The sequence below is a fragment of the Haliotis cracherodii genome, unplaced genomic scaffold (genome assembly GCF_022045235.1).
Source record: "Haliotis cracherodii isolate W230 unplaced genomic scaffold, xgHalCrac1.p SCAF_11, whole genome shotgun sequence".
In the NCBI taxonomy this organism is placed as follows: domain Eukaryota; kingdom Metazoa; phylum Mollusca; class Gastropoda; order Lepetellida; family Haliotidae; genus Haliotis; species Haliotis cracherodii.
Genome location: NW_027266266.1, coordinates 39,678,201 through 39,917,605, shown reverse-complemented (window position 1 = coordinate 39,917,605; position 239,405 = coordinate 39,678,201). Strand labels below are relative to the sequence as shown.

The 239,405-nt window shown below is 42.0% G+C and overlaps 11 protein-coding genes and 2 pseudogenes across 11 annotated transcripts; 1 reads left to right on the top strand and 12 right to left on the bottom strand.

Annotated features, from left to right (window-relative positions):
• Positions 1-11,712: 11,712 nt before the first annotated feature.
• LOC139455096 (uncharacterized) lies at positions 11,713-18,184 on the bottom strand (annotated as a pseudogene).
• Positions 18,185-24,394: 6,210 nt separating this feature from the next.
• Positions 24,395-31,311, bottom strand: LOC139455095 (uncharacterized). Its single transcript, XM_071236666.1, has 9 exons — positions 31,210-31,311; positions 26,406-26,480; positions 26,181-26,255; positions 25,956-26,030; positions 25,656-25,730; positions 25,281-25,430; positions 24,981-25,055; positions 24,680-24,829; positions 24,395-24,454 (listed from the first exon to the last, which is right to left on the bottom strand). The coding sequence occupies exons 1-9, from the start codon at positions 31,309-31,311 to the stop codon at positions 24,395-24,397; spliced, it is 837 nt and encodes a 278-aa protein (XP_071092767.1).
• Positions 31,312-40,548: 9,237 nt separating this feature from the next.
• On the top strand, positions 40,549-40,884 carry LOC139455094 (keratin-associated protein 10-12-like). The gene has a single exon (XM_071236664.1). The coding sequence runs from the start codon at positions 40,549-40,551 to the stop codon at positions 40,882-40,884; it is 336 nt and encodes a 111-aa protein (XP_071092765.1).
• A 2,618-nt stretch (positions 40,885-43,502) lies between these two features.
• On the bottom strand, positions 43,503-47,386 carry LOC139455093 (GATA zinc finger domain-containing protein 14-like). Its single transcript, XM_071236663.1, has 5 exons — positions 47,324-47,386; positions 46,074-46,322; positions 44,524-45,688; positions 43,860-44,462; positions 43,503-43,738 (listed from the first exon to the last, which is right to left on the bottom strand). The coding sequence occupies exons 1-5, from the start codon at positions 47,384-47,386 to the stop codon at positions 43,503-43,505; spliced, it is 2,316 nt and encodes a 771-aa protein (XP_071092764.1).
• A 1,360-nt stretch (positions 47,387-48,746) lies between these two features.
• LOC139455092 (protein kinase 4-like) lies at positions 48,747-53,191 on the bottom strand. The gene is given in 5 exon segments (XM_071236662.1): positions 48,747-49,226; positions 49,644-49,958; positions 50,082-50,498; positions 50,643-51,158; positions 53,099-53,191. Coding segments are annotated over 5 exon segments (1,821 nt in total).
• An 18,489-nt stretch (positions 53,192-71,680) lies between these two features.
• Positions 71,681-78,821, bottom strand: LOC139455090 (uncharacterized). The gene is made up of 4 exons (XM_071236660.1): positions 78,781-78,821; positions 75,409-75,512; positions 74,000-74,117; positions 71,681-72,785 (listed from the first exon to the last, which is right to left on the bottom strand). The coding sequence occupies exons 1-4, from the start codon at positions 78,819-78,821 to the stop codon at positions 71,681-71,683; spliced, it is 1,368 nt and encodes a 455-aa protein (XP_071092761.1).
• A 10,867-nt stretch (positions 78,822-89,688) lies between these two features.
• On the bottom strand, positions 89,689-104,531 carry LOC139455777 (peroxisomal sarcosine oxidase-like). The gene is made up of 9 exons (XM_071237320.1): positions 104,447-104,531; positions 102,779-102,925; positions 99,982-100,130; positions 99,023-99,236; positions 95,692-95,874; positions 93,877-94,023; positions 93,370-93,519; positions 92,636-92,711; positions 89,689-90,663 (listed from the first exon to the last, which is right to left on the bottom strand). Exons 2-9 carry the CDS (start codon positions 102,884-102,886, stop codon positions 90,539-90,541), a joined length of 1,152 nt encoding a protein of 383 aa, XP_071093421.1. The 5' UTR covers positions 102,887-102,925; positions 104,447-104,531; the 3' UTR covers positions 89,689-90,538.
• A 4,716-nt stretch (positions 104,532-109,247) lies between these two features.
• On the bottom strand, positions 109,248-152,197 carry LOC139455089 (octapeptide-repeat protein T2-like). The gene is made up of 2 exons (XM_071236659.1): positions 151,441-152,197; positions 109,248-109,489 (listed from the first exon to the last, which is right to left on the bottom strand). The coding sequence occupies exons 1-2, from the start codon at positions 152,195-152,197 to the stop codon at positions 109,248-109,250; spliced, it is 999 nt and encodes a 332-aa protein (XP_071092760.1).
• Positions 152,198-152,404: 207 nt separating this feature from the next.
• Positions 152,405-153,735, bottom strand: LOC139455088 (octapeptide-repeat protein T2-like). The gene is made up of 2 exons (XM_071236658.1): positions 153,270-153,735; positions 152,405-152,724 (listed from the first exon to the last, which is right to left on the bottom strand). Exons 1-2 carry the CDS (start codon positions 153,733-153,735, stop codon positions 152,405-152,407), a joined length of 786 nt encoding a protein of 261 aa, XP_071092759.1.
• A 30,355-nt stretch (positions 153,736-184,090) lies between these two features.
• Positions 184,091-185,803, bottom strand: LOC139455087 (uncharacterized; annotated as a pseudogene).
• Positions 185,804-192,842: 7,039 nt separating this feature from the next.
• Positions 192,843-194,912, bottom strand: LOC139455776 (uncharacterized). The gene has a single exon (XM_071237319.1). The coding sequence runs from the start codon at positions 194,885-194,887 to the stop codon at positions 193,949-193,951; it is 939 nt and encodes a 312-aa protein (XP_071093420.1). The 5' UTR covers positions 194,888-194,912; the 3' UTR covers positions 192,843-193,948.
• Positions 194,913-210,503: 15,591 nt separating this feature from the next.
• On the bottom strand, positions 210,504-212,003 carry LOC139455775 (uncharacterized). The gene has a single exon (XM_071237318.1). It carries the CDS (start codon positions 212,001-212,003, stop codon positions 210,504-210,506), a length of 1,500 nt encoding a protein of 499 aa, XP_071093419.1.
• Positions 212,004-215,663: 3,660 nt separating this feature from the next.
• On the bottom strand, positions 215,664-217,164 carry LOC139455773 (uncharacterized). Its single transcript, XM_071237317.1, has one exon. The coding sequence runs from the start codon at positions 217,161-217,163 to the stop codon at positions 215,664-215,666; it is 1,500 nt and encodes a 499-aa protein (XP_071093418.1). The 5' UTR covers position 217,164.
• Between the last annotated feature and the right edge of the window lie 22,241 nt (positions 217,165-239,405).

Sequence of the window (239,405 nt, the reverse complement as noted above, 5' to 3'; positions counted from 1 at the left end):
CCCTCTTGATGAATGTCATATGGCATACGAAATCGTAGATATATTGTTCCCTCTTGATGAATGTCATTATGCATACGGAATCGTAGATATATTGTCCACATTTGACGTATATTCTATCCAATCTTAAACATATTGTAGTCAGCATGACGTACAACATATATAATCTCAAGCTTACGGCCACAGTAATATCACTTTTATAATACATTGTATTACGTGTGTAGTCTTTGTGTACAGGACCGCCTCCGTGGTCTAGTGGTACAGCGTCCGCCCGGAGAGCGGAAGGTCCGGTGTTCGATCCCCGATCGCGTCATACCAAAAGACATTAAAAGATGGTACTTGTTGTTACCCTGTCTGGCGCTCGGCATTAAGGGGCTAAAACAAGGACTGGTCGGCTCGGAGTCAGTATACTTACTGTGACTGAGTGGGGTATTCATGTTAAACTGCAGCATGGTATCTCAGTGAGCTAGCACTATAAATCGGCATCAGTCCGGACTAGTACAAGCATACTCACTCACTCAAAGATGTTTAATTGTAAAATATTGGAATTATAGAAATTCTCAACCACAATGCTGAAGATACACTGCGGTCAATATATCCCAATGATACGTTTATTGGTCTGTTTCTCAAAGAAATTCTGTATTGTGCCTCTACCAAATAAAGTTGGACCTTGTTTGGTTTAACACGAAGTTATTACTGTACACCGACAGACAAAAAGAAATTTCTCGTCTTTGTTACCATGTGTCAACAACATACCTAGCAGTAGATACAAGCTATTTTGTTTACAACATCGGATAAGTTTTAATTTTTCATTCAAAACTATTTTTTTAAACGAAGAGCCATGTTTTACGTCTTGCAAATGAATACTGGAACATATATATAGGCGTGTTTACAGGCATTCGGGCGACGAACATTCTGCTGTAGGCGACACAATACGACATGTGTCTGGTCCTGCAATATTACACTTACAACAATGTGCAATGTGTCATCATGGACACAGAGACTGTTTTTTTGCAAACACAGCTTTAATTCTGAAATCCCAGCTTTTTTAAGAGTTAGTAAATAAAACAAACAAGTCAATTGTTCAACTGAAAAAATAGGAAACATATGGTACAAGTCAGAATGGGGAATTGCATCTGTTTGCGTCAAGTTTGGAAATGTCCTCCACAAGTCTACCCAAAAACATATTGAAAGCTTCAGTGAGGCCTTGAATGCTGCAAGCTTGATCAAACAACCCTTTGAAATCTTGGTAGAAAGAGCAAACTCGATTCTATCTCAAAAGTTGTGAAATGTAGACACCAAGAGCTGGAGCTGCAGGAATATTGCTCGGCATGCATGTTGAAGTTATCCCGGTTGTCATCCAGTCTTGTTTTGTCACTCTTAATCGTAACGCGAAGATGTAACTATGAAACAGATGAGGCGTTCCCACTGGTCTCCTTTCTAGTTAACCCGTGAAGACCGGGGTAGAATAGGTCTTCAGCAACCCATGCTTGTCGTAAAAGGCGACTATGCTTGTCGTTAGATACGACTAACGGGATCGAGTGGTCAGGCTCGCTGACCTGGTTGATGCATGTCATCGATCCCAACTGCGTGGATCGATGCTCATGATATCAATCACTGGATTGTCTGGTCCAGACTCGATTATTTACAGACCGCCGTCATATAGCTGGAATATTGCTGAGTGCGAGGTTAAAAAATAAACCAACCAACCAACCTTTATAGTTAGGTTTAATGCTACATTGAAGTCCATTCCACGTATTACAGAATGTAACAGCTTGATGTGACCTCCCACGGCCCGAGATGACGCACGTTTCAGCTGATTTTTAAAACAATTAAACAAAATCTACAGTTGACGTGTCGCAATGTCGCCAAGGTGATTCCAAAGCGACGCATTCCAAAATGACGTCAACGCACTTTGTGACATCGCATGTTTACTGGTCATAATAACATGAATATTAACACGGGTCGTGGCTGCTACCATGGCGTGTATAGGCACCGTGTTGCAAACATCTTTCTGAAGTAACCAAGACAGCAATCACATGTCTCCTTCTGTTTTACAATGTCTGGTATAAGGTTGTATTCCCTGTGTCGTCCATGTCCCTACATTTAGGGATACAGTGTCATCAGCTAAAAGTGTATTATTGTGAATGGACCTTACAAAAAAATTCGTTGTGTGACGTCGCTGAACAGCAGAACGTGTACCTTAACCTGACCAATGTATTAATTTGCTTTTAGGCTTGTTATGCTAATGATTACTGTTGTGTTAATATTTTGTATGGAGGCTAGATAATATATTTGCTACAAATGCAAAACCGGACTTTTTAAAAAAAAATCATGAACCTGAATATATTTTCTATTAAAAATACCTTACCGCAATGGTATGTTAATTTCATTTATGGCAGACAATTTCATATTTTTCAACTTTCTGAAGTTTAATGTTTCAGGAATTTTCTGGGACAATTTATTTAAGAGGTAAGATCCCAGCAACCCAAGCCCTAAGCATATCAAATGGTAGTCCCCAACGTGTTCCTGTATAATCACTTCCCTTAAAATAGAATCTTTCTTTGTATTTTCGCATCGTTTTATTTTTCATGAGTCATAACCGCATTTCCACAGCCACTCGCATCGTGCTTCCTGGTTCGTGTTCTTTGGTGGTGAACAGAATCCGAGAACCAACTCGTGTGGAAGGCTACGTCCGCTAGGCCACAATGACCCAAGTGTCCTTGCAACTCAACCGCAATCTGCGTAATTTGTCTACAGTCACTCTCTTGACCTTTTGCTGATGGACTTCATAAATGGCAGTGTGTGAAATATGTTAATTCGTTATGGAGGACCCTGTCCGAGAAGATGAATGTTTATATGTCCGCATGAGGAGATAACATACCACCACGATACATTTGTGTACATGTGATACAATGAAAGCATATTAATTTTAGGATGCAATACTGGAATGTCGACATAATGGGCTTTACGAAGGAAGTGTGTCGGGTTATGAAATTCAAAAGAAATTATTTATATTAATGTTGTTTACAACATATGGTTTACAGAAGATGAGGAAGCGGAGCGGCCTTGTTGTCCTTTACCTAAGCTGCAGCCATCACTTGAACAGGGAAGCAGTATTTCTTTTGTGTTCATTTCAAATGTTGTCTTGTTTTATAACATTTTAGCACTAACTTTCGTTTGGTCCAAAATAGAGCAGAAATATGTGCGCTGTTTTTTCTTGGGGACATATTTTGTAAAGCCCCATCCCCTCGAAGGGTTTATGATATTTCCTGGTTATTTTAGAAAATAAATGGTATGATGTTGTAAACTGACGGGCAAAAGAAAGTATACACTCCATGTTAGATGATGTCTAAAACTAAAAACAAACAAGAAATGGTTATTCAAAGGTTGATGTGTTTGGTACGGGTATCATAGTTGTGTTTTGGACCTTGCAGTGTTTCGGCGACTGGTTTCAGACAAGTACCTTTTTTATGGCGTCTTAAATTGTTTGTTCAAATCCAATTTTCAATGGATACTTTCTTTTACCTGACAGTTATTAAGTATGAAGAGTACTATCTAGCTTTTGGACTCGGTCTGTTTATAAAGAAAGATGAATTATTCGATGTTGATTGCATGTTGTTTCCTTCCTTTTTATATATTATGACACAATTTTGTTTGTTTGTTGTTTAAAGCCGCACTTAGCAATATTCCAGCTATGTGGCGGCGCTCTGTAAATAATCGTTTCGGACCAGACAATCCAGTGGTTGATATCATGAGCACCGGATTTCGCAATTGGGATATGACGACATGCATCAACCAAATCGGCGAACCTGACCCCCTGATCCTGTTAGTCGCCTCTTACTGCAAGCAGGGGTCGTCGAGGACCTATCCTACCCCGGATCTTCACGGGTCCAGCCCTATATAAAAAATGATAGGACATGCACAACGATGCACGTCGCTTTATAAGTGCAATAATCTTGGACGCGACGTTACACCCCATTTCACCTCACCTCACCTCAAATGCACCACGTTACTGCAAACTTTCACAAACAAACTCTCATTATGTATCTATGATGTGTGTTTAAAGATTGTGCTGACATTTACTCCATCAAGGCATTTCTTAAACCTCAGATACATGTGGCTGGCGGCCATATACGTGTAGGTGGTTACCTCAGCCCAGCAGAGTTCACACTAGGCTCTTAAGATGTGTATAATGCTGGAGGCAGATCCTGCTCAGCGTAAATTTAAAAAAAATGTCTTTGTCAATGATATATTCCAAAACAAGTTATTGTTTCTTCTTTTCTTCCAACATGTAGGTTAATGCAATAAATAAGAACGCCAGAGAAAAAAACAGTCTCGGTTCGGCTGATCCTGTTTTAGCCGAAACGGATTCTACGGTTCGTAAAAGGCAAAAGAGCGGTGAAAATATATTGGATCACTGAAAAAACACTGATGGCACCAGGTGCTCCCGAAAAAGAATCAAGGTTAATCAGAAAAGTGGCTATTTTCAAAAACAATGATAAGTGGGTGCTAATATAACTTTTTCCGCATTGTCTGGGTTATTCGATTAATTAATATATTGGTTCAACCGCACACATGAGTATGTTTATAAGTCTTAGTATATCTCTCTGTATTGATTCATCATGTTAAACATTAACTCAATAAATGTAATTAACACAAATTCAGAGTATGGCGTTCCTACCCTGAGACGGGTGTGCTTGTAGCAGCAGAGTTTAGAACCATTCAATGTTATAAGTAGCAGAGATATGTACAGTAAACTACGGTTATAACGAACACGCTTATAACGAACTGACGGATATAACAAACTTACTTTTTTGGTCCCGACTATTTGCTGTAGATATGATGTATATATGCTTATAACGAACTACGGTTATAACGAACTAAAATTAGTGGTGCCTTTGAGTTCGTTTTAACCGTAGTTTACTGTATACAGTTTGTCATTTTGGTCAATACATTTTTCATCACTGCTAAGATATTTTTTTCTGAAGAACTAAAAGATGTGAGTTAGATATATCCAATGCAATGTTGTTGTTTTTTCTCTTTCTTTAAATATTTTTTTTAACAATACACTGTTAATTTATGACGCCGAAGTCCACAATACTCGACAATGAATGAACCAGGTCAAAAACAGAAATCGCCTGATCGACTTTTGTCGGCTCTTACAACAAGCTTGGGGGTATTTTGAACTTATTCTGACACAAATGTCATGAAATGTAACCACAGTTTTGTTAGTTTTGTGTTTTGATGTTTAACACCGAACCCCATCATATTCCATCTCTATGACGGCGGTCTGTAAATAATCGAGTCAGGACCACACAATCCAGTGATTGATATCATGAGCATCGATCCACCCAATTGGGATACGATGACATGCATCAACCAAGTCAGCGAGCCTGACCACCCGATCCTGTTAGTCGCCTTTTACAAGCAAAGTCGTTTTTAATGCAAGCATGGGTTGCTGACGACCTATGTGACTTTCAGATGAAACTCGTGTACTTATATGCAAACTAAAATCTATGAAATAGCCGCAAAGCAAAAAACAACAGTTTGGGGATGGAATGAACACCACAAGGGTATGGAATATGGTAAAAACATAGCGTTTTCGCATTGTCGCGCTTTGGTTATTTTGGACACTTTTTGTCCCTGCTAGGGTTTCATACAAGAACGTGTTTGTTTCGGTAAATGAATATATTTATGCCATAACTGACATTTTATGTCCCGAAGAGACTATCTTTACATAATAAAGTACACCGTATAAACATAGCCATAACTCACTCTCAAGGTCACATCGTTACGTGCGCATCAAAGGAAGGCATCATTTGGACCAACAAGCTCAGCACAAATATACCTCTCCATGTCCTTCATGTCCATATATATGTCCATCCAATGTATGTCCCTCTTGTAGTATAGATTAACGAAGGGTGGTTTTACGTGGCTTAAAACTCTGCGTGTTCAAGATGCAGAAAAGGACAGAATGAGACATGTCGCTCTAAAATAAGTTTCTTTTCTTTCGACAAGGAAACTATTTTGACTTTGGTCTGCCAGAAACTCTTCACTTTGGATCAATATAGGGAAATCGAATGTGATTCAGTGAGTTGGGTTGGGTCTCGTTGAACAGTATTCCAGTTATATCGCGGCGTGTCAGCTTGAATGTGAGGTGAGGTGAGGTGAGGTGAGATAAGGTGAGTTGAGTTGAGGTGAGGTGAGGTGAGGTGAGGTGAGGTGAGGTGAGGTGAGGTGAGGTGAGGTGAAATTGGGTTTAACGTCGCGTCCAAGATTATTGCACTTATATGGCGACGTGCATGCACGTGTGTATGTGTGTGTGTGTGTGTGTGTGTGTGTGTGTGTGTGTGTGTGTGTGTGTGTGTGTGTGTGTGCGTGTGTGTGGCTGCTTGTACTAGTCCGGACTGATGCCGATTTATAGTGCCAGCACACTGAGATACCATGCCGCAGTTTAACATGAATACCACACTCAGACACAGTATACTGACTCCAAGCCGACCAGTCCTTGTTTTAGCCCCTTAATGTCGAGCGCCTGCCAGGGTAACAACAAGTACTGTCTTTTAACGTCTTTTTTGGTATGACGCAGACGGGGATCGAACCCCGGACCTTCCCCTCTCCAGGCGGACGCTCTACCTCTAGACTACGGAGAAGGTCTTGAATGGGAGGGAAGCCCGAAGTGAAGCAGGTCTCTGACAGTTTACCACTTTGGTGAAACCCACGAGCAAGGGTATGGTGCTGACAGTCAGTTACACATTGACGAATCCGTCATGTGTCAAAGTATATAAGATAGCTACGCGATAAATCGCAAAGAACAACGAAGAACGAAGTGTGTTTTATTTCACGATAAAACATTTTTCTATCATGACGTCATTTCTGGAGATTCCAACATGCGCTCGCAATCTGATGACGTCGTATGTTGGGCGACGTTATTTTTCATTGGGGAGTGTCTAGTGAGTTGTTCGCCATAGATGTAGTGAGTGAGTGAGTGGGTATGGTTTAACGCCGCTTTTAGCAATATTCCAGCAATATCGCGGCGGGGGACACCAGCAATGGGCTTCACACATTGCACCCAGAGAGGGTACAGGTAATCGAAGTGAGGATTGTTAACGTATGCGGGAAATACCCTCCTGTGCTTAGGATGGACTTGTCCGACATTGCCGAGGTCGGATTGTATTGAGGGAATCATTATCAAATTACGGGTAAATATTATTAAATCTGTACATTTTATCATCATCCTTATGCACCCCTCATGGTTTATTCTCCCTGCAGTGTTTTGTTGTACGATAAACAACGACCACGAGTCTTAAATAGTGAACAAGCAGCTTGTTCATCAACTGATACTACACACAGAGGTATGGATATCGGTCAAAATATTTTCAGTGATTCTCACCGCGTATTATAACGTTGTGCCCGTTGGTTTGTTCACAACAATCTTTATAGTTTATATAAAGGCATATTTGGTCCCGAGAATGGCTGCTTATTTTTGGATCCAAAGTAGTTGGCTCATTTTGACTTGACTCTATGCACTTCCGGTTGAAAAGGGGTAAATGTTCCTTGCAGTCTGATTGGTTAAATTAAATCAACGTCATCAAACTTTCATCAAAGTTTGACGAGAAATAGCATCGGTTTCTATTCAATCAAAGTCCGTCGAAAACTTTGTCAAAGTTTTTGACAGCATGTTATACTATCAAAAACTTGGTCAAAATGGATTTTGACTAAGTTTTTTATCAAAGATTTTGATAGTGTAACGGGGGCTTTACGTCCCTTTGCAACGTTTTCGTCATGTCAACGCATTGTCGCAAATAAATCAAGGTGAAGTCATCCATTGTTCAAGACGTTAGGCAATCCATTGGCTTCAAGGATGTTTTTATATGACGTTGTCTCTACTTCCTTTAAGGGACATTAGGTTAGGAGGTTGGGTGAAATGGGGTTTCACGTCGCGTCCAAGATTATTGCATTTATATAGCGACGTGTGTGTGTGTGTGTGTGTGTGTGTGTGTGTGTGTGTGTGTGTGTGTGTGTGTGTGTGTGTGTGTGTGTGTTTCTACTGGTCCGGACCGATTTTATAGTGCTAGCCCACTGAGAAACCATGCCGCAGTACAACATGAGCACCCCACCCAGACTCAGACACAGTATACTGACTCCGAGACGACCGTTCCTTCTTTTAGCCCCTCAATGCCGAGAAACGTCCGGGCGGACGCTCTACCAGTAGATCACGGAGGCGGTCCGTTGCAAGTTGGAAACACAAATAATGAGCATGGAACTATAAAAGAAAACATTTATTGATAACATATTACAGCACCTATCACGTACTTTGTATTTAATTTTATATCGCGTGTAGAGCCCACGGCCTTCCACACTCCGGGCAGACGTTCTACCACTTGACCACGGAGGCGGTCATTTCGTTCGGAAACAATATTGGTTATATGTGTAATATCCCGCTCGCAAGCTGGGATTATTGATATCTGTCCCTCAGAAAGACTCGGAAAGGGCGATATAAATTGACTCGGGACAGATAATTCCCGCTAATACCCCGTAGCCCCCTCAGGTTCTCTGTCACAATAGGGACGTCATTGTAGACATCACCAGATGCATAGTTGAATGTCAGGTTCATTTAACATGGGCTACAAGTTTTACAGAAACTATTGTCAGATGGTACATATTACTCCGTTACAGCTGTGGTTATGTAATCTGACCGATGTGACGACAATCCAACTGTCGCAGATTTAAAGCTGCATGCTAGTCCTTGTTAGCGGTCCAGTCAGCTGTTCAGATCGGATCGTTTTATTTAACGTCCTTTTGAAAGGTATTTCAGATATTTTGTATCGCATGCCGTGCGGGGGAGGGGAAGGAGCGGGCATGGATTTAAGCAATGCGCACACCGGCACATAAATCCACAGAATTTATGATGTGACCCCTTGACCCCTTTTGAACACATACAGGTTAGGAAGGAATTCTTAAAGTAGACTTATAGTTATCTGGCTAAATATCAAACACGGAGATTTATTCTACACTTAAAGCTGTTCAACATGAGGATAGATGAGGAAGAAAGGACAGTCAAATTACAATGACTGATGGTATGACGCTCCTCAGCGCATTCGTTACAACAGCGTCTTTCAGTAACTTGTAAGGGGAGGTCGGGTAGCCTAGTTGTTAAAGCGTTTGCTCGTCACGCCGAAGACCCGGGTTCGATTCCCGACATGGGTACAATGTGTGAAGCCCATTTCTGGTGTCCCCCGCCGTGATATTGCTGGAATATTGGTAAAAGCGGCGTAAAACTATACTCACTCACTCTGTAACATGTAGGAAGACTCGTCTCCCTATCGATCAGTGTTCGGTGTTAAAACACAACAAACCATTGTTTATGGGAATCATTCGTCTTAACTCGCCCCTTTCAGTAACCCACCAGAACAAGACGATTCGTCCCCCTATCGAACCAATCAGAATGCGCGTAAGGATTGTATGAACACATAGCACTTTTTTATGGATAGCAACTTCTTTTATTCTTCATCGAGAATAAACGAACTTTCTATTCATAAAAAGTGTCATGTATTCATGTTCTCCCAACTTCTAAATGCCTATAAAAAACTTCAGAATTGTAGTACTTTCATAAACATATTAAGGAGTACTTAAATCAATTATGGCAAAATGTGACCGTTTAAAAAATGTGTTGTATGTATTGTACTTGTTGTACGAATTGTAGCTGTTGTATGAAGTGTAGGTGTATGAATTGTAGTTGTTAATACAGATAGGGCCATGCACGGTGAGAGATTCAAATCTACAAACGTACGTTTGTTTACATTCTATTAAACCTTTAATAGCTACATGTTTTTCCATTGAGGTTCATCTATGACGATCTGTTTGACTTTCCAAATCTAATTCAGCTTAATATCCAGTTTGGTAATTACTAAGAGGTGATAATTATTTTTAAGTAGATGAAATAGTCACCAGTTTCAAAAGACTATATATTCATATTTAACTCACCAACTTCAGTGTTACATACTGTGCTGGCGTTTCAGTTCATTGGCAAAGTGTTAAGTGTTGTTCAGATCATAAAAGCTTAATAAAAGACAAATTGAATGGAGAAACACAGCCTGCTGTTTCTCAGGCCATTCATACTTTATTCACCCTATTGATATTAAAATGTCACAAGAGGTTATGCCAGCTAGGTATCGTTTAGACAACTGGATTAACATCTCGTACACTGAATAAGTTTGTTTGTTTATTTGTTGTGTAACGCCGCACTCAGCAATATTCCAGCTATATGTCGACAGTCTGTAAATAATCCAGTCTTGACCAGACAATCGAGTGATTGACATCATAAGCATCGATCCACGCAATTGGGAATCGATGATATGCATCAAGCAAGACAGCGAGCCTGACCACCCGATCCCGTTAGTCGGTCGCCTCTTACGACAAGCATTGTCTCCTTTTACGGCAAGCATGGGTTGCTGAAGACCTACTCTAACCATGAATTCTTCAGTTTAAGATTTCTTTAAACGTCGTTCTGTGAAAGTCTGCTCCACAATGTTGATTTCATGTCGGGAATACAACCTAGCGACACTTATCTTCAATCTATATTAACATCTGGAGTTTACAGATGTTCAAAATACAAAATGCAGATATTCCACAGTCAGCTATTGTTTAGGACTTCTGTGTACCAATAGTTGCTTTAATTTATCAAAATATCTATATACATATATAAAATGAAGATATATTTACATTTAACTCTTGAGTTAAATCTTGTAATGACTAACGTAATATTGGAATCTGTTTTACAAATTGTTAGATCGTATAGTAAAGTCAAATTTTATTATCTTCTAAAACTATATATGGATATTTTGAGACAATTAAAAAAGTCAGTCTATAAAGTGATTGCTTAATTGATGCTTTATTAACATTAATCATAACCATTAAAGATTTCGCGACACCGAAAATCTTAGACGTCCTTCGACCACAATCAGTTTCTTTTTCAGTTATCTAAAGAGACTTGACGGCCCATATAGAATAGGCTGTTCTCCTGTTGCATGCCGACCAACCTGCCACTTGTCACTTTCAGAGGAAAATATCAGCCACCATCACTATCAACAATGGTCACCGGAAGTATCAAGCCAAAACACACATACATCGGCCTCTCGCCTTGTTGGTCAAATAATGAGAAGCTGTCAATATCATATACAGAATGCAGATAAAAAAGATACTATTTTTACACACCGTCATAACGCCATTATCGCAGTGGCGACCAAGGGACGTAACTCTGCGCAGCGAATTCCGCCGCCTTACAGGTAACACACGACCAAATGTTTTCCCATAGACTTCTATAGTAACGTTATATTAAATAAAAATTAACCGAGCATTCAACAGCTATTACCTTTTCGTGTGTGCGCAGTTTGACTTTAGAGAAGCAATAAAAAAGACCCTCCTTTTCCGAGTACAGGAAGCTAAACACACCACCCCCAGTTCCGCACCAAATGTCACCTACTTGAAAATATCTTTGGTCACATTCAGCATAAGTCATCGTGTAGAAAAAGACAACCTTAAATATAGAAAAAAAACATGGTGAGTTTGAATTACTGGATGGAGTTACATTTCCAAAACGTAAAGTTTTACACAAAATCACCCAATCACAGCTGCCAGAGGCTGAAGGCTGATTGTTGAACGACTGATTCTGGTTTGGTGTAGTAGCCCCTAGACGGCCTCAGATCACAATTATTTGATATGGAAGCCCATAACAATGGTACATGTCATCTGCTGCTCTTCTGTTGCTTTCTGACCAACCTGTCATTCAAACAGCAAAATGTGAACCAGACTTTGCGGTAACACGACACGGCATGGCGATATGACAATAAAGCGGAAAGGTGATATTGCGATATAGCAACGAGATATGGCGATATTGCTCAGCCGTCATTTGTGAAATAAAGGGAAGCGGGTACGTATGTTCATACTGAACATCTCCTAATAAGAGTACAGGAAGTAAGTGAGATAAACGCACTCATAAGTCATTATACTGAATTAGCCAGCACGAAAGCATCCCGAATCTTATCGTAGCTTAATTGCTGAAATCCATAACAAGTCACTCCATTTTAGCCGTGTGTGTGTGTGTAACATTTATTGAACACCCAAACGGTCGATGAGTGATGACTAACTGCAACGGTCATACAGGACAACAGTGGACGTGTGTTCAATATGGAGACATGAAAATGACAATATCAAGAACATTGGAACTCTGTAGGCCGTTGGATTTCAACAGAATAGGTTTTGGTGCCAAGTTCTCTCTACCGGTTTGGAAGAGAACCTCCCACATTATTACGCTGCCACCATCCTCCCTGACGCCTCTCCCATCAGCTCAATACAGCATAAACGACTGCACTCACATTTGTACTCACACTGTAAATATACATTAAAACGAAGTTGTAGTTTTTGAAAACAGTATCAATAAAAGAAAAGTTGACCTAGGTCATTTGATGTACCTGGTTGATGCATGACATCGACATCGACATCGATTCTGCATTTTATAACCTATAAATGAACGTAAAACTAGTTCAAAATGTCTACAAACTAGTCTAGGAAATGAGAAAGAAAGACTATTCTGTCAACATAAGCTTCTGCAGTGATACCGCCGTCTCATAAGCTGTTTCAAACCCAGGTAGTTGTTTTTTTAATCTTATGTCTTCTGAAATAATGAAAGTTGTTATTTTAAGTATATACAAGTCGTCTTCAGATTTCTCTCTTAACCACACTTAAGAATATCCCATGGCCTAAGCAGGCCATTTAACCTGTGATTATTCTTTCAACTTCACCAAGCGAGGACCCCGTAAATATGGGCCCCCGGTAGCACATGCCTGCCGTAGTACTAGTCCGGAATGATGCTGATTTATAGTACCAGCCCACTTAGTGAGTTTACATGAATACCCAACTCAGACGCAGTTTACTGTCCCCGAGCCTACCAGTCCTTGTTTTAACGCTCTTGGTGCCACGGGACCATATATGGTCCCTCACTTTTCACACCCGCATAGTGCCAGGGGACCATATGTGGTCCCGAGAAAATGCCCTTTTTAAACTGTGAATTTTAATATTTAACACTGAGTGCGCAATGTCAAAACTATAACCATCATCACCCCAATCATCTTAGCTTTAACATCGTGTAACTCATACTTTATACAATGCTACGGATTGCGAAATATGGCGATATTAGTAAAGTGGCTACCGCTCTTCTCGGCCTTTTTCTGCCATGTCTGAACACCAAGCGAATGACGGCGAATTTTGATTATGCACCCATGTCACATACACGTAAATATTTTCAGACAAAATCCTTGTTCATAAGAAAAAATATGACATGAGTGGTCAGAAAGACATATTTTTTCCCAACTGTATACTTATTCACGTAAATACAATTCTGTTCACTACTTTATGAACAAGTTTATTTACACGTTTTGTATATTTTTATCGACTATCGGTTATTGCGGAATGGTCGGTACACATGAGAAAACGACAGTTTATATTTCCATTACATTTATGACGTTCATTGAATGAATTTATAACCACCATCACCCTAATCATCTCAACGTTAATATCGTGTAACTCATATTTTATGCAGTGCTACAGATTGCGAAATATGGCGAGATTAGTAATGTGGTTACCGCGCTTCTCGATCTTTATCTGCCATGTTCAATCAATGAAGCCAATTTTGTATTATGCACCCATGTCACAAACACGTAACTATTATTATATCAGAAAGACAATTTGAAAAAGAAATCTGATCGGACTGGTCAGAAGGATTTACTAGTCCCCACTGTACAGTTATTGGCTTAAGAGTACTAACGTTTAGTCGTCCACGGAAGTTTTTTGTTCAAGTATTGCATTAATTTTGTTTATACATTGAATGGCCAAGCCCGAAGTGATCAACAGGGCACGTTCGCATCATATCTGTGCCGCGATTTCTGGTTTACCGGTTGTCCTACATACTCGCCCGTTCAGACAAATAACTGCTACTTTTTTCAGATGAAATGACTAAGAGTCATGTGTGATTGCTCAAACTACCTGACCGTGAGAGTGACTTGCCCTAACTGTTTAACATTTTGTCGTAAATGGAGATTTCAAAAGTGTGGCCACGACTTCTAACGTGAGTGGACGCCATATTGTAAACAAATTGTGTCAAGGTCGGTTCCACATGTGGTAGCTCGGCCCCCGTTTCTGTCGATGGTACACGCGATACAAACATAATGCAACTACTGAAAACATCAACATAACTTCTACAATGATGACATCAATACCTTTTCGTATTTGGATAAACCGCTTATGGATACGCTGTGCTGTTAAGTTCGATTTCGATTTGTTTTTCCTTTCATTAAAACTGTGATAATGTCGCTGTGATTGGTTTGCTGAAATAGTATTTTCCATGAGTCTAATGTACATGGTACATGCTGTGATTGTAGAAGATAATTGATAACCAATTGTGCATATATATCTTCAGAAAATGGAATATATTTTTAACATTAGAATATTTGGCGCAGTTTTCTAATTTTGGTATGTTGACAAGTGCTTTTCATATCTTTCAGACGATAAAGAACATCAGCCTGCCCTACTTTTGAATAGTTAGTCACAAAATCCAGAGACTCTTAAAGAAACAGGCCAACATTGATGTAGTCTTCAAAAGAAGTCATACTATTCAGAACACAATTAAAGCCACAGGGAAACCACCATCCAGCCACAAGCTAGAACCATCAGGAGCAGTGTACCACATGCTGTGCAATTGTGAACAAGCTTCCAAAGGAGAAACATCTAGGCCCCTCAAAATCCGAATTAAAGAACATCAAAGCTCAGTCTAGAAAGATGACTCTAAATAAGCTCTATCAGACCACATCCGTGACAACCAAAGCCACAACATCCAGTGGGAGAGAGTCACAACCCTCGCCACCAATCTCAAAGACTTCAAGATCAGGAAGCTACAAGAAGCCATCAACATCAAAAGACTTCAGCCCACAATCAACCGTAACCAAGGCTATTACATACCCCTGGCGTACCATCAACTCACCAAAGACCCCAATCAGCCATAAACCCGTTGTTTACATTACTGGCTTCATCCTTTGTTCATGGCACTGACTTCACCGATGATTATCATCACTGCCACTAACAATATCTACTCTACTGTATAAACATTGCCTCCTACTTGTACATATACTTTCTTGCTGCACTCTGTAAATCACTTGCTTGATAACGGTGTTAGAACCTACACTGAAACGTCGCTCTTAATTGTAATAAAGAAGTTGTTCATCCATAAATTCTTATCCTTACTTAGTACTCCAACTTCTAAACGCCTATCAAAGAAACTTTTCATATCTGTTTGAAGGCTTGATATTCCAAAAATATAATGTGCATTTAGTTGAGTACTGTGAGAAAGATGTCAAAATGGATCCAGTATTAAGCAACCTAGATTTTTAATATTTTAGCTTCATCTATTGGAATCTCGAATGGTTCAACAGTAAAAGTAATTAGATCTACCCACAATATATAGATAATCAATTTCTGAAAGACAAAAAGTTTTCAGTGTACATGTGATTTCGTTTTTATGTTTTATATAGTTATATTTATGTCTTTTGTCACTTTGCATTATATAAATTACCAAATACTTCCGGTGACATTGTAGTAATTAGATTCTACTTTGTTTTGTATCCTAAGTATGAAATAGATTTTTTTAAAATAAATATTTGTCTAAGAGCAAAATCAATGCATTCTTGTGGGTTTTTTTTCACCATTTTAATTTGTATATCTTCCTTCCAAACTGTAGTTTAGCTGGACCAAAATTAAGAAAAAAAAGGAAAGACATAATAAACCATTTTTATTAAAGATTTTCGAAGTTCAATACCAAGAATATATTTTTCCTTTTATGACAAATAATTCCATTACTTTCATTGACCTACGATCATTATCTATTTCAAACTTTTCCTTTAGTAGAATGGGATGGAATGGGAAACTAGTGGAAATAAACTATCACGTATGTCCTTAAATGCACATGTATATACCTAGCTAGGTGTAAATACACTTCTAAAGTCTGAAATGAGAGAAAAAGTGGTATTTCATGGACTGGCCACACAAGTATATTTTGAGCAAAGGTCTAAGTTAGACAGCCAAGCGCGAAATACGAGCTGAAACGAGGATGTATGTTTTCTGGTGGTCATAGTGAAGCAATGACATATGGCGCCCGAGTTGACAGTGATCGAAAATAGGTTTGTTGAACGTTTCAACAACTTTGATTGAATCTACATGTACTTACTCTTGGGTGGTGTAACGTTAGTATAATCTTTTTAATTATTAAGAAATAATACTGATGCCCGATATTGAGCGATGTCAATTTGAGTATTTTAAGGGCTGTTTAGCGATCATTCACATTTTGTCCTTTGAAAATGTGCGATGTCAATTACCCGGAAGTTGTTTTTATCACTAATAAAAGAGCACGGTCATTGAAACTTACATGGACGTAACCGGGATTTCTTCAAGATATACATTCCAAACTGTCATTCGTTTTGTGACATAATCTCTGAAACAGTCTGCGTATGAATTAATCACGACCACTTCCGTCAATTTTGTTTTGACGTCAAAAACGCCCACAATTTCATTGGGATTTATTATCGGTAAATATAACTCACGGAAAATTCTCATTGAATGAGTACTTCAACATAAATATCATATGTCTATCACTGTTAGGATAGGATAAGTTTTATTCCATACTGAAAGGCCTCAGGCCCATAGTACAATTCTGTTTTCGGGAGTGGTTACAGATCCGTTTAACAGGTCATATTCTAATTAACATAGCATGATAAATGAACATTGATAGATTTTTTAGAGTATCTTTATCAGTTGTTGACATGATCGTTGTAAATCTTTGTATAGTGGGATGTACATAACCAGGCAGATCAATATATTTTCTTCTAAGGTGGTCGTACTTTGGACAAACTAACAGAAGATGAGTTTCAATCACATTTAAATCACATTGCTCACATATTCTCAATTCTCTGTCTATGTTTCTATGCCTGCCTACTTCGATCCTAAGTCTATGAGAGCTGCATCTAAATTGTGCTAAACTTATTCTAAACCTTTTAAAGTTGATGTCAAACAAATAGTATTCTGGGGAAATTGTTGTCTTGAAAAGCTTGTAATAATTGCATTTTTCTGAACTTAAAACATGCGATGCCCATTTTTGCAAGTATATATCCTTAAGTCTTTGGCGTAAAGAAACTAAAAATGAATCTGCATTGTTTGGTACACATTGATTACGCCAAACATACCCATAGCCGCAATCATTTAATAACGACTTTACATCATATACCCAATTGCGGCTTCCATGTTTTTCATACAATAACATCATATTGTAACATTTTCTAGGTAATCAGTCAATAGGTATTTTAAGAATCTTGAACCAATACTTGAGAATTCTAATATGCTGGAATATGTAAAGTGGTACACGTCCACATTCACCATATACCATAACACTCGATGTAGAGTTTTTTACGCCAAGGAATCGTTTACAAGCATATAGATGGACCAATTCAATAGTTCTGTATTCAGTATGCCCCAGACCTCTGCTCCATATAAAAGAATTGGAGTAATTTTTGTATCAAATATTTTAAAAAAGGTTTGATATGAGAGATCAGTGAACGTTTTCAAACTATGTAAGATTCCCATTAGTATCTTTTTTGCCTGCATTGCTGCTTTACTGGTGTGGTAATTCCACGTTAATCTGCCTGTGAAGGTTACTCCCAGATATTTATAAGAAGTGACAATTTTTAACGGTTGTGAGTTGAAGAACCATTTTTCCCTACTTGATAGTTTATTTCCCTTTTTGAAAACTAACACTTTCGTTTTCTCAGTGTTCACTTGGAGTTTACAATTAGAACAGTACAGCTCCAGTTGATCTATCAAATTCTGTAAACCTTTTATCGTACTAGAGAACAGGACTATATCATCAGCAAAAAGCAACAGAAATATCTTAGCAATATCTGGATGCAGCTGTATACCATCCGTACAATTTTCCTTAATTTGTGCAGCTAGTTCATTAATGAAAAAACAGAACAGAAATGGGCTAAGAATACAGCCTTGGCGTACACCAATGTTACATGTGAAGACATCAGAGTATATTCCCCGATTTTTAACACATGACTTTACATTTTGATAAATATTGCATAATAGTTTACCCATTTTATTACTCACCCCATTTGAAAGAAACAATGACCACATTATATATCTGTTTACAGAATCAAACGCTTTTTTGAAATCAACAAAAATTGCATAAAATTTTCCACCTTTTCTCTGCATGTATTTGTGAATAATCGCATTAAGTACGAAAATATTATCCGTGGTTGAATACCCTTGTCTAAAACCTGCTTGTTCTTCCGAAATTTTATCTAATGAATCTGACCAAAAAGTGAGCCTTTTATTAATAATAGAAATAACTATTTTGCTAAAAACACTCAGAAGGGTAATTCCTCGATAATTTTTGGTATCGGTATGTGATCCTGATTTATGTAGTGGAACAATCACACCGATAGTCCACTCTTTTGGGAAATAAGACGTTTCTAAAATCATATTAAACAGTAATTCAAGGTATGGGAGTAGAATATTAACAGAATGTTTAAAAAATTCTGGAATTAAACCATCTATGCCGGAACTCTTGCTGTTTTTCAAATCGTAGATAGCTTTTTGAATTTCCTCTCTTGTGATTGGCGAGTCAAGGATTGTAGCAGTTATGTCATTATCACATGTTTCCTGATCTGATAATTCAAAGTAGGTATCATCCCCAACACCATTACCACAAAACATATTTTTGAAATAATCATACCATTTATCAATTTCAATATTATTTTTAAACTCATAATGTGGATTTAGCTTGTGGAGGGTTGTCCAAAATTCTTTCGACGACTTAATGTTATCTTCCAAATATTGTTTTTTCTTTTCAAGAAATATAATCTTCTTTTCCCTGCACGTGGTTTTGTAAAGATTTCTAATTCTTGTATATTCCCTTAATGACTGTAAATCTTTATCTCTTCTGAATTTGTTGAGGCATGTACATCTCTCTTTTTTTAGTAACTGACATTCCCAATCAAACCATTTTTGTGTTTTCTTGTCCACGTGAACCACTTTCTTCATTTTGTTCCCAGCATAGGAGAGTGCTTCTCTAATAAACTCAATACTTTCATCAATATTTGTGAATACGGTATCTACTGCTTTTTCAACCAGTGATACAAACTTGTCCGAAGCTAAGTTACAAAGAAATATTTCTTCTTTATCAATTCTCCACGTAAATCTAAATGTACTTGCATAATTAATATCATCATGACCCTCGATGACTGAGTGTAGCCTACACGTACGTAAAGCCATTGTTAATGGAAAATGTTGCGACTCGTACCGTGTGTCTATGTCGAATGTTTTACCTAGTTCAAACATATGTACGGTGGAGATAATATAGTCATTTACGCTTGCCCCTGTACTACTGATGAATGTATAGTCCCCAATACCAGCGTCACTGCCACAACGACCATTCATAATATGAATATTTAAAACAGAACATAGGTTCAACAAACATTTACCAAACTTATTCAAAATAGTGTCAGCGGAGTATCTCTGCAGATCAAAATGGTCTATCTAGAAGTCCCAAGACGAGTTATCACGCCCTTCAAGATAATCTAAAATGTCGTCTTCCACAAAGTCGGGTTCTGTCCCTGTTCTGGAGTTAAAATCTCCCCCCAAAATACATGAAACGTCATCGATCTGATTTAAAATATCCAGGAGCTCGTCTTGAAACATCAGTACACCATTTCTAGAAGTAGCACTTTTATCATAATAGGTTGAGCCTTCTGGATGTATATATACACAACAGTATAACACATCTGTTACAGTACCAAACAGTAATTTATCTAATAGAATGTAAATACCACTTTCTTTCACCCAATTCCGCTTAATATATTTTTTCAGCTGTTTTCTAACCATAACTATGATACCACCAGAGAGTCTCCCTGCTTTTGCTAACTTATCACCTGGTCTATTATAATATAAATAATCAGCAAAATTGTTCTGGAAGTCTAACTTCTGAATCCACGTCTCTGTGAGGCCTACAATGTCAAATGAATGTAAATATGAAACAAAGTCACAGTCATCTAATTTAGATTTCAATCCAGATATATTCCAATATAAGAGTTTTATTGTAGGAGAGTCATCACTTTTTAAATCCTCTGAGTCTTGGTATGGGCCCCGGCCACACCCCTAGGTAGTGCGGTCCTGCTGGCTGCCCCTAGAGCTGGTAGCCTGACTGCGGGTAGTGGGGCGCGAACTCCCCTCGTTCCTGGGTGAATTGTTGATTGTGTCAGAGACCCCACCTCTTCTCCTATCCGTGACATTGACTGAAGCATCCGTAACCTGTTTGGGTGCTGACACAATTTTACCACCTTTATAAAAATAATGTTTAGACTGGTCTTCATCTTTACATTTCTTTAATTCTTGTCTCTGTTTTAAAGTTAAGTCATTGGAAATTCCATATCCCTTTGACCGAAGGGAATCTCTCAAACTTAGAGACTTCATCTTATCCTCCCAGTGCACAAGTTTAGCGATCACAGGGCGTGGTCTATCAGTGATACGTTGTCCTATTCTATGTGCCCTCTCAATGTCTCTTGGAACAAGCAGATCTATGTTATTGGTTTCCCTGGCATTGTTCAACACTTCCAAAGTTTTGTTTTTGCAGATTGTATAGGATTCGCTCGGTCCCTCTGGAACACCATACAAAATGATATTATTTCTTCGACCCCTTCTCTCAAGATTCTCTAGACGTGTATCAACATTGTCAAAGTCATAATATACATCGTCTAGTTTTTGACAGACCGCATCAGCATCAAGCCGAATGATATCTTGTTCTCCCTTAGTTTGTCTTCGGATGCCTTGATTTGTTGAATAATTGCCGATTTCATATCATCCAAATCCTTACTAAATGGGCCAGGGTTCGATTCAACATCACCTGACAGGTGTATTAGCAATGATACACAAGGACAAAACAGTCGCGCCACACCTCGGTCCGGAATTCGATATGTAAACAAAGACGATGTGTTACAATCAGTGGGACAAAAGTTCGCATCCACGATACTGAGTGGTGGATTTGTCAATATATCACATGTATACTTCATCTTATCTTCGATGATCGTACCTGAGGTATATATTGAGAGAAGAAGTACTGTGCACAAGAGTAGTCGATAGGCCATGTCAGTCCCGGCTGTCCAATCCGATGTCGTCGAATAGGGTTTGCTTTTCTCTATCTGCCTGTGTCCTCGGGGCGGTACAAAACATCCGATCCTGGCTCTCCAGACATCTATAGAGACTCCCATTTTGTCCCAAAGTGCTTAATTAGATTGTCCTAGGCTCCGATGTCAATATTTTTCAATTTTTTTACGAGAGACAAAGCGGAATGCAACCACTCCCCAAGGGAGCTAACTAGTTGTTGTGTATGACATGTACTTGCCAATGATATGAATTATTGGTCATTTAGATTTCAAACAAGGGCGCTTACTTGACTTTGCTTGCCATATTCGGGTGCGTCCATATTACGATCAATGTGGAAAAGTAGGAAACTTATAATACCAGCACTTTTATCGATGGCTGGGCAGTGCATAGATCTTTTGGATTTGGTGACTTTAGATGCTGTTGGAAAGACAATCAACTCGAGTTGCATGTTATACAATTTGGTAACACTGTGTGAAGAAATAAAGACGTTGCAACACTTTTGATACAATGTATACGTTTTTGTAACCGCGACGTCAGCACAGTGCGGTACTGAGCGGTTTGCAGGCTGACTGACGTCCAGGCACCATGAGGGTGTAAGCCCTAGGTATGACGTGGCCGGGGATCGAACCCTAGACCTTCCGCTCTCCGGGCGGACGCTCTACCACTAGACCACGGTGGCGATCCGTTGTAAGCTGGAAACACCAATAATGAGCATGGAATTATAAAAGAAAACATATATTGATAACATATTACAGCACCTATCACGGAGTTTGGAACCTGAATTTAATTTTATATCAATTCTTTAATATCAAAATCAGTTTGCCTGGAGTGACAATATCGTTTTCCGTGAGCACATACCGACCTCAACACGTTGAAAAATTTCCTTTTTTACTATAAAAACAACCCTCGACCACCGCAGGCTGATATATAGTTATTATTATTATTATGTTACATGTTGATATAGTCACACATATAATAAAAACCACACAAAGCCTCGACTCCCACAAACCATGAAGCACCACATTTGGAGCTTCCTGTCGTGTGTGTACTTCCTTATAAGGTCATACACAGCTTGCTTAGAAATCATATCATGCAAGAATGCTATTAGCTATGCATACTAGGTTTAAAATAGTAAATGTCGTTGTGCCGTGTGTATGGCTTTGTGTTAAGGCTATAATTCTTCGCCGACTTGTGTCGTACGTAATATATCGTAAGTTGACACATAACTGTCAAGCGGGCAGGAAACCGCTGAACAGTGTCGGATGGATATATTTCATGCTGTTTTTTTCCCTTTCGTTTTCAAAACAGTTTAATAAAGGTTATATCCATTTATTTCTACTTTAATTGAATATTTGCTAAATTAAAATTACCCCTAACAGTGAGTGAGTGAGTGAGTATGGTTTAACGCCGCTTTTAGTAATATTTCAGCAATATCACGTCGGTAGACACCAGAAATGGGCTTCACACATTGTACCCATGTCGGGAATCGAACCCGGGTCTTCGGCGTGACGAGGGAACGCTTTGACCACAGGGCTACCCGACCGCCCACCCCTAAAAGAATGCCTTATTTGAATGTGAAAACAACATGGAAATATATGTTGATTATTGTAAAATGGCTTGCAATTTGCTGAATTGAAAAATCATCCCAAAAGGAATGCGTTCTTTGAATGTGAAACCAACATGGAGACTTTTTACCACCACAAAAAGTTGATTATTGTACATGACGTGTTTTGAAATATAACTTGCTCTGAAAAAGCATCCCCAAAGGAACGCGTCATTTCAACATACATACAAATGGGAATTTTCAAGTTGGTTATTGTAAATGGTTGGCCTCGGTTTGACTGTTTGTTGAACTCTGTGGAATCTCGTTACACAGCAGTAGAGCAGTGAGGTGACCATCAGCTGACGGACGCCCGGGTCGTGTCATTGCACTGAAATCATTTAGGCCAAGATGGTGAGATTTGTAAATGGATGTTACAAATGGCATGGGCATATGTTAGTTATATGTCTTCATTCTATTTAATTGCCTCCTTCAAAGGAATGACCGTTCCAGGGTGCTAGTGACATGCTCTGACAGCAGGCTAGACTGACATTTAGTCTATGAAATCTTATATTACACACTACACTTCTTAACTCTAAAAAAAGAAATTGTTCCGATGCTATAGAGATTTTTCCAACACGTCTTATTTATTTATTGTAGTCTGAAATCGAAAAGATTGTTTTGGCTTCTGTCACACAAATTTATATTTTATTATCCTTCTCCTCCCCCTCCTCCTCCTGCTGCTCATCATCATCATCATCATCATCATCATCATCATAGGTTTAATTATTGCACTGTATTTTTACAGCGATATAAGATGTTCGGGGAAGGGGAAGGTACTAGATGTATTTTCGCTTCTCAGAACTGTTAATGTGGCAAATGCCAACATCTTCGTACAAAATTTTATAGTAAAGTCGAAGGTTAGATATTTGCATCTCGAACTCGAGAGAAGCCGGAAAAATATATATGTATTTTTATACTGAGGCGGTTCAACTATACAACATTTATGCAGCATTAGACATAACGTCATAGACATGCGCAGTGCACAATACATCTTCGGTTCAACAGAACAGCGGGCATCAAAATTGCATTCAGATCCGTTTTGTTATGCTACCACACTAACACAGCACAACAGGAATGTGTCTTGAGGCCGTGTCTTGAGAAGGGCCAGGCTACATGCATACAGGAAGCTTGCGGTTACTCTTCCACGAAATTGAGGCCCTGTGGCATAACTGAAAAAACAGTTACACAATGTTAGGTTGCCAAAAAAATGCTTTCTCTGAAATGCTGGAAGAGATTAATTTGACTTGTTCCCACGTCTTATAAAGAAAACCCCGTTCACTCAAGTTGGGTGTTCTGAGCAAGACGTTGTGTGTATGTGTTGGGGGTGGGGGGTGGGGGTGGGTGGGGTGGGTGGGTGAGGGCTGCGGGGATGAGCTCTATAAAGAACACCTTATTATTACTGATGGATCGTTGTTGGGTGCAAGTTCAAAATTACATTCTAAGGTTATTGTTGATAGCCATTTGTTCAGCGTTCAATCATGTTGACACATTTTATTAGCGCGAGAGGTCCCCGCGTCCTCATTTATCTCATTCCGTCTCAAACAGGGGCAACCAAGGTCCAAACATGTCCTTGTTGTCATAACGTACCTGTAAATGAAATAGGGTCACCACAGCTGAGGTGCTAGTGTGATGTCCGAACATGTCCTTGTTGTCATAACGTACCTGTAAATGAAATGGCGTCACCACAGCTGAGGTGCTTGTGTGATGTCCGAACATGTCCTTGTTGTCATAACGTACCTGCCAATGAAATGGCGTCATCACAGCTGAGGTGCTAGTGTGATGTCCGAACATGTCCTTGTTGTCATAACGTACCTGCCAATGAAATGGCATCACCACAGCTGAGGTGCTAGAGTGATGTCCGAACATGTCCTTGTTGTCATAACGTACCTGCCAATGAAATGGCGTCACCACAGCTGAGGTGCTTGTGTGATGTCCGAACATGTCCTTGTTTTCATAACGTACCTGTAAATGAAATAGGGTCACCACAGCTGAGGTGCTAGAGTGATGTCCGAACATGTCCTTGTTTTCATAACGTACCTGTAAATGAAATGGCGTCACAACCAGCTGAGGTGCTAGTGTGATGTCCGAACATGTCCTTGTTGTCATAACGTACCTGCCAATGAAATGGCATCACCACAGCTGAGGTGCTAGTGTGATGTCCGAACATGTCCTTGTTGTCATAACGTACCTGCCAATGAAATGGCATCACCACAGCTGAGGTGCTAGTGTGATGTCCGAACATGTCCTTGTTGTCATAACGTACCTGCCAATGAAATGGCATCACCACAGCTGAGGTGCTTGTGTGATGTCCGAACATGTCCTTGTTGTCATAACGTACCTGCCAATGAAATGGCATCACCACAGCTGAGGTGCTAGTGTGATGTCCGAACATGTCCTTGTTGTCATAACGTACCTGCCAATGAAATGGCATCACCACAGCTGAGGTGCTTGTGTGATGTCCGAACATGTCCTTGTTGTCATAACGTACCTGCCAATGAAATGGCATCACCACAGCTGAGGTGCTTGTGTGATGTCCGAACATGTCCTTGTTGTCATAACGTACCTGCCAATGAAATGGCATCACCACAGCTGAGGTGCTAGTGTGATGTCCGAACATGTCCTTGTTGTCATAACGTACCTGTAAATGAAATGGCGTCACCACAGCTGAGGTGCTTGTGTGATGTCCGAACATGTCCTTGTTGTCATAACGTACCTGTAAATGAAATGGCATCACCACAGCTGAGGTGCTAGTGTGATGTCCGAACATGTCCTTGTTGTCATAACGTACCTGCAAATGAAATGGCGTCACCACAGCTGAAGTGCTAGAGTGATGTCCGAACATGTCCTTGATGTCATAACGTACCTGTAAATGAAATAGGGTCACCACAGCTGAGGTGCTAGTGTGATGTCCGAACATGTCCTTGTTGTCATAACGTACCTGCCAATGAAATGACATCACCACAGCTGAAGTGCTAGTGTGATGTCCGAACATGTCCTTGATGTCATAACGTACCTGTAAATGAAATAGGGTCACCACAGCTGAGGTGCTAGTGTGATGTCCGAACATGTCCTTGTTGTCATAACGTACCTGCCAATGAAATGGCATCACCACAGCTGAGGTGCTTGTGTGATGTCCGAACATGTCCTTGTTGTCATAACGTACCTGCCAATGAAATGACATCACCACAGCTGAAGTGCTAGTGTGATGTCCGAACATGTCCTTGATGTCATAACGTACCTGCCAATGAAATGGCATCACCACAGCTGAGGTGCTTGTGTGATGTCCGAACATGTCCTTGTTGTCATAACGTACCTGTAAATGAAATGGCGTCACCACAGCTGAGGTGCTTGTGTGATGTCCGAACATGTCCTTGATGTCACAACGTACCTGCCAATGAAATAGCGTCGTCACAGCTGAGGTGCTTGTGTGATGTCCGAACATGTCCTTGTTGTCATAACGTACCTGCCAATGAAATGGCGTCACTACAGCTGAGGTGCTTGTGTGATGTCCGAACATGTCCTTGTTTTCATAACGTACCTGTAAATGAAATGGCGTCACCACAGCTGAGGTGCTAGTGTGATGTCCGAACATGTCCTTGATGTCATAACGTACCTGTAAATGAAATGGCGTCATCACAGCTGAGGTGCTAGTGTGATGTCCGAACATGTCCTTGATGTCATAACGTACCTGTAAATGAAATGGCGTCACCACAGCTGAGGTGCTTGTGTGATGTCCGAGCATGTCCTTGATGTCATAACGTACCTGTAAATGAAATGGCGCCATCACAGCTGAAGTGTCAAGGAGGCGACTATTTCTGAATCTGATGGGTGCATGCGTGTTTCCTTGCTGGACTGTTCTACGTCGTGACCCTCGCCAACACACCCATCCAATCCTCCATCGTGGTCTTTGTGATTCCGGGTTACACTGGTGGTCAAAACAGCGTGTCTTTGTACACAGGGTCATCCATGCTATCAACCATGGCTGGTAAAGATGCAAATATAGGCAGTCGTGACTTAGTTGTAATATTACATGTATTCGTTACATCCATTAGTCTTCCTTATACCACTGTGGATATACAGATCAATAATATTGTTATATGGTGGTATATGGTGTAAGCGTATATCTGATGGTTTTTTGTGGAAGCAGACTGAGGCACTCGTAAAATTTCAAGCTTAAATAGTGGTCTGCGACAACTAGAGTACCGAGTTATCCGCCTTTGTAAGTCCATGACGTGTTGTTGACACTGAGACAGACTGCATTGCCGGAGACGTTTCCCGAGGCTTCAGTTTCTAGATGTAGAAGTAGTGTGTTATACAGACCCTGAAACAAATTTATCCAATAAAGCCCATGCAAGTCTATAATATTTGGCAATGAAGAGTGTCTCTGGGCTCCTTTTCATTATGTTTTTGTAACTATAATTTAACAGTATGTATCTGTAAAATATGTTCATTTCAGAGAATAGATGTTAGTTACAGGCGAGGCAGCGGAGATAGCAGATGATTGGAAAGTATATGGGGGATGTTGTTCCAAATGTTAACCACAGATTGGCAAAAGTATGCTAGTGTTACCGGCCTAGACGTCGCGCAGTCTTATCCTAGGTGTGTGCCTATGGGGGGTGGGGGGGTGGGGGGGGGGGGTGGTCTGGAGAAACAGTACAGCAGTGTTATGCTACGAAACAGTACGGCAGTGTAATGCTACGAAACAGTACAGCAGTTTTATGCTACGAAACAGTACAGCAGTGTTATGCTACGAAACAGTACAGCAGTGTTATGCTGCGAAACAGTACAGCAGTGTTATTCTACGAAACAAGACAGCAGTGTTATGCTACGAAACAAGACAGCAGGTACGGCAGTGTTATGCTACGAAACAGTACAGCAGTGTTATGCTACGAAACAGCACAGCAGTGTTATGCTACGAAACAGTACAGCAGTGTTATGCTACGAAACAGTACGGCAGTGTTATGCTACGAAACAGTACAGCAGTGTTATGCTACGAAACAGGACAGCAGTGTTATGCTACGAAACAGTACAGCAGTGTTATGCTACGAAAAAGTACGGCAGTGTTATGCTACGAAACAGGACAGCAGGTACAGCAGTGTTATGCTACGAAACAGTACAGCAGTGTTATGCTACGAAACAGTACGAAACAGGTTTAATGTATTATAGTTAATTTCCTGGATTAAAATGATCACGGCAACAGCAACGGTGTATTCAAGCAGGACAACGCTCGACCGCATACAGCACGGATCACAAGAGCCCGTCTACACAACAACAACGTCGATGTTCTCTCCTGGCCCTCCAGATCCCCGGATTTGACCCGATAGAGCACCTGTCGGATGAATTGGTTAGACGGCTACACCGACGTCAACCACAATCCCAGTCGTTGCAGCAGTTGGAGTTTGTGTTGCCGTCCGAGTGGGCTACCATTCCCCAGGATGTGATTCGCATACTCGTCTCTTCCATGGGCAGGAGATGTCAGGGGGACATACGCGTTATTGATAGCTGACCTTCACCTTGGACTTCTCCTATGTGGGATCACCACCTATTGTTCCCAGTATGAAAATCAGTCAGGCATGCTAATTGGTTAAACAATAGAAGGCACCAGGGGTCATCTCAAAATTTTGATATATGATATGCACAAAAATTTCGTTATTTTATTCTATATAGCACTTCATATCATAGCATTAAATAATATTACATTTAGCATTTTGATACATTCATACACATATTTACAGTGTTGTTGACTGTGGTGATGTAGTCGTTCGATGTGTTGATGGTAGCTGGGCATGTTGATAAGCAACACTTCCAATGGATGCTGGTACCTCTGGTCCTCTTCACACGATACTTATAACCTTGATATACAAGGCTTCTGCCACCACGACTGTTGGGAATGAACTGAATATCCACCTGTGAATTTGCCATTTTGCAGTGAATGAACTGAAAATTAACCTTCTTATATAGCAGGATCTACAAACTGGACATTGATCGTTAATAAGTAATTAATCAACAAATAAGAAAACTCGCTCACCAATATTGCCAGTGAACACTTTTGACATTAATTGAGGGGGTGAACTCAGTTCAGTATTTGGTGACTTTGATATGGCCCCCATGCTTGTATAAACATTGCTAGTGTTAATCCCTGGTGGCCTGGTGGCAAAGTGAGGATAAACCTCCTATGTACCGATAACTGTGATGACTACAATCACGAAGTGTTCTCGCTTCAACATTTTGGCTCAACACTTGTACGGTTCCTCGTATAAATGTATTTTCCTACCTCACACAAATCTGGCTTTGCGTTTATTTTTGTAGATTATATAAAGAAAGGACATTTTTGTGTAAACCATAGTTTTTTTTAAATGTTGTATCTTCGTACCAAATACGATTAAATTTGTGTGGGGCGATGTGTTTGGTGGCAGCGATAGTACAGAGCGCTATCGCTGTGGGTAGCTTGAGATCGTTCGCGCCACTTGTGGCCATTTTATCAACTTTGCTTCGTTATGATTTAATATGACATTGTAAAAGAATGAAAACAATTTCAAAATTGATAGGAAACAGCTGTTCGATTGAGCTGAGGTTAACTTGTGCTTTGTCACGTGATTTTAATTGACTTGGAAAAAGCGTGCGTGTTTTTTCTTCGAAGCGGGGTAAATAAAGATATTTATTCTTCCTCTCAGAAATCCACGTGCAGCCTGTCTTGTTCGTGGCGAGGTATAAGCATTTATTCTGCCGCTGAGAAATGTATTTCCCTCCAAGGCGGGATACATAGAATTTTATCAAGATCGTGTGGATCATGTGATCAGTTCTGATCATTCTGACATGGTTAGTTGAGCAGGGTTTGCTATTCTAGATTGGGTTCATCAAATTAGGTGATGTGGGTATGGAAGAGCCCACGCCTGAATTGTTAAAGGGTTAACTTGGGTCCAAAAACAAATGAAAAATAGATTATAATAATTCTATTTTTGGTTATTCTCTTCATTATTAATCATGTTCAACTTGTTTGTATTATCATATGCACAAACCCCATATCCTAACCTCCATGTTTATGCTTGTTGATACATATGTTCTGGACATATGTCCTTTCCCAATCACCAAGCAGATTGAACCCGTGGTCAACTTAGAATCCGAATAATAAGACTGCATCATTGTAAATTTGGTAATTTGTATCCCTGGTTAAACTATATTAAACACACCTTATGTGGTTGGTACCTACACAGTGTTGTTGACAACTCTCGTAAGTACAATAAAACTGGCCTATAACACTAGTGAAAGAGTTCTTAAAGACTATCTTTTTCACCCATGGAGAAGTGACGTCCAAACCTCACATAAATCACGATATTATAGACTCTTTAAAGATTACCCGTACTTTGAGAAATGTACGCTTCTTCCAGATCATACCACTAAACATTTACTGTATTATAGAACTGGTATTCGCGAAATATCAATAGAAACAAGCGAATGGGAAAAAATGCCACGAGAACAATAGATATTAATCTCGTCTATAACACCTTTATGATTCTTCCTTCTCAATAGCCAATCATTGTACTATGCCTTTACTTGGGGTATAACGGTGTTGTTCTAAGAATTAATCGTCAGTCAGATGACATAAACATGTCCAATTAATTGGCATGTTCTAATAAGGAGCTGTGGTCCTGTGATTTGGGCTCTTTGGTGAAGTGGCATCCTCATCGGTCGAATATATATTTAAGAATAAGAAAATAGCGTTCGACCGATCAGCACTATAATTCAAGGACATTCGGCGGATCAGCACCTGGGCCCCGTTCCACAAAGCGATGTTAGCGCTACGATTGTCGTAAGTCAGTGTTAAAGAATGGGCGTTACGATCAACTTAGCGCTAAGATCACTTTGTGGAACGGGGCCCTGGAGAGTAACACTCTCCAAACAGAGCATCCAACCATTTATCAAGTTGGATGTAAAGAAAAAAGTGAGTGAGTATGATTTTACGCCGCTTTTAGCAATATTCCAGCAATATCACGGCGGGGAACACCAGAATGGGCTTCACACATTGTACCCATGTCGGGAATCGCATTAGGGTCTCCGGCGTGACGAGCGAACGCTTTTAACCACTTGGCTACCCGACGGCCCGACGGCCCCTTAAGAAAAAAGTGACAGTGTTAGATATAAGCGCTGTTATATTAATGACAACTGAATAGTTTGATAGGAGAGATTTCATGACAGCAACATACAGTGATAAACTCACACATGGGGGCTAAAAGTGTTTGGATGTTTATACACACCATGCTTAGAGTTTAGCAAAGCTCATCAAGTTCACATAGGAATCCGTGCATTCTGTGACAGAAATATAAAATTCTGTCTTCTCAGACCTTGATACACAGCGGTGTATTACCTTCTCCCAGCTGGTTTACTTCTGTGTCCGATAGCTTCAGCCATCTCCTGTCACTGCTTGACTGTCTTATCGTTACCATGGTTCTAAAGTCATTGATGCTGGGATGGCATGCCGTCAGGGAGTTCATTTGAAGGTGCCACGCTATAACTGATTCTGAAACTAAATTAAAACAATAATTGCCCTATACTCCTTAAACATACTTAAACAGATCCTTACTTAATCCGGCTGAGGCAGGGTCGCAAATCACCACTCATTCGTAATAAATCTATTTATGATCGCGCGCACAACTAAGATGTAAAAGAAAAATGTTGGTCATTTGTATTAAAATAATGTTAAAATGGTTAATGTATGAAATGTATCCGCTATGCAATAGAAACTTAATGAATACCATTTTTTGTTAATTTGTCCTTTTTTTTTTTTTATAAAAGTAGTAGAGAAAATTAAATTCCAAAATGTTACCATCTGCAACCATCTACAAATGTAAAAAAAAATGAACGTTTGTTGTAAAACAATTTGTGCATGTGCATAGTATTTATTATTTCTGTAAATGAACTCTGGGCCATGTGCCCTTCATTCGTGAATAAACTTCTTCTTCTCCTTCTCCTTCTTTTCTTCTTCTTCTTCTTCTCCTCCTCATTCTTTTTTTCACTTTTCACTTCTTCTTCACCTCCTCCTCTCCTTCTTTTCCTTCTTCTTCCAAAATGTAATCATCAGGGGTATTTCGATAACGGCATCCATTGAGCTTCAACATTTCTTTTTGTTTGTTTGGGTCGACGAAATTAATTAACATGTACCCGTTGTTTTATCGAACTATCCGTTGATCACGGAAAAACGACCAGTGTTCGGAAATACGTATACACTACACTAAGTTCATAACGAACACTCTTACAATGAACCGACCGATATAGCGAACTTATGTTTTAGTCCCGGCCATTTGTTGTATATATTCTGTAAATTTGCTTAGAACGAAATACGGTTATTACGAACAACAATTAGATGTCCCTTTGAGTTCATTATAACCGAAGTTTACTGTGTAAGAATACTAAAAAATATATAAAGCAAATAATCTGATTAGAGGGGGACAATGATTCAACAGTAAAAACAACAAGAGGTAACGTACAGGTAAAGCAAAGAAATGTTATGTGACACAAGTCACAACAGATTGGCCTGTGGACTTTGTTTTGTACAATTCCGAAGAAAAAAAACCAGCCACCATTCTGGTATTAAACAATCACCATACAGGGCCATATTTGGTACTGAAGCCAAAGTTGGACTTCGTTCCAAGTCTCTACAACAGAACCTCTCGACAGAATGGTGTCTGACGATACTATTGTATCATACTCTGTCACAAACAAGACAAGTGAAATCGCCGCATCGTTGAAACAGACAGGTGAAAACGCCACAAAACCAGAATCTGAAGAGACCGAAGATGTTCTCGAGTCTTAGTTTTGAACTGACCTGAACGGGACCAACTGAACATACAATTCCAGCAAAAAAGGCAGCAGATGGTCAACTTGTACAGGCTGAACTCATGGTCAACCGTAGTCGTGTTGAACATGCTCTTGGCAACACCGGTGACAATGTAACAGTTCACGTCTCGCTTGCCGTTCGTGGACAGAAGGGACCCTCTTAATATCATGGGTGTCATTGTAGACAGAGGCGACTCTCGTAATATCATGGGCGTCATTGTGGACAGAGGCGACTCTCGTAATATCATGGGCGTCATTGTGGACAAAGGCGACTCTCGTAATATCACGGGTGTCATTGTAGACAGAGGCGACTCTCGTAATATCATGGGCGTCATTGTAGACAGAGGCGACTCTCGTAATATCATGGGCGTCATTGTGGACAAAGGCGACTCTCGTAATATCACGGGTGTCATTGTAGACAGAGGCGACTCTCGTAATATCATGGGCGTCATTGTGGACAGAGGCGACTCTCGTAATATCATGGCCGTCATTGTAGTCAGAGGCGACTCTCGTAATATCATGGGCGTCATTGTGAACAAAGTGGACTCTCGTAATATCATGGTGTCATTGTGGACAGAGTGGACTCTTGTAATATCATTGGCGTCATTGTGGACAGAGAGGACTCTCGTAATATCATGGGCGTCATTGAGGACAGAGTGGACCCTTGTAATATCATGGGCGGCCTTGTGGACAGAAGGGATTCTCGTAATATCAATGGCGTCATTGTGGTCAGAGGGTCTGGTACAGTGTTAGTCTGTTGATGTGTGTTGTTTACGGCATGTACTCTGCTACATGATATCTATACTAGACGGGTGTAATACATTCCCTTGTTTTGCTAACAGGATCTGCATTATTCTGAACATCAAGCAAAACCTTAGAAGAGCTTTTGAAGTCCAACCTTCGTTGATTTATACCAACCCTAAAGGTATTGAGAATGTGTCGAAGACCTTGTTTAAAGTGTTTTGTTGAGATATTTGGATATCAGCAATACATAAGCTTAATTTATTCGGAAACATTTCAGGCAATGTTAAGCTTGTTTAGGCATTTGTTCTTAAGAGATTCCAAAAATGAAAGAAAAGTGAAAGAAAGAAAAAGGACAGGAACCCGTTCCCCAAAGCGATCGTAGTGCTACGTTGGTCGTAACTCCCATACTTTATCATTTATCAACTTAATAGCATATACAAGTTCTGTCAACAAAGGACAGTAAAACAACCATGATCATATCACAGACGTTGGACAACAGTAACACTGCTTATCCATCCAAAACAACAATACAATATAACATTAACATATGGCTCTCTAGCAACGACAGTTAGGTAATTCTACAAGGGACATACGGTGTATCTGCAACCTGCATGGTACCTCAATCTACATGGTACCTCAGCCTGCATGGTAGCTCAGCCTGCATGGTACCTCAACCTGCATGGTACCTCAGCCTCTATGGTTGCTCAACCTGTATGGTACCTCAGCCTGTATGGTACCTCGGCCTGCATGGTACCTCAATCTGCATGGTACCTCAGCCTGTATGGTTGCTCAACCTGTATGGTACCTCAGCCTGTATGGTACCTCAACCTGCATGGTACCTCAGCCTCTATGGTTGCTCAACATGTATGGTACCTCAGCCTGTATGGTACCTCAGCCTGCATGGTACCTCAATCTGCATGGTACCTCAGCCTGTATGGTACCTCAGCCTGCATGGTACCTCAGCCTGCAGTGTACCTCAGCCTCTATGGTTGCTCAACCTGTATGGTACCTCAGCCTGCATGGTACCTCAGCATGTATGGTACCTCAACCTGCATGGTACCTCAGCCTGTATGGTACCTCAGCCTGTATGGTTGCTCAACCTGCATGGTACCTCAGCCTGTATGGTACCTAGGCCTGTATGGTACCTCAGCCTGTATGGTACCTCAGCCTGTATGGTACCTCAGCCTCTATGGTTGCTAAACCTGCATGGTACCTCAGCCTGTATGGTACCTCAGCCTGCAGTGTACCTCAGCCTGCATGGTACCTCAGCATGTATGGTACCTCAGCCTGTATGGTACCTCAGCCTCTATGGTTGCTCAGCCTGCATGGTACCTCAGCCTGCATGGTACCTCAGCCTGCATGGTACCTCAGCCTGTATGGTACCTCAGCCTGCATGGTAGATCAACCTGCAGGTACCTCAGCCTGTATGGTACCTCAGCCTGCATGGTACCTCAGCCTGTATGGTAGATCAACCTGCAGTGTACCTCAGCCTGCATGGTACCTCAGCCTGCATGGTACCTCAGCCTGCAGTGTACCTCAGCCTGCAGTGTACCTCAGCCCGCAGTGTACCTCAGCCTGCATGGTACCTCAGCCTGCATGGTACCTCAGCCTACATGGTACCTCAGCCTGCAGTGTACCTCAGCCTGCATGGTACCTCAGCCTGCAGTGTACCTCAGCCTGCATGGTACCTCAGCCTGTATGGTACCTCAGCCTGTATGGTACCTCAGCCTGCATGGCACCTCAGCCTGCATGGTACCTCAGCCTGTATGGTACCTCAGCCTGCAGTGTACCTCAGACTGCATGGTACCTCAACCTGCAGTGTACCTCAGCCTGCATGGTACCTCAGCCTGTATGGTACCTCAACCTGCATGGTAGATCAACCTGCAGGTACCTCAGCCTGCACGGTAGATCAACCTGCATGGTACCGCAGCCTGTATGGTACCTCAGCCTCTATGGTTGCTCAACCTGCATGGTACCTCAGCCTGCATTGTACCTCAGCCTGCAGTGTACCTCAGCCTGCATTGTACCTCAGCCTGCAGTGTACCTCAGCCTGCAGTGTACCTCAGCCTGTATGGTACCTCAGCCTGCAGTGTACCTCAGCCTGCAGTGTACCTCAGCCTGTATGGTACCTCAGCCTGTATGGTACCTCAGCCTGTTTGGTACCTCAGCCTACATGGTACCTCAGCCTGCAGTGTACCTCAGCCTGCAGTGTACCTCAGCCTGTATGGTACCTCAGCCTGCAGTGTACCTCAGCCTGCATGGTACCTCAGCCTGTATGGTATCTCAGCCTGCATGGTACCTCAGCCTGCAGTGTACCTCAGCCTGCATGGTACCTCAGCCTGTATGGTACCTCAGCCTGCATGGTACCTCAGCCTGTATGGTACCTCAGCCTGTATGGTACCTCAGCATGTATGGAACCTCAGCCTGTATGGTACCTCAGCCTGCAGTGTACCTCAGCCTGCAGTGTACCTCAGCCTGCATGGTACCTCAGCCTGTATGGTACCTCAGCCTGTATGATACCTCAGCCTGCATGGTACCTCAGCCTGCATGGTACCTCAGCCTGTATGGTACCTCAGCCTGCAGTGTACCTCAGCCTGCATGGTACCTCAGCCTGCATGGTACCTCAGCCTGTATGGTACCCCAGCCTGTATGGTACCTCAGCATGTATGGAACCTCAGCCTGTATGGTACCTCAGCCTACATGGTACCTCAGCCTGCAGTGTACCTCAGCCTGCATGGTACCTCAGCCTTTATGGTACCTCAGCCTGTATGATACCTCAGCCTGCATGGTACCTCAGCCTGCATGGTAGCTCAACCTGCATGGTACCTCAATCTACATGGTACCTTCAATGCTTAATCTACAGGTCTAAAGGTAAGACGACATTAACAGTTTAAACGGGACAAAGTTTCTAGATGTTGGCTGGATTGTCAGTCGGTTGTGCGACACCAATCTGTCTCAAATGAACATGTCACCATTATTAACTCCACTCACGCCTTCAAGCACTTAATACACGAACCGCATCCACAGTAACACGCAATGGGCTCGTTGCAAGCCACGAATCTCTTTGAGAAAGCAAATTAATCGCTCATACAGGGGTCGGAAGCGCTTGCCCAATCTTCCAAAATGGCGGCGCAACTACCGCTTGGTTGCCTTGACGTAATGAAGAACGTATTTGAAGAGGCTCGATGACGAGCTGATGAAATTTATTACTACTTTGAAGATGTGGACGGACTGAGAAAGATGGGGTGTTAGCTGCCTTTGCTAATTTCCACACTAATCCAGTCAAGAATTTTTTGTTCCGCTGTCAAAGTCAGCCGCCATTTTGATTTGAGAACGAAGCGACCTAAGCCAGCGACTGTTTCTCTTCCAAGCGGCTGAAAATTAGCGCACTGTTGTTAGGCGGGTCGCTGTACAACGCCTGCACGCCATTCGCGCTTTGCAACGCACTCAATGTCTTTATGGAATCAAACTTCAATCTTTAATTGTTTAGATGACTAGACATATTCGGTCACTGGAGGATCCCTCAGACTAATGTGCATATAAACCCGGTCCACCCTACGCGTTAATCAACATGACGTTGGCACACACAACTTTGTCTGTATTATTATGCTTCTTAACACAATTAACGCGGGTCCCCCATTCTGGAGCATCTGTGAGATGCTGATGTACAGCCATCAGTGTCAGAATGATGCATGACAGGCGCTGAAACCGACACAACCACAGCCCCAAGTCATATATTCTGTGTGGCGGTTGTATACTCTCCCCTTAATTCAAGACAAATTACACATGAAAAAATATCCAGCTTCTTGTACTGTTGTTTTGTAAGGAAAATAATGTTTTGTCATGAGATGTATTTAAGTATGCGTCATGACGTGAACTACGGCTCCGCATTTCGCTGTGTAGAGTAGCGTCCCTTAGCCATGCCAGGACCAGCAGATCGTGGGTTCGATTCCAACACTCGCCCGATGGGGATCCTTGGTCTGCTCGCACCATAGTCTTGAGATGCTGCGACTGACATAGTGTCCAAAGCGGCGTGCAATTCACTGTGCAGAGTTGCGTCCCTTGGGCACGCTAGAATGATTGTAGGTCGAATCCCTGTTCGTCCGTATTATGTTTGTATAGGTTTGTCAGCACCATACCCGTGCTCGTGGGTTTAACCAAAGTGGCAAACGCCTGAGTCCTTATATAACTGGAATACTGTTAAAAGCGGCGTTAAACGCTTCAGGAATCCGTGATTGCCGTAAAAGGCGACTATGCTTGTCATTTTAGGCGATTAACGGGATCGGGTGGTCCATGCATGTCATTGTATCCAAATTGCGTGGATCGATGCTCATGATGTTAAGCACTTTGTTGGCTGGTCCAAACTCGATTATTTACAGACAATGTAGTTGGAATATTGCAGAATGCGGCGTAAAACAAGAAACATATCAAAGCGGCGTTAACACACACTCACTCACTCACTCGCAAATTCGCTGTTCCTGGAGGTCTGTACAATGGGTACCCTAACCAAGCTCCTCTCGAATCCTAAAACAAATTTCATATTGTTATTGAAACAAACTATGTTTTCTACCAAACGAAATCGGTATTGCTGTTCTGATTTGTTTTGTAAAACGCATTATCCTTATATGGGACTGTTATATGGCAGTGTATTTTGTTGTTGAGCAGTGATTGTAACTGTGTTATTGTATTTCTGTTTAGATTCACTTTAGGCAGTGATCAGTTGTCAGGAAGTTACTTTATTTAGATGCTTGTATGGTGTGTAAACTTCCGGTTCGGACCATATAATGAGACAAGAGCGTGTTTACGTATCTCTCTCGCATTTCATCGCTTTGGAACCAGCTTTCAAGTGAGGATCGCTCATCATTTCTGATCCCTGTCTAGCCCATCTCGAAAGCTTGACCACGGTCTCCACTGGGTAAATATATCACCACTGTATTTTTATATTTGATACTGACCACCGCCATCATATCATGTATTGCCATTGAATATTGTACTACTACTCTTTTGCGTACTGTCATTGTAATTGATGTGCAGTAACTTGTATTGATTTGTAAACCTAGTTCATTTTGTAATACATTTGTTGATTGTATACTACTTGTTGGTTGTTTGTTGGTTTCACACTTGGTTCTTTTACGTATAGATTTATGGGTTAACATATTGTTTCAATTTAGGAATCGACACGTAACAGTACAGTTTCAGATATAGTATAATGTGTCAAATTAGTCGTATGAGCAGATTCGCCTTCAACCATGACTAAGGGTGTCAAACGTTTGTAGGATAAGTTCTGTCATATATCATGGATTATCTGCAGTAACAGATTGATGCGCTGTGTCAAGCATTGCGGAAATCGGTTGCTTTTGATATGATGTGTGTCAATTTCAGCTACAAACTGTGACCTAAACCCTAAAGTCAAATAAGTTTATTCATGTTTTTTGTAGTTCTATAAATAGTTCAATAAAATGTCCGTAGAGGGTACTTCATCTTTACTGGGGTACAGTAAATAATTTTCAAAAGATATCTCTATCATAATTTGAGTAGTCTTAATGTACAAGAAGATTTCTTTATCAGGGTATATTATCCTTATTGAAATACAAATCCATCAAATATTCGAACCTTTCGGAGAACATCATAAAGTAATTAATTATGTGTCTTATGAACAATCAATTGTTCCTACAAAACCTGTCACAACGTTCTTTTTTACATCAATCACGCACGGGATTTGTCGAGCGAGGTGCCCTTAATGAAATAAAACTTTCAAAATGGGATAAATGTTTTTAATTTACTGCTTTTGTTGAAGAAAACGTGGATTACACAGATAGTGTTAATACACATCATTTGTCTGGTTTGGTGACTGGTGATTGGCAGGGCTGAACATAACGATCTCGTCGCGTTGGCCGCGAGTTGCTGTGAAATGCAGTATATCACTTGTAGACTCACTGTCATTGGGGGCGATTTAAAGAAGGTGTGGGGAGGGGGCCTGGAATTTCGTATGGAAACTAGATATTTTTTCAGCTATACCCGCAGAACCAGATATTTTTTTCACTTTTAACCTAATCTTGCAACAATATGGCTGACAATTTCTTTTTGTTCAACAACCTGATCTTCACATAATCATTTGTTTATATGTTTCAAACATTTTCTGTGACAATTTATATTTTTGGATAAAATGCCAGAGTTGATATATTTTCCGCTATACAAGCAAAACCAGATGGTTTTTTTCATAACTGAAACTTGTAACAGTGTATTATTGTCCCTAAGTTTCATTTGAGCAAGTATTTTGTTGATCCAAATTAATCGTCAATTTTCTTGTGTTGCACACCCAGTAGGACCACGGGGAACTGGGGGCAGGGTTTGTTCTCACTCTGTCGGCAGGTATTGTTCGGAACTATATTTCACCAGACTGACTGACTGAGTATGGTTTTACGCCGCTTTTAGCAATATTCCTGCAATATCACGGCGGGGGACACCAGAAATGGGCTTCACAGATTGTACCCATGTCGGGAATCGAACCCGGGTCTTCAGCGTGACGCTTTAACCACTAGGCTACCCGACCGCCCCTATATCACCAGACCGAGAACAATGGTATCAAACTCCAGGCAATGGGTATTAAGACTATAGTGGATCAGGACTAGACATACACCAGTCCGCCGGAAGAGTGAACACGTTTGCCTTGACATAAATCAAATGCAGATATATAAATGAATAAGGTATAAAATGAAAACATAAAGAGCACAATTTTATTATTTTTTAACAAAATGAAAAATGCACAATACATTCAGTGTTCGGACTTCACATTACAACCCGACAAGGTGGGAAACAGCATAATCATTTTGAATCATTTGTGGGAGGCGAGACAATCCAGCGATTGACATCATGAGCATCGATCCACGCAATTGGGATCGATGACATGCATCAAGCAAGAGAGCGAGCCTGACCACCCGATCCCGGTAGTCGCCTCTTTCGATAAGCATAGTCGCCTTTTACGACAAGCATGCGTTGCTGAAGACCTATTCTACCCCGGAATCTTCACGGGTCGCTTGGGTAAGTAATGGTGTGTAGCAATACAGTCTTTACTGCAACCTCAGAACCTCACTGGATGAAGGATGGCATTACAGGGCTCCTCTGTGCCACCAGTCCTCTGTGTCACCAGCCCTCTATGTCACCAGTCCTCTGTGTCACCAGTCCTCTATGTCACCAGTCCTCTATGTCACCAGTTCTCTGTGTCACCAATCCTCTATGTCACCAGTCCTCTATGTCACCAGTCCTCTATGTCACCAGTCCTCTGTGTCACCAGTCCTCTGTGTCATCAGTCCTCTATGTCACCAGTCCTCTATGTCACCAGTCCTCTGTGTCACCAGTCCTCTGTGTCACCAGTCCTCTATGTCACCAGTCCTCTGTGTCACCAGTCCTCCACGTCTGCCCACGGGGCGGTCGGGTAGCCTAGTGGTTAACATGTTCGCTCGTCACGCCGAAGACCCGGGTTCGATTCCCGACATGGGTACTATGTGTGAAGCCCATTTCTGGTGTCCCCCGCCGTGATATTGCTGGAATATTGCTAAAAGCGGCGTAAAACTATACTCACTCACTCAGTCACTATGTCTGCCCATACGATCCTGTTACTGGGCCGATATACTTAGGCTTATTCACCTATCATTTGGGAATTCGTGGGCGAAGAGGAAACCCTCAGATGACCCCTTCATTCGGCGATCAAGTCTTAAACAATCACTTATATGATTTAGTATCGGAAATAAAAACATACTACTCAAAAGAAGTAAGAGATAACCCTATTCTTTCATATTACAACGGTTGACATGTCATGGCGTGCCATGTCATGTCCGATTCTTTTATATTAGTATAATTAGTCTGTCGTGGCGTGACAGACTAACTGTAGTGATATGAAAGAATCGGGTGTTCTTGAACTGTTTTGAGTAGTATGTTATGTTGTCTTAGACAAAAAGAAGGAACCGAGAAGATAGTTTCATTTTCATAAATTGGAGGAATCTAGACTTACCTTTGAAATCCCACTGACCCTCAAGCTAAAATAATATTGTGAATGTTGAATGATTATGTTGCGAATGGGACTTCTCCCAGGAAGCGCTGCCTAATCAACCATCAACAAAATCAACATTGACATTGAGATTGTGTCCCACATCTTTGGCTCGTTAAAGGACACAGTGGAATGCCTTGTTTTCAACTTGAGTCTTGCCATGCTTCTCAAGAGGACAAAATCAGATAAATCACGAAGAGCTTCCACGTTAATCACACCACGCCCTCCCATTATGATTGATAAATATAAGCGAATATGTGTTAAGTGAAAATTATCTGCTTAGAATTAGGAGATAAACATACTGTGTGTACAATGTAGATTTAACCCCGCTAAATTGAATTTGGAAACGAACGCGCAGCGTGCGTTTCAAATATTAAATTTAGTGCGGTTAAATCTACAGGTAACCTAGCTCTACATTGAAAACAGTATGTCCATTCTACCATGACTAAATAAAACCCAAACTCTTTGTTGCCAGAAAATATACTGAGTGAAGCGGCATGGGTTTAGTCCAGTGTTTTGAATGGGTTGTCGGTCTGAATCACGGAATCACCGACAACAGCCTGTTAACAAAATAGGGCGGTGTATATGCTCAAGCAGTTTGTTTACAGCACGCGACCATATGACAGGCATTGAAAGCATATAAGCAGGGCAACTTTGTAAGCTAACATGAGGTGGGCAGCCCTAAAGAAAACTAAGCAAGCTTTGCAAGACTTTCGTTCTACACATCACGTCATATCGCTCACTGTGAAATCATAGGACGATTATGATTTCCTAATTACATGCCGGTATTTAGTGGACTTCTGTCTGCATGATTCGCTGGGGTCATGAAAACACTGACTTGGATATTTCGTGGATCGATGCTCATGATGTCAATCACTGGACAGTCCGGTCTAGACCGCCGACATATAGCTGGAATATTGCTGAGTGCGGCGTAAAACAACAAAGAAACCAGCAAATAAAATGAATGTGCATACTTTCTTACATGATCAAACTGTCACAAGCAGGTAAGACAGACAGACAGACAGACACACACACACACACACACACACACACACACACACACACACACACACACACACACACATAAAGGACGTACTCGTTGTTCTTACAGACCCTGATACAAATATATTAATATCAGATACAACCCATGCAAGTCTTTAATGTTTGGCAAGTGTAGATTACTGCAGTGTTGTCATGTACATATTCATAACAATATTACTGTACCGAAATGAACATATGACTACAGCAATTAAATGTTTGTGAATGCCAGTGATGGGTGATAGGGTCCTTTACACGTGTCGTAAAATTCCAAGAAATTATAGCTCTGTCACTGGGCTCCCTTTTATTGTATTTTTATAAAGATAACTGAACAACTGTTTTTTTCTGTACGATATGCTCATTTCAGAGACTAGATGTTAGTCTATCGTTGTTCTTATCACCGCATTTATTTTCGTCGGAAACCTTGTACCAGACTGTAGAGACCCTTTCACACCGCTGAAACCAGAGGACCAAATGCGTCAACTCTAGACAGTAGCTGTCTCTCAAATCGTACATTTCTCCATCATGAAGAGGAAGTCCGCTGACAAATGATATATTAGCACATTGTGGGTTTCTGGGCTGCTAGTTCACATAATTTCACTGTAATCTTACACTGCCTTGTTTATGTCGGCCTGGCCTGGCCTGTATGGTGCTGTCAGGTGAAGTTCCGTACGCCATGTCGTGCGTCCTTTGTCCGGAAGTGTTCTGTCTGCTTTTCGTTTGCATGGCAGTGATCATTCCGTCGTTCGGTCTTTCTGGGAGTGTTTTGTCCTTTATATATTGTCTGGAAGTGTTCTGTCTGCTTTTCGTTTCCATGGCAGTGATCCGTCCGTCGTTCTTTCATTCTGGGAGTGTTTTATCCGATAGACTTCCGTTCCGTCTCTCTGACAGTGTCCTATCGGAAAGAGTTCTGTACCTTTTGTTTATCAGCTTTCTATCGGACGGTATTATGTTTGTCAGTGTTCTCCCGGGTTATGTTCTGTTTGTCAGTGTTCTTCCGGGTGGTGTTCTGTTTGTCAGCGTTCTGGCTGGTGGTGTTCTGTTTGTCAGTGTTCTCCCGGGTGATGTTCTGTTTGTCAGCGTTCTGGCTGGTGGTGTTCTGTTTGTCAGTGTTCTGGCTGGTGTTGTTCTGTTTGTCAGTGTCCTCCCGGGTGATGTTCTGTTTGTCAGTGTCCTCCCGGGTGATGTTCTGTTTGTCAGTGTTCTGGCTGGTGTTGTTCTGTTTGTCAGTGTCCTCCCGGGTGGTGTTCTGTTTGTCAGTGTCCTCCCGGGTGGTGTTCTGTTTGTCAGTGTCCTCCCGGGTGGTGTTCTGTTTGTCAGTGTTCTGGCTGGTGTTGTTCTGTTTGTCAGTGTCCTCCCGGGTGGTGTTCTGTTTGTCAGTGTTCTGGCTGGTGTTGTTCTGTTTGTCAGTGTCCTCCCGGGTGATGTTCTGTTTGTCAGTGTCCTCCCGGGTGATGTTCTGTTTGTCAGTGTTCTGGCTGGTGTTGTTCTGTTTGTCAGTGTCCTCCCGGGTGGTGTTCTGTTTGTCAGTGTCCTCCCTGGTGGTGTTCTGTTTGTCAGTGTTCTGGCTGGTGTTGTTCTGTTTGTCAGTGTCCTCCCGGGTGGTGTTCTGTTTGTCAGTGTTCTGGCTGGTGGTGTTCTGTTTGTCAGCGTTCTGGCTGGTGATGTTCTGTTTGTCAGTGTTCTCCCGGGTGGTGTTTTGTTTGTCAGCGTTCTGGCTGGTGCACGGTGTTCTGTTTGTCAACGTTCTGGCTGGTGTTGTTCTGTTTGTAAGCGTTCTGGCTGGGGTTGATCTGTTTGTCAGTGTTCTGGCTGGTGGTGTTCTGTTTGTCAGCGTTCTGGCTGATGGTGTTCTGTTTGTCAGTGTTCTCCCGGGTGTTGTTCTGTTTGTCAGTGTTCTCCTGGGTGATGTTCTGTTTGTCAGCGTTCTGGCTGGTGGTGTTCTGTTTGTCAGTGTTCTCCCGGGCGGTGTTCTGTTTGTCAGTGTTCTGGCTTCTGATGTTCTGTTTGTCAGCGTTCTGGCTGGTGATGTTCTGTTTGTCAGCGTTCTGGCTGGTGGTGTTATGTTTGTCAGTGTTCTCCCGGGCGGTGTTGTGTTTGTCAGTGTTCTCCCGGGTGGTGTTCTGTTTGTCAGTGTTCTGGCTGGTGATGTTCTGTTTGTCAACGTTCTGGCTGGTGTTGTTCTGTTTGTCAGTGTTCTCCCGGGCTGTGTTCTGTTTGTCAGCGTTCTGGCTTGTGATATTCTGTTTGTCAGCGTTCTGGCTGGTGATGTTCTGTTTGTCAGTGTTCTCCCGGGGGGTGTTCTGTTCGTCAGCGTTCTGGCTGGTGATGTTCTGTTTGTCAACGTTCTGGCTGGTGTTGTTCTGTTTGTAAGCGTTCTGGCTGGTGGTGTTCTGTTTGTCAGTGTTCTCCCGGGCGGTGTTCTGTTTGTCAGTGTTCTCCCGGGTGATGTTCTGTTTGTCAGTGTTCTCCCGGGTGATGTTCTGTTTGTCAACGTTCTGGCTGGTGATGTTCTGTTTGTCAACGTTCTGGCTCGTGATGTTCTGTTTGTCAGTGTTCTTCCGGGTGGTTTTCTGTTTGTCAGTGTTCTGGCTGGTGATGTTCTGTTTGTCAGCGTTCTGACTGGGTTTGTTCTGTTTGTCAGTGTTCTCCCGGGTGGTTTTCTGTTTGTCAGTGTCCTCCCGGGTGATGTTCTGTTTGTCAACGTTCTGGCTGGTGATGTTCTGTTTGTCAGCGTTCTGGCTGGAGTTGTTCTGTTTGTCAGTGTTCTCCCGGGTGGTGGTCTGTTTGTCAGTGTTCTCCCGGGTGATGTTCTGTTTGTCAACGTTCTGGCTGGTGATGTTCTGTTTGTCAACGTTCTGGCTCGAGATGTTTTTTTTGTCAGTGTTCTTCCGGGTGGTGTTCTGTTTGTGAGCGTTCTGGCTGGGTTTGTTCTGTTTGTCAGAGTTCTCCCGGGTGATGTTCTGTTTGTCAGTGTTCTGGCTGGTGATGTTCTGTTTGTCAGCGTTCTGGCTGGTGATGTTCTTTTTGTCAGTGTTCTCCCGGGTGGTGTTCTGTTTGTGAGCGTTCTGGCTGGGGGTGTTTTGTTTGTCAGCGTTCTGGCTGGTGATGTTCTGTTTGTCCGTGTTCTCCCGGGTGATGTTCTGTTCGTCAGCGTTCTGGCTGGTGCACGGTGTTCTGTTTGTCAGCGTTCTGGCTGGTGATGTTCTGTTTGTCAGTGTTCTCCCGGGTGTTGTTCTGTTTGTCAGTGTTCTCCCGGGTGTTGTTGTGTTTGTCAGTGTCCTCCCGGGTGGTGTTCTGTTTGTCAACGTTCTGGCTGGTGGTGTTCTGTTTGTCAGTGTTCTGGCTGGTGTTCTTCTGTTTGTCAACGTTCTGCCTGGCGGTGTTCTATTTGTCAACGTTCTGGATGGTGGTGTTCTGTTTGTCAGCGTTCTGGCTGGGGTTCTGTTTGTCAACGTTCTGCCTGGCGGTGTTCTGTTTGTCAGCGTTCTGGCTGGAGTTCTGTTTGTCAACGTTCTGCCTGGCGATGTTCTATTTGTCAACGTTCTGGATGGTGGTGTTCTGTTTGTCAGCGTTCTGGCTGGGGTTCTGTTTGTCAACGTTCTGCCTGGCGGTGTTCTGTTTGTCAGCGTTCTGGCTGGGGTTCTGTTTGTCAACGTTCTGGCTGGTGGTGTTCTGTTTGTCAGTGTTCTGGCTGGTGTTGTTCTGTTTGTCAACGTTCTGCCTGGCGGTGTTCTGTTTGTCAGCGTTCTGGCTGGGGTTCTGTTTGTCAACGTTCTGCCTGGCGATGTTCTATTTGTCAACGTTCTGGATGGTGGTGTTCTGTTTGTCAGCGTTCTGGCTGGGGTTCTGTTTGTCAACGTTCTGCCTGGCGGTGTTCTGTTTGTCAGCGTTCTGGCTGGGGTTCTGTTTGTCAACGTTCTGCCTGGCGATGTTCTATTTGTCAACGTTCTGGATGGTAGTGTTCGGTTTGTCAACGATCTGCCTGGCGATGTTCTATTTGTCAACGTTCTGGCTGGGGTTGATCTGTTTGTCAGTGTCCCCCTATGTGGTGTTGTGTTTGTCAGTGTTCTCCCGGGTGGTGTTCCTTTTGTCAGGGTTGTGGCTGGTGGTGTTCTATTTGTCAACGTTCTGGATGGTGGTGTTCTGTTTGTCAACCTTCTGGCTGGTGATGTTCTGTTTGTAAACGTTCTCGGGCAATGTTGTGTTTCTCCGTAATCTGTCGGGCGGTGTTTTTTGTTTTTAAGCAGTAGGACTCTTGAAAATCCGGATAGAGAATATGTCTTCAGCAACCCATGCTTACCGTAAAAGGAGACCATGCTTGTCGTAAGAGGCGACTAACGGGATGGGGTGGTCAGGCTCGCCGACTTGGTTGGTGCATGTCATCTTATCCCAATTGCGTAGATCGATGCTCATGATTTCAATCACTGGATTGTCTGGTCCAGATTCGATTACTTACAGACCGCCGTCATATAGCTTAAATACTGAATGCTGCGCTAAACAACAAACAAACAAGCAAACAATCGTCTATACGTTCCACCGACGAGAATAATAATGTATCCCTTTGATGTGCGACCAAATATTGTACTCGGACTAACACGGAGTGATTGAATGATGAATATATGTTGATTTCACACTGGTGGCTATTTCATTTACTTAAAACTATGTATCCCCTCTTAGTAATGATTAAAATGGATCATATTATTAAACTAATTAAATTTGGAAAACCAAACACATCGTCAATTAAACAACGTGTTGCTGTTGTGAGCCGTTTACTAACATTCATGATTCACGACTCGACATTGCAGGTTACGGAAAGGTGTGACGAACAGTGTACCGTCATGCCCCTCCGTCATCTCCGCCCGCACAGCGTCACTGATGAACCTTACAACTTCAGACAGACAGACAGACACAGACAGACAGACAGACACAGACAGACAGACAGACAGACTGTCGCCTTCGGCAAGTGACTTTGTTCAAAATGTGTCTGTTCATCCAGCAGTGCATGGGTACCTGGTAGGATGGCAATTAATATTATATTTATTTATTTATTTATTTATTTATTTATTTATTTATTTATTAATTTATTTATTTATTTATTTATTTATTTAGACAGACAGACGGACGGACGGACGGACGGACGGACGGACAGACAGACAGTGCAAATGAGGTGACACAGTAATTTGCCACGTGGAATAGTTGCAGGAAATATTAAACTAGGTTCTGTATAAAAGAAACACATGATTTAGAAAAAAAATGCTTATGTCAACTTCTTTATTGTGAGGAACACAACGTTTCAGAGTATATCCTTACTCGTTCATCAGGTGAATGTCCTAAGTCTTCACCTGATGAAGGAGTAAGTATATACATGTACTCGGAAACGTTGTGTTTCTCATAATAAAGTAGTTGACACCAATAAATTCTCTTCCTTTGAGTGAATATAGTTAACATCCTTCGAATGTAGTACATTGATCAACTTATGCCCTTGAGCAGCACGAACCAGGACATTTGTCCATTGTACTGTACAAAGCAACACATTTCATGATGTTCACGACACATGGGGTAATAACTCCATATGTGAGACTAACGCCTGTTTCTGCTCTCTGTCGCTGTCAGACACAAGCCTGACACATGTCGGTCTGACACATTCTGTCATGACTACACGCAACTTGCAGGTAGATGGCATGACTGCATCCAATCTTCATTACTTCTATGTGTCTAAAACAGGCATTTTAAATAGAATAACCTGTTCATGTATTTGAAAATAGCATCAGAAATGGCACTTGAGTGATTTATGAAATCTATGAAGTTGAGTGAATGAAATCCCCTTATAATTATTCCAAGAAGTGACAAGAAAGTGTGGTTTTTGTCCCCTGCTTGATGTATGATGTTACCCGAACGGCTGGTGGTGTTCTTTTTCACAACATTCTGGCTGGGGTTCTGTTTCTCAACATTCTGGCTGGTGGTGTTCTGTTTCTCAACATTCTAGCTGGTGTTCTGTTTCTCAACATTTTGGCTGGTGGTTTTCTGTTTCTCAACATTCTGGCTGGTGTTCTGTTTCTCAACATTCTGGCTGGTGGTTTTCTGTTTCACAACATTCTGGCTGGTGGTGTTCTGTTTCACAACATTCTGGCTGGTGGTGTTCTGTTTCTCAACATTCTAGCTGGTGTTCTGTTTCACAACATTCTGGCTGGTGGTGTTCTGTTTCACAACATTCTAGCTGGTGTTCTGTTTCACAACATTTTGGCTGGTGTTCTGTTTCTCAACATTCTGGCTGGTGGTGTTCTGTTTCACAACATTCTGGCTGGTGGTGTTCTGTTTCACAACATTCTGGCTGGTGGTGTTCTGTTTCACAACATTCTGGCTGGTGTTCTGTTTCACAACATTTTGGCTGGTGTTCTGTTTCTCAACATTCTGGCTGGTGGTGTTCTGTTTCACAACATTCTGGTTGGTGTTGTTCTGTTTCACAACATTCTGGCTGGTGGTGTTCTGTTTCTCAACATTCTGGCTGGTGTTCTGTTTCACAACATTCTGGCTGGTGGTGTTCTGTTTCACAACATTCTGGCTGGTGGTGTTCTGTTTCACAACATTCTGGCTGGTGGTGTTCTGTTTCACAACATTCTGGCTGGTGGTGTTCTGTTTCACAACATTCTGGCTGGTGGTGTTCTGTTTCACAACATTCTGGCTGGTGGTGTTCTGTTTCACAACATTCTGACTGGTGGTGTTCTGTTTCTCAACATTCTAGCTGGTGTTCTGTTTCTCAACATTCTGGCTGGTGGTGTTCTGTTTCACAACATTCTAGCTGGTGGTGTTCTGTTTCTCAACATTCTGGCTGGTGTTGTTCTGTTTCACAACATTCTGGCTGGTGGTGTTCTGTTTCTCAACATTCTGGCTGGTGCTGTTCTGTTTCTCAACATTCTAGCTGGTGTTCTGTTTCTCAACATTCTGGCTGGTGGTGTTCTGTTTCACAACATTCTGGCTGGTGGTGTTCTGTTTCACAACATTCTGGCTCGTGGTGTTCTGTTTCTCAACATTCTAGCTGGTGTTCTGTTTCACAACATTCTGGCTGGTGGTGTTCTGTTTCACAACATTCTAGCTGGTGTTCTGTTTCACAACATTTTGGCTGGTGTTCTGTTTCTCAACATTCTGGCTGGTGGTGTTCTGTTTCTCAACATTCTGGCTGGTGGTGTTCTGTTTCACAACATTCTGGCTGGTGCTGTTCTGTTTCAAAACATTCTGGCTGGTGGTGTTCTGTTTCACAACATTCTGGCTGGTGTTCTGTTTCTCAACATTCTGGCTGGTGGTGTTCTGTTTCACAACATTCTGGCTGGTGGTGTTCTGTTTCACAACATTCTGGCTGGTGTTGTTCTGTTTCACAACATTCTGGCTGGTGGTGTTCTGTTTCACAACATTCTGGCTGGTGGTGTTCTGTTTCACAACATTCTGGCTCGTGGTGTTCTGTTTCTCAACATTCTAGCTGGTGTTCTGTTTCACAACATTCTGGCTGGTGGTGTTCTGTTTCACAACATTCTAGCTGGTGTTCTGTTTCACAACATTTTGGCTGGTGTTCTGTTTCTCAACATTCTGGCTGGTGGTGTTCTGTTTCTCAACATTCTGGCTGGTGGTGTTCTGTTTCACAACATTCTGGCTGGTGCTGTTCTGTTTCAAAACATTCTGGCTGGTGGTGTTCTGTTTCACAACATTCTGGCTGGTGTTCTGTTTCTCAACATTCTGGCTGGTGGTGTTCTGTTTCACAACATTCTGGCTGGTGGTGTTCTGTTTCACAACATTCTGGCTGGTGGTGTTCTGTTTCTCAACATTCTGGCTGGTGTTCTGTTTCACAACATTCTGGCTGGTGGTGTTCTGTTTCACAACATTCTGGCTGGTGGTGTTCTGTTTCACAACATTCTGGCTGGTGTTGTTCTGTTTCACAACATTCTGGCTGGTGTTGTTCTGTTTCACAACATTCTGGCTGGTGGTGTTCTGTTTCACAACATTCTGGCTGGTGGTGTTCTGTTTTTCAACATTCTGGCTGGTGGTGTTCTGTTTCACAACATTCTGGCTGGTGGTGTTCTGTTTCTCAACATTCTAGCTGGTGTTCTGGTTCTCAACATTCTGGCTGGTGTTCTGTTTCACAACATTTTGGCTGGTGGTGTTCTGTTTCTCAACATTCTGGCTGGTGGTGTTCTGTTTCTCAACATTCTGGCTGGTGTTGTTCTGTTTCACAACATTCTGGCTGGTGGTGTTCTGTTTCACAACATTCTGGCTGGCGTTCTATTTCACAACATTCTGGCTGGTGTTCTGTTTCTCCACATTCTGGCTGGTGGTGTTCTGTTTCACAACATTCTGGCTGGTGTTCTGTTTCTCAACATTCTGGCTGGTGTTGTTCTGTTTCACAACATTCTGGCTGGTGTTGTTCTGTTTCACAACATTCTGGCTGGTGGTGTTCTGTTTCACAACATTCTGGCTGGTGTTGTTCTGTTTCACAACATTCTGGCTGGTGGTGTTCTGTTTCACAACATTCTGGCTGGTGTTGTTCTGTTTCACAACATTCTGGCTGGTGTTGTTCTGTTTCACAACATTCTGGCTGGTGTTGTTCTGTTTCACAACATTCTGGCTGGTGGTGTTCTGTTTGTATGATGTTACCCGAACGACTTGGGCTCGTACATCGCTTTTATTGTTTTACGCCGCTTTTGTCAATATTCAGACAACATCTCGGCGGGGGACACCGAAAATGGGCCTCGTACAATGTTTCCATGTTGGAATCCAAGTCGGGTTTCGGCGTGACGAGCGGACGCTTTAACCATTAGGCTACCCCACCGCCAGAGACTTGGTAAGTTCACATTTAACATAAACATATCACGCTGGTCAACTGCATTCGTGAAGATGTCAAGCCCTAATATTTTAGTCAACATCATATGTTGTATACAACCTCATAAAGACGCGGGAAACACATTTCACTGTCTATAGTCAACCAACCACTCCAGTCATACCTCACTCTGTCCATAGTCAACCAACCACTCCGGGTTATACCTTACACTGTCCATATTCAACCAACCACCTGAGTCATACCTCACACTGTCCATAGTCAACCAACCACCCTAGTCATACCTCACACTGTCCATAGTCAACCAACCACCCCAGTCATACCTCACACTGTCCATAGTCAACCAACAACCCAAGTCATTCCTCACACTGTCCATAGTCAACCAACCACCCAAGTCATTCCTCACACTGTCCATAGTCAACCAACCACCCCAGTCATGCCTCACACTGTCCATAGTCAACCAACCACCCAAGTCATTCCTCACACTGTCCATAGTTAACGAACCACCCCAGTCATGCCTCACACTGTCCATAGTCAACCAACCACTCCGGGTTATACCTCACACTGTCCATAGTCAACCAACCACCCCAGTCATACCTCACTCTGTCCATAGTCAACCAACCACTCCGGGTTTTACCTCACGCTGTCCATATTCAACCAACCACCCGAGTCATACCTCACACTGTCCATAGTCAACCAACCACCCCAGTCATACCTCACTCTGTCCATAGTCAACCAACCACTCCGGGTTATACCTTACACTGTCCATATTTAACCAACCACCCCAGTCATACCTCACACTGTCCATAGTCAACCAACCACCCAAGTCATTCCTCACACTGTCCATAGTCAACCAACCACCCCAGTCATGCCTCACACTGTCCATAGTCAACCAACCACCCCAATCATTCCTCACACTGTCCATAGTTAACGAACCACCCCAGTCATGCCTCACACTGTCCATAGTCAACCAACCACTCGGGGTTATACCTCACACTGTCCATAGTCAACCAACCACCCCAGTCATACCTCACTCTGTCCATAGTCAACCAACCACTCCGGGTTGTACCTCACACTGTCCATATTCAACCAACCACCCGAGTCATACCTCACACTGTCCATAGTCAACCAACAACCCCAGTCATACCTCACACTGTCCATAGTCAACCAACCACTCCGGGTTATACCTTACACTGTCCATATTTAACCAACCACCCCAGTCATACCACACACTGTCCATAGTCAACCAACCACCCCAGTCATACCTCACTCTGTCCATAGTCAACCAATCACCCCAGTCATACCTCACACTGTCCATAGTCCACCAACCACCCCAGTCATACCTCACTCTGTCCATAGTCAACCAATCGCCCCAGTCATACCTCACACTGTCCATAGTCAACCAACCACCACAGTCATACCTCACTCTGTCCATAGTCAACCAACCACCACAGTTATACCTCACACTGTCCATAGTCAACCAACCGCCCCAGTCATACCTCACTCTGTCCATAGTCAACCAACCACCTCAGTCACACCTCACTCTGTCCATATCCATAGTCAACCAACCACTTCAGTCATACCTCACTCTGTCCATAGTCAACCAACCACCCCAGTCAGACCTCACTCTGTCCATAGTCAACCAACCACTCCGGGTTATACCTCACACTGTCCATAGTCAACCAACCACCCCAGTCGTATCTCACACTATTCATAGTCAACCAGCCACTCCGGGTCATACCTCACACTGTCCATAGTGAACCAATTGCCCCAGTCGAATCTCACACTGTCCATAGTGAACCAACCACTCAGGGTCATACCGCACACTGTCCATATTCAACCAACCACCCCAGTCATACCTCACACTGTCCATAGTCAACCAACCACCCAAGTCATTCCTCACACTGTCCATAGTCAACCAACCACCCCAGTCATGCCTCACACTGTCCATAGTCAACCAACCACCCAAGTCATTCCTCACACTGTCCATAGTTAACGAACCACCCCAGTCATGCCTCACACTGTCCATAGTCAACCAACCACTCGGGGTTATACCTCACACTGTCCATAGTCAACCAACCACCCCAGTCATACCTCACTCTGTCCATAGTCAACCAACCACTCCGGGTTGTACCTCACACTGTCCATATTCAACCAACCACCCGAGTCATACCTCACACTGTCCATAGTCAACCAACAACCCCAGTCATACCTCACACTGTCCATAGTCAACCAACCACTCCGGGTTATACCTTACACTGTCCATATTTAACCAACCACCCCAGTCATACCACACACTGTCCATAGTCAACCAACCACCCCAGTCATACCTCACTCTGTCCATAGTCAACCAATCGCCCCAGTCATACCTCACACTGTCCATAGTCCACCAACCACCCCAGTCATACCTCACTCTGTCCATAGTCAACCAATCGCCCCAGTCATACCTCACACTGTCCATAGTCAACCAACCACCACAGTCATACCTCACTCTGTCCATAGTCAACCAACCACCACAGTTATACCTCACACTGTCCATAGTCAACCAACCGCCCCAGTCATACCTCACTCTGTCCATAGTCAACCAACCACCTCAGTCACACCTCACTCTGTCCATATCCATAGTCAACCAACCACTTCAGTCATACCTCACTCTGTCCATAGTCAACCAACCACCCCAGTCAGACCTCACTCTGTCCATAGTCAACCAACCACTCCGGGTTATACCTCACGCTGTCCATAGTCAACCAACCACCCCAGTCGTATCTCACACTATTCATAGTCAACCAGCCACTCCGGGTCATACCTCACACTGTCCATAGTCAACCAATTGCCCCAGTCGAATCTCACACTGTCCATAGTGAACCAACCACCCCAGTCGTATCTCACACTGTTCATAGTCAACCAACCACTCAGGGTCATACCGCACACTGTCCATATTCAACCAATCGCACCAGTCATACCTCACACTGTCCATAGTCAACCAATCGCCCAGGTCGCATCTCACACTGTCCATAGTCAACCAACCACCCAGGTCGCATCTCACACTGTCCATAGTCAACCAACCACTCCGGGTCATACATACCCCCCCCCCCCCCCCCCCCCCCCCCCATTTTTCACATAAATCAAGGCAACGACTGCACTGGTGTGTCGTGTAATGCAACATACATGTTATGGCTGTTTATCTCTTCTGTCATATGTCCATACATGTTATGGCTGTTTATCTCTTCTGTCATATGTCCATACATGTTATGGCTGTTTATCTCTTCTGTCATATGTCCATACATGTTATGGCTGTTTATCTCTTCTGTCATATGTCCATACATGTTATGGCTGTTTATCTCTTCTGTCATATGTCCGCACAAAGAGTGTGATGGATATTAAAATGCAAAGACACAGTGGTCCGTCAGATTCAATGATGCATACTAATAGGTGATGGTGTGTTCCTACCAAGTGAGCGAATGTTACACTCTGTTGCCTGGCGACGGTACCGACAGGGTGCACATGCTGTGGTAAGTATGTACGCCTGCTGTATATGTATACCTTGTTTGCATACACACCCATCTGTCACCTCCAGCCGTAACACTATCACCAATCCATGTTTTGTCAGAGCATAAATCTTGCTGGAGCCTCCACACGTCAGGGAGTTAAAGTGGGAACAGATTTCAAGATGAAGAATATATATATATATATATATATATATATATATATGTAATCTCCTTAATGTCACATTCAAGCCGTAAATTCCATGCGGAAATGTTGGCTAGCCGTGGACATTCTTGTCTGTGAATAAGTGCTTGAGCACTCCACACATTCTGGAGGAAACCTGGTAAGATGCATTGAAAATCGATACGACGATCAGAAGCGGTACTCTGAAAACACAGCATAACTCACAGTATAACTCGATAAGATTATCGTCGTCATTGTACACTGCGATCACACGGAATATGAGTGAGTGAGTGAGTGAGTGTGTGAGTGAGTGTGTGTATGTTTGAGTGAGTGAGTGAGTGGACGGTTGTGTAAGTGAGTGAGTGGGAGAGTGAGTGAGTGGGTGAGTGAGTGATTAAGTCAGTGAGTGAGTATGTGGATGGTTGAGTGAGTGGGAGGGTGAGTGGGTGAGTAAGTGAGTGAATGAGTTGGAGGCGTTGAGTGAGTGAGTGAGTTGGAGGCGTTGAGTGAGTGTGTGGACGGTTGAGTGGGTGAGTGGGTGAGTGAGTGAATGAGTGGGAGGCGTTGAGTGAGTGAGTGTGTGGATGGTTGAGTGAGTGAGTAAGTGAGTGAGTGGTGACCCATGCCGTCGAGCCATAAACCAAGTCACGCGATCCAGGAAGTCATAATCTGAGAGGGTATTAAGAATGAAAAACCAATTATCACAATGAGGACGAATCCTAGATTCGAACCCATTATCATAAGATCCTGACACGCTTAAGGGACGCAACTCGAATTCCGGCGCCTTCGACGACTCGGTCACCGCTGTCCCCTGTCCCTTGTCGTAAAGAGCGACTGACTGGATCGGGGGTCAGACTCGCTGATGTAAATGATGCACGTCATCGCAAGACAAATGCGTAGATCGATGGTCACGATGGATTGTCTGGTCCAGACTCGATTATTTACAGACCGTCGTCATATAGCTTGATAATTCCTGTTTGCGGCGTTGAACAACAAAAAAAACAAAAGAGAAAAAAGAAAAGAAAAAAGCTGATGACTAACAGCATAACATCATGGTCAACAATGACACCACCTTCTTATAAAGGCTGTTGAAAAATACGACGGTATGCGATACATATGTATTGTACCGCCCCCTGTCCGCCATATTTGATTCATACAACTGATACAGCCGCACTCGGCAGGCGTTACTGTTACAAAAGTATGTCGACGAAACTAAAAATTAGCAGAAAAATGGCTCTGCTTGTATTTGTGTAGGTTAATATAATTAAACCACAAAATGAATATAAAGGCAGGTCATAAGCATCGAAAATTAGACATGAACATCTAAAAGGTATTCAAAAATAAAATTTACATAATGGCGTGCGACTACCTCATCAACGACATTCATCGGAGCCACATTTCAAATACACACGTAGTATTATGTATTAACTTTAGTAATTCAAAATTACATTTACTTACGAAAACATTTAATTCAAACAGTTCTTTGGGGGCAAGGATCTGATATTTAAGAGAGGCGGCAGAAAATAACGCCTGAAAAACTTAGAAACTGTTAGTAGGGAAGGAGCCCTTACCAAAATGGCCGAAGGTGTCAGGTATAGTGCTCTGCTATACTTTGCACTCAACTGTTCAGATTTATAAACCCAGAGTGAGTGGTGACATTTATGAAACATAATATCAGCATTCCTGCCTTCAGTGTCATAGGTAGAGCTGGACGACATAAGTAACTAGGAGTAGGAATGTGTTTAACACAATGACACAATGCGGGGCATCGGGTACAGAACACGTCACACAGAAGCCTGGGGCATGTGTGGACGCAGGATGCCAAGACCCCCACAGTTTACTACCCTACACGTGAGTTGAACTTTCCATGTTCAGAATCAAATGATCAAAGCTGGATCTTATTCAGGATATGGCGTCTCTATGGCCGTATGTAGGTGACGTTAGGTGACGTTAAGTGACACAAGAAATGTGTTAGTTTCGGAATAAATCCATAAATCAGGGTCCTTCTGCAGACATGCATTCAGCTAATGATCTCGGGCAACGAAGGCAACCACGTCAAGAAAGAATAGTGATTTAGGTGAAATGACTTGGTTTGTGTGTGTTTGTGAGTTGTTTTTGTGTGTGTCTGTATGTGCGTACGAGTCTGTGTCTGTTTGTGTGTGTGTTTATGCTTTTGTTTGGATGTGTGTGTTAGTTGTGTGTGTGTTTTGTGTGTGTGTATATGTGTGTACGAGTCTGTCTCATTCTGTGTGTGTGTTGTGTGTTGTGTGTGTGTTTGCTCTCACTCCCTTTGTGTCTGTGTGTGTGTGTCTGTGTGTGTATGTTTGCACTCTCTCTCTCTCTTTGTGTGTGTGTGTGTGTGTTTGCTCTCTCTCACTTTTTGCGTGTGTGTATGTGTCTATGTGTGTGTCTGTGTGTGTCTGTGTGTGTGTCTGTGTGTGTGTTTGCTCTCTCTCTCTTTGTGTGTGTGTGTTTGCTCTCTCTCTCTTTGTGTGTGTGTGTGTGTGTGTGTGTGTTTGCTCTCTCTCTCTTTTTGTGTGTGTGTGTCTATGTGTGTTGTGTGTGTTGTGTGTGTGTGTTGTGTGAGTGTTTGCTCTCTCTCTCTCTCTCTCTTTGTGTGTGTGTGAGTTGTGTGTGTGTGTTTGCTCTCTCTCTCTCTTTGTGTGTGTGTGTTTGCTCTCTCTCCCTCTCTCTTTTTGTGTGTGTGTGTGTTTGCTCTGTGTGTGTGTCTGTGTCTGTGTGTGTTTGCTCTCCTCTCTCTTTGTGTGTGTGTGTCTGTGTGTGTGTGTGTTTGCTCTCTCTCTCTTTGTGTGTGTGTGTGTTTGCTCTCTCTCTCTTTGTGTGTGTGTGTGTGTGTGTTGTATGTGTGTGTGTGTTGTGTGTGTATGTCTGTGTGTGTGTGTTGTGTGTGTGTTTGCTCTCTCTCTCTCTCTCCCTTTGGGTGTGTGTGTGTGTGTGTTTGCTCTCTCTCTCTCTCTCTCTTTGTGTGTGTGTTTTTTTTCTCTCTCTCTCTCTCGCTTTGTGTGTGTGTGTGTTTGCTCTCTCTCTCTTTGTGTGTGTGTCTGTGTGTGTGTGTTTGCTCTCTCTCTCTCTTTGTGTGTGTGTATGTGTGTGTCTGTGTTTGCTCTCTCTCTCTCTCTCTCTTTGTGTGTGTGTGTGTATCTGTGTGTGTGTTTGCTCTCCCTCTCTCTTTGTGTGTGTGTGTGTGTCTGTGTGTGTCGTGTGTGTGTGTTGTGTGAGTGTTTGCTCTCTCTCTTTGTGTGTGTCTGTGTGTGTTGTGTGTGTGTGTCTGTGTGTGTGTGTTTGCTCTCTCTCTCTCTTTGGGTGTGTGTGTGTCTGTGTGTGTGTGTTTGCGCGCTCTCTCTCTCTTTGTGTGTGTGTGTTTTCTCTCTCTCTCTCATTGTGTGTGTGTGTCTGTGTGTGTGTGTGTTTGCTCTCTCTCTCTCTCTTTGTGTGTGTGTATGTGTGTGTCTGTGTTTGCTCTCTCTCTCTCTTTGTGTGTGTGTGTGTTTGCTCTTTCTCTCTCTTTGTGTGTGTGTGTGTGTCGTGTGTGTGTGTGTTGTGTGAGTGTTTGCTCTCTCTCTTTGTGTGTGTCTGTGTGTGTGTGTGTTGTGTGTGTGTTTGCTCTCTCTCTCTCTCTTTGGGTGTGTGTGTGTCTGTGTGTGTGTGTTTGCGCTCTCTCTCTCTCTTTGTGTGTGTGTGTTTTCTCTCTCTCATTGTGTGTGTGTCTGTGTGTGTGTGTTTGCTCTCTCTATCTTTGTGTGTATGTGTGTGTCTCTGTGTGTGTCTGTTTGCTCTCTCTCTTTGTGTGTGTGTATGTGTGTGTCTGTGTTTGCTCTCTCTCTCTTTGTGTGTGTGTGTCTGTGTGTGTTTGCTCTCTCTCTCTCTTTGTGTGTGTGTCTGTGTGTGTGTGTGTTTGCTCTCTCTCTCTCTCTCTCTTTTTGTGTGTGTGTGTCTCTCTCTGTGTGTGTCTCTCTGTGTGTGTGTGTTTGTGTGTGTGTGTGTGTGTGTGTGTGTGTATGTGTGTGTTGTGTGTATATTCTGTCTGTACGATCTGGGCCAGACGTTCCATATATGTTTGCCTATTCGAGCATTTGTATGTGTGTGTTTGTGTGTGTTTGTTTTTGTGTGTGTGTGTTTGTGTGTGTTTGTTTTTGTGTGTGTGTGTTTGTGTGTGTGTGTTTGTGTGTTTGTGTGTGTGTGTGTGTGTGTGTGTGTGTGTGTGTGTGTGTGTGTGTGTGTGTGTGTGTGTGTGTGTGTGTGTGTGTGTGTGTGTGTGTGTGTGTGTGTGTGTGTGTGTGTGTGTGTGTCCAAAGTGTGCAAGATGGTTTGATATTGAAATCCACGTGTTTAATATTGCCTTGCACTGAACACCATGTTTTAAAACAGCTTAACATTTTGGGGTATTTTTAACGATTACTTACGCTATCAAACATCATTATTCAATTTGGCTTTCACCACCTTCCGTGTTCTAATCACTCAGGTAGTGTATACAAACCCTCTCTGTCATTACGATCGATTTAAGTTACATTTACGAAACTCACACAAACCAATCATGGCATTGTATGTCCCATTCAAACAACTCATCTTGAACATAATTCCACACCTATATATTTTTTTTTTATAAGATGCAAAATATGTCTACCTTCGGAATATGTTCCTGAAAATAAAATTTCCGATAGTCTGGTTCGCTCTTCATTTATTCATAGAGATACATCGCTATATATGTGAACTAATCTTGAACGTGACGTTAAGATCAATTTCCTCTGATCACCTTCGTATAGTTAACTTCATTGTGAGACCGAACATCTGATATTGTGTGGGGAGAAGTACCTGGGATTTTATTGTTTCAGCTGCATCTACAAAAAACAAGATATTTTATATTTAGAGTGAGTATGGTTTTACGCCGCTTTTAGCAATATTCCAGCAATATCACGACGGGGGATACCAGAAATGGGCTTCACACATTGTGCCCATGTCGGGAATCGAACCCGGGTCTTCGGCGTGACGAGCGAATGCTTTAACCACTAGGCTACCCGACCGCCCCTTATATTTCGAACTATGAGACTAATTTGTTTAAAATAAAAACACAATGCGACAGTGTAATTTTGTGGTAGAGAGTTTCCTTTTTTGTTTAATATTCTGAAGCATAGTCATGTTTTTTTAAAGATTTTCGGTGAAATTTGTTTTTTACGATACAATCCCAGGACTCCAAGAACGATGGGGTCAATTTTGACGTGATAAGGAAACATTAGATTTGATACACGTAGCAGCAAGCTTGGTTATCCTTGACATGATCATGGCGGTTTCGTGTACTTTGATGTTTATGTACTTGTCCGACTCATGTGCGTTCAAAGAACGGGCACTCTGGTCACCAGATGTCCGGTGTTTCCGAGAGCCAGTGCCGTTACCTACTAACACCAGAATGTTGATGTAGAGCCGTCATCTTAAGGTTGTCGCCGTGTATGACGGGGACGGGGTCGAGACGTTAGAGTCCAAGCGATGGACACCGCTAATATTTCACACTTCATTCATTACCATAATTTATAGAGTTTCGCCACACAATAAAACCCATGTTGAATCTCTGCAAAGCATCCACGTGACCCGTAAGCCATAATGCCTTATAAGGTAATCATGAGCGTTGACTGGAAATTTCAAGGTCACGGACGTCTTGCGGACAAATACAACTGTGAGTGATTATGAAGGATTTGCTAAAAGGATAACAAGTCATTTTTTTCTCATGAAAATCTCCAGCCCTTTAGGGTGAAAAGGGGTCATGATACTCTGAATGTTTTCTTAACAAAAACGACGTTTCTTAAACGCTGCTCAAGGGAGTGATGGACGAGAGAGTGCGGACGTATCTCAACCAAGGTCATGGTTAACGAGGTATCAGGTGCCTGGAGCAAACTACTGCCCTGTATTTTGTTTTTTATCTAAAAGGTTAATGAAGAGACGTGCACTTTTAAATCCGCCATTTAGAGTCATATTTCCTTACAAACAGATAGTCTGTTACATACTCTTCGAACTGAGGAACACAAGACATAGCAACTCTCAGATGTGTTTGATGTTCAATTGAAAATATCTCAGTTATCTAAGTCGGCAATATCGTATCGAAATATTAAACAGTACTGGCGCTTAGTCAGCACTTAAAAAATATTTCAACATGGTTTTAGTTTCAAGAATATCATTTAATTTAAAACTTTTAAAAATTAAAAACAGACATCAAAAGACATGTTAGACATCTTGTGTTTGAATATCAATATATTTGCTCTATTCGGCACAAATTTACATTTCAAACATGGAAAGGTCATGTGGTTGCAAATTTATTTCTTACCCCAGTCTTCTTTGAGCCAATATATTTTTACACAAAATTGCCCAGCCACAGATTACTTTTTCAAACAGTTGCAGGAATGAGTGAAAGTTATATAGACAATCAAATATAACAACAGTTCTTTCAATTTTCAATTGCATAACAAACACATTCGGCATACTTTCTTTTGCTCCTCAGTTTATAAACATGAAAATGTTTTTCATTTTCGTATTACAACAAACAACCAGGCACCTCATCCTCCCCGGAAAAGAGACAAAAGCATTTCCATAATCACAAGACATCGCTGACAAAAGTAAAGTTCATTGTGGGATTTCGACTCGTATAAGCACGTATTTTATGAATCATAATCAAATATTGGTGACATCAGGTGTCCTGCAAAACCGATGACACCCGTACCAAACACATGCAAAGGCAAATCAATTGTTCACCTAACATCACAGGACAACTAATTATGTCATGGCTTGATATACAGAGCAATATTCAGACAAACGTACATTTTATTCTGTATACGATGATTTACAAGGCACAGTTTACATTAATTAACAATTTGTTTACTTCATATAAATATCCTATCCAAATAAATTTAAGGAACACCCGATTCTTTCGTATTAAATAATCTGTCATGGCTATCAAGAGAATACAAGACAGCGCTACACATAACACCAATGTTATTGTTCTGTAGAAGATCTATATGAGAGTGTACAGATCTTTAAGAAACTTCGAGATATACGTCAATATAACACCAATGTTATTGTTCTGTAGAAGATCTAAAGAGTGTGTACTGATGTTTAAGAAACTCCGAGATATACGTCAATATAACACCAATGTTATTGTTCTGTAGAAGATCTATATGAGAGTGTACAGATCTTTAAGAAACTTCGAGATATACGTCAATATAACACCAATGTTATTGTTCTGTAGAAGATCTATATGAGAGTGTACAGATCTTTAAGAAACTTCGAGATATACGTCAATATAACACCAATGTTATTGTTCTGTAGAAGATCTATATGAGAGTGTACAGATCTTTAAGAAACTTAGAGATATACGTTGTCCTATTGTCAGAGTCATGATCACAGATAAGTAAAACATGCATTCCATGTTCAATATATTAAGCTTTTAGATTTAGATTTACAATACATAAAAAGGCGGTAATACTCTACCTTGTCATAACGACCAGTTTCATATGTTAAAACTGTTATTAAATGTAAATTATATTAGCATTGTGATGAATCAGTCATAGAGGAATGCCATGACCCCACCAGAATCTCTTTACCATCAGTCCCGTGAAGATCCGGGTTAGAATTGGTCTTCAGCAACCCATGCTTGCCGAAAGAGGCGACTAACGGGATCGGATGGTCAGGTTCTCTCTTGTTTCATGCATGGCATCGTATCCCAATTGCGTGGTACAATGCTCATGATGTCAATCACTGGATTGGTCCGGACTCGGTTATTTACAGACAACTGTCATTTAGCTGGAATATTGCAACAAAACAAACAAACAAACAAACAAACAAGCAAACAAACCTGATTGGACTCTTAAACGGGTTTCAAGTGGAATCTGTCACATACATTCAAGACCTTGTCATTAAATCATGTTCTTCCAATTCTTAAGAAATATTTCGAAACTATTATCGGTATAGATCCATTAATGTTGCAATGGGAAGTTTCCAATGTTTGAAGCATATTAAGAAGTGAAAGTTATTATTGAATCAAAGCTCCTTGAAAACAATGTGCAGACAAAACTGCCATTCTGGTCGCCCTGTTTGAGAAAAATACAAGCTTGGTTGGAATGGAATTAGATAAGTTCACCTGTAAAATACCATTTCTTATAAGAGCGAAACGGGCCACTATTTCTAAAAAGTTTATTTTTGTCCAGATTGGCCTTCACACCTGATTCATTACACAATAGTTCAAGGTCATTTATCTATTTCTGTATTTCAATATAAGTGTCGGAGAGAGCAGAAACATCAACATCAAGCATAGTGAGTGAGTGAGTGAGTGATTGACTTAGTGAGTGAGTGAGTGAGTGAGCGAGCGAGCGAGTGAGTGAGTGAGTGAGGTTTTACCCCGCTTTTAGCAATATTCCAGCATATATTACGGCGGGGGACACCAGAAATGGGCTCCACACATTATACCCATGTTGGAAATTGAACCCGGGCCTTCAGCGAGACGAGCTAACGCTTTAACCCCTATGCTACCTGAGCAGACATAATAACAGGCATCTGTGGTAAATGTTAAACATATGTTATGTTTTGGATTACACTTTCTTTTAAAGTACAAATCTTAGTACTTTTTTGGGTGGCGTCCGGAATTCGAACCAACACTCTTAGAGTCAGGCACCTAATCGTCAGCACACAAAGTCAGCAATCTAACCAACTCATCCAACGAGGCTTCCGAGAAATGGAAGTCCGACAACTGGCAGTCAGTACATGTGTAACATCTGACCACTTTCTAAAAGGCATTGTGTGTTCAGTGATAAACATTCCTTCTCCCTCACTTTACATGAGACCCGTGAAGATTCCGGGGTAGAATAGGTCTTCAGCAACCCATGCTTGTCGTAAAAGGTGACTATGCTTGTCGTAAAAGACGACTGACGGGATCAGGGTGGTCAGGCTCGCTGGCTTGGTTGATGCATGTCATCGATCCCAATTGCGTGAATCGATGCTCATGATATAAATCACTGGATTGTCTGGTCCAGACTCGATTATTTACAGACTGTCGTCATATAGCTGGAATATTGCTGAGTGCGGCGTTAAACAACCAACCAACCAACCAGCCAACCAACTTTACATGAGAACCAATAAGTTATGACCAACGATGAGATAAGGGACCTTATGGGTGAAAACTCATTTTTTGACTTTTCATTTTATTTTAAAACTACAGCATCTTCTGAAAAAAAAAAACAATTCACAAGCTTCAATTCATATGTATTACAGAGATACATTATATTAAACACTTGGACTCATTTTCCGACTTATAACTGTTTATGTAATAATTGCAGTTATTAGACATAATGTCCGATGAATTGAAAATGAACATGTATGCTGAAAGGTTTAGAAATACTGTTTTATTACATTACAAACTAACGATAGAAAAATAAGATATATTTGTATAGTCCGCACACATGGCGATCTTCACTGAAGTAAGTTGACGTCAAACGTCTTTATGACGTCAAAGCACAATTGTATCCTTGTACCCATATGGTTCTCTTCTGGTGGATCACACTTATTGATAACAGCGAAGAACATTTGGGGACTTAAAATGCAACCCTGGTGGGTACCGATATAAAAACAATCTGTTGACAGGCCTTTTCAAGTTCTGACACAGGCTGAAAGAATATCATACAGAGATGCTGTTAAAACTTTACACATCTTCCAGTTTTGCAGAGAATCTATGAAGACACATGACTCTGAGAGGCAAAAGCTTTAGCATCATCGATAAAAAGGCAATATGATCTACCTCTTTACCTACAACTTTGTTCAATTAATATAGAAGCTGACCCGTTTGACGAACACCTGGTGTCCACACGTAATGGTGTCGTGATCCGATAGTGTAGATTTTCCAAATGTGTTCCAATTTCTTAGTTCTCCTGGTCGAACACCTCGTATGAAAAACCCAAGGACAGAACCATCTTGACAGTGTAGTTGTTTGAAACTTAACAGCATTATTCGTTTGGACAAGACGGGTATTTGTCAATCAGTAATAGCAGACGTGCCTAATAATAAACGAGGGTAGGAATGTCGTAGAACGCCTCAACTTGGAACACTACTGTTATATTCCGGCTAAACCAAATTTGATCTGTCTTGTTTTGTGTGTTTGTTGTCTAACGCCACACTCGGCAATATTCCAGTTATATGGCGGCGGTCTGTAAATAATCGAGTCTGGACCAGACAATGCAGTGATTCATGTCATGAGCATCATCAAAGCAACTGGGATACTATGATATGCATCAACCTAGTCAGCGAGCCTGACCAACCGAATTGGCATAAGCTATACACAGAAGTAGTACATGGGGATATCTAAGATATACACTCAAGTATGACATTTTCTTGCATAATTAAACTTGCAGGTATTGCCAAGGGTAATACCATATAGTTTTTGTTTTTAGGCTTTACTTTTTCCAAGTATTTTAATACCGTGTGGTGAGGTTTTACTTTTTCCAAGTATTTTAATACCGGGTGTGAAGTTTTATTTTTTCCAAGTATTTTAATACCGGATGTGAGGTTTTACTTTTTCCAAGTATTTTAATACCGGGTGTGAAGTTTTATTTTTTTCCAAGTATTTGAATACCGGGTGTGAGGTTTTTACTTTTTCCAAGTATTTTAATACCGGGTGTGAGGTTTTACTTTTCCCAAGTATTTTAATACCGGGTGTGAAGTTTTATTTTTTCCAAGTATTTTAATACCGAGTGTGAAGTTTTACTTTTTCCAAGTATTTGAATACCGTGTGTGAAGTTTTATTTTTTCCAAGTATTTTAATACCGGGTTTGAGGTTTTACTTTTTCCAAGTATTTTAATACCGGGTGTGAAGTTTTATTTTTTCCAAATATTTTAATACCGAGTGTGAAGTTTTACTTTTTCCAAGTATTTTAATACCGTGTGTGAAGTTTTATTTTTTCCAAGTATTTTAATACCGGGTGTGAGGTTTTACTTTTTCCAAGTATTTTAATACCGGGTGTGAAGTTTTATTTTTTCCAAGTATTTGAATACCGTGTGTGAGGTTTTACTTTTCCCCAAGTATTTTAATACCGGGTGTGAAGTTTTATTTTTTCCAAGTATTTTAATACCGAGTTTGAAGTTTTACTTTTTCCAAGTATTTTAATACCGTGTGTGAAATTTCATTTTTTCCAAGTATTTTAATACCGGGTGTGAGGTTTTACTTTTTCCAAGTATTTTAATACCGGGTGTTAAGTTTTACTTTTTCCAAGTATTTTAATACCGAGTTTGAAGTTTTACTTTTTCCAAGTATTTTAATACCGTGTGTGAAATTTCATTTTTTCCAAGTATTTGAATACCGGGTGTGAGGTTTTACTTTTTCCAAGTATTTTAATACCGGGTGTTAAGTTTTACTTTTTCCAAGTATTTTAATACCGGATGTGAGGTTTTACTTTTGCCAAGTATTTTAATACCTGGTGTGAGGTTTTACTTTTTCCAAATAATTTAAATACCGTGTGTGAGGTTTTACTTTTACCAAGTATTTTAATACCGGGTGTGAGGTTTTATATTTACCTTGCAAGATCTGATGTGTTGAGTAGCAGACAAAGTTTGGACGTAGTATTTCAAACGTCTACTGTTCTTAAATCGAAGACAAGAATTAAACCATTTTCATTATGGATGACGGGAATCGAACCCACAACCTTCTGATCAGTAGTCAGGCACTCTAACCATTGGACGACATCACTGGTGTACCGTGTTTAAGCGTATATTTCCTGGCCAGATATATTTTACGAGCGTTTGAGTAGACTGACGTAAGACACGCTTATACATAATATTAAACAAATATTAATAAATGTTATTTCTACGGTATATAAGTCGGAGACAACACCCGGTGTTGGTTAAAAATGTAAGCCCTCGGTTCATTTTCCCCTATACATAACTAGCATAAAATATAATGGACCAAATCGGTATTGATGGTTTAGCAAATATATTTTATGGCATCTTCTTTTCTTTCCAGAGAAAGGCGACGTCTCTTCTCCATCCTCTGTGCAAATAGAGTGAGTGAGTGAGTGAGTATGGTTTATCGCCACTTTTAGCAATATTCCAACAATATCACGGCGGGGGGCACCAGAAATGGGCTTCACACATAGTACCCAAGTCGGGAATCGAACCCGGGTCTTCGGCGTGACGAGCGAACGCTTTAACCACTAGGCTACCCGACCGCCCCTTGTGAAAACAGAAAATACAACACACCTTCTACAACTGGTGCCGTATGTTGAGTTGTGGATTTCTAGGTGACTCGCTTCTGTGAAACCCGGTTACTCCGGTCGGTACCATTCTCAGAGAAATCTACCGGAGTAACAAATCTGGATTCACGAATCAAAGATAAACTCTTTTGTTCCTGTCATCCTTCAACTCCGTCCCCACAGTGATCGGTCGGAAACCGGGGGTTCCGGACCAGCAGGGTCTTGACTATAGGAGTTCCACTGTATTCCTACCCAGTTGCGTGGCTTCTGGGTAATATATTGACATGGAAGATGTCTACAACGTATCTTGAGCTAAATTCGGCCAATCGAATACAATCGAATAATGCTTCTTTGGAATACCCAAACCTGATATTTTCTAAATAAATGTATACAACCTTCTCAGATTTGTTTTTGAATATTTTTTCAAATTCTCACTCCGCAATATTCCAACTAAATGACGGCGGTCTGTAAATAATCGAATCCGGACCAGACAATCCAGTGATTGAAATCTTGAGCATCGATCTACACAATGGGGATACGATGGCATCCATCAACCAAGAGGAGAGCCTTTAGTCGCCTCTTACAACAAACACGGGCTACTCATGACCATTTCTGGAGGGGATCTTCATTTGCACATAATTAATTAATTAGTGTTGCATCTCCACGTGACTACATACTGAATAGAACTACTTACATATCAATGCTATTTTCACGGAGTGGAATAGGTCTTCAGCAACCCATGCTTGCCGTAAAAGGCGACTATGCTTGTAGTAAGAAGCGAATAACGGGATCGGGTGGTCTGGCTCGCTGACATGGTTGATGCATGTCATCGTATCCCAATTGCGTAGATTGATGCTCATGATTTCAATCACTGGATTGTCTGGTCCAGACTCGATTATTTACAGACCGCCGTCATATAGCTGGAATATTGCTGAGTGCGGCGTTAAACAACAAACCAACCAACAAATTTCACGGAAAAGGGATGAGGTGAGGTGAAATGGGGTTTAACGTCGCGGCCAAGATTATTGCACTTATATAGCGACGTGCATGCACGTGTGTGTGTTTGTGTGGCTGCTTGTACTAGTCCGGACTGATGCCGATTTATAGTGCTAGCTCACTGAGATACCATGCCGCAGTTTAACATGAATACCCCACTCAGACACAGCATACTGACTCCGAGCCGACCAGTCCTTGTTTTAGCCCCTTAATGCCGAGCGCCAGACAGGGTAACAACAAGTACCATCTTTTAACGTCTTTTGGTATGACGCGGACGGGGATCGAACCCCGGACCTTCCGCTCTCCGGGCGAACGCTCTACCACTAGACCACGGAGGCGGTCGGAAAAGGGATGAAAGAGCATTGACATTGCATCATCAATGAAAGAAAACGAAACGAGCGAAGGCACTGTACACATCTGAGAGATATGTAATATCGTTTAACACTATTAATACACAAAAGTAACAGGAACTACAGGTTTAAAAAACATTCCATCTGAATTGTATGTTAATTGTATTGACGTATCATATCCGTCTGGGTCGTGAGAAACATACTGGACTTGTGGTAACGGATTGACCAAGACAGTTTCGTGCCAAATATGCTAAAATACATTCAGTAACATACGTTTTCAAAATTTTATTTTCATTTTCAAAACAAATTAAATCATAAAATCAAAACAATATAATGTGAACGTTTGTCATCATCATCATCATTTATTGTATTCCGGCCATAGGCCCATATACATACAATAATATTATATTTATACAATTTTGTACAATTTTGTACAAGTATAAACATGCAGACTTATATATACAATTTTGTGAAAAATAAATCGCATCACAACACAACAAGAGGAGATTAAAGCATTTGATTAATAAAGGCAAATAAGCTCAAGAATAATTAAACATCATTTGTACAAAGACGGTTGCGAAGTCGTAAACCATAATTAATGTATAGGATAGTATTCTTTTGTTGCTTGTTAGATATTTCATCAAAACGGAGGAGCTTGATTAGTGTATTGATGTTTTGGGGTAAACCTTGGAAATATTTTGTTCTGAGCGATTCATAACATGGACAGATAAGCATAAAATGGTATTCTATTTCAATAAATGTTGGACAAAAAGGACAAAAACGCATATTTTTTTAAATTGAGGAAAAAAAGCCCGTATTACATACTAAATTGTTCAAACCTAATCTAAAACGTGTAAAACACACTCTTAGTTTTCTGTCTGTTATTTCTGTTAAGTACTGTTCTGGAAATAAGCAGGATTTAAATGTTTTATAAAGGTCGTATCTTGAACTATTTTCCAATGTAGCTCTCCATTCTTGGATAAACATATCAGATGCAACTTGTTTAAATACACTAAGAAATGCTGTCTTATCTCCAACACCTTGGTAAATCCAAACATATCCAAATCCATGAAGAAATAAAAGTTGTCTGATTTTAGTGACCCATGTTATATAAACAACATTGTCGCGGTTTTTCAGCATTTCATAACATTTACGTGGAATACGATCAGGTGACATTTCTGTAATCTTTAACCAATATTTTAGACCGCGAACAGATATATAAGGGATGTCTTCCACATTCACCATACACCATACAATTTGGGGTAGATTTGCCAACATTTAAGAATCGTTTACATGCAGTTAAGTGAATTTTTTCCAAGATGAGATATTTTCGAGACCCCAAATCTCTGAACCATATAACAGAATTGAGAATCAAAAACAGACGGGGAAGACACACCGAGTTTATCAAGAACAACAGATAAAGTAATGAGGGCTCTCTTAGCTCGTAGCGCAAGATTGTTGACGAGGTGATTTAGTTTCAGATTAAAAGGAAAAATGACACCAAGGTGTTTATAAGTTTTTTCAACATTAATTTGTTTTTTCCGTTTTGTTGGATTTCAAGGGACAATTCGTTGATAAAGAAAGAGAAAAGGAGAGGGCTTAAAATGCAGCCTTGTTTCACACCGATAGGGCAATCAAAGTAATCAGTGACACCATTTTTGTGACGAACACATGATTTGACACTTGTATATATAGATTTTAACATTTTATACATTTTACCTCCAACGCCCGTTTTTCTCAAACAATCCCAAAGTTTACAACGATTAACACTATCAAAAGCTTTTTTGAAGTCCACAAATGCAACATACAGTTTTCGTTTCCGGCATCCAAGATATTTTTGTACAATAGAATAAAGTGTAAAAATATGGTCGATAGGTGAATATGATCGTCTGAAGCCTGCCTGATTTTCTGGAATTTTATCATAAACATTAGACCAGAGCGTTAAACGCTTGTTTAAAACTATAGCAAAAACTTTACCTAAAATACTTGTCAATGAAACTGCTCTATAATTATCAGGATCGCTTGTATCACCCTTCTTAAATAGAGGAACAATGATAGATTTTGACCAAGTTGACGGAAATATACTTTTGGTGAATATGTCGTTAAAGAGAGAATGCAAAAATGGAACAGTTATGTGTTTGGAACTCTTCAGCGTATCCGCTAAGATATTGTCAGGGCCTGGAGATTTTCCAGGTTTAAGTGAGTCAATAGCATCCAGAATTTCCTTTCTTGTTATTTCGGACTCAAGAATGTCAAACTCAACATCTGATGGGTTATAAACAGCAATATCGTCATGCTCATTTTCAATAAAATCATGGAATATAAAATCATTGCCAAACACATGCTTAAAATGAGTCAGCCATTCTGTGCCTGTGATATTATTCTGAACAGAGGATGGACTGCGTAGAGAGTTAATTTCTCTCCAGAACCGTTTTGGGTTTGATAATGAGGTATTTAGACGATTTAATTTGGTAAGTTTAAGGGATTTTAAATAGCTTTTACATTCTGTTTTATATTTGTTGCGTAACTGACAATACGTTTTCCTATTAGATTCATATCTATTTTTACGGAACTTTCATAGCGCTCGTCTTGCTGATCTCCTATGTTCTCTACACTCGCTGTTTAAATTGAAAATATATTTACGTGATTTATTTCCAAGAACTGAGCCACTGATATTATAGTTTCATCCCCACTAACACCATTACTTACATAGGGTATTGTTTCGGTATTACTTATGGGACCGTGTATTTCAAGATTTAAAGGTTCAGTTTTCAAGGACTGTGACATTTGAAAATTTCCGATACATCTTCTATGTAGTATTCAGTGACATAACAAGCTGTATCCTATGGGTTTTCGATTTGTTTATTGTTGTGTTCTGTCCGATGGACGAAAACGCACCTTTACACAATTGCGTGTTGTAAATAAAGTCATAAATGTATGTAGATGTATTACATTTAGGCATAAATGCTTCTGTTGGATTTGTTTTCCTGATAATGACCTGGTGTATGTCATCTTGGTCAGCCTGCTTGTAGATCTCCTGAAAACTATCTATTGATCAGTTCAATTCCTACTTTACTCGCCTGTTAGAGATCGTTTCTTTCTCATAGTAGGCATTTGAAGGTCCGATGTTTCCGGAGATTCTGTGGGCAATGGAGGAACACTGACTTCTTCTGTTGTCAATACTTCCTCAGTAGCGTCGCCTGTTGGAGATCGTTTCTTTCTCATTGGAGGCATTTTAAAGTTGGATGAATCTGGAGCTTCTGTGGGCAATGGAGGAACCATGACGTCTTCTGTTGTCAAGATCTCCTCAGTAGCTATGTATTCCGCCGATCGTTTTTTTCTGAAAGCAAGTGTTTCCACTTGGGTAATGTCTGATGCTTCAGTTTCTGCCTCGGTGACTCTTTCTTCACCTTGTGTTATTTCTTCAGTAAACATACCATTGTCTGTGTTACCATCTGATCTCTTTCTTCGCACAAAATCTGTGTTGTCCGTTGAAGCTTCTGGTGACTCCGTGGGTATGGAAAGAATCACCACTTCTTCTGTTGTCATCTGCTCTGCTGTAACATCAACGTCCGCGTCTCTCCGAGTTCTCTTCGTCCTTGGAGATGTTGTATCTCCCCTAGCCTCCACATATCCTCGTGGAACCTCTTGATGTTCTTTGTCATATTCTTCGGTGAACATTTTATCATTTTTCAGAACACCAAGAAGGTTTAAGCGTCCCTTCTTTACCGTCTGGTCACTACGGGATACAGATGCTGAGTCTATTGGATTCATGTCACTGACTGAGCTGGTATCTGGTTCGTTGCTCACACTGACATGTTTGTCATGATGTGATATTGTAACGTCAGTATGGACAGGTGATTGTCCAACACCAGGCTGTGGCGGAGCATGGGCAACCAGCGCAGGGACATCGGGATCACTCATGGTCTGGTCGCTATCAGACTCCGGGACATGGTCGACTCCTTGCATTGGATCCAGATTCTGCATTGGCACTGGATTAGCTTGAAGACTCTGGATGACTCTCGGGTCCAATGCGACCTTCTGTGACTGGTCCATTATCTCCACTGATGTGAACCGAGGGGCAGGGAAGCCCTGTCCCCACTTAGTTGGTGGTACTGGTGGAAAGTTAAGATGATGTGCAGGGCAGTTGTTGTCCACTGCGATACAGTCAGCATCACTGCAACACATAGTAGCACTTAAAGTTTCTGTCAGTGTTAAAGTAAAACTGGACTAAGCTCCCAGATCTGATACGCGTTTCACAAAGCGATCTTAGTTCTGTGATTGTCTTAATTCCTGTTCTACCATAGATTTAACGAAGCGCTAAGAGCACTTTGTGGACACCCCCCCCCCCCCCCCCCCCTCTTATTTGAGGTGAAATTGGGTTTAACGTCGCGTCCAAGATTATTGCACTTGTATAGCGACGTGCATGCACTGGTATGTCATGTCAAAATGGAAACTTGACTCTTACAACCAGTGAAAATGGCAGGACCACTACATATGTTTCCGATACAATGCTTTAATGTAAACACAAACGTTAACAATGGATATATATATAATGCACTAAATGTGAACGTTTAAACAAGTATTGTAGCTAAAATGGATAGAATTATCATAAACATGTCCGCATGCTGAATCAGAATACTGCGGGCCACTGTAACTTGATAACAGTTCGCTTTACCCTATTTGCTATGTGACGTCATTGCCGTCACGTTTCTTTTTGTGTGACGTCATCCTATATTATGTTCTATGACGTTGCTTTTTGTAAATCAGTGACCTGATGGGTTTTAACACATAACAGCCACTACAAGTATGTTGCTGTATGTTGCTTTGTTCTTTTGGGATAAGCTACAAATTCTATCCATTTTAGCTGTAGTTACGTTAACGCAATTTTTCAGGGCATTATCATTTGCTGAAGTCTTCTGTCTGTTCAACTGCCTCCCTTCGCCGACTACTCTATATGTTTAATTAATAAAGCCACGCACGTGATTTCTTTAAACATTGATGTCCTTGCACATTAATGGTATAAAAACACAAAACAGTGTCGAATCAACGAATTTTGAACCAGAATGTTCATGTGAAATATGTTAGATGGCTGTTACTGACGGTATACGGTCTCATAATAGGTCAGTAACAACCATCTTGGATTTTATGACGGTATACGGGCTCATGTGGGGTCAGTAGTTCTGCTCTCTGATTGGTCAATCTCAGTTTGAGGCATAATAATAATAATAAATTATATGGCTGATTCAAGACCGGTAGAATAACAATTTAATCTGATAATCACCCTGCTCTACCCCACAGAAAATATATCCACATTAAAGTTAAATAATTCATTTTGAATCTACATTGAATTAAAAGATGTCACACATGTACAATGCTGGTGTATCCTACCTGCAACAGAGGAACATCTTGTTATAACAGGCACACCTCAGTCCACATTTGGTTAGAATAGCCCCATCTACAGCCACCATGTCAAGATTCGATAAACGAACCCGGATGAAACCATCTCCTACAATATGCAGGGAACGATTGATCAGGAAAGCAACACACTATGTTCACCCATGATGCTACCCATCATTGTCACCTTTGTTGTTTATTTGTTGTTTAACGTCGCACTCAGCAATATTCCAGCTATATGACTGCGGTCTATAAATAATCGAGCTTGGATCAGACAATCCACTGATTGACATCAAAAGCATTCACGCAATTGAGATACGATGACATGTTTCAACCAAGTCAGCGAACCTGACCACCCGATCCCGTTAGTCGCCTCTGACGACAAGCATAGTCACCCTTCAGGAAAGCATGGGTTGCTGAAGACCTGTTCTACCCCGGATCTTCACGGGTCGCATTGTCATCTGCCTGCTTTATTTGTTTCGCCAAATTGGATGCAAGCAACCCTCACAGCTCATTGATTGGTGTCATGAGCATCTATCTACGCAACTGGGATACGATGACATGCATCAACCAAGTCAAATTTATGTGCACAAAGGTTGTAAATGGCCTTTTCCAAAATTTGAAAAGAAAACAGCGGATCTTTTTTTTAATTCCCTGCCAAAATGCAGCCTCATGGGGCCAGTTGTTCCTTCTGGAATATGGTAACAGAAAACTTTCGGCCATGCTAATTCGAAACATCATCGCCTAAGAATACTGAGTCTCGATCACCTGCAAATACAGACTCCATTGGGCGTAAAAGGCAAATTAGTCAAAACTGCATGACTGCATCATTGCAATCTGCGATGACACCTGGTGTTCATGAAAAGGGTTGACATGTCTTGCTCTAGTGGAAGCACCCTCCACTCTTACAACTTGCATCAAAGCGTAAGCACTCAAATACAGCTCTTATAAAAAAAAATCATTCTGTCAGACATAGAGGAAGTGTTAGAATCCACACCGAAATGTTGCCTCAATTGTATTAAAGAGTGAGTGAGTTGGGTTTAACGCCGCTTTTAACATTATTCCAGTCATATCACGGCGTGTCAGTCTAATGTGGGAGGAAAGCCCGAAGTGATGCAGGGCTCAGGCGTTTACCACTGGTATGGTGCTGACAAACCTAGAAACATAATCGGGGCGAACCGGGATTCAAACCCATAATCATAGGTTTCTGGCGTGCCCAAGGGACGGAACTCTGCACAGCGAATCGCGGCGCCTTAGACGACTGGGCCACCCGTGCCCCCTGTATTAAAGAAGTTGTTTATCCATAAGAACATTTCCTTGTTCATGACGCCAACTTCTAAATACCGTTTAAAGAAGATAGTAAACAGCAACTGAGGTGCACTATTTCCTCTTCAATTACCTACCTGTGACGTATACTGAGAGTGACTCATCATGACAGTCTCCGTATGTGCTTGACGTCATAAAGCCGATGCACGCCAGCAGGACGTTCCCCAGCCGCATCTTGTTACTGAAACACGGGGGACACCCATGGTATAATATAACACACACATAGGTGTGGTATGGGATATGGGCCGGATGATTCATACGTGGACATAAAGTACTGAAACACAGTCAACAACCATGATATAATATAACACACACATAGGTGTGGTATGGGATATGGACCGGATGATTGATACGTGGACATAAAGTACTGAAACACGGTGGACAACCATGATATAATATAACACACACATAGATGTGGTATGGGATATGGACCGGATGATTGATACGTGGACATAAAGTACTGAAACACAGTGGACAACCATGATATAATATAACACACACATAGATGTGGTATGGGATATGGACCGGATAATTGGCACGTGGACATAAAGTACTGAAACACAGTGGACAACCATGATATATAGAGAATCTCACCCGAGTGTCTTTTGATATCAAATATATCAACACGAGTTGATAAAAGTGGAAAAATTCCGAGGCTTGCCGAGGATTTTGCCAGTTTTATCAACGAGTGTTGATATATTTGATATCAAAAGACACGAGGGTGAGATTTTATTTATCATCCAACATCATTCTTTTAACTTCTTCAATTTGTAGACAGTAATTAGCAGTGACTTCAGTGTAAAAAGTACTGCTAACATCTTCAGTAGCAGAACCATTATTGATGTCATTTGATTGTGACGTCATGGTAACCAGTGACGTCACAATGGTCTGCAGAGCATTGTGATGTAATTTCATTGCAGCGATATCTACAGTTTAGATATCGCTTGATCTAATCCAAGCGATATCTCCTGTGGGAGCCAGTTTTGGATGATAACATACAACACACACTTAGATGTGGTATGGGATATGGGGCGGATGATTGATACGTGGACATAAAGTACTGAAAAATACCGTGGGCAACCATGATATAATATAACACACACATACATGTGGTATAGGATATGGGCCGGATGATTGGCACGTGGACATAAAGTACTGAAACACAGTCAACAACCATGATATAATATAACACACACTTAGATGTGGTATGGGATATGGGCCGGATGATTGATACGTGGACATAAAGTACTGACTCACAGTGGACAACCATGATATAATATAACACACACATAGATGTGGTATGGGATATGGGCCGAATGATTGATACGTGGGCATAAAGTAATGAAACACAGTCAACAACCATGATATAATATAACACACACATAGACGTGGTATGGGATATGGACCGAATGAGTGGCACGTGGACATAAAGTACTGAATCACATTGGACAACCATGATATAATAAAACACACACATAGACGTGGTATGGGATATGGACCGGATGATTGATACGTGGACATAAAGTACTGAAACACAGTGGACAACCATGATATAATATAACACACACACATAGATGTGGTATGGGATATGGACCGGATGATTGATACATGGACATAAAGTACTGAAGCAGAGTGGACAACCATGATATAATATAACACACACATAGACGTGGTATGGGATATGGCTGGATGATTGATACGTGGACATAAAGTACTGAAACACAGTGGACAACCATGATATAATATAACACACACATAGATGTGGTATGTCATATGGACCGGATGATTGATACGTGGACATAAAGTACTGAAACACAGTGGACAACCATGATATAATATAACACACACATAGACGTGGTATGGGATATGGACCAGATTATTGATACGTGGACATAAAGTACTGAAACAAAGTGGACAACCATGATATGATATGACACACACATAGATGTGGTATGGGATATGGCTGGATGATTGATACGTGGACATAAAGTACTGAAACACAGTGGACAACCATGATATAATATAACACACACATAGATGTGGTATGGGATATGGTGCGGATGATTGATACGTGGACATAAAGTACTGAAGCAGAGTGGACAACCATGATATAATATACCACACACATAGACGTGGTATGGGATATGGACCGAATGAGTTGCACGTGGACATAAAGTACTGAATCACATTGGACAACCATGATATAATAAAACACACACATAGACGTGGTATGGGATATGGACCGGATGATTGATACGTGGACATAAAGTACTGAAACACAGTGGACAACCATGATATGATATGACACACACTTAGATGTGGTATGGGATATGGCTGGATGATTGATACGTGGACATAAAGTACTGAAACACAGTGGACAACCATGCTATAACACACATATGCACTTAGCGTCTGTTGTGGACTGGATGATTGACATGGTAACATACAGTACTGAAAAACAGTGGACAACCATGATATAACACATATGTGTAGCGTGTGATAGGGACCGGATGATGGACACACAGAGATACAGTACTACAAGACAGTGGCCAACCATGCAATACCACACATATACACTTAGCGTCTGGTATGGACAGGATGATTGACATGGGAACATACAGTACTGAAAAACAGTGGACAACCATGATATGACACACATATACGTGTAGCGTGGGATATTGACCGGATGATGGACACACAGAGATACAGTACTACAAGACAGTGGCCAACCATGCAATAACACACATATACGTGTAGCGTGGGATATTGACCGGATTATGGACACACAGAGATAGAGTACTTCAAGACAGTGGACAACCATGCTATAACAAACATATACATGTAGAATACAGTGTAGTAAAGTTCTATGAAAAATAAACCCTAGTTGTAAGACACGTCCAAGTTGTGAGCAAAATGTGTCCTTCCGTGAAATTGGAATAAAATGTACATGCTCCAAAGTACCACAGCAACTGAGAAGTATAGACACCAGAAGCTAATGGCATATTGGTCAATATGAAGGGGAGGTTCAGGACTTTAATATCGCGATCATCCTTGTGGTACAATTCGGTACAGAGGCTGACATCATCTTAAACTCCAATGTGCAGATCCAGATAAGATACTTCATATTGTTTCTCAGCTTTGATTTCCAAATCTGGTGGATAGATTGGGAAATCTGGTGAATCTGGTGAAAGTTATCATTTATTTTGGCACTGTTCTAAGAAATGAAGTTGAAACTTTTGTCAATGTGTCAATTCTTCGTATGCAAAGAGAAGCATATCAACTAAGAGAGTCACTCCCCTAGCGTCCACGGGGATATCTAGTACCTATCTAAATGTTCCGTATATTCTAATTTATACAATGCCAACTACCTGATTATTACGTAAGTTCAAGTAAGGCTTTAGGAGATGGGAGGCAAGGGAAATCACGGATGAAATTGATGCCATACGTACCTGTACCTTGTAAACGAGCCCAGCGTGTCTGTTGTCTTCATTGCAGCGTATGGTTATGTTTTATATTTCAAAGCAACAGCTTGTCAACTATTGTCATATGGTTACTAAACGTCCCCGTCTATTTTATTGCGGTAGTGACATCTGGTTTAGTATTGATCTCCCTCACGACATCCCCCAAAACAACACATTCCATAGCCGATTCTGCTTACGACAAAATAGTTAGCAGTTATTAAAGGTTTGTCCCCTGCCTGTTACCTCTTTAATTACACGGATTAACCCATTCAAAGAATCAAGCTGTATGGAGATAATAATAATAATGACAACGAAAATGATTGTGATATGATTAAAAATAGTTCCCGTGTATTTTATTGCGGTACTGACATGTGGCTTAATAACTGATTTCCCACACCTATGGGTTCAAATTCAAAACGTTCTAGGGTTGACATGTTGATCACATTTCCAAATTTGACACATTAGTGAAAAAGAAAGATGTATGCCGCAATTCCCTTTTTGTCTTTTATGGGCCCTTTTTTAGGTTACCAATTGGGGAACAGGATACGCCCACCTTCTTGGTAACACCTGGTATCATCACAACATTGACGACCGCCTCCGTGGCCTAATGGTAGAGCGTCCGCCCGGAGAGCGGAAGGTCCGGGGTTCGATCCCCAGCAGCGTCATACCAAAAGACGTTAAAAGATGGTCCTTGTTTTTACCCTGTCTGGCGCTCGGCATTAAGGGGCTAAAACAAGGACTGGTCGGCTTGGGGTTAGTATACTGTGTCTGAGTTGGGTATTCATGTTAAACTGCGGCATGGTATCTCAGTGTGCTAGCACTATAAATCGGCATCAGTCCGGACTAGTACAAGCAGCCACACACACACACATACACGTGCATGCACGTCGCTATATAAGTGTAATAATCTTGGACGCGACGTTAAACCCCATTTCACCTCACCTCACCTCACAACATTGACACTCAAACTTGACACCTCACACACGACCTTGAGGTATTCAAACTGCTTAAATGTACAAGGACCGTTTTCTTTTGCGAAGAGTGTTGGCGGAGGCGTGCGCTCTCCACTGTGCACCACAAACATAGGTTGCTAAAGATCCGGGGTACTATAGGTCTTCAGCAACCCATGCTTGCCGTAAAAGGCGACTCTTGTCGTAAGAGGCGGCTAACGGGATCGGGTGGTCAGGCTCGCTGACTTGGTTGATGCATGTCAACGCATCCCATTTGCGTGGATCGATGCTCATCACATCAATCACTGGATTTTCTTGTCCAGACTCGATTATTTACAGACCGCCGTCATATAGCTGGAATATTGCTGAGTGCGACGTTAAACAACAAACAAACAAACAAACAATCAAACAAACAAACATCACCTACGTCAAACTAAATTATAGTGTCAGTAAAGTAATAACAATTTTGTCGACATTTTAATCAGAAAATGAGATTGCCTGTTGTAGCTAGAACTGGTATAAGTACGGACGACAGTCAGTCACACATCCCTCTGTGGCTGACAAAGACACTCTCTGTATATTCACTGAGGTCTTGTGTTGTAGTGTGGGCTGGTCGTGTACAGTGGCGCCTCTACTAAACGAGATGTCCCCGTCTCGCGCTTTAATAATACAAACCCTTACACAAAGCTTGAAACTAGGAATTCACTTTCATTGCGTTATCAAAACGTTATTATATTGACTGTAGAGTTGACAGTGCTTGTTGTTTTGTGATTTTACCCCACCCGAAGCTCCCTAACCCCTACAGTCGGAATCCTACTGTGGGCTCTATGTTTAGGCAGAGATATCTTTTAATTTTGGATATGCTTTTTGTCATTTATATTTTTTTCATAAAGATGGCCACACAGTCCTTTATCGTTTAGTGCGATGATGACAAAGCATATTTATCAAATGCGTATTTGGTACCCGGTTTTAAAAGAGGTATTGTGATTCAACCTGATACAACTGTATCAAGTTGGAGTCGTCGCTTAGTATTGACCAACCATTTCAGTGTTTTAATTTTCGATAATATTATGATGATGATGCTGTTGTTGGAGATGTAACGAGCCGTTCCGGAGAACCCGATTACGTACTAGCCACGAAACAGTATTCAAGTTTTATCACAACGTGAAAACCACAAGCACGGGTATAGTGCTGACAAACCTACAAACATCTTCAAAGCGAATCTGCGAATCGAAACCACAATCATAGGTTTCTGGTAGGCCCAAGGGAGGTATCACGGCATAGTTCATTGCAGCGCCTTAGACAGCAGTGGTCGTCTGCTTACATTAATTATTACATTTCCGAAATTATATCTGTGTTTTCATTGGTTGCCAAAGGGTCACATGACCTTCTTTTAATCACGGTTGCCCTAAAATCCATCTTGCCGTGCAGCGATAAAAAGTGGTATTGTGTGGAGACAATGGTCTGAAAGGAAAGATATTTTTCCATCCGATCAGCGAGAGCGTAACGCAAAACTTGTACTAGCAACTCAGATTGAATATTGTTGTATTATATATTATGTAATAAAACAATTATTGACCACCATTTGGGCAACATTATGTTTTATGGATCCAAGAAACTGTCATTCCCCTCATGAATGGTCAATATTTGGTAAGTATCGACCTCCCACGTGAGGGATGAGGAGACAGGTGGTGATGTACTGAATCCGTACGCTCTCACTGTTTGCTATCTTGTCGAGAGCCTATTGGATGCTGTGTTTATATAGCTTCGGTGTTGTGTTTGATTTTCTGTTAAAAGTTACTGAATTTGGAAACATTGGGGACACAAGGTCGTAAACTAAAGATGAAAGGCTGGGGATCGATCCATGGTGACACCAGTCACCGACTGGCCATGAATCATGCGATCATGACAAAAAACATCTTTGTCTGATATGTTTTCAACAAATCAAAATGGAATCTTGTGGTAAGTGATGGAGAAGCCAGCCTCGAACACCTTACAAAACATTCTCTTAGTTAAGCATGTAGTGCAGGCTTTGCGATCTTAAGATCTAGTCGAAGCTCGTGACGATCCTGTCTTGTTAGGAGACTCAACTCAATCCTCGGCTCAAATCACCCTGAAGTGATTTGGGTCTTGGATGAGGACACTCTAGAGTGACTTGGGTCTTGGCTGAGATCATTCTGGAGTGACTTGGGTCTTGGCTGAGATCACTCTAGAGAGACTTGGGTCTTGGCTGAGATCATTCTAGAGTGATTTGGGTCTTGGCTGAGAACACTCCAGAGTGACTTGGGTCTTGGATGAGATCACTCGAGAGTGACTTGGGTCTTGGCTGAGATTACTCTAGAGTAACTTATTTCTTGGCTGAGATCACACTAGAGTAATTTGGGTCTTGGCTGAGAACACTCTAGAGTGACTTGGGTCTTGGCTGAGATCATTCTGGAGTGACTTGGGTCTTGGCTGAGATCACTCTAGAGTGACTTGGGTCTTGGCTGAGATCACTCTAGAGTGATTTGGGTCTTGGCTGAGAACACTCTAGAGTGACTTGGGTCTTGGCTGAGATCACTCTAGAGTGACTTGGGTCTTGGCTGAGATTACTCTAGAGTAACTTATTTCTTGGCTGAGATCACTCTAGAGTGATTTGAGTCTTGGCTGAGAACACTCTAGAGTGACTTGGGTCTTGGCTGAGATCACTCTAGAGTGACTTGGGTCTTGGCTGAGATCACTCTAGAGTGACTTGGGTCTTGGCTGAGATCACTCGAGAGTGATTTGGGTCTTGGCTGAGATCACTCGAGAGTGACTTGGGTCTTGGCTGAGATTACTCTAGAGTAACTTATTTCTTGGCTGAGATCACTCTAGAGTGATTTGGGTCTTGGCTGAGAACACTCTAGAGTGACTTGGGTCTTGGCTGAGATCACTCTAGAGTGACTTGGGTCTTGGCTGAGATCACTCTAGAGTGACTTGGGTCTTGGCTGAGATCACTCGAGAGTGACTTGGGTCTTGGCTGAGATCACTCTAGATTGACTTGGGTCTTGGCTGAGATCACCCTGGAGTGACTTCAGTTGGGTCTTGGCTGAGATCATTCTTGAGTGTTTCTAGCCAAGGCTCTGATCACTATTTTAAATGTCCATGGTCGATTGCATTTTTTGGTATGTTTGTGTAGTTACTATGGTTACACTTAAATAGCAAAATAAAGCACTGTCAACTTTACAATTGATATCATAATGTTTTGATAATGCATTTAAGGTTTGAAAGGGTTTGTTTTAATACGTATTTACATGTACCAATCATCTCCTGCTTATGGACAGTGAAGAAGCTATACTCTGATAATTACAGTTCAACACATTTATGTACGAGAGACGTTTCTAGGTTACACAGAATTGCACGTTGATTTGACGTGTCTTTACCACGCAGCAAGAAGTGTGGTAGAAGTAGTAGAGATTACTGAAGTACCGAATGATTACAAGACATTAATGCTCACTTCACCAACTTGACAACGCATAGTATTAGAGACGGACGAATATTTAGCTCAAAGGAGACCGCACGCCTCTTTACGGCAGCCTTAAAAGGAATAGTTCCCAGTACATTTAAGCAGTGTGAATCCCTCGAGGTCGTGTGTGTCGTACCAAGTTGAAGTGAGACTGAAGTGATGATACCAGGTACCATCACAAATACATGCAAGGGCAAGTCAAATGTTCATAATTTACCTTTTGTAATAGTAGATTAGTCCTTTGGACCTAACCCATGAGAGTAACGATAAGCTGAGAGAAATCAACGAGGTTGACAATCTTCTAATCTGTTGGATGATTAAAGATATTTATGTTAATATATGATAATAACTATTCATTGTGCTTTGGAAACATTCCTTTCTATTTTTTAAACGTATATTTCCAAATCAGAACAAAGAGTAAAAGAACAGAGTTGTTTCAACAGATGAGTGACAAAAATCAGACCAGTCATCAGTTTTTCGTTTTAGCATTTTCATACTTATTTGTTGCTTTAAACTTTGTTGAATTCTAAACTGAAACCATCGTAAAACGGTAATACATTTAATACATTACACATTTTCATCTACTTTACATATACGTTTTCATATACAGTCAAACATCAAACATAATCGTTGCAGCGGACCCATTACCTTCCTGGGGGTACTGCTTTTACAGCTTTGTTTTACACGTCTCATCATGCCACTGCATCATAAAACGTTAAGCTTCATTCTATATTTTATCTTTATGGCCATAAACGATTAATATTCACCTTGTTCTTTCAGTATATCATTGCCATTTCTTATTCTTTTATAATACTCATTTTTTATCACAGAGTTTACCTCTAATTTGTATTTGATCATTGTATCATAAACTTTGTGATACTATGTAAAGTTGGTCATTATTATTAATACAATACAATTTTTCAAACTTTTCCCTTGCTAACAGGACATTGGCTTATTTTTCACATTAATTATTTTTCATATTCGTATTTACTTATAATAAGGGGCTACTAACACTCTGTAGGCCATCTAATCAAACTTGGATAATGACTTGAAAGATCATACTATTGATATGTATGTTCTTACTCAGGCATAAGTCTAAGCTATGTGCTTGATGATCAAAATGTGCTATTTAATTTGTCATACTGTGCATGTTTATCTGATTACACAGAAACAATAAGTTGAATCTATGTGCTTGATGAAAAAAATTGCAATTTACGTTGTCATTATTATTTTTATCTCCATACAGCTTGATTCTTTGAATGGGTTAATCCGTGTAAGTAAAGAGGTAACAGGCAGGGGACAAACCTTTAATAACTGCGAACTATTTTGTCGTAAGCAGAATCGGCTATGAAATGTGGGTGTTTGGGGGGATGTCGTGAGGGAGATCAATACTAAACCAGATGTCACTACCGCAATAAAATACACGGGACGATTTTGTAATCATATCACAATCATTGACAAGCTGTTGCTTTTAAATATAAAACATAACCATACGCTGCAATGAAGACAGCAGACACGCTAGGCTCGTTTACAAGGTTTACAGGCAGTGATTGTTTGTTTGTTATTTAACGCCGCACTCAGCAATATTTTAACCGGCATTAGAACAATTTCTTTTGATTTGGCATAACGGGCTAATACAAAAACTAAAAAAAATAGGACTAAAAGGACAAATCGTAAACTACATCCAGGACTTTCTAAAAGATCGCAAAATAACAGTGGGTATAGACCAGGCTCTATCGGACCAGTGTCCCCTAGAAAAATGGCACTCCCCAGGGCAGTATTCTTAGCCCCACACTCTTTAACATAATGATAAATGATCTCTTTGAGGGCCTATCCCCTAAAATAAACACATTCAAATTCGCAGATGACGGAGCCCTCTGGATCCGCACTAAAAGTATTCAAACATCCCAAAATCTACTCCAAAAATCCCTAATTAAAATACAGCAATGGGCTGACAAATGGGGCTTCTCCCTAAACTCTGAAAAAACTACAGGAATAGTATTCAAACACAAAAATATGAAACAGGAAAATATTTTCGAAGAACATCTCTGATGGGATGCCCACGTCCAAAACCTAACCACTAAATGCAGCAGAGACTTAAACACAATAAGATGTTTCACTGGCTCCAACTGGGGGGCCTCTAAAGATACCCTCATCTCACTGTATACTTCACTAATTAGATCTAAACTAGACTACGGCTGTGCCATTTACGATACTCTTAACCAAAACTTAACCAAAAAACTAGACTCAATACAATATCAGGCTCTTAAATTAGTCACACGTACCCAACATGGCACCTCTCTCACTTCACTTCAGGCCCTCACAGGAGAAATGCCACTAAACCTACGCAGACAACACTTAACCCTAAATTTCTGGGCCGCGTCCCAATCAAATCCCCTCATCCAAAACCTACTAAACCAACACATACGTCCTCAAAACCAAGCTCTAACTAGGAAACACCCTCTACTTACTCCAATATCCCAACGAATAATAAACTACCTAAACGAACACCAAATAGATAACCAAAAACAAAACTACAAACAATCAAATATATTTACTCCAAAACTCAAAATCCCCCCAATAGACACATCCCTAGCCAATTCAATAAATAAACAAACCAATCCAAACATAGCCAAATCCACCACACTAGCCTACATACACGAAAACTGGCCAAATTGGTGTCACATCTACACAGACGGATCTTCTGATCCGATCTCAAACCGCACAGGTTTCGGAGTCCACATCGCACAACCAACCAGAAATACGCAATCTTTTCGACTCCCAAACAACCAATCTATATTTACAGCAGAGCTAATGGGCATGGCCTCAGCCCTCCATAACCAGCAATCTAAAAAACATAAAAAAATCCTCATACTCACGGACTCACTAAGTGGACTACAGGCCCTCCAAAATAAAAACACCAAAAACCGCCCTAAACTCTAAAAACCCCAAATACTAAAAAGCGCAAGCAACTTAACAGAGGCAGGCAAACAAATAGTATTCATCTGGATCCCGGTCCACGTAGGAATATACGGCAACGAAAACGCCGATCAAGCCGCTAAACAATCCCTAAAAATCCCCGAAATAAGCTTAAAGCTACCCATATCAAAATCAGAGATCAAAAGTATCAACAAACGAAAAATCACCCAAAGATGGCATAACCTCTATCAAAAATCAAATACCCAAATCCAAAAAGTCCTCAAAAAAAACCTAACCAAACAAAAAATCCTTCACCCATCCCCAAAAATCGATAGAATATTCACTAAACTCCAAACAGGACACACCAAACTAAATAGCCACCTCCTAGAAATAAAAAAAACACGCAACCGGGAAGTGCCCACACTGCAAACACCTAGAAACCCTAGAACACGCACTCATACACTGCATCCACTACCAAACCCACCGAGCAATGGTCCCTAGAAGCAATCCTAAACCCACAAAATAACATAGAACAATTTAAAGCCCTAGACGTATACTTAACCAAAACAGACCTAATTAATCGCATCTAAAAACAATCCAACCACCCAACACACCACATAAACCAACAAATACCCCTTAAACAAACTCCCTTTGTCCACCCACCACACCCCCCTAGCATTTATTCCAAATCTCAAAATTTCCAAATTCTATATAAGCAACCACTAAACTCCCCCTCTGGGTTGCAAATCCTTCCGTTTCCCCTTTCGAAGCTACACTAAATGGCCCGGCAGGGCCCATGTGCGAAATACGCTTCAGTCGGAAAGCGCACGTAAAATCTCCAAGTGTAAATAAGTAAGTAAGTAAGTAATATTTTAACTACATGACGGCGGTCTGTAAATAGTGGGTCTTGACCTGACAAGCCAGTGATTAACATTATGAGCATCAATCCACGCAATTGGAATATGATGACATGCATCAACCAAGTCAGCGTGCCCAATCACCCGATCCCGTTAGTCGCCTCTTACGACAAGCATGGCTTGCTGAAGACCAGTTCTAACTCGGATCGTCATGTGTAGGAGGGATTGATATCATGAGCACCGTCCAACGCTTTCTTGACAAGATGATAACTAAATAGCTTATCAACCGAGTCACTGAGCCTGACCATTCGATCCAATTAAGATGCTTCTTACGGCAGCATGGGGCGTTTTTCACCATGGGTCCCCACGGGGGCACGGTAAGGTATATGGTCTCTGGTTCTTCTGACCGCCTCCGTGGTCTAATGGTAGAGCGTCCGCCCAGAGAGCGGAAGATCCGGGGTTCGACCCCCGGTCGCGTCATACCAAAAGACGTTAAAAGATGGTCCTTGTTGTTACCCTGTCTGGCGCTCGGCATTAAGGGGCTAAAACAAGGACTGGTCGGCTCGGAGTCAGTATACTGTGTCTGAGTGGGGTATTCATGTTAAACTGCGGCATGGTATCTCAGTGTGCTAGCACTATAAATCGGCATCAGTCCGGACTAGTACAAGCAGCCACACAAACACATACACGTGCATGCACGTCGCTATATAAGCGCAATAATCTTGGCCGCGACGTTAAACCCAATTTCACCTCACCTCACCTCTGGTTCTTCTATCGCCTTATTTGCACTTACGCAATGTCTACCAATTATAAGGCCGAGGAACGTGACGGTTAGTTTGGTGCACTTTAATTCAGTTTGTTCGTCAGCTGCATCGGCGACATCTGCCGAACGATGCAGATTTTTATATTGAGTCACTCTCTATGACTATAAAGCAATGTGGATATCGACTTACAAGTCGCATGTGAAACGTGGATGTCGCAAATCACAACACGAGTTTTCTCTTTCCACCAATATAGAGCTCGCGATACTTGAATGTTTAATCATATGGCATAGAAGCTACGCTAATAGTAAGTGAGTGAGTTGGGTTTAACGCCGCTTGTAACAGTATTTCAGTTATATCGCGGCGTGTCAGTTTAATGTAGGAGGAAAGCCCGAAGTGATGCAGGTCTAAGACGTTTACCGCTTCGGTGAAACCCACGAGCACGGACGGGTATGGTGCTGGCAAACCTAGAAACATAATCGGAGCGAACCGGGATTCGAACCCACAATCATAGGTTTTCTGCACAGCGACACTGACACTTACGCGTAATTGGATTTAGACTGATATAATCATACATTATATACATCATATATATAAAATTATATATATATATATATATATATATATATATATATATATATATATATATATATATATACACACACACACATACATACATACGTATGTATATACATATACAAATTGCAAATTCTGTGGTTGGTTCTGGAGAGTGTGCAGACTGCAGACTTCTGCCAAGAGCATCCCAGACGTGTTCAATGGGATTGAGATCGGAAGACCTTGAAGGCCAGTCCATGACGTTGACTCCCACATTATGAAGGAAATTCCCTGTCAAAATTGCTGTGTGGGGTCTGGCATTGTCGTGTTGGAAGATCAAACCGGGTCCATGTGCTGCCATAAAAGGCAGAAGTTCTGGTGTCATTACCTGGTCGCGGTAAGCAGCAGCGTTGAGGTTGCCACGGATGACAAGAAGACTGGAACGTGCATTGCCACAGAAAGCACCCCACAGCATGACACTTCCGCCTCGAAATCTGTCAACTTCCTGTACACAACACTGGGCGTAACGTTCATGACGGCGCCTCCACACCCTCGCCCTACCATCAGCAAATCGAAGATTAAATCGGGATTCATTACTGAAGACGACTTGGTTCCAATTCCTCTGGGTCCATCGTAAGTGTCGCTGTGCCCACAACTGACGTTGACGTCTGTGTAATTGAGTCAGAATCGGCACGCAGTATGGCCGTCGTGCTTGAAGGTGAGCAGTTCTCAGACGGTTTCGAACAGTTTGCGCACTGAGTCTATCCCTAAACAGTTCATTTCTGGATGATGTAGCCGTCAAAAATCGGTTACGGAGGTGACGTAAGACAATCTGACGATCCTCTGCATGTGACGTCACACGTGGTCGACCTTGCCGAGGGCGATCAGCGGTGGTACCCGTTTGCTGTAGACGCGTCTGTAAATCATAAACAGTCCGTCGACTACAACCCATCGTCCTAGCGACTTCAGCTACGGACGTTCCCGTCTGCAACATGCCGATGGCACGTTCACGTTGCACATTTGAAAGGCGTGGCATGACAAATGGCCGTAAAGACTTTTGTTTTCTTGTGTTTTTCTTTTTTTGTTAATGACTGCTAACAAGTATGGCTGAAAACACGTGCGGTATTATGGCCACGTGACCAGTTGCACGTGAAAAAACACTTTTGACACTATAGTGCTGTGCACATGATTTTGATCGATTCACCTGCACAAAAACGGGTGTTATCTGAAGACAGTACGTGGCCATTACTGTTTAAATACACAATAAGGGCCCACAATGATAACTGGTCAAAATGTTAAAATTTTAGGATTGTGAAGTTTTTAATTTGGTTCAGTATATATATATATATCGTTGTCATATATTGCAGTTTGCTGATGAAGGATAGAATTTGATATCTACGTAAATTCGATTGATTTTTAATATGAGATATAATGTATAATCCTGAAACATTATCTTCTGGATTGTCAATTCATAGAGAACTCCCCAATGGAGAAGTTATTTATTGTTCCTGAATATTCTAAACAGTGACGTATTAGCATAGCTTTCATGCAGTATGTTTTTATCAATCTAAATCCAATTACGCGTTAGAGACAAATGACAAAAACATACTGTGATGTATAGTTATGTATTAGCCTCGTTGAGTCGAACTCGGATATGTCGAGCTCCTGGTTGTCTCGAACTCCACATTAAAGAAACATTTCTCCTGATGTCTCGAAGCCCGGATAACTTTTGTCAGGTGCCCACGAGTTCGACACAACGAGGTTCGACTGTATATATAAATAATAATTAAACAAAGGGTCTAGTAGTAAATTCTAGTATGTATACATATTCTTAAAATTTGGTCATATAATATAGGCAACTCAAATTAGTATTATCAAGCAGGAAATACGTTCTGCATCTTAAACTGTCAGCCATCTATGATTTTAAAAAGGTTCTCATAAAGACCTGAAACAAAATAACAAATTAAGAAGGGATAAGCTGTACACATGGGTGACCCAGACATCAATAATGTGGAAGAAGTAAGAATCAGTCGTAAAATACACAGGTACCATTTGTAATCAGATCAAATAATTCCCCAATGTGGTATGATTGTAGCTACATATGTACTGAACAGCGTAATGCAGCCGTATCACATATCACGAGTCGACGAAGCACGCAAAAGCAGGCCTACAGTTGTCTTCTTATGACTTTGTAGGTCGACACCTCTATGGACCACACGACTATAGTTTTGCCGTTGTCTTGAACCTGGCCATCATGAAGGGCTTCATGTCATATTTCGGAACCCGGCCTGTCGCCATGTCGCTGACTGCCTCTCCCACGACTGGTGCCAGTTTGAATCCGTGGCCTGTAAAGAAACACATCATATTTACATCATTATACAACAGTCTCAATCTCTGCTTTAAAACACAGCGCGGGTACAAGTGGTCAAGTTATCTAAGGCAGAGTTGCGTCCCTTCGGCGAGCCAGGAGCCTATGATATCGGGTTCGTACCCCGGTTCGCGCTGATTTGTTTCTAGGTTTGTGAGCACCATACCAGTACTCGTGGTGCTGCCTCACTTCAAACTCTCCTTCCACATTAATCTGACCCAGCGTGTTTAACTGGAATACTGTTTACAGCGGCGTAAAATCAAACTTAACCAACCCACCAACCAACCAAGAAACCAACCAACCAATCAATCATATCAACAATAAATATGAAATTTTTAAAGTAGCCAATCCTGTTTAATGCCGGACATTTTAAACATATGTTGACTAATACAAAGAATATGATAATCTTTTACAATTATTGTTTCACAAAAAAAGAGGTAAACCAGTTTCGGTTTCAAAGTTTGCTTTGCTTCAGTATAACATAGGAGAAATAACTTGATGACTAAATGGAGGGAAAGTAATGTCGTCAATGTCAGTCAGTGTTCACCTGCTAAAGAAGTTATGGTGAATGTTTGAAAGTGATGCGTTTTAACAGTGAGTGAGTGAGTATGGTTTTACGCCGCTTTTAGCAATATTCCAGCAATATCACGGCGGGGGACACCAGAAATGAGCTTCACACATTGTACCCATGTCGGGAATCGAACCCGGGTCTTCGGCGTGACGAGCGAACGCTTTAACCACTAGGCTACCCGACCGCCCCGCGTTTTAACAGGACTGATGCACTCACACTAAGAGTTGTCAGTTCCACGTGCACAATACAGTCGCACAAGTTATGTGGTTGGATTCTGATTAATTGTTTGAATTAATTTTATATTTAAGCGGTCTTCATTTAAGTTGTAAAGGGAAGTAACTTTTATGTTGTTGTTGGTATCGCTATGTGCAAGAGACTATGCTGTGAGCGGGGGACCGTAGAGGTTATAAAACGGTAAATATGCAATTAAATACAAAACTTCAGTAACCGAGAAGTTAGACAATATAAAAGTGACCGTTTATTTTCATATTTGTGTCTAAATATTAGTATATTCATAGACGTTTCTGCATTATTTTGCAGTCAATCAAGCCGACAGCGCTACCTTAGTATTTCGTGGCAACGGCACCCTTCATCTAGAACAAGAATCTGTTAGAACATGACACTAAGAATTAGAATAAATGATGAAGTTGAAGAATGAGTTTACGTCCTCAATTCTCGAAACCGACAGGGTATTTGAAATCTCGAAGTTGGTCAGGGTGCCCTCAATGGAGCCATTGATGACTCTTTTCTTCATATAAAGCAGCGTTAGAAATTGGTACTTGTAGAATAGTCCTTGCTAAACTGCCCAACAGGTAAGGTATCATAAGTATTGGTATAAATTTGCCTTTGTAAGGGTTTTGTTATATGTTATTATCATAAGAACCAGTGGACTAAACTGTTAGTTTCTACCGATGCAATGGATAGTGTTATCGACGCGATAAACCAATCCGATAAATATGCAAATGAGGTCACCGACCAGGAACTACTTTTAAGCCCCATACACCCACACAATGTCTGCTTAATCGATACATTATTGACCAACGTTCCAAATACGTCCAGGTTGGGGTTTCTAGTTAAACTGTGTTTCTGCGGACAACCACGGCTGCAGATCATGTGGCACTATATGGACAATGGGAAAAATCAAACATTGTATTCATACGCGCTTTCTAAAGTTACTTCTCTGATTGTAAATACATCTTAAACAGGGATTATTTTCAGAATGACATAATATGAGATGATTGACCTAATGTGTTTCCGTATGGGAAGTTTCTTATCACCAATGGCCCGCATTAAACAGTGTTTATTCCACACACATATATAATACGGAAACACACTCGGTTAATAATATCTTTATAATGAGAACCATTCCCATAACTACCTGAGAACCCAGCTGCGACGACGATGTTGTGGTGCTGCGGGTGGTAGTCGATGATGAAGTCTTCATCAGGTGTCATCTGACAGAGAAATGGTAGACATGACGCTCAAGAAGAACTCCGAATCAATCTAGACTTTCATTAGACATGTTACAGTAAGATTGATCGACTGGATTTAATCCTATGAATCAGTATGTTCAGTACCCCGTTCCACAAAGCGAGGTCAGGACTGAGGTCAATAAGTTTAAAGTATGTCTGTCCCCAGCAACCCATGCTGGTCGTAAAGAGGCGGCCAAATGGATCAGGCGGTCACGTGGTGACTTGGTTAATTGTGTATCATCGTACGCCGACGGCGTAGGTAGTTGTTAACACTATCGATCACCGGTGCCCTGTGTCCAATGGGATGTTCCCAAGCAAATGGAGGCTCGCTTTGGTGAGTGAGCGGTATCACACGGGGAACACAAGAATGGGACCCCCTGGGGTTTTCGGGTAAGAATAGGTCCCCGTGATATTATACTGGTTGTGAGAGGTGACCAAATGGATAGGGGCTGTTAGGCTCGATGACTTGATTGCGTGTCATCGTACCCCGGCGTGGATCTTAGGACTAAGGTTAAAAATTCGATCACTGGATTGTCTGGTCCAGGCTCTGTTCAAACAAAGTCTTTCAGACAAAGAAACATTAGAAATGATCGTCCGGACAGGACATATTGTAACCAGGATATTACTGTGGTTTTCTTACCGTGTAAATACACTGTTCTGTGATAGATGGTGTCGACTCCAAGCCAGGGAAATGTTCCTTCACATACGCCGTCAGTCGATCTGTCACCCACTTCCCGTCTGGCTGGTCTCGTGCATCAGGCGAGATCTCGGGGCCCGTGTGCAGAGCAATCTGGACCGTGCAGTGAAGGTATTATTTGGATACCTAGTTATTGTTGCATAAATATTATCTTAATATTGCATATGCGTGCGATTTACTAAGGAGCCGACCAATATTGTGAGTTGGGTCGAGGGGTCGAGGAAAAATAAATTAGTGAGTGAGTGAGTGAGTGAGTGGTTTGGAGGGTGACTGAGTGAGTGAGTGAGTCGCTCACAAGGCAATTTAATATTAAAAGGTCGTTGTCTATCAGTTATGTATCATACTACCTGTCTGAATCCGAAGGAAACATGTCAGAAATGGGTTCTTAGCATTTAAATATACATTTGTATGTGATAAATGAACTTGTAAAATTGAAGAAGGGTAGTCTACCTTGGCGTAACCAGGATACTCGTAGCTAGGCAGCCCCCAAATGTCATAAGGCGGACTGCCCCTGTGTTCAATGAAGCAGGGAAGCTGTTGGGCGGAGTGGCTACCCGGATGTAGTTCCTTGCAGTAACACACGGTCACTCTCTGTATCTGAAACATCACAGGTCAGGTCCATGTGTACCTCCATGATGTTCTGATTATTACCCTAGGCCTAATCCACATCACAGCTTTGATTTGAGACGAGTTCGAATGACAAGCCGCTACAAGTAGCCGCGCAATTAAATAACAATGATCGACAGTGCTCGGCTCGCTTTGCTGTCTTTGTTTGAGTAATTATACTAACGGCAAAAGTAACAAGGCTTCATATAAAGTGATGTAAATGTCGCTAAAACATTCTCCTGGACGCCTGTCGACCCTTGACGACAATCAGAGCTGTTACTTGTTGAGGCTTTCTTTCGCTATCACCCAACCTACACATGACCCACACCCAAACTGCACCTGACCCACATCCGACCTACACCAGACCCACATCCGACCTACACCGGACCCACATCCGACCTACACCTGACCCACACCCGACCTACACCGGACCCACATCCGACCTACACCGGACCCACATCCAAACTGCACCTGACCCACATCCGACCTACACTGGACCCACATCCAAACTGCACCTGACCCACATCCGACCTACACCAGACCCACATCCGACCTACACCGGACCCATATCCAAACTGCACCTGACCCACACCCGACCTACACTTGACCCACATCCGAGCTACACCAGACCCACATTCGAGCTACACCTGACCCACATCCGACCTACACCAGACCCACATCCGACATACACCTGAACCACATCCAACCTACACCTGAACCACATCTGACCTACACCTGACCCACATCCGACCTACACCTGAACCATATCAGGCCTACACCGGACCCACATCCGACCTACACCAGACCCACATCCGACCTACACCTGAACCACATCCGACCTACACCGGACCCACATCCGACCTACACCTGAACCATATCCGACATACACCGGACCCACATCCGACCTACACCGGACCCACATCCGACCTACACCGGACCCACATCCGACCTACACCCGACCTACACCAGACCCACATCCGACCTACACCTGAACCACATCCGACCTACACCGGACCCACATCCGACCTACACCGGACCTACATCCGACCTACACCGGACCCACATCCGACCTACACCTGAACCACATCCGACCTACACCTGAACCACATCCGACCTACACCTGAACCACATTCGACCTACACCGGACCCACATCCGACCTACACCTGACCCACATCCGACCTACACCGGACCCACATCCGACCTACACCAGACCCACATCCGACCTACACCTGAACCACATCCGACCTACACCGGACCCACATCCGACCTACACCGGACCTACATCCGACCTACACCGGACCAACATCCGACCTACACCTGAACCACATCCGACCTACACCTGAACCACATCCGACCTACACCTGAACCACATTCGACCTACACCGGACCCACATCCGACCTACACCTGACCCACATCCGACCTACACCAGACCCACATCCGACCTACACCTGAATCACATCCGACCTACACCTGAACCACACCCGACCTACACCTGACCTACACCTGACCTACAACCGACCTTCAACTGACAAACACCAACTCATATTAAACCCAAACCACGCCTGACCTGCATCCGATTCACGCCTACTGCACACCCGACCGACACCCAACCCGCACGCACCCACACATTAACCATATTACGTCCCACAGATTGTACCTTGACGGGCAGACTGAGCCCAAGTGGGCGGAGCATCTTGTCTGCCCAGGAACCGACAGCAACTACGACACTAGCAGCCCGGTACGTCCCCTTGGACGTCGTCACCGTCACTGTTGATCCCGGGTGGATGGCCGTCACAGTCTCACAGTCACGTATTTCACCGCCTCGCTGTCTGAACACCGTCTGAATGCAAACAAAATGGAAGGTGTTCATAATCCTTGGATCTTTTCTGACCGGGTATCCCTACAGGGAGACAAGCCTGAGGAATCCCCACAAGACGACAAGCATGAGGTACTGGGAATCTATTCTGCCGGAGGGATATCTACATGGAGACAAGCATGAGGTTCTGGGCACCTATTCTGTACGGGGATCACAACAGGGAGACAAGCATGATGTACTGGGCACCTATTCTGTACGGGGATCACAACAGGGAGACAAGCATGAGGTGCTGGGCACCTATTCTGTCCGGGGATCACAACAGGGAGACAAGCATGATGTACTGGGCACCTATTCTGTAAGGGGATCACAAAAGGGAGAGGGGGCACGGGTGGCCCAGTCGTCTAAGGCTCCGCGATTCGCTGTGCAGAGTTGCGTCCCTTGGGCACGCCAGAAACCTATGATTGTGGGTTCGAATCCCGGTTCACCCCGATTATGTTTCTAGGTTTGTCAGCACCATACCCGTGCTCGTGGGTTTCACCGAAGTGGTAAACGTCTGAGACCTGCATCACTTCGGGCTTTCCTCCCACATTAAGCTGACACGCCGCGATATAACTGGAATAATGTTAAAAGCGGCGTTAAACCAAACTCACTCACTCACTCACAACAGGGAGACAAGCATGATGTACTGGAGATCTATCCTGTCCGGGGATCACAACAGGGAGACAAGCATGATGTACTGGAGATCTATTCTGTCCGGGGATCACAACAGGGAGACAAGCATGATGTACTGGAGATCTATTCTGTCCGGGGATATCTGCAGGGAGACAAGCATGAGGTGCTGGGGATCTATTCTGTCCGGGGATATTTGCAGGGAGACAAGCATGAGGTACTGGGGTGAGGTTAACACTATATATTCTTTGTTCAGCAGATATTGATCAAGATCGTTTAAGAATAAGGAAAAATTAAGAGGGTTTTTTCACCCCGCCGTCACCATCATGACTAATGAAATCAGTATCTGGTTAATAATGGTATCCTTAGATCACCAGCAACGCAGACAAAGTGACTCACCAGCAACGCAGACAAAGCGTCTCACTAGCAATGCAGACAAAGCGACTCAACGGCAACGCACACAAAGCGTCTCACTAGCAATGCAGACAAAGCGACTCACCGGCAATGCAGACAGAGTGACTCACCAGCAACGCAGACAAATCATCTCACTAGCACTGTCCTGACAAAGCGATTCACCAGCAGCACAGACAAAGCGTCTCACACTAGCAATGCAGACAAAGCGACTCACCAGCAACGCAGACAAAGTGACTCACCAGCAACGCAGACAAAGCGTCTCACACTAGCAATGCAGACAAAGCGACTCACCAGCAATACAGACAAAGCGACTCACCAGCAACGCAGACAAAGCGTCTCACACTAGCAATACAGACAAAGCGACTCACCAGCAACGCAAACAAAGTGACTCACCAGCAACGAAGACAAAGCGTCTCACACTAGCAATGCAGACAAAGCGACTCACCAGCAATACAGACAAAGCGTCTCACCAGCAACGAAGACAAAGCGTCTCACACTAGCAATACAGACAAAGCGTCTCACCAGCAATACATACAAAGCGACTCACCAGCAATGCAGAGAAAGTGACTCACCAGCAACGCAGACAAAGCGCTTCACTAGCATTGTCCTGACAAAGCGACTCACCAGCAACGCAGACAAAGCGTCTCACACTAGCAATGCAGACAAAGTGACTCACCTGCAACGCAGGCAAAGTGACTCACCAGCAATACAGACAAAGCGACTCACCAGCAGCACAGACAAAGCGTCTCACACAAGCAATGCAGACAAAGCGACTCACCAGCAACGCAGGCAAAGTGACACACCAGCAACGCAGACAAAGCGTCTCACACTAGCAATGCAGACAAAGCGACTCACCAACAATACAGACAAAGCGTCTCACCAGAACGCAGACAAAGCGTCTCACACTAGCAATACAGACAAAGCGTCTCACCAGCAATACATACAAAGCGACTCACCAGCAACGCAGAGAAAGTGACTCACCAGCAACGCATACAACGCGTCTCACTAGCATTGTCCTGACAAAGCGACTCACCAGCAACGCAGACAAAGCGTCTCACACTAGCATTGTCCTGACAAAGCGACTCACCAGCAACGCAGACAAAGCGTCTCACACTAGCAATACAGACAAAGCGACTCACCAGCAATACAGACAAAGCGACTCACCAGCAACGCAGACAAAGCGTCTCACACTAGCAATACAGACAAAGCGACTCACCAGCAACGCAAACAAAGTGACTCACCAGCAACGAAGACAAAGCGTCTCACACTAGCAATGCAGACAAAGCGACTCACCAGCAATACAGACAAAGCGTCTCACCAGCAACGAAGACAAAGCGTCTCACACTAGCAATACAGACAAAGCGTCTCACCAGCAATACATACAAAGCGACTCACCAGCAATGCAGAGAAAGTGACTCACCAGCAACGCAGACAAAGCGCTTCACTAGCATTGTTCTGACAAAGCGACTCACCAGCAACGCAGACAAAGCGTCTCACACTAGCAATGCAGACAAAGAGACTCACCAGCAATACAGACAAAGCGACTCACCAGCAACGCAGACAAATCATCTCACTAGCACTGTCCTGACAAAGCGACTCACCAGCAGCACAGACAAAGCGTCTCACACAAGCAATGCAGACAAAGCGACTCACCAGCAACGCAAACAAAGTGACTCACCAGCAACGAAGACAAAGCGTCTCACACTAGCAATGCAGACAAAGCGACTCACCAGCAATACAGACAAAGCGTCTCACCAGAACGCAGACAAAGCGTCTCACACTAGCAATACAGACAAAGCGTCTCACCAGCAATACATACAAAGCAACTTACCAGCAATGCAGAGAAAGTGACTCACCAGCAACGCATACAAAGCGTCTCACTAGCATTGTCCTGACAAAGCGACTCACCAGCAACGCAGACAAAGCGTCTCACTAGCATTGTCCTGACAAAGCGACTCACCAGCAACGCAGACAAAGCGTCTCACACTAGCAATACAGACAAAGTGACACACCAGCAACGCAGGCAAAGTGACTCACCAGCAATACAGACAAAGCGTCTCACTAGCAATGTCCTGACAAAGCGACTCACCTGCAAAGCCCTCAGAATGCAGTCAGCCTTCAGGAGTCCCCCCTTGTAGTCTAGCAGCCCGACATAGTTGAGTGGGTAGGACAACATGGGGTACCTTCTACTCAGCTGCTTGTGGGTGAGGACATCGACGGCAGCACCCACATTGGTCATAGCCTTCTCAACGTCACGTAAGAATTCATCGTTTTCAGGACCAATACTTAGAGTACCACAGTTTCTGAAGAACCGTCAGTGCCAAGGTATACTATGGCCATTCTTATATAGTCATATTAGTTGACGTTGAATCACAAATATGTAATATTGTTAAAATATAATCACAAGAGTTCGCTGTACAGAGCAGACCATAGCATAATCATATGTTAATAGATCAGTAATAATTTATGATGATACTAGGTATACTGCTCTCTCTCTCTCTCTCCCTTTCTCTCTCTCTTTGCTCTTTCTCCCTCACTCTCTGCCTCTCTCTCACTCACTCACTCTCTCTGCCTCTCTCTCTCACTGTCGCTCTCACTCACTCACTCACCCTATCTCACTCTATGTTGCTCACTACTTCTCACTGCCTGTCCGTCTGTCTGTCTGTCTGTCTCTCCGTGTGTGCCCCTTCTCTCTCTCACCCCATCTCTCACTTACATCAACAGTTCTGTCCCCGTCTCTCTCTCTCACTCTGACCCGTCTCTCACTTACATCAACAGTTCTGTCCCCATCTCTCTCTCTCTGTCTCTCTCTCTCTCTCACTCCGACCCCATCTCTCACTTACATCAACACTTCTGTCCCCGTCTCACTCTCCCTCACTCTGACCCCATCTCTCACTTACATCAACACTTCTGTCCCCGTCTCTTACTTACATCAACAGTTCTGTCCCCGTCTCTCACTTACATCAACAGTTCTGTCCCCGTCTCTCACTTACATCAACAGTTCTGTCCCCGTCTCTCTCTCTCACTCTCACCCCATCTCTCACTTACATCAACAGTTCTGTCCCCGTCTCCCTCTCCAGTTCGGCTAACATCTTGAAGGCGTCCACCATCATGTCGGTGTAGTGCTGCACCCCGTAGGCGAGTCTGGTGATGCGACTGAGGCCATGGGAGCTACCCCGAGAGTGTAGGACGGGAAACTGCTCAACAGAGACACAACACACTGCAGGCTCTCCATTGACATGTGTGCAGAGCACATGTTTAACGAATATCTATTCTAATAGCTAATAGGCGCGATGAGAGCTTAGAAAGTGTAGAAGGTGTACGGGTGTTATGCAGGTGTTCCGGCCTGATGAAAGTGAACGAATGTGATGGGAGAGTACACACGTGATGAGAATAATTGCTCACGATGAGAGTAGAGGCGCGATGGGTGTACGGATGTGATGAGAGTGTACGGATGTGATGAGAGTGTACGGATGTGATGAGAGTGTATGGATGTGATGAGAGTGTACGGATGTGATGAGACTGTACGGATGTGATGAGAGTGTATGGATGTGATGAGAGTGTATGGATGTGATGAGAGTACGGATGTAACGAGAGTGTACAGATGTGATGATAGTGTATGGATGTGATGAGAGTACGGATGTGATGAGAGTGTACGGATGTAACGAGAGTGTATGGATGTGATGAGAGTGTACGGATGTGACGAGAGTGTACGGATGTGATGATAGTGTATGGATGTGATGAGAGTACGGATGTGATGAGAGTGTACGGATGTGATGAGAGTGTACGGATGTGATGAGAGTGTACGGATGTAACGAGAGTGTATGGATGTGATGAGAGTGTACGGATGTGACGAGAGTGTACGGATGTGATGATAGTGTATGGATGTGATGAGAGTGTATGGATGTGCTGAGAGTGTACAGATGTGATGATAGTGTATGGATGTGATGATAGTGTACGGATGTGATGAGAGTGTACGGATGTGATGAGAGTACGGATGTGATGAGAGTACGGATGTGATGAGAGTGTACGGATGTGACGAGAGTTTACGGATGTGATGAGAGTGTACGGATGTGATGAGAGTGTACAGATGTGATGAGAGTGTACGGATGTGATGAGAGTACGGATGTGATGAGAGTGTACGGATGTGACGAGAGTTTACGGATGTGATGGGAGTGTACAGATGTGATGAGAGTACGGATGTGATGAGAGTGTACGGATGTAACGAGAGTGTATGGATGTGACGAGAGTGTACGGATGTAACGAGAGTGTATGGATGTGATGAGAGTGTACGGATGTGATGAGAGTGTATGGATGTGATGAGAGTACGGATGTGATGAGAGTGTACGGATGTGACGAGAGTTTACGGATGTGATGAGAGTGTACAGATGTGATGAGAGTGTACGGATGTGATGAATGTGTACGGATGCGATGAGAGTGTACGGATGTGATGAGAATGTACGGATGTGACGAGAGTTTACGGATGTGATGAGAGTGTACAGATGTGATGAGAGTGTACGCATGTGATGAATGTGTACGGATGCTATGAGAGTGTACAGATGTGATGAGAGTGTACGGATGTGACGAGAGTGTACGGATGTGATGATAGTGTATGGATGTGATGAGAGTGTATGGATGTGATGAGAGTGTACGGATGTGATGAGAGTACGGATGTGATGAGAGTGTACGGATGTGACGAGAGTTTACGGATGTGATGAGAGTGTACGGATGTGATGAGAATGTACGGATGTGACGAGAGTTTACGGATGTGATGAGAGTGTACAGATGTGATGAGAGTGTACGCATGTGATGAATGTGTACGGATGCGATGAGAGTGTACGGATGTGATGAGAATGTACGGATGTGACGAGAGTTTACGGATGTGATGAGAGTGTACAGATGTGATGAGAGTGTACGCATGTGATGAATGTGTACGGATGCTATGAGAGTGTACAGATGTGATGAGAGTGTACGGATGTGACGAGAGTGTACGGATGTGATGATAGTGTATGGATGTGATGAGAGTGTATGGATGTGATGAGAGTGTACGGATGTGACGAGAGTTTACGGATGTGATGAGAGTGTACAGATGTGATGAGAGTGTACAGATGTGATGAATGTGTACGGATGCGATGAGAGTGTACGGATGTGATGAGAATGTACGGATGTGACGAGAGTTTACGGATAAGATGAGAGTGTACGGATGTGATGAATGTGTACGGATGCGATGAGAGTGTACGGATGGGATGAGAGTGTACGGATGTGACGAGAGTTTACGGATGTGATGAGAGTGTACAGATGTGATGAGAGTGTACGGATGTGATGAATGTGTACGGATGCTATGAGAGTGTACGATGTGATGAGAGTGTACGGATGTAACGAGAGTGTACGGATGTGATGAGAGTGTACGGATGTGACAAGAGTTTACGGATGTGATGAGAGTGTACAGATGTGATGAGAGTGTACGGATGTGATGAATGTGTACGGATGCGATGAGAGTGTACGGATGCGATGAGAGTGTACGATGTGATGAGAGTGTACGGATGTAACGAGAGTGTACGGATGTGATGAAAGTGTACAGATGTGATGGGAGTGTACGGATGTGATGAGAGTGTACGATGTGATGAGAGTGTACGGATGTAACGAGAGTGTATGGATGTGACGAGAGTTTACAGGCGTGAGGAGAGTGTACAGTTGGTATTAGGCCGTATAGGGGTCAAGGGTAGTACAGGGGTCAAGGGTAGTGCAGGGGTCAAGGGTCGTACAGGGGTCAAGAGCCGTACAGGGGTCAAGAGCCGTACAGGGGTCAAGGGTAGTACAGGGGTCAAGGGCTGTACAGACGTACCTGCTCGAGGATGAGAGTCTTCTTGCCCTTCTTAGCGAGACTGTAAGCTGTGGAAGACCCCATCACTCCCGATCCTATCACTATGACGTCATAAACTCCCTCAGCCATTTTGGATTTGGTGGGTTAACAGCCTTTTTTTCTGTTTCTCTTGAAGACAGTTATTCGAGATTTTAGAAATCATGTATTTGAACATAAAACATTTGAAACAGTATGCTAAATGATCCAGGTAATATAAAGTTAAAAACCCAGGTTAATCGATAAATGAATGATTGATACCAAAATATTTAAATGTGATAACATACGTAATGATTAATAAATGTGTCCTAAAATATACTATCCTATGGCTAAATCGATTTTTACATCGGATCTGATTCCCCAAATAGTTATTGATCACTGATATTAATTTATATTGCAGATTAGTCTTTTAGATGATAATGCTAATCACAAATTCATTTCTTGATATCATAAACAAATATGATTAATTTAAGATATAAAAAAGATACAGTGCCGCTATTACTGATATTTCACTGTTCAATAATCGATTACACATCAAAATAAGACGCCACTGTATTCAAATTCGGCGTGCTTTTAGACGGGATATTGCTGATGATTTCTTCAAATCCTTACTGTACACTGAACTAGAAAATATCATGAATATTGTTGGGGATAGTTTCTTGTAGTGAAAAATGTTTTTTTTTAATGTGTACGGTGTATAAATATATTTCATGATCCCTAAAGTTTGGTTCAGTGAAAATTATGAAGTGAGAAGCAGTTGGAAGGAGCCGTCCTTTCATTGACAGCGACATCAAATGATGATTATACAAAATTCCTGATGTCTTGAAACATCATATCTAAAGCTCGCACGCGTTTTATATCATTTGAAATATCACGAATTCGAATTCCCAATATCAAATACAGTAAACAACGTTTATAACGAACACGCTTATAACGAACAGACGGTTATAACGACCTGTTTTTGTCCCGGCCATTTGCTATATGTATGCTGAATATAACGAACTACGGTTTTTACGAACTAAAAAAAGTGGTCCTTTTGAGTTCGTTGTAACCATACTTTACTATGATAATATTTGATTTCACAAGGTATTAAATCTTAAATTAAATCCATAAATCTTATCCTTACTTAGATATTTTCAAGTTCGTGCAGAAATGAGGTCAGTGTGTTTAGATGCCTGTACTCGGAAATTGAGCTGATACAGCTAGCCAAATTGTGATTTTATAGCAGCTTTTACCAGGCTGTGCATACCTGGATCGGCTGTTGAATGCGGTTGAAAAATATAAAACGTTGCTGTAGAAGTATATGTGGGAATATATGGCGGAACTCAAGGAGTTTCTGTGTCACAATGGCTTTTGGTGGCGATGCACCCTACAAGAGGCCTGCGTCCCACGATCTACCCTACTAACCGCATACATACATAGATCGGCTGTTGAATGCTGTTGAAAAACAAATAAAACGTTGCTGTAGATGTGTATGTGGGAATATATGGCGACACTCAAGCTACACTGGTTTTTCTGTGTCACAATGGCTTTTGGTGTCGATGCACCGTGCAAGAGGCCTGCGTCCCACAATCGTCCCTACTAACCGTATACCAGGTACAACACATCCACACAATACTTTGAAATACATCTTTAATCAAAGCCCCCTCCTACCTGCCCCAGCAGTGTTCACACAAGACAAGTGGTGGTCGCGGACCGCCTTATCCACAAGAACCGGGCACGAGAGGGGCTGCGCACTGTATCATCTGTTTACTGGCCTGATAGGTCAAGGCTTTTTTCTGGATGTCATTGACATACTTATGACATTAAGAACGGACTTTGATATCTAGGTCAGCTGTTGAGGTGTCTGTAAGGTGTTGTCAAAAGGAGCGATTTCTCATTATTGGTGACAGGTCAATATTGTTTGGCCGTGGTCGCTCTTCACAGTGACGCGCTGCAGAGCGCTGTGCAGAGTTTCGCCCCGTAGTTGTCAGGGTTGGTCTGACATCCCAATCCAAGGTGTGTAAGCCACATACGAGTGCCCGTGGCTTCACGAGTGAGTGAGTGAGTTGGGTTTAACGCCGCTCTTAACAGTAGTCCAGTTATATCACGGCGTGTCAGTTAATGTGGGAAGAAAGCCCGAAGAGATACAGCTAGGTCTCAGACGTTTACCACTTCGGTGATACCCACGAGCACGGGTATGGTGCTGACAAACCTAGAAACATAATCGGGGCGAACCGGGATTCGAACCCGCAATCATAGGTTTCAGGCGTGCCCAAGGGACGCAACTCTGCACAGCGAATCGCGGCGCCTTAGACGACTGCCCCCCCCCCCCCCCCCCGTGCCCCCCGTGGCTTCACGAAAACAGGAAACGACTACGACCTGAATCCCTAACTGGGACAATCTAGAATTAGGCAATTTGCTGACAATCTAACGCAATCATTATTAACATTATTAGATCATAATTTATAATTGCATATTTATGACGGTGCCAACCCCTTTTGATACACCGGCCACGATTAAATAGGATTCCGGATGCTGTAGAGTAGTACTGGATGTCGTGATATGTTTATCTGCTATACGAATGCCAGTATTTAAATTTAAAATCTATTTTCGTCGGGATTTGTACTGCAAAGAGTGAGTGAGTGAGCTGGGTTTAACGCTGCTTTTAACAGTATTCCAGTTTATATCGCGGCGTGTCAGCTTAATGTGGGAGGAAAGCCCGAAGTGATGCAGGTCTCAGACGTTCACCACTTCGGTGAAACCCACGAGCACGGGTATGGTGCTGACAAGCCTAGAAACATAATCGGAGCGAACCGGGATTCGAACCCACAATCATAGGTTTCTGGCATGCCCAAGGGACGCAACTCTGCACAGCGAATCGCGTTGCCTTAGACGACTGGGCCACCCGTGCCCCCTCCTGCAAAGAAATCATGCAGCTTTTGAGAACGCATGGTGATGCATTCTATGTTGAATTTCCAATCTGATTTATTATATATTTGTGTGCTGGCGATAAGGTGCCTCACTCTGGCAGTGTGGGTTCGACTTCCGGACGGGACTCAACCAAATAAAAGTACGAGAATCTGTACTATACTCAGAAAGCGTTATCCCAAACATAAGATTTGTTACATTTGACCACACTGTGTGTTCGTGATTTTTTTATATCAAAATAATAACATGGCGATTGATAATAATTTATCGACCTATTTTATCTTGAATGCAAACACATGGTGAATCAAATCAACTTTCACCAGTAACATTAATTATCTGTGTACATGTGGGAGTAATTACCTGGTCGGTGATGCGGATGACAGATGTGAGGCATCACAGTGCGTCACTGACACCATCTGTTTATGTGCACGTTTGGCACAGCTGCACCCCGTACGCGCGTGCCACAAACCTACACTGACGACCAAAAGTAACTTAACCACACTTATAAATCACTCTAGTTTAAAAACAAAAAACGTTAGATGTGAGCTAAAATATATTGAAAAGATCAAAATCTCAACGAAATCAACATTTACAATGACACTTGTACAGCATCCGATATTGGCAAGACAGTTGCCCGAGTTGAGGTGGGGTAGCAAAAAGAAGCTTTAAAAGTAATGGACAATGGGCCCACACATCTAAAATCGCTCAAGTTCAATGACACGTCACATTAATAGCATGTATAACCAATCCCTGTTACAAACACGCAAAAACATTCCGGCGCACAGGAAAAGTCAGACGTCTGATGACGTCACATGATACGTCGCCATTCATCTTGGATGGTCTTCATTGGGCGTGGTTACCCTCTGTCTGCCTGTTCTTGGTCTACTCTACCCGGTCTGTCTTTAACGTCAGGTTTTGCAACATGGGAGCAACCAAAAGCTCCAGCAATGTGGGCAGGGGTGGCTCCCATCGGTACCCTACCCAGGAGTGTCAGTCGTGGCATTTCTGTAGTGTTTTTTATCAGTGAGAGTGTCTGACCTGCCGTCCGTATACCTTGTATGCCCTTATTTCACTCGTCGTTTCGACTGCCCAAGCAGCTCGCGTTTTTAACTTCATCGCATTTTTTGAAACAAAAAACCCAAAACCGCGTGCCGTGGATGTACACTCTTCAAAAAAGGAAACGCACAGGAAGTATGTAGTTCATTGAACCTGCCTTCACAAAAAAAAATCCGGTATATGAATTGGATATATGTGTTGGGAAATGTTGGTGGCCTGATATTCGACAAACGGTGTGTAAAAACAGACATTGTCGATTTGCAATGTCTTAAACGGAATTGTTTTCACACTTGTTAAAAAATGTCAGGGAGGAAAACAGTAAAGCAAAATGCACGTGCAAGTTATGGCATTCGTAATTGGTCGTCGTGGCTATAAAAAGGCAAGCATGAGCCAATTATTTGTCATTCAATTGTCAACATTTTTCAAGTTCGAAAATACCGAGGCTCAGCCGATCGGAACATCGCCAAAGAGGGGAATCGCAGTCGTCTGTTGCACGCCACTTCAACGTCCACGGCAGCACCATTTGGCGCTTTTGGGACCGATAAACACAGTTCAATTCCAAAGTAGACCGTCCGATAACCGTCCGATCAAGAGTTACCACCCCTGCACAGGATCGCTACATTCGACTGTTCCAACTTCGTCATCGCAATACCACAGCTACGGAGATTGGTTTCGCATCCCTGGTTTGAGGAGGATCTCGGACCACACTGTCAAGAACCAGAAGACCAGTTATCGTCCATGTTTTGCAACAGATCCATCGACAGCGACGTTGCGTTGGTGCCATACCTTACAGCCTTTGAATTTGAGAAACTGGACACGATTGTGGTTTAACGATGAATCACGATTTCCTCTTCACCGGCGAGATGGAAGATTGAAGCCCCACATTGTGCACGTGAATTCGACAATTTCGATGGCGGTAGTGTCATTGTGTGGGGGCCATATCCTACACCACGAGATCTGACTTGGTTGTGGTTCAACGACAACACGTGAATATCGAGCTCCAAAATTTCATATTTGTATCTATGATATTAAATAAAATATATCGACTTTATCAGGTACAACCCATTTACTAAAAATCCTGTACGTTTCTTTTTTTGAAGAGTGCACATAACTTTCTGCATAGAGCATTGTTGTGTTTGGACGACGTGTTTTCTCATCAATGTATTATAAAATGTGTTTTTAAATTTTTGCAATTTCATGTTTAAACTGGTAACGTTTCTTTTGGCCGTAAGTTTAAAATCTTGGGCTCGAATCCGGTTCGCCCTGATTTGGCTTTGTCTATGCCGATACTCGTGGGTTTCACGAAATCCTGCATCACTCCGGGCTTTCCTTCCAAATCCAGCTGACACGCCGGGGTATGACTACTCACAGCGGGGTTAACCCCAACTCACTCACTCACTTTTATAAAAGAATTTCGAGAAAGGTTAAGAGTTCTGAAACAACGTTGTAAGTTTTCCTTTATATGTTACTGGATATGTATCCAAATCTATTATTTGTGCCAAATTCCTTTTGTGTCCGATGCTACTTTTATCTGTAATTATACACTCCAAAAAAGAAAAGAAACGCAAAGCCAGATTTGTGTGAGGTAGGAAAATACAGTAATACAAGGAACCTTAGAAGGTAATGAGCCAAAATGTTGTGGAGAGAACACTTGTTGATTGTAATTGTCTCAGTTATCGGTACATAGGAAAAGACAAAGGTGAAGATCAGCTTCCATCAATCACGTGGATGTCCCCCGTTGGGATCGATAGCGGCCTGACATCTCCTCCTGCCCATGGAAGAGACGAGTATGCGAATCACATCCTTGGGAATGGTAGCCAACTCGGCCTGCAACGCGAAAGCCAAAGCTGCAACGTCTGGGGTTGTGGTTGACGTCGGCGTAGCCGTTTACCCAATTCATCCCACAGGTGCTCTATCGGGTTCAAATCCGGGGATCTAGAGGGCCAGGGCAGAACATCAACGTTGTTGTTGTGTAGAAAGGCTCTTGTGATCCGTGTTGTATCCGGCCGAGCTGCAATTGGGTGAGGTGAGGTGAGGTGAGGTGAAATGGGGTTTAACGTCGCGTCCAAGGTTATTGCACTTATATGTGTGTGTTTGTGTGGCTGCTTGTACTAGTCCGGACTGATGCCGATTTATAGTGCTAGCTCACTGAGATACCATGCCGCAGTTTAACATGAATATCCCACTCAGACACAGTATACTGACTTCGAGCCGACCAGTCCTTGTTTTAGCCCCTTAATGACGAGCGCCAGACAGGGTAACAACAAGTACCATCTTTTAACGTCTTTTGGTATGTCGGGGATCGAACCCGGGCAGACGCTCTACCACCAGACCACAGAGGCGGTCACAGCAATTGGGAGGACGTGTGGTGGGAGAATTTCGTTGATGTATCGTTGATCCGTAAGATTGCCCTATATATGGACCAAACCGGTCCTGTCATGATGAGAGATATCCGCCCACATCATAACGCTACCCTCACCAAATCTGTCTACTTCCTGTACGCAGTTTCCGGCGTAACGTTCTCCCCGACGTCTGTAGACTCGTGCTCTTCCATCCCCTCGACGGAGGAGAAATCTTGATTGTTCGCTGAACCAGCCATCACTCCATCGCAGTTGAGGTCATACCCTGTGTTGACGACACCGATGCAGTCGTTGTTGACGATGTTGTCGCCTCGGAGATTCTGGTCGGAGATTCTGCGCAGTCCGGGTATTTGGGATGCGACTGAGGTGGCTGTGGTCGGATGTAGAGATCTTGGGTGGGGGGGTTACTCTTGGTCACCCCATGCTGTTGAAACCGACCCCATAGCCTTGTGATGGTGCTGGGCGCTACATTGAAAACCCTGGCTTCAGCTGATCGGGTTTCCCTACCTGCAAGCGGACTATGACGTTGTTTCTTTGCACTTCTGTTAATCTTGGCATGTTGTTTAACTGTCACTGTTCGATTGACGCAGATGCCAGGTAAAACCCTGCATTTTAATACCGTTCATATTGCTGCTGCACGTGCAGTGCGTGCAGCTCCATGGCCCTTTTGTTAATGCACTGGGTGCGTTTTTCCGACCCGTACGTGTGTCTAGACTAATGGTTTGCATTTCCTTGTGATCGTTTTGATGCGGAAAATTTGTCACTGACACTATAACACATTAAACCTCTTTAGTTTGCACCTCTTGGACCGCTAATTTTGCTTTTATGTAAAAAAATATCCATATTGCGTTTCTTTTTTTAAGAGTAATGCTATCATTATCATCAATAGTATCACTATGATCATTATCATCAGGATTGATATTATCGTTATTATCATAATGGCCGGTTAGTGGTGCTGTTCTAGCTCTTTTATTAGTGAATAGTGTCACAGTGGTACGATGGCACCCAATGTTCCTTAAAAGTTAGTATAGCTTACAGATAGCGTATCAGATATACTATCAGTCTGTTGATATGTTTGGACAACAGACTTTAGTTTTGCTTCAGAAATGGGAAACAGCTGCATGCGTGAGCTCTACCGTCATGCGTACTGTGTTATCTCCCCTACATTGCAACGATGAAGACTTCACGTCCTCCCATCAGTCAGACAGCTTTGATCGACAAGTTATGTGTCTGATTGCACAGCTTTTCCACAAACCTTTACCTATAGTAAAATGGTTTGGTTCAGCAGGTGGCGACAGGAAAACAGAAAGAGGTTGATTACTCCACATTTATATCTACATTAAACAATATACAAATAATTACTCTTCACGAGGCCAATATGCGAAAACATGGACCCGGTGACCCGTCCCGTGAGGTGATCCAGGCAGACCATATCAGGGGTCGGGTCCGATGGACCTTGTTTTCATATATTGACCTCGTCAAGTGTATTCACGCGTTTTGTTATACCGAAATTCACTTTAAGGTTTATGAAGTCTTTAAACTGCCCTCTGTTTCATTACCAAAACTCAGCTGGGAACCGTGAAGTGTTCGTACAAGACGCCATCTTGTTTTCTAGAGACGAGTCAATATTCATCACGTGACAGGTCAATACTGATCATGTGACGAGTCAATATTTGAGGTCAGTGTCAGCCTCATGATTTCGGGCTCCACATTGAACATTCGTCACCACTCACCCCTTTCCGTAACCTGCAAGAACATTCGTCACCAAACGCACCATTCGTCACAACTCGCCCCTTTCCGTAACCTGCAAGAGCATTCGTCACCAAACGCACCATTCGTCACCACTCGCCCCTTTCCGTAACCTCCAAGAACATTCGTCACCAATCGCACCATTTGTCACAACTCGCCCCTTTCCGTAACCTGCAAGAACATTCGTCACCAAACGCCCCATTTGTCACAACTCGCCCCTTTCCGTAATCTGCAAGAACATTCGTCACCAAACGCCCGATTCGTCACAACTCGCCCCTTTCCGTAACCTGCAAGAACATTCGTCACCAAACGCACCATTCGTCACCACTCGCCCCTTTCCGTAACCTGCAAGAACATTCGTCACCAATCGCACCATTTGTCACAACTCGCCCCTTTCCGTAACCTGCAAGAACATTCGTCACCACTCGCCCCTTTCCGTACCCTGAAAGAAGACTCGTCCCCCTATCGATGAATGTTATGTGCGAAAATACGACAAACCAATCAGAATGCGCATATGATTTCAAGTTCTTCGTCAAAGAACCCTCGGAAATAATTTTTGATTTTACATATGTCTTGCATCTAAAAATATACCCAAGACACAGTTAAATGTGTCCAATCATACTCTAGAATTCTGCATGTCCCGATGTGCTTTAAATTGCATCTGAAATATATTATATAATATATGGGGAAATATATGTGAACTATTACGCAAGGAGTTGACAATTGTTTTAGGTATACCCGTTTGCGCTTCGACGGAACCCGGTCTCAGAAATGGCCACGAAAGGGACACGAGTCGCCATTCGGCTTGTCCCGGAATAACACGAGTTGGTCACGAATGCACATTGAAATGTATTGTTTCGTCACGTGCTACTGATTAACCAATGGAATTGCAAGGGGTATAACACTTGTAATATACACATACTTGATAATATTTCATTAATATACATTAATGTACATTTCATTGGTCATTTCACAAGTTTCATGTCCTCCTTGTCACAACTCAACTTCAGCAAACTACAGCATCATGGTACAGCAGAGGTGATTTCTTGCCTCCTTGCTCTGGGGTTTGAGTCCCACTAGTCCCTTCCCGGTTTCCCTGTAGAGCCTCTTCGAGCCAGGTGTTGTAGAAGTTTTGCACGTTCAGCACCTTCGGTCTTTCTAATTACTTCCTCAGCGGTAAATGTTTGGAGCGTGTGAGTAAGTGAATTGGGTTTAACGCCACTTTTAACAGTATTCCAGTTATATCACAGCGTGTCAGCTTAATGTGGGAGGAAAGCCCGAAGTGATGCTGGTCTCAGACGTTTACCACTTCGGTGAAACCCAGGAACACGGGTATGGTTTTGACAAACCTAGAAATATAATCGGTGTGAACCCGGATTCGAACCAACAATCATAGGTTTCTGGCGTGCCCCAGGGACGCAATTCCGCAAAGCGAATCGCGGCGCCTTAGACGACTGGGCCCCCGTGCCCCCCCCCCCCTTAACCCCCGTGCCCCCCGTGCTCCCCGTGCCCCCCGTGACCCCGTTGCCCCAGTATATGTTTGGATGCTGATGGGGAAGCCTTCCAAGTTTTTGTCTTAATGCAGTTCTTTTAGCATCATGGTTAATCCAGTTGTTTGTTTGTGGTCCTACAGTTTCATGGTGGTTCCATAGTGGGAGTGGACATCTAGCATGAAGACGTATAGCCACTCTGAATATAAATCACCTTGGATATTGTCTGATTAGGCGTATGTCGAATATTCAAAGTGAATATCACAAAGCCACAACACGACTTGAAATTGTTCCATTAAAAACGAGATCGCAATCATTCATCGAAATTGAATTTATGTTGTGATATCAATCATAACGTACGAACGCGTAGCAAGTGTATCAATATACCATTGTAGTTGTTATGTCTTATACTCGTATTAACATATCTGACTTCGGCAAATAAACATGTTTCATTTATCTCCAAAAACATTGAGTCAGTGTATTTCGGTGAACGCAAACAGAGACGATGTACTGGCATATGGTCGGTGACGCAATATGACAACTAAATCATCACAGCGATATTTCGCCCTGGTATTCCCAAGGGGCTGCAACATGAGGCAATGGGTAGTTATTCTGCCCCTGAATCCCCATAGGTCTTCCTCCACTGGAGACTACACAATACAATATTATACCTCGGCTGTATAATACCATGTTTAGATAACAAAAGTATACTTTTGCAATTATTACCTCTCACTCTGGTTATCAGGTTACACGGAGAATAATTTCGCAGGTCGCACATGGCCACACCCCCCATAGGACGCTCACGAACGAGGTGTAATGTCGCCAAGAACACTTGATGGTTACTATGGAAATTCCATTCCAACACATAAAAAACCAACCGATCAGTGATGGCATACTAATAATGTATCAACCTTTTGAAATACACTGATGTGGGTAGATGAATGCAATGGTGAAATGTGGCTCGTGTTTATGACCGGCAGTGTCAGTATCAATGTTAAAAGCTTGCAACGCTCTAGTTCATTCCTTCATTATTGTATTAAGTTCAATCCCCAACCCTATGGTCGTCACCGAATGTTTTCCCGAGATTGGTTAAATAAATGTTCAATTACATGGCCAGGAAAGATTGCCCGTTGTTGTGGGGCAGGTTTTATACAATAACGGAATTATGCTACTGCATTAGAGGCCTTCTGTCAATTGATTACCACTGATTTTCTCGCAGGAACAGACGCATGACGCTCTCTTTGAAACAGGCGAGAAACGACTGTTGCCAACTGATAAAAGCAAGTGAAATGCCGATCTCCCAGCTACAGCGAATTACTTACAGCTGATGAGAACAGGAGCAATGAGGGTCTCCTAGGGAGTTACCAACAGCTGATAGGAACAGACGGAACGTCAATGTTCCAGCCATCGAGAGTTACCAACAGCTTTTAGGAACAGACGGAACGACAATGTTCCAGCCATCGAGAGTTACCAACAGCTGATAGGAACAGACGGAACGACAATGTTCCAGCCATTGAGAGTTACCAACAGCTGATAGGAACAGACGGAACGACAATGTTCCAGCCATTGAGAGTTACCAACAGCTAGAAGGAACAGACGGAACGACAATGTTCCAGCCATCGAGAGTTACCAACAGCTGATAGGAACAGACGGAACGACAATGTTCCAGCCATTGAGAGTTACCAACAGCTAGAAGGAACAGACGGAACGACAATGTTCCAGCCATCGAGAGTTACCAACCGCTGATAGGAACAGACGGAACGACAATGTTCCAGCCATAGAAAGTTAACAACAGCTAGAAGGAACAAACGGGATGAACCAACGATTCATAGAAACAAACGGAATGAACCAACGGCTGACAGAAACAAACGGAATGAACCAACGGCTGACAGAAACAGACGGAATGAACCAACGGCTGACAGAAACAAACAAAATGAACCAACGGCTGACAGAAACAGACGGAATGAACCAACGGCTGACAGAAACAAACACAATGAACCAACGGCTGACAGAAACAGACGGAATGAACCAACGGCTGACAGAAACAGACGGAATGAACCAACGGCTGACAGAAACAAACACAATGAACCAACGGCTGACAGAAACAGACGGAATGAACCAACGGCTGACAGAAACAGACGAAATGAACCAACGGCTGACAGAAACAAACACAATGAACCAACGGCTGACAGAAACAGACGAAATGAACCAACGGCTGACAGAAACAGACGAAATGAACCAACGGCTGACAGAAACAGACGGAATGAACCATTGGCTGACAGAAACGGACAGAACGAGCTTTAGTCTCCTAGCTATAGCGACCAACGAGTGTCCCCAACAGGTGTAAGGTATAGATGCTCCCGCGCATGTGTTAGTTTATGTTTGTTGTTTAACGACACTCTCAGCAATACTACAGCTTTATGGCGGCGGCTTGTAAATAATCAAGTCTGAAACAAACAATCCACTGATTGATAATATGATCAACTGTTCACCTCGGTGGTAATTTGTCCTAGTACAAGCACACACACACACACACACACACACACACACACACACACACACACACACACACACACACACACACACACACACACACACACACACACACACACACACACACACCTCACCTTTGGCATTCCATACATTCCATGTTCATTTCAATGCTTGGAACTAAGAGAAAACAGGTACTTCCTTCACCGCGTCATAATATTATCATTGCTTTAAAACTTATTCATTGTAATTTTGTTATAACCTTTAAAAAAACAAATTATGTACATGAATATGTCATAAAGCCAAATATTCATAAAAAGTGTGAGAACGAAAATTATTTTGCTACACTCAAATACCCATGGACGTCAATTGGAAATCTAATATGTGGACAAATGTTAGCATACGGAAGCAGAGCCTGGTCGGAGCCTGGCCTTTGGCGACTTTTAGACACAGGGAAATAGTAGGAAGGGCAGCAGCATCGTGTAACACGCATATATGCGTTTGACATCATATTTCACAACAAGATGTAGTCCTAATGATCCCTAATGGAGTAACAGCGAACTGATTAACACTGCGACTTCGGCTATCATTACTGCTGACAGTTTAGTGTTAACAAGTTTATAATAACTACCAAAATACATCTCACCATAACCTACATCGAATATCATTAGGAATAACATCTCCGTGTCCCCTGAAGCTATTGCTGATTATTTTATCAGTTGTGACAGTGTGGCGTGACCAGTCTAGAACTAACCAGTCTCAGTAGGCTAGGGGCGAACGACGACGATGCCGGTGTAAAATCGCATGTCTACCCCATGGTTATATTATCCTTTTTTCCCTATGCATGTCCTTCAATGTAGAACACCTCTCACTTGTAGTTGCTGGACTCTACAGTACAAATAACCAGGTTATATTTCCTATATATGCATGGAATACTGTAATTGTACTTAGGGAGCCGTGATAGTATCTGGGAGCTGTTATAGTCGCATACATGTACATTGTAGGAGCCGTTGTAGTACCCTAGGAGCCGTGACAGTACCTAGGAGCTTTTATAAAAGCACGGGAGCCATGATAGTACCCTAGGAACCGTGATAGAACCCTAGGAACCGTGATAGTACCCTATGAACCGTGATAATACCCTATGAGCCGTGATAGTACCCTATGAGTCGTGATAGTACCCTGGGAGCCGTGACAACATCCTGTGAGCCGTGATAGTAACCTGGGAGCCGTGATAGTACCCTAGGAGCCGTGAAAGTACCCTAGGAGCCGTGATAATATCCTGGGAGCCGTGGTAGTAACCTAGGAACCGAGATAATACCCTAGGAACCGTGATAGTACCCTAGGAGCCGTGAGAGTACCCTAGGAGCCGTGACAATATCATGGGAGCCGTGGTAGTAACCTAGCAACCGTGATAGTACCCTAGGAGTCGTGATAGTACCCTAGGAACCGTTATAGTTCATTGGGAGCCGTGATAGTACCATAGGAACCGTGATAGTACCCTAAGGGACGTGATAGTACCTTGGGAGCCGTGGTAGTACCCTAGGAACCGTGATAGTACCCTAAGGGACGTGATAGTACCTTGGGAGCCGTAGTAGTACCCTAGGATCCGTGATAGTACCCTAAGAGCCGTGAAATTAATCTAGGAACCGTGATAGTAACCTGATAGAGCCGTGACAACACCCGGAGAGCCGTGATGGTATCCCAGGAACCACAGTTGTACCCAGGAAGTCATGTTGTACCCTAAGAGCCGTGACTGTACGCTATGAGAGTCTTGTACTTCTAGTGTAGCAGATTTTGTGTCTTTCCTTCATGCACATAGGAAGGTATAAGCTGTTAAAGTACCAGTGCCAGTACCAGTGACCCTTTCCCTGACAGTCGTGGGGCACCATAATGGCGCATTAAACGGGAAGCCAACGGACCAAGCAGCTGGCCTCTGTCATCTTGATGGAAAATTAACGGTGCAGAAATGATTGCCTTGTGATGTATTTTCACTTCTTTATACAACTGTCATTGTCCCTTTGATATACATTGTGCCTGTCATGCTTTGATAGGAAAGACAGTATCGGAATTGAAATAGAACAGGCTCAACATATCTATAGTTGGTGTCGTTTGTGAAAGCAACGTTCTTGAGCGACAACAGTATACGCTAACCATGTCTGTAATCAGGTCAAACGTTCGCTCGTCGCGCCGACGGCTCAGGTTCGATTCCCATTTCTGATGTCCCATGTCGTTATATTGCAGGAGCTAAATGCGGCGTAACATTCAACTCACGTTCGTGTTCATTTACAGCCTTATTAGTAGGTGAGGCTGGAGACGCTGGGCGGGAGTGAAAATGCACCTAGCTTATCAACAAGGTAATTTGTAAACGACGTCTCTCTCTAGGATATGGATGTATGCCAACATGATGGATTGGACGATGTGTCTACACGCAAATATTTAATACACATCACGGAACTGTCTGAACCCAAATAGGAACCGAAACTCGAACCATTCTGAACGCGATATTTGAAGGCTCGAGACCACATATTTATTTCGAGCTCGTATTGTTACGTATTACCAACCTACGCAACATTTAATATCCTGCCCAAGGATATAGTGTTTCAAACAAACGGGTAATCCGATGTTTGCTTTCAATTATTCAATAAGAAACCTGTTGTTTGTTTTCAATGATTCAATGATTCAACGATTTTAGTGTTTATAGGGCCAATAGAGTAAGAATGTCTCATACTGTGATGTTTAAATGTCACTTCATCTCAGATTTTAGATTCAACAGAACAGATCCTATATGTGTCTAAACATCATAAAAGTGACGCAGCGCATGTCATTACCAAACCAGTGCATGTGTACAGGCGACATACTGGTTCGATTATCGATAGCTTTCTCACACACATACCGTGCCAGAATTGAAGGTGGTCGTCAATTATTGTGTTTATTGTCGATTTACACATGAGTGACCGTCAGTGATCGCGTTTACAGTCAAATTATGCATAAATGTGGAAATCATTTATTTCTGCTCCGGAATAAACAAAACAGCACATAGGCCATTTGTTTTTGTTTTTCTTTATTTCTTGTTGTTTAACGCCGAACTCAGCCGTATTTCAACTACATGACGGCGGTTTGTAAATAATCGAATCTGGACCAAACATCATGTGCATGGATTTACGCAAATGGGATACGATGACATGCATCAACCAAGTCAGCGAACCTGACCACCTGATCCCGTTAGTCGCCTCTGACAAAAATGGGTTGCTGAAGGTCAATACTAAACTGGGTCTTCACGGGAATAGGCCATAAGTAAAATGCAAACCGGATCGTGAACCTTTAATTGTGTCCATGTGTGTATCGTCATCATCGGCGACATTTTATTTCTTGGTTTAAGGATTTCAAACTCATTTCAAAAGTGAGGTAGGCAAATATTTTTTTTAGAAAACTCTGATTTGTTTTACCTGACTTTTGTCCTAAAAAGTTAGGTTGCTATATAAAAAAATACTCTGGTGTAACAAAAGTAAAACAACTCAATTTTCAAGAACATTTTATCATATCCCTGGCACTCAGCTTGTGCACAAATGGCAATATAACAATATTCATGTCATGGTGAAATGCATGAAAGACACCGCCATGGGCGTCGATTAACTTGGTCACCACTGCGTTTGCGTTGAGAAGCTTTGATGGTGTTAGAGAAGGATCCCAGCGAAAAATATCAGAGTGACTTCCCTTTGCTTTACATCAACGAGGAAACAAATTTTGTTTGTTTGAATTCTTTATGCAATTTTAAAAGTAAAGATCGGCGGTAATAAAAAAGGACTTATTAGACTTTTTAATTTTTTTCAACATTTGAACTTTGAAAGAGCGGCGCATCCGTAAATTAAGAAATAAAAAAATGTCGCCTTGGCGGGGTAATGATGTGCTCTGAACTTGTTGCACCTACTTTTGATTAGTCACATGTCGAGGTGTAGATACTGACAACTACGACGACAGGAACGCATCTTGTCTTGCTAATGATGTTAATAACATACTACACCACTGAAAACGTCTCGGGTGACAGCTTTATCACCCACGTGTTTCTTCATCATGTGAATATAACCTTCAGCAACTTGCTGTAACATCATCAGCAGAGGGACAGACGACGCCATCGCTTCTTTGATGGTCCAAGTTAACGATGTTATGAGAACAGCGATATTTACCTGTATTCGAAAGATAAAAGAAGCTCTGCGCTTAGGCCTTTTGTCAGACGGAATAAAATGTCAAACTCACACTTTTATAAGTTAATGTTACGCCATACGATAAGGCTCTCGTCTGATCAAAGAAAACTATTTCGCCCTTTTGATGTGTGAACGTAAAGGCCAGACTTCTGTAGTCATTACAGAAGGCCGAGTTTTTAATAGCTAACACAGTTTGACTGACCTGTTTGTCAAATAATTCACTAACAGTATGACACACCGGTTTGTTAAAACATTCACTGTTTGATTTTATTGTAGTATACTGTGTCCATAAGTTATCTCTACTTTGTTTTACTGTACGTTAGGTTCGGTAATCTGTTAAAAAGCCATGGTTCCTTGTCAGTCATCCCATTGTTACCCAACCCTTGCTTTATAATACACGGAGCTTAAGTATATAGGGCCTTCCTCGTTGTCTTGAGTCTAATCCCCATCCAATATATTCTTAATCAGCACCATTCAAATGTGCATGTGGAATATTTATGTGTACGCGTTTGTCTTACTGCATAAAATATCCAACTAGTTTTAGGTTCTCTGGTGTTGCAAGTCAGAGAGGAAGGACGTGTAGTTTTAGGTTCTCTGGTATTGCAACTCAGAGAGGAAGGACGTGTAGTTTTAGGTTCTCTGGTACTGCAACTCAGAGAGGAAGGACGTGTAGTTTTAGGTTCTCTAGTATTGCAACTCAGAGAGGAAGAAGCCGGGGACAGGGAGGGCAAGTGCGACCCCCTCACCCCGCCATCTTTTGGGGGAAGTGGGGAAACATTGCTCCTTCATCCTCATCTTTTGAAGTATGATAAGATCATTTCCTCTGTTTGGAAATATAACCAATAAGGATAAAAGCGTATATATATTTATGAGAATTGTCAATGATTTTATACCTCACCTTTTCGTGCAGTTTTAACGCCAGGATTTTGACCGTATACAGTAAAATGTGCAGCGTCGTTGGGACAAATTTACTAAATACATCCTTCATGATGTCAACAATTTGTTAATTTCATAGCATAGTGTTTATAAGAGCTCATTAGTTACCGTATTAAACCAGTTGGTAGTGGCAAATAATATAATCTAGTCATATAAGTCATTGCTCGTTAGTTTGATTACACAATGAACAAGGAATTGAAGTATTTTCACTCTATGTCATGTTCACAGATAAGTCATTTATCTCGAAATACTCTAGAGACTAGTTACAAATCATTCATCGTAAACCTTTTGTTTATAATAGTAATATAAGGGATAACTGTACCATAGATCAGTCTCACTGAGTCAAATATTAGTAAAACTTCACCTGGAAGCTTCATACTAATTTGCGAGGTTACAGGAGGCACTAGTCTTGAAAATATACTTGATGAAACAAAGTTTAAATCTCTCGGGGAAAAGGCAAAATAATTTTAAAATTATGCTCTTCAATAAAATGGTAAATAAATTAACTCCCAATTAACTTTCTGATCTCGTTCCCCCGCGCGTTTCCACTTTAAGTAATTACTCGCTGAGTAATAGTTTCAACTTACAAGTTAATGTATGCAGAACTGAAAACTATTTTGACTCGTTTTATTTTGAGCTACCATTAAACATGAGTGTATACTTTCTTTTGTCCGGCAGAGTGTGTGTCAGATACAGCAGTGAGAAATGCATTTAAAAATATCTTCTTGGAATCTAAATATATAAATTCAAAAGAAAAGTAATGTTAGTAAAATAGTAACTTAAATAACAGCTTTCTGGCGTGCCCAAGGGACGTAACTCTGCAAACCGAATTTAGGCTCACAGGCGACTGGCCCCCATTTGCTTAGAGTGAGTGAGTGAGTGAGTTGGGTTTAACGCCGCATTTAACATGTTCCAGTTATATCACAGCGTGTCAGCTTAATGTGGGAGGAAAGCCCGAAGAGATGCAGGTCTCAGACGTTTTTCACTTCGGTGAAACCCACGACCACGGGTATGGTGCTGACTAACCTAGAAACATAATCGGGGCGAACCGGGATTGGAACCCACAATCATAGGTTTCTGGCGTGCCCAAGGGACGCAACTCTGCACAGCGAATCGCGGCGCTTGAGACGACTGGGCCACGCGTGCCCCTCCGTTTGCTTAGAACTTACACTTACATCGCCATTGTTTGTTTAATCGTCACACAAGGCAATCTGAGGCCGGCAACTCATTATTCGCACATTTTTAGCTCGACATTACTCCAGGAATGCGACCGTGCCTCGTCCGGCGTCTGGTGTAAACGTTGACATTTCCTCTGTTACAGCAAGAGTGATGATACCGACACTTTACATTGCGGTTCCACTCGCTAGGCTCTGTGAATCCCCTCACTTAAGGCTTTAAATAGGGATGCCACAATGAAATCATTTTGGCCGACAGTATTACCTTTGAATGCAGATGGTCAGAGGTCATCACTATTTTGTATGATGTATGATGTATATGACATGTTTGACGTTTGACCTGACGTAACCTGTTTGACTAAATGTTCGACCCCGTTGAGATCCTGGTTAGAATTGGTCGCCGGCAACCCTTCCTGTCGTGAGGGGCGACTAACGGGATCGGTGGTCAGGCTCGCTGACTTGGTTGAAACATGTCATCGCATCCCAATTGCGTGGATAGATGTCAATCAATGGATTGTCTGGTCACGAATATTTACAGACCTCCGTCATATTAGTTTGTCTGCGTGCGGCGTTAAACAAACAAACAAACAAACAAACGTGTTCGGGTCCCAAGGAAAAGTGAAACTAGCATCAGTCCTGTTGCTGAACCCAGAAATATATGCATTAAAATTCCAATTTCTTATAAAACATAATTTCTGAAAAAGGCCACTCTCATCTTTCATACAACTGAATCCGAAATGCAGCTGAGATACCTTCCAGCAGATTAACCACAGAACTACATGTACATAATACGTTAGAATCTATTGAGCGGCATCACTCATCACCAGCATCACCAGTCTCTGTAGCGTTCTTGTGTATGATGCATAGTGTCAATATGAGTAAATAGAGAGCGCTATTAGTAGGACATCAGCATTGACCTTTAACCGTCATCTACCAATCGCCCTCTCCAGGTCATTCGTCTTTCCGTTTTTAGATTCTGGAGGATAACCAGGTTCCGTAGCGTCCGTGTGTTTACTGCATACTGTCTACATAAGTCAATATTGAGAGCGTTATTGGTAGAATACAAGCAATGACTTTTAACCGTCACATTCCATTCTCCCTTTCGAGGTCATTCGTCTTTCCGTTTGTTTAATTTTGGGGAGATAACCAGGTTCCGTAGCCCGTTTGTATACTGCATACTGTCTACATAAGTCAATATTGAGAGCGTTATTGGTAGAATACAAGCGTTGACTTTTAACCGTCACATACCCTTTCGAAGTCATTCTTCTTTCCATTTATTTAGATTCTGAGCTATAATTGTGACAGTTATGGGGCTCTGACCTAAGTTTATAATATGTTTTGTGCTCAAATATAGCCTAAATATATATAGCCTGTCTGCCGAAGCGTTCCCGGATAGTAATCAAGTGATAAAATAATCAATGATGATGTTTATCTGTAGCAAAATGGATATTTCTTGAAAAGCGCATTTTTGTTATTACTGTAATAGTTCTTATCAGCGGAATGGCTTATTTCACTCTCTAAATATTAGCACACTATCATCTGCACACGATGTATCTATCTTCGTTAGTTCATCATTGGGATATTTCGTTATCTTATTTCACGTGGCGAAGACTACAGTGCCTCAGTCGTGTTACAAGAGACGGCGTGAGGTGATGTGGCTACTTAGTGTCACCTGCCTGTCAGTGACTGGTGTGTTTGGTTTTACATGAAAGCTGAACCTGGAACGTGTTCTTGTAAAACTTAATGCACAAATAATAGTTTACATGGCGCCATGCAGGGGAACACGAACAGAAATAGAACAGAAAACACATGTAAACGTAATATATTTAAATCTGATCTAGACATCTAAAAGATAAAGATATCTAGATGATCATGCCAAAGTGGAGATGTTCGACAATCCAGACCTGCCCATTGTCAACATCTCGGCTTGTAAGGAGAACTAGATGATAAAGTGGAGATGTTCCACAATCCTGACCTGCCCATTGTCAGCATCTAGACTTGCAAAAAGAACTAGCTAGATGATTAAGTGGAGATGTTCCGCATTCATGATGAAGGACGATGGGACACACACACACAATTCGATTTTCAAATTCGTTGGCGCTGCTGGAAAGAAATAATTTGCTTTAAATTTCGCTCAAAATGTCACTGGATATTCCGTACCTTCTGCAAAGTACAGTCTTCTTGTTCACAAAATACTGTTTGACTTCTCCTTTCAGCGTAAAAAAGTTATGATTCTGTCTAAAAGGATACGCGCGATTGATGTTTTGTTTTCTGTTACCATGATGGATACAACAGAGGTACTATGGGTAAGTAAACTCACCCCAGTGCCAGCAGCCATGAACCATCACCTTCTTCAACCCATCTGACGGGCGGTGGGGTGAGTAGCCTGGTGGGTAAAATGTTCGCTCGTCACGCTGAAGTCCCGGGTTCAATTCCCCACAAGGGTATAATGTGTGAAGCCCATTTCTAGTAACCCCTGCCATGATGATGCTGAATTAATGCTAAAAGAGGTGTAAAACTTTACTTACTCATACCGACAAACGAACTGGAAAGCCATCAACATATTACATGAAAAAAACCCTCATTAATAGTTTTGTATACGGGCAGGATGCATGCGTTTCAAGACGATTATGTGTTGTGTAAGGTTTGATGACAGGGATCATATGCACTCCTCATCATGGTTGTAAGTAAGATGAAAAGAACTGTGACTACCAAATGCGCAGGCATCTGATTTACACCGCCGACACTATCTCCCTCTTTCTTTGAGGTGAGGATGCATAAGATTGCACTTAGGACACCACACACTGGATTGACAGCTGAGATGAATAGGTTCCAGTATGACTCGTGTCGACAATGATTTCACAGAGTAGATGCTGGAAATACATTTCATGACATCGAGCGTACGAGTGTCAAGTAAAACATCACGTCATTGAAGAAGATGTATATGTTGTAGATGTAAGGCAGTTATCTGTCTGTCATCTTGAGGTGAACACGGTTAAAGTATCGTTTGTTCAGTGAAGAATGTTATATCTATTTCAGTCATTTGTGCTGTGCTGTTGATAATATATCCAAGTACTGTCTAGGTAGATTTGCCATTTTCTAACAGGTTTACGAGTCGTTAATTTCTGTTTGTATGTCAATAACAACATCACCAATAACTATAATCACCGCCTCTACATGGATGACCTTGAACTTATTGCCAATGGAGGATCCACTCTAAGAAAACAGATTCTCCTTGTAGAGTCCTTTTCTAATGATATCGGCATGTCCTTTTGACCTGACAAATGCAACATTCTTCATATAAAATGTGGCAAGGTAGAAGAGGAAGGATCAGTTTATTGGGGGAGGAGTTGAAGGCCAGGCCTACAGGGATGCGGGTTAGGGACAAACTCCAGAATTCCCAAATCAAGGCAAAACTTCAGACAGAATACAAATATAGACTTAGTTCAGAGCTGAACGCTCGCAATGAGGTTAAAGCCACAAATACTTTTGGTGTACCCGTCCTTTGATATTCGATTGTTGTTGATGATTGGACGAAACAAGAATTTCAGGGTATTGACACCCTCACACGAAGAATCATGTCAGACAATAGACCCCACCACCCTCGCTCTTCCCTCAATCGCTTATATTTACCAATTATAATGGGAGGGCGTGGTTTGATTAACGTGGGGACTCTTCCTGGGAGAATTGTTTTGTACACTTTTGCACACATGTATTTGTCTGATGCTCCTCTTGTGACATAATCTCAATGTCAGTGTTGATTTTGTTGATGGTTCTGTACTGCTGGACGGTACAGAAATGAGTGTCAACCAAGCGAAGTGCCATTATATCAATTCGGCCCCGACTCAAGGAGAGGCTATCTATCAACAATCCTGCAGAGTCCTTCGGTTGGGTGAAGTCGGCTGGTCTGAAGAGTGAACCAGAAGGCTTTCCGTTTCGCTGCTCAGGACCAGTCACTTCCCACTCGAAACCGTCAATGTGTGTTTTTGCATCAAAATGAAAATATGAAATGTAGAATATGTAATGAATTGAATGAGACTGTCCAACACATTGTCAGTGGATGCCCAGCTTTGTCACAAACACAGTACCTTGAGCGAGATGATCTTGTCAATCACATTCGTGTCAAAGGGAGCAGAAACTTCAATGATATAAAGGATTTCATTGGATTCATCAAAAAGGACAAGATCAGGTTTGTTGGCCTGGTTACGTCTGAGGCTCTATACGGGCCTTGTCCAGAGAATTTTGTATTTAACATTTTTCTATTTATTCCGGGTCGTGCCATAGATGGACCTCTGTGTCAAAGACAGTAATACACGGATCAAGCCACTCCATTATGTCGCTTAAGATACTGTGTTTGTGCCAAAGCTATGCATCCACTGCGTGTAGATGGGGCAAGGGCCCTGAGATGATGATGAACATTACCAGACTGGCTGTGCCTGGATCATCAAAACCCTCTTTGCTGCATTTATTTATTTTGTTCTATTTATTAGAATGATAATAATAATAATAATGATGATGATGATGATGATATTGACAAATAATGATGATGATGATGATGATGATATTGACAAATGATGATGATGGTGATGATGATAATGATATTGACAAATGATGATGATGATGATGGTTGTGTTTTTGTGATGATGATGAGGATATTGACTAACGATGATGATAATATTGACAAATGATGATGATATTGACAAATGATGATGATGATGATGATGAGGTTTGCGACAGTATATGTTATGTAACAAAAGAAAGGATTGACGTAAACATCAAATCACTGGAAATCAAATAATTGGACATTGCAAGACATTGTTTCTTGAAAGTGACAAAGTGACGTAGCTAGGAAACATGAACAAACGAACAAACCTGACAGGATATCAAACCAAACTCATTTATGAAATCCTGGAAAGGACATTGTCGCATTGTCGCCCTTACAAAAACAAACAGACAACCAAAACGCAACAATGGGACAAAGGGCCAAAATGTCGCGTTGTCGCACGATCGCACTTTGGTTAATTTTGACAATTTTTACTTATTTTTGTAAGGGCGACAATGCGATCGGTTATCGGGATGTGCTGGGACTTTCTTGCAGTAAATACTTTGACCTGTTCGGACAGAACAGAAACTAGGACATCGGTACATCGCTGTTTCACTGTTTAATTGAAGACAAAGTATGCCATACGTCAATAACAAGAACCCAGTACCAAGTGTGAAACTTAAGCATATTTAAACTAAGTATTTTACTCCACATTCCCGAGGTGACAGACGAAACAACGTCGGTAACGGCAGACAGATGGAGGACGCCGCCGGAATGTTAACTACGGCGATGCGTTCCTCAGTGTGATAAGTGCTGTCTGATAGTTGAACACATCATGCTCATATCAGTTAAAGTGGCACTACAATCAGGAGCTGTTGGTGTCAGTGACAAGTTGGAAGTCTTCTCGTCAAATTCTCGTAGATCGGAAATACCATACTTATTACATTTCCGATGTGTCAGTGATAGATCGCTGTCCATGGACTATAGTATTCAGTGCTTTTCTTCATACGATCTAAACAAACCTACATCACCTACTTGGGTATCGGACCTGTGAAGATCCGGGCTAGAACAGGTCTTCAGCATTCCTCCTTGCCGTAAAAGGTGACTATGCTTGTCGTAAGAGGCGACTAACGATATTCGGAGGTCAGGCTCGCTGACTTGGTTGATGAATGTCATCGTATCCCTATTGCGTGGATCGATGTTCATGATGTCAATCACTGGATTGTCTGGTCCATTTACAGCTCTCCGTCATATAGCTGGAATATTGCTGAGTGTGGCGTCAAACAAATAACCAAACAAACAAACACACTTGCGTATCGTTCGATCATCGCATGTTGTGAGTAGGAAGAGTGTACACACTGACATTTATGACTAAAATCTTACTACTTGCCGACCGCCTACGTGGTCAAATGGATAGAACGTCTGCCAGGAAAGTGGAAGGTCGGTGGTTCGATTCCCGTCCGCCTCATACCAAAATACGTTGACAGGTGGTACTTGTTGTCTCCCGGCGCTCGGCATTTAAGGGGACTGACTTGTACAAGCAGCCACACACACACACATGCACGCACGTCGCTATAAAAGCGTAGTAATATTGAACGCAACGTTCAACCACTTCTCATGTCACCTCACCTATTTTCTTGCCATCGTGTATATACCACAACTGTAAAACAACAGCGAACAAAGAGTTCGCCTTTATAGCACGTTATAAAAACACAATCTGACAAAATATGGATTATTATAACTGGCCACGTTTTATGACTATGATGTCATGCGACCTTAGTCCTCCGCAACAGCTGGTTCCGACGACCTACAATCAGAGCCGAATTGTTCGTCTGGGTATTTCAACTTCACCTTAATTCAATATGCGACACGTATCGCTAATGTAGAAGACTTGTGTGCAATGTTAAATAAATGTCTTTGTAACCGTTTAGCCTATATAGTACTTGAGTATATGTACATACGAAGTTTATAAAGTTCAACTCTAAGTACTATGCAGATAAAAAAAATGAAAATTCAAAAGAATTCTTTAAGAAAATTTTAAAAAGTTAATTTAAGCCAGGTTTTAAACCTGTTAGAGCCGCATTTTAGGTATTTGTGGTTCATTGAAAATCCTTTTAATTGGAACTTTGTTAGGGTTTGTATGTGTACATGGGTGCATGTGTTTAGTATAGTCATAATATTAACATGAGAAACAGCGAGCCCTTGCTGCCAGTGGCCGTTTCAGGCTATTTTCCCAGGGGTTGGTGACAGCAATAGTATAATGTTGCAGCTTAGACTTAAAAGTTAATTGTCTTGTGTGGAGTCTAAGAGGTCGGTCGTGACCTGATCACGCGCAATAAGCATCCCACAAGAATTTCAGATACAGTATATAGTTGGACGAATGAGTGAGAGAAACATCAGAGAGTTTTAAGATATGAAAGAAGTAAGACATGTTTCTAAGAGAGTGTAAGAAGATTGACTAGAGGAAATACGGTTTTTCAACCTGTCAAAGCCACTGTCTGAGCCACTGTCCGAGCCACGGTACAAGTTACTATCCTGCATTTATCCTGCAACTGTGATGTTCAGTATATTACGACTTATTCTTGGAGTGTGTGATATATTATTCAATCATTGTGTGGATATTCACTGAATTTATGGAATTATGTTACACAGAATTTGTGAAGTTTGAAATTAAAGACAATATTAAAGTGCTGGATCGAGTTGAAACTTTGATATCCTCTATCCCCAATAATTAGATATTTTAAATGTTCACAAAACCAGTGGCCTTATATATATATCACCGGTGCGTGAGTGATGAGGCTTCAGAAACATAACATTGACTTTGTGGCAAATACGTTGTGAAGGAGCTTAGTTTACGGCCTCATTTAGTGTCGGGCAAACGAGATAATGAGAGTCAGGGCAGCTGGACGGCAGATGTGGTCCCAAGTTGATAGCTCGGTTTATGTGCGTATCTCAATTCTTTTCATCGTTGTCGTAAATGGCCCTGTGTTCAGAATAGAATAGACATTGATTGCGCATATTCGTCACAATGCCTACAGAAACGGGCACACATATACAGACATTCCCTGTCACAGAACCATTCACATCGATCCTATCTCGGGAACCACATACTCACATGATACAGGTTTATATTTGCCCCTACATCGATAGGGACTTGTTCTTAAAAAAGAGGAACGTTTTCACGGATAGACTGACATATGTATAACTTCAAAAGGTTGAACAAAGCATATCTGTCGATGTAATCAGAAAAAAGACCAACTGCTAATTTTGAATTGTTTGATAGGCATTACTTAGAAGTTGACGGATGACAAAGTAGACACAGTTTATGGATAACAACTTCTTTAATACTGTAAAGGCGACGTTTCGGTATGGATACTGATACCGTTGTCAAGTTGTTATCCATACATTGTGTCTACTTTGATAATTTTGAACTATGCTGGCTTTCTAAATGCCTTTCAAGCATCTACAACTTTAAAATGATCTTATCTAGTGTATTGGTAAATTGCTTATACTAGAAAGTAGAGATTTATTTCGTTATTGTATGTTCTATTTTGTAGCTGAAGCTATGATTAGTGTGCGGTTTCTCGAGAAAAGGTAATCTTGACAAGACATCTGCATGAAGTGTACGACTGGAAACACATGGATTCTGTGAATGAAGTTGCTGTTCAGCTGCTTTCGTTCTTCAGACAGTTTACAATTATTTCGTATCTTCATATCATCAACCAGGGAACTGATAACACTGCACCGTTATCATGTGTGTCACCAGACACTTCAGTTATTTAGAATGTCAGTGTCAGGGGTATTCACATTCTCATGATAATTTAAAGAACCTATACTCATTATCACAAGTGTCTCGTCCTCAGGCTAGTGGTCAGTGGTCGTGAGTGATGGTCAGTGTCAGGACACACATGTCCTACAAACAAACGTACGAGTGTCTCGTCCTAAGACTAGTGGTCAGGACACAGAGGTCTTATTCATCCTTAATCCCGTTCTACAAAGCGATCGCAGTACTAAGACGATCTTAACTTCCATACTTTAATATAGGCCTACGATAGTCGTAGCGCTAAGATCGCTTTGTGGAACGGGCATCTGGTAATATGTCTGGCATCTGGAACCGTTCAATTATTTATCTATCCCACACAATGACTCAACACTGTGTAATACCTTACATAGTCTAATCATAAATATTATATTCTGCTTCTCTGTCCCTTTGCGCGTATCGTTAATGGATGTTGTAAATGATATGCAGAGTTCTAATTCGGACAAGATGTATTTCACCAAAAGCTTTTAAAAGTTATCAAAACGTTACTAGCCTGAAAACAGTCCCCGAAATACTGCACACCTTAGGTCCAAAACGGAACTATGACACCCGTATCTGATATATCCCAATCGAATAACCATTTCTTGTCTGTTTGATATGTAACCACCATCAAACATGGGTGTGTACTTTCTTGTGTCCTTAGTTTTGTCCGATGCACCTTCAATGTGTTTACTCCGCCAGGAGAGGTGTCAGGTGGTGCAAGGAATAATGAGTTCGAATCCGAAGATTCACCCCTCGGTTCATCCTATCTGTAAACGTTATTGACCTGGTCCAATTAAGCTTTCCTCCTACACTTTACTGTCATTATATACCTGTACAAATGTTAACTTCTATAGTCACTCACTATGTATCAAGTGGATGAGATATTTCAACGCTAAATCTTAGGTTTGGGGTGGAACTGATTTATATTGTCTTTTGCAACACATATTTTTCTACCAAACATTTATATCGTCTTTTGCAACACTCATTTATCACCCAAATATTTACATCGTCTTTTGCAACACTCATTTATCACCCAAATAGTTATATCGTCTTTTGCAACACTCATTTATCACCAAAATATTTATATCGTCTTTTGCAACACTCATTTATCAACCAAATATTTATATCGTCTTTTGCAACACTCATTTATCAACCAAATATTTATATTGTCTTTTGCAACACTCATTTATCAACCAAATAAATATATCGTCTTTTGAAACACTCATTTATCAATTAGATATTTAGATTGTCTTTTTCAACACTCATTTATCAACCAAATATTTGGATCGTCTTTTGCAACACTCATTTATCAACCAAATATTCATATCGTCTTTTGCAACACTCATTTATCAACCAAATATTCATATCGTCTTTTGCAAAACTCATTTATCAACCAAATATTTATATCGTCTTTTTGCTACACTCATTTATCAACTAAATATTTATCTTTTTATCGAAGAAAATATACTGTCTAAGATAATGCTTGAAAAATATTATTCAGACTGTCAAAAAAAAGAGATAAATTGTCTGTCACCAAAACACATTGTTGCAATATATCTGTTCATTTTTTTATGAGGCTCAAAGTTCTAATGAAAACATCTATTTGGTTTTGGAGCTGTAGCAGAAAACATATCCAGTCTCCAAAGAACACTTCTCCACCCCATCCCACCCCACCCCATCCCCGCCCCCAGAATATCAATCGGTATCTTATTACCCCTCAAAATATTAGGCTTTTTTATAATCCTTTAATCTGTAATTCGACAAACGAAGCAAAATAAAATGGTTATCACAAATACATAAATCATAAGTAAAAATAATGTTCCAAATATTTGATGTCGGAGTCTCTTTTGTACTACAGTTCACTTTTGTCAAACTTGAAAGTGAATATGAGAAAGCCTTTTTTGTATTAAAGAAATAACAGGAAATATGTTCTATTTTGGGGAGGTGGTCATGTCAATTGTGTCTATCAAAGTCTGGAATACAATACAATCATTCTCTCGTTAATCAATACCAGCAGAGATAAAGTTCAGATACTAGGTATCAGTTACACCCCACAGTGGGATTCCCAAAGAAGCCGTAGAGTTGATGTACGTGTACCAACGTCAATATCGACGTCAATATCAGTTTATAGGTCATCTGTTTCAGATGAGTCTTGTCAATCATGATCGTTAATTTGCCCTATTTAAAAGAAATAATTTCCGTTTTCAACAGCATCTGACTATGATTTAATGTTTCGTGCCCGTGTCACTTGGTCAGTAGGCCCCGGTTATTTCAATACTATGATCATCGAGGTAGAATATTTAATTAATTATTGTGCTCTGTAGTGCATCCCTTGTTATTCTTACAACACGAACACCAATTTGTCAGATCTGGGAAGTATCCTGATTGGATTGATGAGTTGTTTAATATTTATTCATCATACAACTTCAGCTAAGGAAATGTATCTGGGAGGGGGGGGGGGGGGGGAGGGGGGGGGGCAGTGAGTGAGCTGTCATATTAGTGAGTGAGTTTGGGTTAACGCCGCTTTCGACAGTATTCCAGCTATGTCACGGCATGTCAGCTTTATGTGGGAGGAAAGCCCGAGGTGATGCAGGTCTCAGACGTTGACCACTTTGGTGAAATCCGCGAGCACGGGTATGGCTGTAACAAACCAAGAAATATAATCGGGACGAACCGGGAATCGAACCCATGATCATAGGTTTCTGGCGTAACCAAGGAAAGCAACTGTCTTCAGCGAATTGTGACGCCTTAGACGACATGGCCACCCATGCCGACCTCTTTAGGTTTGTAGTCAAATTGCCGCATTTATGTATCATGCAATACGACGTTTTAGATCCAGTATATATGTTAGCTTTTCGCCACTGGCACTATTGACATGCCAGTCGATTACACTCTGTAATGGTGCAACATCGGCCGCTGTGGGCAGTAGATTGGTGCAGACCTAAAACAGAATTATCACAAACACATATCCAAAAATAAATTTAAATTACAATTTCTGTTAGCGGGATTACGTCTTTGTGTGGTCTGAGACTTTTTCACATTTACATTGTCTGGGTTGGTTAGACTAATATTTAGCTCATGAAGTGTTTTATTACACCTTCGTATTCTCAGTGTTTAAACCCAATTATTGGTTTTCAAATGAATTCAGATAGCCTTTTCACCCATTTTGACTTGATTGACTGGTTTGAAGACCTACAATTGCATCATATGTAGATTTCCCACAGTCGGTACTGGTTCAAAACAAGACTTGTCAGTTTTGCCTGTGACTGTTTAATACTTATATTATATTGAGTCACCTGCGTGGCTTGTGTTAGATGGATAAAGGGCAGGAAAACCGAATAAGAAGAATAGTTATTTTCATAATTATGCTACGCAATGTTACATTTGTAAATTCTTGTATTTGAGATATTGCCTGTTTTATACCAATTGAATGTAATATCGTGTGATCGCAAGACGTCACTGCAGCTCTATTCTTAGTCTGTAATGATAATTGATTATGATGATGATGATGATGATGATGATGATGTATTTGTAGAGTGCCTAACTTTCAGATTTGTTAGCTACGCAGCGGCGCGAAGAAATCGTAGATGCACGAGGCATGTAGACAGTCGTCTGCTATAGACAGGCTTCTTGGAATAACAATGCTTTTAGGGTATAACAACTTATTGATATGGAGTTGAAAACAGATTCTCGTTATCGAGTCCTTTTGATATTGGAAAAACTACGGGCAGAATACAATTGCAGACTTAAGAAAATCTGGAGTTCAGAGCTAAACGCTGGCAATGAAGCCAAAGCCACAAATACTTATGCTGTACCCGTCCTTTCGTATTCCTTTGGTGTTGTTGATTGGACAAAACAGGAATTTCAGGGTATTGACAAACTAAGAATAGGCGCGCATACAGCCTCAGACCTATCCAGGCCAACAAACCTGCATCTTCCCGAGCCAAGAGAGTTAACTGTCTATAAAAGTCCAGTTTCCACCCTTGCCGAACTAGGCAGGTATTATGGAGTTACATTTTAGCTGGACTAACGAGTCTATGCATAGTCCAATCAAAATCGCGCACCGAAATCGAAATCCGGTTCGTAAACTGTCGTGCAGATTTCGGTCGATTGCAGGATTTGCAAAACATGTGCACCGCCAACTCGTTGTCAGTAGATATTTTTCAAATCTTTTCATGTTTTTAATCAAGGTGCTCAAGTGATTTGATGCATTTCGCGATGTAAGACCCGTTCTATCACATTATATATATTGATTATCGATCAGATCGTCCCGACCGGGCGCCCCCATTTTGTGTGAAGCAAACGCAAATGACACGAGAGGTTGAATCTGATTGGTCCATAGGAGAGGCTTAGAAGGGAACTGGTAATAGCCACTGGTGGCGCCACCATCGAGCCCAGTAATTCCAGCCTAGTGCGGCAAGGGTGGAAACTGGACTTTTAAAGTCAGTTAACTCTCTTGCCTCGGGAAGATGACAAACCTGATCCTGATGATTGAATTTTGGCCCTCTTGGCACTAATGTTATTGACAAGATTCAGGAACAAAACAGGGCAAATACGGAACCTCGCTTTCGAAATGTTTTCATGTACCGAGTTGTCCGACTCCCCATTGTTCTCAGTGCCTTAGCTTTGGTATCTCCCAGCCTGTTAACTGGCATTGGGAGAGTACCTGAGTTTGTAGCCAGGAATACAGCCCTATCTGACAATCTGAGTAATGCAGAAGGCTGCAGTGTTGAGGAGTCTTCAGATTCTCCGAAAAGTTCAGGGTTGGCTTGACAAGGCAGCGCTTCCTGGGAGAAATCCCATTCGCTGTCTGGGCTGTGCGTAGAGGGGGCAAGGGCCCTGAAATTTAAAATAAAATGAAACAATAAATAATTTGAAAGGACAAAATTCAATTTGGAAACAAAATACAAGACAACAATTCTTGATTCTCTGAGTGCGCATTACAACAGTTTGGCAGGTCCAATTTTTTGGGTTTGGTTTGTTATTTTACGCCACACTCAGCAATATTCCAGCTCTATGACGGCGGTCTGTAAATAATCGAGTCTGGACCAGAAAACCTAGTGATTGATATCATGAGCATCGATCCTCGCAATTGGGATACGATGACATGCATTAACCAAATCAGCGAGCCTGACCAACCGATCCTGTTACCCCGGATCTTCACGGGTTGGCTGGACCAATAGGTGAGGTGAAATTGGGTTTAACGTCGCGCCCAAGATTATTGCCCTTATTTAGCGACGTGCACGCACGTGTGTGTGTGTGGCTGCTTGTACTAGTCCGGACTGATGCCTTTTTATAGTGCAGGCTCACTGAGATACCATGCCGCAGTTTAACATGAATACAGTATACTGACTCCGAGCCGACCAGTCCTTGTTTTAGCCCCTTAATGCCGAGCGCCAGACAGGGTAACATCAAGCACCATTTTTCAACGTCTTTTGGTATGACGTGACCGGGGATCGAACCCCGGACCTTTCACTCTCCGGGCGGACGCTCTACCACTAGACCACGGAGTCGGTCTCTGGACCAATAGGTGCTACTTGTGTGCGGTACAGGTATCGGGACACCAGCAGGTCAGCTGCTGACAGATCTCTGGGTCACAATGGGCATGAAATAAAAAAAACAACTTCAATTTGCAGAAATGATTTGTTCAATGATTTGGTTGCAATTCCCGAAATAATCAAGTGCATACATACAACCGAGGCAAACGTTCGCTAATCTAGTACTTGCGTCTGAGTGTAGGTTAGATGAACGTCAACGCAGACACGGAACATACAGAGAAGCCATTCAAGCTCAGGGAACAAATGTGATAAAACAATGGTTAACCAGCACTGACGCCCACGCACGATGTGGTCGTGAGCGTCAATACGTGATACACCTGGTTGTAAAAGGCGCGGCGTCCTACAAAGGAATAGAATGCCCACAAAGGGATAGAATGCACATGGCGTACATGCCATCCATATTTTGTGTTTGTTTCCCCCTCCCAAGAAGAGATAGGGCGTGGAAAAACACTTTGACAAAATAATAAAATTAAAACGCGTTTTTCGTGTACGTTATTTTATGACGTTTTAAATTTTAAAACATCGAAAAAGGGAAACATGTCATCATTAAGCATCTTACTCTGAGAGTATGGGTTCGAATACCGCATGGGATTCAACTAAAAAAGTACTTTGTATCAGGAAACTGTTACCCTCAATATAGCAATATGTTACGTTGTGAAATATTCTTCTTGTATGGCCTTGTATGTAGGTCAAACTAAATTACCTATAGAACATACACAGGAACTGGGAAAGAATTCTTGTGTACGGAACATTTGAAGACATTTAAATATTATTAAGTGAAATCAAAGTGTTTTAAATAAAATATTAATTTTAACAATGCAAGGTGCTACTTTCAGAAATAAATCAGCAAATGACCCACGACCCCTCTCTTTCGAAGTCATGGCATACAAGAATCTGTACATATAATACTCCTTCTTCAGTGAGAGGGTGACCTCAACACGATATTCCAGGGGGCTATTACCCGTATTAGTATCATCCTCAAAGTCATTCTAGCCCCCCCCCCCCCCCCCCCCCCCACACACACACACACACTCCTTATCTCTGATGATGTTTAATATACGAACAGCCCAACGGTTAATTACCAACATTAAAAGGTGGGTTATTGGCATTGAGAAATGCTGCACTTGGGTCGCTGCCCTTCTGTCGACTATCGTTATTCAAGTTTCTCGTGCCCCGACTTTAAATTCGCCCAGTTGCGCATCAAAGACATCTTATTATCACTTACAAGCCACAGATTATATTTCTGGTCTGCTGCTTTTTTGTGTATGAATGGTTTATCAAGCATACCTCCTGTGGTGGCCAAACTGAGTTTTGCGTGTTCTTGAAAGTCCCACTGCTTAAAAACTGGGAAACAAGTTGCTCATGCAATGCATTCGGCAAGCGTCATTAAATCGGCAACGTCAGATTGTCTGTTCGTTGACGTTATCCAGCAAGCCTATGTGGAACCAGGAGTGGAGTCAGTACGTGCAGTCTTTTTCTCCATCAACAGGGGGTCCCCATCATCTGATACGGGAACTTGATTAACATTAAAAACACAAAAAATAGCTGCAGCAAAGGCCAAAGTTGAAAAGGCATGTAGATGTCATGTGAACATAAGACCAATACGAGTTTTGTGTGTTGTTTAAGTGTTCGTTTTGTTTGTTTGTTTTTAACGCCGCACTCGGCAATATTCCAGCTGTATGACGGTAGGCATGTTAATAATCGAGTCTGGACCAGACAATCCAGTGACTGACATCAGGAGCATCAATCCACGCAATTGGGATCGATGACATGCATTTACGAAGTCAGCGAGCCTGACCACCCAATCCCGTTAGTCGTCTCTTACGACAAGCATAGTCACATTTGATGGCAAGCATGGCTTGCTTAAGATCTATTCTACCCCGGAATCTTCACGGGTCGGCTGGACCAATAGGAACATTGACATGCATCAACCAAGTCATCAAGTTTGACCACCCGATCCCGTTAGTCGACTCTTAAGACAAGTATGGGACCAATTCTAACCAGGAGGTAACTTCTTCACAATATTCGCTACTTTAGGCCACGGGCCTTCTTGTACAGGCGAAATACAATTAAGGTGCAAACAGTATAAGATATAATGTTATACATTTCTTTGCTTTTTAAAAAAAACAGTTTTAACATAATTGCATATTATACATGTTGGAGTATTTGTGTTCTTACAGCATTGGCATAAAACAAGTACTTTGCTGTATTGATATTGATAATAGGGTCTTGCGATGACAGTAGTGTATTACACTTCAGAATATTTGTAAAGATGTAAAATTTAGATTTTGACTATAGGCTGGACAAGGAGGTTACATCAGGTTAAAAGTATCGTTAGAACGCTTTGGAAGGATTTAATTGTGACGTCAGAATGGTATTGTGCAGCGTAATAAATTACGTCACTCCTTTATAAGATCCCAAATGCATTTATATAAAATCCTACAAGGAGCTTATTACTATCATATATTAACCAGTTATGATATAACTTTGTAAATATAAATTGTGGTGAGGTTATAGGTTACGTTGAAGGTCACGCCGATTCACTCAGTTCGACAAAAAAGTATTACACAGAGTTCGTCAGAAACATATAGCGGGGAACACATTAATTTACAAAATGTACAATTATTGTGCTGTGTTGAGTCTATGAAACTATAATAATTTCTTTCAAATAATTGATTTTTTTTATCAAAAGAACCTTTCCTCTTCTGCTTGGAATCAAAGAAAAGCCTCTTCTGGTTGGAATCGAGGAAACTTGTCTTGGTTTAGTTTGATCTAGACCTGCCTAGTCTTTGCGCTCAGTCATGGCGCAGGACTAGGCATTACTCCGTCATGATCTCATACAGACAGTTTGTTGTGAAGACGCCATGTGCAGGGCTTCACTCCGTCATGATCTCATACAGACAGTTTGTTGTGGAGACGCCATGTGCAGGGCTTCACTCGGTCATGATCTCATACAGACAGTTTGTTGTGAAGACGCCATGTGCAGGACTTCACTCCGTCATGATCTCATACAGACAGTTTGTTGTGAAGACACCACGTGCAGGGCTTCACTCCGTCATGATCTCATACAGACAGTTTGTTGTGAAGACGCCATGTGCAGGGCTTCACTCCGTCATGATCACACACACAGGGTCACAGGTGGCCCTGTCGTTTAATTAGCTGTGCAGATTTGCTTCCTTTGGCCGCTACAGAAACCTATGATCGCTGGTTCGATTCCCAGTTCGGCCCGATGATGGTGAGTTACACTTAAGTGCTTCACTTCGGCTTCCCCCATCATTAAGCTGACATGCAGTGATATCACTGGAATACTGTCCAAAACGGCGTTAAACCCAACTCACTCACTCACATTACTGCTTGCCATGAAGACGCCAGTGAATGAAGGGCACATACATGATCACACCCACGATCACATAAAGGGCATCTGTGAGGCCTTAGGACGCGGATATCCCTGTAATGTGAGGATGAGCTGCTTGAAAATCATAAATCTGATTGTATCCCGCGGGAAGAAATTCTTCTGTAACTTTAAAGCCATATGAGATATGGTATTAGGCAGCAGAGGGATCGGCTCATGGTTTATAGCTCTAAACTGAACCGTTGACATCCATTGCATCCACCTCAATAGCGCGACATCAGTACGGACCTCTTCAAGATATCTGCATTACACTTCTGGTATACCTGATGCTTCCAACTTCATTTTCTTACTAGATGCGTAGGACGGTTGACCTCAAACACCGGGTCAGTAATGACATACTGCACGAATTATCCCGGGATCAATCTCAATGGATTAACATACATACATAGTGGGTGAATCAGATTGCAAAAGACATTTTGAAAATATGGAGGGGGGCGTGAGGGGGAAGGGGAGGGGTCGATAAAAAGGAACGTGTTCCTTAAATGAAATGGAGAAAAAATGTCCTCAGGTTTTTAAAAAAGAAATTAAGACATTGTTTGCTGGACATGATGAAGCTCCTGAAAAAATATGTTCTGATACAACGTGATCTGAAATACATGTATTCTGAAAATAATTGTTAGGCTCCTCTCATTGAAACAAATTTCATATTTTGAAGCAGTGACTCTGTAAGTCACCTGTAAGAAACACCCTTGCAAGTGGACAAGTAGTGTCGCTCTCTGTTGAATCAAGGCTCTGTTGTAAAGGCCTTATTTCCAGTTCTGTGTCCAACACTCTCTGTGTCTGGCAATTGTCTTAACAGAAGACGTCCAAGGGAATTCTATATAGGCACTGTATTGATCGGAAACAGGCAGTTACAGTCTTTGGTGTTTCGGAAGGAAACTTTTCACAAATGATTAGTTGGTTATAGAGCCCATGGCTGATATCTTCTTGTCTTTATACTTGATTCGTCTAATGGATCAGCTCGGTGTGGAACAAGGTTGGCTTTAAGACATACTTATTTCACGGAGTCAACGACCTGGTGGATGGCAAGTTTTAATGTGTTTAGCTTTGAAGGAATAGGATTGTGAAATCAAGTGTAATTTCAAATGTATCATTGTCAGAAATGAAGGATGTGATATTAAGTGAACAGCGTGTAAGTTACAAGGACATCCTGATATCAAGAATCACAAGCCTGTATCTGGCAAACTGGGGTGATGCCATGTAAGGTTTAGTCTTCGAGATTAGAGAGTCTCGCCATGCCTGTGTATTGATCGACCAAATCGATGTCTTGGTGCACGAGGACTTATGGGAGTAATACTATCCAACTTATAGGATTTTAATTAAAATCTGATATCAGAGTACCAGATACGCATTGCCCTCAAGTCTGACCTGAGTGTACAGATACATTTAGCCTTATGCAACGTTAGTGTACCTGATGCATTTAGTATTATGCCTGACGTTAGTGTACCCGATACATTTAGTATTTTGCCAGACTTTAGTGTACCAGAAACATTTAGTCTTATTCCTGACGTTAATGTAACCGATACATTTAGTCTTATGCCTGACGTTATTTTACCAGATACATTTAGTATTATGCCTGACGGTAATGTAACTGATACATTGAGTCTTATGCCTGATGTTAGCGTACAAGATACATTTAGTATTATGCCTGACGTTAGTGTACAGATACATTGAGTCTTATGCCTGACGTTAGTGTACCTGATGCATTTAGTATTTTGCCTGACGTTAGTGTACCCGATACATTTAGTATTTTGCCAGACTTTAGTGTACCAGAAACATTTAGTCTTATTCCTGACGTTAATGTAACCGATACATTTAGTCTTATGCCTGACGTTAGTTTACCAGATACATTTAGTATTATGCCTGACGTTAATGTACCAGACACATTTAGTCTTATGCCTGACGTTAGTGTACCAGGTACATTTAGTCTTATGCCTAACGTTAATGTACCAGACACATTTAGTCTTGTGCCTGACGTTAGTGTACCAGACACATTTAGTCTTATGTCTGACGTTAGTGTACCTGATGCATTTAGTCTTATGCCTGACGTTAGTGTACCAGGTACATTTAGTCTTATGTCTGACGTTAGTGTACAGATACATTTAGTCTTATGCCTGACGTTAGTGTACAGATACATTTAGTCTTATGCCTGACGTTAGTGTACCAGATACATTTAGTCTTATGCCTGACGTTAGTGTACAGATATATTTAGTCTTATGCCTGACGTTAGTGTACCAGATACATTTAGTCTTATGCCTGAAGTTAATGTACCAGATACATTTAGTCTTATGCTTGACGTTAGTGTACCAGATACATTTAGTCGCATTCGGATGCAAATGAACTTTAATCTTAATGCTACCCTTTGCGTACCTCTTAAAATTAGTCTGACGTTAGCACTCTTCCCAATTGGAATACGAGATGGATAACAAGGTGTATATAATGCAATGTATCATATTTAGTTTACATTGTAACATTGCAAGCACCGTATTTGGTGTCAAATTGTTGACATAATTGAATGAGTTCGCGGTGTCAACTTGTAGCACTAAACAACAAATCTGCTCAAGATTCCCGCGGGAAAGGTTTATAGCGATATATCGAACCCTCTCTATCTGAACCCTGAATTTGTATTATGGAAGTGTACTCGTACACCTTATCATACCTCATCATAGTTATGATAATTATGATTACAGTGAGCGACTTTTGTTTAACGCCGCTTTGAAGAGTATTTTAGTTATATCACGGCGCGTCAGGTTGATTGCTTCGCCATCACAAAACTATTGTTATACTTTTTTGTGTTAAATAGATCATAAATCCGTGACTTTCATTATGTTTTTTAATGTGTTTCATTTCACACGTGTTTCCCATTGTGCCTGCATTATCTATTCCAGTATGGACAAGTTAATCTTATATCACAGGTGAAACAGGTAACAGGCATGTTCCCTTGTGCATCACTTTTTAAGCACCAGACCCTATCATTTCATGATATTATTGTAGACACTTTGAGAAGACTGTTTTCAATCTTAGTGACACCCACGAGCAAGTGAATAGTGCTGACAAACCAAAATACATAATCAGGAAGGGCTGGAATTCGAACCAACGATCATAGGATTCTGGCACTCATAGGGGACGCAACTCTGCACAGCGAATTTAGGCGCTTCAGACGATTGGCGTGCCCCGACGTCATAGAGGAGAGTGAGTGAGTATGGTTTTACGCCGCCTATAGCAATATTCCAGCAACATCACGGCAGGGGACACCAGAAATGGGCTTCACACATTGTACCCATGTCGGGAATCGAACCCGGGTCTTCGGCGTGACGAGCGAACGCTTTAACCACTAGGCTACCCGATCCCTCATTAAGGAAATAACAAAGGGACTGACATTCAGTCAACAGACAAATGTACATTAGATCTCCATTCTTTAACAAATAAAAATCTTCATTCCCAACCCCCTGAGAGGTATACAACAAAAACTATTTGTTAGGAACTAAACTGTTGCATTCACACAATCATACACTCTATCTGCTCGTTATGTTGTGAAAGCACCAATGCTGTATCTCGACGCCAGTGTGGTATTGGGTGACTATTAGTCAGGGTACTTGTGATAAAGACACACTTGACCAATTGTTTCAAGGCTTGACCATCGGTACCCATTTTTAATGATTGGTCAAAATTGATAGAATAACACTCTCAGAGAATGGCGTATTCCGAAAAAATATGTTTCTGATTTTAATAGGAATCGAAGTGAATACCCTAACGGCATTGAAGTTCTTTTAAGAAAAAATAATTAAATTCAATCCGAAAGTGTTGACAGTATTAAAATCCATCAAGTTTCCAAAAGAATATTTGGTGTTTTTAACCGAAAATGAAATGAATACCCAAAGGCTTCTAAATGTTTTAGAAAATAAGGAACAATATCCATCCGAAACTGTGACAATGACGAGTACCAATCAGCATCTGTACTGCTTCAGAGACGGTTTGATCTCTCGTATCTTTGTACAGCCTGATCCAGCATCACCACGGCTCCTGACACATCCACTACATTGGTATTCAATATTAATTGCTACCGGTGCGACTGTGTCACAGTGAAGGTCCCTTGCTCCACCGCCTGATGCAGTGAAGTTTCTGTTAAAGCCTCATCAGTGTGTCAGTGTATCACTCATCACCAATAATTCTACCATGACATTGTTGAATGCTTGATTCTGATTGGTTAAAAAGAGGTTTCCTTTTTGCTACGGAAACCCCCTTTAAATAGGTCAAGCCTTTTCACCAAAAAATCGTGCGTATGTATACATCGATAGCCCACATATCGATCCAAGATGGCTGCCGATAACCCATCATTCTAAAGCGCTCGGTTCCAAATTATGATAAAGAGGTATCTATTCTACAGTGGGACTACATCAAATTTCAAAACACAGTAGGTTTATCTCCTAAATGGGTCACCTTCATCATTCCAGTTAGATGACTTTTATGCGTCGCTCATTTTCCACAAAGGAAATAATTTCCGTTTTTTTCCACATCATGTGTCATGGATGTGGTGTTAACGGTTAGTCGACCAGTGGGAGGCGGCGGCTCTGTGATGTAGTTTCTGGATCATTGCCATCTGCATGATACACTATACAATGTATATTAAATTCGTTGTGTTTCCAGTTTGTAACGGGGCGGTCGGGTAGCCTAGTGGTTAAAGCGTCAGCTAGTCACGTCGAAGACCCGGGTTCGATTCCCGACATGGGTACAATGTGTGAAGCCCATTTCTGGTGTCCCCCGCCGTGATATTGTTGGAATATTGCTAAAAGCGGCGTAAAACCATACTCACTCACTCCAGTTTGTAACATTTTCCAGTTGATAATGAAAAAAATGATGGCTATTATCACCACTGTCGTCAATGTGATCATGAACGATAACGATCATTGATAAACAGCAGGACATATCATGAAACATAATCATGAATCATGATTAGGATGAGAATAACAACAATCTCAGATCAGGATTATCATATCTTGTCTTTATTATCAAGGAGCGCGGGTGGCCCAGCGGAAACAAACATCCGTTACTGACTTCAAGGAATTTTTGAAATAGTTGTACGTGTGTATCCCCTCGAAAGGATAACGGGCACGAGTGGCCCAGTCATCTAATGCCCCGCGATTCGCTGTGCAGAGTTGCGTCCCTTGTGCACGCCAGACACCTATGATTGTGGGTTCGAATCCCGGTTCGCCCCGAATTTGTTTCTAGGTTTGTCAGCACCATACCCGGGCTCGTGGGTTTCACCGAAGTGGTAAACGTCTGAGACCTGCATCACTTCGGGCTTTCCTCCCACATTAAGCTGACACGCCGTGATATAACTGGAATACTGTTAAAAGCGGCGTTAAATACAACTCACTCACAAATATTGACGACAGGTTGATTTGGAATATGTCGTTAACGGACGCTCGATACACGTCAATTCGAGATGCGCAGTGGACACAAAAACGGACGCCCTTAACAGTATTTCAGTCAATATAAAGGGCTTTGAGATTAAAGCCACTTTCACCAAAACCACGAGTACTTATGTCTAGTATATGCTGCTGTTGTGTCACTTGTAGAGCGTGTATAGCGTCTCTTTGAAGTTCAAAAGTTCAAGTAAAAAGTAATAATGTGACAAATGAACCTTTGTAAACATACTGTGATATATATTTATGTATATATACTACCGCGTCGTATAACAGTAATTATTTTTCGCCTGTTACATGTGGAAAAGGTCAAGCACTAATTGATACAGACATCCTTGAATTGATCAGATGTACATTGACCAGAGCGGCGTCTACAAGTTCACAGGCCTGACAGAGCACACGCGGAGAAACATCCAATCTCTCCGATAAAAATAGGTCGGTCAGTAATTAAAAAAAACATTTACAAGAAACATTGCAATTCTTCGTGTCATACCCGTTATAAATTGACTCATTTGAAAAAGTCAAAGCCAAAAAACTATTGGCGCTAAAAATAAAATGGATGTGAACGTGTATTAAATCAATAGTTTTTCAATTATCTTTATTTATTTAAGAAAAAACGACGAGGGTGGTGGTTTATTATACCATAAAAAACGGCCATCGCCCCGGTTTATTCTCCTTGCGGTGTTTGAGTGTACGATAAACAACGACCATCTGTCGTTTATTTCTTATATGAGATATCGACATCAATTACAGCTTCGTTAAGGATGTTATTAAAATGTACAAGCTTTAAAAATATTTACCCGTATTAAATAATTAAATAATTTAATAATAAATAATTTATTGAATTTATACTTAATAAAACTGATTTTATAACTGGGTAGACTTGACTATTTCATCTAGATTTTGAATCTTTTGTTTTAGGTTTTGATAAAATTATAAAAAATCAGTTAAACCGCAGCAATGTTGCCGGATTAGAGCTAAGCATAGGATTTATGGATTGTCTGTCTTCGTTATTTAGTCTTAAAAGATAAAAAAATATTTTACTCGCGGCATCTAGTCCTTAAGACTCACAAAGAGTTGTACATTGTTAGCATAATGATGTATCAAACGTGCATTTGCTGTTGTTTTTATTCCACAATAATCGGTTACAGGGCGGCACAGGCGACATATATGTGTGGAGATGTGGCGCGGTATGGACTGGGAAGAAAGGAGAGTCTTCTCATGTGGTAGTAGAATGTTTCATCACCGTTTTTTACACACACACGCCCGTTGATCATACCATAGGTACTGCGCCAGTCAGACATACATTCACTCCGTGTAAGTACAGATCTGAAACTCTTCACAGAGCCATTAATCACACCATTAAGAAGCGTGCTGAAGTCTCCCAAACTGTTTATCAACATGGAATTCTTTTAGCGAATAGGAGAAACGGAATGTGACAGGAGAATTTAACCGATGCCTGTTGGAGGACTAGGCTTCAGCTGGATGACCCGTACTTAATAGATGCTGCTCAATATTTGCTAGAACCAGACCTTTGACTGATGATGACAACAATACAGTAGTCTATCAAAAAACAGCGATGGGCAATAACATCAATAATCTAATGGTTTAATTTCATGTCCTATCCTAATGTTGAGTAGTATATTAGCTCGACAAGATTTTTTTTAGAATTTCGTTTCTCGTGATCTAAGGAAATAAATGAAGATTGTACTTAGTTTTTATTTCTCCTTTTTTCCTTATTTTAATTTAATTTAATTTAATTTAATTCAATTTTTTAAATTTATTATTTATTTTTTTAACTTAAAAAAATAAATTAAATATTTTTTTTTGGGAAAGGAGGGGGGTGGGACAATATAATAGTTTATTGTGAATTACGGGATGCTCCAACTCCGATCTCTCACCCCTACATGACAAAGCCAAAGGAAAATTAAAGTACACAACTCGACATTTGGTAAGAACCACACCTTAGACTGTTATGATCACAAGACAATAGTCTGTCAATAAAAAACAAAAATGCTAGTAATGACATCAATCATTTAATGGAGGATTCCATGGGGAAGCAGTTGATAACAACATTAACAACTCATCGTTATGATACAACAGCATCTTGCAACTGTATCTTGGCCACCAAATGTCTTGGTGTTTGGCAAATGTTAAGTTGTATAATCATGTATGTTTCTGTATGTGCAACGTACAAGGTAGAGCCGTTATATTGATGTTAAATGTTACAGTTAATTTGTCAATTTGGAAAAACCCCAACTCAGGAAATTGGGAACATTACCGATGCCATCGGGGAGTCGGCGTAATTAATGATTCTGATTGTGTTTTACCAAACGACTAACGGCGTAAGATAGTCAGTTGCTACTGGAGACGGATAACATACACACGGTAAAATGTGTTTGGAATGTAATAACATACAAATTGTGTTCTATCAAAACACATTTAGGATTTAAACACATGAACAGAGCTATGGTCTCACAGCCTAAACACCACATAAACACAATATCCCCATTATCTGAACATGTTTAAAAATATTAAACATGTTTACGACAAAGTGCATATCATTGTGTTTAAGCTTTCTTTTTTTATTTTAATATTTTAAAAATCCCTATTCATTTATTGTATGCTTTTTCTCCACTCTCGTCACCCCTGTACAACAGAAGCATGTCTATCAAGATGTACACGATATCAATGTTTGAATCCAACAGCTGATGTTCAAGGCTAGAGCACTATAGTGTGTCCCTGGATTGATGCACTGTGTTGTTATGGGAGTGGTCCTAATAGGGACGTAATGCTGTATGTTATCTTAAAGTATGGCCTTGAGCCAAGGTTTGACATGTGCATTATTGTCGGCACATTTACTACATTTGTGTTATAATTACTAGTATGTTTCTACCAGAACTTATAAGTGTATATAGAAGACAATATGTTGTACAATTATCTTGGTCAAAATATAGAAAAACGTTTCTGATTTTGGCACTGATTTGACAGTTACCGATTGTCGTTATGCTTCAGTTGCAATTTTACGCGCCCACCCTCTCGTGCCACTCTCACCCTACACAAGTACCACCCTCTCGTGTCGCCCTCACCCTACACAAGTACCACCCTCTCGTGTCGCCCTCACCCTACACAAGTACCACCCTCTCGTGCCACCCTCACCTTACACAAGTACCACCCTTTCGTGCCACCCTCACCTTACACAAGTACCACCCTCTCATGTCACCTTGACCCCACACAAGTACCACCCTCTCATGTCACACTGACCCCACACAAGTACCACCCTCTCATGTCACACTGACCCCACACAAGTACCACCCTCTCTTGTCACACTGACCCCATACAAGTACCACCCTCTCATGTCACCCTGACCCCACACAAGTACCACCATCTCGTGTCGCCCTGACCCCACACAAGTACCACCCTCTCGTGCCACCCTGACTCCACACAACTACCACCCTCTCGTGACACCCTGACCCCATACAAGTACCACCCTCTCATGTCACCCTGACCCCACACAAGTACCACCCTCTCATGCAGCCCTGACTCCACACAACTACCACCCTCTCATGCAGCCCTGACTCCACACAACACATCCAACCCGGAAGTACCAACAACTAACCCGTATGTACTAACACCCACGTCCTATTGACACTAGAGCAGGACTAATAACAGCGCCATTAAGCTACAACTTTGGCGGAATACTCGGTATAAGAAAAACTGTCCATTGCTTCGGCCTTCCCTGACTGACGTCGGTAACGACAAACAGGTGGAGGACGCCGCCGGAATGTTAACTACGGCGATGCGTTCCTCAGTGTGATAAGTGCTGTCTGATAGTTGAACACATCATGCTCATATCAGTTAAAGTGGCACTACAATCAGGAGCTGTTGGTGTCAGGAAGTGACGTATTTGACTGTGGTGAAACATTCCCAGGTCTGGGAACTGGGCAAAACATAATTATGTTTTGTATGTTGTTTAATTCTGCACTCAGCAATATTCCAGCTGTATTCCAGCGGTCTGTAAATAATCGAGTTTGGATCAGAAAATCTAGTGACTGACATCATGAGCATCGATCTACGTAATTGGCAAGTGCGCCTGACAACCCGATCACGTTTGTCACCATTTGCAAAAAGCATGGGTTTCTTTAGATCAATTTTAACCTGGAATCTTCACGGGTATATAACAGTAAACAACCCTCCATCTGTTGGATAAGGCACGTTCTGTGTAATTACACGGATTAACATTTAAGAGAGACATTTTACTCCCCTTCAAAACAATGTCTTGATTAAATACTAATTTTTATCAGTTAAGGGCGTTGGGGTAGTGTTGTGGTTGAAGCGTTTGTTCGTCACGCCGAATGACGGTTCGATTCCCAACATCGGTATAGTTTGTGAGTCCATTTTAGGTATTACGCCATCACAATGGTTGTGTCATTGACCTCAAAATGACATCATGGTAATTACACGGATTAACATTTAAGAGAGACATTTTACTCCCCTTCAAAACAATGTCTTGATTAAATACTAATTTTTATCAGTTAAGGGCGTTGGGGTAGTGTTGTGGTTGAAGCGTTTGTTCGTCACGCCGAATGACGGTTCGATTCCCAACATCGGTATAGTATGTGAGTCCATTTTAGGTATTACGCCATCACAATGGTTGTGTCATTGACCTCAAAATGACATCATGGTTGATGATTGAGCATGTTGATGTGGTATTTTGTTGATCACGCGTAGATGTCAAGACTAAGGATAAAGTTTGGTAATGAATATTTTCCTCACCCAAATCTAGCCCCAGGTAGTACTTGTATGTTGGTAGATGAGACAGACTCGTGTTAAAGGTACGTCTACACTGATGGTAGTCTCTTCAGCACCTGGTTAAGCTGTCATGGCTTGGACTACATCTTTCGTTCCTCTCGCTGAGGTTGAATATTGCAACTGATATGACAAACATAATTTAGAAGATCTCTCCTTTCTTGGCCATTTAGAGTAAGGAAGAAAATGAACCCGTGAACTTTATTTCAGTAACTCAATGAAGGGACAAGAAGTAAACAGTAAAGAAGGTGGTATCCAATAACGTGTCCATAAGTCTTTAAACGTTCTCAGTGAGAAAAACAAATGCACCTTTACACATTCCCAAAAGAGTGAGTGAGTTGGGTTTAACGCCGCTTTGAACAGAATTCCAGCGTGTCAGCTTAATGTGGGAGGAAAGCCCGAAGTGATGCAGGTCTCAGACGTTTACCACTTCGGTGAAACCCACGAGCACGGGTATGGTGCTGACAAACCTAGAAATATAGTCGGCGCGAAGCGGGACTAGAATCCACGACCACATTCTCTGGCGTGCCAAATTAAGGGACGCAACTCTGTACAGCAAATTGCGGCACCTTAGACGACTGGCCCACCCGTGTCCGTTACCCTTTCGAAGGTATGCACACGTACAACTATTTCAACAATTCCTGGAAGTCGATAACGTTTGTTTCGAACCCACGACCATTGGTTCTGGCGTGCCCAATTAAGGGACGAAACTCTGTACAGCAAATTGCGGTACCTTAGACGACAGGCCCAACCGTGCCCGCTTTTCCTTAAGAGGGGATACACACGTACATCTATTTCAACAATTCCTGGAAGACAATAACGGATGTTTGTTTCCGCTAAACACTTCCATTGCGTTCTCAATAACCTCCCTCGAAGCTGTGTTCTAACAATCACCGTCCATCTCTGACTACAAAGGGACTTAGAACAAGCGCTCCCTGGGGTAATTAATCATACATGTTATGTTACATGTAAATTTCCTCGGGGAATGTGGAGCGAGGCTGATCACACCACCACGGGTCGGTCTGATTGGTGTTTGTCATCTGGCTGATGTATACAGCTTTCAGTTGATACGCAGTTCGCTTGAGACTTGGCACAGAGGTCGCTGTTGATGCGAGGCGATGCAGGCAAGAGTTACAGATTGAACTCCCGCTGCGGCCGATGAAATGGCAAAAATCGTCTCATTAAACATACTGTATCAAGGGGCAAAATCCAATTTCAATGTATTACAAAAATATTTGAGCGTTCTTTTTTCATAATATGGACGAACGAATCTCGAAAGCATGGTTTTATAACTCTGAAAATATTTGCAATAAAACAAAAGGGGATTTCCAGACACGTTGGCTAAGAGAAAACTCTAGTGACTTGATCGAGAGAAGAGTCCATCAATTTATACACCAAACAGGACGCCATGCAAAAACTGTCAGTACCCATCCTGTATTTGGAGGGTTTCTATTCTTGGCAGCCCGTCATGCATTGCTCTCAGTAAGGAATGGTATCTCGCTGTATGGAGCTTGGGAGAAAGATATCAAACCGAAAACTGATGACGTCACGAATAATCAATTGCATTTGCGGAAGTAAAAATCTCAGAGTGTACCAATAGACGAATTGTACGAAAGCCTTTTAGTTGAAATACTATGTTGAAATTTCAACTCAGTATCTTGAAAATTCAACTCAGTATCTTGAAATTTCAACTCAGTATCTTGAAATTTCAACTTAGTATCTTGAAAATTCAACTTAGTATCTTGAAATTTCAACTAAGTATCTTGAAATTTCATCTTAGTATCTTGAAATTTCAACTAAGTATCCTGAAATTTCAACTAAGTATCTTGATAGGTTAAGGGGGGTAAATGGCCCTAAAAGGCTTCCGTACTAAAAGGCATCCGTAGAGTTGTTTCTCCAGTAGAATTATTAGTAGCAAAGGCGACCAAAACAACGTAACCCTGAACCTATAGTGTGTTTGAGATGAGATGAAGATAACTGTATGTTGCATGCTCGTCTGTCTCCCAGAGAATAAATTAAATAACGAATCCAACCCAAGTCTAGAATGAATGGCAAGCATTGTTTTGGACTCCTTTTGAATATTATTTTGTAGATTTATATTTTTAAGTAAGATAATTATATTTCTGGAACTGAATGTTTGTCTGGTTGCATGAGTATAGCGAAAAGGGTAGATCGCATCAGTCAGTATATGTCATTAACACAGTTGGTGATATTGAATATAATACAAGATTAACTGGCCTACATTTCTGTGTGAGGTTTAAGGTTTAAAGCTATTGTCGGAACATAGTAGCCAGCTGATAACAATAATATTCAGTCCTAACGATCGGCATTGTATGGTGTGTGCATAAGGGGCTCAATTCTGTTCCGATCGACAGGGGACGTGTTGAAGAACGTTAATCTATCGTAAACCTTTCCACTGACGGACCTTTGATTGTGCTGGGCTGTTCAAACACGTCCTGGGTTGAAAACATGCTTAACAACAGATTTGTTTTCATGCATGTTAAATTACAACGTGTCACTCCCATCATCTCCCATGAGAACCTATGATGACGCGTCAAGGCACATCTGGTGTGATTAGACTGGATTCATCTCTATCGTCAGTCATCTCCAGGCTCCTCCGTGGCTGACGCGGACCCTAAGGCTTCATCTATACCACTGACCGTTGGCAATCAGCCTCTCCCCTCCATCCCCCTAATTCGCCTTTCACCGATGACACGGCATGCACAAACCCGCTTTTATTCCCCCGAACTCCCCCTCTCTGTCTCCCACTCTCCGTCTTCCCCTCTTCGTCTTCCTCCTCTGTCTCCCCTCTCCGTCTTCCCTCTGCGTCTTCCCCTCTCCATTTATTCCTCTCTGTCTCCCACTCTCTGTCTTCCACTCTCTCCTCTCTGTCTTCCTCTCCCCGTCTTTCCTCTGCGTCTTCCACTCTTCGTCTTCCCCTCTCCATCTATTCTTCTCTGTCTTCCACTCTCTCCCCTCTGTCTTCTCCCTCTGTCTTCCCCTCTTCGTCTTCCCCTGTCTTCCCTCTTTGTCTTTCCCTCTGTCTTCCCCTCTCCCTCTTCCTCTCTGTCTTCCCTTCTCTGCCTTATCGCCCTGTCTTCTTTCTGTCTTCACCTCTCTGTCTTCCCCTCTCCGCCTTCCCTCTCTGCCTCCCTTATGTCCCCCTCTGTCTTCCCCTTGGTCTTCCTTCTCTGTCTTCCACTCTATTTCCCACTCTGTCTTCCCGTCTCCGTCATCTCCCTCTATCTTCTCTCTCCGCCTTCCCCTCTGTCTTCCCTTCTCTGCCTTATCGCTCTGTCTTCTTTCTGTCTTCCCCTCTCTGTCTTCCCCTCTCCGCCTTCCCTCTCTGCCTCCCCTATGTCCCCCTCTATCTTCCCCTTGGTCTTCCGTCTCTGTCTTCCACTCTATTTCCCCCTCTGTCTTACCCTCTCTGTCTTCCCGTCTCCGTCTTCTCCTATCTTTCCCTATCTGTCTCCCCCCTGTCATCTCCTTTCTGTCTTCCCATCTCCGTCATCTCCCTCTTTCTTCCCCCTCCATCTTCTCCACCTGTCTCCCCCCTCTGTCTGCTTCCTCCGCCCTCCCCTCTCTGTCTTTACTCTGTCTTCTCCCTCTATCTTCCCCTCCGTCTTCTCCCTCTGTCACACCTCTGTCTTCTCCCTCTGTCTTCTCACTCTGCCTTCTCCCTCAGTCTTCTCACTCTGTCTTCCCCTCTGTCTTCTCACTCTGTCTTCTCCCTCTGTCTTCCCCTCTGTCTTCTCCCTCTGTCTTCTCCCTCTGTCTTCCCCTCTGTCTTCTCACTCTGTCTTCTCCTCTGTCTTTTCCCTCTGTCTTCTCACTCTGTCTTCCCTTCCGTCTTCTCACTGTCTTCTCACTCTGTCTTCTCACTCTGCCTTCTCCCTCTGTCTTCTCCTCTGTCTTCTCACTCTGTCTTCTCCTCTGTCTTCTCCCTCTGCCTTCTCCCTCTGTCTTCTCACTCTGTCTTCTCCCTCTGTCTTCCCCTCCGTCTTCTCCCTCTGTTACACCTCTGTCTTCTCCTCTGTCTTACCCTCCGGCTTCTCCCTCTGTCTTCTCACTCTGTCTTCCCCTCCGTCTTCTCACTCTGTCTTCTCACTCTGTCTTCCCCTCCGTCTTATCACTGTCTTCCCCTCCGTCTTCTCACTCTGTCTTCTCACTCTGTCTTCCCCTCCGTCTTATCACTGTCTTCCCCCTCTGTCTTCTCCTCTGTCTTCTCACTCTGTCTTCCCCTCCGTCTTCTCACTCTGTCTTCTCACTCTGTCTTCCCCTCCGTCTTCTCACTCTGTCTTCTCCCTCTGTCTTCCCCTCCGTCTTCTCCCTCTGTCTTCTCACTCTGTCTTCCCTCTCTGTCCTCTCTGTCTTCTCCTATTGTCTTCTCCCTCTGTCTTCTCCTTCTCTCTTCTCACTCTGTCTTCCCCTCCGTCTTCTCACTCTGTCTTCTCACTCTGTCTTCCCCTCCGTCTTATCACTGTCTTCTCCCTCTGTCTTCTCCTCTGTCTTCTCACTCTGTCTTCCCCTCCGTCTTCTCACTCTGTCTTCTCACTCTGTCTTCCCCTCCGTCTTCTCACTCTGTCTTCTCCCTCTGTCTTCCCCTCCGTCTTCTCCCTCTGTCTTCTCACTCTGTCTTCCCCTCCGTCCTCTCCCTGTCTTCTCCTATTGTCTTCTCCCTCTGTCTTCTCCTTCTCTCTTCTCCCTCTGTCTTCCCCTCTGTCTTCTCCACCTGTCTTCTCCTTCTGTCTTCCACTCTGTCTTCCCCTCTGTCTTATCCACCTGTCTTCTCCCTCTGTCTTCTCCCTCTGTCTTCCCCTCTCCGTCTTCCCCTCTGTCTTCTCCCTCCGTCTTCCCCCCTGTCTTCTCCCTCTGTCTTCCCCTCCGTCTTCTCCCTCTGTCTTCCTCTCTGTCTTCTCCCTCTGTCTTCCCAATATGTCTTCTCTTCCCTCCCCTGTCTTTTTCCTCTGTCTTCCACACCCTGTCTTCCTCCTCTTTCCCCCACTCTCTGCCTTCCCCATCTATGTTTCCCTTCCGTCCACTCTCTGCCTACCCTCTACCGTCTTCCCATGTCTATTGCGAGCCAAGTACATCGCATCTCATTTCATTATGAAAAGCTTCCATCTCTTTGAAAGCCAGATCACAGAACGGAAACGACTCCCAGTGGTCGCGTGTTGATATCGCATGCCATTGGTAATAGCCGCCTATTAATATTGTATGTAATGTAGCGTACATTCCCATATACGTGCCTATGTTGCAGATTTTATCACTTTTCTGATTACCTGTCCCAAAGTTACCACGAAATAATACCAAGGTAAACTATCGATATTCGTCTCCAATATTATCTATTTATGTTTCGACGTCCACAAATGATGCTGTGATAATCAATATGCACCATCACAACAAATATACACAAATATACACTACACGTATGCCTTATGTAACGTTTGCCTTACCGTCATAAATTAACGAATCAGCTAATCATGGCGTGACTTAATGACACTATCTTTAGACAACGTATACAGAGTTGATTAATTTATAACTTATGGACTCGTTCACTTTTGTACAGTGTTGAATTATATATCGTTAAGAAAATCTAAACCATTTGATATTTTGTATTCTATGTGGAACAGCGGTCAATTGTTCTATTGTCTATCACAGCAATTCATAATACAGCATATACCCTTCATTGCTTTTCCCAGGGCCATGTCGATAAACCCATCTACAAGTGAAAGTGCAGGGCAACGCCTATCAATTGTCATCCATAAGTATATATGTTCATATATCCTGCTATATAGGCAGTGATATATATATAAATATCTGTCTGGTATTTCGACATCACCTGTATGCATAGCCGCGAGTCGGATACGCCTGCTTGCTAGACATGACTATTTGTAATTGTATTTTTTTAATTTTATAACCGCCTGAAGAGGTTTTGACATAGCTTATTCTTCGTCTTCAGTTTGAGCTAATTTCCCCGTCGACACACACGTTGACAGAACTAAGAATAATGTCTCCAGCGACTTGTGTTATTGTAGATTGCAAACCTTACAAGTGGCAATGCTGTCTCGTTACTTCCTTGAGACTACACACACACAAGCTTAAGGCTTGTTGTTTAGAATGTATCCTTGACAATAGTCCCGAACATCAGTTGAAGGTATTCTCCCGTACTTAGCTGTCGGTACAGGCAAATTTATTAACCCACTACGGAATCAGATAATGTTTTGAGGTTTCTCTGTGTCTCGGGCCAACTCCAGCGGTAAATTCGATAGTTCGAGAGGTGGAATGTGCACTGTACTTCACGGTGTCGACGTAAATCGTGTTATGTTCTTGGTAGGAGTGTCGAATGTCGCGCCCTTAGAGCGTGAGAGAACATTGTTGTAAGCTAATGGAACGTATGATGAACATTAGACACCCATGGCTACGCTGCATTCGTGACCAACTCGTGTTATTCCGGGACAAGCCGAATAGCGACTCGTGCCCCTCTCATGGCCATTTTTGCGACCTGGCTCCGTCTTAGCGCAAACGGGCATACCTAAAACAATTGTCAACTCATTGCGTAATGGTTCACACATCTTTCCCCATATATTATATATTTCAGATGCAATTTAAAGCACATCGGGACATGCAAAATTATACACTCAGTATGATTTAACACATTTATCTGTGTCTTGGGTATATTTTTAGATGCAAGACATATATAAATCAAAAATTATTTCTGAGAGATTCTTTGACGAAGAACTTGAAATCATACGCGCATTCTGATTGGTTTGTCGTATTTTCGCACATAACATACATCGATAGGGGGACGAGTCTTCTTGCAGGTTACGGAAAGGGGCGAGTGGTGACGAATGGGCTACGCTGAGGATATTGGCATAATAACTACGAGGCTGACCTTGGCCTTTTTGGGCGAACAGCGTTTTAATGGTTTTTGATGCACTAAAAATAATAGCCCTCCTCTAATGCTTGTCATATTTCGGATGACCCTCCCTAAGTCCTTGCACACTTTTTTCATGACACTCCCCGAAGAGACAAACTAAAAAAGTACTTTATATTTTATAATATAATGTCAATCATTCCATGACCCTCACCAAATATGTGTTTTAGTTTTTAACCCTACCCTCTAGACGTAATATTTTGGTGACCCTCCTGTGATTCCCCATGACTCGCCCACCCCTATCATAACTGACTGGTACATAAAGTCTGGAGAATATTTTGTCCACAGGTTTTAACCAATAAAGATATATATCGGCCACTGCTTGATACTGTGCATGGAAAACAATTGTTAGCCAGAGAAAGACGTCAACTGGAAAGCATACATATTTCAAGCAGAGTTGGACCGCTCTCACATTTCTCACATTTACAGAGATCTGTCAGTCACACTGGCTATACATTCTCATTAATTAAGGGTCACCGAGTCTACACGTTGTCTAGAGACAACGCATAGTATACGCAGTTCTTACAGCTAGTATGTAACCAGAGCAATGGATTATAGAGACAGATCATCTTCCCGAGGCAAGGGAGTAAACTGGAAGTCTAATTTCCACCCTTGCCGAACTTGGCTGGAATTTCTGGGCTCGATCGTAGCGCCACCAGTGGCTATTACGAGTTATATCCCTTCTATGTCCCTCCTGTTGACCAATCAGATTTCACTTCTCATGTCACTTGTATTTGCTTCAAACAAAATGGCGGCGCCCAGTCAAAACGATCTGATCAATAATCAAGATCTATTTTGTAATAAAACGGGTCTTACTTCGCAATATACATCAAATCACTTGAGCACCTTAATTAAAAACATGAACATATTTGGAAAATATCTGTTGACACCGAGTTGGCGGTACACATGCTATGCAAATCCTGCAATCGACCGAAATCTGCACGACAGTTTACGAACCGGATGTCGATTTCGTTACGCCATTTTGATTGGACTATGCATAGTTCGACAATTATATAACTCCATATTTCCAGCCTAGTTCGGCTAGAGTGGAAACTGGCCTTAGATAGTCAGTTAACTCTCTTGCCTCGGGAAGATGGAGACAGATCTGGTGATGGTAGAACCCCAAAATAACCCGATAAGTAGAGCAACAGAAGCTGATATAAACATGCGTCATGCACCACGTATAGGAGCCCGTTTAAAATGGTTACATCAACTCACAGGTCTTGATAAACAGCGACAAGGTGATCAACGTACATTTTATTGTGTTCCCAGATGCTAGGCTCTTCAACATCGACAGCACCGTCCACTTCACCACGTGGCGACATGTTCCAAAGATCCAGCTAGGTAGGCATTCATGTATATTTGCACTAAACCCGTTGCGGTCCCTGCTTCAACGATGCCAAAACAATATTATGCCTTGCTATAATGTAGGAAACAGGTATGTTGTTCTGATGTCAGGGTCGAGAGTTTTGTGATTATGTGATGTTGACTATGTGAAATACCACGGTGAGATTACAGTAACACTAGCGGCAGTTGGAGTTGTGGTAATGCTGTTATCAAAATTCCAAAAGACAAACGAGTTATTTTATTGAATATGATACTGTTCGTTACTGATTAGGCGGCTGATACGATCGCGGCAGACAGGTGACGTTGATGTGTCTCCAGTTGACAAGAAAAGTCTTTGTTAAGTCTGTGGAAATGGACAAATTGACAGACAGTGGGCACCTCTCGGTATATATTGACAACGATATTAACACAACAGAATTTGTCTGTCGCGCCTGTTGTGGAATAATCCGGTATATTTAACTGCACGTGACACTGTGTATATTGACCTTTGGTGTTAACCGATATGACACCCATTTCATTCTTACTTAGTGTGTCTTGAATTACGTCATCTACATGGCAATATAAAAACTATTTACAACTAAAAATAAATAAAAGCGACAATGCCTTTTCCATATATTCATTACAAATCTCTGCTGGGAGCACTGTCGATTGTACGATTCCGACGATATCCCGATCACGTGTTTATGATGCTGATGACGACGACGATGACGACGACGACGACGATGATGGTAATAATATTAATGATAACAACAATAATAATAATTATAATAATCGAACGATTACAATAGGGCCCTACAGCGAAGACAAGTCAATTGTTCATCTGAAAAGAAACACGGCAACATATGGTACAAGTCAAAGTAGGGATTTGCTTCGACATCAGTTTTGTCACTGTTGTATCAAACTTGGGAATGTTTTCCACATATCTACAATACAACCACTTTTGCCCTAACAGTTTTACATCATGTTAACATCAGCCCTACATTATGTCAATATCGTTCCTACACTACTGCCTAAAAGTTCATTCCCCTAACACGCGTTGAGAACGCGTGTAACACGCATGTGACACGGGTGCTCAACGGGTTGCACACGCGATTCACACCCGTTGCACACCCGTGTCCAACGGGTGTGAATCGCGTGTGCAACCCGTTGCACACGCGTGTGCCACGCGTGTAACACGGGACCGGGTTCCAGTTGAAGTTGACAAATTTATCAAATGAATAGTGAAATAAAACAAAACAGTGAGATGTGAAATTTGAGTTAATGAGCGGCCATTGAGCTGTGTTCACCAGACCGTAAATACAAGGTCGGCCCATCTTAATTAGTGTTCGGTTGCTAGACTTTTATGGCATGAACCATTCCACTAGGGTCCAGTCTAGCCATTGTGGCTAGCCGACAGTAGAACAGTAGTGAATTTAGATGCGAGTTTATTGCTAAGAAACCCCCGTGTTGACACGATTGTCGCGGGTTGGTAAATGTTCGCCATTAATAAAATAATTGTTTGTGGATTGCGAACATATTCATTTGCCCACACGAGTCATTCCATTTGATTGCAAATATAACGTTTTTCGTTCGCCAAATTTATGCTTTAGACAGTTCAATTATGACATAGCCGTCACCACTACTAATGTCTCATTATTTCACGTAGGAATATGTCCCATTTCCCCACACCCAACTTTCTGTGTTGTATTTTGAAAAATAAATAAAAGAAGGTTTTGTGTGGGACACTTTTATACTAATTATAAGAGGATGTTGTAAATGAATATGAACAGCCATGCTGTCTGACAGTTGATAAAATTTGAGATCTTCACAATCACCGGGTGTGACCATGTAGACAGAATCTCGTTAGGGTTTGTGATTTTTACATTTGCCCAATTACCATAGTGAGTATTGCTGGGGATACCAAACGTAACAGTTTATTATTAGAGGTTGTGAGTACCTATACCACGTAGATAGGATATCTTTAGGATTTTAATCCTTCATTGAGAGGCATTTAGAAGTTGGAGTACTACGTTAGGATAAGATTTATGGGTGACTTTAATCCTTTCTTTCTCTGTGGGTAATCCTTTCACGTTCATTTGAGGAAGTCACTCAACCAGGTCATGACAGGTCGTGAGTTTACTTACTAACTACTGTGAGCGTTTTTGGCATGACATCTTTTCTTGTATAAACATAGAAACGATGCTCACTCACTCACTGTTAATCTTCTGCAGTTTGCTGGCAAAGTGGGGATAAACCTCAGTGTCAAAGACGATCAAAGTTCGAATCCTTGTTTATATGTGACATCTCCCAAATGGGAACATTTTCATAAACTTGGCAAGTGATGATGAATTTTAATATTAATATTATTATAGTTTATGAAATTGTTAATAAAACTTTAATAAAATTGTGCTTCACTCTCACGAAAAATATATTGCCTATGAGTAAATCTATTTGTCACGTTACATCGGCATTTTTCAGTGATATTGGGACTACATGAAACATGGCTGGTTTTACATTTCTGATACAGGTGCTTGACTGACTGAGTAGTTCATGATCAATAAGATATGTTTAAATCAGTCAAGTTTGCAACAATAGATGAATAAGTTGATACATTTGGACCGCAGTTACCGATTAACAACTTAAGACATAGAGACAGGGAGGAGATATATAACCAAACCTATGATCCTGTTGAGACAGTTGACAGTTAGAACGTTGGATTAAACGACAGTAACTAATTTGAACATTCCCCAGTTATATCATAAAATACATCATAACTCATAACAGTCCGAGAGACAGCTTCCAGACATATACTAGTATTGAAGGGACAATCGCTTTTGACAGTTTAAAAATAAACTCACCTTAAGGTGCTTGGCAAATTAAAACTGACCTCCCTGAATATGTTTTTTAGGTTTGACAGCAACTATGCTTGTGGATTTCAGAGATAGACATGATTGGTTAGCTAGATGTTATTACAATAAGCGAAAATGTCTTAAAAGTCCACAGTTGGTTTAACAGTACAAAAAGTGTGTTATAGATCTATCAACGTTTTCTTTTATTGAACATAATATTTGCACTATATTGCTGTAAGCTGTAAATAATCTAGCCTCCCCATGTACGTAACTTACATATATTTATGTATGGCCAGAACAGCAAATAGAGTTCTGGTAGATAGGTACCTCGGAGATATAACGTGCGCTTTCCGACTTAAGCCTATCTCGCACACGGGGAAGCACTTGTACTATTAGGGTAAAAAAGGGTAATGATTAAATAAAGAAGTGCAACCCCCCCCCCCCCCCCCCCCCCCCACCAGTCTGAAAGCGTAAGAAAGCATTGTACATGTTCTGATAAACCACACTGATGCAATTAAGCAAATGAATATTTGCTGTGGGCAAATATCTATTTTCTATATATATTTGTAGATATGAAGCATTCTAGTAAATTGTGGATGCATTGGGCAGACAGAATTGTGTTTATTTCCAGGCCATCCTGATCGTCGTTTACTACTATAAGGTGTATGGTTGGAGGCAAGATCAAAGGCGCCGCACAGCATTTATTAGATAACAGACGGGGTCGTCCGTTTCGCTTTAAACAACCACCCCACCCTGTCTGTAGGAGTTATATAATCGGTGCGCAAATAATTGTGTCAAGTCCACTGCCGGGCTGATGCGGTGTCAGTGTCAGCGATGAACATGAATGCTCAAATTATAGACTTGTAGCACTCACAAGTTGCTTAGCCAAATTATTTGAAAAGTGTATATTCAATTCTCTGATAACAGCAAATATAACCTTAGAAAAAGATTCAACATACAAACAATCAAATGTAGAACACAGTCCTATGCTTATTATCATTTCTTCTGGATATGATCAACCTGCGGAACCCTCTATCCGATGAAGTAACTAATGCTCGCTCATTAAAAGAAATCAAATCCTTAATTAATCGTTCTGATGCAATTATTAATAATTTTGACTTCAAATATTTTCATAGATCATGCCAAATTGTCCACTGTCGCCTTAGGCTCGGCTGCAGTGACTTAAACGCTGATAAGTTTAGACGACATGTATCAGACATACCAGACTGCACTTGTGGATATCACGTTGAAGATGCAATTCACTTTTTCTATAACTGTTAAAAAATACGATAATATCAGAAACACTGTGTATTTCTACACACATGGGTATGGTCTAAAAATTATATTACATGGCAGTAGTTAAGCAGTTCTACAAACATGACTCTTCTTAAATCAGTTCATGACATCATTGTCAAAAGCAAAAGGTTTGAGTAGCTTAATTCTATGCATGTAGTAAAGGAAAACTGCATTACCTTATTTCAAAGACACCACTTGCTTGCTTTCATTTGTGCATTTTGTATGTTTATGTTCATCACTCTCTTATATATATCCAGCTGTTGTTAAGTTGTTACCTGGAGAGGTATTACATAAGCATGTTTTGCTTGTTTACCGATCCAGATTTCTTTTGAAATAAAAATACGTTTAAGCCAACACAGCTAACCGTAAAACACATGATTGTAAACTATTCAAAAAGGGGCACTAATCTCTGGCTTCTTCTCGGGTGTCGGACTCAAACTCATTTATTCTTAGAATAACATGACATACAATTATCTACAATTTTTATTATGAACAATTTAATAAAAATAGGATACGTGGATACTAATACAATTTACCAATTGTATTGTACACATTGTTAAGGAATTTAGATAGGCCTTTAAGATTTCTTACACTGTTAGTGGTAATAATTTTCTTAAATGTTTGGAAACTTAAGATATTGCTTATTTAAGAGTTCATATCGCCGTTGGTGAAAAGCTTCACATCGGAATATAATGCAATTCATCTCCCACGGCGATAGAATCACAGAGTGGACACTGGTTGTCTTCCCTGGGAATGTTCAGCCATCGACCAGTTTTAACTGGTACTCCTTGGTTAGAAAGTTCTGACTTTTAGTATTGGGAGAAATATTGATTTTGAGAGCAGTAGATATTTCGCAAATGAAGGTTGATTCTTCAGGTAACACGACCTTTGGATTTCCGCTTGGGCTTACTAGCTGCCGTGAGTCAATTTGCTCGTTAACGCAACCGAGCGTGACAAGAGACTGGGCTACCAGTCTGCAAGGACAGCTAAATAAACTTACGCATTTTTGAAAACTGATTTGTTACCCGTGATCTATGAAGATTTCAACAAAGGGCGCATGGTAATTAATTTCTTCAGCCTAAACAAACAGACAAATAACGGCGAAAGCTCATCGGATGTCGTCATTTGGAAATACCCCTGATTGTTACAGTTTGATAATAAAAAAAATTCCTGAGTGAAAGCATTTGCGGATTTCAGATTGCGTGGATGATACAATTACTACTCCCTTGTTGTCATCCACATTTTCTGGTATAACCCTACACTTCTGTATTTGTCGTAATTCACTTGCTGCTCAGTTAATGAATTTATAACATGTATACTTAGTTGTAGCACCACTCAGATTACCCGATAAAGGTTCAAATTTGGTCTTTCTTGTACCTGGGGTAATTATTTAATCTAAATCCAGGTTTGAAGTGAGGTGGAATGTGAGTTATCCACGTCGCAGCCCAGCAAGTGATGTATGATCAGTTGCTTTACTTTTTTTGTAAATCAACTGATCATTCCCAGACATCAAAGGATCAACAGGAAATACGTTGATTGATTAATTACTGTTATCTTGCACAGTGGATATGTCAAAAGTAAGTGGTTACATGTGAAGGTAGGGTTACTAAACCTAGGGAATACTCATATCATGGCGTGAAGTACAGATGTAAAAACAACATACAGTCAAGTCTCGTTAATCCGACACTCGTTAATCCGACACTCGGCTTTATCCGACACAAATGATGGGAACCGATTGATTCAGCGCTATTTAGTCCCGTTAATCCGACATTCTCGCACTCCGACTCCGACACACCTAATTTGCAACGAATTACTGAAATCACTCATTAATCAGTCTCGTTAATCCGACACAGTGGTCAGCGTACTCCGTGGTCATCTGCCCGCGAGTACACAACCCCGTGTTTTGACACGCACCGGCTGCAGAGATTAACTTTAACAATTAACACTAGATGCCAGGATCATAAAGAATTTCAAGCTTTATTATAAGAAACAAATGAAATTACACCTCGACAATGTTGATGCTGAAGGACCATCGAATGTACTTTGTTCAAAGGGTAACCGATAATACACTGACTGGTTGTTCATTGTTATCTAACTCAATGTATGTTTTTAAGAACCGTGGACATTATAAGAATAGTTGTCACGTGGGCTTTCTCAGCTAACTTGGCACCTATGTGAAACAATTGAAACAAAATAAGTGATCAGTTAAGAAACAAACACGGGTTATACTATTCGATACATTTAAATAACGTATTTTAATATATTTCATATATATTCCAAATATTGTTTCCAAATAATTATTATTAAAGTATTTGATTCTCACATAGACATTTTACATCGAATAAGTATTTTTGTACAGCTGCAGACGCAATGGATATTGTTCCTGTATGTTGATATTCCCGGATACATTATAACTTTGGTAGGTTGTTATAATGATATTTGCATTTTGTTTTCATTCATTCGCTGCAGCTTTGAACAGAATCATTCTTGTTCCTTTCCGTTTGGTTGGGAAGTTTTTCGATGCGCGATAGACGGTGTTTTCACACGTATTTTCTTTTGTAAGCGTGTATATGTTACAGTCAATGTGTAAAATATGATTCACTCAGGCAATTTATTAAATATCTAAATATTTCAGTCATTTTACAAATTGACTGAATAATCCATTCATTTATTTAACCGACTGACTAAAAATGATAAAGACGACCAAGAGAGCTAAAACACATCACAATATATTAATTATGCTAAGAAAAGAAGCCAAACAATACAGAACTGTACTTGGTGATGGTATTAAACATAAACAAATATTTGGAATTCGTAATCATATTAATAAAGATGGACATATTTTTCAGTTAATTTGTAAAATAAACTGAATATTTAGGCGTTTTAATACATTTCCTTAGTGAAATCTGTTTACATTTTGAATGTAAACATATACACACGGTAAAATAAGCAATGTTCAGTGAAATATTTACTCTGTGTTGCAAGTCAAAATAGTGTACACGAAGATCGCACAATTACCAAGCAAGTAACTTATCAAAACTGCATCACCATTACCGATGCTCCCCACAAATATACCTACATTTCAAAAACTGTATTTCATTTTTGTTGATCAGTGTGACCATACGTCCCTCTACTTTCAATTAAAATGCGCTTACGAATGGCGAGCACAGGTCGCGAACAAGTCTAGATTTCTGCTATATCATCCGGGTACTCACTGGGAAAATACAGTAATGCACAGGTAACAACTACTCCCGCGGAATTGCTTTAGATCAGTGTCCTTTGTACGTTGAAATACTATATATTGTGAAAGACAAAATGATGTATCAAGGATCAAGTAGAAGATACATTGACCGTTGCGCTGGGAGTTTATTCAACAGACCGTGAAAATAACACTGCTGTATATTATTATTTATTTTAGATGATGCAGGCAAAGCTCACTTCTCCTGGCGGCCATTATCAAACGGCCAGCTAAAACACAACCCCGCGCTTACGTCTACAGGTCTCTTCCTGTAGTACGGTAATTAGTATTCTCTCCCTCAAGTGTATCCTCAATGATATAACCCACCCTCATTAATTACATGCTGCTCTTTTCCAGCCTCACGGCTATGGAGCTGTGATAAAGAGTCCAAGTCATCATAAAGTAATTAGGGTCCAATAAAAACAATGCGCCGCCAAACCTCATACATATTATCACTGAAAGTCGTACTACAGACGGTTAATGTCAAATCACAATAAAAGCATTTCAATTGCAATAACATGTTCCAGGGCCATGTATTCTCTTAACACCATCGGATTTAGAAGCAATGGTCGTATAAAACAAAACAGATCTATTTAATCGCAACAGTATTCATGTTATTCCCACAAAATCACATAAAGAAAGGAGACATTAGGAAATACATGTGTATTATCATTTTTCGTCAGGATAACAATATTTTCTCTCCTTGTTACCACCTCCAGGTTCAGCTTAAGACGGGTCCTCCTTTGGTCAAAAGTTTGTTCCCCCTCTAATGAGTGTGTCACGCGTTGCACACGAGTGGCGGACGGGGTGCACACCCGTGTGCAACGCGTTGCACACGGGTCTCACACGCGTGACCAACCCGATGCACACTGGTTGCGTAACGCGTTGCCCATGCGTGTAAGGGGAATGAACTTCTAGGCAGTAGTGTACATCATGTTAACATCGTTCTTACACCTTGTTAACATCAGCCCTACATCATGTTTACATCAGCACTACATCATGTTAACATCGTTCCTACACCGTGTTAACATCAGCCCTACATCATGTTAACATCAGCCCTACATCATGTTAACTTCGTTCCTACACCATGTTAACATCGTTCCTACATCATGTTAACATCGTTCCTCCACCATGTTAACATCAGCACTACATCATGTTAACAGTTTTACATCATGTTAACATCAGCCCTACATTATGTTAACAGTTTTACATCATGTTAACATCAGCCCTACATTATGTTAACATCGTTCCTACACCATGTTAACATCGTTCCTACACCATGTTAACATCGTTCCTACACCATGTTAACATCAGCCCTACATCATGTTAACATCGGTCCAACGAATTAGATGATTACTAAGGTATGGATGTAAAACATTGCCCAATCTGATTTCAACTTCCCGAACTGCTATCGCACATAGCATAAAGTGATATCGCTCATAGCATGAAAAATCTTTCTCAGATGAAAAATCGATTACACGTAATTTCAAACTTGAACCTACAACCAATAATCGCCGATTAACAAAATTATATTTCCTCTACAATCGAGGTTGTGACGCAAATAGGATTGATTTATGAGGTCCAGCTTTGAAGACGATAAAGGTCACACAAGGAAGTAGTGTAGTGTGCAATCTGACTCCCCCCACAGCGTACGCTATAGATGTGTGACAGAACATGGGCGTTTCAAAGGAATTTAATGCGGAAAGACCATCGATTATTTCTCATCAGTACCCCGAGGCTGACTGTATGCAATCAAGAGAAAATGATTAGAGAAATCAAGATCAATGCCTTGTATATGATGAAATAAATCAGTTTTATTTTATGATTGATTTGCAAAAGAAAACATTTCGAACGATTCATCGAAATGCTCACAGAGGATATCAGTCAATGCGCAATATGGTATATATCACTGATAATAGATGTTCGACAAAAATATATATTTCCAATACATATTTTCCATAAATACTTGTCCTTTCTCTAGTTTGTTCCCTATATATGTACCCTTAGGGCACCAAGTGAGTGAGTGAGTGAGTTGGGTTTAACGCCGCTTTTAACAGTATTCCAGTTATATCACGTCTTGTGAGCTTAATGTGGGAGGAAAGCCCGAAGTGATGCAGGTCTCAGACGTTTAAGCTCAATTAAACAGACAATACCTTGCCGCAATATTTCTGGACTTCAGCTCAGCCTTCGACGTGGCAAAACTAGCACAAAATGGAGCAGCAGGGAACATGGCACAAATACAGCCTCCTGCAAGACGGGAAGCTGTCGGTTAAAAGTGAGTGAGTGAGTGAGTTGGGATTAACGCCGCCTTTAACAGTATTCCAGTCATATCACGGCGTGTCAGCTTAATGTGGGAGGAAAGCCCGAAGTGATGCAGGTCTCAGACGTTAACCACTTCGGTGAAACCCACGTACACGGGTATGGTGCTGACAAACCTAGAAACATAATTTGGGCGAACCGGGATTCGAACCCACAATCATAGGTTTCTGGCGTGCCCAAGGGACGCAACTCTGCACAGCAAATCGCGGCGCCTTAGACGACTGTGCCACCTGTGCCCCCTTAGGATACTAAGGGGCACTGCTGCAGTTGATTTCAAGATGGGTTTAAGCACTATTAAGTTAGCTGTCCGCGTGTTAGATTCATGTGTGAGAAAACCCCGGAATCATGCAATGCAAATCGAACCCACGACCAGCGGATCCCGGCGTGGCCAAGGGACACAACCCGCACAGGAAGTTGGCTCTTAAGACGTTAAATGAAAACTAATTAATTTCTTTACACATGCAGTTTATAAACCAAGCAGGAATGTCACAATTCAATTTTTAATCATAACCATCTTTTGTTGATTTAGTAAACGATAACTCCCGTGAAGATCCGGGGTAGAATAGGTCTTCAGCAACCCATGCTTGCCGTAAAAGACGACCGTGCTTGTCGTAAGAGACGACTAACGGGATAGGGTGGTCAGCCTTGCTGACTTGGTTGATGCATGTCATCGTATCCCAATTGTGGGAATCGACGCTTATGATGTCAATCACTGGATTGTCTGGTCCAGACTCGATTATTTACAGACCGCCGTCATATGGCGGGAATATTGCTGAGTGCGTAAAGCAACAAACAAACATAGTAAGCGATGAAAAAACCCGATGCTAACCTCACAAATGTTAAATGCTTCGTACATAAACTCTACCAACAGATGCAGAGACCTATCGATTTGCTGAAAACACTGTATTTAGGGCTGAGAAGCAGATCAATGAACATAGTGAAGATGTAGATTACATTTGCAACAGCAGAGATTCTTAAATAACCAGTTCTCTTGAAATTATATTCAGAGGCAGATTGCGATCGAAGAGAATTCGGCCATCTGTAAACCTTACGCGGAATGCAATCATGTAAGTAGATAACAGGATTCTGAATTAACTTTTCTTTCAATTAGAAATATCACATCACGCCATTTAAAAACAAGAAAATATGTTTTCCCTCAGTAAATCCCAATTCGGACTGCAGTAACGCTAGCCCATGTGCATTAAGATAAACACGTGTGCACGTGCGTCGAGCAGGTAGCACGTGTATGTATGACTTGCTCAAATACATGTCACCGGATTGTCTGGTCAAGACTCGAATATATACAGTCCGCCGTCATATAGCGGGAATATTGCTGATTGCGGTGTTTAACCACAAACAAACAAACACCATGTGCATGACCACTGAGTACGTTAGAATTATGACCGTAAAGATCAGGTTTAAAGTTCTTCAGCAACCCATGCTTGTCGACTTTAGCCTTCGGTCTTCAGCAACCCAAGCTTATCCTCTTCAGCCTTCAGTCTTCAGCAACCCAAGCTTATCCTTCAGCCTCCCGTGTTCAGCAACCCAAGCTTATCCTTCAGCCTTCAGTCTTCAGCAACCCAAGCTTATCCTTCAGCCTTCAGTCTTCAGCAACCCAAGCTTAATATCCTTCAGCCTCCCGTGTTCAGCAACCCAAGCTTATCCTCTTCAGCCTCCAATCTTCAGCAACCCAAGCTTATCCTTCAGCCTCCCGTGTTCAGCAACCCAAGCTTATCCTTCAGCCTTCAGTCTTCAGCAACCCAAGCTTATCCTTCAGCCTTCAGTCTTCAGCAACCCAAGCTTAATATCCTTCAGCCTCCCGTGTTCGGCAACCTAAGCTTATCCTTCAGCCTCCAATCTTCAGCAACCCAAGCTTATCCTTCAGCCTCCCGTGTTCAGCAACCCAAGCTTATCCTTCAGCCTTCAGTCTTCAGCAACCCAAGCTTATCCTTCAGCCTCCCGTGTTCAGCAACCCAAGCTTATCCTCCAGCCTTCAGTCTTCAGCAACCCAAGCTTATCCTTCAGCCTTCAGTCTTCAGCAACCCAAGCTTATCCTTCAGCCTCCCATGTTCAGCAACCCAAGCTTATCCTTCAGCCTTCAGTCTTCAGAAACCCAAGCTTATCCTTCAGCCTCCCGTGTTCAGCAACCCAAGCTTATCCTTCAGCCTTCAGTCTTCAGCAACCCAAGCTTATCCTCTTCAGCCTCCAGCAACCCAAGCTTATCCTCTTCAGCCTCCAGCAACCCAAGCTTATCCTTCAGCCTCCCATGTTCAGCAACCCAAGCTTATCCTTCAGCTTCCCGTGTTCAGCAACCCAAGCTTATCCTCTTCAGCCTCCAGTCTTCAGCAGCCCATGTTGGTCGATTTCAGCCTTCAGTTTCCAGCAACAGCAACCCATGCTTGTCGTCTTCAGCAACACAGCAATCGATGCTCATGATGTCAGTCACTGGAACACACTCGATTATTTACACATGGTCGTCATATAGTTTGACAAACACACAAGTTAGACGTACACCTTACCATTCTACTGATTAACAAACGTAGGCGTAATATTATTCAAGTTGGACTAAATTAATCGGTCGTATTTGATGTGGTCGTGTTACATGTACCTGATATCAGACTGACATCAAGACTGTTCTTCATGGCGTTGTCTTATCATGCATCAAATTTCATTTGAATATTGTGTTATTTGAGACTGATTAGTCTCTCGCGATGATGTCTTGAAGTTTATTTAGAACATTGCACATCTCGGTTTATGTTTGATTTTAAAAGGACACGCCACACAGAGTTTCGCCGCATTCACCCATCATCTGAACAATGTGCTTAACCGCTGTTTTCCCTTGATACATTTGAGTGGTAGATTCTGGGAAACTCTTGGGGAACCGTTGGTTAAGGCCCTGGTAAATTCTTAGGTTAAGGATCTGGGAAATAATTTGGTGAATGTTCTTGGAAAACCTTTGGTTAAGGTCCCGGGAAAAACTTTAGGGATGATCTGGGAAATAATTTGTTTAATGCTCACGGAAAACGTTTGGTTAAGGCCCTGGGGAATTCTTAGGTATAGGGTTAATGCTTTTTGAAAACCTTTGGTTAATGCTCCGGGAAAGTCTTAGGGCAGGATCTGGGAAATAATTTGGCTTTTGGAAAACCTTTGGTTTGTTATGGAAATACTTTGGTTAAAGGCTTTGGGGTCTTTTGGCAAATGCTATCAACATGTTGGCTCCTGACTTCCTCATTCCCAGGGAACGTTATAAGGCTAAGCGGTAAGTTAGCCCAGTTGGTGTATTGTAAAAATTCTAGCGCATGCGCAACACTCACCAATACTCTAGGTTAATGACGTCGGTTTGTAAATAAATCGAATCGGGGTCAGACAATGCAGTGATTGATATTATGAGCAAATGATTCACGCATTTGGGATACGATGACATGCATCAACCAAGACAGCGAGCCTGACCATCCAATCCCGTTAGTCGCCTCTTACGACAAGCATGGGTTGCCGAGGACCTATTCTAACCCGGATCTTCACGGCTCCGCTTCTTATTACAAGTTTTGGTTGCTAGGGACCCAGTCTAACCCGGAATCCCCACGGTGGTGATGTGCTGTGACATTATGATACAACAGGGTCGCTTCGTATGAGAACTACATGTATATACGAGTACAGTTTGTGAAGGATGAAAAGGGTGTTCAAGTACGGAAAGAATTACCGGAGGTGGGTCGAAAACTACTACAACAACGAATCAGTGCGAATCATGGGATTCTGGTACACCTAAGGGACACAACTCTGCTTAGCGAATTGCGACGCATTAGACGACTTGGCCACACGTGCACTTTTCATATGTTTTGGATGCTACTATAAGTATATTACTCACTTTAAGTTGATTACTACAATTGAATGATTGATTGTTGCTCAACGCCGCACCCAACAATATTCCAGCTATAGATAATCGAGTTTAGATTAGTCAATCCAGTGTTTGACACCATGAGCATCGATCTACGCAATTGGGATACGATGACATGCATCAACCAAGTTAACGAGTCTCATCACTCGATCCCGTTAGTCGCCTCTTGCGACAAGCTTAGATTGCTGAAGATCAAATTAACCCGGATCTTCACGGATATACCTTAATCACTTACTTGCAATAAGTGTATTTCAGTGAACTACGGTTGTAACGACCTCAAAGGGACCCCTAATGTTAATTCGTTATAACCGTAGTTCGTTGTAAGCATAGTACAACAAATATACAGCAAATGGACGGGACCAAGAAATAGTTCGTTTCATCCGTCAGTTCGTTGTAAACGTAGTTTTCTATACTTATTGTGAGTGTATTACTTACGATAAGTATTGTAGCACGCACTTTAGTACGCTGCAACTGCTTACCCACACTTCGAAAGTCCATTCAGTATTTTCGAACTTGAGACATTTAATATTTGCGGTAAATGTCAGTTTCGAGAAAATGCGATAGCAACTGAGACCAAATATGCCGCCCGACAAGAACATTCTGTTCTTAATGAAATACGAACTTGTCATCTACAAAAACAGACGGCAACGTCTGCCCTTTGCCAACGCATCAACAGAGGGTCTTGTTTTACTCAGGTGCGATAAAGACGTGTACTGTTACATTCGTATTTAATTAAATTCTTCTTTTTTAAAAAAAAGAGATCAAAAGAAATGGAAGGAAATACGACAACCTCGGGGATTAACATGTTGAACTAATCTATAAACCTACTAAAGTTAAACGTAACAAAATATTGAAGTCAATTCTTCATTGAAGAAAAGTAATATTAAGAGTATGTAATAAGTTTAATCCTGCACAATGACTGGGGAATATATCTGTTTTATGAAACCAACGCCAATCTAATTTTATTAAAGGCAAGTCTAGACAGATTTTTTTAGGAGAGAATTGCGTAATAACATATTTCATGTACTATATGTTGGCATTCTGTAGATCTAGCTCCATATTGTAATGAAGGATTTTTGTTTGTTGTTTAACGCTGCACTCAGCAATATTCAACCTATATGACGGCGGTCAGTAAATAATCGAGTCTGGACCAGACAATCCAGTGATTGCCATCATGACCATCGATCCACGCAATTGGAATACGATGATATGCATCAACAAAGTCAGCGAGCCTGACCACCCGATCCCATTAGTCGCCTCTTACGACAAGCATGGGTTGCTGAAGACTGAGTGAGTTGGGTTTTAACGCCGCTTCAGTGAGAGGTTGCCAAACGAGAATTAATTCGTGTCGTTACACCTAATTTAGTGTATAATCATGGCTCTCGACATAATAGAACTGAGAATATTTTAACAGTTGTTCCGAGGTTTTGTTTGTTTGTTTGTTGTTTAGAGTCGCCCCCTGTGGCTGTATGTCTTTCTGTTTGTTTTTTATTCCAACTATATGACGGCGGTCTGTAAATAATCGAATCTGGACCAGACAATCCGGTGATTGCATCAGAAGTTTTGAAGTGTACCCAGAGTAACATATATAGCGATCTTATACTAAATGAGCTATACTCACGAGCTGTACCCAAATAGTCTCTATGTTTCCCCATTTCTTTCACAAGATAACACCTTGATACGTCACGATCAAATCTGAATAATTTGTAAAGATACAAATAAACTCGTTCAATGAAATAGCCGGAAGCTGCGACCACAAACTTCATGTGGCGAAATTGAATTGGCGCGGATCCAGCACGTGTAAATCATCACTTGTACTGGGCGTGTTCGATTCGACTGCTCGCAAACAAACTTGTATATTTTATTCATTCTCATTTATTATCTTTCTCGTTTTATTATTATTTATCATTTATCGGCCTGTCTTGACGGTAAATAAGTAACATAAACACGTCTCCGTCTTCATCTCCGTTTGGATGAAATGTAAACTTTAGATTCGGGAAAAACCCTTGGTTCTTCCCAAACGCTCCTGTTTGTCCGTTCACACATACGTGAAAATAAGATTGGTTACGTCGAAATTCAAGTGTTTCCCGTTCTCATCCATGTATGTCGTCGCTTACTTGATTGGAAGGAGATAAAACATCCCTGATAGCTGATGTAAACGTTGTGTTTGACAGGAGGCAGTGATTGTGATCGTGTGTATAGATGAACATCCCCATTGTGAAAATTTCCGTTATAACGTCAGATTAAATAAGTGAGTGAGTAGGGTTTAGTGATGTTTGAATAGTATTTCAGTACATACAGACCTTAGACGAGTACACATTTGGTGAAAGCCACGAGCACGGCTATGGTCATGACGAACCGGGATTCGAACCGACCATCACAGGTTTCTGGCACGCAAGGGACGCAACTCTGCACAGCGAATTCCGGCACCTTAGACGACTGGGCCACCCGTGCCCCTACGTATGTAAGAACGCTACGGGCACTGGATCATTATCTTGGATTCGAACCCACGATCAGCGTATCCTGACACGGATATGGGACAGAACTGCATTGATGATTAGCTTTCTTCTACTTTTAGTAGACCGCCCCCGTGGTCTAGTGGTAGAGCGTCTGCCCGGAGAGCGGAAGGTTAGGGGTTCGATCCCCAGCAGCGTCATACCAAATGACGTTAAAATATGGTACGTGTCGTGTTTCTGCCCGACGCTCGGCATTAAGGAGTAAAAACAAGGACAGATCGGCTCTTAGTCAGTATACTGTGTGTGAGTGGGATATACATGTTAAGACTGTCTGCATGGTATCTCAGTGGGCTAGCGCTATAAAATCGGCATCAGTCCGGACCAGTACAAGCAGCCACAAACACACGTGTGCACGTCGCTATATAAGTACAATAACCTTGGACGCGACGTTAAACCGGATTTCTCCTCACCTCTTCTTTCTGGGTCCCATTCCGTAAAGCGATCTGAACATTAAGGTGATCGTAACCCCGACACTTTACAAAGGCTTACAATCATCATAGCGCTTTGTGGAACCGGCCAAGATTGATAAACATACTGTTGCCAGTCACAGAAGGGTCAAACAATGTGTAGCACCGCTTCCGATTAAGACGTGAGGCTAACATTCTTGTGGCTCACGCCGAAAGCAAGCACATTGCAACGCCTTATACAAAGTGTCAAAAGGTACTTGAAAGACACTACACATCGACTTGACCGTGGCACTATTGGTAAACCATCGTCGATCACACTTGAACAGAATTGTTCTAGGCTGTCCAGACATCAATTGGATTTGTTTGCGAAGATAATGCTCTCCGTCAGTTGAAACGAACCATTTGTGTATATCCACATGCCTACGTTCGGTGAACCTTTGCCCCGTCTAGTGGACGATGTATAGATTTAATTGATGGGCGTCAAGATCGTTAAATCTCTGAATGCTTACAACTGCTGACCATTTGTTCTAGCTTGTCAGTGAAGCATACTTCAACAATGATACATCCCTTTTCTCGCCACGGCATAACACATAGCCATGTATCTCTGTGAAGTGTGTCCGACAGGTACATGTCTAACTCGAGGTTTTACGGTAATACGCGACGCCTCTCGCTCTGCAAAATCAAATGACTACACTAAACATTGATAAATTATCTCTCTCTCTCTCTCTCTCTCTCTCTCTCTCTCTCTCTCTCTCTCTCTCTCTCTGTGTGTCTTTCGCTCTCTTACAACCCTGTCTCTCCTACTCTTTTTCTCTTTAACTCCCTTCTCTCTTACTCACACTCTCCCTTACTCTCTCTCTTACTCTCGCTCTCATTAATATAGTATTTATCAAGTGGCGTACCATATGGCATTCGTTGTTGTACGTACCTACAGTCAGTGAGTGAACTGAAATGTGCGACTGCGTCGGAAATAACTGAATCGCAGAAAGAAAATACGTCATCCGAAGGAAGAGAATAGTTTCATTTGAAATAATGTTGTTTTGGTTCAAGGGCATTTTCTTTCTTTCTGTTTGCTTGTTATATTAAGTTTTCCATCTCTTTCATGCCAGCCTTTAAAGACTCGTGTCTTTGCCAAACAAACCAGTGGTTGATAGCACAACACAACACCACCCATATATACATAGACTACAATTATCAATTATATTTCATTTCAAATTTTGACTCACCACATCCTCGCTAAAGTTAACCAATCGCAAGAGTTTGATCTTTAAAAAAAATTATTTTAAATCCAAGATGACCTTTTATGACCTACCTCAATAGATAGATGGGAAATCATTATGAAAATGCATCGATCTTCCTCGTCTGCCTTTAGTAAAAAGTAATTAATCTATCCTGTGAGATTCTGGGCTAAGCAACAGACAACTTAAACCATGTATAAGTCTTCTTGCACTGACGTTCCTTCAGCCACGGCTATAAGTCACTTATCACGTTTGACTTCAAAGGAACGCCAGTATCAAAGGCGGTCGCCATCAAGTGGCGTCCCAAGAGCTAAACAAAAACTATTCAGTGACAACTACAGTCAAGTACCTCTGTTATCACTAAGTTACAGTTAGAGGTATGGTTGCTACAGGTACAGGACAGTTAGAGGTATGGTTGCTACAGGTACAGGACAGTTAGAGGTATGGTTGTTGCAGGTACAGGACAGTTAGAGGTATGGTTGTTGCAGGTACAGGGCAGTAAGATGTATGGTTGTTGCAGATACAGGGCAGTTAGAGGTATGGTTGTTGCAGGTACAGGGCAGTTAGATGTATGGTTGCTACAGGTACAGGACAGTTAGATGTATGGTTGTTGCAGGTACAGGGCAGTTAGATGTATGGTTGTTGCAGGTACAGGGCAGTTAGATGTATGGTTGCTACAGGTACAGGGCAGTTAGGGGTATGGTTGTTTCATGTACCGGGCAGTAAGATTTGTGGTTGCTACAGGTACAGGGCAGTTAGATGTATGGTTGCTACAGGTACAGGACAGTTAGAGGTATGGTTGCTACAGGTACAGGGCAGTTAGGGGTATGGTTGTTGCAGGTACAGGGCAGTAAGATTTGTGGTTGCTACAGGTACAGGGCAGTTAGATGTATGGTTGCTACAGGTACAGGACAGTTAGAGGTATGGTTGCTACAGGTACAGGGCAGTTAGATGTATGGTTGTTGCAGGTACAGGGCAGTTAGATGTATGGTTGTTGCAGGTACAGGGCAGTTAGAGGTATGGTTGCTACAGGTACAGGGCAGTTAGATGTATGGTTGCTACAGGTACAGGACAGTTAGAGGTATGGTTGCTACAGGTACAGGGCAGTTAGATGTATGGTTGTTGCAGGTACAGGGCAGTTAGAGGTATGGTTGCTACAGGTACAGGGCAGTTAGAGGTATGGTTGCTACAGGTACAGGACAGTTAGAGGTATGGTTGCTACAGGTACAGGGCAGTTAGAGGTATGGTTGTAACCGGTATAGGGCAGTTAGATGTATGGCTGAGGCAAGAGGCAGGACGCATTTTTGCATCTTTGCATCTTTCTTCTCAGTGCACTGTATGTCCTTGACATTGCGACTGGGGCACTTCACCTATGTCCTATGACAACCAAAATCAGCTACGCCATGATAAGCTTATTCAGTATTGCAATTATCTTTGCTGATTCAACATTCGCAGATAACACATTTTTTCCATTTATAATAATGGAAAAAATGTGAGTGAGTGAGTATTATTTTACGCCGTTTTAGGAATATCCCAGCAATATCATTGTGGGGGACACCAGAAATGGGCTTTACACATTGTACCCATGTTAGGAATCGAACCTATGCTGTCTACATGACGAGCGAACGCACAAAATAATACAAGACAGATTTCGTATTGAGGGGCCGTCTGTCTGATTGCAACAGCGTGTACCGTACTTGTAAAACGTGTTTGCCTGTATGAGTCTTATGGTAATAGCAAAACGACACTTTATATAGATAGACCGCCAACGTCAGAGAGTAATCTACAGAAACAGATTACATTGAGTGTAAAAAGCAAAAATAGCGATATATATTTTATGAATGTATATCAGTGATGACATCAGCTGTTCGCAAAAAAAGGGTGAGCATGTCCTGCTCTACATACGGAAAGACCCATTAAATACACAATGCCATTCATTGAGTGAGTGAGTGAGTTTGATTTTGCGCCGCTTTTAGCAATATTCCAGCAATATCACGGCGGGGGACACCAGAAATGGGCTTCACACATTTTACCCATGTCGGGAATCGAACCCGGGTCTTCGGCGTTGACGAGCGAACGCTTTAACCACTAGGCTACCCGACCGCCCCTAATGCCATTCAGAAAGCGGTTAAATGTAACAAATGTTATATTTACCCTTAGTCACAGAGTGAGGCATCTAATCGCCAGCACACAAAGTCAGCGCTCTAACCCACTCAGCCACCGAGGCTTCCACAAATTGAAAGTTTCACAACTGTTAATCTAGATCACGTACTTTGTGTACCCCTCCGACATGTGTAAATTGGCACGGCTCCCATGGCCGAAAGCTATGAACACACAATGCCCTTCGGAAAGTGGTCATATGTAACAAATGTTATATTTGGGATAACACTTTCATAGTAAGGTACAAATTTTAATACTTTTGGGGGTTGAGTCCCATCCGGGTTTCGACCCACACTACCAGAGTGAGGCACCTAATCGCCAGCACACAACGTCAGCGATCTAACCCACTCAGCCACCAAGGCTTCCACGAAGAAAGATTCCATTGTTAATATTTGTGTGTTTTTTATTAAATCAACATGGTGGCTATTAAAGTATACGTGTCTAATGCAAACGCGTATATAATTTTCAGATTGGTGTTAGTAACGCACTTCATATTGTTATCAACTGTCTGGTCACAATCATTAGGGTTCTCTCCAAATGTGTGCTTTACCAAAGTCCATACATCAACTGTGATAAAACCATTGATACAGCGGTGTTTATCAAACTACTGCACGCAAACCTATACATATACATTTTTACCAGACAAGCTACACAAAGCACTCTGATCATACCTCGAATACTCATGCAAAAAAGGCTATTTAAAGACAACATTATTATGGCAGGAATACTTTACAGAACTGGTTCATATTTATCAGACATAATATGTAATCCATTAAGTGTAGTGTCATGTATTTATATGTTAGCCCGACCGCCTCCGTGGTTCTATAGTGGTAGAGCGTCCGCCCGGAGAGCGGAAGGTCGGGGGTTCGATCCCCGGCCGCGTCATACCAAAAGACGTTAAAAGACGGTACTTGTTGTTACCCTGTCTGGCGCTGGGCGTTAAGGGGTTAAAGCATGGAGTCAGTATACTGTGTCTGAGTGGGATATTCATGTTAAACTGCGGCATGGTATCTCAGTGGGCTAGCACTATAAATCGGCATCAGTCCGGTCTACTACAGGCAGCCACACACACACACGCACACACACACACACACACACACACACACACACACACACACACACACACACACACACACACACACACACACACACACACACACACACACACACACACACACACACACGTGCATGCAATAATCTTCGACGCGACTTTAAACCCATTTTCACCTCACCTCATATGTTTGCCAACTTGGAGAGTATTGCCTTGAAGTAGGTTGCTACAAATATTATGATAACATGGTCCCCATCTGAAGTAGGTTGCTACAAATATTATGATAATATGGTCCCCATTTGAAGTAGGTTGCTACAAATATTATGATAATATGGTCCCCATTTGAAGTAGGTTGCTACAAATATTATGATAATATGGTCCCCATCTGAAGTAGGTTGCTACAAATATTATGATAATATGGTCCCCATCTGAAGTAGGTTGCTACAAATATTATGATAATATGGTCCCCATTTGAAGTAGGTTTTGTTTACAAATTGTATAATAACGTTTCCTCTGTTTAACCCTCCCCCTGTTACCCTCAGGTTTTACAATGCCAATGAAACCAAACCAAACAAACCAATGCTGAGTGCGGCGAACTGTGATTTAACCCGCTGCACACAATTGCTCGTTAACATCTTCTGTTTCCACATCTGTGTTTCCCGACCACTTGCAGACCATTTGCGGTATCATCATCAATGCACATATCATATGTAATACGTCTGTTTGTCGTCTAAAAAACTATAGTTATAAAAGCCAAGTTACTTCATTATTGACGACTGTCACCCTCAGTAAAACCCTCTTATCACTCAACTCGACACCCTCTGTGGACCACGCTTTAGTCGTTACATTACCGGTCCTGTCTTCTGATCCGGACATGACGGTTCTGACGTCACAGAAACACGATTGGCAATTATTTACTTTGTACTTAATATGGATTCGGGCCTAAGAAGCGACAAATTCGATTTGCCACGCTCTTTGAAAGCTCATCAGAAATGTCACCGCTTCACATGGGAACAGATTGAAATAAAATGTCGGCACAATAAAGATGAAGAAAGTACACGACACGTTCAATGAATAATCAGTAATGTGATAAGCTTCAATGAAGACTGTCTTTTCATTACTCCCAGGAACTGAGGCAAAAATAGAAAGCTATAATCTTTAATCAACACAGGGAAATTGTTGAAATTTTAGGTTTGCCAGCAATAAACGTTTACGCATTGGAATGTGAAAACATATATAATTTGCTGATTGGAATTGCATTCTATGCTGCTTTAGTGGGGCAGACAGAGCAGAGGTGATGAAAAGGTGAGGTGCTTAACACAAGCCACGTGTAAGGTGAAGAGGGTGAGGTGATGAACACAAGCCACGTGTAAGGTGAAGAGGGTGAGGTGATGAACACAAGCCACGTGTAAGGTGAAGAGGGCGAGTTGATGAACACAAAGCCACGTGTAAGGTGAAGAAGGCTAGGTGATGAACACAAGCCATATGTAAGGTGAAGAGGGTGAGGTGATGAACACAAAGCCACGTGTAAGGTGAAGAAGGCTAGGTGATGAACACAAGCCACGTGTAAGGTGAAGAGGGTAAGGTTATGAACACAAGCCATTTGTAAGGTGAAGAGGGTGAGGTGATGAACACAAGCCACCTGTAAGGTGAATAGGGCGAGGTTATGAACACAAGCCACGTGTAAGGTGAAGAGGGTGAGGTGATGAACACAAGCCACGTGTAAGGTAAAGAGGGTGAGGTGATGAACACAAGCCACGTGTAAGGTGAAGAGGGCGAGTTGATGAACACAAAGCCACGTGTAAGGTGAAGAAGGCTAGGTTATGAACACAAAGCCATATGTAAGGTGAAGAGGGTGAGGTGATGAACACAAAGCCATATGTAAGGTGAATAGGGCGAGGTTATGAACACAAGCCACTTGTAAGGTGAATAGGGCGAGGTTATGAACACAAGCCATATGTAAGGTGAATAGGGCGAGGTTATGAACACAAGCCACGTGTAAGGTGAATAGGGCGAGGTTATGAACACAAGCCACGTGTAAGGTGAAGAGGGTGAGGTTATGAACACAAGCCACGTGTAAGGTAAAGAGGGTAAGGTGATGAACACAAGCCACGTGTAAGGTAAAGAGGGTGAGTTGATGAACACAAAGCCATATGTAAGGTGAAGAGGGTAAGGTTATGAACACAAAGCCACGTGTAAGGTGAAGAGAGTGAGGTGATGAACACAAGCGACGTGTAAGGTGAAGAGGGTGAAGTGATGAACACAAGTCATGTGTAAGGTAAAGAGGTTGAGGTGATGAACACAAGCCATGTGTAAGGTAAAGAGGTTGAGGTGATGAACACAAAGCCACGTGTAAGGTGAAGAGGTTGAGGTGATGAACACAAGCTACGTGTAAGGTGAAGAGGGTGAGGTGATGAACACAAGTCATGTGTAAGGTAAAGAGGTTGAGGTGATGAACACAAGCCATGTGTAAGGTGAAGAGGGTGAGGTGATGAACACAAGCCATGTGTAAGGTAAAGAGGTTGAGGTGATGAACACAAAGCCACGTGTTAGGTGAAGAGGGTGAGGTGATGAACACAAGCCACGTGTAAGGTAAAGAGGTTGAGGTGATGAACACAAAGCCACGTGTAAGGTGAAGAGGGTGAGGTGATGAACACAAAGCCACGTGTAAGGTGAAGAGGGTGAGGTGATGAACACAAGCCACGTGTAAGGTGAAGAGGGTGAGGTGATGAACACAAGCCATGTGTAAGGTAAAGAGGTTGAGGTGATGAACACAAAGCCACGTGTAAGGTGAAGAGGGTGAGGTGATGAACACAAAGCCATGTGTATGGTGTGGAGGGTGAGGTGATGAACACAAGCCACGTGTAAGGTAAAGAGGGTGAGGTGATGGACACAAGCCATGTGTAAGGTGAAGAGGTTGAGGTGATGAACACAAAGCCATGTGTAAGGTGAAGAGTGTGAGGTGATGAACACAAAGCCATGTGTAAGGTGAAGAGGGTGAGGTGATGAACACAAGCCACGTGTAAGGTAAAGAGGGTGAGGTGATGAACACAAGCCATGTGTAAGGTTAAGAGGGTGAGGTGATGAACACAAGCCATATGTAAGGTGAAGAGGGTGAGGTGATGAACACAAAGCCACGTGTAAGGTGAAGAGAGTGAGGTGATGAACACAAGCTACGTGTAAGGTGAAGAGGGTGAGGTTATGTACACAAAGCCACTTGTAAGATGGAGGGGGCGAGGAGATGAACACAAGCCACGTGTAAGATGAAGAGGGTTGGATGATGAACATGTAAGGCAAACATGATGAACACACGCCATCTGTAAGGTTACAGATGAAAACACGCCATCTGTGAGATGAAGAGAGCGATGAGACGAGACACAGCGGGTCACACAGAAGATTGACAACCAGAGCAGCAGCTAAACGTAGTCACCCGCCGGCTGTGAAATACTGTGAGCGTCAGATGTCTGATTGAATTGTCTGTCCTCACTATACAAGATTTCACAAAGCTGGTTATCTTATTTGGCAAAGAGAAAGTATTTTGCTTCACGCTTCTGCTCAAGAGGTAGAGCGTCCGCCCGGAGAGCGGAAGGTCCGGGGTTCGATCCCCGGTTGCGTTATTCCAAAAGACGTTAAAAGATGACAGTTGTTGTTACCCTGTCTGGCGCTCGGCATTAAGGGGCTAAAACTAGGACTGGTCGGCTCGGAGTCAGTATACTGTGTCTGAGTGGGGTATTCATGTTAAACAGTGGCATGGTAGTGGGCTAGCACTATAAATCAGCATCAGTCTGGACTAGTACAAGCAGACACATGCATGCACGTCGCTATATAAATGTAATCATCTTGGACTCGACTTTAAACCCCATTTCACCTCACCTCACCTCACCTTCTTTTATTCAAGCGCATAACACAGAAAAGTAAGTCGTTGATGTTGTTGTTGTTGGTTGCCGCACTCAGCAATATTACAGCTATATGACTGCGGTCTGTAAATAATCCCGTCTGGACCAGACACTCAAGTGATTGATGTCATGAGCATCGATCAACGCATTTGGGATACGATGACATGCATCAACCAAGTATTATGACCACCTGGTCCATGTAAGACCAGCATATGTTGATGTGGGCCTATTCTGATACGGAATTCCTATGGGGCTAAAACCATGGAGATCACCCAGTGCATGCAACAGGGCACCAGATCTCCGACCCCCATAGTTTACGAAGGCGACAGATAACACTATATGCCAATATGCAGCACTAATTAGTCGTAATATAAGACGATGTGCGCCCTTGGCATATTGGCTGAAAATATAGACCTTCGGTAACTAAAGCTAACGATGCCTCGGCGCATTGACGTGTTCGTGTTTGTAGGTCGATAAACAGTGATGCAGTGCACGACGTTATGCGTGGTTTTTTTAACAAGATACTTCCTGATACCACACGCATCCTCAGCAGCAGTACCCGGTGCCAACATGCTGTGAACTGGATGCTGTCATGCTCCAAGTAACACAGTAACATCTCAAGCGGCATCTATGGCGACCAAGAAGGTTACTTTTCCTTGGCTATAACCATTGTTCATCCAAAGGACGGAAATACCACATTCTATCTTTTCGTGTCCCATTAAAAAAAACAGGTTTACAGTTCATAGCAACCGGATATAATTTTCGAATGACAATACTTGTTGTCGATGCATCTAGATTATGTTGTAATACGTTGTTGTGCTCACGTTGTTCACGAGCAGGAAAACGTTAGACTAAGACTCATTTTTAAAAAATGATTTCAATAATCCAAGGTGGATGATTCCTCTTCTCTGGTGTGTTCCCAATATATAAACCATCTCTGTGAGATATATCTAATACTATTTAGTGAACAATGTTTCAAATTACATTTTATTTTTGCATTTTCTTTGTTTGAATGTTGCTTTTAATTTGAGGCAACGTTTCAGTTTTATGATAACAGATATCAATGTGGACTGACATTAAGTCCCAGAAATAAAGTTCTTTATTTAAAATATACATCTACAAATAAATAATCCAAATGGAACCCAGAACGATCCTTAATATCAGAGTTTGCCAAATCATTCTAGATTTGAGATGGACTTTTTCAATTTATTCCATTTGACACAATGGTACAACACCTATAACTGACTTTGCCATCTACATTTGACTTCATATAATATCTATATCTCACAATCAGTTCATCCATTAGTGACAAAATCCGTTATTCATTGGAATCACGTTTGATACAAAAAACACAAGCGACATCAGAACCCAATGGTGTCGGTTTCTTGACATCACAGTCGGATATAGAATTACGCTAAATTTCAAGCTCGCGTGTGTCCCCCAAACTAGAAACACACTCTCCCAGTCCATATCGGTCATGTTTTCTTGCCACGCGTACTTTGAATATTGAAGTAATTTGAACAAAACTCTGCATTCTGTGTATCATTATTTCAAAATGCCTACCGACAATGATTGAGAAGGATTTTTTTCTATAGATATAAGCTTCCGCGGTGACACGATTTCAAATCAGCTATTCCAATCAGAATCGAGTATTTTCCAAATTCATCGTAGAATATCCATTAGAGAATTCAGTGAATGAAACACACGTGTAAATGACTAAACCCCTTCATCCTTATTGACTGGCGAATGAATGCTATAGTGTTATCTGTCCCCTCAACCGCACCCATAATAGTATTGTCACAGAGTGACTTAACTGCACTCTGGACAACGCAGTGTTAAAGAATTGTAGGTTCTGAACAACAACCCTTTTTGTACAGTATTGTTTAGGAAATCTGAACTATTTTAACATGATGTAATCCATGCGTAACGGCGGTCAGTTGAACCATTGTCTAACACAGCATTTCACATTATGACATTTATAGCCTTAATCCATTTCCCCCGGGCTGTGTCTGTAATCACATCCATAAGCCCCATGTCAAGGGCAACGCTATTGTCTCTTTGTCTGTCTATTGTTGTCCAATAGTGTATATACATGTTTACATCTTTACTGTTAGTTAGTCTGGTATTCCGACAGCACCTGTATGTACAGCCGCGAGTAGGATACGCCTGCTTGCTGGACTTCACTTGTACTTGTTGAGTTTGAATCTCCGCTCGACATATTTCTAATTGTATTTTGTTTTATTGCCGACTAAAAAAGTTTGGACTCAACGTATTCTTCGTCTTCAATCTGAGCTAATTTCCCCGTCAACACATGCGCGTTGACAGTATGATAAAGGCAACGGTAGTAGATGGTGCCTCTGTACAGTATCATGCTCCAGGGTCTAGTGGTCAGTGTGGTCACCTCTGTACTCACATCATTGGACACGGTCATATTCATCAGTTTCTTCTTTTTGCTATAATACAACACACCAGCTGTCTGATCTAGGGTTACAGCATACATGCCACTTCCTGTGGCTAATGTTGCCAGAGCTTGACCATCATATGTTACCATGAACAGTTTCCAGCCATTACACCCATATATCCTTATATCCATATACCCTCTTTCTCCTTGTGTCAAGAGTTATTTGCCTTGGAACGCCTCCGTACTTGGTCAAGTCAATGATGTCAGTAAAGTCTTTCCCCTGTGTAGACATACGGCTGAAACGAGGGTCCGTTGTGGATAAGAATATAACGTTCCGCCCTTCATCCACCGCCATGAGAGATGCCCGTATACCTTGTCGTAGTACGGTGACGTGTATCAAGGGAAGGTACTAATATCCTATGAGTGACTGTTTAACACAATGAGAATTGTCCATATATTGCTATATAGGAAATGCAATTAACATTATTCCGATTCCTTTCATACCGTTTCACACTGAGAGAGTTCCTGTGAATGTTGAGTTGTCGGAACTGATGCTTGTTGGAGGACCAGAGAGGGACAATCAGGATCCTACTTTTCTCCTCCTGTGGCCTGGTGTGGTATCTGACGTTGTCGACACAGGTGACCTGGGTGTGGTCACTGACGTGGTCGACACAGGTGGCCTGGGTGTGGTCAAAGACGTGGTCGACACAGGTGGCCTGGTGTGGTCACTGACGTGGTCGACACAGGTGACCTGGGTGTGGTCACTGACGTTGTCGACACAGGTGACCTGGGTGTGGTCACTGACGTTGTCGACACAGGTGGCCTGGGTGTGGTCACTGACGTTGTCGACACAGGTGACCTGGGTGTGGTCACTGACGTTGTCGACACAGGTGGCCCTGGGTGTGGTCACTGACGTTGTCGACACAGGTGTCCTGAGCGTAGAGGTAGTATGGTGAGATGCTTGGGAAGAAGAAGGCACAGCAAGAGCTGTTTTCAGTTGTGATCTTTGAAACTGACACGTCCTTCATGTAATTCCACGAACCGCTCATTATCAGCCTTGAGTTCAGCACCATTTCTCTTTTGTAGGTCTATTTCCAGCCTGTGTTTACCTCTGACACAGACGTCACTGGAGTTCTCGCGAGTCAAAACATCAGCCTTCTCTAGGACAGAATCGTGAAATACGGTCGTCTCGTCCTGAAGGTCGTTGAGTGATCTTGAAAATGATGCAACTGCCTGTTCATCTGATGGTCGCTCTGTTTCAGATCCCGCAATTCAGACAACCTGACTTTTCACCATGTCTTGAAGTGACTCTCCTTGTAGAATCTCGGCCATAGCTTCCTTCACTTGATCTCTCCTATATTTTCCTTTAGTTAGCGACATCTATGATATTAAATACCCTTTGTTCCACACGTATGATATTAAATTAACTTTGTCATCAAACAGTTCCTCCTCGAACTGGTTCTGCCTGCGTATGACAGACACAACACTGTCCTGACAGTTACAAAAACAGATTAGGGAGGTACATGTCAGCAACCAGGAGAGACATTTTAGCTCTGCCATCTTTAGGACTGTGCAAAATCCGTAGAGATTCTCATGTCCGTCAGAGTGGTGTGTGCATGTACCCCTCGGTATGACACAACGTGTTCTGTTACTGGTTGATTGGCGTAAGGTACAGGTATACGTTTACAGGGTGACCATCTCCTGTGAGTAATTATAAAGAACACTCGGTTATCACTATTTACCTGGGCCCACTTGCACAAAGCGATCTTAGCGCTAAGATGATCGTAACTCCCATACTTTAACATAGGCTTACAATAGTCTTAGCGCTAAGATCGCTTTGTGCAAGTGAGCCCAGGTGTAGTTTGCCTCCCAAGTAGTCACCCCTAAAGGCAATAACGCTAGCCTTGCAAGGTTTTTGTTCCAGACTGCACACCACTGTTACAACGTCACCCCGCCCCTTGTAACGTCACAGTTGACCTTAAATGTTAAAAATCTGCAATCACGTGTTCTGATCAATTTATATATTGCCAAAAAATACTTTGAATATTTTCATAACCTCAATTCAGATATGTTTAACCGACAAATGAACATATCACTCTTTCACAATGCCTACCGACAATGATTGAGAAGGAAGGACTATTATCAATGCAAGCTTCTGTCGTGAGGCGTCGGTCAAATCAGCTGTTTCAAACTAAAGTAGTTTTTGTGACTTGATTTTTCTGAAATACATAATCTTGTTATTAAAACAACGCAAAACTCCTCTTCGGTATTTTCCTCTTACCGGACTAAAGAATAATAATTGCCTGAGTATTTAATCTGTCAGCGGTGCCTTTGATGTGGGTCTGTTGTAGCAAGTTTGAGACTACTCTGATTGGCTCAATTAAGCCACGCCTCCGATTTATTCCCAGCCATGTAGCAGTATTACCGTGCATCACGTGCTTGCGATGGCGTGATATCGTCGATGGCTTTCTGACTAATTCGACGTGTGGCGGTTGAATAACGCAACTAAAACTGCTGGGCCAAATCGGCATGACGTAGATATTTTGTGACGTCATTGACTCTCTCATTCTCCCGCAAAAATGCTGGTAAACGAGCAAGCCCGGGACTGGAGCATGGTCCAAATCAGTAACCCCACCCAAACTCGACATTCGACAAGTTACGACACGGATAATTCACGTGGTGGTTTGTTCAGACACTGGCGTTGAGGTGAACAACTATTGTTCCTGGAAGTAAGCGTTTAAGTATTATATCAGCGTTAGGGCCTCCTGAAATGGTTTCCGCAAAGTCTCTACGCTACTACTTTCAAGGACTGGAAGTGTCATTTCCAAAAGTTAGATAAATGCTGACCAAACGCAGTGCCCTGATTTTCAATACAATACTTAGTTGTTTGGGCCCAGATCAGCATTCTCAATGTCTGAAGTTAGAAACATGGTTTGTTTGTTGTTTTGTACCGATGTCTGTATCAGGTAAACCTGTGATTAATCTTATAAACAACGTCCAACGCCGCCGCCAGGATACGATCACAGGTGAGCCAACAGGTCAACGAGCCTGACTATCCCGATCCAATTCGTCTCTCCGAAGGACAAGTATGTATATATATCCATGTATAGCATGTATATCTGCAGGTTATTTCCTCATTTTAATTGGACCTATTATCCTCTTCCTAACCAGGAAGAAACATGCAGCTATATAACATCATAGAGCTTTCATAAATAATTATGACACGTTGTTAAGACTTTCGAAATAATTAACTTATCGTGTTAGCATTTCACGTCTGTTTGAGTAGAGCAAGTTAGCATAACAATTAGTCGTATGGTACAGGTAAACAAGCCATCAGAAGGCCGTGTCTCCGCCCCAGGTAATCATCCCCATTAGATACAGGAGTGGAAGATGGCATTCTGAATGTCGCTATAACGAGGGACATGCAGCCTCCGTTATACAGCTGGTAAACGGTACAGGTTGAGCTCGCATGGTCGAGGTGACATTCCCCGTTTCTGTTGTAAAAGTGTGTGTGTGTGTGTGTGTGTGTGTGTGTGTGTGTGTGTGTGTGTGTGTGTGTGTGTGTGTGTGTGTGTGTGAAAGGGGGGAGGGGGGGGGGGGGGGGGGGGGGGGCGTCAAGTCGCTGTGCAATGCAGAGCCCCTATGGCACGCCAGGAACCTATGATTGTGGGTTCGAATCCCGGTTCGTCCTGACCATGTTTCTAGGTTTGTCAGCACCATACCCGTGCTCGTTGGTTTCACCGAAGTGGTAAACGTCTGAGACCTGCATAAGTTCGCACTTTCCTCCAACATTAAGCTGACATGCCGCGATATAACTGGAATACTGATCAAAACGGCGTTAAATCCATCTCACTCACTCTCACACACTCCGTAATGAAGGACGTGTTTAGTCTCCGTTATTACAGCTGGTGAACTGTACTGATAGGTGGAGCTTGCTTGGCGGAAGTTAAGTCGGTCTGAGAAGGCTGCAATATGTGGTACGCTTGTGCACAATCCCTTTGTCTTTTTAGACAATTAAATATGTTTAAAACAAACATAGCCGTCTCTGAAATACAATACATCTATTTAATCATGTAAAGGAGATTTTGTTTTTAAAAATACGTTTAAAGCATTTGTAAACAGAGTGCAATTTTCTCCATAACCTGATTTCGAAATTGTTTATTCATCACAAACTGAGATGCAACAGGCCGATAGTTCAACTTATTTACAAGGTATCCGTGTTTCTTCTAGCTAACAATGCATGATGTTTGTACTATAAACATGTTGTGTAACTATGTAACATTTGATGTCGACTAGCTGCGGTAACTGCATCGGGGTGTTTTACCCCATACAACATTTTCATTTTGACTTGTTATACAGAACTAGGGGCTGTCTCGTAGTGTTTTCCTAATATATCCCAAACCATCTTCCCGAGGCAAGAGAGTTAACTGACTATAAAAGTTCAGTTTCCACCCTTGCCGAACTAGGCTGGAATTCCTGGGCTCGATCGGAGCGCCACCAGTGGCTATGACGAGTTATGTGGCTTCTTTGCCTCTCCTATTGACCAATCAGATTCTCGTATCACTTGCATTTGTTTCAAACAAAACGGCGGCGTCCAGTCAAGACGATCTGATCGATAATCAAGATCTATATTGTGATAAAACGTGTCTTACATCGCGAAATCACGTGAGCACCTTGATTAAAAACATGAAAAGATTTAGAAAATATCTGTTGACAACGAGTTAGCGGTGCACATGTTTTGCAAATCATGCAATCGACCGAAATCTGCTTGACAGTTTACGTATCGGATTTCGATTTCGGTGCGCGATTTTGATTGGACTATGCAAAGACTCGTTAGTCCAGCCAAAATGTAACTCCATAATACCAGCCTAGTTCGGCAAGGGTGGAAACTGGACTTTTAAAGTCAGTTAACTCTCTTGCCTCGGGAAGATGATCCCGATCCAAACCTGCACAATATATACTTCATCAAAGTACATACATCGTGATCTGACACCAAAGCAACCCGATTCACTTCCTTAGGTGTAAGGTGACTATGCATGTCGTAAGAGGCGACTAACAGGATCGGGTGGTCAGGCTCGCTGACTTGGTTGATCATGTCATTGTATCCCAATTGCGAGGATCGATGCTCATGATGTCAATCACTGGATTATCTGGTCCAGACTCGATTATGTACAGACCGGCGTCATATAGTTGGAACATTGCTGAGTGCGGCGTAAAAAAACCAAAACAAATACTTCCTGAGACACTTGAATTCATATACGAGTACTTGTATTTTAGATCTTACAGAACAGTATATCAACTTTCAGAGTTGGAAACTTTCATGATCGAAATTATAAGTACACATATTTAAAGGCAAGTGTTTTTGAAAGCGAATCGTGGTGCAGTTGTAGTGTGAGTACGCTTCGTGTACATTATGCCAGGGCTGTTATTGCGTATGGGACAACCTTCAGCTCTCAAAATCTTTTATATGGAGCAGGGGCGGTCGGGTAGCCTAGTGGTTAAAGCGTTCGCTCACGCAGAACACCCGGGTTCGATTCCCGACATGGGTAAAATGTGTGAAGCCCGTTTCTGGTGTCCCCGCCGTGATATTGCTGGAATATTGCTAAAAGCGGCGTAAAACCTCTCTCACTCACTTATATGGAGCAACACAGAGATACGCAGTTTGTTGTTGACATGAGCATGCAAAAAAGGTCTATATTTGGATAAGATGTAAACGTCTTTGGAATGTACGTGTTTCATAATTGAAGAATAGTGTTTTATGGCAGTGTATGTCAAAGTGTATGTCAAAGTTTAACAATGATTGTAACTGTTACATTGTTTCTGTTGGGGTTCGGTAGACGCTCATTGCATTGTGTTAGGACAGTGATCAGTCGTCAGGAAGTTACAATATTTAGATGCTAGCGTGCATTCGTCACCACTCGCCCCTTTCCGTAACCTGCAAGAAGACTCGTCCCCCTATCGATGAATGTTATGTGCGAAAATACGACAAACCAATCAGAATGCGCGTATGATTTCAAGTTCTTCGTCAAAGAATCCCTCAGAAATAATTTTTGATTTTACATATGTCTTGCATATAAAAATATACCAAAGACACAGTTAAATGTGTTCAGTTATACTGTATAATTCCGCATGTCCCGATGTGCTTTAAATTGCATCTGAAATATATATTATATATGGGGAAATATATGTGAACCATTACACAACGAGTTGACAAATGTTTTAGGTATGCCCGTTTGCGCTAAGACAGAACCCGGTCATAAAAATGGCCACGAGAGGGGCACGAGTCGCTATTCGGCTTGTCCCGGAATAACACGAGTTGGTCACGAATGGCTAGCGTGATGTGTAAACTTCCGGTCCGGTATACCGCGGACGGTCATAGTATGTTACTGAAACTTCTCTAATGTTCTATGTTGTGAGGGCACCATGTTGAACTTTCCAGCAGCTGGTAAGACTACATACAATTTGGGAATCGACACTAGTAATAACTACATAGACATTTCGACATTTCCAACACCGTGATCCTTTCATGCGTTTCCAAGACCTCAACTAAACACGGCGAGTTTGATGTTTGTTGCACAATTATGTTTTAATGCATTTTGAATGAGATTGGGTGGCATGTTACGGGTTTTCACTGGGCATGGTGAGGATGGATGGAGTCCTTAGTTTTAACCAATGTATACAGCGTAATAGGTATCTGCCACCTCTCCATTTACGCGTTTAAATATATGAATTTTATCTATACAATCATATTTTTCATATTTCTGATCAATAGAGTAAAATTGGCACCATCTTTGTATAATAAAATCGAAAGTAATAATCACAGGGCAGATTTACATATTTTAACAAACTTCGCAGAATTAACATCAACACTTTCTGATTCTAGATATTTATTCGAACTCAAAGTGCAAGAAAACAATATTCCAAGTAAACAATGTTCCAAGCAATCAATATGCCCAGTAAACAATATTCCAAGTTAACAATATTCCAAGTAAACAATATTCAAAGCAATCAATATGCCAGGTAAACAATATTGCAAGCAATCAATATGCCAGGTAAACAATATTCCAAGTAAACAATATTCAAAGCAATCAATATGCCAGGTAAACAATATTCCAACAATCAATATGCCAAGTAAACAATATGCCAAGTAAACAATATTCCAAGTAAACAATATTCCAAGCAATCAATATGTCAGGTAAACAATATTCCAAGTAATCAATATACCAAGGTAAGCATAAGATGAAACTACCTTTGTGCATGCATCTTTGTATACCCATTTCTCTAAATTTGATAAAAGGATTATTATGTCAACATGTCAAGATCATTAGCTATAGGCGTCTGTAGTGGCGAGGAGATCCTGGTTGGTTTGTGTGGAAATGTAGGAAATAAAGGAAACGACAACAGATTGACTAGTGTTTATCTATTCGGGAACATGATAGTGTCACATCCCCATCTGGACATCACCAGAACCTTAACACCGTAGGTGTTAGCGGTGTCTACCTCTGACTATGAACACTATGAATACAGATTGACTAGTGTTTATCTATTCGGGAACATGATAGTGTCACATCCCCATCTGGACATCACCAGAACCTTTACATCGTAGGTGTTAGCGGTATCTACCTCTGACTATGAACACTATGACTACAGATTGACTAGTGTTTATCTATTCGGGAACATGATAGTGTCACATCCCCATGTGGACATCACCAGAACCTTAACACCGTAGGTGTTAGCGGTATCTACCTCTGACTATGAACACTATGACTACAGATTGACTAGAGTTTATCTATTCGGGAACATGATAGTGTCACATCCCCATGTGGACATCACCAGAACCTTAACACCGTACATGTAGGTGTTAGCGGTATCTACCTCTGACTATGAACACTATGACTACAGATTGACTAGAGTTTATCCATTCGGGAACATGATAGTGTCACATCACATGTGGACATCACCAGAAGCATATACACAAAGATACCAGCTCTACATAACCACCAACACCATGACTTTACCATTTGGACACCCCCGCCGTAAACAGCCTCGCGATAGACCACAATCGTAGCACTGCACTGTCTACACTTGACCATGTAGTCTTCATTGTAAGGAAATGTCAGGGAGCTTTTCCAGGCGTAATGAGTCTACCGTCGAGTAAGAAGCGGTTTTATCCGTTCCTGCTGCTGTAGCTGCAATTGTGACTGTCTACATGATGAAAGCACGTCAACCCCGGCACCCATACAGCTGTATCCTAAATTAACATCCCCATCAACTACCGACGTCATCCTGCACTATCTCTGTGGAATATATGTATTTTATTGTGACTGTCGACATGATGATGACAATACAGCAACACGTATACAATAAAGGAAATAATGAAATATACAAGACATGATACTTTAGTTGAATATTACAATATATCAATAATTTTATAGGAAATTCATATTAAATAGTACAATAGTTTCAAGCTGTCATGCATTGTCATGCATCTCTCATTATCTCATGCATTATCTACACTGAATTTACTTTAAGAACATACATGTTACAATGCCACGTTCAATAACTGAAACCTTGTATTTTGTAACGTATAACTGTACGTATGAATATTTTCAATCTGCTCACCATGAATGATTGTGAAAGAAGTTATTTCTATAAATATTACCTGGCTTTCTTCAAATCACCTGCTTCAACCAGAAAAGGTTATTGTTATTTTAAGGACCCCCTTAATAGTATAGTGGTATAGGGTCCCCCGGAGAGCGGAAGGTCGGGGGTTCGATCCCCGCCCGCGTCATACCAAAATACGTTAAAAGATGGTACTTGTTTTTACCCTGTCTGGTGCTCGGCATTAAGGGTCTAAAAGAAGGAGTGATCGGCTCTGAGTCAGTATACTGTGTCTGAGTTGGGTATTCATGTTAAACTGAGGGATGGTATCTCAGTGAGCTTGCACGATAAATCGGCATCAGTCCGGACTAGCACAAGCAGACACACACACACACACACACACACACACACACACACACACACACACACACACACACACACACACACACACACACGTGCATGTACGTCGCTATATAACCTCTGGTTGACGAATCAGAATCGAATTCTTTCTCTGAAATTCCTGATAGGATCTACTTCAATCGATTCGGGGATCAAACACAGATATAACTGACCGACCCCCTTCATGTTTATTTCCTGGAGAGTGTAAGCCTCCGCGTTATGTGTCACATTAACTGCACCTACAATAGTAGGTGAACAGCCAGCGTAGTAGATGGTGCCTCTGTACAGTCTCATGTTGCAGGGATCAGCATCCAGTGTGGTCACCTCTGTACTCACATTATTGGACACGGTCATCTTCATCAGTTTGTTCCAATTGTTATAATACAACACACCAGCTGTCTGGTCTAAGGTTACAGCATGCACAAATCCTCCTGTGGCTAATGTTGACAGACCTTGACCATCGTATGTCACTGTGAACATTGATTCATAGATACACACGTATATCCTCTTTCTCTTTGTGTCAAGGGCTATCTGTCTTGGTGAACGTTCGTACATGGATAAGTCAATGATGACAGTGAGGTCTTTACCCCGTGTCGACATGCGGCTGATTGAGTGTCGAGGGGTTAATCTAGAGATGAATACAATGTCCCGATCTTCATCCACTGCCATGCATAATGTCCGTACACCATTTCTTAGCACTGTGAGTCAACCTGTATCCAGGGTAGATGCAAGTATGCTATAAGGACTATTTGACCCAATCAGCAGTTTCCTTTGTTTTGATATATAGGCAAGACAATTAACGTAATTCCTCGTGATATGCTGATAGACGGTGAGAGAGTTACTGTGAATGTTGAGTTGACGGAACTTGTGGTAGACATTTGTCCAGATTGGAGCAATCAGGATCCTAGTTTTCTCCTCCTCTTGCCTGGACGTCGACACCGACGCTGTCGACACAGGTGGTCTTGGTGTCGTCACTGACGTTGTCGACACAGGTGGCTTTGAGGTTGAGGTAACATTTGCAGTGGCGGAGGTACAAGCAGGCACAGAAAGCGCTGTTCTGAGTTGTGATATTTGGGTCTGATATGTCTCATTCAATACAATGAATAGCTCCATGTTAGTCTTGAGTTCGGCAGAGTAAATATTACATTTCTGTAGTTCTATTTCCAGTTTATGTTTTTCTCTGACACAGACGTCACTTGAGTTCTCTCGATTCCACACATTTGCCTTCTCCAGGACAGAATCATGAAATAGGGCCGTCTCGTTCTTGAAGTCTTTGAGTTCTCTGGAGACATGATGCATCTGCCTCTTCATCTGGTGGTAACCCTGTTGCAGATGCCGCAATTCAGAGACAACCTCACTTTTCACCATGTCTTGAAGCGACTCTCCTTGTAGAATCTCGGCCATGGCGTCCTTCACTTGATCCCGTATGGTTTCCTTTAATTCAGCTCTCAATGATGTCTTAGCGACATCTATGATATTTAATACCTTTTGTTCTACACGGAGAATATTACCTTTGTTATCAAGCAGTTCCTCCTCAAGCTGGTCCAGTCTTTGTATGACAGACACAACACTGTCCTGGCAGTTACAAAGAGAGAGTAGAGATGTACATGTCAGCAACCAGGCAAGGCATTTTAACGTGGTCATCTTTAGAACTTTTCGATGTCCTTCCTGGCTCCCTTGTCCCTGGGAGTGATGTGGACATGTAACTCCTCTGTATGGTTAGACGTTTTCTGGCGTAAGGAACAAGAATACATATACTGGGTTATCACTACATAACCAATGTTGCGGGTCACCCGTGTTCACCACCTCCTAGGTGTAAAGGACACTATGTTATCACCATTAACCTATAGCAGCATGCAGATCTATTATTGGTGATTAAGTATGTCGCAGTATCTAGGCTGACATTGTATTTTACATTGACTTTACTCCCATATATTAAATGCATGCAAACATTAAATGGTCCTCCTAAGGCTTGCATGGTTTAGAAACTGCACACCACCATCACGTTTGTAACGCAAAAGATGACATAACAGTTTGGCATCACATAATTTGAATATGTTAGTAACCTACGGAAGCCTTTAGGGCCATTTCTTTTTTTCTTTAAATTTTAAGATACTAAGTTGAAATTTCAATTAAATATATTAACATATCAACTTATTATCTTGGAATTTCAAGATCATTATCTTGAAATTTCAACTTATGTATCTTAACATTTCAACATAGCATTTTGAAATTTCAACTTAGTATCTTGACATTTCAAGATACTAAGTTGAAATTTCATGATATCAAGTTCAAATTTCAAGATGTTATGTTGAAATTTCAAGATGTTATGTTGAAATGTCAGATAAATACTAAGTTGAAATGTCAAGATAATAACACGCCATCGTAACTGCAATATTGTTTAAACAGTATTAAACTTCACCTAGTTACTTCAAAATGTCCATAGTGTGAGTGTGCTGTCTTGTGTTTAAAGTGGGTTCGCATTACATCAAGCACGTGTAACACCGACAGAAACGATTTGAACACAAGATGGATGGCATTGACAACAGATTTTACTGGATATAAATATATTATTCCTGCTTATGGTTGAATTAGTCCACCCTAATTAGTACCATGTGCTGCTAAACACGGGAACCATCCTGCTATTTTCATTGCCAAGTTCACACGTGTTGTTCAGCATTGTGAGTCTGAGGATCACCATGTTCGCTTAACCAAGGGAATTACCTATGACGTCTTTGTTCCCTTGAGATCGTCACACAGACCCTGGTCCTTACACTCGGGGACACCTCGGTTTGCCGGCACCTATTCTTCTGGGATAAAAATTACCCAACCATTACTGACAAGTGTACAATAGACGCATTATGAGGATTAAAAATAAATAAAAGAGGGCTACATGACTTTCGTTATTTTATTTCTCATGTACATACAGCATACATTATAAATCATACATGTGTTCATACATACAAAATATATAAACTTAAAGTCAGAAATTAAATTAATTATTTGCACTTCATGTATGTTAAGTTCTATATGCGCGTTAAGTTCTATATACACGTTAAGTTCTATAAGGACGTTAAGTTCTACAGATACGTTAAGTTCTATACGCACGTGAAGTTCTATATGCACGTTTAGTTCTATATGCGCCTTAAGTTGTATATATAGGTTAAATTCTATACACACGTTAAGTTCTATGTGCATGTTAAGTTCTACATGCACGTTAAGTTCTATGTGCACGTTAAGTTCTTTATGCACGTTAAGTTCTATATGTACGTTTTTTTCTATATGCACGTTAAGTCCTATATGCGCGTTAAGTTCTATATGTACGTTTTTTTCTATATGCATGTTAAGTTCTATATGCACGTTAAGTTCTATATGTACGTTATTTTCTATATGCACGTTAAGTTCTATATGCGCGTTAAGTGTTATTGTGCACGTTATGTTCTATATTCATGTTAAGATCTATATGTACGTTATTTTCTATATGCACGTTAAGTTTTATATGCATGTGAAGATCTATATACATGTTAAGTTCTAGATGCACCTTAAGTTCTATTTATAGGTTAAATTCTATATACACGTTAAGTTCTATATGTACGTTAAGTTCTATATGCACGTTAAGTTCTATATGCACCTTAAGTTCTATTTATAGGTTAAATTCTATATACACGTTAAGTTCTATATGTACGTTAAGTTCTATATGCACGTTAAGTTCTATATGCATGTGAAGATCTATATACATGTTAAGTTCTACATGCATGTTTCGTTCTATCTGCTCGTTAAGTTCCATATGTACGTTAAGTTCTATATACGGGTTAAATTCCATATGCAAGTGCACGTTATGTTCTATAAACAGGTTAAATTCTATATGCACGTTAAGTTCTATATGCACGTTAAGTTCTATATACGGGTTAAATTCTATATGCACGTTAAGTTCTACATGCACGTTAGGTTCTATATGTGCGTTAAGTTTTATATGCACGTTAAGTTCTACATGCACGTTCAGTTCTATATGCACGTTCAGTTCTATATGCACGTTAAGTTCTACATGCACGTTAAGTTCTATATGTGCGTTAAGTTCTATGTTCATTTTAAGTTCTATATATACGTTAAGTTCTTTATGCATGTTAAGTTCTACGTATACATGTACGCCCGTTCTATACACAAAGAAAACAATTAAGCACACCCTAAAATACCCATCACTGTTTGGTCTCATTATTTGTAAAAGATAAAATTACGGGAAGAATTATGTTTTCTCGAGATGATGTAATCAGTCATGCGTGACGAAAGGTCACGTGCCATGCATGGTATGCCCGTGCAGCATGCTTCCCTCGAGTATCTCCAAAAACAGTATATCCAAACGTTAAAATTGCTTTCTTTAGTTCGGTTTCAAACAAATATTCCATGACATTGTGTGACCATGATACGAATGCGATTATCAAACGCCACAAGATGGCAAATAATCGGTATGCATAACGCAGGAATGTCTTGTAATGCCATTGGTCGGAATTCATCACACTGTCGTAAGCAATCGATAAAGTCGAGAAACATGCTTAGACCGGTGATGTCCAGGACCGTCCCAGATCCGGAAGACCTCCTGTGACGACACATCGCGAAGACAGGGACCTTCTTCGTCTCATACGCCGAGGACCCTTTTCAACAAGTACTCGTCTGATACAGCTGTGGTTGCCCAATCGTCGTTTCAACACCAGAACCGTCAGGAACCGACTGAAAGCAGCGGGACCGAGGGCTAGACGAGTCATAAAGCGTCCATAAAGAGATCACCACAAAGCTGCTCGTGTAGCATGGTGTATTGCGCGACAGAACTGGAATCTGAGAACTTGGAGACGAATCCATTGGTCAGACGAAAGTCGCTTTCTGCTCCTCGTCACTGATGGATGAACGAGAGTTTGGAGGCACCGGAACACGGCCTACACCCCCAGGAATATTAAATCGACTGTTGCATATACGGCGGGGGTTCGGTAATGGTTTGGGGGTGTATTTCTCATGATTGCAGTTTGGATTTGGTCACCATAATGGGCAATTTAACAGGGGCTCAGTACATCTGGGACGTTTTGATGGCAGTCGTCGTTCCTCATTTTGACAACCATCTTCTTGCTACTTGACCTAAGTACATGGATGACAATGCCAGGTCTCATCGTTAGCATGCAGTCGTGGATTACATGAGGGCCAAACCAATAACGACTCTACCCTGGCCAGCAATGAGCCCAGATTTGAACCCCCTTGAACATGTTTGGGATAATCTGGCGCGGCGCATACAAGCATGAGATCCTCCTGTACAAGATTTACGCCAATTGGAAGCAGCATTGCACCAGGAGTGATTCTTGTTGAACCAGAAACAGATCCAACGTCTGACTGGAGGCATGAGACGTAGGGTGGTATTCGTCATCCGGGCACGTGGCGGTTATACCCGCTACTGATCTGTTTCACGTGTCATGTCAAGTGGAGACTTTCAGGAACATTTTCACATGAAACATCAAAGGTAACTCGTTTACTTAATCCTCCAGCTCCATACGTTTTTGAGGTATTGTCTGAGGTCAAAAACAGTACCTGTGTTACCATGATGTTTTTGTCAGTAAATTTCAATCACAACTCACCAGTATCTTTTTTATTTGTTGTCAAACGTTTGTCTATCCGATGACATTGGTATCACCCAGCTCCCAGCTCCATGATCTTTGCCATTTGTCTTGGATTTAGATTTGACTTAAGATACGCAAAATGTTTTGTGTCAATAGCATGTCACCAGTACAACTGGTGCTTTCCCTATCAGACAAACATGTTTACTACCGGACAATTAGTCATGTTGTACAAGTAAACAAACCAGGACAAGGCCGTGTATCGGGGTACAACGACACACTAAACCAGCCAGGTCATACCACTGGGGTACGACGACACACTAAACCAGCCAGGTCACACCACTGGGGTATGACGACACACTAAACCAGCCAGGTCACACCACTGGGGTACGACGACACACTAAACCAGCCAGGTCATACCACTGGGGTATGACGACACACTAAACCAGCCAGGTCACACCACTGGGGTACGACGACACTCTAAACCAGCCAGGTCATACCACTGGGGTACGACGACACACTAAACCAGCCAGGTCACACCACTGGGGTATGACGACACACTAAACCAGCCAGGTCACACCACTGGGGTATGACGACACACTAAACCAGCCAGGTCACACCACTGGGGTACGACGACACACTAAACCAGCCAGGTCATACCACTGGGGTATGACGACACACTAAACCAGCCAGATCACACCACTGGGGTATGACGACACACTAAACCAGCCAGGTCATACCACTGGGGTACGACGGCACACTAAACCAGCCAGGTCACACCACTGGGGTATGACGACACACTAAACCAGCCAGGTCATACCACTGGGGTACGAGAACACACTAAACCAGCCAGGTCACACCACTGGGGTATGACGACACACTAAACCAGCCAGGTCACACCACTGGGGTAAGACGACACACTAAACCAGCCAGGTCATACCACTGGGGAACGACGACACACTAAACCAGCCAGGTCACACCACTGGGGTATGACGACACACTAAACCAGCCAGGTCACACCACTGGGGTACGACGACACACTAAACCAGCCAGGTCACACCACTGGGGTATGACGACACACTAAACCAGCCAGGTCATACCACTCGGGTATGACGACACACTAAACCAGCCAGGTCATACCACTGGAGTATGACGACACACTAAACCAGCCAGGTCCACCACTGGGGTATGACGACACACTAAACCAGCCAGGTCACACCACTGGAGTATGACGACACACTAAACCAGCCAGGTCCACCACTGGGGTACGATGACACACTAAACCGTCAAGGTAACACCCCTTGGGTGATTAGATTGACCTTTCAGGAACCTGTGTTCACAACCACATGTACTGTATTAAACAACCTCGCAGCACTGACTACCCCTAGTAGATGGCCCTGTGTTCTCGTGTCATTAATAATGGCCCACCGGTGCAATAAATAGCTCGTAAACACGAATAAACACCTCTGATTACATAATACAAGACGGATGTAAGCACGTATGAAACATATGGAATCACATACACTACTTCATGCTGGCCTCGGGTCCTATCCGGTCCTCCATCCGGAGTCGTGAGCCGAGCTCGAGGTTCTCCCGAGACCGTGGTAGAAAGTCAGACGGCGTTTTACACAAAGTTGATGTCGGCTTGACTACATGGCCGCAGGGTGGCGTTGCTGAGTTCCCAGGGAGAAGGAATTTACGTAATATCCACCACGTGTGGCGGTGGTTGTGACGTCACTATGCCCGAGGTCAGGATCCGTGTTCTGCTGGTAAATCACCGCATGATGATTGATATTGATTGACACCTGCTCGTGCCTATTGCAGCTTGATTTGTACTGATAACAGATCTATGAACCAATTTTCGCCTGGAAGGTCGAACTTTTCTGTCTGTGCAACGTCTTGCTGCTGACTGCCTCTATCCACATTCCGAGGGATAATGTGCAGGAGGGATTCAGCTGATGTACATGTACTTACATACTCGCATCCGGGGTGAAGTGATGGAAGGAGGGACATGGACCCCACTTTCTGGAGCATGCTCATTATTTATACATTCGAAATACACTTATAACAGCTTATTTTCCACAAATTTACTCGAAATGCCAAATAAGAAAATACAACCCTCCATTTAAAAAACTAAAGTTTATATTTGATTTCAATAGGGAATAGCTTACACGAGGCACAAGGCACATGATACAAATGTCCATATCAAACACATGGGGCATACGTGAAGATGTGTATCAGTTCTCTGCAGCCGGATCCCTGTCACTCTGCCTGCTTTAGTCAGGTGTTATTCACTCTCTTTACGAGGGGACAAGGGTTGTCGGTAGCTGTCTGTCACAGCAGGGAGATGTCACCGCACCCTGTCACTTGTGTCTCTAGTTGTTGATAACATAACGATAACAACGTTAATGTCGTCATATAGCTGGACTAGTGTAGATTGCGGCTCGTGAAACAACCAACAAGCAATAATATTCCAGAAGCGCATATCTGCGGATACCAACGATATTAACATAGCCCAACTGACAAAGCGATTGCACTCGGCAACACCTCATAGTTTCAACATTGACACCAAGTTATCTGCAACAGAGTAATTATTGTTTCATCACAATCATCATCACACATCACACTGTCCTGCTTCCCTGGTGTCCTGGTGTCCCGGAAGCGCCCAGCTTCATACGAACATACTCATATGTCGACATATTGTACATGGGAATAATTTACTGTGGATTTGAATTCCGGTTCGCCCCGATTATGTTTGTCAGCATCATATCCGTACCCGTGGCTTTCGCCAAAGTGTTAAACGTCTGAGACCTGCATCACATCGGGTTTTCCTCCCTCATTAAGCTGACACGCCATTATATAGCTGGAATACTGTGAAAAGCGGCGTTAAACCCAACTCACTCACTTACTCACTACCGTGGAGAGCTCTTTGAAGTTCAAGGCGACATTTCCGACATGTGTGCCATAAATAGTTATAATTATACGTTGATTGTTCATGATCAACGATTTTATTCCACCATCACTGAATGGTAACTGGCGAAGCTGTATGAAGTGTGCTTTTGTAGACCACAGTTTATTTTCTACGTTATGCGAGCTCTTACGATTACACAAATAGTGGAAATTAATCAACAATGTTTTTAAATGCCATGAGAGAGATTCTGTGTTAAAAAATGACAGCTGTTTAACATTTTCTTTGGAAAGCCCTGATTCCCCGCTCATATCTGCGGTCGGTTAAACTCGAAAACATGTCGTACCTGCCCATGCGAGTTATCACCGTCGTGCAGAATAATCGCAGATGAACAGTTCACCTTTTCAGAATGCACGAGGAAAAAAGTGATATTCCAAACCTCAAGCGTTTTGTCCGACGGTTGAAAAACAAATGACAGATACAGTCGAAACGTTTCCGTATGACTTCAATTATCCCCCAATCTCATTAAAATCAGATCCTAGTTCTCTCTACCCCTAAACAAAGATCTGAAGACTCCCATTTGGGGTCACGTCAGAACGACCTTTCATCCGACCAATCAGAGCGTCGCTTACCAGATCATGAAAGTGACAGTGGGAATGTGATTTCTAATCATGCAGCCTCGAAAAGGTTAAAACGAGGTTTTCCGAACGAATAGTTGCGGGCTTAACGACTGAATCTATACAATCTAGACCATATATTAGCCATTCTAGAACGTTCTTTTGTTCAGGTTTCAAATTTTTAAGCGAGAATTTATCAAAATATGTTTCGAAGCGTAGTCGCCAATTTGAAATTAGTGCCGTAAAGCACGAGAAAGCTGCCTTCTGATTGACTAATTTCAATTTCTTGTCAGTAATTCCATTGGTCGGTCTGAGTTTGCCAAAGGTCGGTCTGACGTGACCCGTAATGGGATATCCTCAGATCTTTGTTTAGCGGCAGCGAGAACTAAGATCTGATTTTAATGAGATTTTATCTCCAAATCCATCTCAACGTTACCTTTGTCTCGGACTATACGGATTATGCAAAAATCATTTTCAAGGCAATTCTATGACTGTTTTGTACTGGACAAGCTGAGCTGGATGGATGTAGATCATAGATCGGTGTTTCTCTGAATCTACACATGACGGGGGGCTTAATAGTAGATGTTTCTGTATATTGGTCTCTACTGTAATGACACCGCATCAAGTACAATATCTAGTTGGATATTACTGTCTGATATGTAAACTGAAATCACAGGAGTAATTGAGCTGCACTATCCCCCTTGTAGATAGGCGCCAAACCGCCATGTTACTGCCCTAGATTTTTACAGATAGGTACAGATCAATCGACGTCACTAATGACATATGCCATGACATAACAGTCACACAGTTCAACCCTATACGCCCAAGATCCCATGTGACTGTCACAGATACAAAGTAAGACAGTAGTTCTATTGCGCAGTGTTAAAGATGACAACCAATGACTTGTAGATAAATAGACAGATGCTTCTATATACACACAGTCTTGTGGTTAAAAGGTATGCTCGCCACATCGAAGGTCCGGGTTCGAAACCCCACATGGGCCCAATACATTGTTCCCATTCCTTGTGTGAAGCCGGATTTTTCTTCTTATCACTGCTACCAGGTGTGAAACCATATTCCCTCACACGCATACAAAGATATATGCAGATATACGATGTGGGTTTAGTTACAAGAATATATCAATATTGTCACTATATTGTCTGAAACCACTGTCATTGTTTCTTCACACTCGGGGCGGTCGGGTAGCCTAGTGGTTAAAGCGTTCGCTCGTCTCGCCGAAGACCCGGGTTCGATTCCCGACATGGGTACAATGTGTGAAGCCCATTTCTGGTGTCCCCCGTCGTGATATTGCTGGATTATTGCTGGAATATTGCTAAAAGCGGCGTAAAACCATACTCACTCACTCACTCACTCTCAATGTCCACCACACTCAACAAAGAAGGGCTGTAAATATGGCGGGTCTATGGAGTTGTGTGAGTTGTGAATCATGAAATAATGTGAAACGTACCTTTGAACTTTAGAAATGACTTGGAATTTCATGATATAGTATGAACCGACAGACGTCCAAATGAATAATATCGTTGACTTATTTCATAAAATTTTCTCGCTTGACATGTGATTTTATTTCCATTAAATCAAAAACATGAGATTCCAAACAAGGCATATTGAAATAGAGCAGGGCAGGTCAACAACGAAGACTGCAATCATTTGAAGCTGAAGTGGCAGTGGTATGTATTTACAACGACGGCTGTGGCTGTACTGGATATTTTAATTCCGTGAATGATGAGTGTTTTTTTTATAACAATTACATAATTTGACAAGGGCACCATGAACAAATACGCCGCCAAGTATGGTTGGAGATTGTCATAAATGTTTGTGTGCTATATATGAATAAGGAAGAGAATTATATTGATGTCGACTTCTTCATTATGGCAATTTTAAGGAGAAACCAGAAAGGTCTTTAATGGCCATGGAAGCAAGTAGTGAGGGGACTATGGATATGAACAAATGCTGCACTTGTCCAAATTGTTCCTGACACCACCAGAAGGCTGGAGTAACAGTGACAGTGGAAGTGGTGACTAAATGCTTGTCAAATATCGATAATGAAGCGTCACCGCATAAAGGGATAGTTCAAAGTTCAAAAAGTTTGTTGACATGAAATCAGGGAGGGGGATGTTGATTTTCCAACCTGTCGGCTTTGCCATCAAGAAGACGACCACCGCATCCACAGACACCCATTTCTGGACAGTTGCCTCCTCCTCAATAGGGGTCCACGGCACAGTTGTTGTTTTTCTACACGTAAGACATGTGCAATGAAGTATAAGGTTACAGGGTGCAAGTCCTGGCTGCACAGTCATGGAGACACCTAAAACAAAATCAACAGGTATGGCTTGCGATGACGGTGCCCAGGCAGCGCAGCCAGAAACATATAAAATATATTTTAAAGAATTTACAATAACCCAAGTGATATGCGGGATGTGATGATAATACTTATGGGAGAAAACAATATTGTTAAAGATTATGCAAACACATAGTTGACAACAAAACAGCATATGTACATGAATAAACACACAGCCCCAATGATTATTTACAGAAATGATATCAACTAATAATCCCCCAATATAATCATCACATCCTTTCTACCACAGGATACATACATCCCACTTGACGTGAGGTGAAAGTCACTTTAACAGCGGCCAAAAGAAGATTATGAAAACATACATTTAAACCCAAAATGAGGGAATATTTATCCCTAGCACATTTAGGGTATATATATGTATATATATATTTATATAAAACGGTTTTAAAACACAATACATCAGACCACGACAGGATACCTGGCCTGTACTAGAAAGGTGACTAAGCGAAGTGGGGTATGACTGCCTGTTGGATGATCGTGCTAGTCCATATGGGGCTTGCTCCAACAGTATGTCAATACACCCAGTAGGTAAACCACTTCAGGCTACCTAGAATGAATGCCCAATTTGAAGGTTTGGTTTGGTTTGTTGTTTAACGCCGCACTCAGCAATATTCCAGCTATATGACAGCGGTCTGTAAATAATCACCAGACCAGACAATCCAGTGATTTATATCATTAGCATCGATCCGCGCAATTGGGATCGATGACATGCTTCAACCAAGTCAGCGAGCATGACCACCCGATCCCGTAAGTCGCCTTTTACGACAAGCATAGTCATTTTTTATGGCAAGCATGGGTTGCTGAAGACCTATTCTACCCCGGAATCTTCACGGGTCTCCAATTTAAGCCAACATATTAAAAAGGAATTTTAAAAATGGATACAACATGATTTATATTACTAAGATTGCGGGCAAATTATTGGCCATGTAATATAATACATTATATTATTAGTATTGAAGACAAGGTGACTTCACTTTCACATCAAGTGGGAAAACACAGTGAAATATAATTTATACCACCAATCCGACAATGTAGAAATACTACATGTTTAAAAGGACTGGATTGATATTTAATAAGATGAGGTTATATACATATTTAGATATTGGTCAATGCGAAGCCTCTTGGCATCATTTGGATTGCGTAACGCCAGACGCCAAGAGAACGAGAAAGTGTCCATGTGCTGTAAATAGCCAAAGTTTGGAATTTACACTAATATCGAAATGCCTGATGAATTATCTTATATGTATTCACTGGTATGTGTTACTATTACTTTATAGACATTAGGATAGGATGACATCAATGTATGGTAGGCAAAACTGTGTTAAGGTAAACATGAAGCAGACGACGGAGCCATGCCTTGTTTACATCCGGTGCGGCCATTTTGTAATGCAACCGGAAGAGAGCCGGAGAGTGCCGAGGATAGCCGAAGGTAATGTGTGCTGCCCAGCGCGCAGGTCAGAACAGAACACAACAGAACAGAACAGAACTTTATTACGCTCAGGCCGAGATCCTCGGCATATGAGGTACAAAATGACAGCAAAATACACATTATAATAGCGGATATGTGGTTAGCCTGAAGATTTTACAATTTGCATTACATATTTACAGAATTTACTAAGGTTTTTTAATACAGATATCTCTTTACAAGTGAAAAGTCTTTGAAATTTAATCATATTAGGTCTTTTAGTAGGTAGATGGGATATACAAAATTCTTTCTTTAGTAAAATATGGACATTTAAAAATATGGTGAAATTCATCTCCAATATCATCAATAAAACACAGTTTACATTTGCTTTCACAAATAGGTATCCCATTCCATCTTCCTTTTTCAATTGGTAAGTGGTGGCATGAAGTACGAAATAAAAGTAGAGGGATAGCTTTATTTAGGGGTAGGGACGTCAGATAATTTTCTAATTCAAATTGTGGTTTCAAGAGAGAATAGACTACACTTTTTTTGGAATTTTCCACCTCAGAGCTCCAGGTTTGTTTAGCATGATCAGTTAAAATAGAGTGAGCTGTTCCTTTGAGCCAGGAAGATGAAACAGGAGACTGTGACAACCATATATAACTTAAACCAATATTGTTTAGAACATTTTGAATACATGAAATCCAGTCATAGTTGTAAACACCTGTATTATGGATGTTATATACATCAAGAGATGTCAGTGAGGGGACAGCAATTAATTACTTCCAGATGGCACAAGGGTGTTTTAACTGAGCGCATGGCTTGGGAACCAAGACCGATGATAGCCACTTGTTAATTTGAAATAAACTTGCAACTAAGTTCTGTTGTTGTCAGCAATAAGTGCATTTATCAAAAGAAAGAATTAAATTTTTGGAATAATTGGAACTTTGAATTTAGCAATGAGCTGGTGGCAATTTTGATTGGCCGATCTATTAAGCAAACTTACATCCAAACCCCAAATGTGCCTTACTAAAGTTATTTTCCAACAAGAAAATAATGCAATAAATAAATGCTATTTATGCTTGCCATTGAGTGCACTTTTTGACAGTCACAGGAGAGTGACATTTGCCAGTTTGGGCAAAGCAAGAATGACTTGGACCTGTGGCCAAACACCTGTTTTGAATTTTGCTTGACTTAATGAAATTAAATGCAGCAAATGATTCTAAGTCCTGCAAACTATGCATTGAACCATACCACACTTGCATACAATAGACCTTTAGTTGCCATATAGAGAAGCTGGTGCTCTTACCTAAAACAATATCAACAGGTATGGCTGGCGATGTTGGTGTTCAGGCAGTGCAGACGGAAAGAGGCTTCTGAAAAGTTTAGGGGTCCCTGGATGGCACTAGCCCTTGTCATGTGACCCCATAGCCCCAGGCTATTGGCTAAAAGCTATTGCTATGGGACCCATGAGACCAGTGCATGGAACCCCCAAACCTTATTCTATAATAAGTACATGGTCAGGATGTTTTGGTTACTGGTGTACGAAACTTGGGCAAAATATCCAGCCTTTACACACAGAACGTTTTATCCGTTTCCCACAAGTTTGATATTCAATCAATTGATGACGGTACTTGATTGAATTGTTAAGTCTACAGGTAAGATAACTCTACCCTTCTTAATCAAAAGAGAACTCTTTTCAGGCCGACCATTTCATTTTTTAGATGGGAGTTTTGTTTAAAGCAGAATATATTCTTCAAAACACGTAATTTATTTCTGTAAAATAAAAATCCGAACAATTAAAATGAATTCACATCACATTATTGTCAGGATGTGCATGCCCAACGTGCAATTAAAATCCTTGTGGTTAAAATCTGAGGACAGGTTTGTTTCTGCATTTTGTTTCTTGGACAAACTATTGTATATGTTTCCAGAATATGAAGTGGTTGTTGCCTCAGTGTTAGCGAGATATTGCGTGAAGAAGCAATGTTTTGTTAAAGTTGGAAACACAGATAATAGCAATGGAACGTTAAAAAATTGTTAATTGATAAGATCTTACAGTGCATATCATTGACCTTTTGGAACCTGAATTGAATTCTATCTCAAATCTATGATCTAAAAATCAGATTCCAAAGAGTGACAACATCCGTCATTCATTGGAATCGTGTTTGACACACCATACCCGAGTGCTATAATTGTATTTATTCTAGAAACTTTATTGCCAACATACGAAACCAGCCCAATAAGTTATAGATGTATAAAAGACTAACAGTGAACATGGAAAATTAGCAGATACACGTCCTGAGTCACCAGTATATTTAACACCACTAAATTTAACATTTGAAACCTAACTCTGCACGTTTGATCCCACATTTAAATGTAAAATGCGGTTAAACGTACAGGTCACCCAGCTGGACATCGAAAAAATTGAAAATGATGTAAGCGAAGATACAGAGTGAAGTGGGTTTATTTGGGTGGGTTTTCGATTTGAATTAAGGAAACAAAGAATGGCTCTGAATATACTCAAACATTGTTGTTAGACCTCTTATACATTTCTAGCATATACTTCAGGCATTGAAAGGGAACGGCATGGCTACTTCGTAAGCCTATTTATAGGTTTAAAGCTCGTTGTCATTCCCAAAACATGAAATACACTTTTTGTCGATACATGTCACACGATATTGTCACACATTCTTCAAAGTCTGCATTGTGAACCTATGATGTTTATATTATTATTTCAACATGTCTATCGACAATGATTGAGAAAGAAGTTTTGTCATATAAATGTGAGCCCCCTAGGTTAGGCGGTGATTATGTCAGCTGTTTCAATTAGGAATGGTTGAAGCCTTTGATTCACCAAACCGAATGGAATATTTTCTAAATTCGTTGAAGAATAGCAACACAGAAAACACAGAAAACACAGAAAAAGAATTAAAGCTGCAAACAGCAATGGCGGGCTCCAAGTAACTGCGCACAAACGTCCATGTTCGAAACCTCAAAGGGGTTTCCTTGTACCAAATAAGTCACATGTAGGCACAACTTGCAGGATATAGCCGCTACGAAATTGTCGCGTGCTGGTGTGTCCAAGTCTGTTCTTAACCCATTTCGACCTCGAACATGTTCGAATCCACAAAGGGTTTGTTTGTACCAACTCTGTCAAAAGATAGTCACCGTTTGCAGGACATCGCCGCTACGAAATTGGCGTGTTCCAGGGGTGTCCCAATATCAATCAAATGTCACCACCAAGCGATGCTACTTTTAGCATGCCACCAAGAACAAACAATGAGATGCATATGGCATATTAACTTCATGTAAACTTGGGGCGGTCGGGTAGCCTAGTGGTTAAAGCATTCGCTCGTCACGCCGAAGATTCCCGGCATGGGTACAATGTGTGAAGCCCATTTCTGGTGTTCCCCGCCGTGATATTGCTGGAAAATTGCTAAAAGCGGCGTAAAACCAAACTCACTCACTCACTCATGTAAACTTGCAATAGTTACTGTCAACAACCTTACAAGATATGATCTTTAAAGTAAAATTTCGGTGAAAAAAATCATCAAAATCAAAATCTAATATAGGCGCAACTAAAAAACATATCCAAACTCGGTTAAGACAATTTATTCCGTTGTGTATGGAGACAATTCTAAGAAGGTTTGAATGCATCTCATGCAATGGATTCAGAGGAGACAGGTACAGGTACCAAAAAAAACTGTGAATACTTTGAATCCAATATGGCTGCCAAACCAAGTAACCAATGACCTAAGTCAAAGAACAAATAATGTCAACCACCCCTAGCAGCAGACACATGCAAAGTTTAAAAGTAAACGGACAAGCGGTTTTGGAGCAATAGGGCAAAATATAGTTTACAGAATTACTTGTTTTTCAGCTGTCTGCCCTTGGTCTTTGAGCCGATTACAATAGGGCTTCAAGCCTTTCGGCTCAGAGGCCTAATAATCAACTCCATCAATGCTTAATGACTTGAGAGTTTATGCTGAAATGTTATGTGTCACATCAACTGCTCCGACAATTGGAGAACAGAATCCACTGTAGTAGAGTAAGAGTTGTCGTCCTCGAAACTTGAAATACACTTTTTGTCGATACATTTATTATCACACATACTTTGAAAGTTGTATTAACCGAAAGTCTGCATTGTGAGTATATGTGTTTTTATCTCATTATTTCAAAATGCCTACCGACGATGATTCAGAAAGAAGTTTTGTTTTATAAATGTTAACTTCCGAGGTTAGGCAGTCATTATATCAACTGTTTCAGTCAGAGGTGGTTATGTGACTTGAAGTTTTTGATTGACCAATCATAATCGAATATTTTCAAATTCGTTGAAGAATATCTTAATAGAATTCAGGGAACCAAACATAGAAGAATACGACTAACTCCATCCATGCCTACTGACTTAAGAGTATATGGTGAAGTGTTATATGCCACATTAACTGCGCCGACAATTGGAGAAGAAAGGCCACTGTAGTAGATGGTGCCTCTATACAGTCTCATGTTCCAGGGACTAGTGGTCAGTGTGGTCACCTCTGTACTCACATTATTGGACACGGTCATCTTCATCAGTTTCTTCTCATTGTTATAATACAACACACCAGCTGTCTGATCTAGGGTTACAGCAAACATGCTACTTCCTGTGGCTAGTGTTGCTAGGCCTTGACCATCATATGTCACCATGAACAGTTTCCCACCATTATACCCATATATCCTCTTTCTCCTTGTGTCAAGAGTTAGTTGCCTTGGAATGCCTCTATACTTGGATAAGTCAATGATGGTGGTAAAGTCTTTCCCCTGTGTAGACATGTGGCTGATTGAATATAGTGGGACTTCTGTTGTCATAAACACAATGTCCCGTTCTTCATCCACTGCCATACCATATGTCTGTACACCTTCTCTGAGAACTGTCACGTGACTTGTATCAAGGGCAGATGATACGATCTTACTAGGATTGTAAAGTCCAATCAGAAGTTTCCTTGTCTTCGCTATATAGGCAACAGATAACACATTCTTCATGGTGAGATACTGATAGACACTGAGGGAGTTACTGTGAATGTTGAGTTGACGGAACTGATGCTGGGTGCTTGACCAACGTGGAGCAATCAGAATCCTACTTCTCTCCTCTTGTCGTCCTTGTGTGGTCACTGACGTTGTAGACGCAGGTAGCCTTGGTGTCGTCATTAACGTTGTCAACCCAGGTGACCCGGATGTAGAGGTATCATTTTGAGTTGCTGGGGAAGCATCATGTACAGTAAACGTTGTTTTCTGTTTTTGTTTTGGGAACTGACACGTCTCATTCAATGTCATCAAGCGTTTGATGTCAGCCTTGAGATCAGCAGTGGTAACCTCACACTTCTGTAGTTCTATTTCCAGTCTACGTTTGTCTCTGACACAGTCGTCCCTTGAGTTGTCTCGATTTCCTACCCGTGCCTTCTTCAGGACAGATTGGTGAAATACGCTCGTCTCGTCCTGGAAGTCTTTTAGTTCTTTGGAGACATGACGCATCTGCCTCTTCATCTGATGGTAGCCCTGTTTTAGATGCCGCAATTCAGAGACGACCTGACTTTTCACCATGTCTTGAAGAGACTCTCCTTCTAGAATCTCGGCCATGGCTTCTCTCACCTGATCCCATATGTTTTCTCTTAATTCAGCCCTCAATGCTGTCTTTGAACCAACTATAATATTTCGTATCCTTTTCTCCATATTGATCATGTCCTCCTTGTTATGAAACAGATCTTCCTCAAACTGGTCCAGTCTCTGTATGACAGACACAATACTGTCCTGGCAGTTACAAACACAGGTCAGGTAAGTCCATATCAGCAACCATGAAAGGTGTTTAAACTCGGCCATCTTTGGCACTGTACACTATACTGTAAGATGCCCTTGTCCGTTAGAGTGATGTGCACGTGTACCCTTCGGTAGGAAACAACGTGGTCTGCGTCAGATTAGTTGGTGGAAGGTACAAGTATACATTTACTGGGTTATCACAACGTAATCAGTGTTGCAGGTCAAACATACAGACCATCTCCTGGGTGTAAAGAATACTCGGTTGTCACCATTTACCTGATTTAGCATGTACATGGATCGCTATTATTGGTGATTTAGGTACGTCGTAGTACATATTCAAACGTTGAATGTTACTTGTATTTTACTCACATGTATAAGTAGCAGTCAACCATTAAGTGGTCACTCCGAAAGAAAACAACGCTCGCCTTGCATTGTTTAGTTCCAGGGAACACCCCACTATTACGTCATCACACGGCTCACTGCGACACAAAAGATGACACCACAGTCTCCGTTATTCCAATATATATTTTCAAGCATAATTTGAATATTTTAGTAACCTCAATTCTTTTTTATGTAACGTACATATGTGCACGTTATTCCAGTATGCCTTAAGACAATGATTGAGAAGAAAAAAAACAAACTATTCCGTCAACAAAAGCCCTACAAGGCCAAGAGGGACCACCCCTTGTAATTTTATGGCTTATGTTCCTTTAAGGTGGTGACTAAATAACCACATGATGGTCTTATAACTCATGTAATCCTAATCGGTAGCATCGGACTAAAGTTTCTTAACAAACAAACTTAGAGCCTTGGCTGGACGCTTGGGGTGAATGTCCCGTCCACGCTTGAATTATATATATTGACTTATATACAGCTTATGCAATATTTCAAATGAGAAAATTCCCGAACTTGGTTCGCACAACCGTGGATGTCCCCACTACAAGTTCAAAGATCGGAGCCGTTGTCAAACTGTGAAGACAGAAGGTTGGTAAGCAACTACTAGTTTGAACCAATGTCGTTTGAGCTATCAAGGCTGAAGTCCTGGCAACGTGTGCCTGTGTCAAGGTTTAATACCTCTGTGTATTTAGATCATGTCTGTTGTATATTGAATTACTACTGAGAAGTTATTAACAGTGTTACTATCGTGTGTCTATTCGCCTGTTAGACGCATCTAACGCAGTGTGTCTTCATCTATACAAAAGTATGAATGGCGGTAACAGCTCAAAATGACCACACATTAAAATGGCTGCAAACTCTAGTCAAAACGCCTCCATGAAAACGTGATATGTTGTTCGTTTTTATTTAAACCCAGAAATACATGACGTTTGTTAGAATCATAATAATCAGAGGGAGAAACAACGGTGCCTAACAATGGTTTGTCACACGGTGTATCTGCAATTATCCAATTGCAGCATGTGAAGAACACATCAAACCCATACTGTAAAGTCTTCATTGGCTGCCATTTAAACAACGGATGAAGTTCAACATCATTCATGATCCACAGTATCCACAATATGTTAAACTCTACTTTCAGTTCACAAGGCTAGTTGCAATCTACTCTCTGCCGATCAAATGTTGTTGTTTTTCAAATTTACCACTAAAGCACAATTGGATGAAAGATCTTTCTCAGTCGCTCCCTCAACTCACTCCTTCTGACGACGCTCGTATTTATAAGTGGCAAATGTTATTTATCGGTTGTCACAGTCCCTGAATAGCACTAATGATTTGAGAAGTATTATTTTCAAAGTAAACATTACGTATATTGGTGAATATCAGCAGAAAACGTGAACTTGTAAGTATAATTAAGATGACAGGCAGAGAAAACTCCATCTTGCCATGATGGACAAAAAGAGTGCCGTAAGCAGGAGTTCCTAGTGGTGTTGACGATGCCAGAGTTCACTCCTTCAGGAAGGTTGTACAACATGTGTTGACATTTTAAAAGACAAACCAATTTGTATCATAAGGATATTTTTTCGTACGAACAGCACAAATTGTGTCAACCTTTCAGTGGTTTATTTGTGGGAATCTATTCAAGCGGAATCTAGAATATACACATTCGTCATGATAAAGAAACACAAATGTACAGGAAGACATTCAGTAATTACTTCCGCTGTCCCCGTCCGACTTGCAATGCGTGCATGAGGTGAAGGTCTTGCTGTACCACATCTTGGACACTATGCAAGGGGCACATGTTACTGAAACACAACACTTTGTTCCAGGGACGAGGCATTTGTTCTCATGGCCATTGTAAAATGTGCAGAATTGGGCAAACATGCTCTTGATCCCATTCGATAGTTTTTCATCACACGGTATGTGATTACTTACTGCGAAACTACAGCAAGAATACATTGCCTCAAGCTTATGCTCCTCTCTTCTTCGGGAGGCTGATTGGGATTAGCAAACCTTTATTTATGTATCTTGCCACACATGCTCATTTCCAACTGTTTAGCTTTGATGGTAGACATTACGAGAAATGTTAACATTCATTCAAGTTTTTCCTTCACGGAATGAGATAGGCTGCATGTACACCTATGTTCATTGCCTGTGAACATGACACCATGCATGTGTAACAACAATTATACAAATAATTAAGCAATGCATTGGCAGCAGGACTAACAGGACATAAATAATATTATTCTGGCTAATGACCCTGAGAGTATAATACATCGTACCATATGCTGTTAAGCACAGCACCATCCTGCTATTCCCATTGCCAAGTTCACACATGTTGTTCAGTGTTGTGGGTCTGAGGACCACCGTGTTTGCTGCATCAAGGGGATTACCTATGATGTTGTTGTTCCCGTGAGATCGTCACACATAGCTGAGCTTTAGGTTCAGCAGATCAAAGACTTTAAACTCATACCGTGTACATAAACTGACAGGCTACTTACGTGCAGCAAATAGAGGAAACTACTGGACACAACCAAATGTGGTGATTTACGCGAGCAAGCAATGATCCTGTCCTTAATCATATAGCAACTAGAGCACTTGAGCCAGGGGACTCACGTGGCGTTGAGGTGAACAGCTTACGAATTATTCATGGTAATTTAATGACTTCCAAAAGCGGTTTTCCTTCACGCTAAAGTCAGTAGTAATATTTTATTTGAGAACTGGAAGTGCCATTTATCAGAATGCTAAACACACATGTGCGTGTGTGTGTGTGTGTGTGTGTGTGTGTGTGTGTTAGTGTGTGTGTGTGTTATTGTCTATGTGTGTGCACGTGTGTGTATGTTATTGTGTATGTGTGCGTGCGTGCGTGCGTGCGTGCGTGCGTGCGTGCGTGTGTCTGTGTGTGTGTGAAGCGGCATTGTTGAGTTCGGTGTTTTGAGTGGGTTTTCAGTCTGGATTAAGGAAACGCCAGTGGACTATCACCTTTTTACCCTGTAGACTGAGTATAATGATGTGTATTGACATTATTATGCTTTTCGTAAGCTAACATATAGGTGGCACCCATAATTTAAAGGATCAAGCCTTGCGATTTCTATTGTTTTCCTTCATCTATTGCAACCTCTATTGTACCACATGCTTTGAATAATCGAACCTCTTCAGTTTGAATATAGAAGTAACCAAAATTAAACAAAAATTTATCATTATTTCAAAATGCCACCCGGTAATGGTTGAGATCTGTTTCAATCAGAGGGGGCTATTGTGATTTGAAATCTCTGGCTGAACTATCCAAATCGAGTATTTTACAAATTCATGTAGGAATAGCCATTATAGAATTCAGGGAATCAAACATAGATGCACATGATCAACCCCCTCCATGCCTACTGACTGGAGAGTATATTCTAAAGTGTTATATGTCACATCAACTGCACCGACAATTGGAGGACCACAGCCACCGTAGTAGATGGTGCCTCTATACAGTCTCATGTTGCAGGATCTAGCGGTCAGTGTGGTCACCTCTGTACTCACATTATTGGACACGGTCATCTTCATCAGTTTCTTATCATTGTTATAATACAACACACCAGCTGTCTGATCTAGGGTTACAGCATACATGCCATTTCCTGTGGCTAATGTTGCCAGACCTTGACCATCATATGTCACCATGAACAGTTTCCCGCCATTACACCCATATATCTTCTTTCGCTTATTGTCAAGTGTAATTCCGCTTGGCCAATTTCCGTAGTTGGACAAGTTAACGATGGTTGTAAAGTCTTTCCCCTGTGTAGACATGCGGCTGATTGAATGTCGTGGGAAGTCTGTTGTCATAAACACAATGTCACGTTCTTCATCCACTGCCATACCATATGTCTGTACACCTTCTCTGAGAACTGTCACGTGACTTGTATCAAGGGCAGATGATACGATCTTACGAGGGTTGTTAAGTCCAATCAGAAGTTTCCTTGTCTTCGCTACATAGGCAACAGATAACACATTCTTCATGGTGAGATACTGATAGACACTGAGGGAGTTACTGTGAATGTTGAGTTGACGGAACTGATGCTGGGTGCTTGACCAACGTGGAGCAATCAGAATCCTACTTCTCTCCTCTTGTCGTCCTTGTGTGGTCACTGACGTTGTAGACACAGGTAGCCTTTGTGTCGTCATTAACGATGTCAACACAGGTGACCCGGATGTAGAGGTATCATTTTGAGTTGCTGGGGAAGCATGATGTACAGTAAACGTTGTTTTATGTTTTTGTTTTGGGAACTGACACGTCTCATTCAATGTCATGCATCGCTTGATGTCAGCCTTGAGATCAGCAGTGGTAACCTCACACTTCTGTAGTTCTATTTCCAGCCTGTGTCTGTATTTGACACTGACGTCACTGGAGTTCTCTCGATTCCCAACCCGTGCCTTCTTCAGGACAGTTTCATGAAATACGCTCGTCTCGTCCTGGAAGTCTTTGAGTTCTTTGGAGACATGATGTATCTGCCTCTTCATCTGATGGTAGCCCTGTTTCAGATGTCTCAATTCAGAGACAACCTGAGTTTTCACCATGTCTTGAAGAGACTCTCCTTGTAGAATCTCGGCCATGGCTTCTCTCACTTTATCCCCTATGTTTTCCTTTAACTCAGCTCTCAATGATGTCTTTGCGCCATTTATGATATTTAATATCCTTTTTTCCATACGGATCATATCATCCTTGTTATCAAGCAGTTCCTCTTCAAACTGGTCTAGTCTCTCTATAACAGACGCAATGCTGTCCTCGCAGTTACAAAAGTAGACCAGGGAGGTACATGTAAGGGACCAGGCAAGGCATTTAAAAGTGGTCATCTTCAGAAGTGTACAAAATCCTTTGAGAAGTCCCTGTCCGTTAGACGGATGTGTACGTGTGCCCCTCAGTGTATCACCACGTGTTCTGCTACTGGATTGCTGGCGTGAGCTACAAGTATACATTTACTGTGTTATCACTACGTAATCAGTGGTGCGGGTGACACGTGGTCACCTTACTCTGGGTGTAAAGAACACTCGATTATCACTATTTACTTGATGTGGCATGCAGCTCTGTCACTGGTAATTCAATTTTGAAGCGGGGTATATGCAAACATTGTATTTTACACATACTGTATTCACATAGATTAGATGAAAGCAAACATTAAGTGTTTCCCCCTAGAGAAAATAGCACCAGAATTGCATGATTAGTTTCAATCCGAACACCACGATTACAACGTCACCAAGCACATTGTGAAGCTAATGATGACGTCACATTAATACATTCTGTTGTGATGCCGCCCCCTAATCAGCTGTTTCAAACTTAGGTAGTTATTGTTATTTGAATCTTGTGATTGTCTTGTAAAACAACGAATCTGACTGGAATCTCTTGTCTTTCGAACTAACGAATGTTTTTATTTTAATTGTTATTTAATCTATGATAATTTCTTCACCATCACTTGTGAGGACCCAATATATTTGCCTTAATGTTAGTCTAAAAACAATTAGGACACGCCTACGAGCTGACTAATGTTTCCTGATTGGCTAAAGATAGGGTGGGCGAGACTTTTCTGCGAATTTTCCGCTAAACAATATCCTAGACTTACATCTACAGGTCAAAGCTTCCATCCACTTGAGTTGACAATCGGGTGTAGCAGTAGACCAGAGCTGCCATCTACTTGAGTTGACAGTCGGGTGTTGCAGTAGACCAGAGCAGCCATCTACTCGAGTTGACAGTCGTGTGTAGCAGTAGACCAGAGCAGCCATCTACTCGAGTTGACAGTCGGGTGTAGCAGTAGACCAGAGCTGCCATCTACTTGAGTTGACAATCGGGTGTAGCAGTAGACCAGAGCAGCCATCTACTCGAGTTGACAGTCGTGTGTAGCAGTAGACCAGAGCAGCCATCTACTCGAGTTGACAGTCGGGTGTAGCAGTAGACCAGAGCAGCCATCTACTCGAGTAGACAATCGGGTGTAGCAGTAGACCAGAGCAGCCATCTACTTGAGTTGACAATCGGGTGTAGCAGTAGACCAGAGCAGCCATCTAATCGAGTTGACAATCGGGTGTAGCAGTAGACCAGAGCAGCCATCTACTCGAGTTGACAATCGGGTGTAGCAGTAGACCAGAGCAGCCATCTACTTGAGTTGACAGTCGGGTGTAGCAGTAGACCAGAGCAGCCATCTACTTGAGTTGACAGTCGGGTGTAGCAGTAGACCAGAGCAGCCATGTACTTGAGTTGACAGTCGGGTGTAGCAGTAGACCAGAGCAGCCATCAACTTGAGTTGACAGTCGGGTGTAGAAGTAGACCAGAGCAGCCATCAACTTGAGTTGACAATCGGGTGTAGCAGTAGACCAGAACTGTCATCTATTTGAGTTGACAATCGGGTGTAGCAGTAGACCAGAGCAGCCATCTACTTGAGTTGACAATCGGGTGTAGCAGTAGACCAGAGCAGCCATCTACTTGAGTTGACAATCGGGTGTAGCAGTAGACCAGAGCAGCCATCTACTTGAGTTGACAGTCGGGTGTAGCAGTAGACCAGAGCAGCCATCAACTTGAGTTGACAGTCGGGTGTAGGAGTACACCAGAGCAACCATCAACTTGAGTTGACAATCGGGTGTAGCAGTAGACCAGAACTGTCATCTATTTGAGTTGACAATCGGGTGTAGCAGTAGACCAGAGCAGCCATCTACTCGAGTTGACAATCGGGTGTAGCAGTAGACCAGAGCAGCCATCTACTTGAGTTGACAGTCGGGTGTAGAAGTAGACCAGAGCAGCCATCTACTTGAGTTGACAATCGGGTGTAACAGTAGACCAGAGCTGCCATCTAATCGAGTTGACAGTCGGGTGTAGCAGTAGACCAGAGCAGCCATCTACTCGAGTTGACAATCGGGTGTAGCAGTAGACCAGAACTGTCATCTATTTGAGTTGACAATCGGGTGTAGCAGTAGACCAGAGCAGCCATCTACTCGAGTTGACAATCGGGTGTAGCAGTAGACCAGAGCAGCCATCTACTTGAGTTGACAATCGGATGTTGCAGTAGACCAGAGCTGCCAGCTTCTTGAGTCGACTCTACAACGCTATTTTTCAGAATCACTCAGTCTGTCCAACAAATTCATGACAGATCATTCGCAGCCGTGTTATTATAACGCTGTCTATGTTAGGTATAATCAGGTGTTACAGCGTAACGAGTCAACAGGTGTAGAGTGTGTCGGAGCTTGGACCTTCACAAGTCTACAGGTGTAGCAGTGTGTCAGAGCTTGGATCTTCACAAGTCTACAGGTGTAGCAGTGTGTCAGAGCTTGGATCTTCACAAGTCTACAGGTGTAGCAGTGTGTCAGAGCTTGGACCTTCACAAGTCTACAGGTGTAGCAGTGTGTCAGAGCTTGGATCTTCACAAGTCTACAGGTGTAGCAGTGTGTCAGAGCTTGGATCTTCACAAATCTACAGGTGTAGCAGTGTGTCAGAGCTTGCATCTTCACAAGTCTACAGGTGTAGAGTGCACGGGTGTCGGAGCTTGGATCTTCACACATCTTCTGGTGTAGCAGTTTGCAGAGTTTGGATCTTCACAAATCTTCTGGTGTAGCAGTGTGTCTGAGCTTGGATCTTCACAAGTCTACAGGTGTAGCAGTGTGTCAGACCTTGGATCTTCACAAGTAATAAAGGTTTGAATACTACATCTTAAACGTATTAGTAGTTTTAGGAAATCATGAAATAGTTTCCATACACATTCAGTCAGTCAACCTATATGTTTAAGAACTGGTCCAATGTTAGAAGAATGCTAAACACACACAAATGCAATGTTGTAGTTGTTTTGACCTCGGTCAGCATTTTCAATGTCTGGAGTGAAAAACATTGTTTTGCATCGCACTAAGCAATTTTCCAACTATATGTTATGTCTGCAAATCCATCCCGAGCCATTTCGTCTTTTCGTGGGTATATGCTACCGTGGACCTTTTCTAACCAAGAATCCCCATGGGGGAAGAGACATACAGCAATATGACATGTGGTTCACTACGGTTCTTTTATACAATTAACCAGCCAACGGGCACCGGTGCAGTTCGATGACACACTAAACCAGCCAGATTACACCACTGGGGTACGATGACACACTAAACCAGCCAGATCACACCCCTGGGGTACGATGACACACTAAACCAGCCAGATCACACCACTGGGGTACGATGACACACTAAACCAAACAGGTCACACCACGGGGGCACGATGACACACTAAACCAAACAGATCACACCACTGGGGTACGATGACACACTAAATCAGCCAGATCACACCACTGGGGTACGATGACACACTAAACCAGCCAGGTCACAACACTGAGGAACGATGACACACTAAACCAGCCAGATCACACCACTGGAGTACGATGACACACTAAATCAGCCAGATCACACCACTGGGGGTACGGTGACACACTAAACCAGCCAGATCACAACCCCGGGGTACGATGACACACTAAACCAGCCAGATCATACCACAGAGGTACGATGACACACTAAACCAGCCAGCTCACATCACTGAGGAACGATGACACACTAAACCAAACAGGTCACACCACTGGGTTACGATGACACTAAACCAAACAGGTCACACCACTGGGGCACGATGACACACTAAACCAAAAAGATCACACCACTGGGGTACGATGACACACTAAACCAGCCAGATCACACCACTGGAGTACGATGACACACTAAATCAGCCAGATCACACCACTGGGGGTACGGTGACACACTAAACCAGCCAGATCACAACCCCGGGGTACGATGACACACTAAACCAGCCAGGTCACAACACTGAGGAACGATGACACACTAAACCAAACAGGTCACACCACTGGGTTACGATGACACACTAAACCAGCCAGGTCACACCACTGGGGTACGATGACACACTAAACCAGCTAGAGCACACAACTGGGGAACGATGACACTCTAAACCAGCCAGATCATACCACAGAGGTACGATGACACACTAAACCAGCCAGCTCACATCACTGAGGAACGATGACACACTAAACCAAACAGGTCACACCACTGGGTTACGATGACACACTAAACCAGCCAGGTCACACCACTGGGGTACGATGACACACTAAACCAGCCAGATCACACCACTGGGGTACGATGACACATTAAACCAGCCACGTCACACCACTGGGGAACGATGACACACTAAACCAAACAGGTCACACCACTGGAGTACGATGACACACTAAACCAGCCAGGTCACACCACTGGGGTACGATGACACACTTAACCAGCCAGATCACACCACTGGGGTACGATGACACACTAAACCAGCCAGGTCACACCACTGGGGTACTATCACACTAAACCAGCCAGATCACACTACTGGGGTACGATGACACACTAAACCAGCCAGATCACACCACTGGAGTACGATGACACGCTAAACCAGCCAGGTCACACCACTGGGGTACGATCACACTAAACCAGCCAGATCACACCACTGGGGTACGATGACACACTAAACCAGCCAGATCACACCACTGGGGTACGATGACACACTAAACCAGCCAGATCACACCACTGGGGTGCGATGACACACTAAACCAGCCAGATCACACCACTGGGGTACGATGACACACTAAACCCGCCAGATCACACAACTGGGGTGCGATGACACACTAAACCAGCCAGATCAACCCACTGGGGGTACTATGACAAACTAAACCAAACAAATCACACCACTGAGGAACGATGACGCACTAAACCTAACAGGTCACACCACTGGGGTACGATGACACACTTAACCAAATATGTCACACCACTGGGGTGCGATGACACACTAAACCAGCCAGATCACACCACTGGGGTACGATGACACACTAAACCAAACAGGTCACACCACTGAAGTATGATGACGCACTAAACCAAACAGGTCACACCACTGGGGTACGATGACACACTAAACCAAACAGGTCACACCACTGGGGTACGATGACACACTAAACCAGCCAGATCACACTACTGGGATCAGATGACACACTAAACCAGCCAGATCACACCACTGGGGTACGATGACACACTAAACCAGCCAGGTCACAACACTGGGGTACGATGACACACTTAACCAAACATGTCACACCACTGGGGTACGATGACACACTAAACCAGCCAGATCACACCACTGGGGTACGATGACACACTAAACCAGCCAGATCACACCACTGGGGTGCGATGACACACTAAACCAGCCAGATCACACCACTGGGGTACGATGACACACTAAACCAGCCAGGTCCACCACTGGGGTATGACGACACACTAAACCAGCAAGGTCACACCACTGGGGTATGACGACACACTAAACCAGCCAGATCACACCACTGGGGTACGATGACACACTAAACCAAACATGTCACACCACTGAGGAACGATGACACACTAAATCAGCCAGATCTCACCACTGGGGAACGATGACACGCTAAATCAGCCAGATCTCACCACTGGGGTACGATGACACACTAAACCAGCCAGATCACACCACTGGGGTACGATGACACACTAAATCAGCCAGATCTCACCACTGGGGTACGATGGCACACTAAATCAGCCAGATCTCACCACTGGGGTACGATGACACACTAAATCAGCCAGATCTCACCACTGGGGAACGATGACACGCTAAACCAGCCAGATCACACCACTGGGGTAAGATGACACACTAAACCAAACAGATCTCACCACTGGGGTACGATGACACACTAAACCAGCCAGATCACACCACTGGGGTACGATGACACACTAAATCAGCCAGATCTCACCTCTGGGGTACGATGACACACTAAATCAGCCAGATCTCACCCCTGGGGTAAGATGACACGCTGAACCAGCCAAGAGTGTAAGTGCCTACCATACAGGACGTGCAAAAGCCCTCGGTTCCAAATTAAAATATAAGGTATCTACTCTACAGTGGGACTACATCAAATATCAAAACACATGAGGTTTATCTCCTAAATGATGGGAGATTTTGAACAGTTGAGACATACATTGTTATGGTTTGTTTTTGTTTTTTATCTTGTTCTAAAGAAACATTGTCTATTTTTATCATCTCAAAGCTGTATTAGGAAACATATATTGGGTATGACATTCGGAGTAATTAGATTGACCAGGAACCTGTGTTTACAAACAGCCACTCAGCACTGTCTCCGACAAGGACATGGCCCTGTGTTTTCAAGTCATTAATAATGGGTCTTTGATCTGACAAGTCTCGTCAAGGACAGAGCGGCCCACCTATACAATAAATAGCTCGTAAACACGAATAAACACCTCTTATTAAATAATACAGGACAGATGTAAGCACGTATCAAACATATGGAACCACACACCATGCTAGCCTCGGGTCCTATCCGCACCTCAATCCGGAGACATGTGAACCGAGGCCGAGGTTCTCCTCGGGCCCTATCCGGTCCTCCATCCAGAGTCGTGAGCCGAGTCCGAGGTTCTCCCGAGACCGTGGTAGAAAGACGGGGTTTTACACAAAGTTGAGGTCGGCTTGACTACATGGCCGCATGGCGGCGTTGCTGAGTTACCAGGGAGAAGGAATTTACGTAATATCCACCACGTGTGGCGGTGGTTGTGACGTCACTATGCCCGAGGTCAGGATCCGTGTTCTGCTGGTAAATCACCGCATGATGATTGATATTGATTGACACCTGCTCGTGCCTATTGCAGCTTGATTTGTACTGATAACAGATCTATGAACCAATTTTCGCCTGGAAGGTCGAACTTTTCTGTCTGTCTCACGTCTTGCTACTGACCGCCTCTATCCACATTCCCGGGGATAATGTACAGGAGGGATTCAGCTGATGTACATGTACTTACATACTCGCATCCGGGATGAAGTGATGGAAGGAGGGACATGGACCCCACTTTCTGTAGCATGCTAAATATTAAAACAATTCGCAAATAAATGAGACTACAATATACAAAAAGATACCAAAACAGCACTATGACTCATTTGGGGAATTTTCACACAAATTTCGCGAAATACATCCGCGTTATGCGAAAATATTATTTTTATCATTTGCAAATGTTTTCACCGAATATATTACAGTTGTGAGTATTTTCAATTTCTTCAAATCATTAATCGTTATGATCAAACCTCTGAATTGAATGGGGAATAGATCATGCACCAGGCACACGATGCAAAAGTCCATATCAAACACATGGGCACATGTGAAGATGTCTATCAGCCCCTGCAGCCGGATCCATGTCACTCTGCCTGCTTTAATCAGATGTTATTCACTCTCTTAACGAAGGGACAAGGGTTGTCGGTAGCTGTCTGTCACAGCAGGGAGATGTCATCGCACCATGTCACTTGCGCCTTGAGGTGTTGATTGCAACATAACAAAACTTTAATGTGAAAAACACCCTGACAACATTAAAGACACGATCATATAACAACTGTATTTCTGCCTTTTGCAACGTTCCTTGTAACTTTTCTTGTCAATTCCATATAAGCTTAACATTTCAAGGGATTTAAATGAAAATGACTTTTGGCCTTTTTTATCCTTTACCTGTTTTCAGACGGAAAATTCTCAGGGTAAAATTCGAGAGTCTATGGCAGGTTTTACATCAGCCCTGATAACACGATGAATGAAAAACTGTTGTGCGAAAATAGCTGACCAACAGATTGCTGGTCGTGCTGCAAGTCGGTTACAAAACACTTTTTTGGTGTGTAAAATTATCCTTTAATATCTCATCGGAAATCATTTGGACTCTTTTCGACATTTGAAGAAATCTAGACTTGCCCAAATATTGTAAACATGCATGGGGCGTTTCGGATATGTTTGTTCCAGGGTCTGTAAGAGTTATTACAGATAACTACAGATAACGATTGACATCCGAGGCGTGCAGACACTAATGTAACGTTCACGGGTGGGCCAGTCATGTAAGGCGGCGCAATTCGCTTTGCACGCCAGAAACCTATGAGTGTCTGTTCGAATCCCGGTTCGACCCGATTACATTTCTAGATTTGTCATCAGCATATCCGTGTTCGTGGTTTCAACAAAGCTGTAAACGTGCCGAGATACAACTGGACAACCGTTAAAAGCTGCGTTAAATCCAACTCATTCACTGTTGTAGAGTATAAGTGATCTGTGTAGTTATGCCAATATGTGTGCTATAAATACGCGTACGTTCATTTTTCCTGATTTACGATTTTATTCAGCCATCTAAGAATGGTATTTGGGGAAGCTGTATGAGGTGAACTAGTGTTGACTATAGTTCACGCTCTACATTACGCGAGCTCTTATGGTAACACGAATGTACGAGTCATATTGAGATTTCTGTGTTCAATAATGATTGCTGTTAAACATATTCATTTGGAAATCCTTCCAAGCGCTTCTGCGGTCAGTAAAACACGAAAACATTTCGTACCTGCCTACGATCGCAGATAAGCATTTTACCTTTTGAGAATGAATTACGATGAAAAGGAAGGATAGGATATTTCAAACCTGAAGCGTTTGTCCGGCGGTTGAAATACAAATAATAGATACAGTCGGAACGTTTCCGTGTGACTTCAGTTATCTCCATTTCATCTCAGCGTTGCTATTCTATAACCGCTTGGTACTGAACGAGCTGAGCTGGGTGAATGTAGATCATATAGCTCTCTGTGTTCCCCTGTATCTACACATGACGGATGGTTGTATAGCAGATGGTTGTCTATATTGGTCTCTACCGTAATGACGCCGTATCAAGTTCCATATCGAGTCGAGCCGCCTCCGTGGTCTAATGGTAGAGCGTCCGCCCGGAGAGCGGAAGGTCCGGGGTTCGATCCCCGACCGCGTCATACCAAAAGACGTTAAAAGATGGTACTTGTTGTTACCCTGTCTGGCGCTCGGCATTAAGGGGCTAGAAGAAGGACTGGTCGACTCGGATTCAGTATACTGTGTGTGAGTGGGGTATTCATGTTAAATTGCGGCATGATATCTCAGTGAGCTAGCACTATAAATCGGCATCAGTCCGGACTAGTACAAGCAGCCACACACAGACACACACGTGCATGCACGTCGCTATATAAGTGCAATAATCTTGGACACGACGTTAAACCCAACTTCACCTCACCTCACCTCACCATATCGAGTCGGAAATTACTGTCTGATATCTGTTATGAAATCACAGGAGTAATTGAGCTGCACAATCTGTCGTGTAGTGGAAACACACACCGCCATGTTATTGTCCAAGATGTTCCCCACGATAACGTTGTCCAGACGTGTGAACGATATGTTTTAGCATACGTAGGTGCAGATCAATCAACGTCACTAATGGCATATGACATCGTGTAATCTGATAACAGTCACAAAATTGGGCGCGATACACCAAAGATACCATGTGACACTGCACACGATCACAAATTGAAGGTAAGGCAGCACTTTTATTGCGCAGTGTTGCAGATAACAACCAATGACTTGTAGACAAATAGAAATAGCATTGTGGTTAAAGCTGGCACTGGTCACACAGAGAGAGAGAGAGAGAGAGAGAGACAGACAGACAGACAGACAGACAGACAGACAGTGAGAGAGGGGGGGGGGGGCAATAAAGCATGATATGTGGAATAAAGGTTTCAATTGTATACCAAGCCTACAATGGACAAATAATGAGTGAGTGAGTGAGTATGGTTTTACGACGCTTTAGCAATATCCCAGCAATATCACGGCGGGGGACACCAGAAATGGGCTTCACACATTGTACCCATGTCGTGAATCGAACCCGGGACTTCGGCGTGACGAGCGAACGCTTTAACCACTTGGCTACCCGACCGCCCCAATGGACAAATAACTTACGTTTTTACATTTAACTTAGGCGCATATTTATGATGAAATGTTGCTTTGAAATAATGTAGGTTAATGATCAAACTTTAGTTTATATAGCGGGAACAGTTTCCGCTTCCACTTGCATCTAAGTGTTCATTGAGTGGAATCGTGAGGTTATGTGGCTGTTATATTTGTGGACGGTGAAGATGCGTTCTTCTTTATAATTTAAGTTCTGTCTTTCCGACTTTTCATTGCACCCACTACAAACAATCAAGTAAATAACATTTCTAGTATCACAAGTCATATTTGGTTTTACAGTAAATTTAGTGTCCTATGTAATTTGGACTGAACAGCCTTTAATTATATTGCTGCCAGTAAGGCAACATTTGTCACCCCACAAAGAAACCTGTGGGGTAGTGACAACAGAATCAAACATTTTTTGGTTGTCCTTGGCTGTTGATAATTTTGTAGTTGCTCAATACCTTCTCCATTTTCGTACTTTGATTCAAAACAAGCAGGTGTCGTCGAACCATGGTCAAGGTGTTATCATGATAATTGTTGAATGCAGAAACAAAACTTAAACTTTTCCCCACATCGTTTTCTTTAGACTTTTCTCTGAGTTTTGGCTGCTCAATACTAAGTGCCTCGCGTGTGTAATCTTCAGTTAGCTTTGCGGGATAATTTTGATGCAATAGGAAACTCTTAAGTTCAAGAAGGCTGGTAGTTTTAACAACAATCCCGGAAACAATGGTACAAATACATCGTTTGATTGCCAGTATGAGGAGGAGACTTGCAGATGTTTTCCGTGAGAGGGATGGATACTCCACGTTCGGATGTGGCGGGCTCGTCACAACAATCCTTATTTGAGAGCTATGTGACAATCAGGTTGGTGTTGTAGCTATGGTGACAATACGTTTCAGCATTGTTGATATTCGCTGTCACAGAGCTGTGTTGCAATGATCAGGGGTGTCATTAAAAAAGAATAAAGTCCTCCTGACACATGGTCATAGGTTCACAAGTTTGTTGCTAGCAGCTAATTGTATCAATAGGTGACACTATAGAGGATCAAAAACCCAATCGTTTACTGACAATGATCGCTAGTTAAATAATTCAGAGCAAATACACAAGTGGCTTAGCTGATCAGCCGTACTGTAGTAGTGAGTGAGTTAAAATTTAACGTCACATCGGCAGTATCTCAGCCATATTCCGTACTGTAGTAAGTAAGAAATGGAGAGTAGTTAAAATAACACTTTGTCAAGATACAAAGACTCAGCAGCGACCAGTTAACACCTGAGTCAATTAACTCAACACTCAAATGAATGAATAACCTCGGCTAGGTCAAATACCGGGAAATAAACACAGACGGTCTACCCCTAACATAAGCCACTTGGACAATAAAATAGACGAGAACGTCTGAACATCAAATATATTTAATAGACTAAAGACTCAGCCACAGAACTAGGAGACACTAACATTGGCAGAAAAATCATGGGAAGGTTGGTTATTCCGGGTACTAAAAAGCTGTGTATGAAAACCCTAGCTAATACGTTAGGCTCAATACCACCAGAGTAAGTCAGTACTAGATCAAAAGTGCCCCGTAATCACCTACTAACGAAACCTGAGTTTCAAAAGACCACCCAGTAGCAAGCCGACCCGTAAGGATCTAACGAGATCCCGACAAGGTTGTCTACTTGCGCGCGGACCTCAGGGACCCGTAAGGATCTAACGAGAACCCGACAAGGTTGTATACTTGCGCGCGGACCTCAGGGACCCGTAAGGATCTAACGAGATCCCGACAAGGTTGTATACTTGCGCGCGGACTTCAGCGAGGCCAATCACTCCTGGCCAGCCAGGAAATACATTAGGGCGCTTAGCCAAAGTGTGATTCATAACATAGGAAAACACAAATTATCTACTATATCCATACGGAAGATGTAGGCACCAAAATGAGGCGCTGAACATAAGCTAACCAACGGGATCACTAAAGATTTGCAACAAGCTATGTACAGTTATTGAGGAGGCAAACACAATCATGAATGCATGAGAAATATCTGTAACTGCATTGATCTTCCCCTAATGTTTAAAAACTTATAGTCACAAAAACATTTTAAACAAATGAATAAGGCAGTAAAGTAAACAAAAATAAGATAACATACACCCCATCAATACATAGAAAAGAGAGTGCCAATAAATCACAAGAGAACAAAATATAAGGGTCATTAATTCTACAACAAAGAATGCACTGACACTGTGCAACGACGATCGCCGGACTTTGCCGAGCGGTGGCGGAAATTGAACGATTAAGGCCGAGGAGTGGTGCGTCACTAGAATGTGACAAGACTGGTTATATGACCTGGTGACATTTGCGTTTTAAGTCTTACTTTCAGATAGTCATTGAATTGTTTTCAAATTTGAACTTCTGCTTCTGTTTGATTCTAATGATTCAAGCGCAGTATGTTAAATTTATCATTTTAGTACCCCAAACTTGGTTTCCAAAGCATACAGAAGAACATGTCATGTTCTAGTTCTTCTCATTTCTAAAAAGGTGGATAGGTGCTTAATTAATGCTCATGTGTATATATACAAGTGGAATGGTCATAACAAATTGTATCCATCTGTGGAAGAGAGGGAGGTACTAAGCACCATCAGTATGTTTTTTGTCCAGTTTTATATCGACGATCCTTCAAAATAAAACAGGTTCTCCACAGTGGTCACACGACTGGACCCCGTTTAGCAAAGTGATCATAGATTCTATACTTTAACACTTACGACTGTCGTAGTGGTACCATCGTACGGAGCCCAGATGTCTTTTTAAACATGATAGAAATCTCCAGATTGTGATAAAGTCAATTCAGTTTGGTTCAAAGAAGAATTAATGAATGATGTTCAAAGATATGTTTGTGGTGGTGTGCCAATAGGATTTAGATCGATATATCTTTATGTTCATTCTCACCAGGAACTGGGATGGTTTGACATATGTCATGTTGAAATAGCAAATATCATGTTGAAAAAATCATGTCACAAATGTATCTCGAAAACGATGTGGCGAGCCGAGAAATATTCAATAATATTGCAAAATGTCATTATTATCTCGAGGTTTGTCCACTCACATATGCCTCTAAATGACATTCCAGTGAGAGTGACAGCATTGAGACACTGTTGCTGTGTGTGCTGCAGCTCGTGAATGCTGCAGCCCGTGAGTTAATTGACGAAGATTTCATCAAAATTCAAAAAGGGATTAGTAACGGGTGATGAAACATGGGTCTATCACTATGATCATGAGTCAAAACGTCAATCTATGAAATAGCACCATTTCACTTCTCTGGCACCATAGAAAGTCAAGTCTGAAGTAATAAAGCGACAAAACCCTTTCCATATCCAATCGAAATCGCTGCATAAAGCAGGTTCGATTGTACGATTTATGGCCACTGTATTCCGTGATGCAAAGGGTGTGATCCTTGTTGATTACTTAGAAAGTCAAAACAGGGTTACCGGTGCCTGCTATGCAGATTTGCTATGAAGGAAAAAGCAGCGAGGAATGCTGACTGCTTGAGTTCTACAACTTCATCACAATGCCTCTTTTCACACGTCTCGACTTGAAGTTATATAAAAAGCAGGGAGATTATGTTGAAAAAAACTTAAAAACACTTGTTGGTTTTGTTTGTCAGGCTTAGAATTTTTTTACCAGCACTCGTACAATAGTATTAAAAGAAATCGGAGCGAATATAACAAAGCTGAAAATAATATTTAGCTGCATGGTTAATATTTCACAAATATTTTAACGCATAAAAGCATTTCGACATGGCCAATAATGAACATTTCAAGGACAAAACATAAGCTGACAATATAGGTCAACAACATAGGTCAATATAGGTCAAAACGTCATGTGTTTTAAAAAAACACATATAATCTTGAAATACAATAGATGTAACAATATTTGGGTTTTAGCTCAATATCACTGCATAGAAGTGGAATCAGGGAACAAACTTGGCGAATTAATATTAAAAATGCTGATGCAAATATCATTTAATTTAGACCTTAACAAAGAGATTTCGAGTTAACGTCCCGATATGCTGGAAGCGATGTGGTTCTAGTTTATCCCACCGTATTGTCCGACTTGACGTCAGAAACATCATGAAGAACTTCTACTAAGCTTCGACTTGGACACTGCAGGCTAATTGTCTATAAACGCATTACTGACAAAGAGGTGCCTCTTTAATATAATCTCATAATGAAAAGAGGGATTTAATGTTAAGCCAATGCCATAATGACATCAGACAAGTGTTGGCGGACAACCAAGTGTGTTCACTTGGAGGTCACGTCCTTTCATACGGTTCGCTAATAATGGTGCTTCAATGTTTGTGTATTCAAGACGGTCTAGAGCCACCACTTTCTACTCCACAATTTATTATGGAGTACCAGAAGGGACATTCTCGCATTGATGCCTTGTTGCCCTTTCAAAGACAAGCTAAAACAGAAAAATTACCAAATCGCTACATCGCAAAAATGTCACTTATTGTCATGTTGTAGCAATGTCGCCCTTTGGAACATTCAAGCTCAAGATGTGTCATGTGGTCGCTTTGTCGCCCCATCTGAAAGATAAGAGACAATGCGACATACATCCAGTACATTTCCTGTTCTCACGATCTTAAATTACCCTCCCTTGATTTTCATTAAAGTTTTACCAACCAATCACTTTTCCAAAATAAGGAAAACAGACAATGGTAAGGGGAGGACACGAGGACATCCTTTCCGTCAACAAGACATTTGAGAGCTTTCTTTGGCGTGTCTGCCATTTTTTCAGTATTGAATCTATCGTCAACCCAACATTGAGGCTGGTTTGTAACTCGCATTTTGATTGGTCCGTTAGACTGAGTAGCGTAGCCAATCAAATTGGTTAATGAAAATCAAGGGCGGGTAATTTGAGATCGGTAGAACCACGGGAATGGACCCAGGGGTTTGTAAAGGTTTACCGAGAGCATGTGCGTCATATTGATAATGTCGCTTTTTGCGTTGCCGCCCTTTTCCATTAATGATGCACTTGTAGTAAGTCAATTAATCCGCACATGCGCAGGAATGGTAATTCTATTTCAATTTTTTCAATTTTCATTTCATTTCATTCCGGTCTTTTCAAAGCGATGAAGGGGCCGAGTTGGTCCAGCTGTGTCCCCTGGGCGTGCCTGATTATGTTTCTAGGTTTATCAGCACTAAACCCGTGGTCATGGGATACAAAAAAGTAGTACACATCTGAGACCACTTCCGGTTTTCTTCCCACGTACAGCTGACTCGCCGTCAAATAAAACTCACTCGTATCTCTTCTGACGAAAAGACGCTGCGAGAGCATGGTGCATTTATGTCCCTCCCAGGATTCCATAGTTTCGATTTTGTTTGCTATGTGGCTTTCTTATTGATGAGCAATCGCTTTCCATAAGGACTTAATTCATATCATTAAACAGATGAGATGATCAATCCTGTTTGATCATCTGGGTGCAAGGAACTTCTAATATGATCCAGGAAGCTTCAGATCGTTAGCATTTATATGCACCGGGGTCGGAAAGACCGTTATACCGTGTTAGATATTGTATACAGTGAAAAAAGTGCTTTTTAGGTACAACTATTATTTACAATGGTGAATTGGGATACACATATTGAGTTTTATGGAGTGCGATTGTAGCATACCCGTGCTGCGACAGACCGCTTGTAGCATACCCGTGCTGCGACTGACCACTTGTAGCATACCTGTACTGCGGCTGACCGCTGGTAGCATACCTGTGCTGCGACTGACCGCTTGTAGCATACCTGTGCTGCGACTGACTGCTTGTAGCATACCTGTGCTGCGACTGACTGCTTGTAGCATACCCGTGCTGCGGCTGACCGCTGGTAGAATACCTGTGCTGAGACTGACCGCTTGTAGCATACCTGTGCTGCGACTGACCGCTTGTAGCATACCCGTGCTGCGACTGACCGCTGGTAGCATACCCGTGCTGCGACAGACCGCTTGTAGCATACCCGTGCTGCGACTGACCGCTGGTAGCATACCTGTGCTGCGACTGACCGCTTGTAGCATACCCGTGCTGCGACTGACCGCTGGTAGCATACCCGTGCTGCGACTGACCGCTGGTAGCATACCTGTGCTGCGACTGACCGCTGGTAGCATACCTGTGCTGCGACTGACCGCTGGTAGCATACCCGTGCTGCGACTGACCGCTTGTAGCATACCTGTGCTGCGACTGACCGCTTGTAGCATACCCGTGCTGCGACTGACTGCTTGTAGCATACCCGTGCTGCGACTGACTGCACGTAGCATTCCTGTGCTGTTTACGATTGCTCTGTACTTCATTCTCATAACCGTTCCAAAAATGCATGTTCCCAGTTCTCGGGGGATTGTTCTGTAACAGCCCCACGCGATACTGGACCAATTATGCTTGGGGAAAACGTTTCATGAATAAAACTAACTTGAACAAACATGCTGAGACCCCAGTATTGATCAAGAACTGCATCAAAGGGCAATCCGTCAGTATACACAGTTGACAATCAAAGACGTATTTGATTGTACTCTTGCCAATGACTCTATGGCTAAATATATCAAGCTGTTATTATCAAAGAGCGTCACGGACGTAGGGTCTAAATTGGATAATAAGATTCAAAAGGATATATGTTTAATCCCTTTGATGTCGGTGAGATATGATTGGTCATCGGATCATTGCCTTTGTCATGTCACCTCATTGATTTGGGTTTTGCTTTAGTCAGTAAAATCTCCAATACATTGACTACTACACAAGTTCACACATTGCTTTAGTCAGTTAAATCTCCAATACGTGTAGGCCGCGACTTACCTCCACACCTCACGGTACAACACACCTTCACACATTGACAACTACACACCTTCATACATTGACTACTACACACCTTCATACATTGACTACTACACACCTTCACACATTGACTACTACACACCTTCATACATTGACTACTACACACCTTCACACATTGACAACTACACACCTTCACACATTGACTACTGCACACCTTCACACATTGACTACTACACACCTTCACACATTGACAACTACACACCTTCACACATTGACTACTACACACCTTCACACATTGACAACTACACACCTTCACACATTGACTACTACAATCCTTCACACATTGACTACTACACACCTTCACACATTGACTACTACACACCTTCACACATTGACTACTACACACCTTCACACACTGACTACTACACACCTTCACACATTGACTACTACACACCTTCACACATTGACTACTACACACCTTCACACATTGACTACTACACACCTTCACACATTGACAACTACACACCTTCACACATTGACTACTACACACCTTCACACACTGACAACTACACACCTTCACACATTGACAACTACACACCTTCACACATTGACTACTACACACCTTCACACATTGACTACTACACACCTTCATACATTGACTACTACACACCTTCACACATTGACTACTACACACCTTCACACACTGACTTCTACACACCTTCACACACTGACAACTACACACCTTCACACATTGACTACTACACATCTTCACACACTGACAACTACACACCTTCACACATTGACTACTACACACTTTCACACATTGACTACTACACACCTTCACACATTGACTACTACACACCTTCACACATTGACTATTACACATCTTCACACACTGACAACTACACACCTTCACACATTGACTACTACACACCTTCACACATTGACTACTACACACCTTCACACATTGACTACTACACATCTTCACACATTGACAACTACACACCTTCACACACTGACTACTACACACCTTCACACATTGACAACTACACACCTTCACACATTGACTACTACACACCTTCACACATTGACTACTACACACCTTCACACATTGACTACTACACACCTTCACACATTGACTACTACACACCTTCACACATTGACTATTACACATCTTCACACACTGACAACTACACACCTTCACACATTGACTACTACACACCTTCACACATTGACTACTACACACCTTCACACACTGACAACTACACACCTTCACACACTGACTACTACACACCTTCACACACTGACTACTACACACCTTCACACATTGACAACTACACACCTTCACACATTGACTATTACACACCTTCACACACTGACAACTACACACCTTCACACACTGACTACTACACACCTTCACACACTGACTACTACACACCTTCACACACTGACTACTACACACCTTCACACACTGACTACTACACACCTTCACACATTGACTACTACACACCTTCACACACTGACTACTACACACCTTCACACATTGACTACTACACACCTTCACACACTGACTACTACACACCTTCACACATTGACTACTACACACCTTCACACACTGACTACTACACACCTTCACACACTGACTACTACACACCTTCACACATTGACTACTACACACCTTCACACATTGACTACTACACACCTTCACACATTGACTACTACACACCTTCACACATTGACAACTACACACCTTCACACATTGACTACTACACACTTTCACACATTGACTACTACACACCTTCACACACTGACTACTACACACCTTCACACACTGACTACTACACACCTTCACACACTGACTACTACACACCTTCACACACTGACTACTACACACCTTCACACACTGACTACTACACACCTTCACACACTGACTACTACACATCTTCACACATTGACTATTATACACCTTCATATATTGGCCACATCACACCTTCACACATTGACTATTACACACCTTCACACACTGACTACTACACACCTTCACACACTGACTACTACACACCTTCACACATTGACTACTACACACCTTCACACATTGACTACTACACACCTTCACACATTGACTACTACACACCTTCACACATTGACTACTACACACCTTCACACATTGACTACTACACACCTTCACACACTGACTACTACACACCTTCATATATTGGCCACATCACACCTTCACACATTGACTACTACACACCTTCACACACTGACTACTACACACCTTCCCACTACTACATTACTCCACGTGTAAGCCATAACACACATCCCAAAACGTTTAATGCCTTTTTGCGCTTGTTATCTATACAGAACATCTTGCCCAGGAGTCAAATGCTGATCTTCTTGACTTTTTCATCAACTCCAAGATGCAGCCATGAAGCAGTCCCCAACTCCACCAGGTTATGTCACGAATGCGGCAGTTATTGGTTTAATCCCTTTAAGTGCGTCTTTCTTCGTACAAAAGCCAACTGGGGCATTTCAACTTCCAGCGCGATCGCTGATATTAATGCCCAAGCATGAAAGCCATTTCTTAAACCTTTTACTTTGCTTTTGCGTTACCAAATCTGAACAAAGCGCCAGTCTTTTCCCGTAAACTTTCGTATTTGCTTGCTTAATTCAAATTCCTCATGATTAAAACATTATTGACCCACTTCTTAATTTTAATGTTTGGCATGTAAAGGTTTAAAACCTATTTAAACTTAGTATCCGGCTTATCCCCGATGTTAAGATGATTTGATAGACAACGTGGCGTGCATAAGGCAGATGTGTTCTTTTCATCCAGACCGCATGTACGTCGCTTCAAGCTTTATGTTCTGTGTATGGGAGGGACGTTTGATGTGTTCTGAGCCTCACATAGAAAGACTTGACCCAAAAGACATATACATGAGTTTGTTGCTCAACATACTTCTATTCCACATTGATACACTTTTGCCAACGATTTTATGCCAGTTTCGTAGAAGTCCTTTGGCTGTTCAAAAAGTCGAAATAGGTTCCGGTTAGAGCTTTTTTTCTTGTTTATGAACAGATGGAAGTCTGACGGAGCAAGATCAGGAGAATAAAGTGGGCGCTGAAGGAATTCAAAGCCACACTCGTGGAATATGGCAATGATTTGTGCACTGGCGCAATGTCCCGAAAGAAAACACATCTTTTTCAGCTTCTCGCGTCTCTTTAATCTTAATTTCATCCCATAATTGCCTCAAAAATGCAGCATAACTTATATAATACAATAATGTATATATATATGATATAATATAATTATGTCGCACCTTTTTCGTCCTCCATAATAACACTGTCTGCATCACAAAACAAGGAGTCCACATGATGGGACAGACTTTGACTTCTTAGGTAGGGCTTTGATTGTTGTTTCTTCCATAATCACAAATTGTTGCAAGAACCTTTCTGGATCAGCTTCAAGCAGAGATAGATTATCACGAGACGTGTTATGCATGGTGCGGTTTTGATCTGACGTCAGACATGTGTAACCGAACGAGCGTCAAAGATTATTGCGCCGTGCATACACCGGTTTTAAGCGTTAATCTACTGAGATACCATGCCACAGGTTACAAAGGATACCCCACTCAGATAAAGTATGCTGACCGCGAGCTGACCACTACAGGCATGGTAATAACAAGTACCGTATTTTGGTATGAGGCGGCCGGGGACCCAACCCAAACGTTCTACCACTTGTACACGGCGACAGTCTAGTGTAGCTGTGATGTACATGTGGTGTAGCGTCCCTCTGACACACGTGTAGCGGTGTGAGTCGTTGCTGCACCTGTAGTGTTGTTTAACTGTGACACATCCAATTTACTATTAATAATTTACCATTTTACTATTGCTATTGCTACTTAGCTGTAGCCCACTATAAGTGCTGTTTATCTATGGCGTACCTGTAGTGTTGTTTACCTATCGTACACTTGTTGTGTTTACCTGTGGCTCACTTGTAGTGTTGTTTACTGGTGGTGCACTTGTAATGCTGTTTACCTGTGTCATAGATGTAGTGTTGTTTACTGGTGGCTCACTTGTAGTGTTGTTTACTGGTGGCTCACTTGTAATGCTGTTTACCTGTGTCATAGATGTAGTGTTGTTTACTGGTGGCTCACTTGTAGTGTTGTTTACTGGTGGCTCACTTGTAATGCTGTTTACCTGTGTCATAGCTGTAGTGTTGTTTACTGGTGGCTCACTTGTAATGCTGTTTACCTGTGTCATAGCTGTAGTGTTGTTTACTGGTGGCTCACTTGTAGTGTTGTTTACTGGTGGCTCACTTGTAATGCTGTTTACCTGTGGAGTATAATGATGTACCACTTACCTGTTGCGCACTTGTAAAGTTGTTAATCTGTGTGGCACCTTTTGTGTTGTTTGCCTGTGGCGGACTTGCAGTGGCGTTAACTTTGGCGCACATGCACTTAAAGTGTTGTTTACATGTGGTGCACCTGATGTGTTTCTTACCTGTTGCGCACTTGTAGTGTTGTTTACACGTGGTGCACCTGATGTGTTTCTTACCTGTGCCGCACTTGTAGTGTTGTTTACATGTGGTGCACCTGATGTGTTTCTTACCTGTGAAGCACTTGTGGTGCTGTTTACCTGTGCCGCACTTGTAGTGCTCTTTACATGTGGTGCACCTGATGTGTTTCTTACCTGTGCCGCACTTCTAGTGCTCTTTACATGTGGTGCACCTGATGTGTTTCTTACCTGTGAAGCACTTGTTGTGTTGTTTACCTGTTGGGCACTTGTAGTGCTGTTTACCTGTGGGGCACTTGTAATGTTGCTTACCTGTGGGGCACTTGTAGTGTTGTTTACCTATTGGGCACTTGTTGTGTTGTTTACCTGTTGGGCACTTGTAGTGCTGTTTAACTGTGGCGCACTTGTAATATTGTTTATCTATTGAACACCTGTAGCGTATGTTACCTGTGGGGCACATGTGTCCACGTATCAGTCCAGTAACTGTGTTCTGCCAGGAAAGCGGAAGGTCGCTGGTTCAATCCCCTGTCGCATCACACCAAAAGAAATTCACCTCACCTCACCCAGTATCTAGCATCAGTTTTCAACAACTGGGAATCAGTCTTAGCCTTATTTTGAGCGATCTGAAAAGATGGTTTTGATTTTCTGTTAAGAAGTTTGAACTCATGCACAAAGGTTTAGTGTTGTTCGCGTACGTGTACAGAACGTGGTCGTTGAAGGAAGACGAATAATGCAAAGGACGAGTCTGAATACAAATATAGAATGTTGAGCTGGTTGATGTTGAGGATGTTAGATATGACGCGTGCGTGCGTGCGTGCGTGTCTGGGTGAGTGCCATTACCATTAAGTACCAGGTATCAGAGGTAGTATGCCCCTAGTATGGTGGCCTAACTTTGGTTGCTGGCGATCTATAGCCCGTTTTTAAATTGTGTTGTTATATGATAATTCTTTCTTTGA

Excerpts from the sequence above, each read along its gene's own strand:
- LOC139455095 (XM_071236666.1), bottom strand. The coding sequence starts at position 31,311 with ATGGTAACGATAAGACAGTCAAGCAGTGACAGGAGATGGCTGAAGCTA. Across the intron at positions 25,056-25,280 it reads TGATGCCATTTCATTGGCAG|GTACGTTATGACAACAAGGA; the intron begins GTACGTTATGAC and ends TTTCATTGGCAG. Across the intron at positions 24,455-24,679 it reads TGATGCCATTTCATTGGCAG|GTACGTTATGACAACAAGGA; the intron begins GTACGTTATGAC and ends TTTCATTTACAG.
- LOC139455093 (XM_071236663.1), bottom strand. The coding sequence starts at position 47,386 with ATGACGGAGGGGCATGACGGTACACTGTTCGTCACACCTTTCCGTAAC. Across the intron at positions 46,323-47,323 it reads GTAACCTGCAATGTCGAGTC|AACATCGCCAGGCAGAACGT; the intron begins GTGAATCATGAA and ends GTTGACAAATAG. Across the intron at positions 43,739-43,859 it reads TGACAAACAGAACAACACCA|CCAGAACACTGACAAACAGA; the intron begins GCCAGAACACTG and ends GAACAACACCAG.
- LOC139455090 (XM_071236660.1), bottom strand. The coding sequence starts at position 78,821 with ATGAAGACAACAGACACGCTGGGCTCGTTTACAAGGTACAG. Across the intron at positions 75,513-78,780 it reads GGCTCGTTTACAAGGTACAG|TAACAAGATGCGGCTGGGGA; the intron begins GTACGTATGGCA and ends CCCGTGTTTCAG. Across the intron at positions 74,118-75,408 it reads ACTCTCAGTATACGTCACAG|GAGATGGTTTCATCCGGGTT; the intron begins GTAGGTAATTGA and ends TGCATATTGTAG.
- LOC139455777 (XM_071237320.1), bottom strand. The coding sequence starts at position 102,886 with ATGGCTGAGGGAGTTTATGACGTCATAGTGATAGGATCGGGAGTGATG. Across the intron at positions 99,237-99,981 it reads ACGGGGACAGAACTGTTGAT|AAACTGTGGTACTCTAAGTA; the intron begins GTAAGTGAGAGA and ends ACGGTTCTTCAG. Across the intron at positions 95,875-99,022 it reads GCATTCTGAGGGCTTTGCAG|ACGGTGTTCAGACAGCGAGG; the intron begins GTGAGTCGCTTT and ends GTTTGCATTCAG.
- LOC139455094 (XM_071236664.1), top strand. The coding sequence starts at position 40,549 with ATGGCATTACAGGGCTCCTCTGTGCCACCAGTCCTCTGTGTCACCAGC.
- LOC139455088 (XM_071236658.1), bottom strand. The coding sequence starts at position 153,735 with ATGGGGAAGGCAGAGAGTGGGGGAAAGAGGAGGAAGACAGGGTGTGGA. Across the intron at positions 152,725-153,269 it reads AAGACGGAGGGGAAGACAGA|AGGGAGAAGACGGAGGGGAA; the intron begins GTGAGAAGACAG and ends GAGGTGTAACAG.
- LOC139455775 (XM_071237318.1), bottom strand. The coding sequence starts at position 212,003 with ATGGCCGAGTTTAAACACCTTTCATGGTTGCTGATATGGACTTACCTG.
- LOC139455089 (XM_071236659.1), bottom strand. The coding sequence starts at position 152,197 with ATGACAGGGGGGAGACAGATAGGGAAAGATAGGAGAAGACGGAGACGG. Across the intron at positions 109,490-151,440 it reads GTTCGGGGGAATAAAAGCGG|CCACCTCAGTCGCATCCCAA; the intron begins GTTTGTGCATGC and ends ATCCGACCACAG.
- LOC139455776 (XM_071237319.1), bottom strand. The coding sequence starts at position 194,887 with ATGACCACGTTAAAATGCCTTGCCTGGTTGCTGACATGTACATCTCTA.
- LOC139455773 (XM_071237317.1), bottom strand. The coding sequence starts at position 217,163 with ATGACCACTTTTAAATGCCTTGCCTGGTCCCTTACATGTACCTCCCTG.